This window comes from Asterias amurensis, chromosome 17 (genome assembly GCF_032118995.1).
Source record: "Asterias amurensis chromosome 17, ASM3211899v1".
NCBI lineage: Eukaryota > Metazoa > Echinodermata > Asteroidea > Forcipulatida > Asteriidae > Asterias > Asterias amurensis.
In genome coordinates, this window is record NC_092664.1 from 9076025 (window position 1) to 9347566 (window position 271542).

Genomic DNA, 271542 nt, shown 5'->3' on the forward strand with positions numbered 1-271542 from the left:
AAATGAGTTCTCCAAGTTTTGTTTACAGTCATGGCACTTTTGTGTCCGATCCACAATCAAGCACCCTTGCTTTAAAGGCAGTGGACACTATTGGTAATTACTAAAAATAATTATTAGCATAAAACCTTTCTTGGTGACGAGTAATGGGGAGAGGTTGATGGTATAAAGCATTGTGAGACACAGCTCCCTCTGAAGTGCCATAGTTTTCGAGAAAGAAGTAGTTTTCCACGAGTTTGATTTCAAGCCCTCAAGTTTAGAACTTGAGGTCTCGAAATCAACCATCTAAACGCACACAACTTCGTGTGAAAAGGGTGTTTTTCTTTCATTATTATCTCGCAAGTTCGATGACCGATTGAGCTCAAATTTTCACAGGTTTGTTGTTGTATGCATATGTTGAGATACACCAACTGTGAAGGCTAGTCTTTGACAATTACCAAGTTAGCAACGTGAACGTAACGTAAACGTAAGTTCGTAAACGAAGTGTCATTTTTTTTAGTCTATGGTAGGTACTCAAGATAATTGTTAGCAACTTTCTTGGTAACGAGAAATGGAGAGCTACTGATAGTTTAACACATTTTGAGAAACGGCTCCCTTATGAAGTAACGCAGTTTTTGAGAAAGAGGTAATTTAAAAGATTCATCAGGCCCTTTTTAGGTGTTGCAGCTTCTAATGACCAACTGAGTCCAAATTTCACAGATTTGTTATTTTATGCATGTTGGAATCACCAAGTGAGACTACTGGTCTTATACTTATAGACTGCCCTTGGGCTCAGTCGAATAGAAGGTGCAGTGTTGCATGACAGTTCGGCACACCCAACAAACAAGTTTAATAATAAGCTATGTGACCTTTATTGTGATTTGTTTTGGCGGTTGGGGTCACCACATGTACAAATCCCATTGGATTTTTTGACAGAGCTAAAGAATAATAATATTATTAGAAGAAGAAAAAAACAAATTATACAAATGTTGACGAAAATATTTGCTGCTCCGACTACTAATGTCAGAACAGCTAATAAATAAGGTAATTAGTGAATTCATTAATAAATTAATGAATAAATTAATTAATTAATTAATAAATAAATTAATAAATATAACATACAAATAAATAGTGAAACAGTAATTCAGCACACTTGAGTAACTCCCGTTGTATTGTTTCACAATATCAATAGACGAACAGAGTAGAAAAGACCGCAAAATTCTCACAATAATATTTAGTTTAGAGATCTGAGGAGTGACCACAAACAACATATTTTTCTGATTGGCCATGTACTCGGACAAAAGGGAAGTAAACACACAAGTCGACGTGCACGAACTGTTATAGTGTGATGTGTGCATCCAAGCATTACATACACAAAGGTACACATTATGCAGGTATTCATGTTGTATCACATAGGGCATGATGTTACTATGTTCCGTATAGCTATCCTAGTATTTACATGAAAATTAAAACATCATATTGCGACACGTGTGGACAAGTTTAAGCTAAGAATCAAAAACTTCCTCCAAGACGAAATTATAGAGTAAGATAAAACCACAGAGGAGGCTAGAAATGATTTGCATCCTATGCCATAACGCGAACCGTTTCATCGTGTGGTGGCAACAATAGTCTCAGTATTTTAAAGCCAGTGATGCGTGTATATGAACAGGTAAGTTTTCTTATACGGAACGTTCCGTACCAACTTAAGAATAGTATCCCAACGTAGTTTGAGTGTTAACATTGGGACGGTCCAGAGATCTGTCATCAAGACAAGAATATGGTAAGGAAAAAACACACAATTTAATCTACACTAGGACTGATTTGTGGTTCTACGTGCAGATGAAGGAGAAACGAGGAACAACCGATGGTCATCCCGAAGTTGCAACAGAACAATGAAAGAAAAAAACACCATAAAGTTGCACATGGTACCTCCATGGTCGCACAGTGTGCTTTCAGTCAGGTGCCAAGCAAAAGGCTTCAGGCCTGACGTATGTTATTATTTGCATTAGAAGTTGCCTCTTTCTCGAAAAACTACGTTTTGTATGTTCAGCGGGCTGTCGTCCCGATAATGGAGATTGTATGCAGTTCTGAACAAATACAGATACAGAGGGAGCCGTTTTCTTCATTGCTCGTTTACCAAGAAGTACGTTTTTATGTTAAACATTATTTTGATTACTTTCAAAATTATCCAGTGCATTTCATAACTAACCTACCACGGTATTATAACCATGTCCTCCATATTTATGTCCTCCATATTTATTACTTAGACTGGGACCACCGGGTGCTGTAACATGAGGTTCCGAAGACAGTGTTTCGGCACGGCTAAGACGGTTTCCATATCCCTGGTAGTCGGTATCGTGGTATGGCTTGTCCTTGCGAACTACTGGCCAACAAAAGGTGAGTAAACGACATAAAAGACACTGGACACTACTGTCAAAGACCAGTGTATCTCAACATAGGCCTATGATAAAGTAACATAACAACCTGTGAAAATTTGAGCTCAATTGTTGCGAGATAATAGTAAAAGACAAAAACACCCTTGTCACACGAAGTTTTGTGCTTTCAGATGCTTAATTTTAACCTCAAAATCAAATTCTGAGGTTGCAAACAAATGACTCCTTTCTCGAAAACTATGTTTAGGTAGCCATTTCTCACAATGTTTTATACTATCAATAGCTCCCCAAGTAAGGTTTTATGACAATAATTATTTTAAGTAATTACCAATAGCGTCCACTGCCTTTAAAGGAACATTGGTTTTTGCTAACAGTTGCTGTTAGTGCAAGCACTTGATGTGATACATAAACCATAAGCTGACAAACCTGGAGAGGTTTGAGATCGATCGGCCATCTTGGTCACAGAAAATAGTGAAAACCCGATTCAAATTTTGCATGATCCTTATAGCATTACAATGTGGATGTAAAATTTGGGGATTTTACCGTAAACCACATTTCCTTGCTATTTATTTTTTGCAGTCAAGGCCCTACACTTTAATTGCTTAACATATAATTTTATTTCGTTGTTTCATCCGTTTTAATTGATTAGAGCTAGATGAATCGCCGAAGTTTCCAAATCCACCGAGAGGGGTGAAGAACAAACCGAGTCCAGTACACGTGTCCGCCGAAATACAGGTAGAGGAACATTACATAATTGGTGCTAATAAAGCAGTTGTTGGCAGTGTAGCACTTTAAACTAATCCACCATTTACATAAACTGACAAACCTGTAGAAGTTTCAGATCGATCGGCCGAGAAAAAAAAGTGGAAAACGATAACACATTTCGCATTACATCGATTTATAATAATATTATAATACGTACACATTCACAGGGATTCATGTCATGCCCAAAACGTATCTATACAAGATTTCAAAACCCCAACACCATCTGTGATTTTCACTTTTCCCACCTAAACAACTTGACGACTATGAAGCGGAAACTTCTAGAGGTAAATACATCATTCACAGTGAGTATGGGAAGTCATGTCATGACCAAAAACGTGATCTACAAAAACAAAAAATTAACCCACGACTTGTGTTTTCTCAGGAGGAGGTAAAACCTGTAGAGGAGCCAAAGACCAACTCCTCGCTGATGGATTTTACCCAAGCCCAGGAGGCTGTGCAATCCAAGAGGAAAGCCATCTTACGGGAAACCTGTAAACGCAACGGGATGACTTCCCAGGCAGGTCCTCCTATGTTCACGAAGAGACACATCTACGTCGTGGACAAGTATAGAGTCATGTACTGCTTCGTGCCTAAAGTAGGATGTAGCAACTGGAAGCGGATCATGATGGTACTCGACGGTGAGAAAGATACGGTAGAAGGCCTTACTTCTAATGAGGTGCATACAAAGGCCCACCTGAGATTCTTCAACTCGTACACTCCCGGACAACAGGAGCATCGACTAAAAAACTATCGCAAGTTCTTCTTCGTCCGAGAGCCACTGAAGCGTGCACTGTCCGTGTACCGCAACAAATTTGAGGACTTGGCCACCTACCGCGGCAACATGCACTTCCACACCTTCGGGAAGCAGATCATTAAGAAGTTCAGGAATGGGCCTTCTCAGGCTGAGTTAAAGACTGGCGAGAATGCAACCTGGACGGAGTTTGTTGACTACCTGACACATCCAACGGAACGAAAGGAGGTCGAAACAGACATCCACTTCAGCGATCATTGGAGGCAGATGAATCAAATCTGCTCTCCGTGCAGCATTGACTATGACGTCATCGGTAACCTAGAAACTGTTAATGCCGACGCCAAGTACGTTCTGAACATGCTAAAAGCACCAAGCAATGCACAGTACCTGTCCTCAGCGGGCAGCCGCCCGACCAACAGCTCAGACAAAGGCACGTTCGATAAATACTTCTCCAAACTCAACAAGAAACAGCTGACGCAACTCTGGGAACTTTACAAACTGGACTACGAACTATTTGGTTATTCAAAACCAGAAATAATTCCTACGTAGGACAACTCTTTTTTTCTTTAAAGTTCAAAACCTTTAGAACATGAGATAGCCCGAGTTTCAAATTAATACCTCAAAGTCTTTGGGGTTGTTTTTTTCAGTGCGCTCGAGTATGTGTATTCTGTTGTTAAAAAACATTAACTATTTTTTGCAAAAAGTGGGACTATATATCAAGATCTACACAACCGATTTTTGTTTTACTTTTTCAGTTATAGACTCCTTGGCATTGCGGATTAGTCTTTGGTAGCTGTGAGCCCATGTTGACCTTTACTTACGGGTCAACCGGGAAGTGTGACCTTATATCAAGAGCTACTAAACTTTTTTTTTTCAGTTATAGATTCCTTGGGCAATGAGGCACATAATCCAAGCAAAACAACACGGAACAGCTTGGTGTTTGTTCACAAACACTTAATGTCTAGTTATTATCAGTTTCCCCCAAAAGCCTGAATTGTATTTCGTTCTACATGTATATGTTTTGATGTCGATGAAAAAGACAAACAAAAGCAAAGGTCATCGTTTATAAATGTACTATTTTAGACATTTTCATGTGCAAGTCGTTTAGTATAATAACTGGCAATTGGAACAGGCAATTTATTAAGTCTCACTTAATGGCGTACTTTCTTATTTAAATAACTGTTAGTTTATATTAAAATGTCTTTCAAAAAATGTTCGGTATAATAACTGGATCGCATGGCAATTTAGTTAGTATCATATGATGATGTAACGTTCTCGTTAAAAAAGGTGACACAATAAATCTAAATTACTGTTTATTTATGTAAAAACCTTAATTAAAAAGTACAGTTATTTTCTGGCATAAAATTACCACTATTTTCGGTGACAGAGATAGAGCCTCAACCTAATTTGAATTTGTTTATTTGTTTGGAAATTTTGGGGTCAACTTCTTTTTGTGAAACATTTTTTCAACCAAAATGAGAAGAGTGTTAATTGTCGTACTTGATGTTAGCAAATTGTTTTAGAAGAGTGTAACATCTTAGTATTTTCGTATTATTATTGTTTCTTACATCAAAGTTTATCGTTGTATGATAGATATGTTCATTAAAGATTCAATAAAGCGAAAAGGATTTTTTTTTTAAATACCTTTTGAAGAATATGCTTTATTAAAAGTGTCATGTGTCATGTCGCATTTGAATTTAATACTGAGAGAAAATACATGTAATTATTAGGATTTGAAACTTTGCATGGTGGAAATAAGATATAGAAGAGTTTGCGGTAACACCATGTAATGAATCTCTAAATCTCTAAATCTCTAAATGAGTTGGGGTGGTTCTATACATGTAATAAAAAACAATATTATTGCGTCACAGAGAAGTCTCCCGAATTCTGAAAAATCTGCTCCGCAGTAGTCGTTATAACAAGACAAGTTCTTAAAAGCACTACTCAGCGAAGATACAGATATTACCACAAACCATAAGACCGTGCAATATTTAAAGGCAGTGGACACTATTGGTAATTGTCAAAGTCTAGCCTTTACAGTTTGTGTATCTCAGCATATGCATAAAATAACAAACCTGTGAAAATTTGACCTCAACCGGTCATCAAACTTGCGAGATAATAATGAAAGAAAAAAAAACCCTTGTCACACGAAGTTGTGTGCGTTTAGATGGTTGATTTCGAGACCTCAAGTTCTAAATCTGAGGTCTCGAAATCAAATTCATGGAAAATTACTTCTTTCTCGAAAACTATGACACTTCAGAGGGAGCCGTTTCTCACAATGTTTTATACTATCAACTTCTCCCCATTACTCGTTACCAAGAAAGGTTTTATGCTAATAATTATTTTGAGTTAATTACCAATAGTGTCCACTGCCTTTAAAGACACTGGACACTCTTGGTAATTGTCATCAAAGACTAGTCTTCACAGTTGGTGTATCTCAACATATGCATAAAATAACAAACCTGTGAAAATTTAAGCTCAATTGGTCTTCGGAAAAAACGCCATTTTCACACCAAGTTGTGCGCTCTCAGATGCTTGATTTCGAGACCTTAAATTCTAAATCTGCGGTCTCGAAATCAAATTCGTGGAAAATTACTTCTTTTTCGAAAACTACATTACTTCAGAGGGAGCCGTTTCTCACAATGTTTTATACTATTAACCTCTAACCATTACTCGTTACCAAGAAAGGTTTTATGCTAATAATTATTTTGAGTAATTACCAAGAGTGTCCAGTTTAACCAATTCCATACTAATAATTTTTATAAACATGATTACTCTAAATTATTAATTTGAGATTTTGTTAGCACAACTATAGAATCCTCTGGAAACTACTCTAAACTACAACCCCAGATTTGGTATCAAATACCAGTATTCTCAGTTGGTGTATCCCAACAAATGCATAAAGTAACAAATATCTGAAAATGTGGACTCATGGTCGTCGAAGTTGCAACAGATTTATGAAAGTAAAAACACCATTGTTTCATTACTTTGTGTGCTTTCAGATGCATAACAAAAGACTTCAGCTGAAATATTCTATTATTTGAGTGAGAAAACAACCTCTTTCTCAAAAACCACGTTCCTTCAGAGGGAGCCGTTTCTCACAATATTTTATTCTACCAACAGCTCTTCATTGCTCGTTACCTAATAAGTTTTTATGCCAACAATTATTTTGAGTAATTTGCAATAGTGCCTTTAAAGGCAGTGGACACTATTGGTAATTACTCAAAATAATTATAAGCATAAAACCTTTCTTGGTGACGAGTAATGATGAGAGGTTGATGGGTTGATGGTATAAACATTGCGAGAAACGGCTCCCTCTGAAGTGCCATAGATTTCAGGAAATATTAATTTTCCACGAATTTGATTTCGAGACCTCAGATTTAGAACTTGAGGTCTCGAAATCAACCATCTAAACGCACACAACTTCGTGTGACAAGGGTGTTTTTTCTTTCATCATTTTCTCGCAACTTCGATGACCGATTGAGCTCAAATTTTCACAGGTTTGTTATTTTATGCATACATTGAGATACACCGACTGTGAAGGCTAGTCTTTGACAATTACCAAAAGTGTCCACTGCCTTTAACGCTTCAATAGGAAATGTGGACACGAGAACAAGACGTTACTGTCAGTAATGTTTCCCAGGTTCTGCATTCCAATTACGGATTCTTCTTCATAATCGCTCCAGTGGTCGGCGATATCTCAAAAAAGACGACCCCATTTTTAAATGAAATTTGTATGTTTTAATCTTATTGAATACATGTACATTTATGCAGGACTAAAACAATCAAATATTTCCAAAACCGAAGGTATGTACTTTGCCTTTCTTCAGTCCAAATGTAGACAATTTTGGGCCATGTGTGTAAAGGAAAAACATGATTGACTAGCTTTTCAAATAATGCTCTCTAAAGATCTCAACCTGGCAAGTATAGGTATACACACACACATATGGTGTTACCGCAAACCAAAATATATAGTGAAGTGTTTATAAAATTACTAAATATTTCAGGTTCATTTAAAACCTTTATTATTGAAAGTAACAAATAAGATAATAATTGGGGCGTCAAAAGCTCAGAAATATATTTCGACAAACATATGTTAATATCCTCATGGCCCAGTCCTTTGCCAGCGCTAAGCAACTTGTGCTCATTACCATAACAAAACATACATATCTGACCCACCTATTTGCATTTCTACTTATTGTGTATACTTATAGTGTATTGACTGTATGGGAGATTAGCATACAGGTAGAACCCCTCATTGAACACCACGCAACAAAGGTACACCGACCGCCGACCGCCGACCGTCAAATGATCAAGAAGTGACGCGGGGATTTCGATCGATTGTACGGCGGACATTGATGATCCGAACACGGTCACAGGGTGTAATACATTTCAAAGTCAAAGTGGAAGATCGACTGGACTATGATGAAGATTGTGGACACATGTTGATAGTCAAATAGGTAGGTTTTTAGTGGGCTTTTTCACTTAATTTTTTTGATTGAGCCTTGACAAAAACACCGGAAGTAACTCCGTGGCTATTGATAAAGCGTGAAGTATATAAATATGGAGGGCTAGGGGTAACCCAATTGTACCCTCCGTCCCAAAACGTCCAACGTTGGCACCGGCACCCGATCTATCATAACTTTGGCTGAATAAATCCCATTCATGTCCAACGGCCGTTGCCTGCCGTGACAACAGTGGTTATAACCATTGAGGTAGAAACCGCGGTTATTGCTCCATGTTATAACACAGGGAGGATTTCTACCTCCATTATACCTCCATGGTAAACACTTACAGTTTTTTTCCAGCGATCTTGTCTACTATAGCCTATGAACAAGTCGTTACTTTGAACAATTTTCCAATCTCCATAATTAATTGAACAGGACACGAGTATAAAAACAATCACGATAAAGCTTTCAACCCAATGATCCAAGTTTGTATATTTAACTTCGTAAACACTCATCCGACAGAAAAATTAACCTTATATCTCAATATTAAAAAAAAAAAAATGGTAACGCTTTGACAAGTATTATCAATGTAGATGTAGATGTATATGTAGATGAAACACATTGAAACATCGACCCAAATGATGGCAATAAAAACAAAATGCGGCTTTGGACTTGGACTAACCATGAAGGTAGAAGATGGAATAGCAGACAAACAATTACCAAGACAGCGAATGAAGCAAATACCAAAGACTAAACACTACATCAAACGATCTTCAAGTTGGAGCGCAGCTTGACACCGTGTTTTCACATTTAAAGAAGTACAGCCAAACCAAAACTATGCCAAAATCGGAAAAAAACTTAAAACAAACATTTAGTCATTATTACTAGAACAAACTGTGACCTTTACAAATGGATAGTCGGCAAGTTAAAGCAAGCAAGTGGACACAATTTAAAATTACTCAAAATAACTGTTAGCATTTAAACTTACTTGGTATAACGAGCAATGGAGAGCTGTTGGTAGTATAAATGATTGTGAGAAAAGGCTCTCTCTGAACTGACGTAGTTTTTGAGAAAGGAGTAATATCTCACTTTATTTATATTGAATTCGAGACCTCAGCTAAGGTCTCAAAATCAAGTGATCTCGAATTCAAGATTCTGAAAGTACACAACTTGTGCGAAAAGGGCTGGGGGTTTTCCCTCCATTATTCTCTCGCAACTTCGGCGACTAATTGAGTTCACTTATTATCAGTACAAATTTAATTTAAAACGACGTCGTGAATTGTCTACATTATACCGCCACGTGTACAAAGCACCGAAAATAAAAACATCACGTGTCTGGTAAAACATCTCCGCAAGATAATGGTGCGTCACGTTGAATTAGTTCGTCCCTAAAAGCAACCGTTATAGTAGCATACAACCATGTATGTAAGAGTAAGTTCAACTTGAAAATTACTGTCTTTAAAAAAATAACATGATGTGAAAAACTATCAGCTGAAATTTTTTTATATTATTTTACTTTCCAAAACAAATTTACTTTAGTGAAAACATAATTTTTAACAACGTTCTCGATAATGTTGCAAGAACTATATAATATGCTTATACATTGAGCAAATTAATTATAAAAATATGTGACCAAACGTACACAGATTTTGGGGAAACAGTTTAAGTCAAAGAATAGACTCTAAAGTGTATATTCGTGATTACAATGTACTCGACTTCGGCTCGTACATTCTATCCACGAATCTACACTTTCTCATCCATTCTCCTTAGAATGTCACTTTCTACTCTCAGGCAGGGGGTGCTGTTTTGCGGTGGACGGGCAGCAGCACGACATTCCACAAATCACAAGATAACGCCAGAAAGTTTAATTCTCATACTATTATTTATTTCCATATTGCTGTCTCTCTCTATATTCTCCATACATGTATTTCCACTTCACTGCTTCTGTTACACTAAGTCTCCTGTTCATGTTGGTTGTGTTAAAATTTAGCCATTGAGAAAGACTCTGCTCGGGTTGAAACGTCAGGCCATTAACTATTTTGTTTTCGCATTTTTCCACATGTAAAGACAGTCTGTAGTGAGAGATGGCGCTATTGAATGTAATTCCCCGCCGGTGGTTATACCGTTTCTGCAAGGCGTGGTTTATACAGATATTTCTGCTGTCGTGTATTATCTACTTAACCTTGTCATGGGTCGTACAAACTGAATTCGAAGGTACGTGATTGTCTTAAAATATTAAAGGAACTGGACAAAATAAACACTATTCGACATATACTCACAATAGCTGTTAGCATCAAAACCTACTTGGTAACGAGCCATGTAGAGCTGCCGTTGAGAGCATAAAACATTTTGAGAAACGGCAGAGGTAACAGAGTGGGACTGAGGTAATTTCTCATTCAAACAATGAAAGATTTAAAGGCAGTGGACACTATTGGTAATTACTCAAAATAATTATTAGCATAAAACCTTACTTGGTAATGAGTAATGGGGAGAGGCTGATGGTATAAAACATTGTGAGAAACGGCTCCCTCTGAAGTGACATAGTTTTCGAGAAAGAGGTATTTTTCAACGAATTTGATTTCGAGACCTCAAGTTTAGATATTGAGTTCTCGAAATCAACCATCAAAAAGCACGCAATTTCGTGCGACAAGGGTGTTTTTTCTTTCATTATTATCTCGCAACTTCGATGACCGATTGAGCTCAAATTTTCACAGGTTTGTTATTTAATGCATAGGTTGAGATACACCAACTGTGAAGGCTAGTCTTTGACAATTACCAATAGTGTCCACTGCCTTTAAGCTGAAGCCTTGAGTTATGCATCTGAAAACACACAAAGTAATGCAACAATGGTTTTTTTCTTTCACAGTTCTCTTGCAAATTCAATGACCAATTCGGCCCGAATTTAAAAAGGGTTGTTATTAAAGACCAGTGTTATCATTTGGAATATGCAAATAAATGCATAAAACAATAAAAATTCTTTGACAATTATTATTTTTGCCAAAAAATGCAAGAAAATAATGAAAGAAAAAACACCACTTTTACTGAAATGTGTGTGTGATTTCAGCAGATGCATGAGAAAGACTCCAGGCCTGAAGACTTTCACAGATTCAAATATTTTGAGTGAGAAATGACCTCTTTCTCAAAAACTAAGTGGCTTCAGGGGAGCCGTTTCTCACAAGGTTTAACAAGTACGTCTCTTCTCGTTTTACCAAGTAAGTTTTTTAATGATAACAATTGTCTTGAGCAAAAGTGTCCCTTGCCTTTGACCAAGTGAGGATCAGAGCTCTCTTGTGATGTAAACTCAATCACACGTGATTAGTTTTGAACAAAAACTCAGTATGCTTTTTCCATTCCTAAAAATCCCCACAGCTCCAGAAATCAACTTCAATGCGCCCAAGAGCCTCCGAAAACACGAAGACTTTATTTGGGAAGATAGCAACCACCTTATTGTTCCACACAAACCGCCAACCGCAATCAACTCATCGAACGAAAAACCTAAAGAGGAAACCCAAAATAAGCATCAAGAACAACCGGCCGGCAAACAAGAGCTACCGGCCGACAAACAAGAGCAACCGGCCGACAAACGAGAGCAACCGGCCGACGAACGAGAGCAACCGGCCAACAAACGAGAGCAACCGGCCGAACACCGAGAACAACCAGCCCAGGAAATACCCAAGGTTAGCGAAAGACTTTATTTGGGAAGATTTATATCAACTACCTCATTCTTGTCTGAATTGTCAAACTTCATGAGAAATAAACAAAACTAATTTCGAGTTTGAAATTCATCACTCATTTAAAAAAAATTTTAAATCGATGTCATGCAAAATGTGTATTCGTTTTCTCACGATTTTCTCGTGAACCAGATGGCTGATCGATCTCAAACTTCTAGGATTGTCAGATTATGTATTTGGTAACTATTTGAAGTGCTTACACTGCCAGCAGCTGTTTTATTTTAAGCAAAAACCAACTCTGCAACGTTTCAAATTGTTCCTACCAAAAACAGTTTATGAATTGAATTTTTGTAATCACGCAGGAAGAGTCTGCTGATGTGGACGGGCCCAAGGACTTCATGACACAGCAGGCTGCGGTGCAACTCGAACGGCACGCACACCTCAAAGAGGCGTGTGCCAGACATCCCGAACTGTCACAAGGGGGCCTGAACAGCTTTACACTCAGGCACCTCTACGCACACGAGAAACATAAAATCCTCTACTGCTTTGTACCAAAGGTAAGAATAAGAAAGTTGCATCAAGCAACAAAGAGAGAGAATTTGGGGAACTATAGGGCTCTTTGGGAATCCTGGCTTCAGACTCCGTTCTCTGGTCTGAGCAGAATCTGAGGCTGATGAAGCCGGTTTCGTAAAAATAAAATCACACGCAACGTCACATCCCCAGTTTTTGCCAACCGAGGTTGGACAATTTTATTGTACACCACTTTCCCTTGGTCTTTGACTTTTTATTATTTTAATAGAACAACCCAACATTGCTCGCGCTTCAATTTTAATTTAAAGATTGCCTCATGAAAATTGGCAGCAAGTCGGTTGGGAAAGAACTAATATTTTGTTTTCGGGGCGTGTGCCAAGGTCAAAATAAGCCCAATGTAAACGCCAACAGAACTCCTGACAAGAAATGTTCACATGTATATAGGATTAAAACAACGAAGAGTTCCTAAATCAAAGGTATACGTTGCCTTTAATACAGTTTTCTGCCTGAAAAAGATATCTCTATTTATAGCATAAAACCATCCAGTTTAAGATACCATGCAACTTCTTATTGGTGTCATTTTGATTTTTATACGTAGGTTGGATGCAGTAACTGGAAGAGGGTACTGATGGTTCTAGATGGTAAAAAACAAAGCACCAAGCAAATCACATCTGACGAGGCCCATTTCAAAAACGGTATGAAACGTCTCAGCGGACTTAGTAAGGCCGAGCAACAGCATCGCCTGAAGACTTACACAAAGTTCATGTACACACGACAGCCATTCCTACGCATCCTTTCAGCCTATAGGAATAAGTTTGCCGATATCAAAGTCTACAGGAACGAGCCGTACTTTCAGGGGATAGCCAAGAGGATCATGAAGAGGTACAGACAAGACGCCACGGCCAGGGAGCTCAAGACCGGTGAGAACATGACGTGGTACGAGTGGACAAGCTACCTCACCAACCCAACTGAGAAGGCAAACTTTGACGACCACTGGCAGGAGATTTACAAGATGTGCTCCCCGTGCAAAGTCAACTATGACTACCTCGGGAGGTTGGAGACCATTGGAGATGATGCCAAATACATGCTGACTGCGTTAAATCTCCAGGATAAAGTGTCATACCCAGCTAAAGCAAACAGTCACCCTACAAACAGTTCAAAGACATATGAGACATTCTTTAATCAGATTACTAAAGCGACAATTGGTAAACTCTGGGAGGTGTATAAATTGGACTTTGAATTATTTGGCTACCCCAAACCAGACTTTTAATGCTTTGATATTATGGTGACGTACCATCAAGATGAACATTGTTATGAATACATATTATTACTTTATTTTTGTAGGTGCTATTACAGTATTGGGACTTTTTTGTAGTTGAGTTCTGGGCCCAATTTCATAAAGCCTGTAAGCACACAAATTTGCTTAGCATGACATTTCTTCCTTGATAATAAGCAAGAATACCAACCAAATTTCAATTTGATCCATATTGCTTGTTACTGGCATTCAGCTGTTGTTTGCTTATCCTGAAATTCATGTGAATTTTTTTTAGAAATCCTGTTTTTATTAAGAAACAAATTTCATGGTAAGCCAATTTTTGTGCAACAGGCTTTGTGAAATTGGACCCTGGTCTAGAAATAAAAAGACCAAGACCTTAATGTTCTTTAAAGCCATTGGACCCTTTCGGTAAACAGTATTGTCCAGGGCCCACACTTCGTATATCACAACTTCTATATCAAATAACAAACCTGTGAAAATTTAGGCTCAATCGGTCATCGGAGTCGGGAGAAAATAACGGGAAAACCCACCCTTGTATCTGCGCGTTTCGCCGTGTCATGACATGTGTTTAAAATAAATCCGTAATTCTCGCTAACGAGAATTTATATTGTTTTACTGTTTTCTCAAAAAGTAAAGCATTTCATGGAATAATATTTCAAGAGAAGTCTTTCACCACTACCTTCTGTAAACCCTGTAAGTTATTTGTAAATCTGTGAACTTCTTTTTTTTTGTCTGTACCGAAAGGGTCCAATGGCTTTAAAGCCATTATACACTTTCGGTACAGAAAAAAATAAAAGTTCACAGATTTACAAATACTTTACAGGGTTTACAGAAGGTAATGGTGAAAGACTTATCTTGAAATCTTATCCCATGAAATGCTTTACTGTTGGAGAAAACATTAAAACAATTATCAATTCTCGTTAGCGAGAATTACGGATTTATTTTAAACACATGTCATGACACGGCGAAATGTGCGGAAACAAGGGTGGGTTTTCCCGTTATTTTCTCCCGGCTCGGATGACCGATTGAAGCTAAATTTTCACAGGTGTGTTATTTTATATATAAGTTGTGGTACACGTAGTGTGAGCCTTGGATGATATTGTTTACCGAAAGTGTCCAATGGCTTTAAGGACAGTGACTACTGCTCTTATTCCATCACCCTTATGCTCCGACAACCCTATGTTCTGAACAATTCCTGATGATTTACATGTTAGATTGTTTAGGTTAGCGTTATGGTTATGGTTAGCATTATTGGTTGTCAAGAACATAGGGATGTCGGAACATAAGTCTGTAACCAAATGAACTCCTGAAGTTCAAAAACCCCATGAATGAAATCGAGACCTACTTCATTGATAAGACCATTCTGCTTGCAAATGGATTTGCACTAAGTAAAGAATTTGCTTACAGTAAAGGTTGGATGCTATAAGCATGCCTTTGATTGTGCTTCTGGTGAACAGCGCTTTGGAATTGATATTGCACAATTCATATTAGCAAAAAGAAATGCCATTAAGCAGCCCTATAAATCTTGAATAATGAATATGTACGCTCATTCACGGGTCATTTCAATGTGCTAGCATATAGCACATTTCAATTGGCCAATTCCAGGGGTGACGATCGAGCAAGGCATGCTGGGAAAAATGCCGCGGTGAGATCGGTCACCCCTGGGAACGAGGTTGAGCACAACCCAATAAGCATTACTAGTCTGGCACCCCTTGTTCACCCATGCGGGACACAGAATGTCTTTAAACAGCAAGTTGTCGCAGCTCTTCCATTTAACTCCCAATGTAATGAATTACCAAGGAGCGCCCTCTTGTGGTCAAACTGTATTTCTCGCAAAAAGGTCTAACATGTGTGTACTGGTGCATTGTTTTTGTAATAAAGTTTATAGACGCAAGCCTTTTGTTGCAGTGTGAGGGTTTTTTGTGTGTGGTCACTTTGACCTGCATTACTTATCAAAACATGTACAATACCCATCAACAGACATAGGGCCAAATTAAACAAACACTAATAAGCAAACATATTCAGGGCCAAATGTCAAAGAGGTGCTTTTAAAAGCACAAAAAGTAGCTACTAAGTACAACAACATTGTGCTTACCAGAACAGGGTTACCTGCCGAAATACCTCCAAAAACAAGATAATGTTGTGTGGTGTGGGTTAATTTGTACACCTGGCTAAAGAGAAGCAATTTATGGTTGATGTGTTAACTTGGGAACAGTACACGCCAAGCAATGCAAGCATGACCTCAAAAACTGGATAAGCACCCTCATACTGACAAGTCAGATGCAAACATTGTGTGGGTTCATTTGTACACCTGGCTACAGAGAAGCAATTTATGGTAGATGTGTTACACTCGGGTGCAGTACACGACAAGCATGACCTGCAAAACAGGATAAGCACCAACAAACTGACAAATCTTCTGCAAACATAATGTGTGTTAATTTCAACAAGTGGCTATAGAGAAGCAATTTATGGTAGATGTGTCTAAATGGGGAGCAGTACACAACAAGCATGACCAAAAAAAAAACCAGGATTACATGTAGCACCCACACTGACAAGTCAGCTGCAAACATTATGTGGGTTAATTTGTGCACCCGGCTATAGAGAAACAGTTTATGGTTGATGTTTTTAAATGGGGAGCAATACATGTCAAGCATGGCCTCAAAAACAGGATTAGCACCCAAACACTGACAAGTCAGCTGCACAAACATTGTGCAGGTTAATTTGTACACCTGGATACAGAGAAGCAATTTATGGTTGATGTCTTTAAAGGCACTGCACACTATTGGTAATTACTCAAAATAATTATCAGCATAAAACCTCACTTGGTAACAAGTAATTGGGAGAGGTCGATGGTATAAAACATTGTAAGAAACAGCTCCCTCTGAAGTGGCATAGTTTTCGAGAAAGAAGTAATTTTCCACGAATTTGATTTCGAGACCTCAAGTTTAGAATTTGATGTCTCTAAATCAAGCATCTAAACGCACACAACTTGTGTTTTTTCTTTCATCATTTTCTCGCAACTTCGACGACCGATCGAGCTCAAATTTTCACAGGGTTGATACAATAAGTGAGAAGACTAGTCTTTGACAATTACCAAAAGTGTCCACTGTCCTTAATTGGAAAACAGTTCACGCAAAGCACGACCTCCAAATACAGGATTTAATCCCCTTGGAGAAGAGAAGCAATTATAGTCGAGCTTCTTTCTCAAAGACACAAGTGTCACAACCAGGAATCGAACCCACACTCTGAAGACTTAACCATCGGAAATTTGATGCTCTAAACCACTCAACCATGACACCCTGACCAATCTGAAAATCCAACTTAAATGTTACATACAATTCTATCAACAAAGCCATTTCTGATGAAAGTAATTTTGAAGGATGCTAACTACCATCTTTAAATATAGCAAGCTTTCCGATAGAAAGATTAAAGAACAATCTCGTTGGGGTAATTTCCAAAGATAGTACAACCTTACCTTCAAAACAGGGATGATAAAGACTTTGAACTATAAGACTCATTCTACACAAAGAACACTATTGTTAACAATGTATTCTTACCATCTTAATCAATTTATTTCAAATCATCAGTACATTTGTTTTGATACTGACATTTAAATTTTCAGTATAGTAAATGGTAAAAGAAATGGACATCATACTAAACTTTCTGGTTTTAAACGCCAGACTGGTCAAAAGTGTAAACAGTACATTCCTCTCACAATGTAAAACAATGTTTACATTTTTTATACTAGTATCAAGAATCAGTCAATGAACTTTGGCTGAAGTTTAATTCGTTGGAAAGTTATATCTACATGCCAAACCAGTGAACGTACATGTCCCAACAATACATGACTTACACATGTATGTGTAGTCGCTTGTGGCATTGGAAAGTCCAGCAATGCAATTGAAGTGTTGTAAAAAACAAACATCAAGGGCTTTTAATTACCCTTAAAGATGCAGGAGAGTTTCTAACAATCATGACTTATCCAGTACCATTCAGGTTTGTAAACATTGGTACATTAGGCCCAACACATCTTAAACACAAACTATGCAGAAGTCATAACAGCAATGATCAGAGGCCCTAACCAAGAGGACCACAGGTCCAATATGATCAGAGGTCATTCCCAAGGTGATTGGAGGTCAAGTTATTACCAAGATGATCACAGGTCCAAGATAATCAGAGGTTAGTCTTACCAGTAAGATCAGAGGTCGTGACCAAGGTGATCACAGGCTATTACTACACATGTCAATGATCAGGTCATAACCTACATAGATGATCACGAGTCATTATCTGCAGATGTCATTACCGAGATGACCTTTCTACTCCAGACAAACATTATGTGCAGTATTTAAACACTTCCACTTTGTTTGAAGAGGGCATCCCAGACAAGATGACATTTCCACCCAGACATGCACTATTACATACGCAATACTTTTAAAAACTGTTTAAAAACAGTTCCACTGTTTTGCAGAGGTTATTACCAGGACGACCTCTTCAGTTTTGCAGAGGTCAAGTCCAAGAAAGATGACCTGCATTTCCACTCCAGACATATGATTAGCATTTGCAGCACTGTTTTGTGAAGAGGTCATTACCAAGATGACCTCTGCACTCCGGACATATGATTGGCATCAGCAACTTGGCGCCACACAATACGACTGAGTCTCCAGCGGGGCAAGACGGAGCGAGGTCTGGAGGTGATTGCACAGCGGTTGCGTTGTCGTATCCAGCAACTGTCCCTCGGAAAGGCGGCAATCTCACGGTCTGCTATCTCCTAGTGGGGTAGGAAAATATTTGTGGATGAGTATTTTATGCCGCAGAGCAGATATCTGCATGAAACACTGAAACAGAAATGCATCCCCAAATATTGGTGGGATTAAATCTATTGTGTTTTTTTTTTTTCACAGGACTCGAAAAAGTACCGAGTATACAGTGTTTTAAACGCACATCGGTATATGGGTTCAAACCAAAATTAATATTCTTTATCCCCGATGCAAATTTAACATCTCTTATGCGGTACCCGCTGCCAAAACATAGGATTCGAACTGCCTCTAACTATCGGGCAACCTCGATAGTCTAGTTGGTAAGACACTGCTCTAGAATTGCAAGGGTTGTGGGTTCGAATCCCACCCCAGTAACATGCCTGTGATATTTGTTCACAGGACTCGGGAAAGTACTGAATATACATTGCTAACACACATCGTTGTATGGGTAAAAAAAAAAAATTAGTATTGTGTTTCACACAAAATGTACTTATCAGGAGGCCTACTTATAATGCAGATGTAAGGACTTTTTAGGTGTTCGGGTAACAGCCCGAACAACTCTTTGTTATTGTTCGTTTTTTTCTTTTTTTGGTTTTTCTTCTTCCTCTCGCTGTCGATTGTCCGCATAAAAAAGCATAGATGCGAAGCTTGCATTAAGTTGAAACTTTGCACACATGTAGGCAATAACCAGTATATGATGCAAAAGTTGTTACGTCACGATGACGTCATCAGTTGACGAGATACACTAATTCAAAGTTTATTATTGCAACAAAATCATAACTTTTGATCTACATGAGGGATTCTTACAATCAATACAACATCGGAAAGGTCAATAAAAACTCCGTAAACGCCTCGCAGACATGACCCCTTTTTGATCTTGTCTTCTGGTTCAAAATCGAGGTTGAAAATTCTAAAATTCATGTAAAAAGAACTACAAAATTCCCCCATTGATTGCGCGTAAAGATTTTACAATTACATGTACATGTAACTGTCACCACGTGTAAGCATGCGGTGCATTGCGGTCACCACGTGTAAGTATGCGGTGCATTGAGGAGCATAGTACGGAGCTCCAGGAGTGCCATCCCACATAATTTATCTCATCAAGACGACTTATTTCATGGAATAAGTTAACTTACCGACATATTTTATCTTGCTAAGTCGACTTATTCAAAACAATCAGTTGACTTAACAACATAATTTATGTCGACTTATATAAAATGGTAAATCGACTTACTGACATAATCCATCTCACCAAGTCGACTTAGATAAAATGATCAGTCGACTAACTGACATAATTTATCCCACCAAGTCGACTTACAGAAACTAAGAAGTTGACTTAACAGCCTGAACACGCGTTGAGATGTGTGTGTATCAAACCTTGTGCACCACTATGAGAACACTCTATTTCCTAGTCTTTATATTACTTTTTAACTTTACGTTTGCGGGCTAAAACTAAATGTAATACTGTAATGCCCCTTTAAATGATGTTTGACCAGACAAAGATATGAAGTAGGTTCCACTGGTTACAAAATATTAGTATGATTAGCCCGTGCTTAGCCCGCTCATGGGGGTTCCATTGTTTGTGATTAATTTTACTTCATTATCATTATGTTTGACAACTTGGACCGAGCACCTCTGGGTCAAAAGATGTTAAGGAGTTTTTTATCTTTACAAAATTATGATGTCACTTAACCATTGCTTCGTCCTTCGGGTGGGACGTAAAGCCGTTGGTCCCATGTGTTATGTAACGCATATAAACGAAACCCAGTGTACTTATCGAAAAGAGAAGGATTTCGCCCCAGTGGTCCTGGTCCGATCGGCAGCAAAATTGCGCCACAGCACCTTGTAAAGCATTACATGGTGCTACCAGAATATTAGTATGATTAGCCCGTGCTTAGCCCGCTCATGGGGGTTCCATTTTTTGTGATTAAATTTACTTCATTATCATTATGTTTGACAACTTGGACCGAGCACCTCTGGGTCAAAAGAATTACGGATTTATTTTAAACACATGTCATGACACGGCGAAACGCGCGGATACGAGGGTGGGTTTTCCCGTTATTTTCTCCCGACTCTGATGACCGATTAAGCCTAAATTTTCACAGGTTTGTTATAGAAGTTGTGATACACAAAGTGTGGGCCTTGGGCAACACTGTTATCCGAAAGGGTCCAATGGCTTTAAGTCATGTTTGACGCCTTGGATCGGGCACCACTAGGGCAGGAGATGTTACGTGGGTTCCAAACGATACATAATTAGTATATGCTTAGCCCAGTTTTGGGTTCCAGTATTTTCTTATTTTATGTAAATAACATTATATGCGTTAAATGAACATGTTGCCTTGGATCGGACGAGTTGGTCTATAAAAAGCGTTTGTAACCGTTTGTTATAAAATACATAATGGTTGGAAAGATGTTGTAAAATGATCCACACAAATTTGCCTCGAAATTGCGTGGTTTTCCTTTTACTTTGCGAACTAACACGGTCGGCCATTTTTGGGAGTCATAAAAAACAGGATCTATGGAAAAGCTGAAAATAAAAACCATGTCGAAATATACCATTGTTATTCAATAGAGACGTATTGTAGTCACTTTGGTTGGGGAGTGAGGAAACTAGTAAAACACACACATAAATCACAGTGCTGGCTGGGACATAATTGTATGCACCTGACAAATCTATGCATGGATATTCTTTAGAAGGTTGTGTTTGTTTGAATAGATTCACATGGTTCTTTGAATATAAGGGGGTTGGTTGTGGCGACAACAACCTTTTTATCCTTTTCACAATAACCATCATATATAATGTAACTTCACGGCTGATGCTTGCACTTTGGTGTTGTCACTTTTCAACTCGGCTCCGTGACGTGCTGTCTGGTACCTTCCATACATACATTTTGTTGTGAAGATTTTAATTATGTAAAGGCTTATAGTTTGATGAATAATATGACGAAAACAAACTTTTATCCTTTTGAACTGAATTCATGATTTATTGTCTCATTCTTCTCACGTAGCTATTTAGTAGGGTCAAAACGTGAGGCCAGTAACACTATTTTGCAAGTACATGTACACCATGTAATGTTAGTTGGACGCAGTTTGCAAACAGCCATTAACCTTTTTTAAATAAAATCAGTAAATTAATAATGTTGCTTGTTACATAAAATAAAATTGAAGAGGATGCCTGAATTGACTAATACAATCGGAGTTGGACGAGGTGTAGACTTGATTCAAGTCTTAGATTGTGGTTATTCTTCTGCATCCCAGGCACGAAAAACGCCCCCACATTATTAGCGATCACGCGGGCCCTAACATAACAAAAAGCCTAAAATGGAATTGACTCCAGTTAAAACTAATATTTCCCAAAACTGTTTCCCCCATTGATCTGCTCATAATATATGTTAGAAGTACACCAGCTGAGACGGTGTTTTCACTGTGGTACTAAAATCACACTATTATATAAAACACATAGCTACATAGTTTTAATTAATCGTGAGCCGAAAAAAAAAAACATTTCCTCCAAATTTCACCTGTGTTAGAAATATTCATGTTTTGAAGAATCCTAAAGTTTTAGTAGTGTAATAATTTTGGATTTGGCATTCATATTTCGCCGCAGTGACAAAGTTCACGACTCAATCCCAGAAGTCCAGGGTCCAATTTCACAGAGCTGCTCAGCACAAAAAATTGCCTAGCATGTAATTTCTTCCTTGATAAAAATAGGATTACCAAACAAATTTCCATTTGTTACATTTTGCTTGTTACTGGTATTCAGCTGTTGTTTGCTTTTTCTGGAAATCATGTGGAATTTTGGTTGGTAATCTTGTTTTTATCAAGGAAGAAAATTCATGTTAAGCAAATTTTGTGCTTAGCAGCTCTATGAAATTGGGCCCATGTGGGAAAGATTGTTCACAGAGGGCCATTATTATCATTTTGACATGTCCTGAATTTGTGATCCAACCATTTTGTGCCACAGTTTGAGCGCTGGTTGCTTGAGATGATCCCTGTTGTGAGCTATCCCAATCCCAATGCCTCTTTTTAAGGCATTTTCCACACTCACATATTGCTGGTACAGTGGTGAATACCTCATTTGGACACCGGCTTTTGTCAAACAGATCCCCACAAACACATCGTCAAGACGAAGGAATGGTATATATTTCGATACATCGAAGACACCCACAGCTGCATCTCGAGACATTGCGTAGCAAGCGCCCATGAGAAAAGGTGGATACAAATTATCGGCCCACTCCTCCTTTGGCACGAAACACTTATGTTTCTTTTTCCTGATTATGGGGGTATCTGTCCTGAGATGTCCTTCGGCAAAGTTAGTCTTAGGCATTGTGGACAGACGTTTCACCAGTGTAACAATATTTATCACCATGTCAGCATCTACACTGACTACAAAGCTGTTTTGAGGGCAGTACATCGAGACCCACTTCAGTCCCATCATGTTCTTGTAAGTCAGATTTTTATAATTATCGATGAAATCTTCTTGGATAAGATCGTGATATGTACTGTCCTCCTCTTGAACTTGTTTCCGAATTATGGGGTCCGTTGACTCCCCCAGAAGAAACATCGTCAGGACCCGTCTACCGAGCACCTCCTTCACACCTCCCCAAGTTTTCCGGATTTGCTCCCGGTCCAACTTCTCGAACGGCGCACATTTGACTAGCAAAACCAAGAAGAGTTCTCCGTTTGAGTTGCTCCTATTGAAGCAGGCAGCTTGGTTGCGTATTGTAAAATTAAACAGATGGGGATTGACGACTGGTTCTACTGTGGTCATCTCGATGGTTGGTCCTGTTATTGTGATGTTAGTAGTACTACCACTTACACCAAGTCTTGTCTCGTAGACATCCCGTTGTGCCAGAAGTAAATTGTCTGCTACTCGCCGGTGTAGAAAGTAGCCCGTTCCAAACAACAGCAGTCCGACAATCAACGTTAGACTGTAGAAGGCGGTTTTGGTCTTCATTGTTTCAATCTCCTTCACAATAAAACACTCTACAACACACACCGTGGGAAAGTATGTTGAAGATGATGTGTGCGCGCAATTTGGAGGCATACGAAGTAAGCCACATGACCTTTATATTTATAAATTCTTGTTAATTGGTTCCGATGCAGCTTGCTCTCCAATCCTATCCTTTCACGTTTCCCTGCAATTGCAATACATACAATGCATTGTTTTGGGTCTAGTAATCCACCCTTACATACTGACCGTTCTTTGTCCTCACTACTTTATATGTATTTTTAGGTGTTCGGGTAACAGCCCGAACAACTCTTTGTTATTGTTCGGTTTTTTCTTTTTTTTTGGTTTTTCTTCTTCCTCTCGCTGTCGATTGTCCGCAAGAAAAAGCATAGATGCGAAGCTTGCATTAAGTTGAAACTTTGTACACATGTAGACAATAACCAGTAGATGATGCAAAAGTTGTTACGTCACGATGACGTCATCAGTTTATTTTTTCAAAAAATCATAACTTTTGATCTACATGAGGGATTCTTACAATCAATACAACATCGGAAAGGTCAATAAAAACTCCGTAAACGCCTCGCAGACATGACCTCTTTTTGATCTTGTCTTCTGGTTCAAAATCGAGGTTGAAAATTCTAAAATTCATGTAAAAAGAACTACAAAATTCCCCCATTGTTTGCGCGTAAAGATTTTACAATTACATGTACATGTACTTTGTCACCACGTGTAAGCATGCGGTGCATTGAGGAGCATAGTCACGCTCTGCACCACGTGTTGATCATTTTAGTCTGCCTTCGAGGCGTTCTCAACATAATGTCAGTTTTCTTCAAATGTAATTAATTGGTTTTATCTCAGCCATACTGCGTTGATAACACCGATCACTAAAGTTAAAGCAAAATCGGGCCCAGTCAGTATTTGGATTTGAGACCACTTGGCGACCAAAATTTGTACTATTTATTTTTGTATTTAATTTTTTTTTTCTCCTATAAATAGCTTCGCTTTAGTCTGTTTTCAAGGCGTTTTCAACAAAGATTTCCCTCCCGGTTAGTTAGTCTCTTCTCCAGTCGTCATTATGCATAAGCTCCAATACCCTCAACCACAAAAGCTATTTTGACAATCTATACATCATATGAAAGGGCTTTACGTACGTAGTCTGTTTTCAAGGTGTTTTCAACAAACATTTCCCTTTCGGTTAGTTAGTCTCTTCTCCAGTCGTCATTATGCAAAAGTTCCTATGTCCTCAACCACACAAGCTATTTTGACAATCTGTACATGATATGAAAGGGCTCTACGTACGTAGTCTGTTTTCAAGGCTTTTCAACAAACATTTCCCTTCCGGTTAGTTAGTCTCTTCTCCAGTCGTCATTACTCATCAGTTCACATTTCCTCAACCACAAAAGCTATTTTGACAATCTATACATCATATGAAAGGGCTTTACGTACGTAGTCTGTTTTGAAGGCATTTTCAACAAACATTTTCCTTCTGGTTAGTTAGTCTCTTCTCCAGTCGCCATTATTCATCAGTTCACGTTTCCTCAAACACAAAATCTATTTTGACAATCTATACATCATATGAAAGGGCCTCACGTATTCCACAAAAATGGGTATGTTGGTGACCTTCTCTTGACTTGTTGACCTTTTTAAACTGGAACGCCTGTAAAATGCTTTGCTTTGAAAAGGCAGTATTTAAAATCTTTTAGGTTGAAATGTACACTTTTTGATGCTTTTTCCATAAAATTATTACACATCAAGAAACCTGTTTGGTTTTGATTTCTTTGTAATTTGACGGGATACTTACAATACTTGTTTCATTTATTCAAACACTGACCCAACAATAGCCGAACACCTAGTGTTTGTTTTTACAGTTAAGTCATGTTTGTCTTTCGCAGAGCAAGGTAAATTGGTTTGTGTAAAGCACGGTATTGTTGTTATAAAGTAGTTTTACTTTATCTTTGAAATCAGCTCAGATTTGTATTTTGTTGTTTTATATTGACAAATAGAGGCACATATTTTTTACAAGGGCCTATTAAACAATTCCTTGAGCTAGGCTTCCCAAACCACTGTTTCATTTATTTTTAACTTGGTGTTTACTAATTCTAGTAATATTATTACTTAGTCGGCAACAAAAAAAGTTGAAATACAAACACATACAAAGTAAGACATGTCATACATGAAGGACAGTCAAGATGAAAGATAAACTGTAAAACAAGTACCAATCAACATGAATCTTGGAGGTCCCAGTATTTGTAGGTACGAACAAATGGGTGAAGAGAATAAGGTGGGGATGGGGATGAGGTATGTCAGGAAGAAGGGGAGCGCCGGATGAAAACCCTTAAGTTCAAACAAATCCAAATAATATATCCTACAAAGTGAGGCTATGGTCCTCTAGCAACATCATGATATACATATGTATGGACATGTATGTAATGTACATGTACTTTGAATAGGAATAAGCAAGTAGGGCAACTTTGTGCGGAGCCTGAAAGCAAGCCAAAATTATTATATCTCTAATTTTTTTTATATTGTTGAGAAAACATATGGGAGTAAATTTTCACCGAAGTTCATCTCCAGATCCTGTGATCCACAAGGTCAAATCCAAGGTCAAAGTAAAGGTCAATAGGTTATTAAACCTAAACATGTTCCTACAAAAAAAGTAATGGCAGATTTGGAAAGCTTATGCAATTTCCTTTCAAAAGGCACCAATTTCAACAAATTTGACCCAATGGTTACCGATTTATGGTTGTTTGAATGTCAGAGGTCAGGCGCATTTTGACCGAAATCAACGAGAAAGTGCATGCCGTAGCACGAAAACCGTTTATCGGATAGAGCTGAAAATTGAAATTTGAGCTTGTTGAGCCATTATTACCCCATAACAATAATTTGAGCAAATTTAAAGAGGGTAGGGTTTAAAATTGTCTTTTTTTTGGGGTGATTTGACACGGAATGACCCCTCTACCAAAACAGAATCAAACAAGAAACCAATTTATGACACAGTTTAACACCTGAGTTGCTTTTAGAGAAAAGCGAGCCCTAGAAAAGACCTCATTGTATGGTTACGTACATTACTACTCAACAGAATTTAACGATATTTGTAAGACTCCAAGTCAACAATTAGGCCTAAAGATCATTTTTATTTGTCACGATTTGCTCAAATGAAAAACACAAGACTGTCGAACTTGTCCGTTTTTAAATTTAAAATCACTGGCCTTAGGCCTGCGCTCCAGTGTTTAAGTTTTGAGTCTGCTTTTCCATTTTTTGTTTCCATTTTTTAACAGATCTTTACAGCTAGTGAGGTGTGATATTGACAAAAATATGAACCAAGTGGTCACTGAGAGTAGCGAGGCAAGCCACCTTATGTTTGAAGGGGACAGGGTCGGAAACACCAACATAAGAAAACGGCATCCTGTTTGTATACTGTAATAGTCATTGCTACAAAAGGTTGCTTTTATATCTCAACATACATGTATGGCTACATTTCTACCTCCATGATACAACATTATGACAGACAGGCAGGTTTCGATTGTTTACAAATTCAAATAAATTGGACCCAGTTGTTACCGATTAACAACATGGTCTTTGGGTGTGTGGCCGCGCGTCGTAGCAAATACTGTTTTATGATTTAAAAAAAGTTTTGAGAATAATTGCACATAAATGATTTATAATGTGATTTCATCTGTATCACCACCAATACTGCAATATCATAAAATCTTTTATGCTGATTACCACCCAGATAAATACAATCTTTATCTTCCTGGGCCCAACTTAAAAAAAAACTGTAAGCATAAAAACAAGTTGCTAAGCACAAAAAAAGCATTGCTTAACATAAACAGGATACCAGCCAGAATTCCATTAAATTTACACTGTTGTGACTGGTACCCCGACTCAAATATTGCTTAGCAAAGAAGTCTGTAATGAAATTTGGTCGTAAACGTACACGTACCTTAAGCTCATCTGGCAGGATGGTGTTCTTCCGTATGCAGTTGATTCGTCTCCTCTCGACGCCATACTCCTTGAAGAGCCTCCGTCGCTTGACATCGCGGAGCATCTTCCAGTCTGCATAGTAAGGTCTGGATGGCACTCTGTCTGGTTGGGAGAACACACTCAAGACGGGAAGCTGTGAACACTAAGATGTAAACGACAACAACGACATTGAACAGTTAAATGGTTATACCCCTGCAAGCCAGTAGCTTTTTTTAACAACTCAGACACCCTTATCATTTATCAAAATTTTTAATTTTAACTTTGGATAACATTTATTTTGATATTATAGAATGTGAATTGATGTCTCTGTTGCCCCTTGTCTTAGTGCCAGATTCTCTCGTTTTGATTTGTCATAACTTTCACCGCTAGAGAGGGCGCTGTAATTTATCGAAACGAACCGCTCAGAACTTTACCATTAACACCATGCCCTTTTTTGGCAGAAGTGTAAAAGTGACAAATTAAACAGAGAAGCGCAACAGGACCACCTGACAACACTTGTTTGTGGAAGTCAGTTGAGTTGCTTTAATGCCTTTGGCGCATGCTCATGGGCTCACAATGTCTAAAACGGAAGCACCTGCAATTTGTTTTCCAGAATGATGGATTAAAAAAATATATTTTTGTTACTTTTGTAACATTGAAGGTTGGTCTATTTCACTCCATCTGTCCATGGTTAAACTTTCTTATCTGCATAAATTGTCTGCACATGCCACTGAATTAGGCTACTGATCATGCTACTTTGTAGTTGGAAAATAAACTTTATACCCAGCATGCCCAGCAGCTGATTTCATGAAACGCTATGATTAATCATATCTCGAGTTTGGACGAGTAACTCGTCCTAACTTGTATGATGGGTTCAATGCATCCTACGTCTATGGATACAGAACTTAACTCGTCCTAAGTCCTAAGAATAAGATTAATCCTAAGTAAGAAAAGTTTGGTGAAATCGACGACAGAACGTCAGATGGTCAGTGCAGAGAGTGCATGCAACAGACACTGACAACATACATGTACAACCGCTGGGCAAGCCCTGCCCTGGGACTAGCTAGCAATTTTAGTGGAGTTCAACCTGGGCTAGTTATTGGCATGGGCTGCCGCCTTGCCAGCATGCCATCAGTCCTACTAAAAGCCGACAACACGCAAACAACAAGTTTTAAACACCTAATTACTAGCAAATAAACCAAGGACTTATTTAGAACTAAGTGTGCTTTGTAATATAAACAAATATGTTATGTCAAAACTACACGAAAAGTCTGAATTTTTAACCAGAAAAAAACTTGGCTTAAAAATTGTGTTTCGACTAGTCCGTTAGGCCAAATAAAAAAAAGTACCAGTTGATCGTCCCCGCCCGCATCCTTTTTGGGGCCGCATCTTTTTTTTTACTATTTACAATGTATTATTTTTATTTTTTTAATTTTTTGTAAAAATCCATCTTTTAAAAAGGACTGGCTGAGGAGTGAGGAGCTTTTCCCAAATCTAATGTGATGCTCTCGGACACTTGTAACCGTCTGTTTCATAAAACAGTATTAGTGAATGCCTACCAGCAAATCTTGTTAGTGTTATCCGACCCTGTCAGTGTTAGCGTTAGTGTTAACAGTAACACAGGTCCTCATGCAACTAAAAAAGGTATAAAATAAGTTTGCGGTTGATTCAAACTGAAGAATTGGTGGCCTGTTTGATTTAAAATACTAAGCAGTGTGCTAAGCGGCCATCTTGAAAAAAAAATAGTAAATAGTAAATAATAAGGCCCTCATTCTCCTCTTTTTAAAAAAAATTTGGACGATCAACTGGTATTTTATTTTATTTGGCCTTATGATGCGGGCAAGATGGACTGGCGCTTACAACTTACAACTCAATAAAGGGCCGGCATCATGTAAAAAAGACCTTCAACTGTGCACACAGTGTGGTGAAGGTCTTCACATGACGCCCGCCCTCTGTTGTTGGTAAGTGCTAAATCTACCCGTATCGATATTTTATGGACTGGTCGAAAACCGTTTTTTAAGCCAAGATGGCGTCTGAGTTTGGTTTTTTTTTTTTCTGGTTAAGAATTCAGACTTTTCGTAAGGTTTTGCCATTTTATTTCTGCATGATTTCTGTTTATATAAAGCTTAGTTCTAAAAAATAAAATAATCCTTTGGTTTATTTGATTTTGAGGTATTTGAAACTTATGTTTATGACATATATATAGTGTGTGTTGTTGGCACTCTGGACTTGTTGTCGTCGGCGTGTTGTCGGCACTCTGGATTTGTTGTTTACGTTGTCAGCTTTTAGTAGTACCCCATGCCATATTGCTTGCCTGTAAAAAACAATTGAGCACCGTATGCGTACCACACCAGTCCACAACAACAGCACACGTTTAGCAACTTTTCATTGAGTTGACCAAATCAAAATAAGAAATAATGGTTGCTGCCTGGTCAAAAAAATAATGATTACACAACTTTGAAATGTGCTCAACCCTAAGCTATTGATACACATACATCGACAAACATTGTGTTTAATTACTAACAACTTCATGAGAGAGAAAAAACAATACCTTCTGGCCACTTTCATGGATGATAGACGTTACTTTCCTCAAAAGAGTTGCACAAATTCCGGACGCCATGTTGTTTGCAAGATGAGCTCAGTAAACAACGCCCTCAAGTGTTTGGATTAAATAGTGCATGAGTGCACTTTTGATGAATAGCGCCACCGCTGAACTTTTCATCCTCCATTATTTTTTTTATTTTTTATATGCAGATCATGTTGGTTCGCCTCATCATAATAGGTTTACCGACTGGCAGAGTGGAATTTAATAAGAGCTAAAATTTCGTACCGACTGCCATTTTAATCTTTTAATTTAAGGACAACAATTAGTATCCTCGCTGTCTGGAAGTAATTTTGTCTGCTTAGAATTGCCATCCTCAAAAAAGAAATCCTGATTTTTTTTAAGGGTTCCCTTTTTTATTAAGAAGGAAAAACACAAATTAATTTCCCCGTTGACTGAGCGCAACGAAAGTGCCATTTTTTTTTTTTTTATAATGAATAGGGTTTCTTGGTCAATTTCGGAAAATGAACAGCCAATTTAACCATCAAGCTATTCTATTTCGCGCGAAATCGAATGCTAGTGAGAAGGGTCATTCGATTTCGTTTTATGATTAGTCAAAATGTAATGTTGCGTCATTCGATTAAAAAAATGTTTTGTTAGTAATTCATCAAAGCAGCGTTCAAATTCGCAGACGCTTCTTGAGGCGTCTGTGTCTTAAAAAAAATGTTGATACGCTAAATTGAACAGAGTGCTAAAGGAATTTGTCTCGACTCTAGTCTAAACGAAATTGAATGGCCGAATTCTGAATTTGAAACGCAGTAACAACTGGAGAAGCAAAACACCTTTAATTAGAACGCATGAAAATGAAATTGACTGCTAACTTGCCGAATTTGACCGAGAAAACCTACACTAAATAGGCCTACAGCCAGAAAACATGTATTTTTGTGACAATCATGACCTACACCTGGCGTGTGCCTAGTACTTTTAGTAGAAGATGTGGTTGGTCGTGGGTGGGTAGGGCACGGTTAGTTTGGAATAACAGTAACCTCGTAGTTGTAACGTGAAAAAAGACTCGTCACCTATAGTTTCCTCGAGTGGTCATCAGAAACACTGACATCTAAGTGAGATAGGCCTACTGTGTGCCATCATCCTTGTTGGTCAAAGATAAGAAGAAAAACAAAAAAAAGTGTTTGAGGGGGGGGGGGCGGGGGAATAGTGAGCACTATTGGTAATTACTCAAAATAATGTTTAGCATAAAACCTTACTTGATTTTGAGTACAGCTCAGCTGTTGATATTATAAAACATTGTGAGAAACAGCTCCCTTTGAAGTAACATAGTTTTCGAGAAAGAAGTAATTTTCCACGAATTTGATTTTGAGACCTCAGATTTAGAACTTGAGGTCTCGAAATAAGCATCTGAACGCACACATCTTCGTGTGACAGGGGTGTTTTTTCTTCGACGACCGATTGAGCTCAAGTTTTCACAGGGTGTTATTTTGTGCATTATGTTGAGATACAACAAGTGAGAAGACTGTACATTGACAATTACCAACAGTGTCCAATGTCTCAAAAAAATAAATACACAAAAATATACTGGACATACCAATTGTTTTTACGTCATTCGTTGTGCGATTGATTAATTTTTATTGGGCATGTTTGTACTTCTGTTCTCATAGGCTTACTTAAATTCACACACTATTTACAGAAAAGTCTGAGTAAACTCATGATTTCACAGAAATAAAATATAATTTTCAAATTTAAAAAGCATTCGAACTCTAATTACTTCCGGGTCACTGGTTGAACCGGATCCATCGGATGTCCAAGGGAAATCTGTCACCGTGGAGATTCCGTCCCCCATAATGGGAAATTAAAACGGGTCTAAGGAGGAAGATCTGGAGGCCTAACAGAAGAAGTTTGTAGGCCTACACAGTTGGGGGACAGAAGCTCCTGCTACACCGGGTCCCGTGGGCGGGGCCTGACCCAATCTTGGGTCAGAATGAACCGGAATCATCAGTGTGTCAAAAATGACCTAAAAATTGGTCAAAATTACGCAACAAACGGGTTAAATCCCATTTTTCAACCTCTATCTTGGTCAGGCTGACCCAAGAAATGGGTCAGGCACCTTGGAATCCGGGTCAACTCTGACCCGCGGGTTTTGAGAGTGAAACACAGGTGACCTTTACAAAAGATCAACCGTACACATTTCAGAACATTACAGAAAAAAAATATTTGAGTAGTTTATTGAAATTTGTTAAACTCAACAATACATTATTGACTTATCTCACTTAGGTACAATATCAAAAAGCTTCTACACAATTTTTGTTACACACGCCGTTCACACACCATTTGCACAAATTGTGACCTCTGAACTAACAGTGCTCTTATTTAAATGGAACCTGCATTATGTTATAACGAATTGCATCATATCACTGCAATTATCTAATCATAAACAAAACTTGCTAATGAAAACTACGGAGCGAGTACCGAAACTACTTGTCCATATTACAAGATTATCTAAGCCCAAAACAGTGAACCAATACCTAGGAATAAGTTTACTTGCCATGATACATTTCTTCACCAAGACATCTTTCTGAGGCCATGTCCGAAGCGACGACTTCAGCTACAGCTACGTCTAGATCAGCGCGTCTCCCAGTGTTGAAGAATAGGCAGACGCGCGCGATCTAGCCGTAGCTGTAGCCGAAGTCGCCGTTTCGGCAAAGTTTATCTTTGGTTCTTGAAACCGTTTGATTGTTTTACTCCAATACAATAAGACTAAACTCTTAAAAATTCATTTCTAATTAAGGTTTTTTTTTTTTTTTTTTTTACATAACCCGCCGAAAATCTAGAGCTGTTATGTCAACGCAAGAATAATAATCGGTAGGTTTTTAGAATGGGAAACGGTTCTCAGATTGTGATGTTTTTGAATCTCTCTGAAAGCAAATTTCTTTCCATTAAATTGTTTCAAAAAAAACAAAAACGCAGTGCTTTTTTATGCAAGTAAGGTTTTTCGTTGTTTCGTAATTAACAAAAATGTATATTTATTATGCGTGTAGACCATGTGAGCCTTGTTTACAATTAGTGTGACTTTGTGAATTCTTCGGGTATCCTGGCAGGCAACACTGGTCCTATGGGAAAGTTGACATTTTGTGTCATAATTTCCACATAAATCCAAAAGTTATGAAAGTAAAAGCTGGACAAGTTTACGGATGTGCCCCCTTTCATCATATCAAAAGTTGATAAGGATTAGACAGTGCAATTTCCAGAAAAAAATATAAGATTTTATGTTTTACTCCCATCGGGCTGTGTACAAATCGTGCCTGCGGGAAGTTCAGGCAGTGGCTCTTTTGTGAACAATGTCACAGGTCACATCGTCTGCAGGCCTACCCTGCCTTTCAGGTCGTATCGGGCTGAAGTTCTGCTACTAAAAAAAAAAGCGACTATTCACGTTGACAAAAATGCTATTTTCAGCAATCCAGTAAATTGCATGTCAAAGCCGTTGCTTTTTCGGAATTGCAAATTAGATTGCATAACCAACTTTGTTAACAGTGAACGAAATGGTAAAACTAGAGAGGTAAAATAATTAACGATGTCCCAAATTGACAAATTCAAACCGGAAATAAAATGTGTACACAGACATCCGGACATCTGTGACATCTTTCATTTGTCAGGACAAACATTGCTGTAGACATTTCTTTTGCAACGTCACAGCCCGAGTGTTTGCCAACCCAGATTACAAAACTATGGAAAGCCGTAAGTGCAAATTAAGAAAAGATCGCTATTTCTTGTAACAATGTAACCAAATTTGTTGATTTTGTTAAAAACAAAACAAATCATTATGAGAGGTATTTTATTTAATTGAAAGTTTGCAGAAAATGCTGAATTTGGTTAATCATCTGTTTTTAAGATTGAGTGTTTTACTAACATTCGGCCGACCATGCCAACCAAGGCGGTTTGTTTATCAACAAAAGAAAGGTCTATTCTACCGCAAAGGCACCGGACACGTTTGTTAATTATAGTTAAAGACAAGTTTTCTCACTTGATGTATATCCAAGCATACATGCATAAAATAACAAATCTGTAAACATTATTGGGCTCAATTGCTCATCGAAGTTGCAAGAGTATAATATGAAAGAAAAAAACAACCCTTGCTTGCACATTGTGTGCTTTCAGATGCATATTTTTTAGTGAGAAAATACCCCTTTCTCAAAAACCATGTTACTTCAGAGGTAGCCGTTTCTCACAATGTTTTATACTATCAACAGCTCTCCATTGCTCGTTACCAAGTAAGGTTTTTTATGCTGACAAATCATTGTTTAAGGTAATTACCAATAGTGTCCACTGCCTCAAGGTGTCAAACCGTCGCAACTTTCCTGAGCAATATTTTGCCGGATGCCCGCGGGGCACGGAGCGCCGCTTGCCCCCACGGGCACTCAGCAAGGAGTGGTGTCTTGCCTTGCCTTCTATATATCACTGAGAACCGGGTTCAAATCCCGCCGGGTTCAAAACCAACTCCACTATGTGGATTGGGTTGTCATGCCCCGACTGAATGCGTGGGTTTCTCCTAGATTAATTATCTGTGTGTTCCTCCCACATCCAGAACCGAAACTTCCTTCTTTATTTTCTCTCCTATAAGTTAAGTTCGCTTTTCTGAGCAACCAGAATGAATATGACAGATTTTAATCATTAACGTTTATTTCTGATTTTAATTCAAGCGTGCTGTTTTTATCTTTCGTATTTCGCCTGTAAATTGTAATACTTTTCATAAATGTTTATTTATGCGATGTATTTTTGTATAATGGTACATTTTTAGTGTGTATTTTTATATAACATTATTTTTAGACACGCAAAACCAAAGGGTATTTCACTGTACAAATATTTGTATTTTTACAAATGACAATAAAACATTATTCATATTCATAAATGAAATGAAATGCATCAAAGCGACATCTGATGGTCATAATGATGGTCATAAAGGCAAACTAAAAAAATGGCCTTCAAGTGGCGCAATTTAAAACAACTTCTAAAAATGATGGTAAACATAACTGCACAGCAGTGATATAACCCGAACATTTGACGTCACACTTTGAGCTCGTGAGAAGTACGCCAGAGATCTGTCATTGAGCTCTCGTGATCGTCCATAATCAAATTTTGACCTTGAGTCATTTCACGGTTCGGGAGATTCCCAGTTAAATTCGACGCACATGGTGTATGCATAGTGAAGCCAACACCTGTCCTTATCCTTACAGGGACCAATCCAGTGATGAGTGACGTCATTAAGTGAGTGAAGTCAAAGGTGTGGCGCCCTTGGCCAGCTTGCTAATTATTTTGTTCAGGGGAAACACAATAATGGGGTGGCCTTTTCGAAACCACGACTTCAGCTCCAGATTCGGCTTAGAGGCAAGCATGGCCCCGCGGTTGTTTTGACAATTGCGCGTGCTTTTCGTACGTGCTCAGGGCTTCAGACGAGAGAACGGAACCTGAAGCCGAATCCAAAGCCCGAAGCCAGTCGTAACGATAAACAAACTGAGGGGCTTCAATGAACTGTTCATACTTCGGTCTCTCTATCCTCAGGAACTATTCTCTTCTCATACAGCATGTCATAATAAGGCTGCGACACCTTTATCGCGTGTTGGAAGTCCGAAGGCAAGGAAAGCACATCAACTGGCTTGGGCTTCCTGTAGCTGAAACAGCTGCTCTTTAGAGCCTTCTCGTAGACCCCGATATGTTGCATCAGTTTCAAGCTGCTGGCCCACGACTGGGTCACATTGACCTGTGGATCCCAGTCGAGCATGCTTGGCTTGAAGGGCACACCGACGGCCTCGCAGTAACGCCTGATCATCTGTTCCGGGTATTTCAGGATGTCCTCAGAGTCCAGCACGATAGGTTCTTTCCCGGTGGTCTCCAGGAGGTACTGGTAGAGATCGTAGAGTTGTTTGAAGGCATAGCCTTCCGGTAGAATGTACTTCAGCATGCTGTAGTGTCTCAGAATCGGCATGTTACAGACGTCGTAGAACGAGGCCATGGATCTCGCCGGGTCCCGGATCAGAATCGTATGGGTGAAGCCAGCGGGTAGCGAGTCGTAGCGCTCGTCGAGAGAGTAAGCATGGTCCTTCCCAAAGACGTACTCCTTCTCGTAGAACTCGCCTTCCATCATCTCCTTGATCTTAGCGTAAGAGTAGTCGTGCTCGACGGGCATGAAGGGTGTGTTGAGGAACACGCGGTCCGGGCCGAAGTAGTAGGCGGCCGTGTACGGCTCGTGGACTAAGGCCACGTTGCCGAGCCCGCTCATGCATCGCTCGAAGGCCGTCGAGACGGAGCGTGGGACGGTCCAGAGGAAAAATCGCTTGGGCTGCGTTGTTTCGGACTCCATTCCTAACCGATGCTTGGTGACGATTTCAATTTGAAGGCAAGAGTTTTACTGGTGATTGAAAAGAAACAAAACAAAAACCAAGCTATTAATTTTGGTTTTATCCTTCATATTCGGTACCTTCTGGTACCTTCTGCAGGAGATCACGAACAAAACAAAAATGGGAAAATAAAGAGACTCCATGTAGGGAAATTCTAAAGACCGGGAAGCTCCATCAAGAGGAATTTTGTGTTAATAATAATAATAATTAATAACCGTATTTATAACGCGCCTTAAAAGCAAACGAGTGAAAATGCATTCTTTGAAGAGCCGTGAACGACAACTCTTTTTCGGGCGGTCTTCCACTCTTTAAAAATTGAAGTTTGCATCTTTTTGAGTGATTTTTCACTCTGTCCTGGAGTGAAACCCCTCACAAAGAGTGAAGTAAACGCCACTCCTTTTATAGGCAGTGGACACTATTGGTAATTACTCAAAATAATTATTAGCATAAAACCTTATTTTGTAACGAGTAATGGGGAGAGGTTGGTGGTACAAAACATTGTGAGAAACGGCTCCCTCTGAAGTGGAGTAGTTTTCGAGAAAGAAATTTCCCACGAATTTGATTTCGAGACCTCAAGTTTAGAATTAATTTGAGGTCTCGAAATCAAGTATAATCTGAAAGCACACAACTTCGTGTGACAAGGGTGATTTTTTCTTTTATAGTTATCTCGCAACTCCGACCAATCGAGCTCAAATTTTCACAGGTTTGTTATTATATGCATATGTTGAGATACTTTAAGTGAGAAGACTGGTCTTTGACAATTACCAATAGAGCCATTTGAGGGATAACTCGAAGAGTATTGTTTTCACTCTTTTACATTTAAAGAGAGAGGCAGTTAATAGTCGCTAATCAAAATAAGGCTATAACAACCCCCCCCCCCCCAAAAAAAAAAAAAAAGAAAAAAGAAAAAAATGTCACATGGGCAATTTGTGACTGGTATCTTTTAGTTCATGTCTAATAACACGAGTTTTTTGTTACGGTATATATTCAGCTTCAAGCAGCTCTACGAAACTGAAAGCGTGGGTAATCATCATAGTCATCAAATTTATCACTGCATCTCTTTGGAACTCCTTGCCTGGTTCATGTTTCTCTCCATCCTACAATCTAGACTGTTTTAAGAGCAATATCAATTCCTGCCTTCAGCTCCCCTGAGTTCTTTCCACTTGAAATAATTTGTCTTCTATAGCCCCCATACCAAGAGTGACTTTTAGCCTTGTTTGGGGCGAATTTGTATAAAATAAAATGCCCAAAGTCGGAAGATTCGTTTATTTGTTGTTCAAAAGTTCACATCAGTGTCAGTCAATGATTGAAACATATCCCCCCTCAAAAAAAAGGAGTCAAAGTTGAGTATTATGGAAACACAAGTCACAATGTACGTACTTTGTCCCACAAAACCAACCAACCAAGTTCCCATGGCGTTGTTTGTTAAAAGGTACCAAAATATAAAGCCAAGTAAACAAAAATACCAGTTGATCGTCTATTTTTTTTTCAAAAAGAGGAGGATGAGGGACTTTTTATTTTTTTTTTCGTTCAAAGTGTGACTGCTAAGCATTTTGATTCAAACTGGCACCAATACTTTAGTTTAAATTTTGTGTAGTTACAGGTTCTTAAAATAATAAGTGTACTCCTACAAGTTTATCGAGGGATTCACAGAATATGTCTTTAATAAAAAGTTAAATAAATAAAAAATATACAAAGGATACGGCCTCAAAAAATGATGAGGAAGGGGACGATTAACTGTTTTTTTATTTGGCCCAAGGTTTGCATAGTGATAACACTCACGGGCAACACAATACAAAGTTCAACTGCATTGTCAACAAGTCGTGGCATAGTATGGTACGAAACATCACCATGCTATAGTCGTGAATGGCATTGTGGCAGTGACCCAGTGAGCTAACTGGACCTTCAACCCCATGCATTTAATGAAGAACAAAGCATACTCAGCAAACAAACATTTCAAAAACAACAACAACATGATTGCAAAGTTTGCTAAAGACATACAAAAAACCTTCCTGACATTTAGAAAATCTAAACAACAATAAACGATAATTTTCTGATAACGGCAGCAATAAAGACATCACTGTTCAGAAACAACACCAACATGGTTGCAATATTGCAAAAGCCCCCCCCCCAAAAAAAAAAAAAAAAAAAACTCCTATCATAGAAAAACTAAAAAACAATACACAATGAACGAGAAATTTCTGATAACGGCAGCAAAATAAAGGTCACAAGTTTAAATCCCGTTTTAGTAAATTTATCTTTATTCGCCATCTCCCCTAAAAACTCATAATTGCCAGTCAGTTCCTATTGTAGCTTTGGCCCTTTTACTTGTTTCTGTTCAGCTAGTGGTCTAAAACAACCTCCTTTCACAGGAAGCAATTAATTGCGTGCTTTCCCTCGAGGTAAATCCGTGTCTACTGGACCTGTTAAAAAAACTTTGAACTAAGTGTTAAAGGCAGCCATAATGTCTAGCCCACACGCCACTGGACGCACCACCGAAAAGGTGTGGCCCTGATATGGGTTTACTACACTAATAAAAACAAACAAAGGGACCAACATTATTGTTTGTTTTCCAGCCGGTCAGCCCCGATTGCGTAATGCAATTTATAGATGAGTAATATTATAACAAAATGGCTGCATATAGATAATAAGAGTCCATTATAAAAAGAAATGAATGAACAAAACGGCACCCCTTGTTTACAAATTTGACCCATCAATAAAAAAGTGAATGCTACATAAGCATTTTGAATTAAACCAAATTTCTGATAAGCTGCTTATTTATTTGTTAATTGCAGACAACTTTGCAAGTGCCAAATAGATGCAAAAATGGCCCAGCCTTTTTAATCAAGTTTCAGACACTGTAGGTTTGTTTTGAGGCGGAACACTGCATTTTTTGTGTGAAGATAAGAGGAAATCAGTTTAAAGGAACACATTGCCTTGGATCGGTCGAGTTGGTCTTTGGAAAGCGTTTGTAACCGTTTGTTATAAAATGCATATGGCTGGAAAGATGTTATAAAAGTAGAATACAATGATACACACAAACATGCCTCGATCCATGGCAACGTGTTCCTTTAAACGTCTGTGTAGGCCTACATGCAACAATTGTTGTTTGGTACCTGTAGACAACAATGCTACTTCCTATGGAATTTCAGTATTATGATTGTCAGGGCTCAATTGTATGAAGCCTGTTAGCAGAACAACCTTGCTAAATAGTACCAGACAGTAAAGTGTATACTGTTGCAACATGTGCCCACTTTAACTTTGCCTAACAAAGAACATTGCTCTAAATGTGAGTAGTTTGATAATGGAGGTATCCATGCATGGTTTGACGTTGACCGTTTCGCTTGAAAGAGATCCACGTATTAAAGTAAATGTTGCCTTGGATCGGACGAGTTGGTCTACAAAAATCGTTTGAAACTGTTTGTTATGAAATGCATATGGTTATAAAGATGTTTTCAAAGGTGAATACGATATCCACAAAAAATGCCTCGAAATTGCGTGGTTTTCGTTGAACCTCGTAAACAAACACGGTCGGCCATTAATGGTAGTCAAGTTGTTGACTCCCATAAATGGCCGACCGTGTTAGTTCGCAAAGTAAAACGAAAACCACGCAATTTCGAGGCAAATTTGTGGGGATCATTGTATTCTACTTTTCACAACATCATTCTAACCAATATGCATTTTATAACAAACGGTTATAAACGCTTTTCAAAGACCAACTCGGCCGATCCAAGGCAACGTGTTCCTTTAAAGTCTATAAAAAAAAGGCGTTGCTAGAAAATGCATCGGGTAGCCTATCCGACAGTGACACGGAGAAAAATGTAAAACGAATATTTTAGGCTAGAGATTTTGGCTACAGTTGCAAAGTTAAAGAATGCATTCAGCGACCAGTGGCAATTATTTCATAAAAAAAGTAGCTCAGCACACTACAAAAGGCTTACCAGAATAAGGTTACCGGCGAAACTGCATGTCACGTTAACAATTTTGTGACTGGCATCCTGCTCGTTTCCGCTTGGCAGACAATATCAATGAGCATTATTATCGTCTAAAAATCTCTAGATATTGTGCCATGTGCACAATTTCATAAAGCCTGTAAGCACAAAAACTTGCTAGGTACAGAAAAATATTGCTTAATAACAGAAATAGATTTCCAGCCAAAATTACATTACATTAACATTGTTGTGACCCCAATCAATTTTGGCTTAGCAAGGAAATTTGCCGAGCAGTATTTTAATAACAGTTTTATAAAACTGGGCCCTGGTCATTACAACAGCTCAAGCCATAAATTCTGACAAATCCCTACCTGGTTTATGAAGACTGCTGATGACCGGCGGTCCAACCTGAAAAAACCTTGTGCAGAACGTGTCAGTGATGGCAGCTATAGCCCCGTAAAAAGGCCCAACTCGACACACTGATATAGACCCCAGCACTCCCGTCATAAGCCCATGCAGTAAATGACTCTGGCTTCAAACATCGGCTGTGGGTAAATGTAGCGCATTGATCATTTTAACCGAACAAACATAACAAAAAATGCCACAAATGGGTTTTGCTCTACCCTGTGAGCTCTTGGCAATGTCAATGTGTTTTTTTTTATTCACGTATAAGTACCCTTTTGTGGTAATTAGCCAATAGCAGTATATGAGCATATCACACCACCTGTGAACTAACCTGAAATGTAGACTTGATTCAAGTCCCGTTTTCGTGTGAGAGGTCCCTATAAGCATGTCGCGCCAACTAACAAGCAAGCCGTATGGCGGGAATTGGGACTTGAAACAAGTTAGTCTACATGAAATGCAGAGAGCATGAACAGTGTAAAGGGAAGCATGCAAGGACAATGGAGGGACAAGGTCCACGGTATTGTCAGTCTAATATTAATTGTGTATTTCCCCAATGGCTGGCGATGTATTGAACAAACGTCGTCGTGCAGTGCTCTAGCCTTGAGGTTGTAGTGGGAAATACGGCACTGGATGGAATACTATTATCCGAATTAGGCATACTCTGTAAAAAAAAAAACGAAAAAAAAAAAAAAAAAAAACCTCCTCACTATTATAGTTCAGTGTAGAGTTGTAGACGTTTGGTTTTGGAACCCTTGGAGTATTTCAATCCTATATAAATGTATACACATGTTACCGCAAACAAAATGTATTTATAAATTATAGATACACAATAGAAAGAAAAAAAACTACAAAATTTAATTTCAAAAGGTAGTCGCGTTGTTTAGATATCGCCGAAAATCCGGAGTGAATATAGGTTTTCTCGGTCAATTTCGGAAAATGAGCAGCCAATTTTATTTTCAGGCGTTCGAATTAAAGCTATTTGCCTCTCCGGTTTTTACTGCGTTTCAAATTCAGAATTCGGTCATTCAATTTCGTTTTGAGGCATTCAAATTGGCTGCTCATTTTCCGAAATTGATCGAGAACCTATATTATGTCCACGCAGGAAGAATGATAACAAATCCGTCCGGCATGGCGCCCATATGGCGCATTAAATAATAGAAACTACGGAGTTTTTGAGAATCAGATTTGTCGACATAACATAATAAATAATAATAATAATAAAGAACACTTAATAGAGCGCCAGTATCCGCCTCAGGAAGGCGCTCATGGCGCTTGAGTAGAGAAAGACAAATTAGGACTGAGGATTGTGTGAGTATCTTGTTTGAACAGGTGAGATTTTAAGTTTGTCTTGAATGTTGTGATGGATGGAGATGATTTGACAGTCAGTGGGAGTTGGTTCCACACCCGGGCTGATGCTACAGAAAATGATCTATTGCCCCAAAGAGTGGAAGTTCTGGGCTGATGAAGCATCAAGAGCTCATTAGAACGCAGTCCGGTGTGTGATGAGGTACTTCACATGATTCTTTACCAGGTTTATAACATGGAGGTTTTTGAGTAGAAATAAAAAAAACGGCAGCCGATTTCACGAAACGCTAGGATTAATCTTCTTATTAATCGAGTTCAACGCGTCGTAAAGTCTTTTGGAACTTAACTCGTTCAAGGTCCTGTCACCATTGGGCCATCCTCTATGCAATACTATCCGGAGAACATTATTGCATGTGCAATAATGTCCGCCGGACGGTTTTGCATATGCAATCGTGTCCGCCCGGACGCTGCTGCATAATGCAATTGTGTCCGCCCGGACACATTTGCATATGCAGTTGTGTCCGCATCCGTGGAAAAACCGTCCTTGCAGGTCGACGGAACACGTTCGCCATTTTTTTTACAAGCATAAGTGCATGTCATGAATGACATGGGAAATGTTCGGCCGTTGGGTATCCGCTGCAATCATAAAATACGTGAATATTCATGCTGCGTATACGTAGGTTCAGTGCATGCACGCTCGCTGACGCGCGCACATACATGTACAGTCTAGTCATGTACTAGCCCTATATAGGACTCTACCTCCGTCTGTACACTGTAGTACAATACGAAAGTGTAAGGCCGCCAGGGCTAAGTCGTGTACATGTACTTGTCGATCCCCGGACGGTTTGTTTACATAGCCCCGGACACGATGCAGGAACTCGTCCTCGTCCTAAAGGATGGATCCAATGCATCCTAAACGGAACTTACCTCGCCCTAAGTCCTAAGATTAATCCAAAGTTTGGTGAAATCAACGGCTGACCCGTTTCGGGTCAGGGTGACCCGGAACCAGTGTCATTGACCAGAAATGGATCAAACTGACGTATACAATCGGAGCTGTGGGACATTTTGAAACTGCAGTGCATTTAAACGTTTAGGTATCAACTGGACACTATTTGTAATCGCTCAAAATAATTGTTAGCATCACAAACTTACTTGTAAACGAGCAATGGAGAGCTGTTGATAGTATAAAACATTGCGATAACCAGCTCCCGCTAAAGTAACGTATGTTTTGAAAAAGTGGTTATTTCTCACTCAAATAATAAACGACTTTCAGCTAGCCTTTAAAAGCATACAAAGATATGCAACAAGGGTGTTTTTTCTTCTTTTAGTATTCTCTTGCAATTACGATGACCAATTGAGGCAAAATTTTCAAAGGTTTGTTACTTAATGCATGTTTTGGGATATATACACCAAGTGAGAACACTGGTCTTGGCCAAGAATACCAAACGTGTCAATTGCCTTTAAATGGGACTGTATACATTCTTAAATGCCCGCCCCACCACCACCCCCGAATCGGTGGCCGATACAACCTAATGGTATCTCGTGCATATGCCTTTACCTGCATTGTAAGTTGCAAACGCTTTACTCTGTCATTTTAAAAGGTGACACATTCGATCTTTTTCGATTCTTTATCAGAAAGGAGTAAACAAACATTGACTATGAAACGAAACCACTGATGCTTCCCAGCTCATTCATGTTGTAACACAATATGCCACCATGTAAAGCAATGTTCACGCATGTTTTGAATGCATTGTGTAGTGTGCATAATACAGTCAATTTTAAGTAAGTACAAAGGACTTTGTATATGCTGTCAAATAATGCACGTTTCACCTCTCAAACTATGGGTGCGTTCGTTTAGCTTCCCTGGGTCGACCCTGGTGTGTAGCGGTTTTTTTCCCCAGGACAAATGTGGGTAATTATCTGCACACGTTCGTCCTTGAAAAAAGACACGCCACACACCGGGGTCGACCCGGGGAAGCTAAACGAACGCACCCAATATCAACAACAATTTTTGAGCTACAAAGAAAAAGAAACAATCTTGGTAACGGTTACGGATAACTCGAAATCGTACCAAACGTTTGAAACCAGGCTCTTGAGTGAGTTAACAAAACACTCCCTTGGAGTGAGAAAGATTTATCAACCAGACACTGTGTACAAACTCGGGGAAACTGAAGGTATGTGAGTTGATACTCAGGTTTGGATTCTTTGTGTTACAGATTAAGATAATAGTCGTGAATATATGTTTTATGGTTGCAGAGTTTGTGTTTGGGTGGCGATAATGGGTAAACATTGCAAAAGGGGCAATATTTAAGTTGTTAATAATTATTCCGACCGTGCGAATGATAAAATGCTTTGAAGGTACTACGTGATGGATCACCTGCTAGACCATCATGCACCTCATTCAACAGTTAGCGCTTGCGCAATAGGAGTTTGCAAAAGAATGTCTGTTTTTTTTTCTTTTTTCAAAAAAGTTAACATGGTTTGACTCAGATACGGACCCAGATATTAGTTTAGAACTGTGGCTCCACCTTGATCAATGTCAAACATAGCCTCGTTCCAACCGATCAATCTTCCCCTTCCACAGGACTCATTAAACTGTGCCATATTTCGGCACATCTAAACCTTAGGTAAAAACAGTTTCAATGGGTTACGCTATGGTATTGCACATTGAGATTGCTACACCCATGTAAACAGTTACGGGAACGAGGTTGTGTCCATTCTGCCCATAGAGCTAGCTCTATGATTCTGCCCCAGTAATATAACGAGGAGACCTACATGTATACACACGTATATTGCTTGATATACAAAAAGTATAGTTTGGACCACTGGCAGAGGTAGCGTTGCCTTGGATAGGACGTGTTGATTTATAAAAAGCGTTTGAAACCGTTTGTTATGAAATGCATATGGTTAGGAAGATGTTTTAATGTAGAATATTATAATGATCCACACAAGTATCACTCAAAATTGCACTGTTTTCCTTTTACGTCGCGAACCAACAGTAACGCGGTCGGCCATATGGCCGACCGTGTTAGTCGACGAGGTAAAAAGAAAACCACGCAATTTCGAGGCATATTTGTGTAGATCATTATATTCTACTTTCACAACATCTTTCTACCCTATGCATTTTCTAACAAACGATAACAGAACGTTTTTCAAAGACCAACTCGACCCATCCAAGGCATGGTGTCACAATGTTTTCTCTTTAATTGTATGCCCATAATGCAGATACAACAGAGGGGGTACCACCCCACCCCATATCGAGCATCACCAAATACTACTGTTGGTACATCAAACTGATGGACAAAATTAATATAAAAACACAATTCATGCCACATATTTTGAGGTTCCCTGATGAATAGTACTACTAGAGGGTACAAAACAGTACATACCAGAATTATGAAAAGCACAGACGTGTTTGCAGTGTATTATAAAATCAACTATAATATGCATTATCCGTACCTATAAAGTGCACGATCTCATTGCCTAGGGCCGAGTGCGACATCAGCTCTTCCTGTGTGAAATCCACTCCAACGTTTGCGACTGAACTGAGCATAATGAGAACCTATTTATAACCCATGACAACAACATCGGTTCCACTGCGGCTGCATATCTGGATTAAATATCAATTTAAAGAGCAAATACTTACAGGTTTTTAAAGTACAGTTTCAGACGTTAAAGGGAATGTACACGTTTGGTAATTGTGAAAGACCAGTCTTCTCACTTGGTGTATCCCAACATAAGCATAAAATAACAAACCTGTTAAAATTTGAGCTAAAATGGTCATTGAAGTTGCGAGAAAATGATGAGAAAAAAAGCACCCTTGTTGGACGAATGTGTGCTTTCACGCTTTCAGATAGGAATAAAAGACTTCTGGCTAGAAGTATTTTAGAATTGTAGTGAGAAATAACCCCTTTCTCAAAATCTATGCTACTTCAGGTTCAGAGGGAGTTGTTTCCCACAATGTTGTATACTATCAACAGCTCTCCAATGCTCGTTACCAAGCAAGTTTTTAAGTTAATGTTTGTTTTGAGTAATTACCAAACGTGTACCTTCCCTAAAGAGTAAACACCTAAAGTGCTGCTTGGATAAAAAACTTTTGCCAAAAATAGGATAGCCTGCCTGACGCAGACCGTCATAGGAGCCTTTCTTGAAGGCTAAACATATGGGCCTATGCCTATATTAGGCTAAAAGGTATTCATCTAAACTATATTCATTCGGTATTTATTATTATTGTTCAAGAGGTTTGCAGTGGCACCATGTGCATACAATTACTTTGAGTAGTGGTGGTTCTGAGAACTCGACGTTTCGATCAGCATGCTCCGATTGTCTTCAACCAAACTAACCTGTGGAAATTTAATTTCAAAAGGTGGTGGTGTTTTTGAGATATTGCAAAACAAATCTGGAGCGGTTTCGTCAGTGCGGGTTTGAAGAATAAACCTCATTGGAATACACTTTTTGAGAAACGTTTATCAGATCTGACAGAAACGTTTATCAGATTCAAATTTTTGGGGATAACAAACGACGATATATTTGTTCATAAACATATTACTACCAAAAGTGTCCACTGCCTTTAAAGGCAGTGGACACTATTGGTAATTACTCAAAATAATTATTAGCACGAAATCTTACTTGGTCACGAGTAATGGGGAGGGGTTGGTAGCATAAAACAATGTGAGCAACGGCTCCCTTTGAAGTGGAGTAGTTTTCGAGAAAGAAGTAATTTTCCACGAATTTGATTTCGAGACCTCAGATTTAGAACTTGAGGTCTCGAAATCAAGCATCTGAAAGCACACAACTCCGTGTGACAAGGGTGTTTTTCTTTCATTATTATCTCGCAAATTCGACGAGCAATTGAGCTCAAATTTGCACGGGTTTGTTATTTTATGCATATGTTGAGATACACCAAGTGAGAAGACTGGTGTTTGTCAATTACCAATAGTGTACACTGCCTTTAAAGGAGCTGCTTATACAGCGCAGCGCAGACATGTCATTAGATTATTGAAAAAGAGCATAAACAAACTCCCATAATAATTTTTATGGCCACGCCGAACACGCGTGGTTCTTTATGATGCACGATTTGCGCCAAGCATAAATTTCACAGTCACAATGGTCGGCCGTGTTCCTGCCGAGAAAAATAAAATATTTCAACATCTGCTATGCTATCAATGCGTGTTATCAATTTATCTATATTATTAGACTCTACCCTTGTTGTTTATGTCAAAAAATAAGAATATTGTAGAAACACTGCAGAGCCAACATTAAGAGAAATGGAAATTACAGATTAAATGTAGATATGTACAGTCGCAATCTAAACCAAACAAAACTATTTGGAATTGCGCTAATAATTTGCATCTTGGGCCATCATTACAGGACAATGTGCATTTTATTTTAAATTTATCTCTATTTAGACTCTATCCTTTGTTGTGTTGATGAAATAAACAGTAATTGTAGAAACACTGCAGCGCCAACATTGAAAGAAAATGGAAATTGCAAAGTAATAAGTAGATAGGTATTGTTAGTCGCCATTTAGTTGCTACACGAAAATATTTGGAATTGCAGAAATTAAATGCACTTTCATGTAAATAATATTAAGCGTTCAAATTCTGAAACAATTGTTTATTATGCCAAAGCATAAACCATTTGTAGTTATACTGATGGAATGCATCATAAAATCCGAAGCACTTATCCACTGAAATCAAACTGGCAATCAAAATTGGCAATTAAAAAAATTATAAATTCCATATCATATAAAATCCAACATCCCCATCAGACATACATGTAGCCTTATAGCTAATATTAATAAGCAAAGACAGTCATTTAGACAAAATTTGCATTTTTTTTTCCAGTTGGTTGTGTGTTTGTGTTTTCCCCAATATGCTCCAACGCATTTACTCAGCTAGATACTTCTTTTTTTTCCATCGTTTATAATATTCACAACTAATGCATGAAACCCAATCAATATATCACTAGCGAACCACGATACCGGACATACAATAGCTTTTGGTAAGGCATGTTGTGTTTAAAGGCACTGTACACGTTTGGTAATTATTAAAGATCAGTAGTCTCAATATTGTATGTGCATAAAATAACAAACCTGAGAAAATAAGGACTCAATTGGTCATCAAAATTGCCAGAGGATAATGAAAGAAAAAAACAAACTTGTTGCATAAATGTGTGCGCTTTCAGATGCCTAATAAAAAGGCTTCAGGCCCGAAGTATTTTGTTGTATGGGTGAGAAATGACATCTTTCTCAAAAACTACGTTTCTCCAGAGGGAGCCACTTCCCACAATGTTGTGTATCACCAACAACTCCCTATTGCTCGTTACCAAGTAAGTTTGTATGCTAACAATAATTGTTTCGAGCAATTACCAATAGTGTGAGGAACTTTGATAAAATAATTAAGTAAAAGCGTTAATAAATGTCTTCATTATTCACTGTTAAAATTGAAACACAACACTTCAAACTACGCACATTTTAACAAAGGACTTATAAATAATGCAAACAACCAGTTTGTGTCAGCTTGTATCATATACTTTAATTTCAATTTACAATACACTGTACATTTTCTGAATAATTATGCAACTATTAAACTAGTTATTTCAATTTAAAAATATCTCTCTCAAAATATCTCTTTTGAACCGAAGATCCAGGCATTTGTTTTCCGAATTAGGCCACAAACATTACATAAAATTACTCGTACTACATTATTTTTTTTTCCTTTGGAATTTTTTTTCGATGGTACAAATATCAGCTTAACACATTCTTCACATGTAAATTTAAGCCTTTTATATTAATACAATACAGAAAATGCGTTACACGCGCTACCTTGGCTTCACAATCTCTTACTGTCACACAATTTTACATAAAAACACACTAAGGTCATTTTGAAAGGGACTTAATGTATGAGATAATGCCCGATGTGCGCGCCATTCGTGGGTACGAGTGGCCCGAGGGCAAGAAAACTTCTGCAGGCATTTTAAGGAAACCAACTGCAGTGCATGCTACAATACCACTTTGGTAGCACGAGTCAAACAATATAATTTTTATCAACAGGAAAGAAAAAAGAAAAGAAACAAAATAGCATTCGAATGTGAATTCGTTTTCTTCTTAGAGATTGCTCGTAACTGGTTGCATGTAATGGCCTCGCCCGTCATGTCTCTTTTGTCTCAAAAATGAGAACAAATTACGAAAGTTTATGGCTGTGTTCTACAAGTTTTCACAATTCCCTGTGCTTTTGTTTATCCCCTAAATGGTTTCAGAGGTCTTCCTTTGGATAGACTGTCTCTCTCTTTAAAACGAACTCAAGCTTTGCTTGTTAAGGTCAGGTGTGTGTGGCAGTAAAATGTATCTACTTTTTTTTTCTTCTTGAAAAGCTTGAGTTACTGTGTAAGATTGACGATTAAAAGTTGTTAATACTGTTGGCAGTATAAACGTTGAATTAAAGGCACTGGACACTTGTTGTATCCCATTATATGCATAACAATAACAAACCTGTGAAAATTTTGATTCAATTGGTCATCAAAGTTGTAAAAGGAAGATGCGTTTTTTCAGACGTCTTACACGTTTGAGAGAGAATATACCACTTTCTCATAAGCTGTTTCCATTGTTTTTATACCATTAACAGCTCTCCATTGCTCGTTACCAAGTAAGGTTTTATGCTAACATTTATTTTGAGTAATTACCAATGGTGGCCAGTGGCCTTTAAGTCTTGAAAAACAACATTTTACAAAAACAATATTATGGCTGTGTGTTGTACAGGAGTTTCATGACAAGGCCACAGTAAATGTAGGCCAACATTTTCAAAGACAGATGGTGTATACTGAAATTCATTATATTTAAAGCATTGGACACTATTGGTAATTACTCAAAATAATTATTGGCATGAAACCTTACTTGGTAACAAGTAATGGGGAGAGGTTGATAGTATAAAACATTGTGAGAAACGGCTCCCTCTGAAGTGCCATAGTTTTCGGGAAAGAAGTAAATTTCCATGAATTTGATTTCGAGACCTCAGATTTAGAATTTGAGGTCTCGAAATCAACCATCTAAACGCATACAACTTCGTGTGACAAGGGTTATTTTTCTTTCATTTTAATTATTATCTTGCAACTTCGATGACCGATTGAGCTCGAATTTTCACAGGGTTGTTATTTTATGCATCTGTTGAGATACACCAACTGTGAAGGCTAGTCTTTGACAATTACCAATAGTGTCCACTGCCTTTAATGGGCTTTCCCTTTCCAATTTAATATGGCGTCGTCTAGCTGTCCTCATCATTCAAACTCATGGTTATTAACCCATGGCAACCCTTTTGGAATATTGCCAATGTTTCTTTATTCCTAATAGTAAAATATAATTACAAAATGGCAAGTGATTATTGTCTCATTATCAAACAAGAGGCAGTCATGTGCAGGCTTTACACTTCGTTAACAAAATACTATAAAAAAAGGTAAGAAAATATGGAAAGTCTTAAGGTTTGTGCAATATTTTGAACTTCAAGAAAATCTCTACCGCACCACAAGTAAGCCTAGGCAACTAGTGAAATTAACTCCTTGGCTAGTTGCACCTCAAACAGCTGTGATTTTGAAACTAGTCGTGTCTAGTTTTTAACTTCCAAGATTTTTTGAAGCATACTGTTTGTCGCAGGCTCAATGTAGTAAAATCCACGCTAAAAAGATTGAAGGATTGTGTCACTGATGTCCGATTGTGTTTTGTATGTAAATTATATTGTCATAAGCAACACAATAATTGGTTCACTCAGCAGGTAGTCGCGACTATTTGTGTAGTAGTCGTGGCACACAATTTAATCGAGTAGTTGAATAACGGTAGTTGCAACTCGATCAAGCAAGTCATGGTCGAGACTTTTGACACTAAGTGTTACTAGTCGTACAGACTTAACCACAAGCATGGCTGTTCAGTTACGCCCGGTTCATACTTCCTGCGAATGCGAATGCGAAGCGAATCTTGACGTCACAAATTCACAATGAACACTTCGCAGCAGTTCAACTCTGCTCTACTCCCTTGCGAATAATCGCTGCGAAAGGAGGGTGTGACGTCAAATTCATGTCAAATTCGCATTCGCATTCGCATTCGCATGAAGTATTAACCGGGCTGAACACTTGACTTATCACTATTCTTACAGATCGGACAGATATCACTATTCACACAGACTACATGTTCGTGTACATGCTAACAGTAACATACATAAGCCTTCCTAAATAATTAAACTATGTCAATTTCAAAGCCCTTAGTTCTCTACATGCAGTAAATTTATGTTATCAACATATAATCTCTATTAGTCTGTTTAACATGTTTAATAGACTACAATTATTAGACTACAATTAATAGCATATGCTTTTCTAGCTGTCATTTCCCCCCAAAAGTTTTACTGTAAAAGAGACTTTCTACTTTCGTACAATCACTCCTCGTTTCCAAAGCAAGACAACTTCACAGTGACATGCAGCCTTGTACAGAAGGACAAACACAACATACACAAAAGCTAATGATAAGCATGCGTTAATTTCAAGAGAATGTTCCTGTGGTTTTTGGAATCGAAAAATAACCTGTGAATTTTTGTAGTTCAGAAGATGATAATGTGTTTGAGATATCGTCAAAAATCCAGAGCTGTTTAGTCCATGTAGGAATTGGGAAAAAAACACTGACAGTATCGGTTCTCACATTCAAATCATGATGCATAATAGTGATGCATACCCACATTGCTTGGAATGTGAAATATTTCTCAAAGTGCTTTAAGGACGTGTCACACTGCAGCGATAACGAAAACTATGACGACGCAAAGAGAACGCATTCTATTGGTTGAATTGCTCCACGCAGAACACACACATGCTCATCCAACCAAAAGAATGCGGTCACTGTGCGTCGTCATCGTTATCGTTTTCATTATCGCTAGTGTGTGACTCAGCCTTTATATTGTTGAAAGCTGCTGCTAGTAAGTAAAGATGTTTGTTGCCACGGAGTTTAAGAGTGATCACCAAACGAATAAAGTCCCTAAGAGGGCGTACAAACATCTTGTTCACAAATTTAGGAGATACTCAAAAATCAGACAAATTGTTTGATTTGGAAAGGTACCATTTGAAAAGATACTATTCTAAGGATTCTATCATAATACAAAATGGGTGAAGAAGGTCCGGTTTGGATCGAAAGCTAAGGCCACCTACCCTATTCATTATAACACAAAATGAGTGATGCACAAAACTGAATTTGGCGAAAGAGCCCCTCTTTAATCAGAATGGAATGGTGAACCCAATTATGTTCTATCAATCTCAGGCCTGTATGCTTCGTTTTGGAAAGGACAAGGGCACCAAGGCACTGTTTCCTTGGTTGAGGGCACCCTACGAGAAAATTGTAAATTTCTACTGGAGCATTTCAAGGGCACCAAGGCAATGACCAGGGGGCATTGAGCGATCTCCTTTGTTACCTCTGTGAAGTATCAGGCCTGCAATCTTGAAGCTTCTGATTCCCTATAAACCTACAATCAATCAAACTACATGAACTACAACATCACAACTACCTACATGTAGAACTATCTTTACTGTACAAATACAAAATCTAAACAATGAGTTAATTAAGTGACAATGACTGCATACATTGTACAATAGAACACATGCATAACATGGATTATGATGTTTTAACCTTACAATCATTACAGGGCAGAAAAATAGATTCATCTTCATTGGAAAATAAATTGACAAGATGCTCCGTTTATAACGAACACCAACCATTCTACTTGTGGGGGAAAAAATATATGGTCATGTTCAAAAGCCAGCATACATTGTTTGTTAAATTGTTTAAAGGAACACGTTGCCTTGAATCGGTCGAGTTGGTCTTTGAACAGCATTTGTAACCGTTTGTTATAAAATGCATATTGGTTAGAAAGATGATTCAAAAGTAGAATACAATGATCCACACACATTTGCCTCGAAATTGCAGGGTTTTCCTTTTACTTTGCGAACTAACACGGTCTGCCATTTATGGGAGTAAAAAATTTTACTCCCATAAATGGCGGACCGTGTTTGTCGACGAGGTAAAAGGAAAACCACGCAATTTCAAGTGATACTTGTGTGGATCATTATATTCTACTTTTAAAATATCTTTCTAGTCATATGGATTTTATAACAAACGGTTTCAAACGCTTTTCAAAGACCAACTCGACCGATCCAAGGCAATATGTTCCTTTCAGTTGTAAGAAAAAGGTATTCATCCATAAATCTGCCTGACTGGTACAGTAAAAGCATTTCACAGTGAACACTATTCCATGCTCAGAGTCGTCTTGGTGCAACACATTTTTACGATACTGTTTTCTTTAAAAAAAGACTTATACAATGTACATGTATGTATTTTCCGAATGAAATCCTCAACTAGGCAGAGAGGAGTTTAAACTTTCTCAAACTCAAAAGTTTGATGAACATAAAATTTTCTAAAATTTCTTCATAATTTCATTATGGGAGATTTGTAATACCTTTAATGTTAAACACTGCACTGAGTTGAAAAGCCACAGACATGACAGAGGAATTCAGTCATCCCAGCCCATTTCACTAAACAATCAAAAAGAAAAAAGAAAAGATTAACCCTGTTGTTGATGAATGATTGAAAGAGTTTTAAATGCACTGGATACTATTGCTAATTACTCAAAATAACTTTTTTGCATAAAAGCTTACTTGGTAACGAGCAATTGAGAGCGGTTGATAGTATAAAACACTGTGAGAAACTGCTCACACTGAAGTAGCATAGTTTTTGAGAAAGAGGTAATTTCTCTCTAAAATATATGAATTGAATTTGTGAGGTCCCAAATTCAAAGCATCTTAAAGCACATAATTTGTGCAAAAAGGTTTTTTAAAGCCATTGGACCCTTTCAGTAAACAGTGTTGTCCAAGGCCCACACTTTATGTACCACAACTTCTATATCAAATAAAAAACCTGTGAAAATTTAGGCTCAATCGGTCATCGGAGTCGGGAGAAAACAACGGAAAAACCCACCCTTGTTTCCACGCGTTTCGCTGTGTCATGACATGTTTTTAAAATAAATCTGTAATTCTCGTTAACGAGAGTTTATATTGTTTTGCTGTTTTCTCAAAAAGTAAAGCATTTCATGGAATAACATTTCAAGAGAAGTCTTTCACTATTGCCTTCTGTAAACCCTGTAAGTTATTTGTAAATTTGTGAACTTTTATTTTTTTTCTGAACCGAAAGGGTCCAATGGCTTTAAGTTTTTTTTTATTGAAATGAAGTCTTCCGAAAAGGAAGGTACTATATTTGTAATTATCAAAGTGTTCTCACTTGGTGTATCTCAACAAATGCATAAAATAGCCAGCCTATGAACATTTGAGATCAATTGGTCATCGGAGTTGGGAGAAAATGAACAGAAAAAAACACACCCTTGTTACACGAGTTTGTGTGCTTTCAGATAGGAATAAAAGACTTCTGGCTAGAAGTCTTTTATTATTTAAGTGAGAAGTTGCCCCATTTTTCAAAATCTATGCGAATTCAGAGGGAGCCGTTTCTCACAATGTTGTATACAATCAACAGCTCTCCAATGCTAGTTACCAAGTCATGTATTAATTTAATAGTTGTTTTGAGTAATTACAAAACGTGTATCTTCCCTTTAAAGGCAGTGGACACTATTGGTAATTACTCAAAATAATTATTAGCGTAAACTCTTTCTTGGTGACGAGTAATGGGGAGAGGTTGATGGTATAAAACATTGTGAGAAACGGCTCCCTCTGAAGTGCCATAGTTTTCGAGAAAGAAGTAATTTTCCACGAATTTGACTTCAAGACCTAACGTTCAGAAGTTGAGGTGTGAAATCAACTATCTAAACGCACACAACTTTGTGTGACGAGGGTATTTTTCTCTTTCATTATAATCTTGCAAGGTCGATGACCAATTTAGCTCAACTTTTCACAGGTTTGTTATTTTATGCATATATGTTGAGATACACCAACTGTGAAGGCTAGTCTTTGACAATTACCAAAAGTGTCCACTGCCTTTAAAGGATTCGGGTACTTTTTCAAAATGTCCACAGATTTACATTAAACTTCCAGGGTTTGAAGATAATGATAGTGGAAAGCTTCCCTTCGAATATTACTAACTAAGGTGGTGTAGTTTTTGAGAAATGAGTAAAACAAGTCACAAAATCATTTTGGTCTCATGAGACCAAAATGATTTTAGCATGTAAAATCCCCTTAACCAGTTATGATATTATACCAAAACCATAGCATAACTGTTTAATGCGTTTTTACATGCTAAAACTGAGACGAAAATTACTACTTTTACTCATTTCTCAAAAACTACAGCACCTCAGTAAGTAAAATTTCAAGGGAAGCTTTCTACTATCATAATCTTCAAACTGTGTAAGTTTAATCATGGAGGAATGGTTTAATGTAAATCTGTGGACGTTGTGTTTTTTGTTAGGAAAAAGTTCATACACCCTTTAAAGGAACACGTTGCCTTGGAACGGACGAGTTGGTCAAAACAAAAGCGTTTGTAACCGTTTTTTATATAATGCATATGGTTGGAAAATGTTTTAAAAGTAGAATACAATGATCTACACAAGTTTGCCTCGAAATTGCGTGGTTTTTCTTCTACTGTGCGAACTAACACGGTCAGCCATTTATGGGAGTCAAAATTTTGACCCCCATAAATGGCCGACGTGTTAGTCGTCGAGGTAAAAGGAAAACCACGCAATTTCGAGGCATGTTTGTGTGGATCATTGTATTCTACTTTTACAACATCTTTCTACCCATATGCATTTTATAAAAAACGGTTACAAACGCTTTTCAAAGACCAACTCGACCGATCCAAGGCAACGTGTTCCTCTAAGTACCCTGATGTGCATTCTTGAGCATTGTAAATGGTTTTTAGTTTGCGCATGGGAGAACCCTTTCTATACTGCCATCGTTATCTTTAATCCGTGTAAGTTTAATGTAAATCTGTGGATGTGTGTGTGTGTTTAGTGTCATGCAGAGTGTACAAAAACCCTTGAAGTGGATTCAAATCAAAGAGACATATTCCAGATAAAACAGTCCAAAGGTTGAGCCGCCATAACGAGACACTAGTTTTCTAATCTTCAGAGCCAGATGACAAAGATTAGCTCAAAGCATGTGTACAACATTGGTAATTATTGTGAAAGACCAGTATCCACATTTGAATGTGGCCAAACATTTACATGAGTTCTAATACGATAACGTGCAAGGCGGCCTTCTATGGCAAATCATCAACAAACTTTGTTCCGTATATATAAGATCACTTGTGGGTAAAGTGAGGGCGCTTTTTCCATTTCAAAATATCAAAGGCATACTATGTATGGATGTGAATATATCATGTTCTTTCAGCTTCATTTAACACTTTTGTCAACTTGACTTTCATCCCGTTGTATGGCAAAAAAACTTGCCTTTCTCAGAATGTAATTTTTTTAGTTATGCTGTTTTGCCACAGAAAGGGTCCGAAGGTGTATGATTGTGAGCTAAAGCATTCCTTTCAAGTAGTTCAGGCCATGACAAATTAAAAGATCAGTCAAAAAAAGACATCATCATAAATTGTTAACAGTGTAGGTTTTAGAACAAGAAAACTGAATAAAGTACCGATTTAACTGCCTTTGTCTGGGTTGTAATCATTTGGGTCAGTTTCCAGACGGACATGCCGACTGCCGCTCTGGAACTCAGCTTCGATCTCTTCCAGAGTCTTCCCCTTGGTCTCGGGGACAAAGAGCAGCACGAAGATGATGCTTAAGACACAGACACCAGAGTACAGCCAGAAGACTCCCTGATCTGTGAGTGCATGCTGAGAGGGCAAGATAACATGTAAATTTAAGAAATTAGCGTAATATCCTTCCGTCAATCATTTTGATCTTTTTTGTTTGTTTCACTCCTAGGCCTCGTTGATAGTAAATAATAATAATCAATATTTATATTGCGCAATATCCACCTAATAAGGTGATCCGTGAGTGCAGGATGAAAGGGCAATTACATACTGAACAAAGTAGCAGATTTAAGAAGTAGCGTCAGCAGCGTCATATATTTCCATCAATTATTTTAATTTTGTTTTGTTTGTTTTACTTCTAGGCCTCATTGTGTCTATCTTCGGACTCTATAATAATAAATAACGAATATATATTTTTATTACAATATCCACCTAATATGGTGATCTGTCAGTGCGTGCTGAAAGGGCAAAATTAAACAAAGATAAAGATTTAAGATGAATCCGTTAATCGTTTGTTTTCTTTTTTTACTCCTAGGCCTAACTGTGTCCTTCTATAATCTAAAGGACTCTATGTTGTCTTGTAGGTAATTAATGACTGCTTTTATATTGTATTCTTGTGTACTTTCTTGTTATAAATGTATCCAGCGGTGGATTTCACAAAGAGTAAAGACTAGTCTTATCTAGAGTTAGGACGAGTTACTCGTTTTTACTTAGGACTAGTCTAAAGTTTTTAAGGACGAGTCCTAACTCTTTGTAAAATCGATGCCAGGGCCCACAGGGAGACGGTTAATTAACAACTGATTGGGCTAGCGTTTCATGTGAACAAGAAAGAAACAAAGAAGACACAATAAACATTAGACGTATGGCTTGACATCCCATCTGAAGGACGCTGCAAAAAGTGTCTTGCTTAAGGACACAAGTATCATGACCGGGACTCGAACCCACACTCTGCCGAACACAAACCCTAGAGCTTGAGTCCTGTCATTTAATCAGCTCAGCCATGATACACCCATGGCTGATCATGAGCACCGCACGTACCTAGCTGTTTGTTTGCCATTGTTTCATCATCATTTGATCTCTATAAAGATGGCAGTGTGATTGCATCAATGCATAAAAATAAGGCCTATGCACAGTTTCAAAAATAGGGCAATTCAATTGGCCCAGGATACTCCTGTGCTAGTTAAGTTTAGTTTATCACCTTTAATGCCGAACATTAAAATTTGATTCCACATACATTGGTGTACATCAAAGAACATCATCATGGTATAAAAGCGAAACCCTGAACAGGCACCCCGGCCCACTAAATGGGGACCCTCGATCACACAATAGAATAAAACAAAGAGACAGAGACAACATCAAAAATACAAACACAGCTGTAGAAAATAATGAAGTTTATGTACAGTGAAAAAGGTGAAAAAAGATCACAACCAAAAAACATACATTGTGTAAACAATATTTATAATGTAAATTTGCTAGACAAATTAAAAACGATAAATAAATAGTTACTTTTTAATAGATTTTAAATTGTTGCAGTACCTGCCGCGCTGCTAAAAAAATAGCTGCCGGGCAATCTCGGTGGTCTAGTTAGTAAGGCACTGCTCTAAAATTGCAAAGGTCACGGGTTCGAATCCCACCTGAGTAATATGCCTGTGATTTGCTTTCAAAGAACTCAGGAAATTACTGAACCACAGTATACTCAGTACTTTCCCGAGTTCTGTGAAAACAAATTACAGCAAGTTACTGGGGTGGGATTGATGTAAATAATTATAAATAGTAACTGTTGGGTTTTTGGCTTTTATTGAAAGGTAACACAGTCACACTCTTACCTCCATCGACTTAAACGACACTGTGACGATAAAAGCGAACACCCAGTTGGTTGCCGTAGCGATGGCGCTGGCCGCGCCTCTAGCCTTCGACGGGAATATCTCCGACATTAGGAGCCAAGGGATCGGGCCCCAGCCGATGGAGAACCCGATGATGTATACGACGAGGCTGATCAGGGAGAGCCAGCTGAGGTTGGGCTCGTTGCTGCCGCCGTCTAGCATCCCGTCGATGAAGTCACCAGTGAGATTCGTCCCGTTGTTATGGTTTCCTTGTTTGAGCTGGAAGTACAGTCCGAATGTTGCGGAACTTATCGCCATGCTGACTCCTGTGAAGATAAGGCAGATGAAAAAGTTTGATTTTACACTTTGTCCAGGCAGAGGTTTGATTTAATTTTTGTTACATACACTGGCCAGACAAGTCAACCAAAATGTTTGCCCAACCACAAGTTTTTTCACTAGCCAAAATGTAAAAGTGCACACAATTTTTGAAGCGTTCAGTAACAAAAAACACCCTTAAACACACAAATAGCAAAAATGAGTTTTGCAAACTTGCCACTCTGGGCAATCTTAACCCTTAAAGGCACTGTACACATTTGGTACGTAATTGTCAAAGACCAGTGTTCTCACTTGGTGTATCCCATCATAGGTATAAAATAACAAACCTGTGAAAATTTGGGTTCAATTGGTTATCGAAGTTGCGAGAAAATTATGAAAGAAAAAACACCCTTGTTGGACAAATTTGTGTGCTTTTAGATAGGAATTAAAGACTTCTAGCTAGAAGTCTTTTATTATTTTAGTGAGAAATTACCTCTTTCTCAAAAACTACGTTACTTCAGAGGGAGTCGTTTCCCACAATGTTTCATATTATCAACAGCTCTCCAATGCTCGTTACCAAGTCAGTTTTTAAGTTAATTTTGCTTTGAGTAATTACCAAACGTTTACCTTCCGTTGAATTTCTGCCCTTTGGTTTGGAAAAAATTATGCCGCCACAGCGATGTGTTAACGAGTTTGAGATTAAAATTTAGCATGAAATATAATCGGAAGGAAATTGAGATTAGATTTCAAAACCCATATTCCAATTCCGGAAATTTGAGATGTGTATTTCCTCATTCGCCAATATTGTTGTCGACATGTAGAACGAGGAGGAGAGAGCCAGACTAATTCGTGCATTGCATGTTTTAAATGTTTGACTCGCCCGGAGGGACTTTAACAGAAGGGTCTTGACTCGTCTGTCGCTGTTTTCACTCACCTTTGACAATCGCTTATTTTCAACCCTCCCGGTGATAAGAGTGAATGAATCCATAGAACCGTGGTGGAGGCTGTCAAAACCCTGCACCATCAGACACACATCATATCTTTGTTCAGCCATCAATTTCACCAAACTCTTCCTAACTTAGGATTAATCTTAAGACTTATCCAAATACGTAGGACGCATTGAACCCATCCTAACATCCTATCCGTGCAGCCAAGCAAGTGAAACGTCGTCGTGAGCGAAAGTGGATAAAATCTGGCCTTGCTGTGCATCATGAGTTGTATAAAGAACAGTGTATTATATACAGAGACCTTGTAAACAATAGTAAATCTAATTATCATCGCCATCAAATATCCGAGTGCAACCAACGAAGTCTGTTCCGTGTTATTGACAAGCTTTCTTCTCCGAAGTGTTTGAAAAAGCTTCCAAGCTTTGATAATCCTGTTGATCTTGCCAACAATTTCGCTAGTTTCTTCGAAGACAAAATTAAGAAACTGTATGGCAGATTTGATAATAATCATCCTCCACCCATCTCCGTTGACATTCATGATCATTGTACTTCGTCATTCGCCACTTTTCGTGTAGTCACTTCTGATGAAGTGATGAAGATGATCAAATCATGTTCGGTTACCTCCTGCAAGCTGGACCCTCTGCCATTATCTGTTTTTAAGGAGTGTTATTCTGAATTGCTGCCAGTCTTCACAGAGATTATTAATAGATCTTTGTCTTTTGGTCATTTCCCTGATCATCTTAAGGAGGCTTGCATCCTGCCACTTCTGAAAAAGCAACATTTGGACCCAGAGTGTTTGTCAAACTATCGTCCTATCTCTAACTTGAGATTCATCTCCAAATTGATTGAGCGTGCTGTTGTTAGTCAACTTCATGACTATCTCCATGAAAATAACCTCCATGCTAAAATGCAGTCTGCTTATCGTCCTTTCCACAGTACTGAGACTGCTCTTGTTTGTGTGCAGGACGAAATCTTACGTGACTGGACAACCATAAGGAAGCAATCCTCGTGCTGTTAGATTTTTCAGCTGCATTTGACACTATCAACCATGAGCATCTCATCCAACGTTTATCTTCACGCTATGGAATTACTGGAACTGCCCTTAACTGGTTCTCTTCTTATCTGAACAACAGAACCCAGCATGTTCTCATCAACAATGTTAAATCAGATCGCCATCATCTCTGGTGTGGTGTTTCACAAGGTTCTGTAGCTGGGCCACTTGAATTTATATTGTTCAGTGCACCCTTGCAAGACCTCATTGCTGCCCATGGTATTTCTAGTGTTGCTTACGCTGACGACACCCAGCTTTACATTACATTTGATCCAGCTGATCGCGCTTCTGCCATTGCAAAAGTTGAAGTGTGCATTCAAGATGTCAATTCTTGGGCGTTGTCAAATAAACTTGCTTTGAATGACTCAAAAACTGAGGTTTTATTTTTGAGATCTCGTTTCGCAAAAAAAGATTTCTCCGCCAACAGTACAAATTGCCCAGTCTGTCATTGAACCATCTGAATTTGCCCGTAACCTCGGTGTTATTATGGATTCATCATTGTGCATGAGTAGACATGTTGACAATGTTTGCAAAGGAGCTCTCATGGCTATTAGGAAAATATCACAAATTCGCCACTACCTGGATGAAGCAACTAATCTTCGTCTTGTTCATGCCTTCGTCATTCCTGCAATTCACTTCTGTATGGACTCCCCGATAAAGATCTTGCTAAAATTCAACGTGTACAGAACACTGCTGCTCGCCTCGTTTCTTGTCTGCCTCGTTCTCACCATATTACACCTGTACTAATGCAATTGCACTAATGCAATTGCATTGGCTCCCAGTTAAGTTTCGAACAGTTTACAAAATTCTTCTGTTAACTTTCAAGGCTCAAACATGTCAATCTCCTGCTTATTTATCTGAACTTGTTCATTATTATTCCCCTACTCGGACTTTACGACAGTCATTGCTTTCTGCTACTAGAGCTTCTTCCATTTTTTATGGCCACAGATCTTTTTCTTACGCCGCACCGTTTCTTTGGAATAGTCTTCCTGTGCATATTCGCCAAGCTAATACTTTACAATGTTTTAACTCCTTGTTGAAAACTCATTTGTTTAAAGCTTCTTTTTTGAAATTTGCCTATTTGTATCTTGTATCTTTCTCTCATTGTTTATTTTATTGTTTCTTTAATGCGCTTAGAGGCTTTTGCATTAGGCGCTTACAAATGTCTTATTATTATTATTATTATTATTAACTCGAGTTAGGATTAATCCTAGTGTTTTGTGAAATCGGCTGCAGGGGTGCCAGTCAGATGCTATTCAATACCATGTCTAACCAGAAGTTGTTGATTACGCTCCAGTCAATTTTAATTTATTACACACCTAAGTATTTAAAATTTAAGCAGTCAGTGTCTCTTGTGGTCTTTTACTTTTAACACATAAATCATAGTGAGCGCTTTAACATTCATAAGAGCTACAATTTTTTTTTTAATGAAATGAACCCCTACCTGCAACAGTCAGCAGAATTCTGCGTCCAGCCACGTCCATGAGCACCACGCTCAGGAAGGTGGCTCCCACCTGCACAGCAGCCAAGATGACGGTGGCCACGTCGGCCGAGATCCCCGTCACTGCCGCAGCCATGATGTCCTTGGCGTTGAACATGACGGCGTTGATGCCGCTGCACTGCTGAAAGATCATCAGCGCGATCGAGATCAGTAGGGGCTTAAAGAGCGACGGGTTGGTGAACTCCTTCATGGAAAATTTCTCCTGGAATTGAAAAAAAAAGAAAGAGAAAAAAAAAAGAAGATTACTATTACTGATGGTGTACAGGGCCCAATTTCATAGAGCTGCTAAGCACAAAAATTTGCTAAGCATGAAATTTCTTCCCTGATAACAGGATTACCAGCCAAATTTCCATTTATTACATAGTGCTTGTTACTGTTATTCAGCTTTTGTTTGCTTATCCTGAAAATCACATGGAAATTTGGTTGGTAAACCTGTTTTTATCAAGGAAGAAATTTCATGCTAAGCAAATGTTTGTGCTTAGCAGCTCTATGAAATTGGGCCCTGGTGTATCTGTTCAGCAGATTGGTGTTGGTGACACTTGTTTCCTTAAGCAAGAAACTTAACCATTATTGATGCATCCTTCGGATGCGTGTTAAAGCAACCAGTGCACTCAACGAAAAGACAAGGGGTTTGGCAAGTATTCCTGGCTGGATTGGCAGCATATTGCGCAACAGCAGCAGGTTTACCATTCCTTAGTTATAGATGTTTAAAAGGAGTTGGGGTGGATTTCACAAAGGTAGTCCCAACTTAGGACTAGTCCTAGGCAATGCTAAGAGATAGGACTGGTCCTAAGTTAGGACCAGTAACTCATCCTAACTCATCCTAACTTAGGACCAGTCCTATCTCTTCGCATTGCCTAGGACTAGTCCTAAAGTTAGGACTACCTTTGTGAAATCCACCCTTGGTCTCATAGCTCCACAGTGTACCTTGCAGGCAAATACTGAATGTTGATGTCAGCTGAACTGAAAAACGGTTCTTTAATTTTTGTTGAAGAATGTGAACTGCTTAGTTATTATTTGTGAACTGAAAACCTAGTTATAGGGCGTCCCAATTCAGAAAATTGATCTAGGGTATCTTCTTCAACTTCAAAAGGTTTTGGGTTCAAATTCCACCGACGTCTTGACTTTTTCCAAAGAACTCTGGAAAGTAATGAGTATACAGTGCTTACACACATTGATATAAAACCATCAATTGCCACTTACATTTGAGTTGTCCAAGGCGTCTTCCACTTCACGGCATTCTGCGTCGATGTCAGCTGAGGGTCCTCTCAGCCATCGCAGTATCTCCATGGCTTTCTCTCTCTGATGCAGGATGAGATAGAAGCGAGGAGATTCGGGCATCGGCAGCATCAGGACCACCAGTAGAGCCGCAAGGCAGCCCCCAGTAATGGCCAGCCACACGTGGTTAAATGCTATCCCTGTAAAGACGAACATGTCAATTTGTGGTGATTTTCTCAAGTGGTCTGGTATTTGTCGAAGTTGTATGCTATTACCTAGCATGCCTAGTATATACTGCAGAAATAGATCCTTGGTATTTGATTGGTAGAACACCCGTCAAGTGTGACACTTTATTGGTATTTCTGGCATGTCTAGTATATTTATCGTTGTCAACAAATTAAACAGACTCATGAAGCCTATAGGCAAAAATCACTTCAATGTCCAAAGTTAAAAGAACTTTAGATTCCAAAACACAACAAACATACGTGCACCTGACCCCCCTAAGCCACCACACACTATTCTATGCCCCCGAGTCATCGTACCAAAGTACTGCATCCGGTTTTAAGTAAAACGTACTCGTACTCACCGAGAGCGTAGACAATCAGTATCCCTGCAGTGATGATGAGCTGAAAGCTGGCACCAAGTAAACCACGAAGTTGAGGACTTGACATCTCCGCAATGTAAACCTTTATTTAGAGGGAAGGTTATGGCTTGGTTATCACTGTTAAAACTAATGGCAATAACAACTTAGGTTTAAAAAAATAAATAAAATAAATCCGGTTTCCAGTTTTCAAGGGCCCGATTTCACAGAGCAATAAAGTTAATCGTAAGACAAATGCTTTCTCCAGAAGACGATCAGAGCACACTGATCGAATCGTCGAGTTGAACCCAACGGTTCTTTTCAGAACCACCCGCAACTCATTAGAGATAGTCATTACATGGTGTTACCGCAAACCTTCTATATCATATTTCCACCATGCAAAGTTTCAAATCCTATGTAAGACAAATTGTTAGTGATTTGTATTGGGACACAACACTTTGCCTGGCAACTACAATATTGAGTTGCAATTATTAAAAGGGAAGGTACACGTTTGGTAATTACTCGAAACAAATATAACTTAAAAACTGACTTTGTAACTAGCATTGGAGAGCTGTTGATAGTATAAAACATTGTGAGAAACAACTCCCTCTGAAGTAACATAGTTTTTGAGAAAGAGGTAATTCTCACTACAATAATAAAAGACTTCTAGCTAGAAGTCTTTTATTCCTATCTGAGAGCGCACAAATTCGTCCAACAAGGGTGTTTTTTCTTTCATTATTTTCTCGCAACTTCGATGACCGATTGAGCACAAATTTTCAAAGGGTTGTTATTTTATGCTTATAAATGATGGGATAAACCAAGTGAGAAGACAATTCCCAAACGTGTACCTTCCCTTTAAGACGCATCTTAGCTTTTTGTGAAAAACGGCCCCGGGGCTTCTGTACTTACCGGAGTGATCAACGATGCCATACCAGCTCCGATACCAGTCAGAATGCGTCCGATGTACAGCGGAGCAACCGTCTTGCAAGCCGCTAGCAACACCCAGCCAGCAACAAACGGCAAAGACACCATCATCAAAGTGATCTTGCGTCCCATCTTGCCAAGGAGGTACCCGGCAATTGGTCCACCCATGATGGCCCCGATGTTCAAAAGAGACTGAAAAGTACATGTCAAAATATTAGAGAGGTTTCGGAAGCGTGCGGATACAGATACATTACAGATACACTGTCACTTGAGTGCGCTCACATTCATCTTGAGTGTTTTCCCGACAAGCCTGACCTATAGATACCCGTGTTTTATACTCTGCATTTTCTCATCATTCTGCTCACAAATGACTCACAATCTTCTATCTACAATGTACATCAAACACGATACCAGTGAGAGCAATTCTGTTTTTTTTTTTTTTTTTTGATCTGGGACATAAAGACAGCTAAAAGGCTGCAAAACAGTATGGTTTCTCTACGACGTGTATGAGCTCACTGTATCCATAGCTAATAATGTGTGCAACATACGAAAGTCGCTGATACGCGTCACGGGAACACATCAAGTATTGACGTATCGGTATTGTGTATCCGTACACTTGCGAAACCTCTCCACTGTCAGAATAAAAATTGTCAAGGTTTTATCAGGCAGGGTCACGAACCAGCTACATGTATTATTTGGTTTACCCATTACAAGATACAAGTTTGTACAGTATGACCAGGGGTGGATTTCACAAAGAGTTAATACTAGTCTTATATATTAGGATTCATGAGTTACTCATCCTAACTTAGGACTAGCCATACGGGTTTAACATCTCCTAGGACTAGTCCTAAGCTAGGACCAGTCCTAACTCTTTCCTGAAATTGACCCCAGGGCCCATTTTCATAGAGGGCTGTTTAAGGGTAAGCAATTTTCGTGCTAAGTTCAGCAAACAGAATTGCACTTCCATGACTTTGATTCCCTTTAATTCAAAACCACAGTGAATGATATTGAATGGTTATCCAGAAGGAAAATTAAGGCCGATTAAATATGTAGGACTTGAACTACCCTCTAGAGCATGTTGAAGGGGCGCATCAATTTTCCTCTGGTAAGAGGAACTTCTTTTGGGAAAATGTTAGTTTTGAAACCTTGGAGAGGGCACCACAGCAATAGACCGTATGGAATATGATGTCACCATTCAAATACCTGCCCTACAACATGGTGTCTGTAAGTGTGTGCTAGAAGTGTACAGGGGTATGCGTGTGCTGTAGAAATCAAACCAGGAACGTTGTCTGCTACGTATTTCATTGATGTCATGCGTTTAGACGCGGCACACGTCCTGCCCTACAAGATGGCCACTTTCGTAGCAACAAAGGGGTTATTCACCATTCAAATACCTGCCCTACAACAAGGCGTCTGCAAGTGTGCGCGCATGTGCTGTGGAAATCAAACCAAGCGCTGTGTGCTGCGTGCTTCATTATACATGCGTTTAGACGTGCATACAGACTGCCCTACAAGATGGCCACTTTCATACAATTTAGCAACAAAGGGGTTATTCCCTTCGGTCTATTGCTATGGGTGCTGTGGGTTTTTTCCCGGTCCAAATATCTACTTTACAAAAAAAGTCAAACTGTCTTACCGAGAACCAAGATGCTTCACTTTCACTCAGTATACCACTCTTTGTTAAGTCCACATCAGCAGGAGATGAATAGCCCAGAGCAAAGCCCATACTCAGGGCAGCCAGGAGAGCAACTCCACAACACAAGAACAACGTGCCATTGCTGTTCTTTGAACTAAGGTACAGAAAGAAAAAGAAACAGGGGGACTTTCGTAAATCAGGGAGTTGCAATTTCTGAGTGATGTAGAATAGTAATTTTAAAACCTGAGTGCCGGCCTTGAACTTTGCTTTTGAAGGGGTACATCAATTTTCCTCCCATAAGGAGGGGACACATGAGGAAAATTATAGTTTGTATGGGGACTTTGCAAAGGGCACCACAGCAAAAGCACAGGGCACCATGGCAATTGTTGTGGGTGCCTATGGTTATTGCGAGGCATGAGTGTGACTTGAAACTTCACAAGGTGGGAAAACAGTTCAAACTCCTGGGTTTGCAGTGACACCATGCCTACGATAGAAATTTCCAATAACCTTTGGATTTGGAGTCATAACATTTGAATACATACAATATCATTTCTAAACACAAGAGCTTACTTTTATATGAACATTTTCCTGAGAACATCAGTTTGAAATACTGCATCGAGTAATTAGATTCTAAGTACCCAGTGTTGAGTACGAGTCTGAGTCCTAAGTGTTGTAAATGATTACTATTCTGAGTCCGACGAAAGTTTTCACTACAAGTCCGAGTTCTAAGTGTTTCGACCAAGTTTCAGTCCTCAGTGTTGAGAAACAGTCAACGTTGGCAAAAATTGATTTAAAGACAGTGGACACTATTGGTAATTGTCAAAGACTAGCCTTCACAGTTGGTGTATCTCAACATAAGCATTTATAAAATAACAAACATGTGAACATCTGAGCTCAATCGGTCGTCGAAGTTGCGAGATAATAATGAAAAGAAAAAGAATCCTTGTCACACGATGTTGTGTGCATTTTGATGGTTAATTTCGAGACCTCAAGTTCTAAACTTGAGGTCTCTAAATCAAATTCATGGAAAATTACTTTTTTCTTGAAAAATATGGCACTTGAGAGGGAGCCGTTTCTCACACTGTGTTATACCATCAACCTCTCCCCATTACTCGTCACAAAGAAAGGTTTTATGCTAATAACTATTTTTAGTAAATTCCAATAGTGTCCACTGCCTTTAAAATCACTAAACACACTGACACGAGACTACAGACTCTGAGGCACTCAAGTTTTCCATTCATTTCTTTTTTCATTCAGAAGTCTACGGAACATCTACTCCACGGTAGTAGCAAAAAGAAAGACAGTTCTCTTAAAACAAACTCTACTTGGCAAGTCGATACACACATGGTGTTACCGCAAACAAAATATATTGATACCTCACCATGAAATGCCTCAAATCCTATATTTTTTATTCAAATCCTATATTTTTTAGGGACTAAGGACAACATGTACATGGTATTAGGTTTGCAATGATAACAAGAGCTAAAATTGACGGCTACACAAAGTACAAGGCAAAATACAGAAAAGTTAAGAGTAAGGAAGTTACATTTTGTATCCGTTTGCATTTCTCTGAAAAATTCTAAAATTATTCTGCAAGCTGAAGACAGTGTCGTTCAGCAACTATCCTTCCTAAGGTGAAATGCCATTACAATGTTTACACATGATTTACACAGCCATACATGCCAGAGGTTACATTACAAAAGCTTGGCCTTCCTGCAACTGCAAGCCAGGATTCAAAACCACTAAAAGGCTGTCGGAATATCTCCAGATAAATTGACTGTGGACTTAACATGTCTACTGGCATGTTAAAGGCAGTGGACACTATTGGTAATTGTCAAAGACTAGCCTTCATTTCACAGTTGGTGTATCTAAACAATGCATAAAATAACAAACATGTGAAAATTTGAGCTCAATCAGTCATCGAAGTTAATAATGAAAGAAAAATAACCCTTGTCACACGAAGTTGTGTGCGTTTAGATGGTTGATTTCGAGACCTCGAGTTCTAAATCTGAGGTCTCAAAATCAAATTCGTGGAAAATTACTTCTTTCTCGAAAACTATGGCACTTCAGAGGGAGCCATTTCTCACAATGTTTTATACCATCAACCTCTCCCCATTACTCGTCACCAAGTAAGGTTTTATGCCAATAAATATTTTGAGTAATTACCAATAGTGTCCACTGCCTTTAAAGCTATCTGCTTGGTATTCAGAACCGTACGTTTGTTTCAATAAATTGACTCTGGACTTCACATGTTCAATGTATGTACAAAGGCATGAACAGAGCCTGGGCTTCTACCATGTTAAAGGCAGTGGACACTATTGGTAATTACTCAAAATAATTATCAGCATAAAACCTGACTTGGTAACGAGTATATAATGGGGAGCTGTTGATAGCATTAAAAACATTGTGAGAAACAGCTCCCTCTGAGGTGACATAGTTTTCAAGAAGTAATTTTCCACAAATTTGATTTTGAATTTGAGGTCTCAAAATCAACCATCTAAACAAACACAACTTCGTGTGACAAGGGTATTTTTTCCTTCATTATTATCTCGCAACTTCGACGACCGATTGAGCTCAAAATTTCACAGGCTTGTTATTTTATGCATAATATGTTGGGATACACCAAGTGAGAAGACTGGTCTTTGACAATTACCAATAGTGTCCAGTGTCTTTAAAGTCGAAGTAGATAAACATCTATTTGGTACATGTACACATTTAGAACCATTACATACAATGTATGATGTAGCAGGCCTGGATATACACGCAGGCCCTATTTCTTTTGTAAATGAGGAGCAAACATTTTTGTTAATTTTGTAACAGCTATTGTTTTACCTCTTTTAAATTATTGTTCTCCTGTTTGGCATATTTATCGTGTTAAACACCAGACTCGACTAGAAAAGGTGCAGAGGTATGCCACAAGGCTAACGCTTCATCAAAGGAGACAGGAACAACCCTACAATAGCAGGCTTATAGAAACAGGGCTTTCCACCCTAAGTAATAGAAGAGAATACCTGTTCTTTGCTTTTGTATGTAAACAATTGCTCACAATCATACAGGTGACTTGACATGATTTTAATGCAAAATAGAATATAATGATCCACACACTCATGCCTTGAAATTGCATAGTTTTCCTGTTACTTTGCGAACTTACACGGTTGGCCATTTTATGGAGTCGAAAACTTGACCTCCACAAAATGGCGTGCCGTGCTAGTTAAGTTCACGACATATAAGGAAAACCATGCAATTATGGGGCATATTTGTGTGGATCGTTATATATTCTACTTTTAAAACACCTTTCTACATGTTCTAACCATGCATTTTTTAACAAATGGTTTCAAACACTTTTCATGGACCAACATTCCAAGGCATTGTGTCCCTGTAAGCCCCCTTTCTTCATATCAAATGCTGCTAAAAATCAGACAGTGCAATCTCCGTGAAATTTCAGATTTTGTTTTTATTTCCAGTGAGCTGTAGGCCCCCTATAGAAATTCAAATTAACTGCCGAAGTGCAGGCATGACAAATGTGTGTGGTTCTTTTGTGTCAATGCAGTCTAGGCCTGCTTTAGTGTGAAATTTCAGAGGTTCTGCAAATGTCATGGTTCATTTCTGATTTTCAAATATTATGCCTAAGCCGCATCGCGCGCACTCAGTGCAACCAAAGAGTATTCCTGAGGTACATGTACACATACAATGTACCACTACATGTATGTTGCAAATGTATGTTCCAAAATTAAATGCAGGAAAAATCACCTTATCTTACATAACATGTGCAGGAGGATGCAGTTAGAAATAGGTGACAATTTTTCATCAAGGCCTTTTTATGTGTACTTCACCTGATATTCAATACAACCTAATCTGTCACAACTACTGCTTAAATTTAATGTGAAATTTGAAGACACTGGACACTAATTTGTAATTGTCAAAGACCAGTCTTCTCATTTGGTGTATCTCAACATTATATGCATAAAATAACAATCCTGCGAAAATTTGAGCTCAATTGGTCGTTAAAATCGCGAGATAATAATGAAAGAAAAAAACACCCTGACCAAGTCACTTGAAATTGTGTGCTTTCAGGCACTTGATTTCGTGACCGCAAAATCTAATTCTGAGGTCTTGAAATCAAATTCGTGGAAAATTACTCCCCTACTTCAGAGGGAGCCGATTCTCACAATGTTCTATACTATCAACAGCTCTCATTGCTCGTTACCAAGTAGGGTTTTGTGCTAACAATTATTTTGAGTAATTACCAAAAGTGTCGACAGCCTTCAAGCCATTGACCACTCTCGGTAAACAGTATTGTCCAAAGGTCCACACTTCGTGTATCACAACTTATAGTACAAAAACACAAACCTGTGAAAATTTACGCTCAATCGGTCATCGGAGTCAGGAGTAAATAACGGGAAAACCCACCCTTGTTTCCGCACGTTTCGCCGTGTCATGACATGTGTTTAAGTAAATCCGTAATTCTCGATGTCGAGAATTGATGATTGTTTTAATGTTTTCTCAAAAAGTATAACGCATTTCATGGAAAAATAATTCAAGAGAAGTCTTTTACCATTACCTTATGAAACCCTGTAAGTTATTTGTAAATCTGTGAACTTTTATTTTTTTTTCTGTTTCTCCGAAAGTGTATAATGGCTGAACCATACTATTTTAAGGACAACTAAAATATCATTTAGAGGTAACAAAGTAATAATTATTTTTTGGGGAATGAAATATAACTCTGAGAAAATGAAAGGTATTTAATAATAAACCGTTCTTTTTGAACGGTTTATTATTAAATACATTTCATTTTCTCAGAGTTATATTTCATTCATTTGAAAGGAACAACATTTTATTTCTAGAGAATTATAAAATAATATTTCCAGGGCACAAAACATTATTTTTGCTGTTTACAAACTCAACTTTTTATTGTTAAAGATGTTTTTTAAAATGTTTTGAAAAAGGCCTAATATTTCAAAAATCTTTACAAATAAAAACAAATTGTTAATCGATGTCTTTAGGGGCTTCGTATGACTGAACATTTTTGGCCAATAACAATGACCTTGATCAAGAAATTAAACCAATGCTAAATTGTTTACATTGCACTGCCAATGTCTAAATTATGCTGGTATAGTGCTGGCACTGTTGTACAGTACAACAAATAATATTGCTCGTACGTTGTTGTCACTATTTTCATTATCTGTTCTGTACCGCAGGGTTCTGCCCAGGATTTCTATAGTGGTGGAAAAATGTTTCCCTGGAAACCATTCCTTGATGGATCAGTTGAGCCTAAACAAACACGGTAGACCAATGTAATGGACTGAAATCAAAGAAGTGCTCAAAATTAATGCCTTCAGATACCATTTTTGCTGGTAAATACCCAATTTGAAATTTGGATGAAAACTTCTGAAAGAAATGCAAACTGGAATTTAATTTGTTTATTTAGGAAACACAGGAAATTCTTCCAGTGGTGGTTTGGGAATCCTGAGTGCCGCAGGTTTCCCCGGCACCTGAGTAAACTAAAACAATTTTTCGTGACGATGTTTTTTTTAATAATACTTTAAGGGAGGCCTTCTATAAATATCACTATCTTCAAACTGTGTAGCTGTAACTTTTTGGGGGTAAGATCAAAATGTAAAGTAAATCTATGGACATTGGACTGTGTTTTATGTGCAAAAACAGGTAGACGGAAAAGGAGACCCCAGTAGAGGACGTACGTCATGGACTCTGGTCGTTTGAATAAAACATTGTATGCATAATTCATGTTTGATGTCGGGTCAGATGTCAAATCGAAATCGAGGCAACCCTAACTAGGCCTGGGCGAATTATTCGAATATCCGGTTAATGGCGAATAGGTTTTCCTATCCGTAACCGCGAATGCCTTTTTTTTCTTAACCGGATATCCGCATAGGGCGCGAATAGCTATTTATAAACCGGATAGTTCTGTAATTACAACCAAGTAACCGGATATTCTTTAATATCCGAATATCCGCAGACGTCGGGCGACAACTGACATGAATGTTTTGTCTGAATCCTAATGAAACTTCTATTAAGACAGCATAAAACAGCATTAATTAAGTATTTTGCTATGCTCACCTCCGTGAAGAGTTAAAACAATGACATTTCTGACGTAGTTCAAAGATTACAAAAGTTTTCCTTCACGTAGAGCCATCCACGATCAAAAGAAAAAGCAAATCGCCATCTTTAAATTAGATCCGGTCATTTTTATGAATGAACCGAGTGACACTGTCTAAAACTAATATCAATCCGCCCAGAAGATCTCATTCACAAACGAACAGCGCCCTCTAGCAACAAAAAATGTTTTTGTTTTTTTTACAGCGCCCTCTAGCGGCGAAAAAAACTATTCGAATATCCGGTTAATGTCGGATAGTTGGCCAGCGGTATCCGAATAACAAAATTTCACTATTCACCCAGCACTAACCCTAACCCTAACCCTAACCCTAACCCTAACCCCCGACATCAAACATGAATTATGCATACAATGTTTTATTCACACGACCAAAGTCCATGACGTACGTCCTCTACTGGGTCTCCTTACGGCATGGATGGGTATGTACATGTAGCCCACCTTGTTGAGCTGTAAATGGCTCCGCTTTTAACATCGGTCTCATCCATAGAAATAGAACCAGGAGAACGCTGAGCTCGACCACCCTCTGTTTCGTCTGTGGACGCGGCGTATCAATACCGCGCAATACGCGCGTATGGCAAAATTATCATCGTGTGACACGCGCGTATGGCAAAATGGCAAGATGTTAGCGCACATAGATGATGATGTCATTGTATGGCAAAATTGTATGGCAAAATATTTTGCCATACACGAATTACGAAAATGGCGTACGCACGTCCATAAAAATGGTCTCACAACGAAACCGCACGCACAATGAGACACTCAGCGTTCTCTGGGTTCTATTTCTATGGTCTCATCACTGTCGCCACTCCAGTGATGAGACCGATGTAAAAAAAGAAAAGCGGAGCCATTAACAGCTTAACAAGCTGGGCTACATGTAGGTAGCATGGAATTTTCAGAATAGTAAACAACAAACTTACACAGTGTCCAATTGGGTGTAATGCATTGCGCCTGATAACAGTTTCAGTTTGCACTCTCAGTCTCACACAGTGGTGGATGTAGGATTAGTCAATAAGAAAGTCAGAAATATTTGTAGTGCAGTGCTATGCGAGTGCAATGATGCCAACCCCAATGTGTTCATAAACTTCCCCCGCAGTACGGAGAAAGCACTCGTCAATTCAGTGTTGTTGTCAGCTCATAAATGATGAAAGGACGGTCATAAATGGAGTGTAAACGACACTTGACATGAGTTGAATTATTACATTAATTGTAAATGCCGATTTGAGGAAGGAAATACAATCTAGTTGAACTTTCCTGCAACTGCTCTAACCTTTAATTTCCACTGTTGGTGGACTGTCAGCGTCACGTGAAACTGAAACTACAAAAACAAGCGCATGCTCTGCATGTTCGCTTTTTGGTGCACGGCTAGCAAGCGATGCATACGACATGCAGTCTAGTCCAGAGGGGACAAAAATGAAACCAAGAGTGAAAGATTGTATGACAAAAACCCGTGTTACTGGGAGTTTGTCAATAAATATTTGATCATTCACCTATTTAAGAGAACACAATTATTTACCTTCGTGCTCCACTGGCCACGAGTAAACCGCCTTTTTCTCCATCCAGCTGGACGCTTCCCTTCACCATTTTTACTGCATGCCCGATGAACACATAAATAAAAGTGGGTTATGTGTGTTTTGTATTAGGCCTAAATCTGTGTATATTGACGAAGTCGTCCGATTCGTGTCGACATGTCCAAAAACTCGGGTACTGGATCACAGGTTAACGCCCTCTGTCCGTCACACTCTGCATTGAACCCGTATATCGCAAGTTGCGAAAAATAATACGGTCGGCTGCTGGTTGTAAAAAAAAATAATAAAAAAATTCTGACGTTGACACCTAGTCAGCACAGTATACATGTACAAACAATCAAACAAACAATAAACAACAAAAACAACAACAAAAACAACAGAAGGGAATTAACCACGTGTAACTTTGGGATGGGGGGACACGCCCCCGATTTGAGTCCGGGCCAGCAAGAGAGTGCGTGAATATTAATTATACCTGTTTGATTTGTTTTCCATAGTAGGCGCTTCTAGTTTGTATTCGCTCTATGTGACAATTTTAATGTTTCAAAAACCATATCCATTATTCTATTTAACACGCAGAATATACTGTGTTAGTTCATACAAGACAAACGGAAACTTCACAAAATGGCTAAACCAGATAAAAATGCACTCCCTTTATTTTATGGCGCTGAGTAGAGCCGAGTCCTATGCTGAAGTGGGATGGGCTCGGGCCTACCCGAATTTTGTGGGTGAAGTTTGAAAAAGTTCAAGGACAATATACCAGTCCATTTGAACCCACAATCGAAGTGGAGTCTACCACCCTCTACGGCAGTTTTATGACTCCTGCTTGAGGCCCGGAAATCGGCGGCACTTTACGGAATTCGCATTTCTTTTACAAATCATTCAATATTTATTGTGCTTAGCACGTAACTCAGAAACTCAACGCTCACCCTGGCTGCCTGTCTCAGCAAAGATAAGTTACCGCGGTTTAGCGCAAACATTCCATAGCAGTCATGACGTTTGGTTGAGACTTTTTTTACATTCTGCACCAACAAAGTTAGGCCTCTGTCATGTTTCCCAATGCGAATGTGTTAAAACTCCATAATTTGGTTTAAGACCAAGCATTGTTAAGGCCTACTCAGTGTTTTTCGAGTAGTGTGAAAATCCTGCGGCCATCAAAGTGATCTATAGATTGACAACGGTCGTTGGTTCGAATCCCACCCAACTAATATGCTTGTGTTTTTTTACTCGCCAGGTACCGATGATACAGAGCTGCAATTTAAACTTACCCGCATTCAGTGCTTAATATTTGAGCCTTCCCAGTGTGACGACCATACATATGTGACAGCACCTGTATCAAGTTCAGTTCCCTTTTCATTTCTGCCGATACTATTGCCTTTTAGAACAATAAATTCCACCTCGGTGTGGAAAGACAGCGTCCTTTCGTTTGGCTTTTCATAGTTGAAGAGAAAACGTAAAAATGAAAGCCTCCACTCCATGCAGTGAACGATTTCCCTTGTATAGCAGAGCAAAATGCAAGTGTGCAAAATCTGTCAGTTTCTCACTTAAAATCACCACTATTTTACTCCACTATTCAATGTGCACACAATTTGTTCAGTCGAAATGTATTGAATTTTTTTGTATACAAAGGTGCTTGCTAAAACCGTTCACAACTGCAAGCCCTGTCTAACGCTGTTGATCGAATGATTAATATGGGGGGGGGGGGGGCTATCAGTAAACTTAGAATTTTTTGTTTTCTCTGCAAATTCGGAAGGGGCAGCTTCATCAACTTTTTTTTCTTTTCTTCGCAGAGTGGTTCTACCATGAGAACAATTGATTTTTCGAAGAGTTCTTTTTTACCACATTAAAGGGAAGGTACACGTTTGGTAATTGTCAAGGACCAGTCTTCTCACTTGGTGTATCCCATCATAACCATAAAATAACAAGCCTGTGAAAATTTGGTCTCAATTGGTCATCGAAGTTGCAAAAAAACACCCTTGTTGGACGAAATTGTGTGCTTTCAGATAAGAATAAAAGACTTCTAAACTAGAATTATTATATTTTATTACTTTTATTATTTGAGTGAGAAATTACCTCTTTCTCAAAAACTACGTTACTTCAGAGGGAGTCGTTTCCCACAATGTTTTATACTATCAACAGCTCCCCAATGCTCGTTACCAAGTAAGTTTTTAAGTTAAATATTTGTTTTGAGTAATTACCAAACGTGTACCTTCCCTTTAATGACGGTTATATAGAATTATATTAACTTAGGTCTATTAACCAGGATCATTACTAACTTGACCATGCACTATAAAACGCACACATTAAATTAATGCGTTCCGGACTTTTGATGGACCCAATTAACATTCGGTAAAAATTGATTACACATTTTTTTTTTACATCGATGCAATTTTGTTTTACTGAGCGATAAAGGATTAACTCTAAACGCGAAATAAGAGTATTTATTTCTCATCAAATAAAACATGAAATTTCAGACATAAATATTTAATGTTTTCTACTAACACCGTTATTAGACCGTGTGTAAATCTGTTATCTTTATGAAGGCCAAGTGTTGGGAACCGTTTGATTGTTTTAATCCCAATATAAATGTAGATGTATACATTAAAGCCATTTTACACTTTCGGAACAGAAAAACAAATAATTAAAAGTTCACAGATTTACAAATAACTTACAGGGTTTACAGAAGGTAGTGGTAAAAGACTTCTCTTGAAATATTATTCCATGAAATGCTTTACTTTTTGAGAAAACATTAAAACAATTATCAATTCTCGACATCGGGAAACAATGATCAATTTTCGACATCGAGAATTACGGATTTATAGTAAACACATGTCATGACACGGCGAAACGTGCGGAAACAAGGGTGGGTTTTCCCGTTATTTTCTCCCGACTCCGATGACCGATTGAGCCTAAATTTTCACAGGTTTGTTATTTTATATATAAGTTGTGATACACGAAGTGTACGCCTTGGACAATACTGTTTAATACGGAAAGTGTCCACTGGCTTTAAAACTAATCTGTGAAAATGTTATTTGAAGAGGTTGGCGTTTTTTATATAGCGCTCACACCTTCTTGGGAGTTAACACGTCACCCACGTTGCCGCCTAAAATGCGCACCACTTTGGGACATTCAATTCCAGATTATCACACGTTGGGATGACGTCAGGAGAATTTGAAGAAGAAAAAAAACGTGCTCGTCCAATTTCATTCAACAAGCTCAAATAATGGAATAAAAGTGACTGGTCCCATCCAGTTTATAATTATCAAGTACCGATTTAGAATAATGAAACCAAAGGCACAAAACACATGATCGCAAGTTATTGCGTTTCCAAAGTGAAAGTTCATTATTAAAGGAAACGTTGCCTTGGATCGGTCGAGTTGGTCTTTGAAAAGCGTTTGTAACTGTTTTTTATAAAATGCATATGGGTAGAAAGATGTTGTAAAAGTAGAATACAATGATCCACACAAACATGCCTCGAAATTGCGTGGTTTTCCTTTTACCTCGTCGACTAACACGTCGGCCATTTATGGGGGTCAAAATTTTGACTCCCATAACTGGCCGACCATGTTAGTTCGCACAGTAGAAGGAAAACCACGCAATTTCGAGGCAAACTTGTGTGGATCATTGTATTCTACTTTTAAAACATCTTTCCAACCATATGCATTTTATAAAAAACGGTTACAAACGCTTTTGTTTTGACCAACTCGTCCGATCCAAGGCAACGTGTTCCTTTAATGAAGAGTTATGCCAATTATATAATCCTATAGACAAAACATAAAATAGTAATAGATTACACTTCATACATAGAACCGTGTTATTACGGCTTGTATCCCATAGATGTGGTATAAGGCATAATAACATTAAAGACAATGGACACTATTGGTAATTGTCAAAGACCAGTCTTCTCACTTACTGTATCTCAACATATGCACAATATAACAAACCTGTGAAAATTTGAGCGCAATTGGTCGTCGAAGCTAGTTGCGAGATAGTAATGAAAGAAAAAAACAATTCATAATTTGAGGCAAAGTATACATTTTTCTGAAACCGTTTTGTTTTAATCCGATATAAATGTAGATGTATACAATCAAACTATCAACACGTGGACATTTCATGTAGACGCTTTCTTTAGATAACCGCCGAAAATCTGTAGAGGCCCATTTAAACCAGAAAAAAAAAATCCACACGGGAAAACACAATCAGAAAAACTTTCTAAGCCTCAAATTTTTGGGCCATAAAAACTAGTATCTTTTAACATATAACCACATATACTTCAAAGTGAAACATTTTTCCCATTGAGCTTTATTCTATTGAAAACTGCTGTAGGCTTGTAACCAACGTTTTGATTGCCATAATTTTAAGAGTGATTACCAACTGTGAACATTCCCTTTAAAGACTCTGGACACTATTAGTAATTGTCAAAGACCAGTCTTATCACTTGGTGTATCTCAACATATACATAAAATAACCAACCTGTGAAAATTTGAGCCCAATCGGTCGTCGAAGTTGCGAGATAATAATGAAAGAAAAACACCCTTGCCACACGAAGTTGTGTGCCTTTATATGCTTGATTTCGAGACCTCAAATTCTAAACTCGAATAAATCAAATTCGAGAAAACTTACTTCTTTCTCGAAAACTACGTCACTTCAGAGGGAGCCGTTTCTCACAATGTTTTATACCATCAACCTCTCCCCATTACTCGTTACCAAGTGAGGTTTTATGCTAATAGTTATTTTGAGTAATTACCAATAGTATCCACTGCCTTTAAAGGCACCGGACACACCTTTGGTAATTGTCAACGACAAGAATTATATGCCGAGAATTATTTTGAGTAATTACCAATAGTATCCAGTGCTTTTAAAATATCTATAACACACCTCTTGCTTGTTCTGTATTCTGGTTGGCTGAAACACAGTCACGTGGGATGAACTAATATAGGCTAGTGATCGCGCGCACGTGTTTTGCGGGAATAGTACCAGAGCGGGCAATAGTCTTTGAATATAGTGCCCGCGGTAACAGCGCCCTCTCTTGACTTGAACCGTGAACAACAACTACAAAACTCCTTTTCCTGTTCTTATTTGACATTTAAGACCGAGCTGTGTTATAAAACACATATTGACTGGCACAATTCGGTAACCAGTGTACGTCTATTCCACCTCAGGCCTGTGAGTGACCAGAAGAGGGGCCTATTTCCCTCGGCGCCTCGGGAAATAGGTCGCTCTTCTGGTCACTCAAAGTCCCTTGTGGGAATAGACGTATATACTAGTTACCTCGTTGCCGGTCAATATGTGTATAATAAGTCATGACTTGAATTACCTTTCACTCTCAATATCCCTTTGACGCCACCAAAAATAACTCCCTTGTTTTGAGTTCAAAACAAAGCTAGTGATTTTATTAAACTATAGTCTGTTGGAAGGTCTTTCCGAAACAAGAATATAATGGTGAGAAAAACGACGTTTGGTCAATCTGGGTCATTTTGACACCCAGGCCCGTCTACCCTCCGCCCTCTGCCCTGCCCTACCCTGCCCTCTCCCCCTTCTCTCATTTTCTTTGACCTAGAAAAGGGTATGGCATCTGGGAACTGGTTCTACATGTAGGTAATTTCTGACCTAGTTGATTAGATTATGCCATGACATTATACAACAACGTTATGGAAACATACAAGGTTGAGAAAGAAAAAAAATAGAATTTAAAAATGCAAAGTAAAAACACCATGACAATGAACAAAATAAAGCCCCCAAAAAGTGGAAAACTAAGAAATTGTTTCTTTTTTTTGAGAAAATATAATTAAACTGTTGCAAACTGCTTACCGACCAAAATGACCTATGGTATAAATGCAAAAAAGCAAAAAATAGTTAATGGCCTGACGTTTCGACCCTAGCCCATTTCTTTTTTTAATTAATAAACTAATGTATCAAAGCGAAGCTAGAAGGGAAATAGATCAATCTTTCTTCTCATAAAACTAAATGACTATAACTAATACACGATAATACTAAGTCAACGACAACCAACATAAGAAAAAAATCCACAAAACCATACGGGTGTTAATTTTCCTAAAATATTGACTTAAAATGAAACTTTAGTTATTTGCGCAGGCCTGGAATTACAAGCAGGCCACAAAGTCCATGGCCTACATTGCCCTTGGTCTTGGCCTTTGCGCCCCTTCAAAATTCTAGGCCTGTTAGCGGTTGCCTGTTCTACCCCATAGCCTTCTGTGCAGGTTTAGTCCTTCTTGACAACGCTTCGAATTCTCCCCACGATAGTTTCCCCACGGTTCCGAATGACGAATGCCCCAAGAGCGGGATACTCTGGGAAGGTCTCCACACTCATTGGTCTTACAGGCTTCAAGGTGACGATGGCTACGTCACCGGTCTTGAGAGCCTGGGGGTTTAGCTCGAGCGTTGCGCCGGTCACCGGATCCATCTTCTCGTGAATCTCTGTGAACTCGCAAGGGATATGAGCTGTATGGCAGTCCACGTACTGGGTGTATCCAACCCCAATTGCTGACGGATGTTGAGCGATGATCACCTGAAAAGAAATAACAATGTAACAAAAAAGGTAACTGACTGGGTATGAAACAAAAAATAAATTTTGGGTTGAACAAAGACAAGTTGATATGTAAGTTTCAGAAAGTAGTGTTGGCGAGATATTTTAACAGGACAAGTCGACATTTAAGTTTCAGAAAGCTTTCTTGCCAAGATATATTATCTGGGGTCGATTTCACAAAGAGTTAGGACTAGTCCTAACATAGGACTAGTCCTAGGAGATATACAAATTGCATGGATAGTCCTAAGTTAGGACGAGTAACTGGTCCTAACTCGAGATAAGACTAGTCCTAACTCTTTGTGAAACCCACCCCTGGTTGCATATTATGGTCAGTGGTTTCACGAAGTAGCACTCGCCGCTATATATACCAGCAAAAAAAATAATCAGAGAAAACGGCCTCTGAAATTTAACACTTTTTAGAAACCTGCCTCCCTTAAAATCCTTAAAGTATTTCCATTTAAATTTCTCAATGTAGATACTTGATGACTTTAACTTATCAATTTATCTTATTTTGACTCATTTGCATAATTAATTATGAAACTAGACACGAGAGAAGATCCGTGCTACTTCGTGAAACCAAAAGAGTGCAAAATGTCTTTTTGCGTTTTCACAAAGTATCACTCGCCTATGCTACAATGCAGCATTTTGTGTTACTTTATGAAACTACATGTAGTTCAGCGCGCGCACAGTGCATTACAATGGTAAACAGAGGTTCGGGTGCTACTTCGTGAAAACAAAAAATGCCACAAACGGGCAAAAGTTTAAAACACTCATTAGCTTAATTAAAAAAGTAAAGCTGTCTGAGTCTTGAAACTTTATGGAATTGTTGGTCTCCATGAATTATCAACAAAAATGTAAAAAAAAAAGTCCTTAAGCATGTAGAGTGCTACTTCGTGAAACCACTGACGGTATTCTTTCATTGAAGGTCTTTGCAAAGGTTTGTTAAAGATTCCAGGGCCTTTCCTGTCTGGCAAGATATACTGCACTGGTGGAAAAGTGAATGTTTTGGGGGGGAGAAAATGTTCATGATTTTAATCCTAAGTACTTTTGTTTTTATTTTTATCTCACTTGGCGCTTGTACATTCATTAAAGGCCTTTGCAAAAGTTCCTTCGTTACAAAAAGATGTCTATTCTAGGGCTTTTCATGGCTGGCAAGATACTGCACTGGTGGAAAACTAACAGTTTTGCAGCAAAGTTTTGATGACTTTTATCCCAAGTACTTGGTGCCTGGGGTTGCACATTAATTTCATGAAAAGAATTTGCAAAGATTCAATTAGGCAAAAGAGACTTTTAGCCTATACATCCAGGGCTTTTCCTGGCTGGCAAGATACTGCACCGGTGGAAAAACTGTCAATTTTTAAGCAAAATTTTGATGATGTCCCAAGTACTTGGCGCTTGGTTGCACATCACGTACTCTGAGACCTTGGACCTATATGTTATACATGTACATTCCAGGGCTTTTTCCTGGCTGGCAAAGGTGATGGGGTGGATTTCACAAAGGTAGTCCTAACTTAGGACTAGTCCTAGGCAATGCTAAGAGATAGGACCAGTCCTAAGTTACGATGAGTTACTGGTCCTAACTTAGGACCAGTGCTATCTCTTAGCATTGCCTAGGACTAGTCCTAAGTTAGGACTACCTTTGTGAAATCCACCCCTGGTGGGATAAGGTTGTGTGGCAAAACATAAATTCAAGATTTACACAAAATACCGGCTGAAAGTTTTGAGATGTGCCCCCTTTCTTCATATTAAAAGTTGATACAAATCAGACAGGACCACCTCCAGACAATAGTGAGGTTTAGCTGCACGTTCCGCGTGACAAGAGAAAATTGTGTCGTTAAAATCTCACGTTTTGAGCATACCTTAAGTTACCATTTTTCATGTCAGGTATGTACATGCGCGCAGACGTCATACGTGAGCATGAAATAAGCTCAAAGTAGCAACGTCACCCAGAAACAACACAATTTTTTGACGTTCACGTTCACGTTGTTGCTCGCAAAACGTGCAGCTAAACCTCGCTATAATCAAATTTAATTTCATTTCAGGTACCGTATTTCAGACATATACTTGTTTGGTTGTCCACTTCAAGAGACAAATTCTTTAAAAAAAATGTGTGCCAACTGTTATGCAAAAAGGTGTTCAGTTTCGGGCCTTTGATGGCACAAATAAGCAACCCTGAGATAGCTGCCGAGCCATTTTATTTGGATGCCTGGGTTAATGGACTGTGAGGTGTGAAAAACTGGGCACCAAGAATTTTGGCTCTTAGTAACACTACATGTACTTACCTCTGGACTGTAATGATGTTTTCTATGCCACCGCAATGATATCGAAGTCTTGTATAGCGCACGTATCAACCAAACAGCAGCCACAGTCAGGAGGAACACCGGGACGAACCCCTTCTCTTTTTCGATAAGTGCACTGGGTTCTTTTACATGCGTTACACAACACATGGGACCAACGGCTTTATGTGCCATCCGAAGGACGAAGCAATGGTTAAGTCTTGCTTAAGGACACGAGTGTCACGGCTGGGGGTTCGAACCCACACTCTGCTGGTCAGAAATACCAGTGTTTGAATTTGGTGCTCTGAACTGCTCGGCCACGACACTTCCACAATGATGTACGACCCATAAATAGGGCATACTTCAACTGCAGATGTGCCAGTATTCTTCATTGTTTAATGTGTGCCTGTGTTTATAGCTGAACATAGGCGGGTACAAAATGACAGCTACAAATCTTGGCAGGAAAGTTAACTCAACTCACTTGAAATCATCACCACAATCATCATATCATTGCGCCATTTAGAGAGTTGGCGTTCCAACGCACTTTTACCATTTGCATCAGTTTAGGAGTCGATTCCTTTGTGCACATTTTGCCTCCCAATATGGCAAACAAGATAGGAGAGTGAACGTTGCGAAACACTACAGGGACGCCGAGGTCAAGTGCATGTTTTTATGCACATATCTTGCAACGATTTGCCTTCTTTGGCCTCAGTGAGGGCGTGATGTCACGCAAGGGTCTATACAGTGTAGTACGTATTTCTGGCAATGCAATATTTACCCGGTTACCATTAAAGTATTTAGGTTCAAGTTAATGTGGCAGTGTGTGACGTTAGTTCTAGGGGTCAATACAGTGTGTTAAAGATGCTATGTCAGATCTTTGGCCGATTTGACCCAAAAATTTTGATTTAAAATTCAATAAGTATTTTGATGGGGGTCAAGGAAGTTACAAGCTTTCATTTGAGCCATTGCTCGAAAAAGTCCGCCAGTTATTAGTAGCAGTGAAATAAAGTGCTCAAAATTCGTTTTTGTCAGGATCCCGACAATATATCACGTGACCAATTCTTATGTGTTTTATAAGAAACGTTTTAAGTTTTTGTCATGGTTCCTGACCATTAAAAGTAAAAGTTAAACTTGTTTTCGTTAGAGCGGGTGATACTCTTTGAAATACCATTCACTCAAAAAAAATCTATTTTTTAATGTTGGGGGCCAAAAATCTGACACAGCATCTTTAAGTTACTCAAAATATGACACTCTACATAAGACAACATTGATGCAAGATGAGTATGATTTGACAAAGATTGTATTTGTATTATAGAAAACAAAATCAAGGTAATAATAATAAAGGTACACATGATACATCTTCAATAACCGTAAATAATTTAAACAAAATCTTCACAGACAATTGTACTGGTGTTGCCTAAGGTCAATGACCTTAGCGTCCCGTTTGACTTGACCCAGGTCAGCATGATCCATGTACAGGGTCTAACTGATGAATAATAATGGCCAGTAATGTATAATTATGGCCTTACATGTACAGTACGTGTCACTTTCAACTTTAAAGCTATATGACTTAGTTAAGGTGTGTTAAAGGAACACGTTGCCTTGGATCGGTCGGGTTGGTCTTTGAAAAGCGTTTGTAACCGTTTGTTATAAAATGCATATGATAAGAAAGATATTTTAAAAGCAGAATATAATGATCCACACAAGTATTACTCAAAATTGCGTGGTTTTCCTTTTACCTCGTCGACAAACAAGGTCGGCCATTTATGGGAGTAAAATTTTGGGCCATCTTTCTAACCATATGCATTTAATAACAAACGGTTACAAACGCTTTTCAAGGACCCACTCGACCGATCAAAGGCAACGTGTCCCTTTAAACTTTAATACCAGGGCCCAATTTCATAAAGCCTGTAAGCATAAAAACTTGCTAGGCAAACAAAAAACATCTTGCTTACCAGAAAGTGGGTACCAGCCAAAATTCAATAAATTTTACATTGTTGCAACTGGTGCCTCACTCGGTATTTGCTTAGCAACTTTGCTGTAAGCTGTATTTTCTGCTTAACAGATTTATGACATTGTGCCTTGGTCACCTTGACCCAGAAAATGGTTACCTTGACCCAGAAAATGGTTACCTTGACCAAGAACATGGTCACCTTGACCCAGAAATGGTCACCTCGACCTAGAACATGGTCAACATCATTCATTTCCGGGGTCAAACTGAACAGGGATCCGGTCAATAGCAAGAAACAGACTACTGCTCTGATAAAGAATAAATGAAGAGCTTGAAAAAAAGTACCAAATTGAAAAGGTCAAAATGAATGAATTTATGTGTTACAAATCTTCACATTAATGTAGAGTACTTTTTTAAACTGCCGTAAATTTAAAGCAAATGTTACGAAGAGTATACTGTACAATATTGCCCCCACATCAAACACAAACAATATTAATCACTAAAGGCAAACCTATAAATTTCATTCAACTACAAAATTTAAACTTTGCATATTAATTTCTAGTTCTTCAAATTCATAGAGTACTATAAACAAAATCTACACTTGTACAAGAAACAAATCTAAAAAATGTTAAATAATTTGCATCAAGGATAAAGAATATTATTTGATTTTACCCCCAAACCTATGTGTGTTAGCACTGTATACTTGGTACTTTCTCAAGTTCTGTGAAAAAATAAATCACTAGCATATTATTGGTAGGGTGGGATTCGAACCAACAACATTGCCAATCTAGAGCAGTTGTATTACCAACTACGGTAGACCATCGAGATTGCCTGGTAGTTCGAGGGAGTCGAATCCTATGTTTAAGCAGCAGGTACCGCAACGATTTAATAGATATTGAAATGGCATCTGGGACAAAGAATATTGTTTGGTTCTACCATGGAGCAAGATCTATAGTTTTACTGTTACACCTAACTCATCTAACCATGCAACTGTTTCACTTTAGAGACTTTAAAGTTCTCTCTTGCTAGCCTTTATCTATACGCTTTGGTGCATGCTTGTGGTAACCTTTGACCTGCAGTAAAGCGATATGAATAGGCTATGCTCTGCTAGCCTGAACACCTGACATCACACTTCAAAGCTTGTGAATAATGCCTGAAATTTTGGTTAGAAGTTTCCCTTGTTGTTTTTCAGTTGATGAATAACTACTCATTTAAAATTATCGTTACATGGTTTAAACCCAACCCACCTACATAAAAATCAACCCCAAAACCACCACTAAATAATTCCCTTATTATTCCACATCCTTCCTTACATTCCCTTATTATTCCACACCCTTCCTTATATTATTAAAATTAAAACATATAATAGCTTATGAGCTACATAATAATTAGTCTTGACCCAAGATGTCAGTGATCGACTTAAATGCGAGCCAGTCAAGTTGGTTAAAACAAACCGTATGAGGGTGTGCTATAGCGATTTACAACTGAGCGCAGTACACTATCGATCACCGATGTCTTGGGCCAATACTACATAATAAATTGTTCCACGAATATTTTGTAAATCCCTGAATGCTTTTTAAGAAGCAAATAGATTGCAAAAGGATGAGGGGTCTGTTTCACAAGGAGTTAGGACTATCATCCTATCTCGAGTTAGGATGAGTTACTTAAGACTAGCCGTAAGTTTTTAATATCTCTTAGGCAGGACTAGTCCTACCTTTTTGTGAAATCGACCCCTGGACAATTCAAAATTGCACCTGATTCGAGGCAAGACTTCAGTCATTCCCTCAAAAGGTTTCGACTCAACTTTGGACCTTATCTTAAAACTGCAAGTTTAAAACCTTTAAATATTCAATTAGTACAAAACATGTATATTGTAGGTCTTTTCTAGATACAAAATTTGAACATGCTCGAGACTACATAGAAGTGGCAAGTAACAGTATCCACTAAAAACCACTGATAATTTAAAAAGAGAAATTTAATGTAAAATTTGTGTGATTGATAGTATATCAGACACAACTCCTATAATAAATAATCTACCTTTTAAGCCAATTTCAGAGAGGAGCTTTAAAGAGAAAAATGTTGCTTAGAAGAAAAGGGTTACAAGCTAAAACACAAGGAGATGCATAGTTCAATTTTGTACCCCTTTCTTTGTGTTGTTCAGTGTTAATTTATTTCTAAATGTACAAAGTACCCAGAAAATTTCCCTTGTGGTTTATAAATTGAAAAAAGATTGCATCTTTGTAGCCGACCATTACCCAATTTCATAGAGCTGTTTAAGCACAAAAAGAGGTAAGCCCAACAGTCAATACTTCCCAGAAAAAGGTTACCAGCCAAACTACTATTTGGACTGGTGCATTGATCATTTCTGCTTAGCAGATGACTGTTAGGCAATATTTTCTGCTCAAGAAGGTCTATGAAAGTGGGTACAGAATGGAAAAAACGTCAAGTTGAGTACAAAATACATTAAGATATTATAAAACCCATTTCAAGATCAAAGTGTAAAAATATTGATAATAAATACTAAGAGATTGCAAATACCACTTACACCTACATGTAATTGTAGTGGCATACACTACATACTACCAACTAAAACCCAGATATTCCCACACACAAAATATAATAATAAAAGATAAATAAACTAAAGGGCAATTAAGAGTAACCAATGTTTAACAATTTCAAATTCAAAACAAAATTTGTGTTAAATTTAAAAATTAACTTTGTTCAATTTAACTTTGATTTTCAGTTTATTTCCTTGAACCAAATCACCCCCAGTTTCATATTAAGATATGTTAAGACATGAAGATATGTGGAAATACATAGTTTAATGATTTTAAAGCTTTTGTGATGTATTTTGTAAGTTTTAGTATTTTTTTATAATGAATCCAACCGTATGTGGTTGCGAATAAAATTAACCTTACCTTACCTTACCTGAAGTTGAAACTTTCAAATGTTGGTTCGTCTGCATTGCCCTTAAAAAAAGTACTGTTTCGCATTCTGAGAAACATTGCAGCAGCAGACCACAAAGTAGCAGTAAAATATAAATAAAAACAATTCTGAAAAAATATAACTTTATTTATACAGAGAAAATGGAGCTATGCATTAAAGGGTTAAATGGGCGTTGACTATTAAGGCTAGCCCATACAAGATTCAAATCATGCCTTCAGCACTAGGTTCAATTTCACAAAGGGTTAATAATCGATCTTAAGCGTAAATCCATCTTAATTGCTTAGCAAAGTGTGATGTCACAATACAAATCTCCATGGTAATACTGACAACAAATCTTAAGATATAATTTGGTGCTTTGTGAAATTGATTCCAGGCAACAGCACGACAAACCCAATTTCATAAAGCAAAAAAAAAATGCTAATCACATAACAGTCTTGCTTAGCAGAAACAGGTTACCAGCCAAAGTTACACTAATTGTGCACTTTGTTGACTGGTACCCCACTCAATATTTGCTTATCAAAGAAATTTGTCAAGCAGTATTTTCTGCTTAATGACTTTATGAAATTGGGAACAAAAATTTCTGAAGACAAACTTCATCAAGTATGGACAAGCATTAATATAAGCAATAACTATTTGTGTAATGATGACGTACTATGAGCAGTTTGATCCAACGGGGGTAACCTACCAGATTGTTTAATAAGGGACTCCTTGTCTTCCGCCCTCGCTTGACCCCTGCTTCGCAGACCGTCATCATCATCATCAAGATAACTGCTCCCCGCGTCGGAATCTTCTAAGAAATCGGTGTCTTGCATCGTGGACGCAGCTACCGCATCGTACGAGGGCGGCATTTTGATATGTCTGGACTTGCCTCGGCTGAGAGTCGGCTTGGCGATTGGGACTAACGGCGGCAACTTAGTTGGAACGGCGCGTGAATTGTTTGTGTTTTGGGTCGGTTCTAGGACTGGGTTTACGCTGATGTGCTTGGTGACAGAGATGGATGAGTCTTTGTCGGTGTGGTCTGTTTTCTCTGCTTCGCTGCTGCTGCAACGTTTCTTCTTTCTCGGATCTCGGCAACCCCTTGGACCTGTCAAGCATAACAAAAATATTGAAAAAGTTATGATTGGTTTGAAAGGTATGTTATTGGCCCAAAGACCAGAGCACTAATGTAAAGTGCATTCAGAGGGTTATTGTGAAATGCGCTCTATAAGAATTTGTTATTATTATTATTAGTACTATTCTTATTTGAAGATTTTATTAAATACTTTTTCAATAAGTGATTTGTGCATTTCATAGTTTCTTTAATACCAGGATGTCTGGCAATTGCTAGCCAACAAAAGTTTTTGTTTTGTTTACTCGCCAAAAAAAAAAAAAATTAGTGCTGAGCACTGCCAGCAATAGACCTTTATCGTGGTGTGGTCATCTTGATTTTACTCCATTCCAAGTCATTGTAACCAAACTGAGGCAGGACAAAATAATAGTCTGGTGCCATGTGCAATGAATGTTAGCATTCATTCCTGTTGTTGGAAACAGGGAACATGACCAAGATGGTGACAGCATGATAAAGGTCTATAAGAGAGATGGAGCTTCCAATCTCTCTCAGGACAAACTGAAAGTATCATAATCTCATAAGGCACAATATTGACAGCATATAAGCACAGTTAGAGCACAAATGGATTTTGCAACCCACCCTCTCCAGGGGTGGATTTCACATAGAGGTAGGATGAGTTACTCGTCCTAACTTTTAGGAATAGCCTTGAGTTTTTAATATATCCCAGTACAAGTCTGAGTTAGGACTAGTCCTACAGCCGTCGATTTCACAAAGAGTTAGGACTCGTTGTATCTCGAGTTAGGACGAGTAACTCTTCCTAACTTAGGAACTTAGGTCTGCACGCTACAGTGCAGGGCTGGGACTCGTCTTAAGTCCTAAGATTAGTCTTAAGTTAGGAAGAGTTTTGTGAAATCGACGGCAGGTAACTCTTTGTGAAATCAACCCCAGGACAGCAGCAATGCTTGAAGAAGAGTAATAGAGTTTAAGATTCAAGAACCTAGCAGAGTCTTTCAAAATGTCAGGCATAGTAATCTTTTACATGTATATAACTTGTGCTTGTGGGTATTAAAAATAACAATATTTTTGATTAGGGACTAGAAAGGAGATGTGAATGTAAAGGCATTCATAATTAATTCAAAACACGATGTATATCACAGGATCACAAAGACTTGCTACAATTTATAGCGTAAGGTGCAGCATTTACAGGAGAGACTATGACAAGTTTAGAGCATTGTTAATCATGCATGCGTGACTATTATGCTAAAAACATGGGCAATGATGAGATAATGAGGCCATGCAGATGGGTGTAGACTAGCCGCAACAGTCTTTACTGCATACACTTCCATGCAATACCTGTTTGAAGGTTGAGACATTTGCAAGACAGACTATGACAAGTTTATGGAATATGGTAAATTATGCGTGTGTGTTGGCAATCATGAGGAAATGAGTGGACAATCAGCAATACATATTAAGCTACTAATCAGGGCCCGATTGCACAAAGCCTGCAAGCCTATCAAAAACTTGCTAAGCACAGACAAATCTTGCTTAACAGACACTGGTAATCAGCCAAAATTCCATTAAATTTGCATTGATGCACTGATGCCATGCTATTGTTTTGCTTAGAGAAGACGTTTGCTTTGCAGTATTCTCTGTTGAACAGTTTCATGAAATGGGGCCCTGATAATCTTACACAGACCGCCTTGTGCTTAGATAAAATATGGAGCATTTGCAAGACAGACAAGTTTGTGAATAAAATTATGAATGCCTCATTACAAAGGATCAGAATGGGCAGTTATGAGGAAATAAAGCATTTTGCCTGGTTGTTAAAGCCATTTCTACATTGAATCGATTGGGTTTGAAAGAGTAGATTCATCTCGAGATGAGTTGTCAATATCACCATGGTGATTTCTATTGTGACATCACACTTTGCTTAGCAACTGAGATTTATACACAGTTAAGATAAACCTTAGCTCTTAGATTTTCCTCAGGAGGTACAATGCTCATTGTATATCAAGCCCTGCTCACTTACAGCCCCCCCCCACAAAAAAAACATGCTTTTTAAAATAAATACAACACCAACATATACAAAGTCCATGCTTTTTAAAAGTATCAATTAAACAAACATAATTATTATTATTATTATTAACATCATTATTATTATTATTATTATATATATATAAAAGCAACCAAGCATACAAAGCACAAGCGTATAGAGCAGGATGGTGTGCAAGGAAATGTCAGCAAGCTCTACATGCATTTTGAAGTGAGAAATGGACAATGGTTAGCAGTTGAAAGTTCCAAGGGGCCGATTTCACAAAGAGTTAAGGCTCGTCTTATCTCGATATCTCGAGAGGCGTCCTCGGAATGATCTTACAGCTTGGACCTGTCCTAAATCTTAGGATGGATCTTAATAAAGCCTGGTTCATACTTCGTGCGAATGCGAAGCGAATTTTACGTGAATTTGTAGTCACAACTCTCCTTTCGCAGCGATATTCGCAAGCGAGTTGAGCAGACCTGAACTGCTGCGAATTATTTGTTGCGAATTTATGATGACAACATTCGTATCGCATTCGCATTTGCAGGAAGTATGAACCGGGCTTAAGTTAGGGAGAGTTTTGTGAAACTGATTCATGGAACTACCCAGGATTGTACTTCCTGGGAACTGTCCACAATAGACCCTTCCCATGAAATATGTAAACTGCACATAGCGCGTGCGGTTGGCAAAATGAGGGAACATCACGCTGTGAAGTACACGGCTAATGGGTGTGTGACGCAGACGCGATTGCGCGTCTGCTTAGTGCACAACTCTATGGCGTTTGCCAGCCAACAGGGTCTGTACGCATGCGTGAATGTGATTAACATATTTCATGGGAAGGGTCCATTGCTTACTGACGTTTGTGCTGCTCTAATAGTTTCAATGAAATTAGTTTATCCACTCCCTCTAAACCCACTGCTAATTTCAACACAAATCATTATTAACCTAACTATTATACCAAGACTTAAAGTTTTAGAGCCATGTTTAACAGACATGACTGGTCTTCCCTCAAGGCAGGATACATGCAACACATCACTAGGCCTATGTCTAGTTAAATTGACAACCTATGCCAAGTTAAATTGACAAATTCAACAAAATACGAATGCTCCTTAAAGCACAGTAAGGCTCATGTAATGCAATTTCCACTGACATGATTATGAAAAAAGGGAAGAAAATGCACTGCTAATCTGCCTACATAACTTTTACGATTTATGCATAATTTACAACTACTCTTTCAAGATGGGAATTTATATGTAGCATTAAAACAAGAATGCTGATGCACTACCACAAAACCCCAAATGGCCATGGTTAAAAGAAAACACTACTGCTCCTTTAAGAGAAATGCTGTAACTGACAGAAATACGAAACAAACAAAGCTACCATAATTTAAATGGACACTACTGCTCATTTAAGAGAAAGGCTGCAACTGACAGAAATACAAAACAAAGCTACCAGGGTTTAAATAGACACTACTGCTTCTGTAAGAGAAAGACTGCAACACATAAACATGATAAAGACTAAACAAACAGAAGTACCATGGTTTAAATTTACACTACTGCTCCTTTAAAGATATGCTGTAACACATACTAAACAAACAGACCTACATAAATAGACACTACTGCTTCTTTAAGAGAAAAGCTGACACTGACAAATACTAAACAAAGATAGCTTGTGGACATTGTGTTTTGTGTCGTACAAAAAGTACCCAAACCCTTTAAAGGCAGTGGACACTATTGGTAATTGTCAAAGACTAGCCTTCACAGTTGGTGTATCTCATATTTTCACAGGTTATAAATTTTTTGTTTTCAAGTATTAGTTTTCTCGACCAGTTCTTGACTGTCTTCGGCTTAAATTATTGTACTGAACTTGTTAATTACTCTCCTTTTTTTCACCAAATTTGAAATAAATTTTGATTTAAATTTGAATAGTTTGTCGCATTGAGGCTTGTTCTGTTGTTTCACCATTCCACGCGATTTAATAATTTTAACAGTGATGCGAGTGTTAATCTGTTTGATCCCGACAGTTCAGTTGCAGCACAAGGAAAACAAAGGATGACATGAGGGCAGCTTTACAGTACAGTTAATGCACCACTAATGCGCCACTACAGCCTATTAGCTGACATGATTGAACAGGCAACTGTTCCTACAATATAACTTCCTACATATACAACGACCATTTATTAAAGGGAATGTATACTTTTGGCTCTTGATCTTTTTTTTTTTAAATCTCTACACAAAAATTTCATTTAAAAAGTTGGTAGTGTTGTTGAGATATCGCTGAAAATCCAGAGCGGTTATGTCTACGCAGGAAGATAAATCTTCAGAAAACACAATCTTAAGAAACATGTTTGAGTGACAGAACATTTCTCAGATTAAAAAGCTTAGACATGAAAACTTATATATAATTTAAGCTTTTGAAAGCTTCTGTACATTGTACTTCTAATCAAGTAAGTTTGTAGGATTCAAACTGCCTCTGGCCAATGGGGGCTACTTACTCGGTGCTCTAGTGGAAAAAATTGATAGCAATTAAATGCCCAGTGAAATGCCTGTTGATTTTTTGACAGAGTTTGGGAAAGAACCGAGTATTGACCCCTTGCACGAGCGTCACACTCACCATTTTGGTGGTCAATAGGTTTAAAAACGCACAGTGACATCGCCCACCAAATGGCGTATCCAAGATTATTCTGATGATGGCGTAGGGTGAACTGGGTCAATACAGTGCTTAGTACACACTGGTGGGACTGTAACAAAATAAACATCTGTGTGGCTTTCATTACCATTAATTTTATGAGTGGTTACCAAAACTATAGCTTCCCTTTAAAACATTAGTTTTGTAAACAAACAAACAATACACCTAGTGCAATAACTATAATACCTGGACTGCGTGTGGGGCATGCACTCAGCCGTACTGTACTACCAGGTAATCACAGTTTACCTTCAAGCCCATCATCTACTTCAACGGGTGAAGCAGCTAGTAGCAATGAATCGTGCAACAACCAAACCCACAGGTACGACCAGGCAGGCAGACAGAGGGGGTGGGGAAGAGGTTGTGTTGGTGGTAGGTTGTGGTGATGGGAAATGCAACAGTTGTAGGAGGAGAGAATAAAAAAAATAAAGCAGGATGATGATAAGCAATGTTTTTGTTTTTATCAATGAGGCATCGTTGTGTCAGTTTGGGGCTATTAGGCAAGACGGTACTGGTTTGGTTTTTCGGCGTCTCCAACGCTCTCAAGAAGACAGTTTTTATAACTCAAAAGCTTAACTTTCAGCAACTGTCATACACATATTGACCATCAGTGAGAATTCAGCTAGTGCCATCTTTTACAACATAACTTCACAAAGCGTACATTGGCCCTTCTATGGCAAAGTAACCCAAGTATAGGATCATTTCTGTGTAGATTGAGAGCACTTTTCCACTTCAAAGTTTTTAAAAATGCATAATTACTGTGTATGGTTTTGAAAAATAACGTGTCTTATCTCGGCCTGTTTTAATATTTTCGTCTATTTTTTTTTATGGCAAAACAGCTAACATAGCAGCGTGTCTGTACTGTTATTACTTCTCAAGATGTAATTTTTAACCAAATGACATACATGTACAATCTCTTGAAAAAAGACCTTTACTCTAGAAAAAACAAAACAGCAAAGTTTAATTCTCTTTTCACTGTGGTTCGGAGTTCGTTTTCATTTTACGACCTGTAACTACATACGGTACATGAATAACTGCGCATGGCTTATTATAAAACCATACAATAAATTCATTATAAATTTATCGCCCAGTCTCCAGTATTTTTCTTTTGGCTTTTTAGTAGTTTTTCTTGTAATTGTATAAATAGCCATTGTCTGTTTTTTAATGTTTTTAATGTGTCAATGTTTTTTACTGTATGCGATTATTTGAACTACCCTTTTTGGGACCTAATAAAGATTATTGTATTGTATTGAATCGTATTGTATATTGACTGCGAAATGATTACTGCTGTTTCCAATAACAAAAAATTAAGTACAACCAAACTCAATTATTTACCCAAGAAAATAACGCCCATCAATAATTTGCCTCACTGATGGTCAATAAAACATGAGAACACCAAACGTTTGAAAAATATCCATGCGTTCAAAACTTTCCATGCGTTCATTTTCTTGCATACATGCCTTCTCTATAGCCTTTAGCCCTACACTGACACAACGATTTTATCAATACCCGATATTTTTATCGCGTGAGGGCCCTCTCAAACATCATTGTATCACTTCAGGGGGTATATTCACTCATATCCAAAACAGTTTTTAAAGACTGGATCACCACAGACATCATATCCATCACGGACAATATGACCTTTATTAAGGAGCCGTTTTAATTTACCACCAAAGCAACTTTAAACTCAACGCAACAAAAGTGACAGAATGCCGATTAAAACTGTGCAGGACGAATCGCATATACCTCCGGAAGTGATACATATACTAATGAGAGTGCCCTCACGCGGTCAAAAGTACAGCGCAATTGTAAAGTGAGGTTCATTTTTACGGATACCTGTATTAAAACAAAGTTATAGAACGTTGACGGACCTCGTTAATGACTACCTAGACGGCGGGGTTGTCATCTTCATCTGAAGTTGCGGCGCCCGGAGACGAAAAAAAGGAGGAAAACAGAGAAAAGAGAGGAAAAGGAAACGGGTTTATGGGGGAAGGAAATGAAGAGAAAACATGTATTAAAAGATCATGTACGTACACTGCATAAAGAGAAGTACGTGTTATTTATAATGAGGACTACTACATTATGAAAACAAACAATAGCACATAATAAAACATTTTAAAGAATTTACATAAACAGTTTTTTGAACATGATGAAAAAGATTAGGGGCTAAAGAATACATTTTATGAGCATCCTGTATTTGCAATAAGCACAGCATTTAACATTGTTTATAGACCAACCTGACAAATTATCATAAGATTCGGTGGTCACATTTTCAACAAATCATGGTTAACTTTTCATAAACTTACAGGGTCAAGAATCACCATTACCTGATAACATTCTGGAAAACAAACAGAGGCTTTTTAATGAGCAGCAAAGCTGCATTATGCTAGCAAATGGTGTCTAAGAATATGGTCCAATAGCAAGACCATCGTGTGGCAAATACCAAACCATGTGGGTACAGCCAGGCCTTGAAGTAACCCACAATATCCACAGCAGTTGCCGTGGTGCCCAGTGCTTTGCTGTGGTGCCCTGTGCAAAGTTCCTGTACAAAATTGACAATTTCCTCATAAGGTTTATCGCGATTCAGAAACGCAATGCATTGTGGGAAGGAATATGGTGCGGTTTCAATGCAGTTTCTACGACTCGCGCACGCAACGCCTATACATTGTACCTTTGTGTGGGTTCAACAGCGCCCTCTCTTGATATTTTGCTATTCGCGATAAACCTTATGGAGGTACGTGCCCCTTACAAGACCAGAGGGAAATTGCCACGTGCCCCCTCAAGAGCAAAGATCCCGTGCTTAACAATGTACAGTATGCACATGTTTAAAACACACTACTCATTATACATATAATAGAGACAAATGAAAACCTGGCTACACGTAACACTAGGCATTCCCTTGGTAAGAGATCCATAACTCCACTGAAAAAAATTGGGAGGCCAAATACCAAGTTTGTGTGGTAAATTGTCGGGAGGCCAATGATAACCAAGTGTCAAACCTTGGACGCCAGGGGTCAAATGGCACACTGACAGGCCTCAAAATAACCCACCTCAATTGGAGACTTTTGGGACGCTTGGTGGCAGCAGACTTACCAGGTAAAATCCTTTGTTCTCGGTATTGTGCGTGTGCTCAGAACTACGTAAACAATGGAAATTTACCTGGTAAGTCTGCTGCCATCTAGTGTTTAAAAGTCCCCCATTGTCATGGTGTGCTGTGCCATAAGCCTTTTTATACATCGCGGACACAACGCTACAACACTATAAGGTTTGGGTAAATTTGTGTGTATACACCCAAACCAAAAAGTACACTCCTATAACGTCCGCCGTACCTCAAAAAGGCTTATTGCTGTGGTGCCCTCTGCAAGATCCAAATACAAAGTGACATTGCCCCGTAGAAGAGCCTCTTACATGTACCAAAGAAAAATTGCTGTGCCCCTTCAGGAGCGAAGCTCAAGGTCACAGGATTATATTATAATAATGATTACAATTTGGGGGGCTAATCGTCCTTACTCGCAGCTAGAGCTGAATTGCGAAGGACGCGGCTACAACGTTTTAGAGAAGCAGGCATGCAAGGGCGCATTCAGCTGCCAGCCACATCAACCCATTATGACCACGGAGCACAGACAAGATCGAAAGTGTTTGATTTTTTCATGAGGGAGGAAAACCGGATAGTCTGGAAAACTCTTGTGGCACAGCAGAGAACCAACGCACAACTCAACTCACATATGGCCCCGACCGGGAATCTAACCGGGGTCACCTTGGTGAGAGGCGGGCGCTTTACGCACAAGCCAACCATGCAACCAAACCAACCGTGCCACCAATATTGGGATACCAACATCAAGGTGTTTAACACAAGGAAACAATAGAAATAAACTACGTACACGTACATGTAGGAAGCCGATATTTGAAGATGGCATAGACTAGGGCCATCGTAGCAAATACAGGAGGCCCACGACCAAGTGGCATGTACTGATGATCACACCACATATCAAGTTAAACCAAAGCCATCATGGAGGCCAACAACTACTAAAGGTGTTCATGCCGTTAGCAGGCCTGTATGCTTCGTTTTTGAAAGGGCAAGGGCACCAAGGCATTTTCTCCTTGGTAAAGGGCACCCTCATGTATAAGCAAATTGTAAATTTCTACTGGAGCATTTCAAGGGCACCAAGACAATGACCAAGGGGCGCAGAGGCAATCGCCTTCGTTGCCTTTGTGAAGCATCAGGCCTGCGTTAGAACGCCAAAGACTACAAGTGAACCCCCTGTAAGCCCAAATTGGCCAAGCAGCATGCATGAAATGCTAATGACCAAGTGCCTCACTAGAAAAAAGACCAATGGGCATGCACGTTTAGAAAGCCACAGTAATTGGCTTGACTGGATATCCAAAGACTATTCTGCATGCTCCAAATTGACCCCAAAAATGTCATGCACTTGAAAGCATCAAGGCCAAATGAAATGGCCATTTGAGCTAATGGTTTAGTGAATAGTAACTTGAAAACTAAAGCATATGGGACAAGATGCAATTTAAGGAGGCCTATGACTTAGTTGCAAACACCTGGAAGCCACGACCGAAAAGATACAGACCCCATAAAATGACCGTTGGCATATCTTTTAGGAAATTCTTGACTACTTGGGCGCGCCAATTCAAGAAGTCTTACAAGTGAAGTATGAATGAATGTTAATCCAATTGCATATTCTAAAGTCGTAAACTCCGTGTGGCACCTGATTTAAAATAACTCTCCGAAAACATGCATTGTGAGACATAACTTTCAAAATGTGTAAAGTCTGGGTACCAGACCAGTGGAATTGAATGCAAAAAATCTGACCATGCAGGCATGCTACTGTAACTGTTTGCCTTAAATCGGAACCCGTAACCCTCTGTTTCCGAATATCTGGGCTGAAGAACTGAAGGCCTAGAATTACACAGAAACTATACTTTGTGTAAAGGTCTTTGAGCCGATATAGTGAATGTCTCAAAATTCTGTCTTAAAGGCAGTGGACACTATTGGTAATTACTAAAAATAATTATTAGCATAAAAACCTTCCTTGATAACAAGTACAGTAATGGGGAGAGGTTGATAGTACATGTATGAAACATTGTGAGAAACGGCTCCCTCTGAAGTAATGTAGTTTTGCGAAAGAAGTAATTTTCTTTTCTTTTGAGAAAGACTCTGCTCGGGTCGAAACATCAGGCAATTAACTATTTTTTGCAGAAGTAATTTACCACAAATTTGATTTCAAGACCTCAAGTTTAGAATTTTAGGTCACAAAATCAACCATCTAAATGCACACAACTTCATGAGACAAGGGTGTTTTTTTCTTTCATTATTATCTCGAAACTTCGACGACCGATTGAGCTCAAATTCTCACAGGTTTGTTATTTTATGCATATGTTGAGATACACCAACTGTCAAAGGGTAATCTTTATCAATTACCAACAGTGTCCACTACTGTCTTTAAAGACATTGACACATCATAGGCATTGACACATTATTTTCTACTGAATATCTAGGAAAGAATTTGCAAAGAAGGCACTAAATGATCAATAATTGCGCTTGGGTTTTGAAATAGGAATCTGGGTACATGTACTTTGTCACAACACAGCGCTATGAATTTGAGCAGACTATTTCTAGAGATTGGGTGTGAGATATAGGTGACACGACTTGGGTTTTATTAGAAATAGGAATATGTGTATTTTACTATCACAACACAGCGTTATGAATTTGAGAAGACTAGATGTACATCAGTGTGTGGGATGAGAGGAATGGGTTTTTGAAATAGGAATCTGGGTGCTATGTCACAACACAACACTATGAATTTGAGCAGACTATTTCTAGAGATTTGGTGTGAGAATAGATGACAAGACTTGGGGTTTTAGAAATAGGAATAATTTTATGGGTACTTGATTATCACAACATAGTGCTTAGGAAATTGAAGAAGACTAGCTGTACATCATGTACATGGTTAGCATGTCAAGAGACTTTGAGTACTGTGAGATGAAAAGAATGGGTTTTTGAAATAGGAATCTGGGTGCTTTGTCACAACACAACACTATGAATTTGAGCAGACTATTTCTAGAGATTTGGTGTGAGAACAGATGACAAGACTTGGGGTTTTAGAAATAGGAATAATTTTATGGGTACTTGATTATCACATCACACCGCTATGAATTTGAGAAGGATGTCTGGAAAGATTGGGTGTGAGATGTGACAAGACTTGGGTTTTAGAAATAGGAATATGGGTACTTGATTATCACAACATAGTGCTTAGGAAATTTAAGAAGACTAGCTGTACATCATGTACATGGCTAGCATGTCAAGATACTTTGAGTACTGTGAGATGAAAAGAATGGGTTTTTGAAATAGGAATCTGGGTGCTTTGTCACAACACAACACTATGAATTTGAGAAAACTATTTCTAGATGTTGGGTGTGAGAATAGATGACAAGACTTGGGTTTTAGAAATAGGAATAATTTTATGGGTACTTGATTATCACATCACACCGCTATGAATTTGAGAAGGATGTCTGGAGATATTGGGTGTGAGATATGTGACAAGACTTGGGTTTTAGAAATAGGAATCTGGGTACTTGATTATCACAACATAGTGCTTAGGAAATTGAAGAAGACTAGCTGTACATCATGTACATGGTTAGCATGTCAAGATACTTTGAGTACTGTGAGATGAAAAGAATGGGTTTTTGAAATAGGAATCTGGGTGCTTTGTCACAACACAACACTTTGAATTTGAGAAAACTATTTCTATATGTTGGGTGTGAGATATGTGACAAGACTTGGGTTTTAGAAATAGGAATATGGGTACTTGATTATCACAACATTTTGCTTAGGAAATTGAAGAAGACTAGCTGTACATTATTAATAGGAATATGTGTACTTGACTATCACAGCACAGCAGTATGAATTTGAGAAGACTAGATGTACATGTACATGTATGTCTAACATGTCTACAGACTTTGTGTACTGTGAGATGAGAAGAATGGGTTTTTGAAATAGGAATTTAGGTGCTTTGTCACGACAACACAGCACTATGAATTTGAGAAAACTATTTCTAGATGTTGGGTGTGAGAATAGATGACCAGCTTGGGTTTGAAATAGGAATCTGGGTACTTGATTATCACAACATAGCGCTAGGAAATTGAAGACGACGAGCTGTACATGGCTAGCATGTCTAGATACTAAGCTTGGGCGGTTCCAGAAATTTGGGGCTCGGTTCCGGTTCCGAAAAAAAGCTCGGTTCTGAGACATACCCGGTTCCAATTCAATATAAAACATAAGCCGCCCGTCCCGAGCTCACACACACACAAAATTGAGCCGATCTATTTTAAGTGAAAATAACCAAGTTAATCAAAAGTCGGTCCCGAGCTCACACACACACAATTGGAGCCGATCTATTTTTAACGAAAATACCAGAACACCCACCCCAAGTCAATCAGACATCGTGCCACCGAGCACCTATTCTCCCTGCATTTAAACAAGTCTTTGATTTAGCCGGCAGTACGTCGCTATAGTAGTGCAGTACGGCCGTTGTGCAGTATGCGTCTCTGTACATACAGTGTACATGCCTGTACATGCCTGTACATGCCTATACATGCATACAGTACTGTGTGTTTTGTGCATGAGGCAAGCTTTTATGAATATGGATATATCGGCGGCCAATCAAAACTTGCTGTCTATACATGTGTATATGTATATGCATGAGATATACATGTACACAATGTGGTGGTGTGCTGTGTGTGCACTGTGTATGCAGCCACATATGTGATAGTTGATACTCATGTCGGCTTGAAGCCTTTGCACACTGTATCTGCGGTCACCGCTTTCAACATCAAGCCTCAATATCTAGAGCCGGTTCGTGGCAGGATCGGCTCCACAGAGCCTTCTATAATTGAGACTCGGTCTTTTAAAATCGGAACCGACAAAAGCGGGTACCCGGTTCCACAGAAGAGTGGAACCGCCCGTCCGGTTTTCAATTTGGAACCGGGTAGAACCGGGTAACCGAAGGAGCCGCCCAAGCTTACTAGATACTTTGTGTACTGTGAGATGAGAATGACGGGTTTTTGAAAAAAGAATCTGGGTGGTTTGTCACAGCACAGCACTTTGAATTTGAGAAGTTGTTTTTCTTCTGGAGTGTGGGTGTTAAATATGTAGATGACTAGCTTATGTTTTTGAAATAAGAATTGTGGTACTGTCACTGACACATCGCTATAAATTTGAGAAAACAATTTCTAGAGATTGGGTGTGACATGTGATAATAGAAGACAAGACTTGGGTTTTAGAAATAGGAATATGGGTAAGTGAAAATCACAGCACAGCGATATGATATTGAGCAGACTATTTCTAGAGATTTGGAGTGAGATATAGATGACTAGATTGAACTTTTGAAATAGGAATTGTGGTACTTTGTCACAAGACAGGACCATGAACTTGAGAAAACTATTTCTAGAGATTGGGTGTGAGAATAGACGACTAGATTGAACTTTTGAAATAGGAACCTGGGGTCGATTTCACAAAGGTAGTCCTAACTTAGGACTAGTCCTAAGCAATGCTAAGAGATAGGATTGGTCCTAAGTTAGGACCAGTAACTCATCCTAACTTAGGACTGGTCCTATCTCTTAGCATTGCCTAGGACTAGTCCTAAGTTAGGTCTACCTTTGTGAAATCCACCCCTGGGTACATTGTCACAACATAGCACTATGAATTTGGGAAGGATACGTCCAAAGATTGGGTGTGAGATTAGATTGGGGTTTTAAAATAGAAATCTGTGTACTCAGTTGTCACAACACAGGCAATGACAGGGCTATGAATTTGAGAAGACCGTTTCTAAATTGGGTGTGAGATAAAGATTTACAATCGGAATGGGGTTTTTGAAATAGAAACTTAGGTACCTTGGTCACAACACAGCGCTATGAATGTGGGAAGGATATGTCTAGAGATTGGGTGTGAGATTAGATTGGGGTTTTAAAATAGAAATCTGAGATAAAGATTTATAATCGGAATGGGAGAAATTTAGGTACTTTGTCACGAGTTCAACACAGCGCTATGAATTTGAAAAGACTATTTCTAGAGACTGAGTGTAAGATATAGATGACCAGATTGATTTGTTAAAATACATGTACATAGAAATCTAGGTACAGTCACAACACAGGACCATGAATTTGAGAAGACGTCGAGAGTTTGGGTGTGAGATATACGCCCAGGAAGGAATACAATCTCATACTTGTGTTTGCCTCTGTGAACATTTCAAGGGACTATAACATAACCAGATGGTGTCTAGCAATACGGGGGATTCCAAGATAAAGTGCGCCCTCTACAGTTCACCAAAGAAAGGACATTTTACCCACTACGCACCGAATGCGACCATACATTCACCAAATTACCATCTTATAAACAAAGACATTACAACCTTGCTGCTTTTAAAACCATGAGCAAACTTTAAACAATGGACACTTTTGAACACTAGGTGGCAGCAGACTTAAAGGCACTGCACACTATTGTTTTTTTCTCAAAATTATTCCTGGCATAAAAGCTTACTTTGAAACGAGCAATGGAGAGCTGCTGATAGTACAAAACATTGTGAAAAAAGGCTCCCTCTGAAGTGACATAGTTTTTGTGAAAGTGGTAATTTCTCACTCAAATATTAAAATGCTTCTGAAACTTTTTTTTAGGAATCTGATGATAGCACACAATTTGATATCAGATAGCAAACAAATAGGATATATATTTTCTTTCATTGTTCTCTTGCAACTTCGATGACAAATTGAGTAAAAAATTTCACACATTTGTTATTTTATGCATATGTTGGGATAAACCAAGAGAGAATACTGGGCTTTTACAGCTACAAAAGGTGTCCAATGCCTTTAACAGGGGTGTGTTCCACTCGCGCAAACAACCTGCAACTGTTCCCGCAAACGTGTTTTATCTTTTTGAACGATTGGTGCGGTATACGCGATGTCAATATGGCGGCGCCCTGAAATGCAGATGGCACGCACCATACATAGTTTTTTCTTAAAACTTTGTTTTTCCTGCAATAGTCCTCTTTTATGACACCATTACATCAACTATTTAACTTTGTTATTCCAAATCTGCATTATCATCCACCGAAAATACAATGTAATTAAATGTTTGTGACAAAGAAATAATAGCGTATGCTTGTCCGCCATTTTAAAAACCACTCGCAAACACCTAAGAAGTATGTTCACCTAAAGTTGCCAACGTTCGCCAACGGTGGCAGGGAACAACTCGTTCCACTTGAAATTGTTGGCGAACGTGCGCAACTGTTGGCAAAGTTGCGCAAGAGGAACGCACCCCAGGTAACTTTCCATTGTTTGCCTAGCTCTGAGCATGCCCACATTACCAAGAATATCCCATAAGTCCCCGATTACCACCTTGCAGTGGGTGCTGCAAGACAACTACAAAATTGTTCAACCTTTTTCCCAGGGTGCACTTTTAGATCGACGTCTCTGTGGCAAACGGTAGAGGGTGCCCTTTATCATGAGCCGCTGCAATGGATGAAAGTTCATGTTCGTTATAAGCGTGAAGCCTGATTAATGAATTTGATTTTTGGACAACCCACACTGCAGGGCTGATTTTTCGCTAATTTGGGCAGTTTACGGACTTAATGACGTAGCGATAGTGTGAATATGCAAAACATCACAGGAAAGCGCATGAAAGGAAGATTCCAGATTAAAACATCCTTTTCCTCTAGCGCCTCACACCTGTTATCTCCAAGTAATTCCTATTCTAAACAGTGGACTTAACTGGATCATTGCACAAACCAGTAGGATTGCTGAATGCCCAGTCAGATTAGCCATTAAGTTAAATGACTCAAATAAATTACATTAAGATAACAGGTGTGAGTTGCTAGAAAAAAAGGATGTTTTACTATGACCTCTTTCTTTAATGGAGCTTTCCCATAATGCTAACGAAACTAAATGTTTTCTTGTCTTGGTAGCTCATGACAATTATAAAAATGCATGTGTCTCTTTATGATTAAAACAGTCAACAGTAAAGAAAAGATCATTTAAAATGTATGAAATGAAAAGAAGAAAAAAATCAGAATTCTTTGAGGTAGAGGATCAAAATCTAGTAATGCAAGTTTACAGCTGGCCCTAATCAATGCATGTGAGTGCCAGCTTAAACCAATCACGACCTTAGGGTTCTCCCAATAAACAAGGTAGCGCATTTGGGTGGGCAGATACGCACAAATTGCATACCAATACACGCATGTATGCGCCGATACACGCACATTTCGGCGGATTAACGAAAAACGCCCACAAGTAGAAAAATATTCCGAAGACCGAAAAAATATTCTTTGTGCTTCGGCCAAACATCCACAAATTTATGTACAGAATGTCCGAGTTTTGCAAAAATCTTTGTGACGATGACCTTCAACCCTGCACCTCGTGAATATTTAAACAAAATCAACCACAAAGCGTGGCCCCCCATGCTCTAAAAACATGTGAAAAATGCAAGTGATAGTCCACGAGCAAAGCAAGACCATTCCTAGACCTAGACTTTTATCATTGTGAATACATACTTTTGTTATTGGTTTGCTGTTGAGGCGCAACTGAAAGAAAGAAGATTAAAGTTTGAAGAAAAAAAAAAGCATCAATAAACTCAGAAAGAGACCATGAAAGTCAACAGAGCAATGTTAATGATATTTATTACTACGATATGACTTAAGACTACGCATGGTGGGAAATACCAAGTAAGTAAGGTTTGCAGCAACACCATGTAAAAATCTCTTTGTGAGTAGTGGTGGCTCTGAAAAAGAGCTGGTTGAGGTACATGTACTGCTTGACGTTTCGGTCAGTGTGCTCTGACCGTCTTTATATTATTAGTACATTATACATGTAATTGTTTCTGAAATAGAAACTTTGATTGGCTATAATTCTCCCCGCTTTTTTTCAGAATCCTTCCCTTCCCTTTTACTGTAAATGGATATGTATTTGTTTGTACTTGTTTATATGCCTCTGAAGAAGGTCCGGTTTAGAATCAAAAGCTAAGGCTTCCTTTAATCACTGTAAAAGTAGCTCGCATGCCTGAGCCTTAAGATCAGAGATATAGGAGTCAATCCCTACTCTTCCACATACCGTCAATTTCACCTAACTCTTCCTAAACTTAGGATTTATCTTAGGGCTTAGGAAGAGTTCAGTTCTGTATCCAAAGTCGACATAGGACGCATTGAACCCATCCTAAGTGAAGACGGGTTACTCATCCTAAAGTCAAGGATTCATCCTAGCGTTTCATGAAATCGGATGCAGAGCTCTTTTACCTGCACTACCAATCTACAGTACCTAGAGCTAAATGACCTATCCAAAGGACATAGAAGCAAAGTATCTTGCTCAAATGACAAAAGTGTAGCCAGGGATTTTAACTCACACTCTGCTGATCAGAAACACCTGGGCCCAATTTTCCCATTTAATAGCGCTGCTGACGTAAGCACACAAAACGGCACTCTTAACTTTCCGGTGCAATGCGTGGTGGAGTATGAATACTGACAATTGACTTCCAAAGCATTGAAGTCACACAAGGAAAACTGTTAACTGTAACTGCTGCGAATATAGAGCAGACCCAGAAACAGCCATATGAAAACAGTGCAACTTCAATTGCGATTTTCTCTTTTTTTTTATATACTGTGAACGAGATAGATCAAGTCGTGGTTTGAGCGACGACTGGTTTATTAGGTCAAACAGTCTAAACAATTTTGTGGATCCTTAAGATTCTTACCTCCGGAGGATCCCTTGTTCAGTGCAGTCAGCACTACTCCCTCACCGTGGGCATCTTCAACCGGTATCTCAGCACGCTTTTTACCTGATGCGAATCCTGCGGCTTTGTCATTCCTCTTCCTATTTACGATTGGTCGGAAAGGTATCAGTTAATGCGCATAATACTAATAAAAAAATACACAATTGTTTTTTTTACAGTCTTTACATCATCCAACAGATCTTGGAAATCTGGACAAAAATGTCAAACAGCTTTTTCTACGTTTTTCACAACTCTGTATAAAAATCCATAATAGTATTTCTTACCAGATAAAAATATTTCTTGCTGATTTGTGTTCCTTTGAGTAATACCTTGTGATACAGTATGTATATTGTGGGCCGAACATGTACGATTGATAACACTTTTCGAGTACATAAAATAAATTGTACACAAGTACGAAAGAGTTTAAAAAAAATCCAAAGTCCTTGGCTGGTTAAACACAGTAGGAGGGTTGACTTTGTACTGTTGTAGATGAGTTCACCACATGAAAACACATCACAGGCTGGCATAGTTTCTCTATCATTCAAGATTTGATGGGAAATGGTTTATTTTAATAAAATTACCTGTGCAGCCAAAGGCACGTAAAGGCTGAATTGCAGTCAAATAAAATACCATTCAGAAAAGAATCTAGCTAGACCCTTCCCGTAATATGCTAATTACATTCACCCATGCATATACAGACCCAATTGGTTGACAAACGCTATAGAGATGTGAAATCAGCAGGATGCACAGTCGCGTCTGCGTCACGCAGCCATTAGCCGCATCTAAAACAGAGCAATGTTCCCTCATTTTGCCAACCAAAATGTTAGTGCGCACGGGCTTTATACAATTAATCTATTTCATGGGAAAGGGTATATTACAACCCAGGGCCGTAACTACATGTACAGCCAAAATATTTTTAAAAAGTTACATTGATTGGTCCAACAGTAGGAGGGTTAAGACTACTGAACTTACTCTCTGCAGTTGAGACAACACGTAATGAGGATGAGGAAAACCAGCACAGCAAAGGCCACAGGTATCATGACCATATTCATGGTTCCATCCAGGGGTGAACCAACACGCTCATCCCCGATGAACACCACTTCGTATCCAACGGCACTGGAAATATTGCTCTGGCTCGCTTTCAAGATTGCTGTAAGAAATTTATACAACAAGTAGAATTTGAAACTTTGCATGGTGGAAATACGATACAGTAAGGTTTGCTGTAGCCTGAAGATTTGATGTCACACCTCGAGAGACACTTCTGAATAACTTCTCAATAACGCCAGACAGAGACCGGCCACCAGCGGCGTATACATGCAACTTTGACCTGCATTCACTTCACATAGAGATACGCAGTCAAATTCTATGGCGGACGTGAAAGGAGTGTACTGTTTGGCCATCTATGGAAAGCTCATGTCACTGCACGTTTATCCAATGATATCATGGTATCCAATGGAATCCCTGGATCCGAGTAGCAGGTACATGTACATGTACCTGTCTTACAGGGGCCCAGTCTAGGTTTGCGGTTCCATCAAGTAATGATAAACTCTTATTGAGTTGGGATGGTTCTCAGAGTTGATACCTACATGGTATTGAGTTGGGATGGTTCTCAGAGTTGAAACCTACATGGTATTGAGTTGGGATGGTTCTCAGAGTTGAAACCTACATGGTATTGAGTTGGGATGGTTCTCAGAGTTGAAACCTGAAGTTCTTTTTCGAACCACCCCAACTCAATTAGAGATAATCATTACATGTTGTTGTTACGTCAAACCTTATTATACTGAATGTGCAACAGTCAACGTGAGTTAAAGGCAGTGGACACTATTGGTAATTACTCAAAATAATTATTAGCATAAAACCTTTCTTGGTGACTAGTAATGGGGAGAGGTTGATGGTATAAAACATTGTGAGAAACGGCTCCCTCTGAAGTGCCATAGTTTTCGAGAAGTCTCGAGAGGTCTCGAAATCAACCATCTAAACGCACACAACTTCGTGTGACAAGTGTGTTTTTTCTTTCATTATTATCTCGCAAGTTCGATGACCGTTTGAGCTCAAATTTTCACAGGTTTGTTATTTTATGCTTATGTTGAGATACACCAACTGTGAAGGCTAGTCTTTGACAATTACCAAGTGTCCACTGCCTTTAAAGGGTTTGGGTACTTTTTGTACACAAAACACAATAGTCCACAGATTTACAATAAACTTACACAGTTTGTAGATAGTGATGCTAGAATGCTTCCCCTAAAATATTACTTGTTGAGGTGCTTAAGTTTTTGAGAAATTAGTAAAACAATGTCACAACAATAATTTTGGTCTCAGGAGACAAAACAATTTTAGCATGTACAACAACGTAACAGTACTGATATTTACGCGACTCTCCTGAAAATATAGCTCTGTGATTTTCAGGGATTCATGTCTTGGCCAAAAAGATGAACTACAAAAGCCCTTTTTAAGACCATGAAGACAGACAAGACTTACCTTCAAGAACACTTCTCTGGAGTGCATACTGATTCTCATCTTCTGGTTTGGGTTGATCGGCAATGGAGAGGTAAAACACAACTTGCACGTCTAAGTTCTCATTCTTCGGATAGCCAGTCTGAATCATAACATCACTCTCAGTGAAGGCATTACTGGAAATGAAGAGTACAGGAGAGAATGAGACATTTGCAGGTGATAGACCTTTTCTATTGCAACGCCAGTGTTGTAGCCACGGTGGGCGGTGCTGGGCGGGCTTGCCCAGGATTCACAATTTTTTACTCGGCACTCTGAGCATAACACATTGTGCCACCCAGCACAGATTTCAAAATACTGTCCACTGTGTATTCCGAGACACAGCTATTGATAAGGAGCATCAAACGTCACAGAGAAAGAACATATTCAACATATTGCATGGCCCCATAACATGAACAGTTTGGAAACCTGGTAACTAAAGTACTAAACATGCTAAATCTACTTTATAGGTACTGGGGTGGATTTCACAAAGAGTTAGGACTAGTCTTATCTCGAGTTAGGACCAGTTACTCGTCCTAACTGAGGACTACCCATGCAATTTGTATATCTCCTAGGACTAGTCCTCAGTTAGGACTAGTCCTAAGTTAGGACTAGTCCTAACTCTTTGTGAAATCGACCCCTGCACATATAATCAACATACCTTGCTGTAACACTAGTACCGATCTTGCATAGGGATTCAGAACCCATTGAACCTTGGCAGTAGGATGTTGCACTCTCTGCAATGATCTTAGGAAACTCATCATTGGCAATTATGTTTGTGTCCGCTTGTTCCATCTCCCACTGCAAAATAAATAAAAGTGGGCAAACTTAAAATGTAGTCTTAAAGTCACTGGAAGTGGTATTTTGTCAAAATAAAGCTTTTGTCACTAATATGTGTTTTGATGAGTGGAATGTAAATAAACAGTTAACTAATGTCTAAAAAATTAGTTCTTATCTTATTTACAAATTTAAGAGTAGGCCCCGACCCAAGAGGGCGCTGTCCGTGACGTCAATCGAGGCGTGATACATGTATTTGAAGAGAAAATGCTGCAGTGCTGAAAAAGACGTCAGACCAGACCACTAGGCACTATTGCTCATGTGAGTCTGACCAGCCATGCAAACTGACCCCATCTTTAGTTGTTTTGCTGCATCCAGCAGCAATACACTTGGTCGTCATTGCCGGAAAAATGCAAGAAAACAACTTTTTCGAATAAACAAACTCAATGACTTGGACTTGCATGTTCTTTGCACATGTGTTTACTCTACGCATCAAGGCAAAGTCTGCCTCGATTGACGTCACAAAAGGGGTAGGCGGAGTCAACCCCCAAACAACTATTTTTTAAACATATAAATCGTGACAAACAATAACTAAAAAAATTGTTTGATTGTTACTAAACATAAATATACTCACAAATGTTTAAAAAAATAATTAAAGACCCTCTTTTTTTAGTGATCCCACAAGATCCTGTTATGATTACCCACGATCCATTGCCCCAAGAGGGCACTCTCTTAGCAAGAAAAGAAAAAAGTGCAAACCATGGTTTGGTCGAAGTAGTGTCTGGGATTTATAACCAATTATTTCATAACCAGTTACTTTTGTGCGTACATGTATCAGCCTGCAATTTGTGCATACATATCAGCCTGCAAATAATGTGTATTGGCCTGATACGCTAACTTATTAAAGGGTAAGGGGTGGGGGTGGGGGAAAGGACTATAAGTCACTGCCTACTACATCCAACTCTAAAAACTCTTTTATAGTATACCTGCTCAAGGGTGACTGAATCAAACCGGATGGATATCTCATTGTCCATACCCTCTGTTGGAAGAGAACAAATAGAGAACATTTTAAATAATGAACTTGTTGGAAGATTCGTTTGACAGTGTAAAATGTTAAAAAAAACACAAAGTGACAAGGAGTTCATGAGATAATTTGAATGCTTCAGTACCAATCAGCATGGTCAGGGAACAATTTCATCCAGCACTTTTGCATAGCAAAATATTCCGACTGAACTAATTTTGTGCATACAGAATGCTAATATTGACTAGCAAATGAGGATATTTGAATAGCAAAGTCTGACACATTTTGCAAAGCATTTTTTTCTCTGCTATACAAGGGAAATCATTCACTGCCAGTACAGATTTATGTTAAACTTACAAGGTTTGAAGATAATGATAGGAGAAAGCTTCCCATAAAATATTACTAACTGAGGTGCTATGTTTTTTGAGAAATGAGTAAAACAAGTCACAAGATAATATTAGTCTCAGCGAGACGAAATTTTTTAAGCATGTAAAACCGTATTAACCAGTTATGGTATAACATCATAACATACCATAACTGGTTAATATGTTTTTACATGCTAAAACTGAGAGTAAAATTTTGTTTGTGACATTGTTTTACTCATTTATCAAAAACTACAGCACCTCAGCAAGTCATATTTTAAGAGGAGCTTTGTTCAAACTGTGTAAGTTTAATGTAAATTTGTGGACACTGTGTTTTGTGTTAGAAAAAAGTACCCCAATCCTTTAAATGAATTAGGTTGAAAAGCTATAATATACTTGTAAGTAGAATTGGACAGTTCACAGTTAAATATCCCTTGAAATAATGTTTGAAACACTTTGAGATGCCCTTTGTGTGTGTAAAGCGCTAATATAAACAACTATTATTTTTACTATTAATTTATGTTATTATAATTGTGTGTGTTTTTAAGGGATATTTATGTGAATCATTGTACATGTACTCTACTATCTTTCCAACAATCATTAAACCAACTGGCGTTTGGCCAGCCAACCACCATGACCACTGTCAAGGGAGATTGCTGATGGATATGGTGTTAATAATTTATTACCGTTGTTTTTTAGCAAATTTTTATGACGCTTCTATTGTACACATTATTACTATCAGTAATTTTCATTATGCGTTTGTACACTGTAATTCCTACCTCACTGTTTTACACACATACATGTACATAAGGTGCATTACATGCCTCATTCCCATCTGCGTACATGTACATGTCACTTGTGTAGTCCTTTAGGTCTAATTTTTGGCATATAAGTCCTATGTACATGTACATATTATTGATTTTGGCCCAATGCCCAGCCCTGATGCTTTTTGAAAGAGCATGTACACTATTTGAAGCATTTTCTCATTGGTAAAAAGGCACAATGGCATGAAGTTGTCAACTTCTATTGGCACAGGCTACAAAACAAAGTCTACATGTAGCTACAATCCCGGCCATATCTCGTTGGGCCCCCCTGCCCCCTTTCAATGTTGGTTCCAATTGCTGATCGTCATCTGAGTTCCGATCAACATTGAGCGGGGGGCTGGGGACATTCTTTTTTATTAGGAATGGGAAGTGCACAGGGAATTGTTTTATATTACGTTAGGAATGGGTGGCCCAAACATTTTGGCCTCATTGTACCTACATGTACACCCATTCACACACAGCTTGTATCACGTCTGCAACCGTGGACCTCCTATTGCCCTCTTTTGTTTATAACTTTGTTGCAACAGCTCCCATTGGTTTTGTACACTTTTTCCAAATGTGGACCTTTCCCGAACCATGTACATTGTCCTCTTTAGTTAGTACATGTACATGTAGGTCCCCCGTTCCCGGGTTGAACATGTTGAATGTACACGTACGTACATTACTCACTCCTTTCAATTATCTTACAGACCTTGAAATTCGCTCTTGAATGGGCACAGACAGCAATTTACCTCTGTTAAAGGCAGTGGACACTAGGCCTGGGCGAATTATTCGAATATCCGGTTAATGGCGAATAGGTTTTCCTATCCGTAACCGCGAATGCCTTTTTTTTCTTAACCGGATATCCGCATAGGGCGCGAATAGCTATTTATAAACCGGATAGTTCTGTAATTACAACCGAGTAACCGGATATTCTTTAATATCCGAATATCCCCGGACGTCGGGCGACAACTGATATGAATGATTTGTCTGAATCCTTATGAAACTTCTATTAAGACAGCATAAAACAGCATAAATTAAGTATTAAACTATGCTCACCTCCATGAAGAGTTAAAACAATGACATTTCTGACGTAATTTGTTCAAAGATTACAAAAGTTTTCCTTCACGTAGAGTCAATCACGATCAAAAGAAAAAGCATCTTTAAATTAGATCCGGTCATTTTTATGAATGAACCGAGTGACACTGTCTAAAACTAATATCAATCCGCCCATGAGATCTCATTTACAAACGAACAGCGCCCTCTAGCGAAAAAAAAAAAAATCATTTTTTTTTTTTTTTTAAAGCGCCCTCTAGCGGTGAAAAAACTATTCGAATATCCGGTTAATTTCGGATAGTTGGCCAGCGGTATCCGAATAACAAAATTTCACTATTCGCCCAGCACTAGTGGACACTACTTGGTAATTACTCAAAATAATTGTTAGCAAAAAACCTTACTTGGTAACGAGTAATGGGGAGAGTTTGGTAGTATAAAACATGGTGAGAAACGGCTCCCTCTGAAGTGGAGTAGTTTTCGAGAAAGAAGTAATTTTCCACGAATTTGATTTTGAGACCTCAAGTTTAGAATTTGAGGTCTCGAAATCAAGCATCTGAAGGCACACAACTTCGTGTGACAAGAGTGTTTTTTTCTTTCATAGTTACATGTATCTTGCAACTCAAACTACCACTCGAGCTCAAATTTTCAACGGTTTGTTATTTTTGCATAATGCTGAGATACATTAAGTGAGAAGACTGTTCTTTGACAGTTACCAATAATGTCCACTTTTATTGAGTACAAGTTTGTATTGGAACCTTGCAGCAAAAGCACAGGGCACTACAACAATTGATGTGGGTGCCATTGGTTATTTCCAGGCCCGACCTTAATTGTCTAGCTCAAGGACACAAAGTGTCATGCACCAGAATTCAAACCAAATCAACACCCTGTGACTCAGCCACCAGGACAAAGGCTGTTTGGTCACGACACTTAGCCACTTATTTTGTTAGTTTTTAATTTATGTGGAAATTATCACAAAATTTAAACTTATGACCAGTTAGTGTTTTATTGCCTGTCAGGAAATGCCCTGGGATCAAAGGTCAATCCCTTTGTTTTTAAATCAAAGGTAAAATGATAATGTAAAAATAATGAGTGCAACATGGTGTCACATAGGCCTTACATGAAGAATGTCTTAATGAGTTGAAATATATGCACTGCACCATCAATATCATAATCTTAGCAAATTTGGGGTTTTTTCCAAGACAGGAAACACTATTAGTAATTACTCAAAATAATTATTAGCATAAAACATTACTTGGTGACGAATAATGGGGAGAGGTTGATGATAGTATAAAACACTGTGAGAAACGACTCCCTCTGAAGTAACGTAGTTTTCGAGAAAGAAGTAATTTGATTTTGAGACCTCAGAATTAGATTTTGAGGTCTCCAAGTCAAGAATCTGAAAGCACACAACTTAATGTGACAAGGGTGTTTTTGTTTCATTATTTCCGTATCTCGCAACTTCGACGACCAATTGGGCTCAAATTTTCACAGATTTTATGCATACACTGTATGTTGAGATACACTAAGTGAGAAGGCTGGTCTTTGACAATTACCAATAGTGTCCGTTGTCTTTAAATTCAGTAGCCGAACAAGTCATTCAGTCTCAGGTTAAGGTTTCCCCAAAAATTGTTTTATTTAAATTTTCGAAGGATACTTTACTTTTTATCACAAACCACCTTCTAATATGATATAAAATATCAACAAAAAAACATAATATATTTTTGGTTTACAACGAAAGTGCTGAGCAGTACAAGAAATGAAAAACTTGAGCAAGTATCACTACAAAATTACATGTATATACATGTAGCCTGGCTTTCACACCCCAATACACACCTTCAGTCATTCTCATGGGTGAACAATTTACATGAGCTGCCGCAAAAAGCACTGCGATACAGGCTACCTGACACCACTTCATGGCTGCCATCACTGCTAAAGCGTCTTCAGGTGAACGAGCTGTAAAAAGAGAAAGGAGGAATTACTACAAAGACTAAGGTTTCAAAAAAGTCTCAAATTGGGAATGAAGTGATGGATAAACCTATTATTTCAAAATGTTTTTGTGTTATTTGTAAACTTGCGCACACACAGTTTGCTATGACATAAGCTTGGGCGATATCGATTTATTTTATTCACGATATATATCACCGACAATATATCGCGATATTCGATATAATCGCGATTAATTAAATTTGACATCATCAGTCTTCAAACTCCCAGTGAAAGTTGTTGAAGAGACAGTCATATCATACATGTAAGAGGTGTTATAATGACCTATTCTTCTGGTTTTACTCCAAACCTATGGGGTGCAAGATGTCTCAGCTAGGAAATACATCGCGATATTGCGATACTTAATCGATATCGCGATATATCGTGATATATCGATATTTCGATTAACACCAAATCGAACCGATATCGAAATCGTTTCCAAATTAATATCGTGATATTGGATAATATCGTGATATCGCTCAAGCTTACTATGACACCCTAGGCCAAGCTAATAGTGCAGGCACATAATAAAGTAGTTCAGGGAGGCAATCACCTCCATCATTGTCCATGCATGTCAGGAGCTATCAGAGTGTACTGAAGATGATTAGAGTTATAGCCTACCGTAAGATGAACTGAGCATAAATTTATCTATGCAATGTACTAACTACCCTTGCACTACTTGTTTGCAAATCATGCTATAGTGTACTGCTTGTTATTCCCTGTACATTCTATGGGTAATGGGTGTGGCCAAGAGATGACTTCACAAGGATCATACCCTATTAACTGGTTTTCTGACAGTGAGTTAATATTACATGTACAGGGGTGGATTTCACAAAGGTAGTCCTAACTTAGGACTAGTCCTAGGCAATGCTAAGAGATAGGACCAGTCCTAAGTTAGGATGAGTTACTGGTCCTAACTTAGGACCAGTCCTATCTCTTAGCATTGCCTAGGACTAGTCCTAAGTTACATGTAGGACTACCTTTGTGAAATCCACCCCTGGGTACATGTATGCACAGAGTAAGGATGTAAGCCCATCCAATGCAATGTTACACCTTTTCAATTGGTTGAACCATGTTTCAACAAAGCCATTTTCCAACTCTCCAATGCAGTGTAAAATTATTCAAAATCCTGAACAATTTGCAATTTTTTTGGTCGGTGGTCTTCTCCTCACTAAGAATTTTCCAAGAAAAAGAATGCAATTTTATAGGTCTAACCTTTAACTAAGCCTCTAGCACATTTCGAACATGTGAGAGTTCAGGCTTTGCGGTTAAATTTCAGCTTGAATTTTCTTTTTAAAAAAGTAGCATTTTTAAGAATACAAGCAAAGCCATAATCATTCCATGCGAGGGATTGTTCAAAGGCATAAAATTTAAAAAACCAACGCTGTTGAACATAATTAAGCTTAACAAATCTAATTAAAGATCCCTCTGTATCTGAAACAAACAAAAAAATGGAATGTTAAGTCAACAAAATGATTAATATTTGGTATGGGATTTTTTGGGGGAAAGATTTCAGTATCCAACCACCACTCTTTCACTAATTTTTACCAAAAAAGGAAATCTCATTTTAGTAAACTAGACACTAATTTATTTAACATGTATGAATGAAAAAGTGGTGGAAGGATACGGAAATGTTTCAAAGTTTCCCATGACATTGATTGACAATGATTAACACAACACTGTTTTCTATTCCATTTCCTTTCTGGATTTTGACACACTAAACATGTCATAATTGTGTACACCCGGCCCCACCCACACACAAATCCGGTCCTACTACATGTATATAAGCCGACAACAAGTCCAGAGTGCCGAAAACACGCCAACAACAAGTTTAAAATACCTCTAAAACAGCAAATCAACCAAATACTTATTAGAACTATGTCTGCTTTTAAATTACATGGTATAAACAGAAATTTAATGGCAAAACTTAACAAAAAGTCTGAATTTTTAACCATTTTTAAAATTTCAGTTCATAATTCGTTAATCTCTGGGGTACTGTATAGTGTAGCACAATATTTATATTTTAGATTTAGCCTGAGCATTGTTTGTCATGTTTCAGTGAGCGAGAGTGTACCTACCACCAGGCCAAGTGGACACTGGACTGAGCTAAATAATTTGAGACTTTTTTTTATATAAGTAATGATAATATTTTTTCCACCTATTAAAGCACTTTAGGTACAGAATTTTTTTTTTAAAGTTCACAGATTTACAAATAATTTACAGGGTTTACAGAAGGTAATGGTGAAAGACTTATCTTGAAATATTATTCAATGAAATGCTTTACTTTTTGAGAAAACATTAAAACAATATCAATTCTCGATAGCGAGAATTACGGATTTATTTTAAACACATGTCACATGACACAGCGAAACGTGGGGAAACAACGGTGGGTTTTCCCGTTATTTTCTCTCGACTCCGATGACCGATTGAGCCTAAATTTCATAGGTTTGTTATTTTATATATATCCTCTGCTTACCAGTTTTCTTGCTATTATGCCTTTTTTTTTAATTGGGAAAAAAATAATGATGCAATATATCAACCGATGCCCTAATTATCTTCATTTGTTAATATGAAGTATGCAAACATGTATTAAAACTTGATGGACATTGAAATGTTCACACCACACACCGATCTTGGATGACTTCAACTGGCCGCATTTGTTTCGAGTTTTTCCTGTTTTCACGGCAAACGAGAAAGTATGGTTTCCCGGTGAAGCCATACATGGAAGAAACATCTAAAGTGACTACAAATGTTCTTTGAGACTCTGTGTATGACTGTATAGCCAGCAGTTGCCTTCATTTTATTCAAAATATTTTTCTATTAAATTTTTAAAATTACCATGGTAACTTGCAAAAAATAAAAAAATAAAAAATATATATAAAAAGTGTGAATAATTACTGGCTTCCAAATCTGATTTTTATTTATTTTTTATATATTTTTTTCTTAATATTTATAATAAAGCGTATAAATAAACAGTGATAATTGAATCAACAAGCTGATGTTTAAATTTTAATATTAAAAATAGTATTGATACGAGGGTTACAAAATAAAAATCTCCAAAAATATTAGAAAATGATATAAGGCACATGGCTTCTTTAAGCCTCGGTATTTTTTCCAAGAATGCTCAGCAAAACATTCAGTCACATAATTTTGATCATCATGAATTGTGAATGAAATAGCGTTTGATGAAAATATTTCGGTGGGCAAATATTTTTATATGGCCTCAACATTATGACATATTTGTGTACCTTGTAGAAATGCCTAAAATACCAAACTTTTTGCATTTACAAGTGCAAATGGCCAGTGGAGCCTTACTTTTTTCTAAGTTTTTGTCTAGGGAGAGGAGACTCTTTGCTTGGCAAATAAAACCACATAATTTATATCTAGGGACTGTTTACATTGCGCACAGAGAGGTAAAAGGTTTGCCACGATTTTAGGGACACCTCGAAAACAGGACCTCCTACGATATAAGTTGTGGTACACGAAGTGTGGGCCTTGGACAATACTGTTTACCCTACCGAAAGGGATAACTTTCCGTATGGCGCCACCACTTTTTCACTCATTTTTACAAAAAGGGATATCTCATTGAGGTAAATTAGATACTATATTATTTCATATCGAATGAAAAAGTGGTGGCGCCATACGGAAACTTTTCCACAGTCATTATTAAATTCATGGGAATCATGCATTTTGCTTAGCCCAATAATAAATAGTGTCAATACACAGAACTCCCACTACTTTAATTCTATGGGGCTACAAAAACACATGGGAAATGGTTCATACTACATTTAAAAAAAATGTTTTTTATAAAAGAAATACCTTCGCAATCGCATGCAAAATGCAGGTCATTACACGCAAGACGTGTGTACATGTACACACGCCGAATTTCCCATACAAAATAAAACACATAAAAACAACAACACGATCATTTTCTGCAACTATATTGTAAATTACTTACCAAAAAGCAGCGTTATGTGCTTCAAATATTCCTAGATAGCTCTTGAGGTCACCCGTCAATATTCTGAGGATTGTCTACCACCAGAATATGAATAAATAAGTGGAAATATGAACACAATTCGCGGGCGAAAAGTCTTTCATCCACTTGCCCAGGTTGCTATTTGGATTGGATTTATTTTGTATTGATTAATTCGGACGATTCTATTGAATAAATGGGGGTGTTGGCTCTACGGGGGTGTTGACAGTTTTATTATTTAAATAATATTTACTGCTTCACATGTGGTAATAAAAGAGATTGTAAAACGAATATTTCTATCCATTAGAGTATTCTTGTAAACAGGAAGAAATTGCTCTGTTTTTCCCTCTTCCATGATTTTATAGACCCCTTTCAAGTAGAATAGTTGACCAACCTGGATTGTGCGTGGGATACTCATTGGCAGGCGTGGTTGTGTGTCAAATGCGGCGGCGTGAACCTTGAAAGAATAAACTTGCAAAAAGCTTCCGAGCTCTCATGCAGTGCATACAATCAAAATCAATAATCAATAATTAATGTAGTGTTATCATAATACAAATAGAAACCATATCCCATACCAACAGCTGCAACATTTTAATTAATGAGGAAATCAATAGAGGGCGCTGTGCTGGGTTTCAGGTTGAGCTTTTCAGTGTCCCCGCAACCCAATAGATGGCTAAGAACAATTTTGATGGCTCATGTGTTACTAGTCCCGAACTCAAATACAATGTACTGGCTAAGTTTTTAGTTTTTAGTTATAATAAATTTCTGTTATGGGAAAACAACCGCTAAAAATATTCACTTAGCATGAAATTATAAGCCACTGTACCCGCAAAATGACTCCGAAACAAGAGAAATCAAAACAGTAGATCATTTTTACTACAATTTTTAGCATGTGTATATACATGTGTTTAATCTTTAATTGAGAACATTTTGTAAATTGCCCCCATAAGTGTACCCTGTCTTTAACGTCAGAAGTAAACTGAAGGGTGCTGCATCCTGAAGTAACACGGATGCCACAGCTCGAGGCTCTCATTGCATGCCCTGATCTTGACCTTGGTGGTGCCCCTTCAAAAGTTTCCCCTTAAGTTTTTTTCCAATGGAAGTGACCTATACAAATTGAAAATGGCCTTGCATCCTCGAAGATGAAATTCAAGGCCTGGGTATCAGAGAATAATTAGTGGCAGGACTGTACTGGTGGCCTAGCTGTTGTAGAAAATATCGCAACATTGAATAAAAAATTAGCTTTATTTATACCGACCATTACCCCTGAAAATTTCTGGAACAATTATTTTCTGTAAAAATCAACAAAACGCCATACAAACTATCTTTGTTGAATCATGAGTTTCAACTGATAACATTTCTGAAAGACATTGTACACTATTGGTAATTGTCTAAGACCAGTCTTTTGACTTGGTGTATCTCAACATATGCATAAAATAACAAACCTGTGAAAATTTGAGCTTGATTGGTCGTCGGAGTTGCGAGATAACTATGAAAGAAAAAAACACCCTTGTCACACGAAGTTGTGCGCTTTCAGATGCTTGATTTCGAGACCTCAAATTCTAAACTTGAGGTCTCGAAATCAAATTTGTAGAAAATGACTTCTTTCTTGAAAACTACGTCACTACAGAGGTAGCTGTTTCTCACAATGTTTTTGTACTATCAACCTCTCCCCATTACTCGTTACCAAGTAAGGTTTTATGCTGAATTTGAGTAATTACCAATAGTGTCCACTGCCTTTAATGTTCAGTGTCAATGCCTTACAAACAATGGTTGTTAAATCATGAAGCTTGCATGGGGTGACAAGAGTTCAAGAGAAGTGATAATAATGGAGCCAAATATTTTTTTTCTTCACGATTTTGGCTATCGCATCGACTCCGATCAACTGTCACCAGGGACACGGTGCCACTATCTCCTGGGCTGAAACTGGGTTACCATTTTCACAGAAGGATGTAGGCAAGGGTATCATCCACTATAGGAGCCTGATTGGTAGAGCACAATTAACTACCGCGGGTACCTTCCCAATTAACAAACTGTGACTTGCAGGGTAATAAAATTAAAATGTGCAGGATGGCCAACTTCGGTTTCTTCACATTACAAGGAAACTAGACCATTCATGGAGGCATCGAAGGTGAATGCTTCTGTGCCCCCTAGTCATTGCCTTGATGCCCTTAAAATGCTCTAGTAGAAATTTACAATTTTCTCATAGGGTGCCGTTTATCAAGGATCGAGGAACTGCCTTGGTGCCCTTGTCGTTTCAAAAACGAAGCATATAGGCTTGTAATTGTTGTATTTTTCTCCCAAAAGTGGATTTGTGGGGTAGGATTTAATTAATATGCAATGTTGTTCCATTGAACCTGTTTACAAAATTTCAAGTTCTTGTTTAGTCATCAGGGTATGGGTTCGAATCCCAGTCATGACACTTGTGTCCTTAAGCAAGACATTTCCCAACAATTGCTTCTCTTCATCGAGGGGCATAAATGGTACTGTCTTTGAAAAAGCCTCTGGAGCTCCACGGCAGCCCATGGCTATATACTCCCCAGGGAGCTGAGAAAGATTACAGGAATGTTATTCGCCCAATGACCAGGGGTGGATTTCACAAAGAGTAGTGTTAACACTAGTGTTATCTCGGGTTAGGGCGAGTTACTCTTTAAGTTTTTGATATCTTCTAGGAGTCAGAAGTTAGCACTAGTCCTAACTCTTCGTGAAATCGATCCCAGGGCACTATTATATGTAACATGCATAGATCTGTTATTGTAAAATGCGCAATGTAAGAACAAGAACTTTGAACAATCACACAGACGAGGAGCCTTGCATAATTAAGGTTCATCAAAGACTTTGAGCATTTTACTTAAAACTTGTACAAAAATTACAAATGCGTTAACTTACTAAATGTAAAGAACATTAAATGATTGCAATACAAAAAATGGTCATCTAATAATCAGATGGTTAGCACTATCGGTGATCTCAACACAAGAGTAGAATACTACCAAAACCAAAACTAAACAAAATTGTTTATTTACCCTGTTATTTTGCGGTTCCCAGTGGGGAGGGGGTGATCGGGAAACCAAGGAGGGAGGCATACTTAACCCCAACCTTCCCAGAAATATTTGGTGTTCAGTTTTCGTCCTTACCATCTTTCTGTTCACAAACACACCCATAATAATAATAGTAATAATCATAACAAGTATTTAGAACGCTCCCCATAGAAAACTATATGACAGCGTTTACACAAAATGAAAAAATGGAAGTGCACAACAACAAACTAAATATCTGTGTTGCATTCACTTTGTGGACATTTCTTGGTTCAACACAACGAAAATCATAATTTTCAACAATGTAAATAACACTGTGTGAACATGTGCGTGTCCACATAGTGTTTTGAGTCCCTACACTTTGCGGACCTCTTTTGTTTTTAGGTCCACACTTTGTTTGTAGCGTTAAAATACTGTAACTTACTGACACATTTTTTAATAAACTGCTTTTTTCAAAATAAATATTGTATTGCCACCAAATAATTTCTTAGGCTTAATCCACGTGGGCACAACCCTATCGGAATGTTTGATGAATTCTTACTGACAAACGTTACTGTTTGACAGATTGTTATAACTAATTACTAAATTAGTATTAAATAAAATTAATTGGTGGTGTTCAATTTATTTTATTGATTTATTGGTTTACAAAAAATGTATAGGATCTGTGCTGTACTACAATGTGTCATGGTGTCAAATTAATAAAAAATGAATCAGCTGGAAATACTTATACAGCTCCCTGTGAACTCCCACAAAACAGAAATAGTATTTAAATTTTTATTTTTAGGACCTCAGTAAACATTTTGAGCAAGAAGCACTTTGGTCTTATGGATACTTCCCCAAACACTGCCAAATTCGAGCCCTGAAGGTTGTCAGCACACATCCTATGGGACAATTTCAAAATATTTTGTACCCCCAAACAAGATAGCCTTATCTTTATAAATAAAAAAACAACACAAAATATATAAATTGCTTTAAAATGAGAATATCTTCATATTCTAGAATACTATGCATTTAATTGGTACCATTGGTGGAACAGAGCCTGGCAACATTTGGATCTTGCAAATAGGGAGATTTTGTACAGCAGTCCGGGTGTTGAGTTACTGAATGGTGTTGGACTGAGGACTGCACTAGTAAACTGATTATGCTCTACATGGGATCAGGCATACCACCATAGTCAGAGTCCAACAGTTTGGCTGTTGAGTTACTGTATGGTGTTGGACTGAGGACTGCACTAGTAAACTTATTATGCTCTACATGGGATCAGGCATACCACCATAATCAGAGTCCAACAGTTTTGGGTGTTGAGTTACTGAATGGTGCTGCACTGAGGACTGCACTGGTAAACTGATTATGCTCTACATGGGATCAGGCATACCACCATAGTCAGAGTCCAACAGTTTGGGTGTTGAGTTACTGAATGGTGTTGGACTGAGGACTGCACTGGTAAACTGATTATGTAACACCATAGTCAGAGTCCAACAGTTTGGGTGTTGAGTTACTTTATGGTGGTGGACTGCACTAGTAAACTGATTATGCTTTTGGGGCAGGCATATACCAGCATAATCAGACTTCAACAGCTTGGATGTTGAGTTACCGTTTGGATTTGTTTAGAGTGGGGAAGGGTCCCAATAAATTACAAGTTAGGGCGACACTTATTCTCTCCATTCGCTTATAAACAGAAAATCATACTTGTACATCTTCCTCGTTGTCGTCTTGTTTGAGTCGCATCCAGTTTTCCCCCTCCCTCTTTTCACCCGCATCAGGATCCACCCCCTCTTTCTCCTGGTCTAGCGTCTGCCTCTCACATGGACACTGGCCCTCTTTCCAGCATGCCACTTTCCTCTGAAGGGGTTCCGGAACCAGCATGATGAAAAAGGCGACCATGATGAATGCAGCTCCCAGAATTTTCACCCATCCAAACTGTGTGTCTCTGAATAGCGAGTCCACAACTGGGGAAAATATACAAAATTACATAACAATAAATAAATGAGTAGAATTTGAAAAGCCTGTGCATGGTGTATAACTGTGCATGGTGTATAACTGTGCATGGTGTATAACTGTGCATGGTGTATAACTGTGCATGGTGTATAACTGTGCATGGTGTATAACTGTGCATGGTGTATAACTGTGCATGATGTATAACTGTGCATGGTGTATAACTGTGCATGGTGTATAACTGTGCATGGTGTATAACTGTGCATGGTGTATAACTGTGCATGGTGTATAACTGTGCATGGTGTATAACTGTGCATGGTGTATAACTGTGCATGGTGTATAACTGTGCATGGTGTATAACTGTGCATGGTGTATAACTACAAGAGGTTTGCAGTAACACGATGTGAATATCTCTTTTGAGAGTGTTGGTTCCGAAAAGAACTGGTGGTCAATTGACCTTAAACAGCTACTTGACTGAAATGTTTTTAAAAAGATTGCTATTTAAACTTGTTGATAATGTGTTCCTTTGTCATTTAATAGTAATTTTTGGTTTTTTTTAACGCTTTTTAATTGCGATCAAAACTTGTCCCCAGCCTATAGACACTTCTGCCATTGGCGTGCATCAGAATGATAGTGTTCATTATAACACCCCTTACAAGTATTCTGCCTGCTCATTGGTTTAGAGCGCGTCACTTGACATGTCTTAGTTTTGCTAGACGACGGCCGTGTGATAGTGCCTCGGTTTGCCGTGCGCTAGTCCGAAGACTAGCACACGGCGTGCAGTACCCAGACGTCCTTTGCGTATACGAGGATAATAAAATAATAGTCTGTAACCATTTCGGATTGCACGACACTACATGCAGCACAGTAAAAGTTTTTTGCAATCTGTATTCGCGTCGTCCGTGGATTGTAGCACTCAGGTCTGAACTTAATAGTACAGTATTTAGAAATGTTTGAGGTGTTATAATACAAATATTGACTGCTTTAACTGATGCTTCGGGGATCACCTCGGGAGTCATAGTTTTAACCATAGCACTCGAAGCAGTCAATATTTGTATACTATTTGTGAGAGGCCCATATGTTATACCACCATGTTGCAACAAAGCTCCCACATATTCATTAACATGGCTGTTGACGTAACACAGCTTACTAATCTTTCTTTTAAAAAAACAGAGAAGGGTATTCAAAATGTTGAGATTTTTTTCCTAATTAAAATCTTTTTCATCTCTTGTGAACTCAATTTACTTAAATTGATTGAAAACATTTAAAAAATGAATTTCAAAAGGCACTGGACACTCTTGGTAATTACTCAAAATAATTGTTAGCATAAAACCTTACTACTTGGTAACGAGTATTGGAGAGCTGTTGATAGTATAATACATTGTGAGAAACGGCTCCCTCTGAAGTGATGTAGTTTTCAAGAAAGGAGTAATTTTCCAAGAATTTGATTTCGATACCTCAGAATTGCATTTTGAGGTCCGAAATCAAGCATCCTAAAGCACACAACTTCGTGTGACAAGGGTGTTTTTTCTATCATTATTATCTCGCAACTTCGACGACCAATTGAAATCACATTCAAATTTTCACAGGTTTGTTATTTTATGCATATATGTTGAGATACACCAAGTGAGAAGACTGGTCTTTGACCATTACCAGTAGTGTCCAGTGTCTTTAAAATAAATATTGTCTTACCTCCATTGAGGGGAATTCCTATGACTGTACCAAGGGCAATGAACAAGGGGAAGGTCACCGCTATACCGAAGTTGACCAAGAAATTAAAAACTGTAAAGGAAAAAAAAAGATCAAGATGAGCCAAAAAGGGAATAGACCTCCCAAGTTATGAGATCACAGGTTGCCTTATACTGAGTCATGTTAAAGGCAAAGTGTGATATCGTTGGTTTTTTGGAACCAGCCAATTGTTTTAAAGGCACCTGACACCTTTACTCAAAAATAATTGTTAGCATAAAAACTTATTTGGTAACGAGCAATGGAGAGCTGTTGATAGTATAAACACTGTGAGAAACGGCTCCCCCTGAAGTAACTTAGTTTAAAAAGAAAAGATGTAGGCATGGGTATCATCCAACAGGAGCCATCATGTACTTTCCCACCTTTCTACAAAGCAATTATGGAAAGTGCATTGCTCAAGTGTCACTACCAGGCTTTGAAGCCACACTCTGCTGCTGACAATAGCGAGGTTTAGCTGCACGTTACGGGAGCAAATACGTGAACATGAACGTCAAAATCTTGTGTTCTTTCTGTGTGACGTCGCCCCTTTGGGTTTATTGCATGCTCACGTATGACGTCTGCGCTCATGTACGTACTTGACATGAAAAATGGTAACTTCACGTATGCAAAAAACATCAGATTTTATCAACACAATTTTTTGGCGTTCACATTCAAATTCTGAGGAACTTGCAGCTAAACCTTCCTATTACCAGAGCTTGCTTACCCAGTCCCAAGGCTGCTTTCCCGCACAGGAAGGCCCCCGGAAGGTTGCCCCAGTCTATTTTCTCGACGCCAGTGAAGTACAGGGTCACCATGATGGGGCAGAAGAATACGAGGTTAAACACACCGAGTAGGGACAAGAAGAGAGACACTTGTCCGTAGGTGGCCTTGCCGACCACCCTGAAGAATAGTACCTGCACAAGTTACCAAAATAATAACAATTAATCACAGTTAAAATTTATATTGTGGCTGTTACACACAAATGATCAAAAGTGCATAACACATGTTAAAATGCACAAAATGAAAGAAAATGAAATATTGTCACTGAATCGTTTTAGTTGCCGCAAAAATCATTTTGAGTTTGACACAGCAAAAGTGGGAAGTTAAGCACAGGCCTTACAATAGAATCATGTAACTTCTTAACTGGATAAAGAACAGGACCCAATTTTATGGCTCTGCTTACCGGAAGCAGGGAATTCCGTGTTATGGCAAGTGTATTTCACAGGTTAGCAGCAAATTTTGGCTTCTGCGCGTGCATACTCAACGTTTACAAGGCATTCTACGTTTACAAGGCCAGTGCAGAAATTCGGCTCTTGCACATGAGCGGGGAATCGTGATCATAAGCGCGGAATTCGGCAGTAAGCAGAGCCATGAAATTGGGCCCAGCTCACAAGGCTGCTTCAAAAACTAACATCACTCCCACTGCCCTCATTCACCACATCAACACTACCATGTACACTTTACCTTATAAAGAGCTGCACCCAAAGCTGCTCCAAGAGCTAACACCACTCCCTCCGCTCGACCCCCTCCAAAGCCATCAGAATAGCACATCAGCACCGTGCCCAAAATACACATCAGGACAGAAAAACTCTGCAAGGATCAGAAGTACGTACAGAAAGGTGATTCTCACGTAATTTTCCACTTTTTTAACCCAGGGCAAATTATCAAGCTGTTGTTAAAGGCAAAGTATACCTTTGATTTTTAGATCCTTTCAGTTGTTTTATTCCGAAAAACTGTAGGTACTCAATCTGATTGGCTGCATAGTTGCGCCACAGCACCTTGTAAAGCATTACATGGTGCTATGTTAAGGTAAAAGCTGTAGGTATTCAATCTGATTGGCTGCATAGTTGCGCCACAGCACCTTGTATAGCATTACATGGTGCTATGTTAAGGTAAAAGGTATCATACTTCAAACGTAGTGGCACATACCTTACAAGAAAAAAACTGAACGTTGAAGCGCCGTAAGCGACACCGAGTGACGGATATGAGTGCTGCCACTATTATTATTATTTTAAGTTGGTTTTTAATGTTTTGTCAATTCACTGGAAAATAAGTTACCAAGGACAAGAGGGTTAAACAATTAATGGGCAAAGAATTCCCTGCATTTTGACTGCGTGTGTGATCCAAATTTAGTGAAATGAGTAAAACAATCTACTTTTCCATTGTTGCTGTTATTATTTCATTTGACAATTGAATACTTTTACCAGGTAAATCCATTGTTATCATCAACTATGCGCAGGTTCCGAACTTCATAAACAATGAAAAGTTGCTGGCAAGTTTGCTGCCACTAAGTATCTTAAAGTCTCCTATTGTTATAAGAAAACAATATACAGGCAGTCAAAATGAGATAAAAATTGCTTAATGGTGATGTAAGAAAAGTCACAGTTTAAAAAGCGCCCTCAGTCGATAAAAAGTACGGTCAATCAAACGAGTCCTCACCCTTTATTTAAGGGAATCTTTATACAATCATTCAAACCTTGCAAGTTTAATGTAAATCTGTGGACACTATTGAGTTTTGTGTCGACAAAAAGTACCCAAACCCCTTTAGTCGTGATAAAAGGAAACTCGCAGTTTCCCTCATGCGATCAAATACTGTCAATCGAACGTAGTCCTCACCCTTGCCGGAATAAGAATGTATTTCTCTTTCAGCCAGATCCAAGAGCAGATGTAGACGAATGCTGTGTTTGTAGTAAAAAGAGCCGTAGCGTCGGTGACGTGTATGCTCCCAAGGGCGCGCATATACATGTAGTTTGTGGCCTCCCAACAGATGGTGAACGGGCCTATATACCTGAAGTAGGTCAGGATCGTTAGGCCGCTGTCTCCGTAAATTTGTTGATCTTCCCTGAAAGAAATAAAGTATTTTAAGGGTGAACTGACTAGACTAGAGCTGGATTTCAACCTGCAACCTCTGAATCAGCATAGGCTGGTGAAAAGAAAACTGAACTATGAGCGCAAAGTGTGAAGCTTGCGAACGCAAAGCGTAAAAACTTGCGAGCGCAAAGCATGAAAGCTTGCGAGCGCAAAGCATAAAAACTTGCGAGCGCAAAGTGTGAAAGCTTGCGAGTGCAAAGCATAAAAACTTGTGAGCGCAAAGCATAAAAACTCGATATCGAGAATTGATATTGTTTTAATGTTTTCTCAAGAGAAATCTGTGAACTTTTAATTTTTTTTCTGTTCCGAAAGCGTCCAATGGCTTTAAGCAAGACACTAGACCACTATTGCTGCGTCCTGCGGATGGGTCTTCAAGCTGTAGGTTTTGTTTTTGATTGTAATGTACATAAAAGAATCCAGTGCACTTATCGTAAAGGGGAAGGAGTCGCCCTGGGGTTCCTGGTCTGATCGGCAGCATATGGCGCCACAGCACCTTGTACAAACCATAACATGGTTCTATAAAGAAAAAGGCCTCATACTAAAAATTTCTTTTTAGCTCCACGTACCTTGCAGGCAAAATACTGAGCACTTTGGGGTGTGCTAAAGCGCTACATAAGAGCCTAGAATACTTTTGTTTTTGTTTAAATTGTTTTGAATTATTCACAGTATCTAAAAGTCTCATCTCACCTGAAAAGAGAGCGTATGCCAGCTTTCCTCTTTTCTTTGAAGAGTATGAAGGATCCAACCACATACACGGGATAACAAACCATCATCCAGACCGTGCTGAACCAGATGACGAAAAAAGGAGCATTAAATGTGGCCGAGTACGTGCTCTTAGCAAACTGCGTGGCGCTGACCCACGACAGGGCAATGCCGATCACTAGAAGCAAGCCGTAGATGACCTTTTTGGCGTTGTCCGACAAACATCCGTCATCGCCAGGTTTCTTTTCTATTGGTTGCATGGTGATCTCTACTTTGCCGTTGGAGAGGTGCACTGTATTTAGAATAGAAAAAAAGGAAGGAAATCAACAGGAAGAAGTTCGGCTGAGCAACTAGACTTGACTACACCGACTAGACTAACCAGAAACCTTAGAGCACAGGGAGATTGACTTTATCGAACCATGCACTGGAGCATGGTCAGTGTGGTCAACTCGAGAGCTACTCACAGTTTCTGGTCATTCTAGTCCATCTAGTTGCTCACTCGAGCTTGCTCAGGCTTGTAGCTAGACAAATTTTAGAGGTTGGCAATAAATCAAATTTTCTCAAAGTCCACCAAGCGCGAGCGAATCAACAAACTTATCCATGTTTAATTATGGGGCCATTATTGCTGAAGTGGGTCCAGGTTTACAAACTGTCCATGTTATGGGGCCATGCAATAAGTTGAATGGCCTTTTGACTGTGTTCTTTCTCTGTGACATTTGATGTACTACTTTTTACCATTAGCTGTTTCTGATATAATTATTAGAACTTTTTTGTACATAGTTCAAGTTCCATTTTGATGATTCATTGTGTTTACTGTTGGTTTTATAACCAGCAGTGGAAACATGTCAAGTAAGTGTGTGGAACCCCACAACCACAAGTGCTTTTACCCTGGTTTATGAGAACACAGAAATTTCAATTTTATTTGTGTGATGCCGAAAGGTTATTGGGCCCTCGTGATTGTTGCTCAAATGCTGAAAACTTATCTGCGGCAATAAATTGTGTTTGTACAAGAACATGAGTGATAGCAGAAAAAGATACCAACAATAAACATGATAAATCCAGGGTACAATTCAATTCAGCATTTTAAACACCACACTGTAAACCTCTTATTCTAGCAATAGGCCTATAGGCTACTGTTCAGAGCAGAGCCATCTTTAAAGGCACCGGACACATTTGGCAAGTGTCGTGGCCGCAAGGTTAAGAGCACCGAATTCAAACTCTGGTGTTTCTGATCAGCAGAGTGTGGGTTTGAATCCCCAGCTGTGACACTTGTGTCCTTAAAGCAAGACACTAACCATTGCTTCGTCCTTCGCATGTGTAGTATACTTGCATAATATAGTCATGCATATTCATTAAACCACTGGAGCGTGCCACTGGGCGCCTTCCGGGCTGCCAAGTGGTTTGCTCGCCAGTCTTGAGAAGTAACCAACTGCGTGCAGTCTATTTTCCTGTTATCTGTTTCCTTGAAGACTCAGGTAAATACAACACATGGGACGTAAAGCCGATGGTCCCATGTGTTGTGTAATGCATAAAGAACCCAGTGCACTAATCGAAAAGAGAAGGGGTTCGCCCCGGTGTTCCTGGCTGTGGCTGCTGTATGCGCCGTAGCACCTTATACAGTTGTAAACCCTTATAAGGTGCTAAATAATTGGGTCTCAGAATTCATCACTGCAATAACCTACCTTTCTGAAAGTTTGTAATATACTCAGTGCCTTGAGTACCTTGTTTTGTAGTACAGGCGCTATCCATAACACTTTGATATTATTATTATTATTAATGGTCAGTGATTTCACAAAGATAGTCCTAACTTTATAGGACTAGTCGTAGGACTCTTTAGGAGTTATTCACAACTTAAGGCTTTCCAGGAGAAAGGGTTGTTTGAACACAGGGTTTTATAAACAAAGGGTGTTTGGAACATCGAGATGTCAGAACTAGGGGTGGCGAAACATCTAATGTTTGGGACATACATGTAGGGTTATTGGAACATAGGGGTCACAGAATATAGGGGTGCCGAAACAAAGAGATGTTGGGACATGGTTGTTTGAACATAGGGGTCTCAGAACATAGGGGTGCTGAAACATAGAGATGTTGGGACATAGGGTTGTTGGAACATAGGGGTCTCAGAACATATGGGTGCCGAAACATAGAGATGTTGGGACATGATTGTTGGAACATAGGGGTCTCAGAATATAGGGGTGCCGAAACATAGAGATGTTGGGACATGGTTGTTGGAACAAAGGGGTCTCAGAACATAGGGGTGCTGAAACAGAGATGTTGGGACTTACGGTTGTTGGAACATAGGGGTCTCAGAACATAGGGTTGTCGAAACTTACGGTTGTAGGAACATCACATGTAGTGGTGTATTGGAACATGGGGTTGTTGAAATAACTATGGGGTTGTCACATAAGGTTATGTATAAGAACTAGAGGGCGCACTGGTGATGCTTCTTGCACAAACGCCACGGGACCGCAAGGAGACACGCGACTATTCTGCATGCGCATTGAATATGAAGTACACGTTGAAGTTTGTGTTTATTGAACGCTGTCGCGGTGCTGTTTCATCAACTTAAATGGCCGCACGCGCGTATGCCGGGTTGCATATATGGGCCAGTGCGCCCTCTAGTTCTTATATATAAAACTCTATGGGTTTTCAACACATAGGGATGTCAGATCAGTGGGATGTCGAAATATAGGGTTGTCGGAACATGTAGGGGTGGATGGCGTCGAAACATAGGGGTATTGGAGTATTACACTACTCTGAGGTCTATACCTTTACTTTCTGTGCTGTCTTCCAACATTTCATTCTCCTGTTTTCCATTCACGGCTGTACTTTCCATTGTGCTGTTGGAGTCGCAGCTAATTACCAATTGGGAAGGCAGTCAGAGTTAGAATCTACCAAGACAAAAATATCAGAAAACAATGAGGAAAGTTAAATTCAGCCTCAATACAACCTCAACATTACTGATTGAGAATGGAGCCCAAATTTGAATAGTGTGGGCTTGTAGTATTGTAATCATATGGATATGAACTTTGTCTAATTGTAAATTCAATTTAATTCAATTATTAATCTTTATTATTAGGCCTAGATCCCAAAAAGCATAATTAAAATGCCTGCATATGCCCATATTAATTAATATATTATACAGAAAAACTTGTAAGAAATTCTCTGGTCCATTAAAAAAGTGTTGACAATGACATACATTATACAACAAGCTACCTCCATACTTGCAAGCAAGCCCTGCCCTGCAGCACAAGGTTAATTCAGAACCGCAGATGTGCGCACGCATGGCCTATATATCTTTATGTGGGTTCAACAGCGCCCTCTCTTGACATTTTGCTATTCGCAAAAAACCTTATCATTTTTATTTATTATGGTTATTTTTCCACAAAAATTTGACCCCTGTGACTATATGAGCTGCCGTGACTTGTGTAAGTGATATTTCGACTTTCGTTATTGCATCATTGTAGCCCCTCCTTACTTACTAACCTAAGGACCTTAGGTTAGTAAAGATGACAATCATATTCATAACTTCATATTCATAAATCATACAAAGGCTTTACATACAATACATGTCCTCGAATGAGCGTGCTACTGCTACCCGTCGTTTATACTTACATTTTACAATTACAATACAAGTACTTTTTACCGCGGTGCAGTTCTCTCTACGGGTATTCCTCTCTACAGTAGTACTAGTAGTACAATTGGTCGTTTACTGTCATGTCTTGAGTGAGCCGAGTGTGTACAAACCATGGAGCAAGAAAACATGTACACACGCACGACATTTGTAAACACAATAAACTGAGTGATAATAACCGTCCGAGAGTGCGGTCTTGTACTTTTTTTGTAGTGAACAAAAAATGTCTCTTTACCGAGAAAAGCAAGTCTTAACGTCTTCTAAAGAGTGTCGTCACCAATTTATCTCATGATTTGGTTCACTTACCTTAGAAATAACAACACAAACACGGATGTGGTGGCGACCGGATTCCTTTTTCTTTATTCAATAATTTGTCACATGTTTCGGAATTAGTTAACGACACACCGGTCAAGAATATTTGTCTTATGTATGGAAAGGCCACGTGTACAAACCTATACAGTCCTAGCATAAAAATAATAGCATACCATAAATGCGTATGGTACCTTGAGTTGCACGTAACAAATAAGCATACCTCATAGGTGAACAGACTAAAACTAAATGATGGTACCGGCAAAAAATAGCATTATGGTGCCCGATATGGGACGAGATTTCAACCGCACGTATCGTGTAGATCAGCGCGTCTACCAGTGTTGAAGAATAGGCAGACGCGCGCGATCTAGCCCTAGCTAGCTGTAGCCGAAGTCGCCGTTTCGGACACGGCCATACATTAAAATGAAAATAGGCCTCATTATGGAATGCACTAAAACCTAACCTCTACAGCGGTTCGGAACTTTTCGTGTGCTCTCGGAACATTCCGGCACGGTTCGCGACGATCCCCCACGCAGCAGGTTTGGGGAGTTGTTACATAAGAGTGGACTAACCACTAGGACCTGGTTGTTAATGATTTTATGTCTAAAAGATGCATACTGCTTCAGACCTCTTTATTCAAGTACATTTGTAGCAGCAGGTTTGGGGAGTTGTTACATAAGAGTGGACTAACCACTAGGACCTGGTTGTTAATATTTTCATGTCTAAAAGATGCAAGCATATGCAAAATGACGTCATAAGGTCATTCTCGCTCGGGTATTCTCCGATGGCCGAACCGCTGTGGAGTTTAGTATTTAGTGCCTTCCCCTAATTAAAAAGGACTAACTAAAAAGGACTAAAACGAAGTAAATTTAGATTACAAGAGTTTCATTGCAGCTGCCGAACGTCAATTCGGACCAATCAAAACACAGGTTATGTATCTTGAACAGAATGCTATACGTCACTGCACTTTCACCCAATGAAATAATTGTATCCAATGAAATTTCTGGCAACATCTGTCTAACCTTGCGGATAAAGACGGGGGACCAGTACCTATCCTCTGATCAATGTTGTCAACGCATATCAAGTTGTAATTCAATGCAAACAGAGTCTTCGTGCTCCATTGATCTCTCTCACTATCGATGAAGTTCACTGCCCCAACTGATAACTATGCAGCTTTGGCTTCCAGCTTTTGGTTACGCTACACCTACACCACTGTCCTAAAATAATTGTCCCCTTATCCCCATTGCCCATGTACAAAATACCTTGCAATATAGTGGTGCAATAGTCCCGTATGATGTCAAAACTCCTTAAAAATAGCTCATACATCATCATCCTTGTAAAGATCGCTGACGAGTGTTCGATATTGTGTAGCCTGAACATCTGACGTCATCACCCTTTGACTCAAGCGTTTTGAGGCTCGTAATAATTGCGCACACAGAGATTTGCCATTGAACTTCGGTCAATCCCCGTCCATAGTCACCTTTCACCTACATTAATTTCACATGAAGGTACGCAGTCAAATCCCCAAGGGCCTACTTTACATTATAAAGCAAGTGCGCGTTTTTCCAAGTTTTTCCAAATTGGACCTGGGTTGGCAAACACTCGGGCTGTGACGTCACTGCAAAAGAAAGGTCTATATTAAGTTGATGTACAGACGTTACGGGGGTTACTGTTTGCATCTATTAAGAAGATCAGGAGAGACGTTCATGAGCTGAAGGAGATTGTTGGAGTTTGGCAGGAGATTCTGCAACCGCAACCCCACCCCCCCTTACTAACGGCATGCAATCAGTGTGTACGAACTACTTGTGATAGCGCCCTCTTTTGAATCTCCGGCGGCCAGATTTCACTGTCAAATTAGTGGACACTATTTGTAATTTTCAACGACCAGTAAAATAACAAACCTGTGAAAATCGGTCATCGAAGTTGCGAGATAATGATGAAAGAAAAAACACCCTCGTCACACGAAGTTGTGTGCTTTCTAATGCTTGATTTCGAGACCTCAGATTCTAAATCTGAGGTCTCCAAATCAAATTCGTGGAAAGTCTCGAAAACTACGTTACTTCAGAGGGAGCCGTTTCTCACAATGTTTTATACTATCAACCTCTCTCCATTACTCGTCACCAAGTAAGTTTTTATGCAAACAATTATTGTTAGTAATTACCATTAGTGTCCACTGCCTTTAAAGGCACAGACGGACACGTACATTTTGTCAAAAATCCCCACATGCATAAAATAGCAAACATGTGAACATTTGTGCTCAATTGGTCATCGAATTTGCAAGCGAGTAAAGAAAGAAAAAACACAATATTGTTGCACAAAATGTGTGTGCCTTAAAGTTGAAACGGTGGAAAAACGGTCCGCAGTCGTTGTTGAACGTGAGCGTACCTGAAAGGAAAATAGCGTCCTCTATATATTTAACAATTACGGACGGTGCTGTGTGGAGACTAGCCTTTCGACAAGGCCTTGTCACAAGGCTATGCGGAGACTCTGGATCACTGCATGTTGTGCGCCTATCGGGGATCACGGTAATATAAAGCCGAGGGAAACAAACACTAACGGCATGCAGTTGAAAACAAATGAAGTAACCACGTGGGTTCTTACATACGTCAACTCCTCCTTTCTTTAAACAAGTGACTTTTGTTGTTGATTAATTTGATCGTTCTGTGTACGGCTCACTCTGGCTTTTTTAAGCGGACCGAAACACAGCTTCGTCATGACGGTGTATGGGAAGCGAGTACGGGCCGTGGCAGCTTGCCGGCCTATCGGTGCTTTTCTTGGATGCGTTTCCCTTTTCGCAGTTGTTCACATCTTCTCCAATTTTCCTGGCGGTTTTGACGGCGTGTACTTGGCGGCGGCTAACGCGGACCAAGGAGATTCGGTACCTGGAATCGATGCACATGTTTCCATTCGGTAGGTAGGCCAACACTGTTAGTTTATAAACGCACAAACCAACTTATTCTGATAATAATTTCTGAAGTGCCGTCTCAAAATTAAAGATACATAATTCTTTACCCTACCCGTATCGTTTTTGGCACTGGACACTATTGGTAATTACTCAAAATACATGTTAGCATAAAAACTTACGTGGTAGTGAGCAATGGAGAGCTGTTGGTAGATTACATATATTGTGATAAACGGCTTCCTCTGAAGTAAAACGTAGTTTTTGAGAAAGAGGTAATTGTGCTTACTAAATTATTTGAATTTAACAATAAGAGACCTTTTGCGACAAGGATGTTTTTTCTTCCGTTGTATTCACTCGCAACTTCGACGACTCGACGACATGCAGTTCAGTCCAAGTCAGAATACTGGTCTTTGACAAAATTATTTACCAAAGGTGTTCGGTGCCTTTAAGGGTTTTGGTACTTTTTGTACGACTCGAAACACAATGTACACAGATTTACATTTAACTTACACTGTTTGAAGCTACATATTTCGACCTTAAAGGAACACGTTGCCTTGGATCGGTCGAGTTGGTCTTCGAAAAGTGTTTGTAACCGTTTTTGATAAAATGCATGTGGGTAGAAAGATGTTGTAAAAGTAGAATACAATTATCCACACAAACATGACTCGAAATTGCACGGTTTTCCTTTTACCTCGTCAACTAACACGGTCGGCCATTTATGGGAGTCAAATTTTTGACTTCCATAAATGGCCGACTGTGTTAGTTCGCACGGTAAAAGGAAAACCACGCAATTTCGAGGCAAACTTGTGTGGATCATTGTATTCTACTTTTAAAACATCTTTCCAATCATATGCATTTTATTAAAAAAACGGTTACAAACGCTTTTTATAGACCAACTCGTCCGATCCAAGGCAACGTGTTCCTTTAAATACTTGCTGAGGTGTTGCTCTTTCTGAGAAAGCGAAACAATGTCACGAAAATTAGCTTAGCATGTAAGTGTCTCTATCAGTACTGCAGCCGATTTCACGAAACGCTAGGATTAATCCTATCTAGAGTTAGGACGAGTAACTCGTCCTAACTTAGAATTAGGTCTCCATGCGATCAGTGATCAGTGCGGGGTTGGGACTCGTCCTAAGTCCTAAGATTAATCTTAAGTCAGGAAGAGTTTTGTGAAATCGACGGCTGGTACACAACTCTCCTGAAAACACCGATCTGTGATTTTTCACTTTTTCTCTCTCAAAATCTTGACGACTATTGAAGCTGAAACTTCCAAAGGTTTACAACTTCATTCACACAGTGAGTAAGGATTGATATCATGGTCAAGTGCATGATATGCAAAAGTTATAAAAGCCTATAGGCCTAGCTACACTGCAAAAAAGTGGGTGCTAAATTGGTTCTTCGATCCTGGTATTATGACAACACCAACATGGTATTTATTTATCCCCATTACTATATCGCTGGTGAAATAAACACCTTGTCGGTGTTGTCGCATTATAGATACCAAGATATTGGTGCTGGATATACACACATGGTTTCCTTTTTCAGGTTTCAGGTTTATTAACTACTTTTTAACGGAACTTACGCAAACAAACTCGTATAAGCACAACCGGTCATGGTCAAAAACTTGTTCTACAAAAGGTATCCAATGCCATTTAAAGGCACCGGACATCCCCTTTGTCAATGACTCGCGTGGTGTATCCCGACAAAATGCATAAAACAACAAACCTGTGAACTTTTGGGCCAAATTGCCATCAAATTTGCAATATAGAATAATGAAAGTAAAACTTGATGTACTCTATAGGACAGCACATGTGTCCACACAACTGTTAAGTAACTACGTTACTTAACAGTTTCTCACAATGTTGTATACTGCTGTCAAAAGCTCTCCATTGCTTGTTAAACAATTATAGGCACTGGACATTATTGGTATAATACTCAAAATATTTATTAGCATTAAAAACCTTCTTGATAGCGAGTAATGGAGAGCTATTGATAGTACACCCATTTGTAAGAAAAACCTCCCTCTGAAGTAACGTAGTTTTGGAGGAAGAAGTATTTTCTCACTAAAATAACTGTTTGAATTTGATTTCGAGACCTCAGGGGTCAAAATCAGGCATCTGAACGTACACAACTTGTGCAACTAATCGCTCAATGTTTTATACTATCAACCTCTCCCCAATACTCGTTACCAAGTGAGGTTTTATGCTGATAATTATTTTGAGTAACTACCAGTAGTGTCCATCTCCATCACTGCCTTTAATGAGCAAAAACATTTTCCAGGGCTTTACTATATTAGTAAATGACCCAATTTTAACAAAAAAACATTTGTCTCGATAATGTTGCAAGCACTATTTTAATTATTTGTATGCTTATAAATTTTTTAAAATAGTTATAAATGTGACCAAACGTCGTTTGACAAAGTACAAAGATTGGGGGAAATAAGTCAGAGAATAGACTTTATATAATGTAGATCCGTGACTACATGTACTCGCCTTCGGCTCGTACATTCTATCCACAATTCTCGTCCATTCTCCTTAAAGACACTGGACACTATTTTGTCAAAGACCAGTCTTCTCACTTAATGCATCTAAACATATGCATAAAATAACAAACCTGTGAAAATATGAGCTCGATTGGTTGTCGGAGTTGCGAGATAACTATGAAAGAAGAAGAAAAAAACTTGTCACACGAAGTTGTGCGCTTTCAGAGGCTTGATTTCGAGACCTCAAATTCTAAATCTGAGGTCTCGAAATCAAATTCGTGGAAAATTACTTCTTTCTCGAATTCTACATCACTTCAGAGGTAGCCGTTTTTCACAATGTTGTATACTAACAACCTCTCCCCATTACTCGTTACCAAGTGAGGTTTTATGCTAATAATTATTTTGAGTAAATACCAATAGTGTCCACTGCCTTAATATAACGTTAATTTACAGGAGAGATATATCAGGATTGGTAAAGCTTACAAAGTAGTCGCAAACAGACCAGACAATCAGACATACACATGAAATGAAAAACCTGTGAAAATTTTTGGGCCAAATCCGTTGAGCCAGTCAGAGAGACAGGGTGAACATTCATGCACAATTTTCAGCATGAGTTAAAAATGACTAGAATCGATTGAATTTTCATCTTGTTTTCTGAACCGAAAACCCCACTGTGTTTACACAGCTTCTACGAACAGTTTGCACTGTCTGTCCTTCACAAAGTGAATGTACCAGATTAAAATATATAGCCAATTGAAATTGTGTATGTGATCAATAACACAAATAATGGGTGCGTGATTAGCTGCCCTGGGTCGACCCCGGTGTGTGGCGGGTTTTTTTTCCAGGACGAACGTGGGTAATTATCTGCACACGTTCGCCCTGGAAAGAAAAAACGCCACACGACGGGTTCGACCCAGGGAAGCTAAACAAACGCACCCATTATATAAAATATATTCTCTTGCATTGGTCGCCAAAAAATCAATGTTTTAAATGCCTCTTGCCAAGGTTTTCTCGGTCAATTTCGGAAAATGAGCAGCCAATTTAACCACCAAGCTATTCTATTTCGCGCAAAATCGAATGCTACTCAAAAGGGTCATTCGATTTCGTTTTGGGATTAGTCAAATGTAATGCTGCGTCATTCGAATTAACAAAATAATTATTTAAGAATTCGTCAAAACAGCATTCAAATTCGCAGACGCTTCTTGAGGCGTGTGTGTAACGAAAAAGAATGGCGCTACGCTATATTGAACAGACTGTTAAAGGAATTTGACTCGACCAAAAACGACATTGAATGGCCGAACTCTGAATTTGAAACGCAGTAACAACTGGAGAGGCAAAACAGCTTTAATTCGAACGCATGGAAATGAAATTGACTGCTCATTTGCCGAATTTGACCGAGAAAACCTATAGTTCATTTTTAAAGGAACACGTTGCATTGGATCGGTCGAGTTGGTCTTTGAAAAGCGTTTGTAACCGTTTGTTATAAAATACTTATGGTTAGAAAGATGTTTAAAAAGTAGAATACATGGATCCACACACATTTGCCTCGAAATTGCGTGGTTTTTCTTTTACTTTGCGAACTAACACGGTCGGCAATTTAAGGGAGTCAAAAAATTGACTCCCACAAATAATGGTCGACCGTGTTTGTCGACAAGGTAAAAGGAGAACCACGCAATTTCGAGTGATGCTTGTGTGGAGCATTATATTCTACTTTTAAAATATCTTTCTAATCATAATGCTTTTTATAACAAACGGTTACAAACGCTTTTCAAAGACCAACTCGACCGATCCAAGGCAACGTGTTCCTTAAATGGTTAATTTTTTATTTCTAAATTGTTCCCCTATTTGATTGATTGCTTTAGGTCTAATATACCTAAACGGATTTGGTTTGCTTTCGGGAAATCCCTAGGCTTCTGTTTGTGTTTTGTTTTTTGATATGTCTCTAATTGTTTTCGTAATGTTTTTAAATTATACATTTCTAGTTTTTGTTGCTGTGTGACTTTGATGTTTTTAAAGCCTGAACGAATAAATCAACAAATAAATACAGAAGTGCATCGTTTGATTTTGGTATAAACAGACCCAACCATAATATGATAATGTCTTTCTATGTGTCCGCCATGGCTCAAAAAGGCATATGGAAAGGTGCAAGAGTAGAACTCTATCATGCTGCTTCCATCTTGGTCATGTTCCTCGCATCGAATAACAATATTGAATGCTAACAATCATTTTGAAAATAGGAACCAGACTATTTTGTTCTTCCAGCCTCGGTTTGGTAACATTGATATCAATGGGAGAAATTCAAGATGGCTCCGAGTAAACAAAAGTACTAGTTGATCGTCCAAGTTTTTCCAAAAACAAGAGGTCTATAATGACTTTTTTCCTCTTCGTTCTCAGAGGTGGCCGCCAGGCATTTTAATACAAACTGGACACCAATTTTTTCAGTATAAAGTCACAACTTACTTTATGTAGTTACAGAGTTCTTAAAAGAGTAGTTCAATTAGATAGAAATAAAACGAAAATATGAAAACGGATGCGGCCTCCAAAAAGGATGAGAGAGGGGACGATCAACTGGTATTGTTTTTTTTTTTTTTTTTTTCTTCTTTTCTACCGTCTCTATCACAAAGATGATAATGGTTGACCCAAGGTCGCAATAATGATGGTGACAATAATTGAATAAAATGTATTTAACAAGTGACACAGCGTCACTTTAAATGCACTGGGCACGTTTGGTAATTGTCAAAGACGCAGTATATTTACTTGGTGTATCCCAACATTTTATGCATAACATAGCAAATCTGTGAAAAATTCGGACTCAATTTTTTCATCGAAGAGAGAACAATAAAGAAAAAACACCCTTGTTGCGCAATATTTTGTGTGCTCTCACCAGATGCTGCCTAATAGAAGACTTCAGGCTTGAGTTTTTATGCTAAGCAATACGTTTGATATTATTATATAGTGTCCAGTGACTTTAAATGGAAGCAACATTTCTTGGGAAGATCACAAAACGCCAGCAGTAATTGAAAATGATGCACCAGCCTATACGTTGAAGCCGGTCAACTGATGTGCTACAGTGACGAATGATGTTCTCGAGTCATCAATGCTAACATGTGTACAGCAATTAGGTTTACATAGTCGCGCGCTGCACCGTTGGGAATTTACGTCCATGGAGATGGATGGACCATCATCGCGCGATGTTTTGGCTAGGTGTGGAGTCAGCACTTAAGATGGCATTGTTGATTGAAAGAGTAACTGTATTATCTCCTAAAAAGGGTACTGGACACCTTTCGAAAATGTCAAAGACCAGTCTTTTCACTTGGTGTATCCCAATATATGCATGAAATAACAAACCTGTGGAAATTTTGACTCAATTGGTCATCGAAGTTGCAAGAGAATAATGAAATAAAAAAACACCCTTGTTGCACAACAATGTGTGTGCATTCGGATGCCTAAAAAGGTTTCAGTCCTGAAGTCTTTTGAGTGAGAAATGATCTCTTTCTTGAAAACGAAAGAGGAAGCCGTCTCTCACAATGTTTTTATACTATCAACAGATCTCCATTGCTCCTTACCAAGTACGTTTTTATGCTAACAATTATTTTGAGTAATATACCGGTATAGTGTCCTTGGCAGTGCCTTTAAAGGCAGTGGACACTATTGGTAATTAATCAAAATAATTATTAGCATAAAACCTTTCTTGGTGACGAGTAATGGGGAGAGGTTGATAGCATAAATCATTGTGAGGAACGGCTCCCTCTGAAGTGCAATAGTTTTCGAGAAAGAAGTAATTTTCCACGAATTTGATTTCGAGACCTCATATTTAGAACTTGAGTTCTCGAAATCTAAACGCACACAACTTCGTGTGACTAGGGTGTTTATTCGTTCATTATTATCTCGCAAGTTCGGTGACTGACTGAGCTCCAATTTTCACAGGTTAGTTATAAATGCATATGTTGAGATACACCAACTGTGAAGGCTAGTCTTTGACATTTACCAATAGTGTCCACTGCCTTTAAGTCCCTTTCCGATGAAAAACACAAACCAATCAACCGGGGAAAATCTAAGTAAATTCGGAAGTCACTGAGTGATGAAAACGACAAATGGTTTCCCTTTGAATAGGGGTTATTTCGACCCTATACGCATGAGATGATGGACACAATGATACGACAGCTATTAGGTTTTGGGTAAATTTTTCTGATAGGCCTACACCCAACTAAACAATGCACTTGTACTGAGTCAACCAAACCTCAAAACGGCTAATGGATAGAAAGCTTTTGATAAAATTGTACTGAGCACCATCTATGACAATTTGAAGAGTTTCTGTCCGATACTTTTCTCTGGAGGATTTATGTTTAAATTTGTGTTTATTACAAACCCTGTACTATGTGTTGCTTTTTTGGTCTTTTAATTTGTTTTATTACTTTTTTTGTATTTTGTAGTTGTATTTTTTTATTTTTTTATAATAGCCTATTTTTCTGTGCTTGAAATATCAATTTTTCAAAGACTCAAAGGTTTTTTTTTGTGGATAAATAATTCAAGTCAAGAGTAATGCACTTTCAATTACCCACCTCGTATGAATTAATGATGAGTACCGCCGATTGCTTCCTTTGAAATGCTCGCCAAGGTTTCAGCAAGCTGTCATGTCTTTTTACAACCGTAATGAAAATGTAGTGCGTTTTTTTCTATAGTGTGGTTCTTGCTATGCTTTATACATGGCAAAATGTCATACAGCCTGTAAGCACAAAAAATTGCTAAGCACAGAATAGTTTTGCTTAGTATAAACAGGTACCAGCCAAAACTACATTAAGTTTAACATTGTTGCGACTGGTACCCCACTATCTTGTTGCTTCAAGCAGAGAATTTTGTCAAGCAGAACTTTATGCTAAGTTTTTATCAAATGGGGCACATAATAGACACTTGTAAAACCTCAAAAGAGGCAAGACAAAATCGGAAACAGAAAAGTCTCAATGGCAAAGCAGACATAGATGGGACTTTTCATTACAAACCCTGTTTAAAATGTGACACCAGAGACTTAAAGGCAGTGGACACTATTGGTAATTGCCTTCACAGTTGGTGTATCTCAATATATGCATAAAATAACTAACCTGTGATAATTTGAGCTCAATCGGTCATCGAAGTTGCGAGATAACAATGAAAGAGAAAACATCATTGTCACACGAAGTTGTGTGCGTTTAGATGGTTGATTTCGAGACCTCAAGTTCTAAATCCGAGGTCTCGAAATCAAATTCGTGGAAAATTACTTCTTTCTCCAACCTCTCCCCATTACTTATCACCAAGAAAGGTTTTATGCTAATAATTATTTTGAGTAATTACCAATAGTGTCCACTGCCTTTAAATTGGGCAGAATAGATCTAGTAATAATGGTGCATAAATAAAACTATACGCACTCAGCCTGTGCAAACAACAGGTTTAAATTGCACCTGATGCACCTTCACTTAATTTAAATTCACACGGTGGCAACACTTCCCGCTGGTAATATTGAAGAGTAATATAATTGTGGATTCGAGAAGGTATTTGTTTTTAATTATTAACATTCATTGTACGTGATATTTATAACTATTTATGATTACTGAAAAGAAGCACACTCATTATCTTTTGAGTAATACAACTTTTACTTGATACGAGAAATTGGTATACATCATCATTATAAGTGCTTTGATTTCGTTGGATCAAATTTCCTTCCTGAGCCTTGTTGCAGTTGCATTTGCGAAATTTTAGAAATACAGCATTAAATCAAAACTTCAGCAAATTTTTCATGTATTTTTGTATATACATCAGAGACTTAACTTGGGCTGAATAGATCTAGTAATTGCGTGTATAAATAAAACTACTCACGCACTCAGCCCGTGCAAACAACAGGTCTTAATTGCACCTGATGCATCTACACTTTGACAACAAAATCTTTCTCATGAATATGCAAATAGCCTTAATTTAAATTCACACGGTGGCAACACTTCCCGCTGGTAATATTGAAGAGTAATATAATTGTGGATTCGAGAAGGTATTTTTTTGAAATTATTATCATTCATTGCACGTAATATTTATTAGGGCCTATAGTTATTTATGATGACTGAAAAAAAAATACATTCACTATGATCTTAAATGCATTATATCAAACTTTTTACTTGATATGAGAAATGGGTAGACATCATCATAAGTGCTTTCATTTCTTTGGATCAAATTTCAAGTAAAGCCTGAAAGTAAACCTTCAGAAATTGTACAACTTAAAATTTGGACAAGGAAGCAAAATATTTTTGTTTGGTGATTTCAACAAAGGCTTTAAAGGGAGTTATTGATCACAAACACAATTTCACTTGGCTATATATTTTAATCTGGTACATACACTTTGTGAAGGACAGACAGTGCAAACTGTTCGTTGAAGCTGTGTAAACACAGTGGGGTTTTCGGTTAGAAAACAAGAAGAAAATTCAATCGAATCTTTCGGGATAGTCATTTTGAACTCATGCTGAAAATTGTGCATGAATGTTCACCCTTTCTCTCTGACTGGCTCAACGGATTTGGCCCAATAATTTTTACAGGTTTTTCATTTCATGTGTATGTCTGATTGTCTGGTCTGTTTGCGACTACTTTGTAAGCTTTACCAATCCTGATATATCTCTCCTGTAAATTTAGCGTTATGTTAAAGGCAGTGGACACTATTGGTTATTACTCAAAATAATTGTAAGCATAAAACATTACTTGGTAACGAGTAATGGGGAGCTGCTGGTAATATAAAACATTGAAAGAAACGGCTCCCTCTGAAGTAACGTAGTTTTCAAGGAAGAAGTAATTTGATTTTGAGACCTCAGAATTAGATTTACGTAAACTACGTGACAGGTCAATTCTGAGCCTGAAGTATGACCTTCATTTGTGACCTTTATGTATTTTAAAGTGTTTCCAAAAGCAATTGTTGCTTGTATCCGGTTAATAAATATTTAAATTTTCGCGAATTACAATATATTACCATTTACATAATCTATTGTGACTCTTAAGTATTTTGTATAAATCATTGCAGGCGGTTACACCAGGATTGGTAAACAATCCCCTGAGGAATATATCAGACACATTGTTCTTCCAATTCATTAGATTTTCCCGTTAGGCTGTTGTAATTCTCGCTGGGTTTCTTCACCTTCCCGCATCCGTGAAATTCGCAAATTCTAGGTGCGCGATGCACGTGACGCGCATCGCGGATCGCTTGAACAGACACTTTATGTAGAGCAGTACTTTAGCCTGAGACACCCGCACGGCGACGGATGCTTCTCTCACGCCCAAACGAACCGGTCCGTAAATTTGATAGAATTATAGCAGAGGTGTTTGTACGATGGTGATTGAAATTTCAACGGAATTCTTGGGTACCTCGAGAAAACGAGAAGCATTCCAGGTTTTCTCCTTCTCAACTTGTTCACCATTAATCCACTACTCAAACTTTACGATCATCTCAACAGGCATTGCTCATCCTTAAATTCAACAGCTTCTTCCATTTTTTTTATGGCCCCAGATCACTTTTCTTACGCCGGAGCACCTGTTTTTGTATCTTTCTTTATTTTAAATGGTTTATTTTATTTGAATACAAAAAAATGGGTTTATACCAATCAAAGTTTACAAAATATTTGCAAAATTAAGAAAAGTTTTTATTTTAAACATTATCCTCATTTAAAGTTGTCGGTCATTTCGAGGGGGCGAAACTCGGTCCCCCTACACCAGCGTCGTGAGAGAGTTCCCTTTTTAAGTAGGTATTTTGTGCCTTTAAAAACATTCACGCATCACAGTGTGCCAGACTATTCTGCCTATTGGGTTGTGCTGAATCATAATGATCTCTACTATTACAACATGTTCCTCTAAAACTCACTCTAAAGAATTACATAATTTGTTACACCAATATAGGGGTATGCCTATGTATTGCCAGGAGGCTCGTCCACCAGTTGGAGCTGGCACCTAATTATTTATTCACTTTGACTGACATTGTGTATAACTTACTTACAATAACATTCAAACCGTTACTTCATTGCTAATTTTGTTTTCGGCAACTTCCCATTTCCCACAGGATAAAACTCAATGAGCAAACCACCCTGGGAAAACTTTGTGCGCACCAGCAAAATTGTACCTCTTTTAGGTTTGCTTTTGGCATTAAAATTTGTTGTGTGTGATATATTACATTTACTTTCAACTGTATTCTAAACTGTACCGAATTCTCAACCCAGAATGAACCGTAAGGGCCTACGCCCTTCTGCATCCTCTTCCGGTAGCAATTTCCCCAAATACCTTCTTTTGTTCCCCGCATACCATCCCATCGGAATGCTTTTGATAAAAACCGATCAGACAACTTTTTGCCTGCTTTACAACCGTAACCAGGCAAATATAAATACTGATATTATAGTAGAGATCAGGGCCAACATTCATAAAGCCTGTCAGCACAAACAAAAAAATTGCTAACCACAGACAAGTATTGCTTAACAGAACCAGCCAAAATTGCATCAAATTTTTACTGCCCTACTCAAATTTTGCTTAGCGAAGAAATTAAGCAGGGTTTTCTGCTTATTGAAATTGAGCCCGGTGGTTGTGCTGCATTTTGACCGAAAACTTTGGCCCTCTGTGTTGCAACTCACCCAATATACAGCTTTGCTTGCCCTATACACTTAGCATCATCTAGTATACTTTACGTGGCCACTCAAACCAAACAACTATTTCCCAGCAGGTAAGTAAGGTGTGTGGTGACACCCAGTGACACCATGTTGAATGTCTTTAGTAGTGGCGGCTCTGAGAAGAGCCTGTTTGTACACTTGTGTCCATACAAGACACTTAGCCATTGCTTTGTCCTTCGGATGGGATATGTAAAGCCGTTGGTCCCGTGTGTTGTGTAACGCACGTAAAAGAACCCAGTGCACTTAATATCGAGAGGAGAAAGGGGTTCGCCCCGGTGTTCCTGCCGTCGATTTCACAAAACTCTTCCTAACTTAAGACTAATCTTAGGACTTAGGACGAGTCCCAACCCTGCACTGTAGCATGCAGACCTTAAGATTAATCCTAAGTTAAGACGAGTTACTCGTCCTAACTCGAGATAAGACGAGTCCTAACTCTTTGTGAAATCCACCCCTGGTTTGATTGGCTGCATATTGCGCCACAGCAAACACTAATAAGGAGCTATATAACTGGGTGTCAGAATTCATAACTTCAATAACCCATCTTTCTGTACAAGTGTATATACTAAGCGCCTTGAGTACGGTGCTTTAAAGGAATAAATCTCAAATGTAGGTCCACATACCTTGCAGAAAAAATACTAAGCGCTTTAATACGCCCCTTATGAAGAGCTTTATAATAACCGAGTATTATTATAACTGCTCTATCTATAGTCCTGACAAAATCATGGTACTGAGGAATGATGCATCGCTCAGCAACATGGGCCTGTGATCTCTCTGACCACAAGGTAGACTTGACTCAAGTTTTAATCCCGTTTATTTTCAGTCCCATCGCCTAATCACCTAATAATAAGAAAACTGTCGCAATAGCTACATTTTTATTGCGGATAATGCTAAAACGAGAACGGGACTTGAATCAAGTCTACCCATAAAGGGGCACTGACATCGGTTGGCAAACCCCCCCCCCCCCTCAACTTTTAATAATCTAAGAGAACACTCTATTAAACTTGCATGAGATATTCCATTATTATTTACCATGAAAACGAACACAAAGAAATATTCTTGAGTACGGAATGGTTGGCATCACCCATGGGGATAAAAACATGCTCGAGATTTTCTATGGAAGTTTTTAAATTATGGAGGCCTATACGCCTGTTTTAAATTTACTGAATATGAAAACGCATATGATATAATGGCACACAAATTATTGACAACAATTAAAAGTATTGGGAGATTATTAAGCGAAAATAAGCATAGCCGGGTCGAAGCCAACAGTTAGCGGGGCAAAGTCGTAGTGGGAACGTCATTATCGTACGCGCAGCGTGGTGGCATCGTGGTGAGATCTCCTGTGGTAATAAAAACGCAGAACCATTTTAGTCTAGACCAGATTTCCAAAAAGGGCTCTAGTTAAGGAAGTGAGCGGCATTTTTTAGTAAAAGTGGGTGCAGGTCAGGTATCCGGGTGCAGGTCAGGTATCCGGGTGCAGGTCAGGTATCCGGGTGCAGGTCAGGTATCCGGGTGCAGGTCAGGTATCCGGGTGCAGGTCAGGTATCCGGGTGCAGGTCAGGTATCCGGGTGCAGGTCAGGTATCCGGGTGCAGGTCAGGTATCCGGGTGCAGGTCAGGTATCCGGGTGCAGGTCAGGTATCCGGGTGCAGGTCAGGTATCCGGGTGCAGGTCAGGTATCCGGGTGCAGGTCAGGTATCCGGGTGCAGGTCAGGTATCCGTAAACAAACTTTTGATTGTACTGGATAGATCTACAACCAAATTGCACTTTCAGAGGGACCAACGGGTGCTTTTTCTAATAAAGAGTTATTTATTATTTGAACATAATTTCTCTGTTGTTAAAAGCACAAACCGTTGATTATTTTCTCTAATAATGTAGGCCTACACTACTTAAACAGGTAGGCCTACCAGGTGTAGTCTAGACTCAACAATCATACAGAAAATTGTGTTGTATATCAACTTTTCAGTGCTCCCTGTTTTTGAATAGGTTAGCTTTTAGTGTTCACACTCGTGGCTTGAAATTATCTTACCAGTCAAAAAAATTTGATTTTAGAGGATTTTAAAGTAACTCATTTTTCGATTACAATTCTCCCCCGTTTTAGAAAGTATTCTCCACAGTTGACGAACCAATCTAACTGTTGTAGGCTAACAATTAACAAAATAAATTCCAGTTTGTTTGTTTGTTGGCAGTATAACGCAAAGTCGTGTTTGTACACATGGACAAATTGCACACAAGAATTAAGACGATAGTAAGATTCCGAAACAAAGGACAACAAAATATGTGTCCCCTCCATTGATAAAACAATCCACCCTCTCTTTTCAGCTGGGTGTGAGAACAAGGAAAAAAACAAATGTCTCTTTATTCACTATTACCGCTCAATCCACCAGTATAGACTCCTACTTTATTTTTGTATGTCAGCTAGGACGGCTCCCAGCAATGACTCATTCATGAAAGGTGTGCGTATCTTCGATATTAGCAATCATAGTTTGGAGTACAAACTGTGGCAAATTGTTTTGCTAAACAAAAAAGCTTAAGTCAAAAGACTGTTTTAATTTTGGCCAAGTACACCAGACTCTTACTTTGCTTTTCCAGCAATATTTTATTTGGGAAGAACAACAGGAGTTTAAAATTTTAAAACTAACTTCAAGAAAAGTCTTAAACCCCCCAGAAATGAAAATAGTAAGTTAAATATGGACCTAATCGTAAAAATGTCTAATACCCAGTGGACTTCTTTGCAATGTGATAGTATATGATTTTTGATTTAGGTGACTCTGTACATGTTATAGTAGGTTTAAGTGGATGCTGGAAAGGATGACATAAACTGAAAAGAAGATGCCTCCTTGCACCAAGCTGTTGTATGTGTTTCAGTGTTGTTTCAGTACTACAAGGATACCTTCTCCGGTATACTTCTATCATAATATAACATAAAATCAGGTTAATTTTAGGAAAAACACTATTGGATTTTGGGAAATATCAGCTTGAATGGAATGCTTTGATGCGTCGATTCCATAGAGGCATTTTTGTAATGTCATGTAACTGTATCTCCCCAAAGGAAATAACATGTTTGCTAATCAGTTTCCTGAATGCTAGTCCATCAGTAGTATGTGAGGCGTATATGACCCCGTTTTTGAGAGGTGGGTCATGACCCACAGTCATGTGGGTCCCGGTCATGTGGGTCCCCATATAGCCACCGCAGTGACTGGTAGATCGATTATACCGTTTTGTTTGTTTGCTTCATACAAACTATTGTTTGTTTGTTTGTCTGTTTGTTGTTTGTTACGTTGTTTATTTGTTTATTTGTTTGTTGTTGTTGTTTCATCATCAACTAACACGGTAAGATAAAGGAAATACTACAAGAGACATTTCTCGATACAAACAACCGTAGCACACACACCCCTTGCTCAAGAGTATACGAGGCCAGTAGTTTTGTGTTGTCATCTACTACGTTTCGATCATGCCTAGCCTGCTCTTAATAAAATTAAAATTAACTAGACTCAAGTTTTTGTCATAACAAAAACAAGGTGTTCGGCTTCCGGGAGTACAAAAATACACCCTGGTGGACAATTATCAAAGGAAAAACCCATGAAAATAGGCCTTTTCAAAGCATTTTACATGCACTTCCGGTTTAGAAAGGTCAAAAGGTCAAGAGAAGGTCACCAACATATCCATTTTTGTGAAGTACGTAAACCCCTTTCATATGATGTATAGATAGTCAAAATAGCTTTTGTGGTTGAGGACATAGGAACTTATGAATGATGACGACTGGAGAAGAGACTAACTAAACGAAAGGGAAATGTTTATTGAAAACGCCTTGAAAACAGACTATAAACGAAGCTGATATAATATTTTAAAAAAGAAGTAAAAAAAAAAAAAAAAAAAAAAAAAAAACAAACAAACAACAACATCAACAACTGGTTTAGCGGGTTTCCCAATCAACGTACTGACCGGGCCCGATGTTGCTTAACTTCACTGATCGGACGAGAACCGGTGTGATCAACGCAGTACGGTAGTAGTCAAAACAAAAAATGTATTTTTGACGAAAATACACAAAAAATCTGATTTGAACCAGAAGACAAGGTAAAAATGGGGTCATGTCTGCGAGGCCTTTACGGAGTTTTTAACGACCTTTCCGATTATGTATCGATTGTAAGAATCCATCACGTGTGCTTTTGTTCGAGGACAAGGGACGAAGAGAAGAAGAAGATGAAAATCTGGATTGTTTTATTTATTTGTTTGTACTAAAGTTTTCTTTAATCCGGCAGTTTATTTTAGCAAGACCACTCCTAATTGCTTGGGCCCTATACTTTAACCATTCTGTTTTCTTTGAATGTTTTGTATTGTAACATCCATGTCTGTGCATGGAGGTAGAAATAGATTAGTTTACGTAACGTCCTTTCCTACTAGAGAAAGTTTAAAAGGGCTTATGTTATTCCAGAGATTTTTTTTCTTCAAACTATTTAACTCAGAATAACTTGGATAGTTGTTTTAACAAATAATCAAAACAATTGATGATTATGCTAAGTTCAAGAAGTAATAGATATTGTAATACTGACGTGAATTCCGTGGGCCCAAAACGCCCTTCACCCGGGGGAGTGGTCGATCGATGTAACGTCTCTATTCTTCTCGGTGTTTAACCAAAACATGACCAATGTTCGTCATTTTGTACTGTTGTTTTCTCACATAATTAAAAGTCCCATGAATCACTGAAGTAGGTGGCCATCTCAGCGAAACTTCGTCTTCAATTCCACATTGACCACTAAGCCATCAGAAGGGTAACATTTGAACAATTTGACGCCGAAGATTGAGAGGAAATCATTTTCGCAGCGTTCTGCATAAATAGAGCTATACAGCTCTACATAATAGAGCTATATAGCTCTATGCATATCACACTATGGCACAGAGTACAATAAACTTGGCAGCATGCCACCAAATAAATGATGCCTAATACACTACACGTGTACGACACACGTGTTACGCACAACCAATGGGGAAATTTCGTAGTTCTTTATACATGAAATTATGAATTTTCAAACTCGATTTTGAACCAGAAGACGAGATCAAAATGGGATTATGTCTGCGAGGCATTTACGGAGTTTTTAACGAACTTTCCGATGATGTGTCGATTGTAACAACCCATCATGTAGATCAAAAGTTATGATTTTTTGAAATAATAAACTTTGAAAATTCATAACTCAAGAATTGATGACGTCATCGTGACGTAACTCAAACGGTTTCTTCTCCTGATAAATATATAACTATGTGTGAAGTTAGAAGTTCATACAGGTTTGGGAAGTGTGCTTTTGTTAGAGGACAAGGAACGGAGATGTATTTTTGAAGAAAAATATACAATTGCAAACTTTGACCTTCCGGTACGAACGGAAGGAGGGGTCATACGATTTTGACGTTAACTTTTCAAATGTAGTCCCAGTCTTGATCTCTCAGATGCGTAATTATGAATATCATAACTATAAAATTCGAAGACATATAGCGAAAAGCAAATGGTCACTTTTTGAACCTAAAAACCTTGTAATTCGACACCTGATGACGTCATCATGACGAAACTAAAACGGTTTCATCTACTAATGAATATCTAACTATGTGTGAAGTTTCAAGTTTATGTGAGCTTAGCAAGTATGTCTTTGTTAGCGGACAAAAACCACGGAGAAGAAGACGAAGTAAAAAAAAAAAAAAAAAAAGAAAAAAAAAAAACTAGATATAGTGTTTGTAAAAACAAACACTAGGTGTTCGGCTATTGTTGGGTCAGTGTTTGAATCAATGAAAAAAGTGATATTGATAGCTCGTCAAATTGCAAAGAAATCAAAACCAAACAGTTTTCTCGATGTGAAATAGTTTTAAGGTAAAGCATCAAAAAGTGTCGTTTCAACCTAAAAGCCTTTAAATAATGCCTCTTCAAAGCATTTTACAGGCACTTCCGGTTTAAAAAGGTCAAAAGGTCAAGAGAAGGTCGCCAACATACCCATTTTTGTGAAGTACGTGAGGGCCTTTCGTATGATGTATAGATTGTCAAAATAGCTAATGTGGTCGAGGAAATGTGAACTGATGAATAATGACGACTGGAGAAGAGACTAACTAACCGGAAGGGAAATGTTTGTTGAAAACGCCTTGAAACAGACTACGTACGTACTTAAAGCCCTTTCATATGATGTATAGATTGTCAAAATAGCTTATGTGGTTGGAGCCTTATGCATAATGACGACTGAAGAAGAGACTAACTAACCGGAAAAGAAGTGTTGGTTGAAAACGCCTTGAAAATAGACTAAAAACGAAGCTATTTATAGGAGAGAAAAATTTAAATACAACTAGACTCAAGTTTTTGTCATAACAAAAACAAGGTGTTCGGCTTCCGGGAGTACAAAAATACACCCTGGTGGACAATTATCAAAGGAAAAAACCATGAAAATAGGCCTTTTCAAAGCATTTTGCATGCACTTCCGGTTTAGAAAGGTCAAAAGGTCAAGAGAAGGTCACCAACATATCCATTTTTGTGAAGTACGTAAACCCCTTTCATATGATGTATAGATTGTCAAAATAGCTTTTGTGGTTGAGGACATAGGAACTTATGAATGATGACGTTTGGAGAAGAGACTAACTAAACGAAAGGGAAATGTTTATTGAAAACGCCTTGAAAACAGACTATAAACGAAGCTGATATAATATTTTTTAAAAGAAGTAAAAAAAAACAAAAAAAAAACCAAAAAACATCAACAACTGGTTTATCGGGTTTCCCATCAACGTACTGACCGGGCCCGAGGTTGCTTAACTTCACTGATCGGACGAGAACCGGTGTGATCAACGCAGTACGGTAGTAGTCAAAACAAAAAATGTATTTTTGACGAAAATACACAAAAAATCTGATTTGAACCAGAAGACAAGGTAAAAATGGGGTCATGTTTGCGAGGCCTTTACGGAGTTTTTAACGACCTTTCCGATTATGTATCGATTGTAAGAATCCATCACGTGGATCAAAAATAATGTTTTTTTGAAATAATAAACTTTGAATTTTTATAACTCAAGAATGGATGCCGTCATCATGACCTAACTAACACATTATTCCACTCCTAATGCATATCTAACTATGTGCGAAGTTTCAAGTTCATACGAGTTTGGGAAGTGTGCTTTTGTTCGAGGACAAGGGACGAAGAGAAGAAGAAGATGAAAATCTTGATTGTTTTATTTATTTGTTTGTACTAAAGTTTTCATTACTCCGGTAGTTTATTTTAGCAAGACCACTCCTAATTGCTTGGGCCCTATACTTTAACCATTCTGTTTTCTTTGAATGTTTTGTTTTGTAACATCCATGTCTGTGCATGGAGGTAGAAATAGATTAGGTTACGTAACGTCCTTTCATACTAGAGAAAGTTTAAAAGGGCTTATGTTATTCCAGAGATTTTTTTTCTTCAAACTATTTAACTCATAATAACTTGGATAGTTGTTTTAACAAATAATCAAAACAATTGATGATTATGCTAAGTTCAAGAAGTAATAGATATTGTAATACTGACGTGAATTCCGTGGGCCCAAAACGCCCTTCACCCGGGGGAGTGGTCGATCGATGTAACGTCTCTATTCTTCTCGGTGTTTAACCAAAACATGACCAATGTTCGTCATTTTGTACTGTTGTTTTCTCACATAATTAAAAGTCCCATGAATCACTGAAGTAGGTGGCCATCTCAGCGAAACTTCGTCTTCAATTCCACATTGACCACTAAGCCATCAGAAGGGTAACATTTGAACAATTTGACGCCGAAGATTGAGAGGAAATCATTTTCGCAGCGTTCTGCATAAATAGAGCTATACAGCTCTACATAATAGAGCTATATAGCTCTATGCATATCACACTATGGCACAGAGTACAATAAACTTGGCAGCATTACACCAAATAAATGATGCCTAATACACTACACGTGTACGACACACGTGTTACGCACAACCAATGGGGAAATTTCGTAGTTCTTTATACATGAAATTATGAATTTTCAAACTCGATTTTGAACCAGAAGACGAGATCAAAATGGGATTATGTCTGCAAGGCATTTACGGAGTTTTTAACGAACTTTCCGATGATGTGTCGATTGTAACAACCCATCATGTAGATCAAAAGTTATGATTTTTTGAAATAATAAACTTTGAAAATTCATAACTCAAGAATTGATGACGTCATCGTGACGTAACTCAAACGGTTTCTTCTCCTGATAAATATATAACTATGTGTGAAGTTAGAAGTTCATACAGGTTTGGGAAGTGTGCTTTTGTTAGAGGACAAGGAACGGAGATGTATTTTTGAAGAAAAATATACAATTGCAAACTTTGACCTTCCGGTACGAACGGAAGGAGGGGTCATGCGATTTTGACGTTAACTTTTCAAATGTAGTCCCAGTCTTGATCTCTCAGATGCGTAATTATGAATATCATAACTATAAAATTCGAAGACATATAGCGAAAAGCAAATGGTCACTTTTTGAACCTAAAAACCTTGTAATTCGACACCTGATGACGTCATCATGACGAAACTAAAACGGTTTCATCTACTAATGAATATCTAACTATGTGTGAAGTTTCAAGTTTATGTGAGCGTAGCAAGTATGTCTTTGTAAGCGGACAAAAACCACGGAGAAGAAGACGAAGTAAAACTAGAAATTGAGAGTTTGTGTACAAACTCAGGGTGTTCGGGTGAATGGTCAAATGAGGTTACGTTGTGTACAACATTTGTAGAACATTACAAGAGGTTTCATGTAGTGAAAGAATCTTGTACGTAGCTAATTACAAGACCTTTTATATGCACCAAATATCTTGTGTGTGGCATTTGTAGTTCTCAAGATATGAACTCTCCAATTTTTAGCGTTTTTTTGAACGTAATGACGTCATCAATGACGTCATCATTCCAAAAATGTTGCTGTTTCGTCTACTCATTAAGATCAATATATATGGTAAGTTTCAGGTTCATACAAGCTTTAGTTTTTGCGAAAATCGCGCGAGAACGTTCGAGGAGAAGAACACGCAGAAAAAAAAAAAAAAAAAAAAAAAAAAAAAAAAAAACAGAACAATAACAATAGTTGTTCGGCTGGTGGCCGAACACCTAACTAGAAATTGAGAGTTTGTGTACAAACTCAGGGTGTTCGGGTGAATGGTCAAATGAGGTCACGTTGTGTACAACATTTGTAGAACATTACAAGAGGTTTCATGTAGTGAAAGAATCTTGTACGTAGCGTTTGTGGTTCTCAAGATATGAATTTTTCAATTATTTACCGTTTATTTAACGTAATGACGTCATCAATGACGTCATCATTCCAAAAAAGTTGCGGGTTCATCTACTCATGAAGGTTCATGTTTATGATAAGTTTCAAGTTCATAGTAGTTTAACATTTTGTTCAAAATCGCACGAAGAAAGATGAGGCGAATCCCAGCGTAGTGGAATTTGAATTACGCGCGCCTTCAACGGAGTCTGCATGTGTATACACAACCCGTAATGCCCACAGCCACGCAGTGCTGTTTTGTCGTAGAGCATGGATACAATGTAGGCCTACATGAACTACACGCACACACACCCACACACCCACAATACAATAGTAGCATTCACATACATGAATGGCGATACTATCTGGTTTCTACGCGTAATGAATGGAGGTCAACACAAACGCGCGCTTTTACGACCAGAAGGCAAAATTCAACTGGCATTATGTTTGTGCAAAAGTTTGAGCAGGATAACTGATCTTCAAACTGATATTCAAATTTTGCAAATATGATATATAGTTCTTGAGATATGAACTTTTGAAATTTTGAACTTCCGGTTTCAACCGGAAGTAAAAGTCACATGAGGTCACGTTGTGCACGACTTTTGTAGCTAATTACAAGCCTTTTATATGCACCAAATATCTTGTGTGTGGCATTTGTAGTTCTCAAGATATGAACTCTCCAATTTTTAGCGTTTTTTTGAACGTAATGACGTCATCAATGACGTCATCATACCAAAAATGTTGCTGTTTCGTCTACTCATTAAGATCAATATATATGGTAAGTTTCAGGTTCATACAAGCTTTAGTTTTTGCGAAAATCGCGCGAGAACGTTCGAGGAGAAGAACACGCAGAACTAGAAATTGAGAGTTTGTGTACAAACTCAGGGTGTTCGGGTGAATGGTCAAATGAGGTCACGTTGTGTACAACATTTGTAGAACATTACAAGAGGTCTCATGTAGTGAAAGAATCTTGTACGTAGCGTTTGTGGTTCTCAAGATATGAATTTTTCATTTATTTACCGTTTATTTAACGTAATGACGTCATCAATGACGTCATCATTCCAAAAAAGTTGCGGGTTCATCTACTCATGAAGGTTCATATTTATGATAAGTTTCAAGTTCATAGTAGTTTAACATTTTGTTCAAAATCGCACGAAGAAAGATGAGGCGAATCCCAGCGTAGTGGAATTTGAATTACGCGCGCCTTCAACGGAGTCTGCATGTGTATACACAACCCGTAATGCCCACAGCCACGCAGTGCTGTTTTGTCGTAGAGCATGGATACAATGTAGGCCTACATGAACTACACGCACACACACCCACACACCCACAATACAATAGTAGCATTCACATACATGAATGGCGATACTATCTGGTTTCTACGCGTAATGAATGGAGGTCAACACAAACGCGCGCTTTTACGACCAGAAGGCAAAATTCAACTGGCATTATGTTTGTGCAAAAGTTTGAGCAGGATAACTGATCTTCAAACTGATATTCAAATTTTGCGAATATGATATATAGTTCTTGAGATATGAACTTTTGAAATTTTGTACTTCCGGTTTCAACCGGAAGTAAAAGTCACATGAGGTCACGTTGTGCACGACTTTTGTAGCTAATTACAAGACCTTTTATATGCACCAAATATCTTGTGTGTGGCATTTGTAGTTCTCAAGATATGAACTCTCCAATTTTTAGCGTTTTTTTGAACGTAATGACGTCATCAATGACGTCATCATTCCAAAAATGTTGCTGTTTCGTCTACTCATTAAGATCAATATATATGGTAAGTTTCAGGTTCATACAAGCTTTAGTTTTTGCGAAAATCGCGCGAGTAGGTTCGAGAAGAAGAACACGCAGAAACTAGAAATTGAGAGTTTGTGTACAAACTCAGGGTGTTCGGGTGAATGGTCAAATGAGGTCACGTTGTGTACAACATTTGTAGAACATTACAAGAGGTTTCATGTAGTGAAAGAATCTTGTACGTAGCGTTTGTGGTTCTCAAGATATGAATTTTTCAATTATTTACCGTTTATTTAACTTAATGACGTCATCGATGATGTCATCATTCCAAAAAAAGTTTTGGTTTCGTCTGCACACTAAGGTTTATGTTCATGGTAAGTTTCAAGTTCATACAAGCGTTAGTTTTGTTCAACAAGTTCATAGTAGTTTAACATTTTGTTCAAAATCGCACGAAGAAAGATGAGGCGAATCCCAGCGTAGTGGAATTTGAATTACGCGCGCCTTCAACGGAGTCTGCATGTGTATACACAACCCGTAATGCCCACAGCCACGCAGTGCTGTTTTGTCGTAGAGCATGGATACAATGTAGGCCTACATGAACTACACGCACACACACCCACACACCCACAATACAATAGTAGCATTCACATACATGAATGGCGATACTATCTGGTTTCTACGCGTAATGAATGGAGGTCAACACAAACGCGCGCTTTTACGACCAGAAGGCAAAATTCAACTGGCATTATGTTTGTGCAAAAGTTTGAGCAGGATAACTGATCTTCAAACTGATATTCAAATTTTGCGAATATGATATATAGTTCTTGAGATATGAACTTTTGAAATTTTGAACTTCCTGTTTCAACCGGAAGTAAAAGTCACATGAGGTCACGTTGTGCACGACTTTTGTAGCTAATTACAAGACCTTTTATATGCACCAAATATCTTGTGTGTGGCATTTGTAGTTCTCAAGATATGAACTCTCCAATTTTTAGCGTTTTTTTGAACGTAATGACGTCATCAATGACGTCATCATTCCAAAAATGTTGCTGTTTCGTCTACTCATTAAGATCAATATATATGGTAAGTTTCAGGTTCATACAAGCTTTAGTTTTTGCGAAAATCGCGCGAGAACGTTCGAGGAGAAGAACACGCAGAACTAGAAATTGAGAGTTTGTGTACAAACTCAGGGTGTTCGGGTGAATGGTCAAATGAGGTCACGTTGTGTACAACATTTGTAGAACATTACAAGAGGTTTCATGTAGTGAAAGAATCTTGTACGTAGCGTTTGTGGTTCTCAAGATATGAATTTTTCAATTATTTACCGTTTATTTAACTTAATGACGTCATCGATGATGTCATCATTCCAAAAAAAGTTTTGGTTTCGTCTGCACACTAAGGTTTATGTTCATGGTAAGTTTCAAGTTCATACAAGCGTTAGTTTTGTTCAACAAGTTCATAGTAGTTTAACATTTTGTTCAAAATCGCACGAAGAAAGATGAGGCGAATCCCAGCGTAGTGGAATTTGAATTACGCGCGCCTTCAACGGAGTCTGCATGTGTATACACAACCCGTAATGCCCACAGCCACGCAGTGCTGTTTTGTCGTAGAGCATGGATACAATGTAGGCATACATGAACTACACGCACACACACCCACACACCCACAATACAATAGTAGCATTCACATACATGAATGGCGATACTATCTGGTTTCTACGCGTAATGAATGGAGGTCAACACAAACGCGCGCTTTTACGACCAGAAGGCAAAATTCAACTGGCATTATGTTTGTGCAAAAGTTTGAGCAGGATAACTGATCTTCAAACTGATATTCAAATTTTGCGAATATGATATATAGTTCTTGAGATATGAACTTTTGAAATTTTGAACTTCCTGTTTCAACCGGAAGTAAAAGTCACATGAGGTCACGTTGTGCACGACTTTTGTAGCTAATTACAAGACCTTTTATATGCACCAAATATCTTGTGTGTGGCATTTGTAGTTCTCAAGATATGAACTCTCCAATTTTTAGCGTTTTTTTGAACGTAATGACGTCATCAATGACGTCATCATTCCAAAAATGTTGCTGTTTCGTCTACTCATTAAGATCAATATATATGGTAAGTTTCAGGTTCATACAAGCTTTAGTTTTTGCGAAAATCGCGCGAGAACGTTCGAGGAGAAGAACACGCAGAAAAAAAAAAAAAAAAAAAAAAAAAAAAAACAGAACAATAACAATAGTTGTTCGGCTGGTGGCCGAACACCTAACTAGAAATTGAGAGTTTGTGTACAAACTCAGGGTGTTCGGGTGAATGGTCAAATGAGGTCACGTTGTGTACAACATTTGTAGAACGTTACAAGAGGTTTCATGTAGTGAAAGAATCTTGTACGTAGCGTTTGTGGTTCTCAAGATATGAATTTTTCAATTATTTACCGTTTATTTAACGTAATGACGTCATCAATGACGTCATCATTCCAAAAAAGTTGCGGGTTCATCTACTCATGAAGGTTCATGTTTATGATAAGTTTCAAGTTCATAGTAGTTAAACATTTTGTTCAAAATCGCACGAAGAAAGATGAGGCGAATCCCAGCGTAGTGGAATTTGAATTACGCGCGCCTTCAACGGAGTCTGCATGTGTATACACAACCCGTAATGCCCACAGCCACGCAGTGCTGTTTTGTCGTAGAGCATGGATACAATGTAGGCCTACATGAACTACACGCACACACACCCACACACCCACAATACAATAGTAGCATTCACATACACGAATGGCGATACTATCTGGTTTCTACGCGTAATGAATGGAGGTCAACACAAACGCGCGCTTTTACGACCAGAAGGCAAAATTCAACTGCCATTATGTTTGTGCAAAAGTTTGAGCAGGATAACTGATCTTCAAACTGATATTCAAATTTTGCGAATATGATCTATAGTTCTTGAGATATGAACTTTTGAAATTTTGTACTTCCGGTTTCAACCGGAAGTAAAAGTCACATGAGGTCACGTTGTGCACGACTTTTGTAGCTAATTACAAGACCTTTTATATGCACCAAATATCTTGTGTGTGGCATTTGTAGTTCTCAAGATATGAACTCTCCAATTTTTAGCGTTTTTTTTAACGTAATGACGTCATCAATGACGTCATCATTCCAAAAATGTTGCTGTTTCGTCTACTCATTAAGATCAATTCATATGGTAAGTTTCAGGTTCATACAAGCTTTAGTTTTTGCGAAAATCGCGCGAGAACGTTCGAGGAGAAGAACACGCAGAAAAAAAAAAAAAAAAAAAAAAAAAAAAAACAGAACAATAACAATAGTTGTTCGGCTGGTGGCCGAACACCTAAAAAAAAAAAACTAGAAATTGAGAGTTTGTGTACAAACTCAGGGTGTTCGGGTGAATGGTCAAATGAGGTCACGTTGTGTACAACATTTGTAGAACATTACAAGAGGTTTCATGTAGTGAAAGAATCTTGTACGTAGCGTTTGTGGTTCTCAAGATATGAATTTTTCAATTATTTACCGTTTATTTAACGTAATGACGTCATCAATGACGTCATCATTCCAAAAAAGTTGCGGGTTCATCTACTCATGAAGGTTCATGTTTATGATAAGTTTCAAGTTCATAGTAGTTTAACATTTTGTTCAAAATCGCACGAAGAAAGATGAGGCGAATCCCAGCGTAGTGGAATTTGAATTACGCGCGCCTTCAACGGAGTCTGCATGTATATACACAACCCGTAATGCCCACAGCCACGCAGTGCTGTTTTGTCGTAGAGCATGGATACAATGTAGGCCTACATGAACTACACGCACACACACCCACACACCCACAATACAATACAATAGTAGCATTCACATACATGAATGGCGATACTATCTGGTTTCTACGCGTAATGAATGGAGGTCAACACAAACGCGCGCTTTTACGACCAGAAGACAAAATTCAACTGGCATTATGTTTGTGCAAAAGTTTGAGCAGGATAACTGATCTTCAAACTGATATTCAAATTTTGCGAATATGATATATAGTTCTTGAGATATGAACTTTTGAAATTTTGAACTTCCGGTTTCAACCGGAAGTAAAAGTCACATGAGGTCACGTTGTGCACGACTTTTGTAGCTAATTACAAGACCTTTTATATGCACCAAATATCTTGTGTGTGGCATTTGTAGTTCTCAAGATATGAACTCTCCAATTTTTAGCGTTTTTTTGAACGTAATGACGTCATCAATGACGTCATCATTCCAAAAATGTTGCTGTTTCGTCTACTCATTAAGATCAATATATATGGTAAGTTTCAGGTTCATACAAGCATTAGTTTTTGCGAAAATCGCGCGAGAACGTTCGAGGAGAAGAACACGCAGAACTAGAAATTGAGAGTTTGTGTACAAACTCAGGGTGTTCGGGTGAATGGTCAAATGAGGTCACGTTGTGTACAACATTTGTAGAACATTACAAGAGGTTTCATATAGTGAAAGAATCTTGTACGTAGCGTTTGTGGTTCTCAAGATATGAATTTTTCAATTATTTACCGTTTATTTAACGTAATGACGTCATCAATGACGTCATCATTCCAAAAAAGTTGCGGGTTCATCTACTCATGAAGGTTCATGTTTATGATAAGTTTCAAGTTCATAGTAGTTTAACATTTTGTTCAAAATCGCACGAAGAAAGATGAGGCGAATCCCAGCGTAGTGGAATTTGAATTACGCGCGCCTTCAACGGAGTCTGCATGTGTATACACAACCCGTAATGCCCACAGCCACGCAGTGCTGTATTGTCGTAGAGCATGGATACAATGTAGGCCTACATGAACTACACGCACACACACCCACACACCCACAATACAATAGTAGCATTCACATACATGAATGGCGATACTATCTGGTTTCTACGCGTAATGAATGGAGGTCAACACAAACGCGCGCTTTTACGACCTGAAGGCAAAATTCAACTGGCATTATGTTTGTGCAAAAGTTTGAGCAGGATAACTGATCTTCAAACTGATATTCAAATTTTGCGAATATGATATATAGTTCTTGAGATATGAACTTTTGAAATTTTTAACTTCCGGTTTCAACCGGAAGTAAAAGTCACATGAGGTCACGTTGTGCACGACTTTTGTAGCTAATTACAAGACCTTTTATATGCACCAAATATCTTGTGTGTGGCATTTGTAGTTCTCAAGATATGAACTCTCCAATTTTTAGCGTTTTTTTGAACGTAATGACGTCATCAATGACGTCATCATTCCAAAAATGTTGCTGTTTCGTCTACTCATTAAGATCAATATATATGGTAAGTTTCAGGTTCATACAAGCTTTAGTTTTTGCGAAAATCGCGCGAGAACGTTCGAGGAGAAGAACACGCAGAAAAAAAAAAAACTAGAAATTGAGAGTTTGTGTACAAACTCAGGGTGTTCGGGTGAATGGTCAAATGAGGTCACGTTGTGTACAACATTTGTAGAACATTACAAGAGGTTTCATGTAGTGAAAGAATCTTGTACGTAGCGTTTGTGGTTCTCAATATATAAATTTTTCAATTATTTACCGTTTATTTAACGTAATGACGTCATCGATGATGTCATCATTCCAAAAAAGTTGCGGGTTCATCTACTCATGAAGGTTCATGTTTATGATAAGTTTCAAGTTCATAGTAGTTTAACATTTTGTTCAAAATCGCACGAAGAAAGATGAGGCGAATCCCAGCGTAGTGGAATTTGAATTACGCGCGCCTTCAACGGAGTCTGCATGTGTATACACAACCCGTAATGCCCACAGCCACGCAGTGCTATTTTGTCGTAGAGCATGGATACAATGTAGGCCTACATGAACTACACGCACACACACCCACACACCCACAATACAATAGTAGCATTCACATACATGAATGGCGATACTATCTGGTTTCTACGCGTAATGAATAGAGGTCAACACAAACGCGCGCTTTTACGACCAGAAGGCAAAATTCAACTGGCATTATGTTTGTGCAAAAGTTTGAGCAGGATAACTGATCTTCAAACTGATATTCAAATTTTGCGAATATGATATATAGTTCTTGAGATATGAACTTTTGAAATTTTGAACTTCCGATTTCAACCGGAAGTAAAAGTCACATGAGGTCACGTTGTGCACGACTTTTGTAGCTAATTACAAGACCTTTTATATGCACCAAATATCTTGTGTGTGGCATTTGTAGTTCTCAAGATATGAACTCTCCAATTTTTAGCGTTTTTTTGAACGTAATGACGTCATCAATGACGTCATCATTCCAAAAATGTTGCTGTTTCGTCTACTCATTAAGATCAATATATATGGTAAGTTTCAGGTTCATACAAGCTTTAGTTTTTGCGAAAATCGCGCGAGAACGTTCGAGGAGAAGAACACGCAGAAAAAAAAAAAAAAAAAAAAAAAAAAAAAACAGAACAATAACAATAGTTGTTCGGCTGGTGGCCGAACACCTAAAAAAAAAAAAAACAGAACAATAACAATAGTTGTTCGGCTTGTGGCCGAACACCTAAAAAAAAAAAAAACTAGAAATTGAGAGTTTGTGTACAAACTCAGGGTGTTCGGGTGAATGGTCAAATGAGGTCACGTTGTGTACAACATTTGTAGAACATTACAAGAGGTTTCATGAAGTGAAAGAATCTTGTACGTAGCGTTTGTGGTTCTCAAGATATGAATTTTTCAATTATTTACCGTTTATTTAACGTAATGACGTCATCAATGACGTCATCATTCCAAAAAAGTTGCGGGTTCATCTACTCATGAAGGTTCATGTTTATGATAAGTTTCAAGTTCATAGTAGTTTAACATTTTGTTCAAAATCGCATGAAGAAAGATGAGGCGAATCCCAGCGTAGTGGAATTTGAATTACGCGCGCCTTCAACGGAGTCTGCATGTGTATACACAACCCGTAATGCCCACAGCCACGCAGTGCTGTTTTGTCGTAGAGCATGGATACAATGTAGGCCTACATAAACTACACGCACACACACCCACACACCCACAATACAATAGTAGCATTCACATACATGAATGGCGATACTATCTGGTTTCTACGCGTAATGAATAGAGGTCAACACAAACGCGCGCTTTTACGACCAGAAGGCAAAATTCAACTGGCATTATGTTTGTGCAAAAGTTTGAGCAGGATAACTGATCTTCAAACTGATATTCAAATTTTGCGAATATGATATATAGATCTTGAGATATGAACTTTTGAAATTTTGAACTTCCGGTTTCAACCGGAAGTAAAAGTCACATGAGGTCACGTTGTGCACGACTTTTGTAGCTAATTACAAGACCTTTTATATGCACCAAATATCTTGTGTGTGGCATTTGTAGTTCTCAAGATATGAACTCTTCAATTTTTAGCGTTTTTTTGAACGTAATGACGTCATCAATGACGTCATCATTCCAAAAATGTTGCTGTTTCGTCTACTCATTAAGATCAATATATATGGTAAGTTTCAGGTTCATACAAGCTTTAGTTTTTGCGAAAATCGCGCGAGAACGTTCGAGGAGAAGAACACGAAGAAAAACTAGAAATTGAGAGTTTGTGTACAAACTCAGGGTGTTCGGGTGAATGGTCAAATGAGGTCACGTTGTGTACAACATTTGTAGAACATTACAAGAGGTTTCATGTAGTGAAAGAATCTTGTTTGTGGTTCTCAAGATATGAATTTTTCAATTATTTACCGTTTATTTAACGTAATGACGTCATCGATGACGTCATCATTCCAAAAAAGTTGCGGGTTCATCTACTCATGAAGGTTCATGTTTATGATAAGTTTCAAGTTCATAGTAGTTTAACATTTTGTTCAAAATCGCACGAAGAAAGATGAGGCGAATCCCAGCGTAGTGGAATTTGAATTACGCGCGCCTTCAACGGAGTCTGCATGTGTATACACAACCCGTAATGCCCACAGCCACGCAGTGCTGTTTTGTCGTAGAGCATGGATACAATGTAGGCCTACATGAACTACACGCACACACACCCACACACCCACAATACAATAGTAGCATTCACATACATGAATGGCGATACTATCTGGTTTCTACGCGTAATGAATGGAGGTCAACACAAACGCGCGCTTTTACGACCAGAAGGCAAAATTCAACTGGCATTATGTTTGTGCAAAAGTTTGAGCAGGATAACTGATCTTCAAACTGATATTCAAATTTTGCGAATATGATATATAGTTCTTGAGATATGAACTTTTGAAATTTTGAACTTCCGGTTTCAACCGGAAGTAAAAGTCACATGAGGTCACGTTGTGCACGACTTTTGTAGCTAATTACAAGACCTTTTATATTCACCAAATATCTTGTGTGTGGCATTTGTAGTTCTCAAGATATGAACTCTCCAATTTTTAGCGTTTTTTTGAACGTAATGACGTCATCAATGACGTCATCATTCCAAAAATGTTGCTGTTTCGTCTACTCATTAAGATCAATATATATGGTAAGTTTCAGGTTCATACAAGCTTTAGTTTTTGCGAAAATCGCGCGAGAACGTTCGAGGAGAAGAACACGCAGAAAAATAAAAAAAAACTAGAAATTGAGAGTTTGTGTACAAACTCAGGGTGTTCGGGTGAATGGTAAAATGAGGTCACGTTGTGTACAACATTTGTAGAACATTACAAGAGGTTTCATGTAGTGAAAGAATCTTGTACGTAGCGTTTGTGGTTCTCAAGATATGAATTTTTCAATTATTTACCGTTTATTTAACGTAATGACGTCATCAATGACGTCATCATTCCAAAAAAAGTTGCGGGTTCATCTACTCATGAAGGTTCATGTTTATGATAAGTTTCAAGTTCATAGTAGTTTAACATTTTGTTCAAAATCGCACGAAGAAAGATGAGGCGAATCCCAGCGTAGTGGAATTTGAATTACGCGCGCCTTCAACGGAGTCTGCATGTGTATACACAACCCGTAATGCCCACAGCCACGCAGTGCTGCTTTGTCGTAGAGCATGGATACAATGTAGGCCTACATGAACTACACGTACACACACCCACACACCCACAATACAATAGTAGCATTCACATACATGAATGGCGATACTATCTGGTTTCTACGCGTAATGAATGGAGGTCAACACAAACGCGCGCTTTTACGAACAGAAGGCAAAATTCAACTGGCATTATGTTTGTGCAAAAGTTTGAGCAGGATAACTGATCTTCAAACTGATATTCAAATTTTGCGAATATGATATATAGTTCTTGAGATATGAACTTTTGAAATTTTGAACTTCCGGTTTCAACCGGAAGTAAAAGTCACATGAGGTCACGTTGTGCACGACTTTTGTAGCTAATTACAAGACCTTTTATATGCACCAAATATCTTGTGTGTGGCATTTGTAGTTCTCAAGATATGAACTCTCCAATTTTTAGCGTTTTTTTGAACGTAATGACGTCATCAATGACGTCATCATTCCAAAAATGTTGCTGTTTCGTCTACTCATTAAGATCAATATATATGGTAAGTTTCAGGTTCATACAAGCTTTAGTTTTTGCGAAAATCGCGCGAGAACGTTCGAGGAGAAGAACACGCAGAAAAAAAAAAAAAAAAAAAAAAAAAAAAAACAGAACAATAACAATAGTTGTTCGGCTGGTGGCCGAACACCTAAAAAAAAAAAAAAAACAGAACAATAACAATAGTTGTTCGGCTGGTGGCCGAACACCTAAAAAAAAAAAAAAAAAACAGAACAATAACAATAGTTGTTCGGCTTGTGGCCGAACACCTAAAAAAAAAAAAAAAAAAAAAAACAGAACAATAACAATAGTTGTTCGGCTGGTGGCCGAACACCTAAAAAAAAAAAAAAAAACTAGAAATTGAGAGTTTGTGTACAAACTCAGGGTGTTCGGGTGAATGGTCAAATGAGGTCACGTTGTGTACAACATTTGTAGAACATTACAAGAGGTTTCATGTAGTGAAAGAATCTTGTACGTAGCGTTTGTGGTTCTCAAGATATGAATGTTTCAATTATTTACCGTTTATTTAACGTAATGACGTCATCAATGACGTCATCATTCCAAAAAAGTTGCGGGTTCATCTACTCATGAAGGTTCATGTTTATGATAAGTTTCAAGTTCATAGTAGTTTAACATTTTGTTCAAAATCGCACGAAGAAAGATGAGGCGAATCCCAGCGTAGTGGAATTTGAATTACGCGCGCCTTCAACGGAGTCTGCATGTGTATACACAACCCGTAATGCCCACAGCCACGCAGTGCTGTTTTGTCGTAGAGCATGGATACAATGTAGGCCTACATGAACTACACGCACACACACCCACACACCCACAATACAATAGTAGCATTCACATACATGAATGGCGATACTATCTGGTTTCTACGCGTAATGAATGGAGGTCAACACAAACGCGCGCTTTTACGACCAGAAGGCAAAATTCAACTGGCATTATGTTTGTGCAAAAGTTTGAGCAGGATAACTGATCTTCAAACTGATATTCAAATTTTGCGAATATGATATATAGTTCTTGAGATATGAACTTTTGAAATTTTGAACTTCCGGTTTCAACCGGAAGTAAAAGTCACATGAGGTCACGTTGTGCACGACTTTTGTAGCTAATTACAAGACCTTTTATATGCACCAAATATCTTGTGTGTGGCATTTGTAGTTCTCAAGATATGAACTCTCCAATTTTTAGCGTTTTTTTGAACGTAATGACGTCATCAATGACGTCATCATTCCAAAAATGTTGCTGTTTCGTCTACTCATTAAGATCAATATATATGGTAAGTTTCAGGTTCATACAAGCTTTAGTTTTTGCGAAAATCGCGCGAGAACGTTCGAGGAGAAGAACACGCAGAAAAAAAAAAAAAAAAAACAGAACAATAACAATAGTTGTTCGGCTTGTGGCCGAACACCTAAAAAAAAAAAACAGAACAATAACACTAGAAATTGAGAGTTTGTGTACAAACTCAGGGTGTTCGGGTGAATGGTCAAATGAGGTCACGTTGTGTACAACATTTGTAGAACATTACAAGAGGTTTCATGTAGTGAAAGAATCTTGTACGTAGCGTTTGTGGTTCTCAAGATATGAATTTTTCAATTATTTACCGTTTATTTAACGTAATGACGTCATCAATGACGTCATCATTCCAAAAAAGTTGCGGGTTCATCTACTCATGAAGGTTCATGTTTATGATAAGTTTCAAGTTCATAGTAGTTTAACATTTTGTTCAAAATCGCACGAAGAAAGATGAGGCGAATCCCAGCGTAGTGGAATTTGAATTACGCGCGCCTTCAACGGAGTCTGCATGTGTATACACAACCCGTAATGCCCACAGCCACGCAGTGCTGTTTTGTCGTAGAGCATGGATACAATGTAGGCCTACATGAACTACACGCACACACACCCACACACCCACAATACAATAGTAGCATTCACATACATGAATGGCGATACTATCTGGTTTCTACGCGTAATGAATGGAGGTCAACACAAACGCGCGCTTTTACGACCAGAAGGCAAAATTCAACTGGCATTATGTTTGTGCAAAAGTTTGAGCAGGATAACTGATCTTCAAACTGATATTCAAATTTTGCGAATATGATATATAGTTCTTGAGATATAAACTTTTGAAATGTTGAACTTCCGATTTCAACCGGAAGTAAAAGTCACATGAGGTCACGTTGTGCACAACTTTTGTAGCTAATTACAAGACCTTTTATATGCACCAAATATCTTGTGTGTGGCATTTGTAGTTCTCAAGATATGAACTCTCCAATTTTTAGCGTTTTTTTGAACGTAATGACGTCATCAATGACGTCATCATTCCAAAAATGTTGCTGTTTCGTCTACTCATTAAGATCAATATATATGGTAAGTTTCAGGTTCATACAAGCTTTAGTTTTTGCGAAAATCGCGCGAGAACGTTCGAGGAGAAGAACACGCAGAAAAAAAAAAAAAACTAGAAATTGAGAGTTTGTGTACAAACTCAGGGTGTTCGGGTGAATGGTCAAATGAGGTCACGTTGTGTACAACATTTGTAGAACATTACAAGAGGTTTCATGTAGTGAAAGAATCTTGTACGTAGCGTTTGTGGTTCTCAAGATATGAATTTTTCATTTATTTACCGTTTATTTAACGTAATGACGTCATCAATGACGTCATCATTCCAAAAAAGTTGCGGGTTCATCTACTCATGAAGGTTCATGTTCATGATAAGTTTCAAGTTCATAGTAGTTTAACATTTTGTTCAAAATCGCACGAAGAAAGATGAGGCGAATCCCAGCGTAGAGGAATTTGAATTACGCGCGCCTTCAACGGAGTCTGCATGTGTATACACAACCCGTAATGCCCACAGCCACGCAGTGCTGTTTTGTCGTAGAGCATGGATACAATGTAGGCCTACATGAACTACACGCACACACACCCACACACCCACAATACAATAGTAGCATTCACATACATGAATGGCGATACTATCTGGTTTCTACGCGTAATGAATGGAGGTCAACACAAACGCGCGCTTTTACGACCAGAAGGCAAAATTCAACTGGCATTATGTTTGTGCAAAAGTTTGAGCAGGATAATTGATCTTCAAACTGATATTCAAATTTTGCGAATATGATATATAGTTCTTGAGATATGAACTTTTGAAATTTTGTACTTCCGGTTTCAACCGGAAGTAAAAGTCACATGAGGTCACGTTGTGCACGACTTTTGTAGCTAATTACAAGACCTTTTATATGCACCAAATATCTTGTGTGTGGCATTTGTAGTTCTCAAGATATGAACTCTCCAATTTTTAGCGTTTTTTTGAACGTAATGACGTCATCAATGACGTCATCATTCCAAAAATGTTGCTGTTTCGTCTACTCATTAAGATCAATATATATGGTAAGTTTCAGGTTCATACAAGCTTTAGTTTTTGCGAAAATCGCGCGAGAACGTTCGAGGAGAAGAACACGCAGAAAAAAAAAAAAAAAAAAAAAAAAAAAACTAGAAATTGAGAGTTTGTGTACAAACTCAGGGTGTTCGGGTGAATGGTCAAATGAGGTCACGTTGTGTACAACATTTGTAGAATATTACAAGAGGTTTCATGTAGTGAAAGAATCTTGTACGTAGCGTTTGTGGTTCTCAAGATATGAATTTTTCAATTATTTACCGTTTATTTAACGTAATGACGTCATCGATGACGTCATCATTCCAAAAAAGTTGCGGGTTCATCTACTCATGAAGGTTCAAGTTTATGATAAGTTTCAAGTTCATAGTAGTTTAACATTTTGTTCAAAATCGCACGAAGAAAGATGAGGCGAATCCCAGCGTAGTGGAATTTGAATTACGCGCGCCTTCAACGGAGTCTGCATGTGTATACACAACCCGTAATGCCCACAGCCACGCAGTGCTGCTTTGTCGTAGAGCATGGATACAATGTAGGCCTACATGAACTACACGTACACACACCCACACACCCACAATACAATAGTAGCATTCACATACATGAATGGCGATACTATCTGGTTTCTACGCGTAATGAATGGAGGTCAACACAAACGCGCGCCTTTACGACCAGAAGGCAAAATTCAACTGGCATTATGTTTGTGCAAAAGTTTGAGCAGGATAACTGATCTTCAAACTGATATTCAAATTTTGCGAATATGATATATAGTTCTTGAGATATGAACTTTTGAAATTTTGAACTTCCGTTTTCAACCGGAAGTAAAAGTCACATGAGGTCACGTTGTGCACGACTTTTGTAGCTAATTACAAGACCTTTTATATGCACCAAATATCTTGTGTGTGGCATTTGTAGTTCTCAAGATATGAACTCTCCAATTTTTAGCGTTTTTTTGAACGTAATGACGTCATCAATGACGTCATCATTTCAAAAATGTTGCTGTTTCGTCTACTCATTAAGATCAATATATATGGTAAGTTTCAGGTTCATACAAGCTTTAGTTTTTGCGAAAATCGCGCGAGAACGTTCGAGGAGAAGAACACGCAGAAAAAAAAAAAAAAAAAAAAAAAAAAAAAAAAAAAAAAAAAAAAACAGAACAATAACAATAGTTGTTCGGCTGGTGGCCGAACACCTAAAAAAAAAAACAGAACAATAACAATAGTTGTTCGGCTGGTGGCCGAACACCTAAATAGTTGTTCGGCTGGTGGCCGAACACCTAAAAAAAAAAACTAGAAATTGAGAGTTTGTGTACAAACTCAGGGTGTTCGGGTGAGTGGTCAAATGAGGTCACGTTGTGTACAACATTTGTAGAACATTACAAGAGGTTTCATGTAGTGAAAGAATCTTGTACGTAGCGTTTGTGGTTCTCAAGATATGAATATTCTAGTGTTTAACGTGTTTCTGAGCATAATGACGTCATCAATGACGTCATCATTCCAAAAAAGTTGCGGGTTCATCTACTCATGAAGGTTCATGTTTATGATAAGTTTCAAGTTCATAGTAGTTTAACATTTTGTTCAAAATCGCACGAAGAAAGATGAGGCGAATCCCAGCGTAGTGGAATTTGAATTACGCGCGCCTTCAACGGAGTCTGCATGTGTATACACAACCCGTAATGCCCACAGCCATGCAATGCTGTTTTGTCGTAGAGCATGGATACAATGTAGGCCTACATAAACTACACGCACACACACCCACACACCCACAATACAATAATTAGTAGCATTCACATACATGAATGGCGATACTATCTGGTTTCTACGCGTAATGAATGGAGGTCAACACAAACGCGCGCTTTTACGACCAGAAGGCAAAATTCAACTGGCATTATGTTTGTGCAAAAGTTTGAGCAGGATAACTGATCTTCAAACTGATATTCAAATTTTGCGAATATGATATATAGTTCTTGAGATATGAACTTTTGAAATTTTGTACTTCCGGTTTCAACCGGAAGTAAAAGTCACATGAGGTCACGTTGTGCACGACTTTTGTAGCTAATTACAAGACCTTTTATATGCACTAAATATCTTGTGTGTGGCATTTGTAGTTCTCAAGATATGAACTCTCCAATTTTTAGCGTTTTTTTGAACGTAATGACGTCATCAATGACGTCATCATTCCAAAAAAGTTGCGGGTTCATCTACTCATGAAGGTTCATGTTTATGATAAGTTTCAAGTTCATAGTAGTTTAACATTTTGTTCAAAATCGCACGAAGAAAGATGAGGCGAATCCCAGCGTAGTGGAATTTGAATTACGCGCGCCTTCAACGGAGTCTGCATGTGTATACACAACCCGTAATGCCCACAGCCATGCAATGCTGTTTTGTCGTAGAGCATGGATACAATGTAGGCCTACATAAACTACACGCACACACACCCACACACCCACAATACAATAATTAGTAGCATTCACATACATGAATGGCGATACTATCTGGTTTCTACGCGTAATGAATGGAGGTCAACACAAACGCGCGCTTTTACGACCAGAAGGCAAAATTCAACTGGCATTATGTTTGTGCAAAAGTTTGAGCAGGATAACTGATCTTCAAACTGATATTCAAATTTTGCGAATATGATATATAGTTCTTGAGATATGAACTTTTGAAATTTTGTACTTCCGGTTTCAACCGGAAGTAAAAGTCACATGAGGTCACGTTGTGCACGACTTTTGTAGCTAATTACAAGACCTTTTATATGCACTAAATATCTTGTGTGTGGCATTTGTAGTTCTCAAGATATGAACTCTCCAATTTTTAGCGTTTTTTTGAACGTAATGACGTCATCAATGACGTCATCATGCCAAAAATGTTGCTGTTTCGTCTACTCATTAAGATCAATATATATGGTAAGTTTCAGGTTCATACAAGCTTTAGTTTTTGCGAAAATCGCGCGAGAACGTTCGAGGAGAAGAACACGCAGAAAAAAAAAAAAACTAGAAATTGAGAGTTTGTGTACAAACTCAGGGTGTTCGGGTGAATGGTCAAATGAGGTCACGTTGTGTACAACATTTGTAGAACATTACAAGAGGTTTCATGTAGTGAAAGAATCTTGTATGTAGCATTTGAGGTTCTCAATATATGAATTTTCTAGTGTTTAACGTGTTTCTGAGCATAATGACGTCATCATTCCAAAAAAGTTGCGGGTTCATCTACTCATGAAGGTTCATGTTTATGATAAGTTTCAAGTTCATAGTAGTTTAACATTTTGTTCAAAATCGCACGAAGAAAGATGAGGCGAATCCCAGCGTAGTGGAATTTGAATTACGCGCGCCTTCAACGGAGTCTGCATGTTTATACACAACCCGTAATGCCCACAGCCACGCAGTGCTGTTTTGTCGTAGAGCATGGATACAATGTAGGCCTACATGAACTACACGCACACACACCCACACACCCACAATACAATAGTAGCATTCACATACATGAATGGCGATACTATCTGGTTTCTACGCGTAATGAATGGAGGTCAACACAAACGCGCGCTTTTACGACCAGAAGGCAAAATTCAACTGGCATTATGTTTGTGCAAAAGTTTGAGCAGGATAACTGATCTTCAAACTGATATTCAAATTTTGCAAATATGATATATAGTTCTTGAGATATGAACTTTTGAAATTTTGAACTTCCGGTTTCAACCGGAAGTAATAGTCAGATGAGGTCACGTTGTGCACGACTTTTGTAGCTAATTACAAGACCTTTTATATGCACCAAATATCTTGTGTGTGGCATTTGTAGTTCTCAAGATATGAACTCTCCAATTTTTTTAGCGTTTTTTTGAACGTAATGACGTCATCAATGACGTCATCATTCCAAAAATGTTGTTGTTTCGTCTACTCATTAAGATCAATATATATGGTAAGTTTCAGGTTCATACAAGCTTTAGTTTTTGCGAAAATCGCGCGAGAACGTTCGAGGAGAAGAACACGCAGAAAAAAAAAAAAAAAAAAAAAAAAAAAAAAAAAAAACAGAACAATAACAATAGTTGTTCGGCTGGTGGCCGAACACCTAAAAAAAAAAAAACAGAACAATAACAATAGTTGTTCGGCTTGTGGCCGAACACCTAAAAAAAAAAAAAAAAAACTAGAAATTGAGAGTTTGTGTACAAACTCAGGGTGTTCGGGTGAATGGTCAAATGAGGTCACGTTGTGTACAACATTTGTAGAACATTACAAGAGGTTTCATGTAGTGAAAGAATCTTGTACGTAGCGTTTGTGGTTCTCAAGATATGAATTTTTCAATTATTTACCGTTTATTTAACCTAATGACGTCATCGATGATGTCATCATTCCAAAAACAGTTTTGGTTTCGTCTGCACACTAAGGTTTATGTTCATGGTAAGTTTCAAGTTCATACAAGCGTTAGTTTTGTTCAACAAGTTCATAGTAGTTTAACATTTTGTTCAAAATCGCACGAAGAAAGATGAGGCGAATCCCAGCGTAGTGGAATTTGAATTACGCGCGCCTTCAACGGAGTCTGCATGTGTATACACAACCCGTAATGCCCACAGCCACGCAGTGCTGTTTTGTCGTAGAGCATGGATACAATGTAGGCCTACATGAACTACACGCACACACACCCACACACCCACAATACAATAGTAGCATTCACATACATGAATGGCGATACTATCTGGTTTCTACGCGTAATGAATGGAGGTCAACACAAACGCGCGCTTTTACGACCAGAAGGCAAAATTCAACTGGCATTATGTTTGTGCAAAAGTTTGAGCAGGATAACTGATCTTCAAACTGATATTCAAATTTTGCGAATATGATATATAGTTCTTGAGATATGAACTTTTGAAATTTTGAACTTCCGGTTTCAACCGGAAGTAAAAGTCACATGAGGTCACGTTGTCCACGACTTTTGTAGCTAATTACAAGACCTTTTATATGCACCAAATATCTTGTGTGTGGCATTTGTAGTTCTCAAGATATGAACTCTCCAATTTTTAGCGTTTTTTTGAACGTAATGACGTCATCAATGACGTCATCATTCCAAAAATGTTGCTGTTTCGTCTACTCATTAAGATCAATATATATGGTAAGTTTCAGGTTCATACAAGCTTTAGTTTTTGCGAAAATCGCGCGAGAACGTTCGAGGAGAAGAACACGCAGAAAAAAACAAAAAAAAACAGAACAATAACAATAGTTGTTCGGCTGGTGGCCGAACACCTAAAAAAACAGAACAATAACAATAGTTGTTCGGCTGGTGGCCGAACACCTAAAAAAAAAAAAAAAAAAAAAAAAAAAAACAGAACAATAACAATAGTTGTTCGGCTGGTGGCCGAACACCTAAAAAAAAAAAAAAAAAAACAGAACAATAACAATAGTTGTTCGGCTGGTGGCCGAACACCTAAAAAAAAACAGAACAATAACAATAGTTGTTCGGCTGGTGGCCGAACACCTAAAAAACAGAACAATAACAATAGTTGTTCGGCTGGTGGCCGAACACCTAAAAACCAAACAGTTTTCTCGATGTGAAATAGTTTTAAGGTAAATCATCAAAAAGTGTCGTTTCAACCTAAAAGCCTTTAAATAATGCCTCTTCAAAGCATTTTACAGGCACTTCCGGTTTAAAAAGGTCAAAAGGTCAAGAGAAGGTCGCCAACATACCCATTTTTGTGAAGTACGTGAGGGCCTTTCGTATGATGTATAGATTGTCAAAATAGCTAATGTGGTCGAGGAAATGTGAACTGATGAATAATGACGACTGGAGAAGAGACTAACTAACCGGAAGGGAAATGTTTGTTGAAAACGCCTTGAAACAGACTACGTACGTACTTAAAGCCCTTTCATATGATGTATAGATTGTCAAAATAGCTTATGTGGTTGGAGCCTTATGCATAATGACGACTAAAGAAGAGACTAACTAACCGGAAAAGAAGTGTTGGTTGAAAACGCCTTGAAAATAGACTAAAAACGAAGCTATTTATAGGAGAAAAAAATTTAAATACAATAAAATTGGTTTGAACCAAAAGACAAGGTCAAAAGGTTAACCGCCTTGAACGAAGACTCAGATGTGAGCGCGACTGATGATGACCACTAGGCCATGAGGCACAAGGCATTATGCGAGGGTTTACATGTATTTGTATCAACAGAGGGGATTATGATCCGGCGAAATAATTCTCGTATCATGATTTTGCGAACATTGTCACTAAATATGAACTGCGAACGCCTTTAACTATTAAGTAGGGTTGAAATGTAGTATTAGATGCCTTTAGGGGTTTTTGACGACGACGTTTTTTTGGAAGCTTTTTCGCGCTCTATGGATGATCACTGGAGCGTGACTCTCTCCCGCACAGCTAATACATTGCACGTTGTGTGTATGCCTAAGTGTAATGTTTATGCACATACCAACGGGGGATGTACGTTGTTCTTTAGACGTGAATTTTGAAATTTTCAACCTCTCTTTTGAGCCAGAACACAAGATCAAAATGGGGTCATGTCTGTGAGGCGTTTACAGAGTTTTTAATGCCCTTTCCGATGATGTATTGATTGTAAAAATCCCTCATGATTTTTAGAATTTTCAACCTCGATTTTGAACCAGAAGACAAGATCAAAAAGGGGTCATGTCTGCGAGGCGTTTACGGAGTTTTTGTTGACCTTTCCGATGTTGTATTGATTGTAAGAATCAATCATGTAGATCAAAAGTTATGATTTTCTGAAATAATAAACTTTGAGTTAGTGTATCTCGGCAACTGATGACGTCATTGTGACGTAACAACTTTTGCATCATCTACTGGTTATTGTCTACAGGTGTGCAAAGTTTCAACTTAATAATGCAAGCTTCGCATCTATGCTTTTTCTTGCGGACAATCGACAGCGAGAGGAAGAAGAAAAACCCCGAAAAAGAAAAAACCGAACAATAACAAAGAGTTGTTCAGGCTGTTACCCGAACACCTAAAAACTAAAACTCAATGCAAAACACATGTAGGGGATGGAGGGGCTCATAAAAAGCAAACCTTAACGAGTACGGACCCCCCCCCCCCCTTTTTCTAACGAATAAAGCAATGTAAGCAATTCTATTTAGTGGGTGTAATCTTATGTAGCGGCAAAACAATTCAAAATTACAGGAAGAACAAACACAAAAACAGTTAGCGTAAAATAAAACTTAACCATTCATAACATATAAACAAAATAGGCAAAATAAATACTAGAGAAGAATTTGGGCCCCACAACTCTTGCTGAAAAAAAACCATGTCGAAATATACCATTGTTATCCATTAGAGACGTTTTGTAGTCACTTTAGTTGGGGAGCGAGGAATCTAGCACGAAACACACGAAAATCCCATGGCTGGGACATCAGCTAGTTTAAATACACCAGATAAATCTATTATATGGATATTCTTTTGAATATTTTATTTTGTGGGTATGGTCCGTGATTCATGGTCCGGTGAATATAAGTGAGCGGTTGTGTATCGACAACAGACTTTTATCCTTTTGATCACCATCAGCTCCATGTATAATTAACTTCAAGGGCTGACGATTGCACTTATGGTATTGTCATTGTTAAACTCCCGTTCCATTGTGCGCTGTCTGTTACCCTCCACGCATAGATTTTCTTGTGAATAGTAGCTGTGTATGATTCATGGTTCGCTGAATAATCTGGCAATAACATGCTTTTATCATTCTGAACTGAACGCTTGATTTATTATCTAGAGGTAAATGTTCGAGGCAAGTAAGAGTATTGTGCACGTACACCATGTAGTTTTGTTGGAAACCGTTTGCTAAAAGCCATTTATGTTACCCTTTGAAATAAAATCAGAAAATTTATAAGTTTGCTTGTTGCATAAAATTAAATTGAAGATGATGCCTCAATTGGTTTTTACAATCAGAGCTGGACTCTAGACTGACGTGTTGGACTCCTTGAACACTCCAAGTGGTTCAATAGGTACAATTCCAATACTTATGCTGATGTTCTCATGATGTCAGCATCAACAGGAAGTTCCAACAACTTTGTCCCCTTGTACAATTAAATATGCAAATATGGGTCACGTGGTTAATTAATTACGATTTTTTTATTTTTGGGGGGTCGGTGGTTTGACGTTTGATCTAGTACGACTTGATTTCACATCATCGTGTCATGCATGCACTCAGGTTATGTTTGGCTAACAATTGAGAAAAAGAAAAGGCAACACTGTCGATATAAAGATAAGAATCTAACTTAAATACATGTATTACAAAAATTAATATTTGTTAGTTTTAGGGGGATAAAAAAATATTTTGACTTCACACGGAGACTCGAACTCGCAGGTATCAGAGATGTGTGGGCGACTGATGACCACTAGATCATCGGGCCTGATGCATCATACGAGGGTTTACATGTATTTGTATCAACAGAGGAGATTATGATACGGTGAAATAATTCTCGTGTCATGATTTTGCAAACATAGTCACTAAATATGAACTGCTAACGCCTTTAACTATTAAGTAGGGTTGAAATGTAGTATTAGATGCCTTTAGGGGTTTTTGACGACGACATTTTTTTGGAAGCTTTTTCGCGCTCTATTGATGATCACTGGAGCGTGTAAAGTGTAATGTTTATGCACATACCAACGGGGGATGTACGTTGTTCTTTAGACGTGATTTTTGAAATTTTCAACCTCTCTTTTGAGCCAGAAGACAAGATCAAAATGGGGTCATGTCTGTGAGGCGTTTACAGAGTTTTTAATGCCCTTTCCGATGATGTATTGATTGTAAAAATCCCTCATGTATTTTAGAATTTTCAACCTCGATTTTGAACCAGAAGACAAGATCAAAAAGGGGTCATGTCTGCGAGGCGTTTACGGAGTTTTTGTTGACCTTTCCGATGTTGATTGATTGTAAGAATCACTCATGTAGATCAAAAGTTATGATTTTTTGAAATAATAAACTTTGAGCTAGTGTATCTCGTCAACTGATGACGTCATCGTGACGTAACAACTTTTGCATCATCTACTGGTTATTGTCTACAGGTGTGCAAAGTTTCAACTTAATAATGCAAGCTTTGCATCTATGCTTTTTCTTGCGGACAATCGACAGCGAGAGGAAGAAGAAAAAACCCAAAAAAGAAAAAACCGAACAATAACAAAGAGTTGTTCAGGCTGTTACCCGAACACCTAAAAACTAAAAATCAATGCAAAACACATGTAGGGGATGGAGGGGCCCATAAAAAGCAAACCTTAATGAGTACGGACGCCCCCCCCCCTTTTTTCCTAACGAATAAAGCAATGTAAACAATTCTATTTAGTGGGTGTAATCTTATGTAGCGGCAAAACAATTCAAAATTACAGGAAGAACAAACACAAAAACAGTTAGCGTAAAATAAAACTTACAGATAAACAAAATAGGCAAAATAAATACTAGAGAAATTGGCCCCACAACTCTTGCTGGAAAAAACCCATGTCGAAATATATCATTGTTATCCATTAGAGACGTTTTGTAGTAACTTTGGTTGGGGAGCGAGGAATCTAGCACTAAACACACGAAAATCCCATGGCTGAGTCATCAGCTAGTTTAAATACACCAGCAGAAGATTTTAAAGTATAAAGGCTTATAGTTTGATGAATAATATGACGAAAACAAAGTTTTATTCTTTTGATTTAATGTCTCATTTTTCTCACGTAGCCGTTTAGTAGGGTGAAAACGTGACGACAGAAACACTATTTTGCTAGTACATGTACACCATGTAGTGTTAGTTGGAAGCAGTTTGCTAGCAGCCATTAACCCTTTTTTAATAAAATCAGTAAATTAATAGTTTTGCTTGTTACATAAAATAAAATTGAAGAGGATGCCTGAATTGACTAATACAATCGGAGTTGGATGAGGTGTAGACTTGATTCAAGTCTTAGATTGTGGTTATTCTTCTTCATCCCAGGCACGAAAAACGCCCCCACATTATTAGCGATCACGCGGGCCCTAACGCGCAATCTCAATACGCACACGTTGCAACGTGTGCAGGCTGTGTATAAGTAAACTTCTTAATTAGTTACTGTAAGTCGACTTGGTGAGATAAATTATGTCAGTAAGTCGACTAACCATTTTATCTAAGTCGACTTGGTGAGATAAATTATGTTGTTAAGTCAACTGATTGTTTTGAATAAGTCGACTGAGCAAAATAATATGTCGGCAAGTAACTGATTCCACGAAATAAGTCGTCTTGATGAGATAGCGTATGTCGGTAACTCGATATGTCGGATGGCACTCCTGGAGCTCCGTAGTAAAGACTTCAACTGAACAAGATTGAACTTGTCGCCCAGTCTGAACGGGTCGCGTGACGTCACTACGTAGGAGGGACGACGGTACACAACCCGCGGAACAAGAACTGACACGTTTGGGTTGAATGGACCTGTGTGACGTCATCTGTTGACATCTACCGTGAAAGCAAAGTTCAGTGACCGGAGGTCCTCGCGGGTTCAATGTAACTATGCACCCTGGTCTTTGTGAGCGAAGAGAAGGGAACAAATGGCAAGGGTTATGGATGAATTGTTTAAATTCTTGATTAAATTTCTCGTACAACTCCCGACATGATCAGCAATAGTACCTGCCTTGCTTGTGGAAACCCCGTCGTGTCTATCTACAATTAAAGACGCGTGTATCTTGGATTTGTAATTAACCTGTGTGGCTCAACAAACTAATTTAATATCTATTAAAACCAATTCAATTGATGTTGAAATGGATACAAACACTTTGCCGTCGTATGTGTGTAGCGTAGAAGTACGCATTGGGGTTTTCTTTTGAACATCATCATGACGAGTGTTCGCTTTTTTTTCTCCTGTTCTTTTTAACAGACGAGGACACACCTTTGCGTATGTGGGTTGTATTAAGGTTGTAAATGAGAATACAAAACTATCTTTTGTATTGCAATACTGCTTACCGACCCAAACTGACCGGGTCTCAATGCAAAACAGTGACTCGGGCAGTTGACCCGTTCTCGAAGACGGCTACCTCGGTTGTACCAAAACGTTGGGGCCCATTGATTAAAATCAGTGTATAGAGTGCGCTGGTGTAGTTGTTCGATGTTTGAAAAAAACGTTGTTTACTACTATTGCGTCGGTCTTTGGCTGCTAAGCTAGATTTCTTCAGCACCCTTTCTTCGTATGTTATTGTATTTATTTGATAGGCCAAAGTATTTAAACATTATCAATTATTTGACGTTTTCCAATAAAATATTAAAATTATATTCATTTACGATACTAGTACTCTAATATATGTATACTATATTTAAACCTAAACAGAGGGTGTACATTTAAAACTTAAGTAACGGTTCGTGGGGGTATTCTATAACGGAGCATTAAGAAGGACAACGCGGGGCAGTTTGATTAGTCCGCACAGAAACGATGTATAATTGGGCCTTCCGCTCTGGTCTTTGCAACTGAGAGCAAGTTCGAACATGATCGGAAAACGTAGCAGACCACAACAGAACTACCGGGCTTGTATATTCACGACCGAAGGAAGTTATTTACACTAGTTTTTACATCGAGAAATGACCCAATTTTGTTTTTCCGTTGTTTTTTTCTTCGTCTTAAACGTTACTAAGTGATACAATAATAAAATCAACAACATCATGAACGAGCAAACAAACCAACTTGACACAGCTTGTAAGCTTTTTAATTTTAATTTTATTAAGAGCAGGCTAGGCATGATCGAAACGTAGTAGATGACAACACAAAACTACTGGCCTCGTATACTCTTGAGCAAGGGGTGTGTGTGCTACGGTTGTTTGTATCGAGAAATGTCTCTCGTATTTCCTTTATCTTACCGTGTTAGTTGATGATGAAACAACAACAACAAACAAATAAACAAATAAACAACGTAACAAACAACAAACAGACAAACAAAAAAACAATAGTTTGTATTAAGCAAACAAACAAAACGGTATAATCGATCTACCAGTCACTGCGGTGGCTATATGGGGACCCACATGACCGGGACCCACATGACTGTGGGTCATGACCCACCTCTCAAAAACGGGGTCATATACGCCTCACATACTACTTCCATCTGCATCATGATTTGTGTTTTTTAGCAAGTCACTATTCAATCGAATTGCAATGTGTTGTGTACTATTAATTCTGTATTTTCTATTATAGAAATGTCTCTGTAAGGACAGGGATGGGAGCCCAAACATTTGTTTATAATTTATATACATTGGGTTAATTATTGGACATAATATTAAGTGACATCAAACTGTCACACTTCAAAATATCGCTTGATTTTCGCACTCTAAGTATCTTGAACTATTCTGACCCAACAAAAGCTGACATACAAAAATAAAGTAGGAGTCTATACTGGTGGATTGAGCGGTAATAATGAATAAAGAGACATTTGTTTTTTCCCTTGTTCTTCACACCCAGCTGAAAAGAGAGGGTGGATTGTTTTATCAATGGAGGGGACACATATTTTGTTGTCCTTTGTTTCTGAATCTTACTATCGTCTTCTTGTGTGAAATTTGTCCATGTGTACAAACACGAACAATGCGTTAAACTGCCAACAAACAAACAAACTGGATTTTTTTCAATTGTTAGCCTACAACAGTTAGATTGGTTCGTAAACTGTGGAGAATACTTTCTAAAACGAGGGAGATTTGTAATCGAAAAATTAGTTACTTTACAATCCTTTAAAATCATTTTTTTTGTATTGGTCTGGTAAGATAATTTCAATCCATGCATGAAGTATCATTGTTGAGTCTAGACTACACCTGGTAGGCCTACCTGTTTAAGTAGTGTATATAGGTCTACATTATAAGAGAAAATAATCAACGGTTTGTGCTTTTAACAACAGAGAAATTATGTTCAAATAATAAATAACTCTTTATTAGAAAAAAACACTAACTCAAATTCTTTCAAAATGACATTGGAAGCACCTGTTGGTCCCTCTGAGAGTGCAATTTGATTGCAGATCTATCCAGTACACCCAAAAGTTTGTTACGGATACCTGACCTGCACCCGGGTACCTGCCCTGTATGGTATCCTGACAACATCAAGATGGAACCACAGCAGAACCTGACTATTTTTCACGTGAGAAATCCGTCGTCTGCTAGGTTTTCTGTATTGTTTTAAATTTTATTTTTCAGGGTGAAGGACTAAAAATTAGCCTTGGTATCTATCATTTTCGGATTCAGCACCCCAAATTAGTTAAATCAGGTATGTTACCAACTTTTACTCAAAAATGCCGCTCGAAGTTGGTTTTTTAAAAATCTGGTCTAGACTATTTCGAAGTTTGTTATATTCTGACATGTGTAAAGCGCAGATGGGAACCAGTACCAGTACCGATGGTTGACTAGGCTTCCAAAGGAGTCGTTCGAGTGCGTCACTGCGCATTTTTGCTGGTTCTGGTCGGTAGTCAATCACGGGTCGACTAAATGGGCCCACTCGAACTTGCTCGAAGTTTACTATTTATTTATAGTTTCTTCCCAACTATCCACAACATTCGAAGCTTCAAACAATGCTAATTGTATGTTAACCCTTGTTTCTTGTAGGAAAACTTACCTTGATGGACACTCACCAGAACGCGACATAAGCGGAGATAGAAATGAAAAGAACGAGGTTGACACTGAGACCAAAGACAGCGAGGTGGTGCTACCACCACGGCCCCTCGTTCAGGCTCACCCGGCAGTGGAAGTAGACACAGTTAGATTCACTGGTAAGACATTCCCTTGGCCTGAGCGGAAAAACGTAGTTCCAAATTACTTCACATCGTACCGGGGAAATTCTACAACATCGACGGCGAAGCAAGTTCGCTTCGACAACGCGAGCAACATTCTCGTGTTTCTGCACCACAATAAGGCTGCGGGGACGACCACCAAAGAGTGTATCCAAACACTTTCGAAGGCAGGTAAAGGTCGCCATAACGCACCCGTGTTCAGCAGTGGCGGCCGGGTAGCCGCTGAACTACGCCTCGCTCAAAACAGGAACATTTTAACGAGGAGTGGAGCGCCCAATACTTACTTCGGAGGGTACTCATTTGGGTGGTGTGATCATTTCGTGAAACCGTGTGCATACTTTACTGTTATGCGGGATCCATTCGACCGGAGCTTGTCATCACATACTTACTGCAAACGCAATAAAGGGGACCAGCTGTGTACGGCCCAAGTGGCGGGCAACCTGTCCCTTCGCGAATGGGCACTCCATCAAGGAAGTTTCTTCTTCCGGCAGCTGCTGTTCCAACCGGAATTCTGCAGTGATAGGACAGAGTGGGTTCCGTATATCAACTTGGACCAGTTTCCGCACAAGTTCCAACGGGGTGAGAACTCTCTGCGAGTGGCTCCGTGTTGGTTCCGACAGAAGCTTATTATGAATCTGACACTCACCGAAGCCGAAGAGGAGACTCTACTAACATACTGCCTGGACAATCTAGAGCGTTGGTTTGCTCTCATCATGCTCGTTAACGAATATGACGAGTCGCTCAAAATGGCCGACGAAGCTTTCAAGTTACCGATTCACAAACTGTGTTCCGGAAGTCATCGCAACGGCGGCCTTTACAACAAAACGGCAATCACCAAAAAGGGGAAACCGTCACCAAGTGACATCACTAAAAAGAAACTTCTGGAACTACGAAATGACCCAGAGGTTCAACGAGTATTAAGACCGGACTTGTTATTATATGAAAAGGGAGTTGAGATATTTAATCGTCAACGAGAAGTATTCAACAAAATAAAAGCACAAACATGACAAAATACTTTCAATGGAAACTGTTCAGGGACTCTCATTAAAACTCAAGAGAAACAAAACAACTCATCATCACGCAAAATCACGGTCGGTTCCGAGACCGTAGCCACAATATTTGTTTCAATGTTAGCCCATTCCAATCCCGTGAGAGTCATTTTGTTATCACTCCCATCGCCTAACGTCAGAAAACTTTTCCGCGGTCGGCATCCCCCAATGTGAAAATTTACAGAAAAAAACCATTTAGAAATACAATATATCTAGGGACCTCTCGCACGAAAACAGGACTTGAATCAAGTCTACCATGGGTCCGTGCAACTGGCGTAGAATTTGAGTTAAAGCTCAAATTTTGGCTCGATTAGCTTCCCCGGGTCGACCTAGGTCGCATTCGAATGAATAGCTTTGACGTAAACCCCGGGGCTCACCCGGGTCAGCCCCAAGTGTCCTACTCGTCGAGTGGGTCACTTGGGGCTGACCGAGGTGCATGACGTCACGTCGAAAAACTTTCCCAATGGCCACCGCTTTCTCCAGAAGAAAAACGATCAGAGCATACTGTTCGAAACGTCCATCAGTTGAAACCAACGGTTTTGTTCAGAACCACCCCCAACTCACTTAGAGGTTATTCTTACGCCCCTACATGGTGTAACCGCAAAACATTACTATATGGCGACCATGTTGTTTGCAATTTAACGGAACATTATTTTCCACACAGTTTGACACTCAATTATGTTTACCCTTAAATCAGCGACTCTGTGGGCAGTTTGTATTTTTTTTTCGAAGTTGGCTACTTTTGTAACACTGTGGGCTTGTAAATTTGAACGTTGCAGTTTTACATTGAAAATAGCTTCTTCTTTTTCGCAAGGATAAAGACAGGTACTTGCTTTCGGAACCAGTGAGTGATTTCGTTGGATATAATTATTTCATTAGATATTTTTTGGAGGGAGCGGTGAGATTTAAAAAAAAAACTGTTTTGTAAAACTTTTGTCTTCGTCGTTTTTGTTTTATACAAGTTTTGTTGGTGTATATTATTGGAAATATTCATTTTATAAGTTATATACTATAACATAATAAGTAATTGTAATACTTTTGATATTTAATTCCAATAGAGTTTAGTCACATCGGGTTATTAATTAAATGTTGGTGGTGGGACCCTCCAGAAACGATGCAGAAATCCAGAATTGGTACAATAGTCTAGACCCGAATTTTAAAAAAGGGCTCTGGTGAAGGGGGTGAGAGGCATTTGTTAGTTACGATTGGGAACACCTAGTTTACCTAGGGGTGCTGATTCCGAAAATGACGGATACCAAAGTCCTTGTCACGTGACACAAAACAATCATATTTAAAACAGCACAGAAAACCTAACTGGTAGTCAGATTCTGTTGTAGTTCCATATAGAGGTTGCCAGGGTACCATACAAGCCAGGTATATCATGTTAGTCAGGTATCCGGTTCAAAGTTTTGAGTTTAATTCACCCAATACGTTCTAACGTTTCTATCAAAAGCTCCCTGTTTCTCACTACCATGTAAGTTTTATGCGGATTATGCTAATATTATATTTGAGTAGTTACCAAATAATAATAATAATATAGTTGATTTATATAGCACCTAATAAAAAGTTATCTCTCAGCGCTTCACAGATAACTCAAATAAATAACCTGTTAAATTACCAAAGGTGTCCAGTCGTCGATTTCACCAAATTGACGGGATTGGTGATGTTTTTCAAGACAAACAAATGACACTCAAATGTTAAGTAAACCATATACATCTCTTATAAAGTTCATATTAACTTGAATTTTTGTCTGGCAGCCTGGATTGAACATTGATCATCATGCAGATCACTCTTTAAACAGCTTTTGTCAATGGCAGTCTACATTAACAACTCCTGATTGTGCATACATTACTAGGCATGCTTTGCTTACAAGAAATTGTGCCAAGCTCTTCAGACAGTAATTCAGTGGGACCTTAAGTCTTTGCAACATAAAAGCTTAGTCCAGAGCTGTCTACTTTCTCGCACAGTTGAAGAAAAAATAACTTGCTCGCTGACGTTCCTTTATGATTTTGGTAATCATCTATAGGCATCTTTATAAAAGGCACTTGACACTATTGGTAATTACTAAAAAGCAATTGTTAGCATAAAATTTAATTGGTAGCAAGCAATATTCATGTTATTAAACGTTGTGAGAAACGGCTCCCTCTGAAGTAACACAGTTTTTGAGAAAGAGGTAATTTCTCTATGAAATAATAAAAGACTTCAGCTGAAGCCTTTTATAAAGCATCTGAAAGCACACAAAGGTGTTTTTTCTGTGGTTATTCCCTTGTTCACAGATTTATTATTATTAACCTGCTTGGTGGAAAAAAAGAATGAACGAAATGTATCATTCCTAAGAGGAGTTACGTCTATTTTAAAGCCATTGGACACTTTCGGTAAACAGTATTGTTCCAAGGCCCACACTTCGTGTATCACAACTTATATATAAAAATAACAAACCTGTGAAAATTTAGGATCAATCGGTCATCGGAGTCGGGAGAAAATAACGGGAAAACCCACTCTTGTTTTTGCACGTTTCGCCGTGTCATGACATGTGTTTACTATAAATCCGTAATTCTCGATGTCGACAATTGATAATTGTTTCAATGTTTTCTCAAAAAGTAAAGGATTTCATGGAATAATATTTCAAGAGAAGTCTTTTACCGTTACCTTTTGTAAACCCTGTTATAGTTATTTGTAAATCTGTGAACTTTTTGTTTTCTGTTCCGAAAGTGTAAAATGGCTTAAATAAATGTACTCATTTTTAAAGCTGTCAATGGAATAATTGACAAAACAAATGTAAAGTAACCATTTTAGTGTATGTATAATCACACAGATGATTAGATTCAGTCAAGCACTTATATTCCATGTACAGCTACCGCCATAAGTGCTTTCAGTAAAAAATATAGGCATAGCTTCTCTTAAAAGAACGTTACAGAATTGGTAAGAAACAAAAATTGTTAAGGTCACAAATTTACATAAAACTTTAATTGGAAACATCCCTGAAATATTTCTGTCTGAAATTTTCAAATTTGATGAGAAACAAATAATCTAATTTCGCTTTTGGGAGTTTATCGCTCAGTGAGCGTTTTATTCATGTTTATTTTGGCATCGATGAAATGCAAAATGTGTAATCGATTTTTCACTATTCTCTCGTGACCCAGATGGCCGATCGATCTCAAACTTCTTTCTACGTGTTAGTCAGTTTATGTATATGGTGGTGGATTACATAAAGTGCCTACACTGCCAGCAACTGTTTTGTTAGCAAAAACCAATTTTGTAATGTTCCTCTAAAAATGATCAATTTGTTTCGTTCTTGTTTACTAACAAGCAGGAACGTATGCTTGTTTAACATGTGCTTCATCACTTGGGTTTTGAGTGTCAGTTGTTGTTTTTTTTTGTGTTTTTTTTATTATAATTCTCGGTCAACAATTTTTTTTTTGACTCACCCTGTAAGATCAAGCAAGTGCAGCTGAGGGCGAATCTCGCTTGTTGGAGGTAGGACCAAAGATTATAGAGCGCCGAAGGCGCAAGATGCAAAACTCGGGCTGAAATGTGAATTACCATCTGGACGCCATTACCACAAGTTTGAATCCGGTGCTCTTAACCGCTGTATTATAAACACCCTCTATAATCTTAGGGTAGTACGCTGAGAGGCCTGAAAGCCCCATCAGTAACCTTTTGTTATAATGCGTTCTGCACCAATAGTCAAGATGAATAGGATAGTCTTTCTAAGGATATTCTTGATGTACACCCGGCCGCGTCTTTGGGCCATTCATCTAAAGAATTCACAACAAGAATTTACTACAAGTGGTTTTTCTGTGTCCCCCCCCCCAATCGAATTCTTCATTCAAAAGATTCCTTGAAAATGGATTTGGTATGCAGAGGGTATAATATTAGGTCCACATACTATTGGAAATTGTTCTTGTCTCTCAATAAACCTGTTATGGAAAATTTATATTTTCTTAACTATGATTTTGTGTGTGCGTATTTATTTTACCCTTTTATTGTTAAAGGCATTGGACACTTTTGGCAATTACTTAAAATAATTGTAGTCATTAAACTTACTTACTGCCTGTCCCGTCGCGTCGTGCCGTCGCGTTGTGTCGTCGCCCATCACGTCGTGCATTGCGTCGTGCGCCGCGTCGTCCGCCGCGTCGCGTTGTCCGTCCCATCGCCCGTGATTTATTATCTCAGTTTTTCTAACACAGCTAGTCGGATCACAACAGAAGGCCAGCAACACTATTTTGCACATCAATATGATGTACACCATGTAGATTTGGCTGGCAGCTGTTTGCAAAAGCCATTTCTATTAATATTGTCTTTTGAAATGAAGTCAGAAATGAATGAGTTTGCTTGTTACATAAAATCAAATTGAAGATTATGACCGTATTGAATATGACGCCACGCGGCTTAAATAATTCTGACCTACAAGATGGCGTCTGTACGTGTGCGTGGGTGTGTGCGTGCATGTGCCGTAGAAATCAAACCTGGAATGTTGCGTGCTGCGTGCTTTGATGATGTATGCGTTTGGACGCGCATACGGTTTGGCCCTACACTGATGGCGACTTTTCATAGCAAAAAGGGGTTATTCAATACGGTTTATAACACCCCTTGCAAGTATTCTACCTGCTCATTGGTTTACAGCGCGTCACATGACATGTCTTAGTTTTGCCAGACGACGGCCGTGTGATAGAGCGTCGGTTTGCCATGCGCTAGTCCGACAGACTAGCACATGGCGTGCAGTACCCAGACGTCCTGTGCGTGTACGAGAGTTATAAATTAATAGTCTGTAACCACTTCGGATTGCACGACACTACATGCAACGCAGTTAGTAAAAGTGTATGCAATCTGTATTCGCGTCGTCCGTGGATTGTAGCATTCAGGTCTGTAACTTAATAATAAAAGTACAGTATTTAGAAATGTTTGGGGTGTTATAAAACAAATATTGACTGCTTTTACTCGTGCAATGGTTAAAAACTATGACTCCCTCGGTGATCCCCGTAGCGTTCTATTTTCCCTCGGCTTCGCCTCGGGAAAATAGAACGCTCCGGGGATCACCTCGGGAGTCATAGTTTTAACCATAGCACTCGAAGCAGTCAATATTTGTATACTATTGATTTATACAATTAGAGTTGGACTCTATGCTAGACTGATGTATTGGACTCCACATTACATTAAAGTGTTTATATTGGTAGTGCAGGCACTGTAGTGCCAATACTCATGCAAGTTCTCATGAACTGGTGCAAAGAGTTCTGCGTAGGTTAAACCTTTATCGAAACAATCAGTATGGCTGAGGCGACGGCACGGCGCGAGAACGCGACGGACGACGCGACGGGCGACGCAATGGTTCGACGCGACTCGCAACGCGACGTGCGACAAAACACGCGACGCAACGGCACGAAGCGACGCACATTATTTGCCGTCTTTAGGGAACACCATTAACCGGAGACGAACCAGTACACATCCAGCTGCGAGCACGCCATATTAAACGCGAATGATTTAAATCATTCGCCTGCTTCGTTCACCGTAGTGCAAATAGTGAGAATAAGCCCTAATATCGAATTCACGATGCATCGTGCTACCCTACGGGGTGAGGTTTCAGTTGGGTTAAGTGTGAATATTTCCTTTGGTAATTTTCAACACTTACAAACTGTATAATTTCTCTAAATATTGCCGAGACATCAGTTAGACACACTTTCTATAAGATCCCGCCCAGAAGGAAAAAATGCACTTCTGAAATGCAATCTGCCAATAGTGTCGTTTGGCTAAGCTCCTTCCTTTAAGCGTTATACTCTAAACACTGAAGTGTTAAATGAAGTGTTGAGTCACTGTACATAACTGTAGGTGTATAAGAGTTTTAAAGGCTCTGGACACTTTTGGAAATAACTTTTTGAATTTTTTTTTTTGTTGACAGTATAAAACATTGTGAGAAACGGCTCCCTCTGTAGTAGCGTAGTTTTCGAGAAAGAAGTAATTTCTCACTAAATATTATAAGACTTCATCTTGTAAGCCGTTTTCGATAGGCATCAAAATAAAGCACACACATGTTCTGCAACAAGGCTGTTTTTCTTTCATTATTCTCTTGCAACTTCGATGACCAATTGAGTCCACGTTTTCACAGATTTCGATTTCGCAAGTGAAACTATTACCAAAGGTGTCCAGTACAGTGCCTTTAAACACGAAATTCCCGGTCTCGAAATACATCACCATATTGTAGAAAGTGGCAAACAATATCGGTCACTTTTTTAAACAAGGTGCTCAAGACCAGTTTTGGTCAGTGCCCAGTTTCATAGAGTTGCTTATTAACGCAGAGGATTATGCCCAGCAATATTCTACTAAGCGAAAACAAGCAGGATACCAGACACATTTTGTACACATATAAAACAATTTTTTAGCCGGTAAACTTATTCTGGTAAGCATATTTGTTGTGCTTCGCAACTTTTTGTGCTGAAGGCAGCTCTCTGAAATTGGGCCGGTCAAACCACAAGCGGAGAGCACTCGGTCAGACGGCCGTGTCATCACCGTTAAAGTACTTTAGCGAATTTGTTTTTGACGGGAATGATATTTAAACTTGTTTATACCGTGTTTGTTTACCAATTAAATGTTTTTTTGTACACTTCTGAATTTTTCGTAATTATCTATTAAAAAAATAAAGGTTTTGAAAAACTACAAACACTTCGTCGGAAAGGAAAATACTTTTGTTTGCTTTGTTATACCTCCACGCTGCAACAAAGCGGCTATACAAATTGGAGCTCCCACTATGAAGTAACTGACGGAGCTCTTTGCAAATCTTTCAGAAAAGCAATGGATATAATTAGGCTATTCGAATGAATACAAAATAAAAAATTCACAAAATTATAACCCGTTTATACTCATTTCCTTATTGATTGAAAATGAAATTCAGCAAAAATCACGACTTTCCATTTTCGTCCAAGTAGGTTTTTAACACTGACATCTAAAGACAACTCTCCCTCCCAGTTTCGGCCTGTACTTCAAATCTACTCTCTCTCCAGTCTCGTAATCATCGCACTGTTCGCCATTACAGGTGGTGAATAATTCAACAGCAATTCCCCAAAGAGCAGCATACACGTAAAACACTAAAGGGACTAGTCCCACTAGACTAATGGGTGAACCTGTGTCTCTCCTTGTACAAACCATTAGCAAGATAAATAATACGCCATTTTTGACGCTTGGACGTGTAGCTCTCAATAGCACGCATCCTAAAATACACGTGCTTCAAATCGTGCTGGTGCATAACGGCAGAGTCGAAATGGGGTTTTAGAAAGAAAAAAAACCCCTCGAGAACGAACCGGTCATAAATCATTAAGGGAATATCTGAAGAAAGAGTATATGGTAAGGTTGGGATTCAGGCGTGCACTGTTGTTGCAAAGGGCCCGGTTTCATGTAGACCTACAAAAATGAGCTAACAACAACATTATGATATATTCGTAAATACCTCAGACAGTTTCGCTATTCCTATTGGTGGAGAGCGCGTCACGTGGGTGTGTATAAACCTTTGTTCATGACCAGTAAAAAGTGTTGAAACATGAGCGTGACACGCGAGCTTGCACCTGTGATTATAAGACAGTTTCTTCATTCCTATTGGTCGAGAGCAACGGCCGGGACAGTTGTGCCACATCACGCGATACGCGCGACGCGCACAACATTCCCTTATAAGGAGTTGCTTATAAGGAGTTGTTCCCCGAGGGCGGCGGAGGGCCTTACCATTTCATAGCTGGAGGGGTGTTGTGTTGAAAGAAATGATTGAACAGTTATAGTTGACCCAAAGTGTTGATGTTTTTTTTTACCGAAAAGTTATTTATGAATGTGAATCAAAGTGTGTTGAATCGGTTTTCAACTAGTGGTTTAAACCCGCCGAGGCCTGGTTCTTGATAATTACCTCGACTTCGGTAAAATTATCAAGAACCAGGCCTCATTGGGATTAAACCACTAGTTGAAAACCTCTTCACCACACACGGATTCCCTTATATTTAGTAAAGGTTTGCGGTAACACCGTGATATGATATAAAGGTGTGGTTCTGAAAAGAACCGTTTCAACTCGACGTTTCAATCAGTGTATGCTAAGATCGTCTTTTGGAGAAAGCTGGTCTCTAATGCTGAATGCATTATGCTTACCAGATTAAGGTTACCAGCCACCATACAATGTCACATGAACCATTTATGACGGGTATCCTGCTTATTTCTGCTTAAAAGCAGGCATTTGTTAAGCAAAATCACCTGCTTGTTAAGTGGCACTATGATGAAACTTGGCCCTGGGGGTAGAATGTAGATGGGGCAAGCCGCATGCCAGCTGAGACGGGTAAACATGCACGCTGCACGGTGTTCAACTCTTGACACTTTATATCGCCTGGCGACATGCGTTTACAGTTACCCAAAGATACTTGGCTGTTGAAGTGATGGCGCTCGGGATAGAATGCCGTTTTGTGTAGCAACACTGTACCGAAAATAGAGACAGCACTTTCGTACTTCGAAAACATACGACGCTGTAGTGTATTATCATCAAGTGACGAGAAGGGTTCAAACACTGACGAAGTGCAACGGATGATAGGCGTAGACCTTTAAAGGCATTGCTGTGGGTTTTCACAAAGAGTTAAATGAACACGTTGCCTTGGACCAGACGAATTGGTCTTGAAAAGCGTTTGAAAAATGTTTAGAAAGATATTTTAAAAGTAGAATTATGATCCACACAAGCATCACTCGAAATTGCACGGTTTTCCTTTTACGTCTCCAACTAACACGGTCGGCCATTTTATGGACTTAAAACTTTTGACTCCACTATGGCCGACCGTGTTTCTTCGCGACGTAAAAGGAAAACCGTGCAATTTCGTGGCAAGTTTGTGTGGATCTGTATATTCTACGTTTAAATTATCTCTCTAACCATTTGCATTTCATAACAAACGGTTTCAAATGCTTTTCAAGTTAGGACGAGTTACGCGTCCTAATTATTTAGGACGAGCTTTAAAGGTATTGTACACGTTTGGTAATTGTCAGAGACCAGTGAGTCTTCTCACTTGTCGTATCCCATCATAACCATAAAATAACAAGCCTGTGGAAATTTGGGCTTAATTGGTCATCGAAGTTGCGAGAAAATGATGAAAGAAAAAACACCCTCGTTGGGCGAAATTGTGTGCTTTCAGATAGGAATAAAAGACTTCTAGCTAAGAGTCTTTCAATATTTTAGTGAGAAATTACCTCTTTCTCAAAATCAGAGGGAGCCGTTTCCCACAATGGTTTATACTATCAACAGCTCTCCAATGCCTGTTACCAAGTCAGTTTTAAGTTAATATTTGTTTTGAGTAATTACCAAACGTGTACCTTCCCTTTAAAGCCATTGGACCCTTTCGGTACAGGAAAAACAAAAAAAAAAAGTTCACAGATTTACAAATAATTTACAGGGTTTACAGAAGGTAATGGTGAAAGACTTCTCTTGAAACATTAGTCCATGAAATGCTCTACCTTTTGAGAAAACGGTAAAACAATACAAATTCTCGTTTATTTTAAACACATGTCATGACACGGCGAAACGCGCGGAAACAAGAGTGGGTTTTCCCGTTATTTTCTCCCGACTCCGATGACCGACTGAGCCTAAATTTCCACAGGTTTGTTGTTTTATATATAAGTTGTGATACACGAAGTGTGGGCCTTGGACAATACTGTTTACCGAAAGGGTCCAATGGCTTCAAGTTGGGACTAGTCAAATAACCTCTTAATAACAATAAAAGTGTTATAAGAGGACAGCAAAACAACGAAACGCAAAGCAGAGATGAGATTCGGGGCTTCAGAATGTACTCTTTTAAGCAGAACCTCTACAGTGCTCTGTGTACTACTAGACCCGACTGTAAAATCCGTAAGCCCAGCTATAAATACGTCATGTGAATACATCGCTTCCAGTGGTTATGCACAGTCAACACGAAGATCGAATTACGGGAAAATATCTTATTGGAGAAATGCCATTTTTAGTTTAAATCATCGTGCATCACGGTGTACAGTATATAGTAATATAGCTCGATTCACTGTGCTATAATGCGCTTCACCACACTCCTATATGGCTTATTTCTAGCACATGTACTGGTTTACAAGGGGCTGTGGGGCAATATGCTTCCAATGAAACTGTGAACACCGACGCGCATGCAATTATGTCATCTATGCAATACTATCCGGAGGAGAGTATTGCATATGCAATAATGTTCGCCGGACGGTTTTGCATATGCAATCGTTTCCGCCCATACGATGCAATTGTGTCCGCCCGGACACATTTGCATATGCAGTTGTGCCCGACCCGTGCAAAACTGTCCGCAGTAAATTAAACGCCCTTGGTCAACGGAACACGTTCGCCATTTTTGTACAAGCTAAGTGCATATCATGAACGACATGGGAAATGTTCGGCCGTTGGGTATTCGCTGCAATCATAAAATACGTGAATATTCATGCTGCATAGACCTAGGTTCAGTTCATGCACGCTTCTTGGCGCGCGCACATACATGCACAGTCATGTACATGTCCACCGGACGGTTTTTGCATAGCCCCGGACACGATTGCATATGCAAAGGTGTCCGGAGAGGACAGATTGCATGGCGGACACAATTGCATTCGACACCGGCGCGAACCCCGTGGGTATAAGTGCAGTGGGTTCTTCTACGTGCACTACACAACATACGGGCAGAAGACGGCTTTACGTCCCATCCAAAGGACGACGCATCTTGGTTAAGTGTATTGCTTAAAGGATTTTGGTACTATTTTGGGGGTTTTGTGTATTGGGGATTATTGACGTCATCCAGCCGCCATCTTAGTAGAAATACGATGACAAAAACAATCGAAACGCACAGTATTGTACGCGTGGCGCACACGATTGGCTAATGAACAACTGCCTTTTGATCTATAGGTGAGGGCACCCTACTGAAATGACGTCATGTGCATAAAAGGTCTATTCGCAGTTTCGGCAATATATTTCCTCCGCAGTTTCGGCAATATTTCAAAAACGTGAACACCTTTAGAAATGAAATTTGTACAGGTTAATTTTGTTGTATTTACAACTGCATTTATATATTAATTTAGGTTTTACATTAATGTAACATCTATTACATTTATACATAGGATTAAAACAATCGATCGGTTAAAAAAAAGGTATATAATGCCTTTAAGAAATTACAGGTTCGTTTAGAATACATACATCCACATACATACAAACATGTTTTATATTATAGGGGGCCTACCGCCATTTCATCAAGACCACAGCGTTTTGTGATGAAACAGAGAGACATGTATAAACGATGAGGCAATATGTAAGTTAAAGTCAAACAGCCAAACAATCATTGTGGGAACGGAAGTGATTTCAGATGCTTCTTGAAAATATGAAGGTGTATCATTAATAACATAGACATACATGCAAGGTGGACAGGAAAGTGAACTTAGAAACCCGGCAGTTTACCTAGAACGCTCCGGGGATCACCGAGGGAGTCATTGTTTTAACCATTGTACGAGTACAATCAGTCAATATTTGTTTTATAACACCCCAAACATTTCTAAATACTGTACTATTACAGACCTGAATGCTACAATCCACGGACGACGCGAATACAGATTGCGAAAACTTTTACTGTGCTGCATGAGTGTCATGTAATCCAAAATGGTAACAGACTATTAATTTATCATCCTCGTACACGCAACGGACGTCTGGGTACTGCACGCCGTGTGATAGTCTTCGGACTAGCGCACGGCAAACCGATGCACTATCACACGGCAAACCGTCCTGTAAAACTAAGACATTTCATGTGACGCGCTATAACCAATGAAAAGGCAGAATATTGGTTAGGGGTGTTAATATATAAAACACGTACTTTTCGAGAAAGAAGTTATTTTCCACAATTTTCTAATTTTAGATTTCGAGACCTCAGATTTAGAATTTTGAGGTCTCGAAATCAAGCATCTGAAAGCACACAACTTCGTGTGACAAGGGTGTGTTTTCTTTCATAATTATCTCGCAACTTCGACGACCGATTGAGCTCAAATTTTTACAGGTTTGTTATTTTATGCATATTTTGAGATACGCAAAGTGAGAATACCGGTCTTTGACAATTGCCAATAGTGTCCAGTGTCTTTAAACATATATAGGGAGTTAAGAACAAGTGAACAAGTGAGCCATTTCCTCTGGGCATGAAGGAAACCAGTGTGTAAAACAGATTGTGTTCACAACAGGACAGAAATGCGTTAAAGGCAGTGGACACTATTGGTAATTACTCAAAACAATTTTTAGCATAAAAACTTACTTGGTATTATGAGCAATGGAGAGCTGTTGAAGTAACGTAGTTTTTGAGAAAGAATAACTTTCTCACTCAAATAATTGCATTGATTTCGAGACCTCGGGTGAGGTCTCGAAATCAAGCATCTGAAGGCACACAACTTGTGCGACAAGGGTATTTTTTCTTTCATTTCTCTCGCAACTTCGACGACCATTGAGTTCAAATTTTCACAGGTTTGTTATTTTATGCATATGTTGAGATACACCAAGTGAGAAGACCGGTCTTTGCCAATTACCTAAGATGTCCATGTGCCCTTAAGAAATCTGTCACTGTAATATGTGTAGCATATTTAATACTTAAGCTTTCCTAATTTCTGAACTAATTTCGGGGTTGTCTTAATGTTAGCTGGTTATGGTCTGTACTTATGAAGGAAAGATTAACGTTTTTATCCCCATTGGAATCTGAGGTTAAATTTGACACTATGGGTTAAGTTTACACAGATATCTTTGAATGATATATCAATTTACAGATAAAATAGAAGAAATACTTTGAAATAGTGGTTAAAACTTTCTTTTAAATGTTTCTTTCAGTTATTAAACGAAGTCCTCACAAGTAACTAAACATATTGTAATCCGGGTGCCTGAGAATAACGATTGAGAAGTTAGTCGGTTTTTAGACGTGGGAAACCTCAATACAATCCATGCAACCAGGGCCCAATTTCATGGAGCTGCTCAAGCAGAAGATTTGGTTTAATAGTTTCGTGATAAGCACAAAAATGAGCAGTATACCAGTCACAAATTGTACACATGACAGGGTATTTTGGCTGGTAACCTTAATCTGGTAAGCTGTGCTTAGCTACTTTTGTGCTTAAGCAGCCCTATGAAATTGGGGCCCAGGCAGAAAACCCAACAAGCGAAGCTCTGTCCGAGGTGGGATTCGAACTGGGAAAACTAAACGCATCTGATAGAACTACACTCTAAGGCCATTTTCGAAACCACGAGTTCGGCTTTTGATTCGGCTTCAGGCTCCATCCTCTCGTATGAAGCCCTGAGCACGCAAAGCACGCACAATATTGTCTAAACAACCACGGGGCCAAGCTAAGCCTGAGCCGAATCCAAAGCCGAAGTTGACAGAACTAGTTCCCGAAGCGAAGCCGGGTGTTAGTCTACTTGCCATGCGCATTTTTACTCTTCCATGTGCAATAGCAAAGATAGCACATGGCACGTGATGGTGAATGGACCAGTGAGAACTCGACTTTCGGTCATGAATATTAGGTATAGTTTTACAAAAACTAATATAGTGGTCGATAACGCTTTGAGCAATCTATCTAGTCACGTGTTTTCCCCTCATTGGCAGTAGACTATATAACTATGCTTTGATTACATCGAACGAGAATTGCAATAAATATTTTAACACCTTTGGCTTATATTAGGTATAGAATGTGCAATATATACTACAACACCTTCAGCTTATACACTAGGCCAACGTACCATAAACAAACACCTTTGCGGCCAGTTGCAGTCGTTTGCATGTATTTTTAAAGAGCTTAATGGTGATACAGCCGTGAACACAAAATCACAGACGGGGTTGCAGATTCATGGGTGTTAGGAATAATTCCTCCATGGTTCAGTCATAATGCTTCATAAATGTCTGGTTCCTGTCAGGTAAAGTATACGTTTGGTGATCACTCTTAAAGACACTGGACACTACTAGCAATTGTCATAGACCAGTCTTCTTACTTTGTGTATCTCAACATATGCATAAAATAACAAACCTGTGAACATTTGAGCTTTACCGGTCGTCGAAGTTGCGAGATAATAATGAAAGAAAAAACAACCTTGTCACACTTGTCCTTGTGTGCCTTCAGATGCTTGATTTCGATACCTCAAATTCTAAATCTGAGGTCTCGAAATCAAATTCGTGGAAAGTTACTTCTTTCTCGAAAACTACGTTACTTCAGAGGGAGCCGTTTCTCACAATGTTTTATACCATCAACCTATCTCTCCCCATTAATTGTTTCCCAGTAAGGTTTTATGGTTTTTAAGGTTTTAAGATACACACATGGTGTTACCACAAACCAAATATACATTGATACCTCACCATGCAATGCCTCAAATCCTATATAAGGTCTTCTGCTGATAATTATTTTGAGTAATTACCAATAGTGTCCACTGCATTTAAGCGTTAACTGGGGACATTTAAAAAAGCACTAAGATTCATCTTAGGACGAGTCGTCAGATAACCATTGGTGATTTGTAATTGGACATCACATATTATTACTTTTTAGCAATTACGATCGATTTGAAGTTAAGACCAATCTCAACTCTTTGTGAAATCACTTGTGGTAATTTTACTTGCAGAATTTTTACAGGAGGGTGATTTGGCTGCTCTTGATGCAGCACTCTGACCGGGCGCTGTGGTGGTCTCTTAAGGCAGCACTAGTGAAGCCCAACCCGCACACCATGCAACTGTATTGTGTTTCACCTGTAAAGAGGGGGGGGGGTGGGGGGGAATGAAAAATGTTAAGTATTTTTTCTAAAAAGACAGCCTCCTTAGGATCTCATAATGCAACAACCCGCTTCTCCCCAACTCTCCAATCAAAGTTAACCTTATTCGGGTCATCCTGATTCGATTAAGGGTAATATCCTTTCCCGATCAGGGATATACTTCTACTCCCGATCAAGAATACACTACTACTCCCGATCAGGGATACACTACTACTCCCGATCAGGGGAACACTAATCCCGATCAGGGGTACACCAATCCCGATCAGGGGTACACTAATCCCGATCAAGGGTACACTACTCCCGATCAGGGATATACTAATCCCGATCAGGGATACACTACAACTCCCGATCAGGGATACACTACTACTCCCGATCAGGGGTACACCAATCCCGATCAGGGGTACACCAATCCCAATCAGGGGTACACCAATCCCGATCAGGGGTACACTACTCCCGATCAGGGATACAGTAATCCCGATCAGGGGTACACCAATCTCAATCAGGGGTACACCAATCCCGATCAGGGATACACTACTCCCGATCAGGGATACACTCATCCCAATCAGGAGTATACTGATCCCGGTCAGGAATATACTGATCCCGATCAGGGGATACACAAATCGGAATGAGAGACACACCTATCCCGATCATGAATACACTAATCACCCGTCCCTATTTTCGACACGGTCAAAGGTCATTGTTAAAACTAAAAAAACTCACCCGAGTGTATGTTCATGTGATATTTCAGTTCGTTGCTATTGGAGAATGCTTTGCCGCAGACATGACACTCGCAAGGTTTGTCTTTAATGGCGTGTGTCCGTCGGACGTGACTGTCGTGGGCCGCGTGGGATGCGAATGCTTTGCCGCAGTGCTTACCTGTAATAATAATAATAGTAATAATATTAAAAGTAATAGTAATAGTAAAAGTAATAGTAATAGCAAAAGTATTAGTAATAAAAGTAATAGTAATAGTTGTAGTAATAATAGTAGTAATAGTAATAGTAATGGTAATAGTAATAGTAATAGTAATAGTAATAGTAATAGTAATAGTAATAGTAATAGTAATAGTAATAGTAATAGTAATAGTAATAGTAATAGTAATAGTAATAGTAATAGTAATAGTAAAAGTAATAGTAATAGTAATAGTAATAGTAATAGTAATAGTAAAAGTAATAGTAATAGTAATAGTAATAGTAATAGTAATAGTAATAGTAATAGTAATAGTAAAAGTAATAGTAATAGTAATGGTAATGGTAATGGTAATAGTCATAGTAATAGTAATAGTAATAGTAATAGTAATACTAATAGTAATAGTAATAGTAATAGTAACAGTAATGGTAATAGTAACCGTAATAGTAATAGTAATAACAGTAGTAACAGTAGTAGTAATAGTAAAAGTAATAGTAGTAGTTATAGTAATAGGAACAGTAACAGTAATAGCAACAGTAATAGTAATAGTAATAGTAAATTGTTTCATTCCCCTTTTTTCAGATAAGAAGGAAAGAATGCTTGTTTAATATGAGCTTCACTTGGGTTTTGAGTGTCAGTTGTTGTTTAATTTGTTTTTAAATCATAAATCAAAACAGTAGGAATAATAATAATATTACTATTGGTATATGTATTATATGTAAATCAAAAGCGCTAAAAAGTAAATAAGTAAAAGCATTGGCATAATATAAAATCAGCAACTGATTTTGCAGTAAAAAAAAATAATTAAAACTTGAAAAATAAACATAACCAAGCGGAATAGTCAATTCTAAACAGACAAATGTCTCTTTAAAGGAACATTGCAGAATTGGTTTTTGCTAGTTGCTGGCAGTTACCAAAGGTGTTCACTAGGCCTTTAATGTAAAATTCATAAAAGTAATGACCACAAGGTCATCAAATGAAAAATTTGAAGAAAAGAAGAAATTTAAATAAAAACATACCAAAACATTACAACTGCACACAATTTAACATAAAACATGAAAAAGGAGTTCATTATCCAGCAATATTATACATGTACATGAGACAATAAAAAAAACAACATCCAATCCGATACAAAAAGACAAGATTAAATAAACAGATGTCTTAATTCCAAGAGAGTTTGAACAAATAACTCCAAGAGAGTATTAACAAATCAATGTCAGTAGTTTTACAGGCACTTCAAACGTTGAAATTCAGTTGCAATGCGAATGGAGTAACCAAGCAAATTGTTTTGACCAGAGTTACCAAATATTAAATAGGCTACCCGGTTTATTGTTATCATATCATTAGCGAGGTAGTGCTTTCTGCTCTCCCCTACCAGCCAGGCTTCGGATGGATGATACCCAAGCCTACATCCGTCTATGGACTGTAAAAGGGGTAACCCTGTTTCTGCTCCAGGAGTAGGTGGCAACGGAAACAAAAGTTGAGGCCTTGTGTGTCAGGCGACTTGCATACAAAATACTTATAGAAAAATATCCAATTGCGAGAACTAATAATAATAATATCGAAGTCTTATCGTGGAGGAAGGAAGCGCACGTATCTACCAAACAAGGTACTCAAGGTTCCGAGTATACAAACTTTCAGAAAGATAGGTTATTAGAAAACAGCACAGGGATATTATATGTTTTATGTGAAGCCTTTTAACAGCTGCTCATTAAACTCCAATAATGAGAAGGATATAGCGCCCATGGTGGATGGCTTCAGTGCACCTCAAAAGTTTGCTTCTCTTGTGTTATTATCATATCTAACAGACGGCCTTCCCGAAAATTTTAAAAAGCTCTCATTGTTGTCGTCGTCCATACCGTCGGTGGAAAGATGCATATTTTGGTACAAATTAACAGTTATTCAAAACGGCCCCATTCTATTGTTCTTACATGTACATGTAGGCTATGTTTATGTGACTAAAAGGCAGTGGACACCATTGAATTTTCAAAGACCAGTCTTCTCACTTGGTGTATCTCAACAAATGCATAAAATAACAAACCTGTGAAAATTTGAAGAAAAAACTCCCTTGTTGCAGAAGTTGAGTGCTACCAGATGCTTGAAGTCGAGACCTCAGCTGAGGTCTCGAACTCAGTTCAAATATTTCAGTGAGAAATTACTTCTTTCTCAAAAACTACCGTATAACTTCAGAGCCATTTCTCACAATGGTTTTTTTAAGTATCAACAGCTCTCAATTGCTCGTTACCGAGTGAGTATTTATGCTAGCAGTTATTTTGAGTAATTACCCGGTGCCTCTAGTGATTTATTTTGCTTTACTCCGTAGTAGTGCCTTCATGTAATTGTCGACATTTAAGTATGGAAATAAAATAATGTGTATTTGAATTTAACTAATTTAAATTAATTATATTTATTATGGCGATTCTTACATTTAAAGGGTTTCTCCCCTGAGTGTTGCCGGATGTGTGTTCGTAGAATGCTGGAGGCAGTAAACGCCTTACTGCAGTAGACGCATTTATACGGTCTCTCACCGCTGTGTACACGCATGTGCTTGTTAAGGCTCGACGACTGAGGAAGAAAAAATGAAACAAAATGTTGAAGTTTATCTGTCAAAAAAAGGCCACAAGACATACTTTTTCCACCAGAAATGCAGTAAGTAGTGGGTTTTGTGTGCCTAAAGTGAGGACTAAGAAAGTCAAAATAAAAGTTTCTTATGATGATTCCTTTTTGTGGAACGGTTCGCCTGAGCGATTGCGCAATGAGCCAACCTTGACTTCACCCACTTCTGGCGTTTACGGAGTCATTGATTTTGGGATTTTTGTTTGCTTCAAATTGGCAATTTTTTGCTTTCTCTGATTTTGTTCCTGTATAGAATTTGTTCTTCATGTTTATTTCTCCTTTGTTCTGTGTATGCTTTTTATACAGGGCCCCAGGGAGAACAGTGTTTTGACACTGATGGGGCTACCCTGTATAAATAACACTTCATAAAAAAAAATAAATAAATAAAAATGGGGGACTTTTGGGACGCTTGGTGGCAGCAGACTTACCAGGTAAAATCCATTGTTCTCGGTATTCTGCGCATGCTCAGAACAATGACAATTTATCAGGTAAGTCTGCTGCCACCTAGCGTTCCAAAGTCTCCCATTGTAATAGTAAAACGCAGCGAAGTGGAAAGAAAATGAAGAGAGAGAGAGAGAGAGAGAGAGAGAGAGAGAGAGAGAGAGAGAGAGAGAGAGAGAGAGAGAGAGAGAGAGAGAGAGCACACAGAAAAAAGCAAGGGTGTTGGCATGGTGATTGTCCATGGCTCGACGACTGAGGAACGAAGACAGAAAACACGAAATGTAGAACACATAAATGTCAAGTCTTTATTCCATAAATAACGAGGGCTTTTTTTGATTTCATTTTCAAGATAGTAAGAGTGGTCGCGTGTGCATCGTGTACGTCATAGCATTGTACGTTAGGGATTACTTGGTACTAATCTCAGATTGAGTATTGTTTGGAATGTTTTTAAAAACCGCATATTTTAACCAATTAAAGTCATCTTTTCGACTCACCCTGTACAACATTTAGCGCCTTATGCAAGGCCTCAAAGCGCTTCACAAAAGTACAAAAATCAGCAATAACATAATAATTGTTACAGATAGAAAACACTCATAAAATCTTACAATGAATGCAGATAAGCAATACAATAAATACCAATACACTTTTTAATTTTTTTTTTTTTTTTTTTTAAAGAACCGATAAAAAGACTGTTAAAGACATTGGACACTTTTGGTAATTGTCAAAGACCAGTCTTCTCACTTGGTGTATCTCAACATATGCACAAAATATTAAACAAACCTGTGAAAATTTGAGCTCAATTGGTAGTCGAAGTTGCGAGATCAAAATGAAAGAAAAAACACCCTTGTCACACGAAGTTGTGCGCTTTCAGATGCTTGATTTCGAGACCTCGAATTCTAAATCTGAGGTCTCGAAATCAAATTCGTGGAAAACTACTTCTTTCTCGAAAACTACGTCACTTCAGAGGGAGCCGTTTCTCACAATGTTTAATACTATCAACCTCTCCCCATTACTCGTTACCAAGAAACGTTTTATGCTAATAATTATTTTTTAGTAATTACCAATAGTGTCGACTGCCTTTAAGACGGAAACGAAATCAGTTCTCCCTGACGATAGAACTTTGCCTGGGGTTCCCTATAGCGGTTGCCATCAAAAGCAAAGGATTCGACTTAAGAACTCAAATCATTTGATCAGAGCAATTTGTTATGCGAGAGTATAGTCTATTTCACTTCTCTTGGTGGGGGGATATGACTCCGGAAATTGCAGGATAAAGAACATACAGGATTGTATAGTAAGGAGGAAAACCGAGCCGGAGGGCAGTCAAACTGTAATGAGATTTTGTGGGACTAACGGGGACCATTCCACGGCCGAGTGAGAGCATTCAGACATCGGCACCGGAGGGCATTTTTGTTTCTGTACATCAAAATTGCCACTTTCGTAGTGCTTTTCAAATTTAAATGGGGATTTTTTTCTTTCTAAAAAAATTATTCGAAAAAGGGAATCCTTAAAAAAAATCAGGACAATTTTTGAGGATGGAAATTCTATACTGCAGAAAAAAAAACTGCCGCCGGTGGAGAGTGCAGTTCGCCATGTAACTTCAGAAAAGTCTATGAATATGCAAATCTAGATTTTCCTCTATAACTTGTACTATACATCACTGAACAATTTACTTTATTGGTAGGGAATGTAGCTTAACAAAAAACACTTTGCACTTTGTATTTTCTGAGATATTAGGAGCAAAGTGCTGTATGCCTTATTCAATAAAGATCTGCAACCTAAGGCATTTTACTATAAAAATTAGAGGAAATATAGGTAACGAAGCTATTCCGATATACCTTATCATTGTCCGTGTTTTAGAGATCCTTATCATTGAATTCCATGTTTCCATGAAAAGAATACGTGTTTCTAAGACAAAATAATCTGGGTAACTTCCTTCAGTACATTTAAATAAACTATCCTGATTATCAAGAAATCATACACGTTTAAAGGCACTGGACACCTTTGGTAATTGTCAGAGACCAGTATTTTCACTCGGTGTGTCCCAACATGCAAACAAAAACAAGTCTGTGGAAATTTTGGATTAATTGGTCATCGAAGTTGCAAGAAAATATTGAGAGAAAAAAACACCCATATCAACTATGTGTGCTTTCGATGCATAAATAAAAGGCTTCAGGTTTCAAGTCTTTTATTATTTGAGTGAGAAATTACCTTTTTTTCTCAAAAGGGTTAAGTTGTTATGCTTGCATTTGTTTTGAGTAAATACTAATAGTGTCCAGTGCTTCTCAATCAACTCCAACGCATCGTGTATCTGAAGTGAGAGAACGAATCTCAAGCACCCTCTTCTGGATTACAGGCAGTGGATACTATTGGTAATTACTCAAAATAATTGTTAGCATAAAACCTTACTTGGTAATGAGTAATGGGGAGAGGTTGATAGTAAATAAAATTGTGAGAAACGGCTCCCTCTGAAGTAACGTGGTTTTCGAGAAAGAAGTAATTTTCTGCGAATATGATTTCGAGACGTCAGATTTAGAATTTCAGGTCTCGAAATCAAGCATCTGAAAGCACACAACTTTGTGTAACAAGGTTTTTTTCTTTCATAGTTCTCGCAACTTCGACGATCGTATTTAGCTCAAGTTTTCACAGGTTTGTTATTTCATGCCTATGTTGAGATACACCAAGTGAGAAGACTGGCCTTTGACAATTACCAATAGTGTCCAGTGTCTTTAATCAACTCTGTGTCTCTGAAGTGAGAGAACAACAATCTCAATCACCCTCTTCTGGATTAATGTTTTGAAGGTGGATGATAAAGAAAACAAGGGCAGACTGCACAGCAGACGCCATTTCCTTCAATTTTTAATATGTTCCAGTGCATACACGAGTGTTATATACACAGTGTGGGTGGCATTTTGATTGAATGACTTTCAAATGACAAATCAGTGCGTTCTTAAATACATTATGAGCTATCCGTTAGAAAACGATGATAAGTCGTGACCGGAGAAAGAGTTGGTTTTCACAATTCTTTGAGTCATTTAAGGACACTTAAGAAACCCAAGATTGCTTCGTAAAAGTTGGGGAGGTGGTGCTTTAATTCTGCTCTACCAGCCAGGCTTCTGATGGATGATACCCAAGCCTACATCCCGTAAAATTATGGACTGCATATGTTTCGGCTTAGTGGGCATGTCAACGGCCCCTGTAAAAAATGGCTCTCAAGCCTTGTGTATTTTGCGACGTTAGCATAAACAATTTTTTTTTTTAATCAGCCACAAACAATGAATGTATCATGTTTTGTTTGGGCTGCCTGCAAGGTGACCAAATAAACTGCTCACAAGAAGTTAGGAAACTTTTGTCAATCAAGTATATTTGTAATATTTATTGCTCTCTTGTATTATGATAAATAACAATGCAAAGCTGAATTGTTCCTCTTTGAGATGATACCACATTTGAAATGATGACATGTTGCTGGACTTGGCCACATGAGTAAGAAAGAGACAGAGTCACAAATCAAAATGTGCCAAAATTAGCAAATCATGTGCCAAAATTAGCAATTTTGTGTTACTGTATCCCCTCAACAAACAACTCGCACTGTAATTCAAGCGAGCAAGGCAACTTACTGATCCTAATCCACTTCATTTTGAGACAAGAAGTTCAGTATTAACGAGTCTTGCAAATACCCAAACAAGTTGTTTTTCAAGAGTTGGGGGGGGGGGGAGTAATTGTGTGTGGTGTTCTCACTAGTGCATATCTTTGTGTAAGCCGATTTCAGCAACATGTCATCAATGCAAATGAAGTATAATTTTAAAGAGGAACACCTCAGCTTTGCATTGATATAAACAGAGTAATAATATCGATAACAATATACTTGATTGAAAAAAAGTTTCATAACTTTTTGTGAGCAGTTAAGCTATATCTATGGCTATGATGGGGACCTAGGCACTGATGGACACTAATAGTAATTATAACACCCCGTATCAATATTCTGCCTTTTCATTGGCTTAGAGCGCGTAACATTACTAGAAACGGCGGCCGTGTGATAGTGCATCGTTTGCCGTGTGATAGTCCGACGACTATCACACGGCGTGATATACCAATACGTCCGTTAAGTGTACGAGGATGATAAATTAATAGTCCGTAACCATTTCGGTTTACATGACACTTCATGCAGCACAGTAAAAGTTTTCGTAATTTGCATTCGCGTCGTCCGTGGATTGTAGCATTCAGGTCTGTAACTTCGCCTCGGGAAAATAGAACGCTCCGGGGATCACCTCGGGATTCATCGCCTCGGGAAAACAGAACGCTCCGGGGATCACCTCGGGAGCCGTAGTTTTAACCATAGCATCGAAGCAGTCAATATTTGTATATTACGACTCTGATGCTGGACGGGATGCTGGACCGGGATGCTGGACCGGGATGCTGGACCGGGATGCTGGACCGGGATGCTGGACCGTGATGCCGCGAAGGCGACCATAAGAGGTTCCCGAGAAGGCGTCGGCTGAAGACACCCTCTAGCTCAACTACTACTACTACATATATATATAAACATTCGTCATCATCTCCGAATTACGAGGCCAACACTTTATTATTCATACACACACACTTCGATTCCAATCAAAGAAAGACAAACATTGCAAGATGAATTATAAGCCATAAATCTGAAAAAGAAAAACTTGAAGGATTGGCCGAAATTTCCCGACGGAGGGGGGGGGGGGGCAGAATTAACACTTCGCCCGAGAATAACCCAGGCTGTTCCGCTCCCAGGGGGGAGCGAAGCGCAGCGACATACATCGGACTCACGCCTGATAAACGAGTTCCATTATTTATGCAGCATGGGGCATGCGCACTGGAGAGGCGAGCGTCTTTTTGGCGCCAATTCTGCGTGGGGCGATTGCCGAATAGTTTCCCCACTGTGACCCTTTTCGAAACCACGGCTTCGGCTTCAGATTCGGCTCAGGCTAGCTGGGTTGTTTTGACAATTGTGCGTGCTTTGCTTACGTCAGGGCTCCAGACGAGAGAACGGAGCCTAAGCCGTGTCCTCGAAAAGGGCTTGTGTGTATATGATGGACGATGCTTTAGTGATGTTCGCGCAGTTGCGTTGGGACTCACCGAAAACAGCGCCATGGGGTTTTCGCAATTTTTTTGTCTCCTCTCTCTATTACTCCAAAGATAAAACCCACACAGACATAGAATAAACAAAATCAGACACCGCTCCGATAAATTGTCCCAACTGCGTGCATTATGCAACGAAACTTCATCCGCAAACTCATCTCGCAACTGTGCACGCTTGGTTGCCCTTCATACATCCATGAAGAAGGAAAAAATGACCAATATTAAAGGAACATAGTTGGTAAGACAAAAACTCGTCTAGAATCACAGATTTACGTAATACTTGCACGATCTAATGATGATGGTAGTAGAAAACATCCTTAGAAATATTTCTGTCTGAATTGAAATGTCATATTTGATGAGAAAAAAAGTGAGTTTATCGCTCAGTGAGCGTTTTTGTTTCTCTTTTCCCTGTTGAATCGATGCCATGCAAAAATTGTGTAATCGGTCTTTCACTATTTTCTCGTGACCCAGATAGCCGATCAATCTCAAACTTCTACAGATTTGTCAGTTTATGTATGTTATGGTGAATAACGTGCTTACACTGCCATCAACTGTTTTGCTAGCAGAAACTAATTCTGTAATGTTCCTTCAAAGGCCGGCACTGGACACATTTGATCTTCTCACTTGGTGTATCTCAACATGCATAAAGTAACAAACCTGTGAAAATTTAAAAATTCAATTGGTCGTCGAAGTTGCGAGAGAACAATGAACGAAAAAACACCGTTGTCGTACAAGTTGTGTGCTTTCAGATGTTTGAATTTGAGAACTAGACTGAGGTCTCGAATTCAATTCAAATAATTTAGTGAGAAATTACTTCTTCTCATAAACTACCTTACTTCAGAGGGAGCCGTTTCACATAATGTGTTATACCATCAACAGCTTTCCGTTGCTCGTAATACCAAGTAAGTTGTTATGCTAACAATTAATTTTAAATAGTGTCCAGTGCCTTTAAAGTTTATCTTTCATTGTCACGAGAGTTTAATATAGATGCGGTGTCGCAGTTGCACTGAAGCACTAAGGCTACCCCCAGACGGCTAGCTTTCAAGTCTCCTGGGATCACAAAATGGTGTCAATCTCAACACCTCCAGCTTGCCAGTTAAAATAAAATAAGGTTACTGTTACTCAAAGTTAACGGAGGTAGAAAACAAATCATTTTATTCGGCCGAGATTTATGGGGTACTGCACTGGGGAATTGGTCATGGTTATCTCGACTATCACGAGAGGGCGGTGTTTTACCCCCAAATGACAATGATTGAATGTTGAATTGTTTGAAGCTCTGATATGACGACACTGGGCACGCTTGGTAACTACTCAAAATATATCTTAGCATAAAAAAATTAAAAAAATTGAAAACGAGCATTGGAGAGCTAACGAAACACATTGTGAGAAACGGCTCCCTCTGAAACGTGCTTTTTAAGTTCTCAAATTCAAATATTCTAGTGAGAAATAACCTCTTTCTCGTGACTAGGTTGAACATCTGACGTCACACTTCGAGGCTCGTGAATTACGCCATAAACCAGCCTTGCGCGTACGGCAATCACCTTCCCAAAACACGTTTGACCTTGCATTCATTTCATATAGAGATTCGCAGTCAAATCCTACGTACATGTTCGTATACATTTATATCAACATTACATGTACATATTATAGGTGACATACACACAGTATACACGCTGCATGCAGACGTCTAAAAGTGCAGCTGACACATCGGACCAATCAAAACACAGATATAGAAAGCTTACGTTACTGGACGTTTATCCATTGAAATCATATTACCAACAAAAACACTGGGTCTGCAAAACCAATACATGTAGGGGACCGATCTAGACCATTACTTATCTAACTTCACAGGCCCGTCAATCACGCCAGAGATCTGCATCGATCCCTTTCCAAAATCACCTTTGACCTCCAATTCAATTTACACGGCCTCCATGGCCCTTGAGACTCGCAGTTAAATCAACCGTACATGTGTATATATATAAGGCAAATACCTATATTTTAGGGTACCAGTCTATTAGACTATTATATATATAATTATAAACAGTTTTGTTTTGTAACCAGTTTCTTGAATATGATGATCTTGATACTCTCGGTCGGCTACTCGGATCGTTTGGATAATCCTTTTGTTTCATACTTTTTCAATTCGGTCTGGGGGTCGTCCGAAAGTGTCGGGGTTATACTGTTTCTTTATTTACGTGCTTATGTCCCTTATAGTGTATAATTGATGTAACTTTTATAAATCTTGTTATCTTCTCCATTTTTGGAGGTTTTGAGGAAAAAAATAAATAAAAATTACCTGTGAGAAGCTCTTGCCGCAGGTGACGCACTTATGAGGCCGGTGTTTCTGGTGAACGTGAAGAATGTGAATTCGCAGACGGTCCCTCTTCTCAAATGACCGGCTGCAGAGGTGACAGGGGAACTTGCGGTCTCCCTTGTCCACGCAACGGGTGTACTTGAGATGTTTGTCCCGGTAGTCCTCGTAGGAGAACACCTTCCCACATCGGTCGCACTTGTAACCCTCTTTGTCTGACAGAAAACAAGGAAACAGAGAACAATAAAACGAGTGAACAATAAAACGAGTGAAAGTCCTTCGACTTTCACATTTTCGTTTTCAAGTTTTCACTTTGGCAAGGAGAATGAAATGGCCATTTTTCATGTCAAGTACAACATCAATATATTTCATACTATACTCTTCTCAAGATATAACGTATACAAAATATTACATAGAATAATAAGTAGGGTAGATGGCCTTAGCTTGCGATCCAAACCGGACCTTCTTCAGAGGCATAAAACATGTACAAACAAATACATATCCATTTAAAAGAGAAAAAAAAGAGGGGAAAGGGATTAAGGGAAGGATCCAGGAAAAAGCGGAAAAATTATTCTAATCAAAGTTTCTATTTCAGAAACAATTGGTGGCTATGGACCAATGGGAGTAAAGTGGTGATGACAAAGGATGTTCAGTATGAAAGGATAAATATAGATATGCAAAATAATAGGCACAGAGGATGGAGGGAAAATAGTTTTAAAATCTTGTATGTAAACCAAAATAAAGAGAGTATGAGTCTGCCACATAAAGCCAAGGCTTGTAGAAGACAGGAGACAAACTACAAACGAGGAGACACAAACAAGGATACACTACAAATAGGTAACAAGAAAAAATTTCCACAAAACAGACGGGTTGCAAAGAGAGAAAAATTTATAAACTATAGCAGGGCTGAAGCAAATAGCGTCTTCTTCTTCATCTTCCTTTCTCGTGCAGCCTTCATGATTGAAGATAAACGCACTGCCAGACACACTTGCGCGAACCCCTCCTCTTTATAGCGATAAGTGTAGCCGTCTTATTTCACAAAGAGTTAGGACTCGTCTTATCTCGAGTTAGGACGAGTAACTCTTCCTAACTTATGATTAGTCTTAAGTTAGTATATAAGAGTTTTGTGAAATCACTCAAAATTGCACGGTTTTCCTTTTACGTCGCGAACTAACACGGTCGGCCATTTATGGGAGTCAAAAATTGTACTCCCATAAATGACCGACCGTGCTAGTCGACGAGGTAAAAAGAAAACCACGCAATTTCAATGCATGTGTGTAGATCATTGTAATCTACTTTTACCACTTCTTTCTACCCATATTATGCATTTTATAACAAACGGTTACAGAACGCTTTTCAAAGACCAACTCGACCGATCCAAGGCAACGTGTGCCTTTTGAATAACGTCCCATCCGAAGGACGCAGCAAAGTGTCTTGCTTAAGGACACAAGTGTCATGACTGGGACTTAAAACCCACACTCTGCTGATCAGATACACAAAAGCCAGAGTTCGGTGCTCTTATCCGCTCAGCAACGACACCCGACAGTTTTTCAAATGTTATATTATTCAACGATGCCAGCAAAGCCAATCTACCTGATGTTTAGCCTTCTAGCTCGACTTACGGTTATCTTAATTTCGTATCCTCAAATGTCTTAATATTGAAGCTCCCGATCAGCTTGTCTAACACTTTAAAGGCACTGGACACCTTTGGTTATTGTCAAAGACAAGTATTCTCACTTGGTGTATCTCAACATATGCATAAAAATATAACAACTCTGTGCACATTTTGGCTCAACTGGTCATCGAAGTTCCAAGAGAACAATGGCAGAAAAAAACATCCCCTTTTTGCAAACATTTGTAAGCTTTCAGATGCCTAAAAAAGCTGCAGGCCTGAAGTATTTTAATATTTGAGTTAGAAGTGACCTCTTTCTCAAAACCTATACGTTACTTCAGAGTTGTTTCTCACAATGGTTTATACTATACAACAGCTCTCCATTGCTCGTTACCAAGTAAGTTTTTATGCTAATATATTTTTAGTAATTACCAAACGTGTCCAGGGGTCGATTTCACAACGAGTTATGACTAGTCCTAACTTGGGACTAGTCCCAGGAGATATTAAAAACTTAAGGCTAGTCCTAAGTTAGGACGAGTGACTCGTCCTATAACTCGAGATAAGACTAGTCTTAACTCTTTGTGAAATCCATCCCGGTGCCTTTAGTGAAGACACGTTTCTAAGCAGCTGTCCCTTATTCTTCCACGTTCCCGTTTCTCCCCATTCATCTTTCTGTATTCTCACAATCTACGTCTTGGTTACCAAGGTACATGAGGATATTCAGACGGCCTCTCGTATGATGGATATATCGGGAAATTGTATAACTCAATAAGTGTCAAATTGCACTTTCCATTTAAAGCCATAGGACCCTTTCGGTACAGAAAAAAAAAAGTTCACAGATTTACAAATAATTTACAGGGTTTACAGAAGGTAATGGTGAAAGACTTCTCTTGAAATATTAGTCCATGAAATGCTTTACTTTTTGAGAAAACGGTAAAACAATATAAATTCTCGTTAACGAGAATTACGGATTTATTTTAAACACATGTCATGACACGGCGAAACGCGCGGAAACATGGGTGGGTTTTCCGTTGTTTTCTCCCGACTCCGATGACCGATTGAGCCTAAACTTTCACAGGTTTGTTATTTGATATAGAAGTTGTGGTACACAAAGTGTGGGCCTTGGACAACACTGTTTACCGAAAGGGTCCAATGGCATTAAAGGAACGTTACAGAATTGGTAAGAAACACAAATCGTGAAGATCACAGATTTACATAAAACTTACACGGTCTAATGATGATGATAGTTGAAAACATCCCTTTAAATATTTATGTCTGAAATGTCATAATTGATGAGAAATAAATAATCTAACTTCGCGTTTGGAGTTTATCGCTCAGTGAGCGTTTTATTCATTTTTGTTTTGGCATCGATGCAATGCAAAATTTGTAATCGGTTTTTCACTATTCTCTCGTGACCCAGATGGCCGATCGATCTCAAACTTCTACAGATTTGTCAAGTTATGTATATGGTGGATTACATGAAGTGCTTACACTGCCAGCAACTGTTTTGTTAGCAAAAACCAATTCTGTAATGTTCCTTTAATAATATCGGATTTATTCTACAATGTATGGGCGAAGACGGCACTATACACTTTCGGTACAGAAAAAATAAATAAAAGTTCACAGATCTACAAATAATTTACAGGGTTTACAGAAGGTAATGGTGAAAGACTTCTCTTGAAATATGATTCCATGAAATGCTTTACTTTTTTGAGAAAACGATAAAGCAATATCAATTGTCGATATTGAGAATTACGTTTTTTTTTAAACACATGTCATGACACGGCGAAACGTGCGGAAACAATGGTGGGTTTTCCCGTTATTTTCTCCCGACTCCGATGACCGATTGAGCCTAAATTTTCACAGGTTTGTTTTTTTAAATATATAAGTTGTGATACAGGAAGTGTGGGCCTTGGACAATACTGTTTACCGAAAGTATCCAATGGCTTTCAAGGGACACCCTTTGCCTTGGATCGGTGCGAGTTGGTATTTGTAAACGTTTGATCCACTGAAATATATGCCTCGAATTTGCGTGGTCTTCTTTTTACTTTGCGAATTAACACGGTCGGCTAATCCAAAAATTGGCGTGCAGTGTTGAAACCCTTGATATCTAGAGACAAACTGTGTAGCGATTTTGCTTTTCGAATCCCATCATAATGTGCAGAAGGCGGCTATCTCCACAAAGAAACTTACAGATTAATTTAAGACATACCAACAAAAATTACCCACCAAAAATGTAGAACCGTTACAAGCAAAGTGCAATCCCCCAAAACCCTCAACTCGTCAGTCCCTTGAATGTCTTTGATGTCTTTTTGTATAATTATGTGTGTTTTTGTGCCTTCTGGGTTTTGTCCAATGTATTTTTGACAATGTATATAATATTTTGTTTATCTCCTTATTGTTAATTTATATTTCATGTATTTTTTAACATGAGTGTTGCCATGTGCAATTCAGTTTTTAACTGCGACACTTGTTGAAAAAAAGTGTTAGTTCACGACGTGCTCGAAAAACCGTGCAATTTCGAGGTCTTTTTGTAGACCAACTCGCCATCCAACCACAACGTGTCCCTTTAGCATCTCGATATAGAGAGATGCGGGGAGAACAGGAGGCAAGACAAGACGATAAAGAGCCTTGCCAAGACCCACAGGGGTTTCTTCGATTTATACAAGCCGCGCAGTATAAAGCACTGTTTACATTTAGGGGACCGGTCATAATCATCAACATTTTCACAAGCGTTTATAGGCCTACTTATTTCTCAATACCTCCCTTCCCACTATAAAGTGTACACAGACAAATGTAGCTTTTGTTTCACACTATTCTACATGGAGATACTTGAATGTGACTTATGTGTAAACCCCGTTTCAAGGCTTTAGGTCTAGGGCCAATTTCATACAGCTGCTTAAACAAACAAAATTGCTTAAAGACAGTGGACACTATTGGTAACTGTCAAAGACTAGTCTTCACAGTTGGTGTATCTCAACATATGCATAACATAACAAACCTGTGAAAATTTGAGCTCAATCGGTCGTCGAATAATAATGAAATAAAAACGCACTTGTCGTACGAAGTTGTGTGCTTTCTGATGCTTGATTTCGAGACCTCAAATTCTAAACTTGAGGTCTCGAAATCAAATTCGTGGAAATTTACATCTTTCTCGAAAACTATGTCACTTAAGAGGGAGCTGTTTCTCACAATGTTTTATACTAACAACCTCTCCCCATTACTCGTAATCAAGAAAGGTTTTATGATGATAACTATTTAGAGTAATTACCAATAGTGTCCACTGCCTTTAAGCACGAAAATAGCTCCTATATTTTACACATTTTACTGTCCAAAATTTCATGCCATTTACATTGCTTGTGATTGGTATTTAGCTGTTGTTTACTTAGCAAGAATTTTTTTGCTTAAGCAAAATTTTGTGCTTAAGCAGCTCTATGAAATTGGGCCTAGAAGTCTTTTATTATTTGAGTGAGAAATTACCTCTTTCTCAAAATCTACGTTACCTCTGAGGGAGCCGTTTCTCACATTGTTTTATACTATTAACAGATCTCAATAGCTCGTTACCAAGTAAGTGTTTATGATAACCATTATTTTGAATAACTACAAATAAAAGAGTCAAGTGCATAAAAACAGATATATAAAATTCCGTAATTTCCTGACCATAGAAGGGTATAAACAAACAAAAAACGTTTTATCTAACGGTGCAAATATAAGGTCATGAAACCTTTTCGGTGGGCATTAACCCTCAAACCCGCCAGCGTAGGCCTACGCAAAACGTTTATCTAACGGTGCAAATTGGGCCATGGCGCTATATTATTTGCATAGTTCGTGAGTTTGTTCAGAAAATGAAAGCGTATATTTATAGGGCCTACGGCGGGCATTAACCCTCAGCTCGCCATTAACATTGTACGCTCTGTGGAAAATGTTGAGAATTGCGAACGGCCCTTAGCCGAGATCTCGTTTTCTCTGTAGCTGAAGTACCACATTATTGCACGAGGTGACGGTTGTCAGTGTTCATGTCATGTTAAAGGGACTCAGGGAGAGCAGATGTCTTACCAACTAGACCACCGAGATTGTCTGGAAGCTAGAGGCAAATCGCCTGTAAAATAGGCCAGCTTGCGATTTTGTTCAAAGAACTCACGGGAATTCACTGGGTATATACTCTCTTCATGTAAAAGAGTGAAAAAGCACTCTTTGAAGAGCCATATGAAGGACAACTCTTTTTCGAGTGGTCTTCCACTCTTTTAGATTGAAGTTTGCATCTTTTTGAGTGATTTTTCACTCTGTCCTGGAGTGAAACCCCTCTAAAAGAGTGAATTAACCACCACTCTTTTTGAAGAGCCTAATGGAGGACAGCTCGAAATGTAAAGAATGGTGTTTTTCACTCTTGTACATTTAGAGAGTAGTGCTTATACACACACACCCACACGCCGGTGTCAGGGCAAAACCCAAACTGAAACGTTTTTATCCCTGATGCAAATTTACATGACAAACGGACACGTTGCTTTGGATCGGGCGAGTTGGTCTATGAAAAGAGTTCGTAAAAATTGATATGATATGCATATGGTTCGAAAGATATTTTAAAAGGAATACAATGATCTACACAAGTATGTCTCGAACTGTCGTGGTTTTCTTTTTTTACTTTCCGAACACGGTCCGCCACTTTGTGGAATCAAAAATGTTACTCTACAAAATGGCGTGCCTTGTTAGCTCGTTATGTAAAAGGAAAACCACGCAATAGGAGACTTTCTGTGACGATAGGTGGCAGCAGACTTACCGGGTAAAGCCATTGTTCTCAGATCAATGCACATGTTCAGAACTACATAAACAATGGAAATTTACCCGGTAGGTCTGCTGCCACCTAGCGTTGGAAAGTCTCCCATTTCGAGACATGTTTGTGTGGGTCATATATATTCTACTCTTAAAACATCTTTCTCACAATATGCATATTATAACAAACGGTTTCAAACGCTTTTCATTATAGACAAAATCGCCCGATACAAGGCAACGTGTCCCTTTAATAGTGCGCATATAAGCCCCCGTTTGTCCACGCATCCACTTTCATTAGTTGAGTCTGGCAGGGTTTCTCTGGACTCTCATCCGCACAATGATCAGAACGACAGCTCTGTGCTTGGCCACCAAATAAAAAAACGTGTTCGTTGTCTTTTCAAAAATAAAAACCATATTGCTAGAACAACGGTTATAGCCATTATGTGATCAACAGAGTCAATCTAGAAATAGTTCTTTAATATTTGCTATAAGGAAATTATTATTTTTGTTAGTTTGCTCATGAACAAAAATTACTCGTATTTTCCTAATCTAAGAAAACAACTTTCCTTTTATTGGGTGAAAATAAAAACATAACATTTTCAGTAAATTGTTTTTTACTGCACCTCACTTTTATGTTTTGCCGCACTGTAATGAAAAAAATATGACGGGCGAAAAAATCAGGTCAATCTGAGAGGATTTTTTTTTTTTTTTTTTTTTTTTTGGGGGGGGGGGGTAATCGGCAGTTAATTCCCGCCGAATGTTTGGTGAATATCAGCTGTTGATACAGGGTCTGCATAGTATATGGTTTGGGTCATGTTTTCGAAGACTAATATCCAAAGGAAATTTGCATAATGTCATGTGGGTGTATTGCGTACATAATGGTCTGTATTAAAGCCACTGGACAACTTTTGTATTTGTCAAAGACCAATCTTCCCACTTGGTGAGAAAAAAAACACCATGGTCACAGGAAATTGTGTGCTTTCAGATGCTTGATTTCGAGACCTCAAAATCTAATTCTGAAGTATCGAACTCAAAATCGTGGAAAATTTCTTCTTTCTCGAATACTACGTTACTTCAGAGGGAGCTGTTTCTCACAATGTTTTATACTATTAACCTCTCCCCATTACTCGTTACCAAGTAAGGTTTTATGATAATAATTATTTTGGGTAATTACCAATATAGTGTCTACTGCTTTTAAATCGGACGTTTTCTTGTACGAAATGAATTTATAATAATAATAACATTAATAAAAATAAAACAGTATTTATATAGCGATATGAATACAAATTTCTGTGATAATTGTTCTGTTTGTTAGGCCTTTTAAAGCTGTTCAGTGATTTGTATTATCTTTGTTTATGTTTATGTCCTTTCTTCCCTTAATATTTTCCTGGCTTTTCTGGGATTTGGGAGACATACGCTTTTTGGCGACAGTTACATTTTGTTCAACTTGTGTGCTCTCCGGGGCATCCCACTGTTGTTTAACGTAAGTTTTTAATATTTTTATTATTGTGTGTACATGTATTTGTGAATGTTTTGCCCGAGTGATTATTATTATAATAAATTCATCTCAGCAGTCATTCCTCTAAACTGCAAGAGAGCTTCTTCCATTTTTGTATGGTCACGGATCATTTTCTTATGCCGCACCGTTGTTGTTTGGAACAGTCTTCCTGTGTATATTCGCCAGGCTATAGTTCTTTTTTACAATGTTTAAAGTCTCTGTTAAAAACTCATTTGTAATCTGCTTATTATTTTAATCATTTGTATCTTTCACTCATTGTATGTTTTATTGTTCTCTTTATGCGCTTAGATGCTTTTGCATTATAGGCGCTTAACACATTGTCTTTATTATTAATTATTAATAGTATTATTATTTATTCACAATTTTAGTTCGCTTAATATTTTCCACAAGATGGTCAATAACATCAGGGCCCAATTTCATAGAGCTGCTAAGCACCAAAATTTGCGTAGCATGAAATTTCTGCCTCGATAAAAACAGGATTACCAACAAAATTTCCACATGATTTTCAGGATGAGCAAACAACAGCTGAGTACCAGTAACAAGCAATATGCAACAAATTGAAATTTTGTTGGTAATCCTGTTTTTATCAAGGAAGAAATTTCATGCTAAGCACATTTTTGTGCTTAGCAGCTCTATGAAATTGGGCCCTGCTTGGAGAATGTCTTCTTGTGCTGCCGAAGGTTGACCTCCAAAGACATCCAAAATGCCTGTACAAATTACCCTAGTTACTGAGTATTAGTAGAGGGGATGCAGTCTCTGTTAAAATTACCGGTGTATGTACTAATATAAGGCTAATGTAATGTGCCGAAATCCCGCGCGGTGAAAACGACTGATTGGGACGAGACCAAAATTACCAGCGGTATAAAAATGCTAATATTATGTGCCAAATCCCGCGTGGTGAAGCCAGTGATTTGGACAATAAAGACCAATCTCTGTTTAAAATGACCGGTGTATAGACGATGTGACCTGTGACATCACATGTTTAAAGGCAGTGGACACTATTGGTAATTACTCAAAATAATTATCATAACAAAACCTCACTTGGTAATGAGTAATGGGGAGAGGTTGATAGTATAAAACAATGTGAGAAACGGCTCCCTCTGAAGTGACGTAGTTTCCGAGAAAGAAGTGATTTTCCACGAATTTGATTTCGAGACCTCAAGTTTAGAATTTGAGGTCTCGAAATCAAGCATCAGAAAGCACACAACTTCGTGTGACAATGGTGTTTTTTCTTTCATTAATATCTCGCAACTTCGACGACCGATTGAGCTCAAATTTTCACAGGTTTGTTATTTTATGCATATGTTGAGATACACAAAATGTGAAGACTAGTCTTTGACATTTACCAATAGTGTCCACTGGCTTTAACATAAGAGCCACAGAGCCTCGACTTCCTGCAGGCACGATTTGTACACAGCTCAATGGAAGAAAACATAAAATCTTATATTAAATGGAGATTGCACTGTCTAATTCTTATCAACTTGTCAAGCTTTTACTTTCACAACTCTTGGTTTTATGTGGAAGTTATGACAGAAAATGTTAAAAACTTTCCCATAGGACCAATGTAGTATCTCGCCTGCCAGAATAATCAAGTACAAGGTCAACACTTACTGTCAACAAAGTTCACATGGTCTATATAATAAGGCTGATATAATGTGTAAAAATCTGTGTGCTGAAGCAAGTAATTGGGACTTTTTAACAAGGTTGAAGGCAGTGGACACTATTGGTAATTACTCAAAATAATTATTAGCATATAACCTTTCTTGGTGACGAGTAATGGGGAGAGGTTGATGGTATAAAACATTGTGAGAAACGGCTCCCTCGGAAGTGCCATAGTTTCCGAGAACGAAGTAATTTTTCCACGAATTTGATTTCGAGACCTCAGATTTAGAACTTGATGTCTCGAAATCAACCATCTAAACGCACACAACTTCGTGTGACAAGGGTGTTTTTTCTTTCACTATTATCTCGCAACTTCGATGACCAATTGAGCTCAAATTTTCACAGGTTTGTTATTTTATGCATGTGTTGAGATACACCAACTGTGAAGTCTTTGACAATTACCAATAGTGTCCACTGCCTTTAATATGTGGCTTATATTTGCCTAAATCCCGCGCAGTGAATTGGGCATAACTATATAGGCACCAGTCTCTGTTTAAAATTACCGGTGTATAAAGACATGTGGCTCATATGCGCCAAAATCCCGCGTGGTGAAGAGAGTGATTTAGACTACTAGACTAAAATGCATCCATAAATTATGTCATGATTCATCGTGTACAGTTACTGTACGGTGACTTACTCTGTAGGTCTTCCTTTGCCGCAGGGCTCTTGCTTAGCGTCATTCCCTTCAGAGCCAATGGGATACCCATGAACTGCCGGTAGCTGTCGCCGTACCAAACCAATAACTCCGTTCCCTTCAGACAAAACATTACCAGAGGGTTATTTCGAGAATTAGGGGTGTCCCCATGACATATTATATATATAAGGCCAAATAAAAAAAAATACCAGTTGATCGTCCGGATTTTACTAAAAAGTGGAGGATGAGGGCCTTACTATTTACTATTTACTATTTTTTTTTCAAGATGGCAGCTAAGTATTTCAAATCAAACAGGCCACCAATTCTTCAGTTTGAATCAACGGCAAACTTATTTATACCTATTAGTTGCATGAGGACCTGTGTTAACACTAAACACTAACAGGGTTGGATAACACTAAAAAGATTTGCTGATAAGTATTTACTAATATTGTTTTATGAAACAGACGGTTACATTAGTGTTCGAGAGCATGAAGTTAGATTTGGAAGAAACTCCTAGGCCAGTCCTTTTGAAAAGATGGATTTAAAAAATAAAAATAAAAACAAACTTTTTTCTTGTTACAAAAATCGAAAAATAGTAAATAGTAAAAAAAAAGTGCGGCCCAAAAAAAGGATGCGGGCGGGACGATCAACTTTTTTTTTTTTCTTTTTTTTTGGCCTAATATAGGCACTGCTTTATTGCTAATTAAAGGGACACGTTGCCTGGGATAAGGCGAGTTGGTCTGCAAGCGTTTGAAACAGTGTGTTATGACAGGCATAGGCCTATGATAAGGAAGACGTTTTTAAAGTTTATAGACTATAATGATTCGCAGTGCGCGATCTCATTATAGTTTGTTGTAGGCTTACAACCTGTTCTAATTAGACCGATTTAAGAGCCCCCCCTAAAAAAAAAATTAAAATGTTTCAGTGTTAAATAAAAATGGGCCCATTATTGTGGCACGGGGTTGTTGACTTCCTACTTGATGAATGTTTGATGATAATGGGCCCTAGCAATTGGTATTATTTGCTGAGAGGAATAGGGACATTTCAAGACTAATGATCGGATGTTTGGAAAACATATTACACTAGAGTATAGTGGGGGTGTTTGGGATTGGAGGGGAATAACTCGACGGCCGCGGGGCCCATGGACTCCCCATGAAATGGAGCAGAGGATTAAAGTTCAAGAGTCAATGAATAATTTTCCCTTTTACTGTAAGAAGCTGTGAGACTTCTAAATATTGTTCGTGTTTTTAAATAATTATATAGACAGATTGATAAATGATAAAATGTTTTATTAAAAAAACTGTCCTCGCGGCACAAAAGATGAATTAATAAATAAATAAAATAAGTTAATAAAATAAAAAAATACAATAATAATAATTAAATAGAAGGCAAAAGGTTATAAACAAAAAAATAGGTTGAATAGTTCAGCCACTCCCCTAAATAAAAAAATAAAATGCACATAAAAACTCAAATTAATTTAACTCAATTGGTGTGGCAATAAACAAAAAATCTTTAGACAAGAATAAAACAAATCAGGGAAAAACAAGCGAAAAGGTCAATACAAATCTGAACAACATTTTGCACTGTATGCTATGGGAGTTTATTAAGTGGGGTGTTGTGGACGAGCAGATAAGAGCGCCGAATTCAAGTTCAGCTAATTTTGTTCAGCAGGGTGTGGGTTCAGAACCCGGTCGCGACACTTGTGTCCCTAATTGCTTCTTTTCACCCAGGGGTAAAGGGGTACCTGTGTGAGGGTAGAGATTGTTCTTGTTATAGATTTAGCCGAGTAGCGCATTTGTTGCACAAGGCTGTATCAAGGCTGCACAAGGCTTCCCCAGGGAGCTGAGATGCTAGGATTAATCCCATCTCGAGTTAGGACGAGTAACTCCTCCTAACTTAGGATGGGTTCAATGTCTCCTAACGTCTTTGGATACGGAACGTAACTCGTCATAAGTCCTAAGATTAATCCTAAGTTAGGAAGAGTTTGGTGAAATCGACAGCAAGGGTACTAATTTGAAGCGCTTTGGGACACCCTTCGAGAGTGAAAAGCGCTATATAAAAACTTAATACTATTATATTATTTCTTAATATTATTATTATTAAAATTAACATTATTATTATTTAGTGGGGTGCGGCCCAAAGATCTCCTTACCCTTGGTATATCTTTACACGCTTCGTAGTAGATAAATTCTCCACACTGCGAGGCAATGAGGTTCTGCTCTTTGGCGTGGCGTGCGCAGTTGACGAAACAGAGCCAGTTGCTCGTTCCGTTACGCCCGTCGACAAAGTGGCTCAACTTGCCGTCGTGAAAAATCTACGGAAGACAGATTTTTAAGGATTTACATTAGTTACCGTCATTATAATTATCTTCCAGAAGATGTTTTTTGGCTGAGGGCTATTAATCGGACGTGTAAAACATCTTGAAATGCTATTCATTCCAAATGTTGAAAAAAAAACACACAATTGAATACGTGACTTTCTCTGGGTTTGTTTTAAACCGGTCTGCGGAAAGTAGGCAAACAAAGTTTTGATACAACAGTACACGTCTTTGAATGCAAAAATGCTAACTGCTTACAAAGTCGCTGTTGTAGGGGTTAAAGGCAGTAGACACTATTGGTAATTACTCAAAATAATTATTATCATAAAACCTTTCTTGATTACGAGTAATGGAGAAAGGTTGATAAAATAAAACATTGTGAGTAACGGCTCCTTCTGAATTGACGTAGTTTTCGAGAAAGAAGTAATTTTCCACGAATTTGATTTCGAGACCTCATATTTAGAATTTGAGGTCTCGAAATCAAGCATCTGAAGCACACAACTTTGTGTGACAAGGGTGTTTTTTCTATCATAGTTATCTCGCAACTCTGACGACCGATCGAGCTCAGATTTTCACAGGTTTGTTATTTAATGCATATGTTGTGATACACCAGGTGAGAAGACTGGTCTTTGACAAACCTACCGATAATGTCCCGCTAAAGTACAAACAATGGTTGCCATTGAGAGAGTTTTTCTTCGTAACGTCATGCACATCGGTCAGCCCCAAGGGATCAACTCCGCAAGTGGCGTCAAAGCTATTCAAACGCACCCTGGTCGACCAAGGTCACCCAGGGGGTGAGCTTATCGAACGCACCCAAACAAGTTAACAAATAAAAGCTCAAGTGACCTCGACGTCAGTAAAACATGTAATTTTGTTCAGATTTAGTTCAAAATAAAATTACACCGGACATGAAATTTGCTGCTGGTATTCACGAAACCATTTTTTTTTTCTCGACAGATAATAAGTGTGACACTATCATCAAAAAACTATATTACTATAATGATTTCCGCTCGACTAACTAAGACCCTAATGATTCTGTAAATATTGCTTGTTTTTCTTGACTCCACTTCCCTCCGTCCACGACCTGAACCCTGTCATGGAGGTGTTAGGTCGCTCTTTAGTTAGCCGTGATTCATCGACAGAAGACCCGCTCGTTACACACCCGGAGCTCCGGTCGTTTGCCCTAAAACGATGCTTGCTCCAGATTGGCGATATCAAGCACTCTAAATTACTTCATTTCCTTTTTTTAATGTGAGCACTGCGACGATCCATTTCATTTATAAAACAACATATATTTAATTTTAAAAGCTTTATTTTCCGCACGAATGGGTGCTTAGCGATATTGGGACAGACCCAGTGACGTGTGCGGGACACAGTGCATGTATAAATAATTATTTATCAGTCTGATTTAGGAGACATACGCCTTTTGGCGATAGTTATTTTTTAACTTTTATGCTCTCCTGGGCACCCCACTGTTGTTTTACTTCGTTTTACTTTGTGCTTAAATATTTTTAGTGCTTGTAAAATGTGATTGCCCGAATAAATATTATTATTATAAAAATAAAAATAAAATAAAAAAATATGTCTGCGTCTTTATATTATTTTAGCGGATTTTGCGCTTTTGTTCAGATGTATATTAAAAGACTTCAGCTGAAGTCTTTTAATGTTTTTATTGAGCAATTACCTCTTTCTCGTTACTTCAGAGGGAGCCGTTTCTCACAGTATTGCTCGTTACCAAGAAAATTGTGGTGCTAACAATTATTTTGACTAGTTACCAATAGTGTCCAGTGCCTTGCGTATTTGTTAGGTAGTTTTCAGAATATTTCTTGATTTGTGAAGAATTGCCTCACATAAACAATGGTTCTACTATAAACTTCATAATCATCAGTATAGCTTTCAGATTAATATTTGTTTTTACCCTTGTGTATTAAGACGAGACACGGAAATTATTTCAGCATACAAACAAATTTTCATGGCATTGTTTTTACTCATTTTCAAAAACTACAGCACCTCAGCAAGTAATATTTTTCGGTAAGCTTTCTACTATCATTATCTTCAAACCGTGTTAGTTTAATGTAAATATGTGGACACTGTGTTTTGTATTACACCGATGTGTTGTTGTTGTTGAGTAATTACCAAAAGTGCCCAGTGCCTTTAAGCAGGTTAAAAACACGTAGACGCAATACTTCTAACGTGAAGATACACTGATGTCAATGCCAGGGCCAACACTCACTCTCTTCCTAGGTCTCTCGGCCTATCTCTTCCCGTTCATTTTGTCCTTGAGTGATTACTGGATTATTTTTCTAGCGGTGAATTTTTTATGAGCACCGCGCCGCAGCACGCCGTAGGGCTCTCCCCGTTCGTCGCGTGCTTCGTCGGGTAGAGCTGTTACTCATGACCTCGGTCCACCATGAAACCCCTCGGTCTTTTTTTTTTTTTTGTCTTTTTTTTTTGTACGGCAGATACCTTCAAGTCCCGTGTGTTTTCACGCGAATGTGCTCTCTCGCCTTAGGGTGTGCTGTGGAGCGGGCGACAAGGTGTTATTTATGGCATTATCATATCAAGCGGGGTTTGATTTCGGCAGTCATGTGTTCACGCGTTGTATCGGCGCTGCGGTAATGCGTGAAACGACCAGCCCGCCCTCTTGTGTTCAACCGTGGTCACTAACTGACAGATTAAAAAACGCTAGGTGCGTACAAAAGTATGCAACGAGATCGGCGGATCTAAACAGCGCCACCTTTGGCATAATTTTTTATTCTGTATTTTTGTATAAATAATTGTTACTGTTATGGGCATGTTAGACTAAACAAAAATTCCATTTTAGGACAACAAAATCAATGAATTGAACTTAATTGAATTAAAAAGTTACTGAAAAACCAACAACGTAGCTTGAGCAGGGGAAAAACGTATGGTGGTGTTACAGTGAAATCTGCCTGCCGAAGATTCCGTCCCCTATTGGGGTAACTAATGGGTGCGTTCGTTTAGCTTCCCTGGGTCGACCCCGATGTGTGGCGGGTTTTTTTTCCAGGACGAACGTGGTCAATTATCTGCACACGTTCGTCCTGGAAAAAAAAACCCGCCACACACCGGGGTCGACCCGGGGGAGCTAAACGAACGCACCCACTGTGGGCTGAATGAGGATAATTCAAAAGTCATATTATATAGTTTGTACACAGCTCGCCGTGAATCAAAAGATCAATAATAAGAACCCAAGAATGAAAAAAGAAAGAAGAAGAACCATGAGAAGAACACACATTATTAAGCCATGTGCGTGTTAATTTTGAATAATTTGTCTGTTACAATGACGTGCTCGATCACAAGTTACCACTTTAAATTTGAAAAATCTATAGAGACAGTTGCTATGTCACATGATTAGGGGCACGCTTTTTCGGTGAACCCCCATCCACAAATTCTGAATGAATGTGTATTGCACAATGGTACCAATGGTTTGCTTATCTGAAGGTTGTTATAGACGATGTGACCTATGTTTACATTCAAACCGCCCTCTGTTGACAAAACACTATATACGTCATGTTTCGCCGGGCACTGAGTTGCGTAGTCATAGTAAGATTGCGTACACTTTCTAGCTGGCTGCCAAAACACAAAGGTTTTGCCCGCCGGTATGAGCGCGAATCATGTTATGGTTTTCGTGTGACGTCAGAGGTCACATCGTTTATACCATGGAGGTTTCTACCTCCATGGTATACCTACGCTTTGCCTTGCCCCGAATCATTTGAGATAACAACTGTATTACTAGTCTAAAGGATTTCAAATTGAAGTGGTAGCTTGTGATCAAGCACGCCACTGTTTAGAACTGTCACTGTTAAGTATTATGGAACAAAACAACCAATAATGTGTTATTGAGGGCATTACCGAAATAAAAGATTGGATTGAACTGAATTGAAATTGTATTGTACCAGGTATTATTATTGAAGTCTAACTCGCAAATGGCGTATTGGTGATGATACATTAAATAGTAAGAATTATTTACCTCCCACATGAAGCTTGTGTCGTCATTGTTCTTGATCTCACTCGGGTGAATGATGCGACCAGTGAAGGGACCAAAGCGCGACCCCTTTGGTATCATGGTGCTCTGACAGAACACGCTGTAGTGAGGTGCGCCACCAACGACAGTCTGTGTAATAGAAATACCTACGGAAAAACAAGTGGTATATGAACCTTTAAAAGTTGAAGTTGTTTTTCTTAATTGCGTCTGATAAAGTAGTTGTTTAATAGATGGAAATTTGCATTGGGATAAAGAACATCCATTTTGGTATTGCCTATTAGAAACAACCTGAGCGCGGCTTCAGCTTTGGATTCGGCTTCTGCGTCCGTCGTCTGAAGCCTTGAGCACGTACGCAAAGCACGTGCAATTTTTCAAAACAACCGCGGGGCCAAGCTAGCCTAAGCCGAATCTAGAGCCGAAGCCGTGTTTCAAAAAGGGATTAAGAGTCGGTGAAGATTCAAATTGATGTGCCTCTCTACTTCCTAAGCAGATCAATAAATGGTGTTAAATATTATTCATAAATACCTCAGACAGTTTCGCTATTCCTATTGGTGGAGAGCGCGTCACGTGGGTGTGTATAAACCTTTGTTTGTGACCAGTAAAAAGTGTTGAAACATGGGCGTGACCCGCGAGCTTGCACCTGTGCTTATAAGACAGTTTCTTCATTCCTATTGGTTGAGAGCAACGGCTGAAACAGTTGTGCCACATCACGCGATACGCGCGACGCACACAGCATTCCCATAATGAGTTGTTTACCCGAGGGCCTTACCATTTCATAGCTGGAGGGGTGTTGTGTTGAAATAAATCATTGAACAATTACAATGTTTGCATTTATTTTACTTTTTGACCAAAAAGTGTTGATGTTCTTTGACCGAAAAGGTATTTATGAATGGGAATCAAAGTGTGTTGAATCGGCTTTCAAGTGGTTTAAACTCGCCGAGGCCTGGTTCTTGAGAGTTTACCTCGACTTCGTCTCGGTAAAATTATCAAGAACCAGGCCTCGTTGGGTTTCGTCGAGTTAAATTATCAAGAACCAGGCCTCCTTGGGTTTAAACCACTATAGTTGAAAACCTCTTCACCACACATTGATTTCCTTATTAACCTCATTGTTTTTCGTCAAGAATTAATCTCTTGTGGTCGAACACCTTTTTTTTATCGAAAACAAAAGTCACTTGTCTCGTTTACCTTCTGGATGACTGACGGTCTCGATGTCCAACGACGGACGTCGAGGAGTGGTCTTCTCAGAGGGCGCCCTCTCGTTGTCAGTTGTCTCTTGGTTGCTCTTCCCAGCATCGTCCGATGGGGGCGGTAGAGCAAAAACTGATCTACCTCTCCTATCTGAAACAAATAAAATAAAATTAACATCATCAATGATTGATTAGTAAAAGTAGCCTAGACTTTGTTGGGGTGAATTTATTTTATTTTTTCAAGGCATCCACTCTAATGCAACCCTGAGTTGAAACTGACAAATGACATGTTGGCCGTCTCCACATAAGGCACGGGGGGCTAAATTGAACTAAATTGGGGCCACTGTTCACCCCTAAAAAATGTTTGTTTATTCTTTGTTTGTACCATATCTGAATTATAAACTGAATTTCGATTTTCAAGTGGTTCATTTAACACACCACCCACAATTTCGAGAAGAGAAAAGGACAAAAAAACTGTGTACATTGATTATTCCAAATGGCCTATATTAAAGTATCCCTATATTATACACAATTAATGTGTTAAATTCAATTCGTGTCAAACCACCGTCAGCGTTGACGATCGAAAGAGGGCTATAGTCCATCTCCTGTGCAAAATGTCAGCCCCCCCTCCCCCCCCCCCCCCCTCTTACCTCACCCAAAAAACTGGCACATTGCAGACTGGGTTTGACACTAAAAAAGATAATGACAACAGAATTGTAGGTGTCAACAAAGACCTTTAATAAGCTGAAAGGTCCCGTACTTTTCACGTTTTGTAGGGGGGACTTGTTGAAAAAAGGACGGCAAAAGGCACTGTGACACCCTACAAGTGCACCCCTTTCATAAACAGCTCTACCACTTCGTTTTGGCTTCAGGTAAGAAGAGGAAACACAAGCGCAGAACAAACATTCTAACCCTCATAGTTTCTTCGAGTTGCTATTTTTTCCTCCCGTGATTTTCAACACAATCCATATAATCCAATTATTCCAATTCTAAACATGGTGTATTCGCCCTTCACTATGGCCCTGTTGACAACAACAAAAAAAGGCATTCAACTTTTCTTTTTAAACACCCTTACCGCATGCCGCTAGTTAAACCCGCACTTATCTTCTAACAAACTTTTCCCAAGGGAATAAAAGGATGCTCATCACTACCTCCTTAAAAACTGTTTACCAAAGCGCTAACAACACTTAAGTGGTGATTCTTTTAAGGGTTTTATTCTTCGCCTTTTTTTACTTTGAACCGGTTCTACAGCCTCTGTCCCTAAACTGATTTCTGTGGAGTGTTTTTCGCGTTCTGAATGGTTTCTTTGGGATGTGCTTAACTCGCTTAGCCGGAGGGGTGTATTTGTCATTAACTGTATACCCTGTACCCCATTGTCTGACCCATCCCTAACATGCGTAAGTGGGCGAATTGGCTATTGTTAGGCACCTGTTGAGGTAATTTGCAAACATATTTTTTTTCTAGGGGGGGGGGGGGGCATTAATCGTGAACTGCAAAATGAACAGCTTGGAGCAATGGCCACACATTTCAGGGAAACTTGCCCTCCCGAGGGAAACAAACCATGGGTACTTTCGTTACTGGACTAAGGATGCATTGCTTCGAAGACTGATATCGAAGATTGAAAACATAGTTTGCATGCACGACGAATGGGAAGGTGTACGTTTGGTTATCACGTAACTTAAAATTAATAATAAGAAACTTTATTGGTTAGAAGCCTATACCGCAGCTTTGACTAACAGCATTTTGAGAATAATTTCACTTCAAAGTACTACGGACGTTGAAAAAAACATCAGTATCACTTACCCCAAAATTTTAAAGGAACACGCTGCCTTGGATCGGTCGAGTTGGTCTTTAAAAAGTCGTTTTCAACCGTTTGTTATGATTAGAAAGATATTTTAAAAGTAGAATATAATGATCCACACCAGTATTACTCGAAATTGCTTGGTTTTCCTTTTACCTCGTCGACTAACACGGTCGGCCATTTATGGGAGTCAAATTTATGACTCCCATAAATGGCCGACCGTGTTAGTTCGCGACATATAGTGAAAACCGTGCAATTTTGAGAGATACTTGTGTGGATAATTGTATTCTACTTTTAAAACATCTTTCTATCCATATGCATTTTATAACAAACGGTTACAAACGCTTTTAATAGACCAACTCGTCCGATCCAAGGCAACGTGTTCCTTTAATGTAAGACGCGTTACCGAAGAGATTATTCTTCCCAAGTGGAACATTATTCACTCCCGAGCTTCGGCGGTATCTAAACAACGCGACAACCCTTTGAAATGATTTTGTTTTCTTCACAGGTTATAATAACAACTGCAAAAATTAAAAACAATCGGTTCCAAAAATAAAAAGGTACACGTTCCCGGAAACAAGTTTAAAGGCAGTACACACTATTGGTAATTACTCGAATTGTGGGGAGATGTTGATGGTACAATACATTGTGATAAACCGCTCCCAATGTAGTTTTCGAGAAAGAAGTAATCTTTCCATGAATTTGATTTCGAGACCTCAGATTTAGAAATTGAGGTCTCGAAATCAAGCACACAACTTCGTGTGACAAGGGTGTTTTTTCTTTCATTATTATCTCGCAACTTTGACGACCAATTGAGCTCAATGTTGAGATACACCAAGTGAGAAGACAATTATTACCAATTACCAATAGTGTCCAGTGTCTTTAAAGGACCTTGGATCGGTCGAGTTGGTCTTTGGAAAGCGTTTGTTTTGAGATGCATTGGTAAGATAGATAATTCCAAAGTAGAATATAATGATCAACACAATCATGCCACGAAATTGCACAGTTTTCCTTTCAAATATACGTTGCGAAGAAACACGGTCGGCCATTTTGTGCAGTCAAAATGTTGACTCCATAAAATTGCCGACCGTGCTAGTTCGCGACGTAAAAGGCAAACCGTGCAATTTCGAGTGATACTTGTGTGGATTATTATATTCTACTTTTAAAATATCTTACTAACGATATGCATTTCATAACAAACGGTTTAAAATGTTTTTTTTAAGACCAACTCGTCCGATCCAAGACAACGTGTTCCTTTAAGGTACTCCGGTTTTGAGGAAACAGACTTAAATGAAGGCACATTGCCCCTTTAATGTGCCATGGCATAATTATTGTAAGGTGGCACTAAAAAAAAAATAACATATCAAAAATACATATCTTGCCTTCAATCAGCTTACTGTACTATATTCTTTTGGTTTGGTTAGACCCTCATCCCCTCTCTAGACCCATCATCCCTACTAATTAAAGCATATAGCAGACATCATTCATTATTTGCGTTACTAACGTGTCCTCTTGGCATTATCCCTTCTAGATTATTTCCCATTATCTCGAAAATAATTGGGTAGTCCTCCTCTGTGTTTCTTCATTTTCCCAATTCAAGGTAAGGAACTAATTTGATTTTGGTGACGATTCATCACAGGAATCGGTCCACTGACTTCGAGGTCTGTATATTGTCGAAATGTTCATCAGGGTCTGTGTTATATTGTCGAAATGTTCATCAGGGTCTGTGTTATTTTTTGGAGATATTGGGTTTTTTTTCATTGGAATGCAAAGTATACACAGTGATGAAAAACTGTAGTTTACACGCAGCCCCATCGAGTAGACCTTTACCATGGTGCAGACATCTTGACAATGTTCCCATTGATATCAATGTTACCAAACCGAGGTTAGAAGAACAAAATAGTCTGGTTCCTGTTTGCTAAATGATTATTAGCATTCATGATTTGTTATTCGATGCGAGGATCATGACGAAGATGGATGCAGCATGATAACGGTCTACAGGCACAACAAAACAAGGAAGATCATCACAACACTGGATACTGAGTGGGTTGTTAATGCATGGCTTAAAAAGAAACCACTTTATTAAAACTGTTCACGGCATGCCCAAAGTCGGTTGGGGAATACATCAAGGGGGTTTGCCCCCCGGGGTTGAAGAGCAAAACACCCGGTGCACTGGACCACCAGAGCTGCCCCGCTCCGTGCTCATCATTTTCAAAAAGAGCAAAATGGCTTTTCAATGAAGCGAAAGGATTATAACGTTGAAACGACAATTCGTGTTTTTGTGATTAGAAAAAAAAACCTAAACAACTCCCCACCCCTTGAAGATTTGGAGTCATTGTTGTGGAAAGATGGGTACAGATGATTTAAGATAGCTGTGGGCATTGTAGTCTAACTCCATAGTGTCCCATAGGACACTAATGTTCGTCATTTATAACACCAATACGCCAATAATGGGTGCCCTGCACTTGTGCGGTTTAAGCCAACCCATAGTTTTGCCCTCATTATTTATCGTTACTGTCATTATGCACAAACACGCTTCTTGTTCTGTACCTTGTGTGTACTTAATAGACATGTTGTTAAAAAATTCCTATGTGTTTTGTACGAGGTTTTTTTTTTTTGGGGGGGGGGGAGGTGGGGGTGGGGGGGGGGGGGCTGGTAAAAACAATTTCGAGTTCAGGAAAGAAGGGCTCTGTGTTTTGCTGAGAGAATCTGTGGGTGCCTTGTTTAGCTTCCCTGGGTCGACCCCGGTGTGTGGCGGTTTTTTTTTTATAGGACGAACGTGGGTAATTATCTGCACAAATTCGTCCTGGAAAAAGAAAACGCCACACACCGGGGTCGACCCGGGGAAGCTAAACGAACGCACCCAATGTAATCATGCTCGCTTTATGTAAAAGAGTGACAAACACCACTCTTTACATTTCGAGCTGTCCTCCATATGGCTCTTCAAAAAGAGTGGTGGTTATTTCACTCTTTTAGAGGGGTTTCACTCCAGGACAGAGTGAAAAAATCACTCAAAAAGATGCAAAAAGTGGAAGACCACTCGAAAAAGAGTTGTCCTTCATATGGCTCTTCAAAGAGTGCTTTTTCACTCTTTTACATTAAGAGAGTGATTTAAAGGCACTGAACACGTTTTGTAATTACTCAAAACCTACTAGCATGTTGGTATTCGAGCAATGGAGAGTTTATGGTAGTATAAACATTGTCAGACACGACTCCCTCTGAACTTAAAGTAAGTTTTCTTTTTAGTAAGTGGCGATTTCCTCACTAGAAGTTTCGAGTCTGAGAGAGACTTCATGCTTGAAGGCTTTCTCTGGCATCTAAAAGCACAACAAACTTTGCAATAAGAGTGTTTTCTTTCGTTGTTTTCTTGCGATTTCGATTACCAAAAAACAGGCAACAAATTCACAGATTTGTGAATTTATGCATTTGGTTGGGATAGACCACGTGAGACTCTGATAACTACCAAAGCTAGATTTGGGCCATGGCATGACAAGTGTCAATAACAGGCCTGTTATGCTTGCTTCGTTTTTGAAAGGGCAGGGCACCAGTTGAAGGTACCGAGGCATTTTATCCTTAATTATAACTTTATTTTCAGATACCAAGCATGTAACATAAAGCAAACATAAAGCGTGCAAGCACAAAAACTGGCTATCACAGTGCTTAGCAGAAATAGAATACAATCCAAAATACAATTATGTTTGCATTGTTTATGCGGTGACCCACTATATATTTTGCTTAGCAAATAAATTTTTGCATGTACTTTTTTCTGCTTAACAGCTTTATGAAATTGGTCCATGTGTAAAGAAAATAATGAGATCGCATCTTCTCTAATGTTCCACTTCAAATAATTTGGTCCTTACCCGTGGTGTCTTGGAATCGCAAGTCAGTCAGTGCACACTTAAAGCCACAGAACGGCTCCTGGCGAATCCTCGATGCTCCCACGTACCCATACAGCACGTTGTCCAAATCAGCCGGCGTGAAGCTGTAGAGAGGCGGCCGATGAATGTCACCGGTGAACGGCAGGACATTGTGAAGGTGGTGCGGTACCCTCGGACTTCCTGCCGCGGACGGTACTCCGAGAACGGTCTGCTGACCGGGCTCTCGACCCGACGGGGTACCGATGAGAGGCGCGGTCGCCGGCAGGGGGCTCTGGTACGGGTGGTGGAGCTGATGCACCGGGATTGGGACACGGATACACTGCCGTCCGAGAAGGGGGAAGGGGGGACTTGGGAACATGGCCCGGGGTGCACCCGTGCTGGTGCCGATGGGGTTTTGTAGTGAGACTGGTGTTTTGGGCCGAGCTGGCTGCCATTTGTAGAGATAACTGCAATTGAGAAATATAAAAAAATCAAATCAACGAAGTCAGTACTTTATAGACGTATAAATCACACGATAAACGCACATACCTCGTTGAGTTTTGATGAGAGCATAGGTGAAAGAGTAGTAAACATAATTTTCTAGCAACTTCGATGACTAATTGAGCCAAAGTTTACACACATTTTGTTATGCATATTATGTTGGGATCCACTAAGTGAGAGTGTTGGTCTTGGACGATTACCAAATTAACGTGTCCAGTGCCTTTTCAATAATCAGGCTTTCTTATAACCAACAATAGTGTCAAAAGATGTATTGAAAATAGCAATCGGTTGAAAGTTGGTGGAAGTCTTTGGTGCGTAAATGCCCATTCAAATGTTGTTAAAGACCAGTCTTCTCACTTGGTGTATCTTAACATATGCATAAAATAACAAACCTGTGAAAATTTGAGCTCAATTGGTTGTGGAAGTTGCGAGATAATGACAGAAAAACACCCTTGTCACACGAGGTCGTGTGCTTTCAAATGCTTGATTTCGAGACCTCAAAATCTAATTCTGAGGTTTCGAAGTCAAATTCGTGGAAATTTACTTCTTTCTCCTTCTTCCTTATACCTTCAACAACTCCCCAATACTCGTTACCAAGTGAGGTTTTATGCTAATAATTATTTTGAGTAATTACCAATAGTGTCCACTGCCTTTAAATACCTTTCACAACAACAATTTCATACCTCATGCCCTACATGTGGCAGATTGTGCGTTCCACCTCCCCCATGAAGGAAGACGTTTCCATACTCATGAACACTCTTTTGTTGTACAGAAATTGACCATTCTAAAGTCATCTAATGAATTCCAGAGATTCCTAACCAAAACACAATGATTACACGTTGTACACATGCCACATATCCAGCACCATATGACAAACTAGTAGTCGACCATTCCCTCAAATCCCAACACAATGGAGTTAAAGGCAGTGGACACTATTGGTAATTACTCAAAATAATTATTAGCATAAAACCTTTCTTGGTGACGAGTAATGGGGAGAGGTTGATGGTATGAAACATTGTGAGAAACGGCTGCCTCTGAAGTGCCATAGTTTTCGAGAAAGAAGTAATTTTCCACGAATTTGATTTCGAGACCTCGGATTTAGAACTTGAGGTCTCGAAATCAACCATCTAAACGCACAACGTGTCTTTTCTTTCATTATTATCTCGCAAGTTCGATGACCGATTGAGCTCAAACTTTCACAAGTTTGTTATTTTATGCATATGTTGAGATACACCAATTGTGAAGGCTAGTCTTTGACAATTACCAATAGTGTCCACTGCCTTCTAAGCATAAAGGCACTGGGCACGTTCGGTATGTCAAAGACTCTTGGTGTATATCAACATCATACAAATCTGTGAACATTTATGGGCTCAATTGATCAGCGAAGTTGCAAGAGAATAATGAAAGAAAAAAAAACACTTATAGCACAATTGTATGTGCTTTTCAGATACCGAAAAGTTGTTCTCAGATTCAAATAAGTGAGTGAAACATTTTCTCTTTCTCAAAATCTAATGATACTTTAGAGGGAGTCGTTTCTCACTGTGTTTTATACTATCAACAGCTCTCCATTGCTCGTTACCAATAAAAGTCAGTTGTTATGATAATGTATACATTCTGATAATATTACCAAAAGTATCCGGTGTCTGTAAGTAAAACTTCTTGATACACGATTCACAGAATGGGATGAATACACTGTAGACATCGTTTTGAAAATAAAGAAAGGTACACAACAGCGGCAGCAATTTCCACAACTTTTGATGACAAGCCAATACCATAGAAATGTCATTCAAAGTGTGTTAAAGGCACTGCATGGATTTGGAAACGTTTGGTAATTGTCAAAGACCAGTCTGCTTACCTGGTAAATCTCAACATATGCACAAAATAACAAACCTATGAACATTTGAGCTCAACTGGTTGTCGAAGTTGCGAGATAATAATGGAAGAAAAAACACCCTTGTCACACGAAGTCTTTACTTCTGGATTTCAAATAATTATTTAAGAGGAAAATTACTTCTTTCTCGCAAAACTACGTTACTTCAGAGGGAGCCGTTTCTCAAAATGTTTTATACTATCAACAGCTCCCCATTACTTGTTACAAAGTAAGGTTTTATGCTAATAATTATTTTGAGTATATACCAATAGTGTCCACTGCCTTTAAGTGAAAAATTATTTCTTTCTCAAAAACTACACGTTACTTCACAGGGAGCCGTTTCTCACAATATACCAGCTCTCCATTGCTTGTTACTAAGTTGTTATTCTAACAATTATTTTGAGTAATTACCAATAGTGTCCACTGCCTTTAAGTGAAAAAATATTTCTTTCTCGAAAACTATACGTTACTTCAGAGGGAGCCGTTTCTCACAGTATTTTATACCAGCTCTCCATTGCTTGTTACTAAGTTGTTATTCTAACAATTATTTTGAGTAATTACCAATAGTCCACTGCCTTTAAACGACATCTTGCCAATCATACAGGCAATTACCCAATTTGTAAAGACCCTTCCAGCTGATACACTATCAAACATTACTTCATTATTTTATCCTGCAACTTAGGAGGAAAAGTCATTATGGAATTCTGACAGGTAATCCAATACACAAAAGTTATATACACACAACACATATAGTTTGTAATGGGAATTAACTGTCCACAATGACAACAGTGTGGTTATTGTTTCCGCTAAACGAAAACAAACAGGTGCGATCCATTGTAGGGATATAACAATTCATGACTTGTTTATTATAGTATGAACATATGTTTTCATAATTTAAATAAATTCCAGACTTCATTTTTTTTTATATTTTGTGTGATGAATTTTTTTAATCGATGAGAACTCGCGTTGAGTATGCAGCTTGTGTTTTTTGGCCAATGACTGTTTTCTGAGCCATGGTCACAGGCGGTTGGGTCACATATTCAAAAAGTCAATACAGCCCGGGGTATTACGGAAGCGCATATGCTGTCAGGTGAACAAAAACCTATATCTGGGCCCAATTTCATGGCTCTGCTTACCGTTAGCACAGAATCGGTGCTTACGGTGAAGCAGGGAATTCTACGCTTACGGCAAGCGTGTTTCACGAGTTAGCGGCGAATTTGGGCTTCTGCGCGTGCGTACTCCACGTTGCTAGGCATTATACGCTTACAAGGCTAGCGCAGAAATTTGGCGTTTGCACGTTAGCGGGGAATCGTGATCGTAAGCGCAGAATTCGGCGGTAAGCAGAGCCATGAAACTGGGCCCTGATCGTGTACATACATGATAACTTAACTTATCGTGTACGTACACAACTTATCGTGTACGTACACAATAAATCGAATTTATTTATTACGTAATATTAAACTGCATCGATACTGGACAAAAAAATCGTAGTAAAAATAATTAATTATGGTCTCGTATGGACCTTAACGGTAGTTAATACGATACACAAAAAGCAGAAAACAACTTGCCATCAAACCCCAAGATAAAAGAGCAAATTACCGAAAATTACATAAATTAGACAGTCTTATCCCACTACTGTCCCCCCACAGATCAGGAAAACATTGCTGAGCGATAACAGTTTAAGTACAACTAGGTTTAAAGGGAAGGTACAGGTTTGGTAATGATTTGAGCTCAATTGGTAGTAGAAGTTGCGAGATAAAAATGAAAGACAAAACCACCGTGTCACACGAAGTTGTGTGCTTTCAGATGCTTGATTTCGAGACCTTAAATTCTAAATCTGAGGTCTAGAAATCAAATTTGTGGAAAATTACTTCTTTCTCGAAAACTATGTCACTTCAGAGAGAGCCGTTTCTCACAATGTTGTTTACTATCAACCTCTCCCCATTACTCGTTACCAAGTAAGGTTTTGTGCTAATAATTATTTTGAGTAATTACCAATAGTGTCCACTGCCTTTAATTAAGCACAAAGAGTAGCTAAGCACAACAAAACTATGTATACCAGAATAAGGTCACCAGCCAAACTACCAATGTCACATCAACGATTTGACAAAAAAAAAAAAAGCAAATCATATGCGTATTACTCGGGTGGTATCCGAACCCAGGACCTGCAATTCTAGAGCAGTGTCTTACCAACTAGACTACCGAAGTTGCCGGTAGCTAGAGGGAGTTCAGATAATTGTTTAAATCATGTAGGTTTATCCGAATATCACCCCCCCCCCCTAACCCTAACCCTAACCCTAACCCTAACCCCCCCCCCCCCCCACCATCCACCTGTTTTCATCCCAGTCCTGGTGCTGGGACCGTTTCCCTTTGAAAAGATAAAGCAATCGGAAAATTCGAGAGAATGACGCGCGGAAACATTTCACAGAACAATTACAAATGTACTGTTATTTGAAGGCTATTTTACAAAATGTTACCCCTAGAACAAAGAAAACCAAACTATAAGCTTCCACTTAAAAAAATCAATTATCTTTTCACATTTTCGATCGTTATCATTTCTATGGGGTTGCACTCAACGAGAAGATTTACAGATAGCAGAAAAAAAATCTCCATGTTGCGAGGTGTAACCTGTCAGCTGCAGTCGTGTGGCATGCATGACCAGCCGTGTGTGGAAGGTAGCTCGCCCAAGTAATCGACCACGCGTGCTGCGCTGCTGCACGCCGTTAGAAATGCCTAATCCACCGCCCATCAAGTAGCCATTAACACGCTCGAGGAAAAAAAAAGTACGAGACTATGTATCAATTTTCGTCAAATTGTCATCATTACACATAAGTAATATCTACCATCTGCTGAGCAGAAGAGAGCCATTGACCTAGTTTGGATTTAACTTTATTGTTGAACTTCAATAAACAAAAGTGCACATGAGCATTGAGCACGTGTGCATAATATCATCAATTGTCCCTAATTTACTAATTGTTATTAGTTGACACAAAAGCAAACAATAACATTAGACGGATCTCGATTCCGGGTTCCGATTGCTTATACAGAGAAGTGGCGAGATTTGATAGACGGTCTGGAGTCGGAATATGTGTTTTGTATTTTGAGTCCGGATTGCAAGTCCCGGATGCATTTGAGACTCAGCTCCACGTTTTCCATGAGTTTGTACTTAAAGGACATACAGACACCTTTGGTAATTGTCAAAGACCAGTCTTCTCACCTGGTGTATCTCAACATATGCATAAAATGAAAAACATGTAAAACAAAAATCGACCTCAATTGGTCGTCAAAGTCGCGAGAGAATAATATGGAAGAAAATAACACCCTTGTCGCAAAAGTTGTGCGTTTTCAGATGCATTTGCATTCGAGACCTCAGCTGAGGTCTCGAGTTCAAATATTTTAGTGAGATATAACTTTTTTCCCCCCAAAATACGTTCAGAAGGAGCCGTTTCTAATAATGTTGTATACTATACACAGCTCTCCATTGCTCGTTATAGTAAGTTTTTATGCCAATGTGTGCCGGTGCCATTAAAGGGAACGTATATTTTGGTTTTTGAATATTCGTTCGGTTGTTTTAATCATGTATACAGGTAGATACGATACAACTAGCCTTTGAAAATTGCATTTCAAAATATGGTGGAGTTTTTTGTTTTAGATATTGCCGAGAATCCGGAGCGAATTAATATGTCCACGCAGGAAGAATAATCCGCAATTTGAATACACATTCCGAGAGACGTATCTGACAGTAACGTTTCTCAGATTCAAATTTTGGGGGGATAAAAAAATGATTTATCTTTCCAATTACCAATTTACTTACATGTGAAATGACTCGCAAAACTCTTCACTACCTAATGCTGTGCTTCTAAACAAGTAAGTTTTTAACATCTATTATATCGTTGCGGTACCCGCTGCCAAAACTGCCTCTAGCTACCGGGCAATCTCGGTAACTAGTTGGTAAGACACTGCTCTAGAATTGCAAGGGTGGTGGCTTCCAATCCTACCCGAGTAACATGCCTGTGATATATTTTTTTTCACAGGTATCGGAGAAGTACTGAGAATACAGTGCTAACACACATCGGTGTATACATGGGGAAAAACTAAAATTAAAGGCAGTGGACACTATAGGTAATTGTCAAAGAAGAAAACACCCTAGTCACACGAAGTTGTGTGCGTTTAGATGGTTGATTTCGAGACCTCAAGTTCTAAATCTGAGGTCTTGAAATCAAATTCATTGAAAATGACTTCTTTCTCGAAAACTATGTCACTTCAGAGTAAGCCGTTTCTCACAATGTTTTATACCATCAACCTTCCCCATTACTCGTCACCAAGAAAGGTTTTATGCTAATAATTATTTTGAGTAACTACCAATAGTGTCCACTGCCTTTAACAAGTAAGTTTTCATTGTCATTAATGTTAAAAGTCATTACTAAACGTATTCCCTCTGACAACACTTTAGTCATGGTTGGAATAACACTCTCATCACCAATAAACGTTTCCCAGAATCAATTGTTCAGTTTTTTTTCGAAACCTCATTTTGTGTTCCCCCTCGGATCTGAATGTCATATTTTCCACTTAGCATAATTATTATTTAATTGCATTCAAATATAACAACAGCTGATCATTCGTCGTGAAAGGGCAAGGCTTTGGAGGGGGGGGGGGTGGGTGGGGGTGCGGTTGGGGTGTTCAAAGGAATTAATTAGGCACAAGATTCACTCGTCAGTAGAACCCAGGGGTTTTGTAAACGATCACTACCTAATTCCCCTCTTCTTAATTATGCATATTGATTGATATGAGTGCATGTTCAGATCTGAACCATATCTCCTCTGTAGAACTAAACCCCTTTTCTATTCCACAACTGGGCCGTAGCCAAGCTATATTATCGGCAATGCTGTGGACATGACATGGCATAAAAGATTTTTGGGAAAATTATAAATTGTTAATGGTTAATGTATTCCGAGCCGTCTCGTCGGCTGTTTTTTTTCCTTTCTTTTTTTCTTTTCTTGGGGGGGGGGGGGGGGAGTAGACAATGGGTATTGTTCCAAGAACATTAAAAATACAAACCGATGATGATGTCGGTTTTTGTTGGCTTCTGTTGATTGATATTCTACAGTTGTCGCCCTTTGTTAAAACGGAAAGCAATTATCTCTGAACTTGGTAATATAGGCTCGTCTATTGTTTCACTTCACCGTGCATCGTTGAAAGTTATATTATTATTCTATTTTGATGATTGTTTCTTATCACAATACCTGACAACCAAAACAGTTCTAACTGATTAATATAGGGCTATTATGTCTTTCAATGGAGTGTAGACCCCAGTCAATTCCTGAACTTAAGAGAAAGTGCAATACATTAACTTTCGTTGATAAAAAAGGTCAAACGACACTGAAAACTGAAATGAAACCAAGCATTTAAAGGCACTGGACACTATTGGAATTATCAAAGACCAGTCTTCTCTCTTGGTATATCTCAACATTTTATGCATAAAATAACAATCTGTGAAAATTTGAACTCAATTGGTCGTCGAAGTTGCGAGAGAATAATGGAAGAAGAAAAAAACGCTTGTTGCACAAACGTGCTTTCTTGAATCCGAGACCTAAGCTGAGGTTCGAACTCAATTAAACTATTTTGGTGAGAAATTGTTTTTTTCTCTCTCAAAATCTTGGTTACTTCAGAGGAAGCCGTTTCTCACAATAATTTATACTATCAACATTACTTTCCATTGCTTGTAATACCAAATAAGTGTTTATGCTAACAATTTTCTTGAGTAATTACCAATAGTAAGTGACCAGGGGGTCGATTTCACAAAGGTAGTCCTAACTTAGGACTAGTCCTAAGCAATGCTAAGAGATAGGACTGGTCCTAAGTTAGGACCTGTAACTCATCCTAACTTAGGACTGGTCCTATCTCTTAGCATTGCCTAGGACTAGTCCTAAGTTAGGACTACCTTTGTGAAATCCACCCCCAGTGCATTTAAGAGTGATTTTCCAAATTTACTAACGACAACAAACTACCCCACACTCTAACAAAAAAAACCTGTTCCCGAGGCTTTATCACTTTTTGGGTCACTGTGACCCGGCGGAATCTGTGTCAAAATTAAAAACAGAGAGATTTCAGACTGACAAGACTCTGTTGATTGATGTTACTTTACTGCCTTAGGGGGTTGGGGTGGTTAACTGGTAGCTGGGCTTCTAAAAAGAGATATTATTCACATGGTGCTGTATACCGCCAACCTATCTTAAAGGCACTGGACACTATTGGTAATTACTCACAATATTTGTTAGCATAAAAACTTAATTGGTAACGAGTAATGGAGAGCTGTTGATAGTATAAAACATTGTGAGAAACGGCTCCCTCTGAAGTTCCGTAGTTTTCGAGAAAGAATTCAAAGCTGTCTATAGTGGATAGTGGCTTTAAGTTAGTCTTTGAAATATACCCGCTGTTGATGGCGTCCAAGTGCAATGCATTCATTTTCCAGCTTTCACAGTGTGGTGAGAGAATTAGTTTGCCAAAAAATACCTTTGTTTATAACTTTCGCAATTTCTTTGTTCTATAATTTCAGTTTTTCACACCATACATTTAATAATATTGCATTGTGTTTAACTATAAAACAGAACGCGTGTCTGAACATATAGCTTTCTGATTTATATTTTGGCAAGGCATATCCACGTCGTCGAACATAGAAAGGAAACATAGCGCTGACATGTCATGCCCCGTTCTGATTGACCGACTTCGTGAGGACCGAGCGGGCGCTGGGCAGCCGGCCCGCCCGAGGTTAGACGCTCAGACACGGCCCACTGTATAGACTTGACTCTGAAGGACCCGTCGACGCGCCGTGAAATTTGTAGCTAATTTGGGGGCTTTGCACTTGGGCTCTTTACAAATGAAATGATTGATCTGTGAAATTGTAACTATTGGGGAGGGGACGAGAACGTCTCCCAGACTGGAAAATTTGTCATATTTATCAAAATAACGTCACATCAATATTCTCTGTATTTCACGTTCTACTTATTTTAAGACGCGCCTATTTCGTTTTCAAGCTTGTGTGGTTTTAAGCTCAAAAGGCTGGCAAAAAAAAAGCAACCGAGCCACCGAAAGGCAACTTTTGAATGAAACACGTGCTATCTTAAAAATAGTTCACCCGTACATTTTGGAGAAAAAAAACCACAAGTGCCATTGTCATGTAACATTCAAAGGTCGCACATATTTACAAAGTTTAATGAAAGACACTGGACACTATTTTTAATTACTCAAAATAATTACTAGCATACAAATGACTTAGAAATGAGCAATGGAGAAATGTTGCTTGTATAATACATTGTTAGAAACGGCTCCATCTAAAGTTATAACATAGTTTTTAAGAAATTGGTAAATTCTTAAATTTCGATGGCCAATTACAATTGAGCCCACATTTTCACAGGTTTGTCATTTTGTGATACAACAAGTGAGAATACTGGTCTTTGACAATAACCAAACGTGTCTAGTACCTTTAATCGCGCTTGGAACGTTAATTGTTTTAGCGTCTTGGTAAATTGTACATCTTTATCATGCCGCCATCTTGTTCATGTGTGTCAATAACAGTAGTGGAAGCTATTAAATGAATGTACAACAGGCAACACATCTTGGTCATGTATCCTGCACCCAATAACAGTAATAGAAGCTAATAAATCATTGTACAAAAATGCACCATGCAGTTTCTTCCTTCCAGCCTCAGTTTCGTTACAAGTTGATTTGAATGGGAGAATTTCAAAATGGCTGCACCATGATGAAAAGTTCCGAGTGCAATTTTGTTTTCCGCACTACGAAATTGCCACTCTCGTAGTGCTTTTCAATTGGCAGTTTTTTTGTTTTATTCTTTAATAAACCGATTTAAAAAAAGAGAATCCTTACAACAACAACAAAGTTAATTGTTGAGGATGGCATTTCTAATGAGCAGGGGAAATTGCACCCGCTGCAACCATATTGGTCAAGTATCCACCTCATAATAACAGTAATGGAGCCTAATAAATCATTGTACAACAGGGAACCCATCTTGGTCCTATATCCCGCACGTATTTTTTTCTTTCTGTAGTATAAATTCCCTTTTTTAAGACGATTAAGAACAAAACAAATCCCATTGAACATTTTTTCCCCTAATGTGCAGAAGAAAAAAAAAATGCGGGGTCGGATTGGCTCAACGGCTTGGATTACGATTTTTTTCATCTGTAAACTTTGTGACATTAAAATGTCATAGACCTTTTATAGGCCTATAATATACCAGTATTATTTGCACAGCTATGAACTTCATGACTTTTTGGTGGGAGGGATTGGTGAACTATGCACACTGTTGTGCCCAGCTGCATAACGCGTGGATTTTCACGTAGGCTAATATCACCAACCATTCAACAAAATACAACAAAACAGAAGTCAGACTATCATTGTGTTAATGAGGTTCCCCATGAATGGCCACCAGAGTGCGGGATGGATTGGGCGATGTGTGGGACGATGGAGCTTTAGTTCCGTGCCATATACAAAAGGGGGTAGGGGTAAAGTTCATTGCCATATGCATCCGGGAATGCATCCTGTTGCCCTCTTATTATGGTAATAATCCAAAGAGCGGATTTTATGTGTTCGGAATACCCGGCTAACATTTTCATGTTTTGTGTCGACGTATACCATTTGAACTTGGCTCTCAGGATGTTTATACGGTGTCTCTTTTTCGCCACTGGACACAGCTGTTGTTTTTCGAGAGGAAAGGGTTCCCCGAATCCTACCTCCATGCCCGAATCAAGAGAAAAGTTCTCATCCACCGTATCAACTAATGAGGTTGCTGCCCGGACAAGGTTGCCAAGTTGCTTTTTTGGGGGGAGGGGTACCCCACCAGGAGAAAGTTTCCATCCAAAGTACGAACTTGAGTTTTTCATCAGAGTCACTTGTAACGGTTTTAGTTCGGGTAGGGGGGGTACATGGGGCAGCAGCCCAGACAGTAAGGCTGGGTGATGCTTTTTGGGAGGAGAGGGTACTCCACCAGGAGAAAAGGGCACATGTTAAGTAAGAACATGAGCTTTCCACCAGAGTAATTGGTCACGGTTTTTAGTTCGGCGGTGGTGGGGGGGGGGGGGGACATGGGACAGCAGCCCAGACCTAAAGATTGGGTGATGCTTTTTGGGAGGAAAAGGTACTCCACCAGGAGAAAAGGGCACATGTAAAGTACGAACATGAGCTTTTCACCAGAGTCATTGGTCACGGTTTTTAGTTCGGCGGTGGTGGGGGGCGGGGGGGGGGGGTACATGGGGCAGCAGCCCAGACAGTAAGGTTGGGTGATGCTTTTTGGGAGGAGATGGTACCACACCAGGAGAAAAGTCAATAACCAGTTGTCTCATTTGCTGATCTTAACATATACAAAAAATAACAAACCTGTGAAAATTTCAGCTCAATCGGTCATTGAAGTTGCGAGATAATAATGAAAGAAAATACACCCTTGTCAGACGAAGTTGTGTGCTTTCAGATGCTTGAGTTCGATACCTCAAATTTACTCTAAATCTGAGGTTTTGAAATAACATTCTTGGAAAAATACTTCTTTCTCGAAAACTACGTTACTTCAGAGGGAGCCGTTTCTCACAATGTTTTATACCATCAACAGCTCCACATTACTCATTTACCAAGTAAGGTTTTATGCCAACAATTATTTTGAGTAATTATCAATAGTGTCCACCGCCTTTAAAAGTGAGCTTTCTAGTTGACAGTGGTGAGAGTCGTTGCAGACAAAATATTCTGAAACCGCGATCCTGGGGCCAATTTCATAGAGTTGCTTAAGCACAAAATTTTGCTTAAGCAAAAAAATCCTTGCTTAGTAAAATCAGATTACCGGCCAAGACTCCATTCAATTGTTATGCTCAGTAAACAACAGCTAAATACCAGTCACAAGCAATGTATATGGCATGAAATTTTAGCCAGTAACATGTGTAAAACAAGCGAGCTATTTTCGTGCTTAAGCAATTTTTTTTGCTTCAGCAGCTCTATGAAATTGGCCCCAGATCTTTAGGAGGTAGGGCCTACATTGGAATAATGGATAGGTGATTTCTAGCTTTTGGTGGTAACCCTTGGAGATTTAGCTATGAGCTTTTAGGAACAGAATCTCCAGTGCTAGAGAAGTAGCTCAAAGAACATTACAGGCAGTGGACACTATTGGTAATTACTCAAAAACTCAAAAAAACTTGGTAACTACATGTAGCAACGGAGAGCTGTTGATAGTGTAAATCATTGTGAGAAACGGCTCCCTCTGAAGTGAAGTCGTTTTTGAGAAAGAAGTTATTTCTCACTAAAGTATTTGAATCGATCAAGTATCGCAAAAACACACAACTTCGTGTGACAAGGATGTTTTTCTTCCATTATTATCTCACAACTTTGATTATGTATCTGAAAGCACACAAAGTAATGCAACAAGGGTGTTTTTCTTCTGCTATTCTCTTGCAACTGCAGTGACCAAATGAGTTCAAATTTTCACAGGTTTGTGCAGAATTTTGAGATACACCAAGAGAGAAGACTGGGCCCAATATCATAGAACTGCTATAAGCACACAAAATTGCTTAGTATAAAAAATGCCTTGATAAAAACAGGAATACCGACCAAATTTCCATGTGATTTTCGGGATAAGCAGACAACAAGTGGAAATTTGGTTGGTAATCCTGTTTTTATCAAGGAAGAAATTTCATGCTAAGCAAATTTCTGTGCTTAGCAGCTCTATGATGAAATTGGGCCCTGTTCTGTGACAATGACCAAGGTGGCCATTGCCTTTAAAAGCAGACTTTAAAAAGGTCCGGAATTGAGATTGAAGTCTGAAATTTCCTTTTTCAAAAAGTTGGGTGTGGGCATGGTGTTTGGCTTTTGACGATGTAAGCATAGAATTTAGTCAACAGAAGAATAACAAGGAATTTTTTGACTACCATTACTTTTTGTCAAAAAGACACATTTAATTTGTACAGCTAATTTCCCCCTATTATTCCCTTTTTGTGTGCCCAACTGTCTGTAATCCTATTGTTATTATCTGTCTTACAAACAAGTCACAAATAACATTGACAAAACAACCGGTAGGGACAATAATTCATTCATCCCCAGTTCACTAAAAAAATTAAACAAAGCAGGAAAAGTGATTTACACGTGTTTATATTGTCAGAAGTGCGCTACCAAGTTCCAACTACGTAATAGGCCCTGCTGTATTTATAATTGAGTCATTTGATACCCATATCACAGTAGAGCATGTACTAATATTAGTGAAGAACGCAGGTAAATTGTTTAATATACACGATGAGTATACGCCCGGCAGTGCATTAGTGTATTAAACGTCCTGACATGAAGATACATGTCCAGACAGGGGCATAAAGCATGAAATTAAAAGCAGCCCATCAACACGAAACGGGGGATGATATGTCATCTTAAAAACAAAGACACGACGCACGGGGAGTTTGCCGCTCATCAGTCTAATTATATCACATCGGAGGCTGAGCGTAGCGGGGCAGCGAGATCCCCGGGGGAATCGCGCCGGAGACCCGGGGTGTACGGTTACCGGTGACGCGCTCTCCCGGTAACAAGTGGTTTATCGTACTTTACCCGTAAATGGCACCGGTTCGGGGTTATTAAGGTGTATTTTGTGGTGATTTTATGCGATTTATATTGTATGAATATTTCCTGAAACTACAGTAAATAGGGTACTGAATGAAATGCACTTTATACGACGGTTCACTGGGGGGACTTGGTTGAATTATTCAGGAGATTGCAGTGCAGCCTCTTGAGGTATGAAACACGATTGGTTTTTATAGGAAGACGAAATTAATCTTTTGCTCTCATTTTGTGTTCAATAAACTCATAACGCAGCCTACAGATGAATATTTCATGAATGGGGTGCTTCGCAATAATACAACATCAGTTTATGGTTGAAGCTTTCGCCACCTTTGTGTTCCCGGTATTATCAATTGCAATTAAAGACTCTGGACACTATTGGTAAGTGTCAAAGACCAGTCTTCTCACTTGGTGCATCTCAACATGTGCAAAAAATAACAAACCTGTGAAAATTTGAGCTCAATTGGTTGTCGAAGTTGCGAGATAATAATGAAAGAAAAAACACCCTTGTCATAGCTCAAGTTCTAAATCTTAGGTCTCGAAATCAGATTCGTGGAAAATTACTTCTTTCTCGAAAACTACGTCACTTCAGAGGGAGCCGTTTCTCACAATGTTTTATACCATCAACCTCTCCCTATAACTTGTCACCAAGTAAGGTTTTATGCTAACGATTATTTTGAGTAATTACCAATAGTGTCCACTGCCTTTAATGAACAATGACTTTATGAACTGTTGCAACCCGACTATTCTCCCTTCAGCCTCGTTTCAGTTACATCCAGTGGAGAAAACATAAGATGCTTGCAACAATAAGGTCCTTTTCACAAACGGAAAATATTAATCACGCAAAGTAATAGATGCAAAACTGGAAAACTCTTTTCACGAAGAAACGGGTGAACAATCACAAGTAACTGGAGATACCCGCAAAGGAGTCTGTATACATGTTTAGTTATGACTCTGAAAATTAATGGCAAAAGTGGTAAGAAGAACAACAGCTTTAGATAGTATTAAGGCATTTTTAGAGAAATTTTACTTCGACGAAGTACTGAAGTACTGCTGTTATAGACAAAACTATCATTTGGCGTATCTCAACATGCATAAAATAGCAGACCTATGACAATTTGAACTCAATTGGTCGTCGAAGTTGCGAGAAAATAATGAAAGAAAAAACACCCTTGTCACAAAAGTTGTGTGCTTTCAGATGCTTGGTTTCGAGACCTCAGCTGAGAAATTACTTCTTTCTCAAAAACTACGTTACTTCAGAGGGAGCCGTACTATCAACAGCTCTCCATTGCTCATTATCAAGTAAGTTTTTATGCTAACAATTATTTTGAGTAGTTACGAATAGTGTGCAGTGCCTTTAAGTAAATTTTGTTTGCAAAGTGAATGAGTTCATGCGCTGACACGCCAAGGGGTATGGCCGAAAACTTCTTTAAAAACATCAAGTGATTTGCCTACTTCCATAGACACTTCAAACACTTGGGTGTTAACAAAAATACACCACGGGTGTTTTCACACAGATACACAAAAATTGACATTGTATGGTGTTATAATACCACCAATGTAATTGGGTTGACAGAAATGTGTGTTATTTCTAACACCCCATGATGTAAATGTTGATTCTTTGTTTGGTTTCTGTACGTGACAGCACCCATGCTGCCAATTTTAACACCCCGGATTTTACAGTAGAGTACATTTAGGTAAATGGCTACTTAGGTGCCAGGCAACCATCTCCTTGCAAAAACAATAACAACCTTACAAACACACGCATGCTCGACCATTACTCTCAAATTGGGCTACATGTATATGAAAGGCTTTTCAAATTGTACTTAAAGGGACTGGACACTATTGGTAATTATTCAAAATAATTGTAAGCTAAACTGACTTGGTAAACGAGTATAAAACATTATGAGAAACGGCTCCATCTGAAGGTACATAGTTTTTGAGAAGGAGGTATATTCTCAGTCAAACAATAAAATATTTCAGCTGAAGCATTTTGTTATGCATATGGCAATCACATATAGGTAATGCAACAAGGGTGTTTTTTCTTTCATTATTTTCTTACAAATTCAATGTCCAATTGAGCCCGAATTTTCACACGGTTGTTATTGTACGCATAATGTTGGGATACACCAAGTGCGAATACCGGTCTTTACCGAACGTGTCCATTGCCTTTAACGACGTCATGATTATAAACTATTTAACTAGTACTAATACTAATACTACGTCTGCAGCAAAAAAAAAATGCAAATTAATGGTGAACGATATAACCCAATAAGGAATCCGTAAATGGTCATACTAAATTGAGTCGCTTATAAAACTGTAGCCAGTTCTGTATAGCAGAACGTTTTGCCTACAACGAATCGAGAATCCGTCAGTGGGCGTGACGAAAGAGCCACCTTAACATTTTCTGCTTAAAGGCAGTGGACACTTACTATTGGTAATTACTCAAAATAATTATTAGCATAAAACCTTACTTGTAACGAGTAATGGGGGAGCTGTTGATAGTATAAAACATTGTAAGAAAAGGCTCCCTCTGAAGTGACGTAGTCTTAGAGAAAGAAGTAATATAATTTTCCACGAATTTGATTTCAAGGCCTCAGATTTAGAATTTGAGGTCTCGAAATCAAGCATCTGAAAGCACACAACTTCGTCTGAAAAGGGTGTTTTTTCTTTCATAGTTATCTTGCCACTTCGACGACCAATTGGGCTCAAATTTTCACAGGTTTCTTATTTTATGCATATGTTGAGATACACCAAGTGAGAAGACTGGTCTTTGACAATTACCAATCTATAGTGTCCACTGTCTTTAACAAAACTAAGGGAGTTTTAGATAAAAATATCACTAAAGACACTTCTATACATAATTGCAAAGGTCTCGGGTTCGAATCCCACCCGAATAATAAGCCTGTGAACTTTTCCACAGAACTCAGGGAAGTAACAAGTAGACTTACAGTGCTAACACACATCGGTGCACGGGCATACCAAACAATTAGTATCAAGACGTTGAGCTTACAATAGACAAAACAACTTACGTAAAAGCAAAGTATAATTCATACGATAAAGAAGACTATGAAAGCGCGTTCACAACGAACCAACAGCCAGCGGTGTATTTGCAAGATAAATACAAAGTGACTTTGGACACTTAGTACCTTGACCACTTCGTACCCTGACCACTTCGTACCCGGGCCCATTCATATTTGCAAGGTACGAAGTGGCTTTGGACACTTCGTACCTTGACCACTTCGTACCTTGATCACTTCGTACCCGGGCCCATTCATATTTGCAAGGTACGAAGTGGCTTTGGACACCTCGTACCTTGACCACTTCGTAACCTGGCCCCTACATATTTGCAAGGTACGAGATGACTTTGGAGACACTTCCTGCCATGACCACTTCGTACCCTGGCCCCTTCATATTTGCAAGGTACGAGGTGACTTGGGACACTTCCTGCCTTGACCACTTCGTACCCTGGCCCCTTCATATTTGCAAGGTACGAGGTGACTTGGGACACTTCCTGCCTTGACCACTTCGTACCCTGGCCCCTTTGTATTTGCAAGGTACCTTTAACACTTTATACCATGGACAGATGGTACTTTTACCAGTTCGCATCCTAGACACTTCGTACTTTTACCAGTTCGCATCTAGACACTTCGTACTTTTACCAGTTCGTACTCAAGACACTTCGTACTAACACAGTTCGTACTCAAGACACTTCGTACTAACACAGTTCGTACTCAAGACACTTCGTACTTTTACCAGTTCGTACGCAAGACACTTCGTACTTTTACCAGTTCGTACTCAAGACACTTCGTACTTTGTTCAGGGTACCAAGTGACTTTGGACATTTCGTACCTTCCCACAAGACACTTCGTACATTCTTCGTACCTCGTACTCATTCGGGACTTTGAGAGGGTCACACCGCCAAAGTTAAAATAATAACCAATTGTGATTTTTGAAATAATACGGAAGCCTATAACAAATTAAAAATTGTAAAAACCATGAACAGATTTGCACAAACTAATTTTCGATTTAAAAACAATTCAGTAAACCATTTTGAGATATGGCGGACACAATTCTATAACGGCACCGTTACGTTTGAGTAAATTTGTCTGTAGGCCTATACACCCAAACCAAACAGAAAACTCCAAGTATAGTGTCCACCATGTCTCAAAAAGGCTAATAAAATGGTTCCGTTTTTGCAATCAGAACTTCCCTTTAACTAATCGAACTTACCTGGATAAAGGTAGCGGTAAAGTTGACATTTTCTCCCGATGATCTGTTGCCGATGAACATCAACAGAAACCCTTCGTGTTGTCTCTTTCTCTCCTTCGGTCCAAACCCCTAAAATTGACGAGGAAGACACAAAAGATGAATTCTGCTTTCACTTTCTTGTCAAGTATCCTATCCGTTTCTTCTGTGTTTATGTTCGGGACCGAACTCAAGGCTTTAAAAAAATCCCACCCTTGTATACTATCGGTCGACAACCAACAAATTAAAGCTCTACTCCCTCAACAGGTGTGACACGTAACGATTTGCATACCAAACCACGCCTCCTGACGAGTATCCGCGAACTTGATTGGTTGACGTATAATGAGATGCAACAAGATTGGTCAGGATTTCGTCGACGTCACTCACGGATGTTAACAAATCTCCAATGGGATTCGATGTCGCATGGGTTGTCGGCACACGCATGGTGATTTTTCTGGACAGCAGTTTTCTGGCTTTGGGTTCGGGATGTAAAAAACTGCTTGTTCAAATTTACATAGAGCGCCATGGTGAAAAATTCGTTTGATACTAGTGTACGTGCGGCGAGTGCATCCGCTTAGCCGGGCGGTGCACTGCATCCGCGTTCGGCTCATTGTGCTCATAGAGAGCACTGTCTTGGCATTGTCGGTGCTGCTGACATTTTTGGCTATAGGGATAATTTCGTTTTTGTAGATTACCATTTTAATTGCTCGGGCATTAAGGGTCTTTTGTGCAGCGATGTGTGGCCGATGGCACCCGGGGTTTAGTTTCTTTGCGAACGGATATTATCTGTGCTGTTTGTTCATCTTTTTTGTTCACGGCATTGGAGTGTTAACGAGTTCGCTATTGATGAGAGCTCGTTGTCTAATTAGTCTTTATTTGCCAACGGATTGAGCGGCAATTGGAAAGGGGGTTGTGCCGTGAGTTCGTTCAGAAACACCGGCGTCGGCTTTATGGCTAGTGAAGGCCTCACGTTCTCTCAAAATGTCACCAGTCACCAGTACTGGTTGTGTAGTAAAAATGTCTAATTTATATCTAGCGTACGGCTATTAATCACAGAGTTTGGTACAATATTCAAACAGTTGTTCTTCCTCGCAATTCTTCTTCTTCAAAATAGGGGGAGCAAACTTAGTCCCGGTTTTACCGTAAAATTTATCATTTATATTTAGCGTACGGTTATTAATCACAGAGCTGGCAAATGATCAAACAGTGCAGTTTTACATTTTCTTATTCTTAAAAAAAAAAGGTAGAGCAAAATCAGTACCGGTTTTATAGTAACATCTAAAATTTATATTTGGCTAAAGGTTATTAAATCACAGAGCTGGCACAATATTCGGAGAGTTAAAATCTAGCATTTTCGTCCTCTCGAAAACAGGGGCAGTAAAAATTATTATGTTCATCTAGCGTAAGCATATTAATCACAGAGCTGTCACATCACAATATCCGGAGAGAAGTTTCCCATTTTCTTCTTCTTCTTCAAAAAAGGGTGAGCAAATTTTACTTTTACCATTTTTACAACCAGGGTTCCAAAGGGGTGCTTAAAGGCAGTGGATTGGTAATTACTCAAAATAAATATCAGCATAAAACCTCACTTGCTAAAGTGTAATGGGGAGAGGTTGATAATACAAAACATTGTGAGGAACGGCTCCCTCTGAAGTGACATAGTTTTTCGAGAAAGAAGATATTTTCCACAAATTTGATTTCGAGACCTCAAGTTCAGAATCTGAGGTCTCGAAATCAAGCATCTGAAAGCACACAACTACGTGTGACAGGGGTGATTTTTTCTTTGATAGTTTTCTCGCAACTCCGACGACCAATCAAGCTCAAATTTTCACAGGTTTGTTATTTTATCCATATGTTGAGATACACCAAGTGAGAAGACGGGTCTTTGCCATTGTCTTTAAGCAGAAAGTATTGCCTAACAAGTCTCTATATAGCATAATGAGCAGGATACAAGTCATAAATCGAACGGCGGTTTTGCTGCTTACTCTTTTGTGGTAAGACTACTTCCGTTGTGCTTTTAATAGCTACTCTGCGTGCTTATCAGTCCCACGTGTAAACTCCATATTGGGTGCGTTCGCTTAGCTTCCCTGGGTCGACCCAGTGTGTGTGGCTTTTTCTTTTTCCAGGACGAACGTGTGCAGATAATTACCCACGTTCGTCCTAGAAAAAAAAAACCGCCACACACCGGGGTCGCAGGGAAGCTAAACGAACGCACCCAATAATAATGTAACCTGCAACATCACTAACGAAATACAAACCATTCTTATCGCTATTGACAAGATGTAATTACCTCCTAATTTGAAGATGTTGTCACAAGTTTGTTGCATTGTGTGGTTTGATTAAAAACAGGAGGATGGTAATTAGTTACATCTTAAATAATATAATGTTATTATTGTTACTTGTATACCTTTCTGGGAATGAAACCGAAGGCCCCCAAAAGCGACATAACACTGCGACGCGTATAGGCTTGGAGATACCTGTGTGGAGAAGTTGACGAAGAAGTGTCAGTTTTAGATGTGGGAGGGAAAACAACTTTGATAATATGGCAACACCAGAGCAATTAGGAACTGTAAACCAAATCCACAGAAGGTTCAGGTCTTGGGTCGGAACCAGGGTCATATACCAGGATCATATACCAAGGTCACAACCAGAATCCGAACCAGGGTCGGAAACAGGGTAACAGAGTTGAAAAGAAGATACCACTGAGCAAAACCTGACTAACCTCAATCTTTCAACTATAATGATCGTCTATGCAAACGCACAAATGGTGTCTGAACACAATATTATGAAACACAGCTTTGAAAAGTGCGCTTGCAAAAGGGTTAATTTTATACGTGATTCATGGTATATCAGGCTTTTTCTAAGACAAGGGTCTCGTGAAAATATTGACTGCTTTGTATCAACAAGGAATAATTGCCTTGCAAGCTTTTATGAATATTTCTTTCTTTTTTTGTCGAAACTGTTTCATGAGAAAGACTGCTATGGTGGGTAGACACGTGAGGCCATACCTTTGTTTGGGAGCTGACACCACTTTGTCATGTTGGTTGGTATATCGGCAAATGGCAGCTACTAAAAAGAAGAAGAAGAAAAGAAAAAAGGCGCAAAAATGCTGATTGACATATTTTCTCATAATCCTCTTTGTCTACTACTAAATCAACACAAAGTCCAATTTATGTACACGCAAGATCGTTATATTAACGGTGGGCACTACTGTGTAGGGAGAGTCAATGTTCAAGTTCAATATCAAGTTCATAATATGGATATGTCACAATCCATCATTGATTTTAGACGTCGGATAAATTCATAAAAAAACACAAGTTTTGACGCCATAAAGGGCTGGCGAAAATTACTTGTAGATCCTAAGACAATAGGGATACCAAACATAAATGGCTTAATGAAGAGTATCTACCTTTTGTGACGTGTCGTAAAAACAAAAGGTTGTTAAATGCACTGGACACTATTAATAATTATCAAAGACCAGTCTTCTCACTTGGTGTATCTTAACAAATGCATAAAATAACAAACCTGTGAAAATTTGAACTCAATTGGTCGTGGAAATTGCAAGATAATAATGAAAGCAAAAAACACCATTGTCACGTGAAGTTGCGTTGGTTTTTGTGACAATCAAGCCCTAATGTTTTTTTTCTCTTCAAACTCTCACCAGTTTATGCAATCTCGGTGGTCTAGTTGGTAAGGCATCAGGGCCCAATTTCATGGCTCTGCTTACCGCCGAATTCTGCGCTTACGATCGCGATTCCCCGCTTACGTGCAAGCGCCGAATTTCTGCGCTAGCCTTGTAAGCGTAGAATGCCTGGTAACGTGGAGTACGCACGCGCAGAAGCCCAAATTCGCCGCTAACCCGTGAGATACGCTTGCCGTAAGCACAGAATTCCATGCTTCCGTAAGCGCCGATTCCGTGCTTACGGTAAGCTCAGCCATGAAATTGGGCCCTGCTATAGATTGGGAAATGTCGTGGGTTCCAATCCCACCGATGAGGTTATTTTTTGATTTCACATGCAGAACTCGGGAGAATGCTGAGTACACATTGCTTACACACACATCGGTGCAAGGGTAACACACCAAAATAAAAAGCACAAAATAGTTATGCTTACTAGAATAAAGTTACCAGGGCCCAATTTCATAGAGCTGCTTAAGCACACAATTTTGCTTAAGCAAAAAAAATCATTGCTTAGTAAAATCAGATTACCGGCCAAGACTCCACTCAATTGTTATGCTAAATAAACAACAGCTAAATACAAGTCACAAGCAATGTATATGACATGAAATTTTTGCCAGTAACATGTGTAAAATAAGCGAGCTATTTTCGTGCTTCAGCAATTTTTTTTTGCTTAAGCAGCTCTATGATATTGGGCCCAGACCAAATCTTATTGTCAAATAATGTCACATAGAAAATGGTTAAGAAATATTTCCTGCTTCTATATGAAATTTGGACCACGTCTTAAGTGGTCCGGATATGAGAAAACAGTACAGTCAACGGCTGTTCAATGCAAGAATTATTCTCACTTAACCTGATTACAAAAACACACCAATAAAATAATATCACTCGAGACAGGAAGTGCATAAACTATTCAACTACAGGAAGTCACGTAAATAATAAACGAGAGAAACACTAAATTTCCCCGACTGTTTAATTTGATTGTTATGGGTTTTTAATGATTTATGATGAGGGACATAAAAACAAATATTAATGTTCCGTGATTAATGAGCGAAGAGGAAAATGATTTTCGTGTTTTTGGGCGTCATGCTTAGACCGAGGATTATGTTAAAGGCACTGGACACTTATTACTCCAAACAGTTGTTAGCATAAAAACTTACTTGGTAACGAGCAATGGAGAGAGCTGAACATTGTGAAAAACGGCTCCCTCTGAAGTGTAGTTTTTGAGAAAGAGGTAATTTCTCACTCAAATAATAAAAGACTTCATCTGTTGATGAAGCCTTGTATTTTGCATCCGCCGACGATGCAACAATGATGTTTTTCTTTCGTTTGTTTTTTTGAAGATTTGATGGCCAATTGAGCCCCCCAAAAATTCACAGGTTTGTTATTTTTGCATAATTATATTGGGATACACGAAGTGAGAACAATGGTCTTTGACAGTTCGAAAGATGGTCGCGTGTTTTAAGATATCGCCGAAAAACCGGAGCTGGACACTATAGAATAGTCATTATAGTTGTTGGTAACGAGCAATGAGAGCTTTTGGTTGTTAGTAGAAACCTTGTGAGAAACGATTGTTATGAGAAGTTACGTAGTTCTTGAGAAAGGGGTAATTTCTCTCTACAATATTTAAATCTGAGAAAGACATCAGGCCCGAAGCCATTCTCAGACATCTGAAAGCACACAACGATGCAACACGGGTGTTTTCTGGTAAGTTGTTATGGTCATTAATTTTTGGAGTAAGTGGCCAAGGGTATCTAGCGTCAAGAGAGGGAGAGAGAGCTGAGAGAGCAGAGAGCTGAGAGAGAAAGAAAACAAATGTTGCCAACTGTTTTTGGGGTTGTTTTTCATTTTTTTATTTTGGTATCTCCCCTGTCTTCATGTCATTGGATTTTAACTTCTGTATCCTCTGTCTTTATGTCAATGCATTTTTATAGTTGTATCCACTGTCGTTATGTCAATGCATTTTCACAGTTGTATCTACTGTCTTTATGTCAATGCATATTTACTGTTTGATGGGAAGTCCTGAAGTAGGGGTCTTATGTTTTCAGATTTTTTAGGGGATTGTGGTTTTTCCTTGCTTAGTCTCCTGACAATGACTAGAGCAAGCTAGTCGAAACGTTGAGACCAATTTAAGAACTGACTCCGCGGTAGTACAGGTGTGTGCTTTCAGGTGCACAATAAAAGGTTTCGGCTAAAAAGTATTTTATTATTTGTGAGAAATTAGCTTCTTCTCAAAAACTACGTTACTTCAGAGGCAGCCGTTTCTCACAATGTTTTATGTTATAAACACCTCTCCTTTTGTTGTTACCAAGTCAACTTTTATGCCTTTATGCTAATAATTATTTGGAGTAATTACCATTAGTGTCCAGTGCCTTTAAAAAGTAAGGTCTTTAAATGACAATATTTAAAAACGTCCAATGTTGCACAGTCTCGAAGGTGAAATGATAGGCTGTTGTGATTTCACAGTTCAGCAACCACATTTTTGTCTTCTTTTGATAACATTTTCACATACACTCCAGGAAACAATAAACGGTTATTTAAAAATAGAATTTCAATTCAATAAAGCATCTCCAACGAGCCGAGGTGAGTTGCGTGTGCTCTTGGCCACGTGTATGGGGGCTTCACGCTCCTGCAGACGGCATGCCGTCTGGCACGCGCTCGGCAGGCGCGAAGTCACGCGACCCGTGTCTCTATTTTTTGGGTTTTAAAATAACGTATTATAGCCACATGTACGATTCGTCGAATAACACACTATTGTCCTGAATGTTACGGCCTAATTGCCATGCACTTTTCACTCTCGAAGTTGACATTTTGCTTCTTGCATGTTGGTTTATTTTGTTTTGTTTTGTGACATTTCGAAAACAATGAGCACACAGACTCATTTTCAAAACAGGTGTTCAAAGGTCACGAAAAAGATAAAAGACTGAGTTTGCATACGATGAGAACCGCACGTGTTTTTAAAAACAATGTTTTCTTTTTATTATCGAAATACTCAGCGCCCAAACTAGGACAAAAGTTTCCGGGGTCCCAGCGTGCGGTGCACTCTCTGGATCGGTTTAAAGTTCTCCAAAACGATCCCCATTTTCATTGTTTGAGTGAAATGGAGAAATAGTATCCAAAACACGTTTCGTACTATCAACGACATCTCAACAACATATGTATTTAAGGCAGTGGACACTATTGGTAATTACTCAAAGTAATTATGATCATAAAACCTTTCTTGATTACGAGTAACGTATTATGTTTAGAGGTTGATAGTATAAAACATTGTGAGAAACGGCTCCCTCTGAAGTAATGTAGTTTTCGAGAAAGAAGTAATTTTTCACGAATTTGATTTCGAGACCTCAGATTTAGAATTTGAGGTCTCGAAATCAAGCATCTGAAAGCACACAACTTCGTGTGACAAGGGTGTTTTTTCTTTCATTATTATCTCGCAACTTCAACGACCGATTGAGCTCAAATTTTCACAGGTTCACACTATTTTATGCATATGTTGAGATACACCAACTGTGAAGACTAGTCTTTGACAATTACCAATAGTGTCCATTGTCTTTAAATACAAAACAGATGGCTCAAATTGGTTATTGAAGTTTAAATAAAATCACACGCGTGACAATTATTATTGTGTGTGCTTTCATATATATGCCCGAAAAAAGCTTCAGGTCTGAATTTTTTTTCAGGTTCAAATATTTGAGTTTTTTTATCAGACACTATGTCGCTTTAGAGGGAGCCGTTTCTCACAATTTGTTATCCCACCAACAGCTCCATAGCTCGTTACCAAGTAGGTTTCTTGTGCTATATAATTGTATTTTGAGTAATTTGTTTAAAGCCATTGGACACTTTCGGTAAACAGTATATTCCCAAAGGCACACACTTCGTGCATCACAACTTATATATAAAATAACAAAACTGTGAAAATTTAGGCTCAATCGGTCATCGGAGTCGGGAGAAAATAACGGGAAAACCTACCCTTGTTTACGCACGTTTCGCCGTGTCATGACATGTGTTTAAACAAAATGTGTAGATCTCGATATCGAGAATTGATAACTGCTTTAATGTTCTCTGAAAAAGTAAAGCATTTCATGGAATAATATTTCAAGAGAAGTCTTTCACCATTACCTTCTGTAAACCCTGTAGGTTGTTTGTAAATCTGTGAACTTTTTAGTTTTCTGTTCCGAAAGTGTCCAAAAGCTTTAAGGTGTCCAAAAAATACCTTTAAATCACATGTTGAAGTAGGTTTTATTCTCCACCCAAAGTCCATACTTGAAATGGGGGCACCGGGAATGGGGGGGGGGGGGGGGGGCACACGCCACCGACCATGCTTAACTCTAAAAACAGTTTTAAAGGTTTAAACACAAATACTGTGCACACTTCTTAAACATGTTTAAGTGATAAACATGTTTATCATGTTGACACCTGTCGATTTAGATTATACACGGTGAAAAAGGTGGGTCAAAATGTATGCATTAGAGTTAGACATGTGATGAAATTAGTGTAGTAATAGGCTCCTGCCATTTCCAAGACTTGTTATAGATCCGACTCTTAAAAAAATAAAAACTTTAACAAAACAAAAAACGGCTGCTTTTTAAGGACAACACAACGAGTAAAGAACTCACTGTTAACTAAAACAAAAAAAGTGCTTCACTTTTGCCCCAAAAAGTGCTCCGTATAGCCCTAAACATCAAACACCGCAGATAAAACGGCCATCCGAAATTGCTCATTGATTCCGTCTATATTTGCCGGATCAATAAAACATGCTTGCTCCCGGATCCACGATTAGCCGGAACATGAGTGTGTTTGCTTCATCACACCACGGCCCCGTCAGAAAAAAACCAGAAGTCAAACAGGTCGATTCTGATATAGCCCATCACAAATTATAGGCCTAACTATTTCTTGTAAACTCCGAAGACAAAAAACCTCAACTAAATCAACAGTTTGCTGAACTGTTTAACGCGACTGGTTCAGGCCAACAAAAAAGTAAAAATTGTTTGGCGTCCTCTCTTTTGAAAACAAAAGGTAAGGAGTTGTTGTGTTTTTAAATGGCCGCCGGCTTTTTCAGGGCCTCAAAGCGCTTCATAAAAATACAAAAATCAGCAACTACATGTTACAGCTATTTTGCCGAGATCTTAATTTGTTTTCTTCGTCATAAATTAAAACAAACAAAAAGAGAGAAAAAAATGAGGCGGTCTCTAAAAAGGAAGCGCACGGAGACGCCTAACAAGTCTTTATGTTTACTAAGCCTCACATCAGTTTTATACCACCCCGTTCGTCCCGCAGCCATCGATCCAGCGCACGCAACACTACACACTTTTATTCCATTTCCAACAAGGCGGGAGAGCAAATGTTGATATTTGTCTTCTTTTTTTTCTTGGCGGGAACTTCTCCCCCGGTCGCCTGAGTTGACAAAGCTCCCACACACGGCTTGTAGATTCAATTACATATGGCTGGAAATGGACTCGTTTATTGAATCGTTTATTGAAAAAACAAAATGTGTACAGATGTACTTTGGGCGCGGGAACTAACACGAGTATCATTGCACAATTACGTCGATATAGCCCTAGAGTGTAAATGTCTACATGATGAATATTAATTGCGGTGAGGGGAAATGTACACAAATGATTTATGGAGGTTTGATGGCACGATTATTATTATCGACGCAATACACGTGAAGACAGTGAACGAGTGTTTTAAACCACAACTTCAATCATTGTAGACAAATAATTTTGTTGTGGCATTCACCTCAAACTGTTAATTCGAAAGCGATTTTTGTCCAGGCAAACACTAAAAACTCTGACAAAACGCTGGCAAAACAATACTGCTATGCGAAATGTGTTAGGAATAAGGAACACGATTTTCAAGATGACGGTCTAGAGTCGTGGGAATTACGTCATCCACTTAACACCATAGAGCTGCCTAACCAGAAAGTATTGGTTAACAACATTCTGATTAGCTGAAATGAGCAGAATACCCAAATTGTACATGTGACATTGCGTAGTTTGGCTGGTAATCTTTTTATAGTAAGCACAGTTTGTTGCACTTTCTGCTTAAAGACATGGACGATTTTGGTAAGTGTCAAAGACCAGTCTTCTCACTTGGTGTATCTCAATAAAACCTGTGGAAATTTGAACTCAATAGGTCGTATATGCGCAAAAAAAAACCTTTAATTGCGGTTAGGAGAAATGTACACAAATGATTTATAGAGGTTTGATGGCACGAAATACACGTGTAGACAGTGAACGAGTGTTTTAAACCACAACAATCACTATATTATGTTTGTAGACACTAAAAATAATGTGTTTGTGCCATTTGGCTAAAATGTAAAAAAAGGGGTGTTAAAATTGACAAAAAAGTGCTGTTCACACGACAGCAATTTAACTTGAGTCCCCTGTTTAATTTTAGCAATGTTGTGAAATGTAGCAACATTTGACAAGATTTTGCAGGAGAACTTGGGCAGTAAAACAACTGTTGTTCTGTCACACGAGGTACATTTTGTAAAATTGTACAACCATGCTACAATTTATCAAGGGACCCGTAAATTTCTCTCATGTGAAAGAGGCTAAAGGGTGTTGTCACATAGATACCGAGGAGAGAATGAAAGTTGAGGTGTTAACAGTACACTCATTTTTAATTTCTGTCAAAACTAATACACTTTTGTTATTTTAACACCCTATGTTAAAGTCACCTGGAAATATAATTTTTTTTCTTTCAAACATAAGAGTATATGCTTACGAACAATAAAACAATTTTTTTAGTAATTGTTTGTCACGATTTATATGTTTAAAAAATATATAAAGTTGTTTGGGGGGCTGACTCCGCCTACCCCTTTTGTGACGTCATTCAAGGCAGACTTTGCCTGCAATGCGTATAGTAAACACACGTGCAAAGTACATGTACGTCCAAGTCGTGAGTTGGTACATTTCAAAAAGTGTTTTTCTGCATTCAGCAGCAATACACCTGGGCGGCATTGCCGGAAAAATCTTTTTTTTTTTTTTTGAAACGTACAAACTCACGACTTGGTCCGTACATGTACTTTGCAATTGTGTTTACTATACGCATTACAGACAAAGTCTGCCTCGATTGACGTCACGAACAGCGCCCTCTCGGGTCGGGGTTTACTCTTAAATTTGTAAATAACATAAAAACTGATTTTTTTAAACCTTAGTTAACTGTTTATTCACATTCAACTCATCAAAACACATATATAAGTGACAAAAGCTTTATTTTGAAAAAATACCACTTCCAGGTGACTAAAGACAGTGGACACTATTGGTAACTGTCAAAGACCAGTCTTCACACTTGGTGTATCTCAACATATACATAAAATAACAAACCTGTGAAAATTTGAGCTCAATCGGTCGTCGAAGTTGTGAGAAAATAATGAAAGAGAAAACGCCCTTATCACACGAAGTTGTGCTTTCAGAAACTGGATTTCGATACCCCCGAATTCTAAATTATGAGGTCTCGAAATCAAATTCGAAGAAAATGACTTCTTTCTCGAAAACTACTTGTTTTATACTATCAACAGCTCCCCATACTCGTAACCAAATAAGGTTTTATGCTAATAATTATTTTGAGTAGTTTCCAGTAGTGTCCACTGCCTTTAAATTTGATTTTCTGTTCGGTATCTTTATGTCACAATACCCATGGTGGCAATTTTAACACTCCGGTTTTTGCAATGTAGGGCCTAAATCACATTTCTTTGGTAACCACTAAATCAACAAAAAAATAATTAATAAAATGGTAATAAATATGCCCTAATATGTATACATTCATTATTTGTTTTTGGTTGTTGTTTACTAATGTTTACCTTAAGTATTACAAATAGTCGACAAGAGCCTGCCAACAGGCTGACAAAACACCGGTGTTAAAACACTGTCAAAACACTGACAAACACTGACAAAACGCTGACAAGACACAGTAAAAAAAAAATACGGGAAGAAAATCTCTGCCGAAACACTGAGACATAACCACGACCGTTATGCGAACTATATATTTTTTAGGAATAATGAGGGTCAGTAACGTGTTGGTTATGGAAATTAATGACAATAATAACTGGGTGTTTGTGGTAGGAAGTAAAGGTAGTTTGGAATAGCACACTGCGTTTGATAAACATTTCACTCAAAACTTTTTTGTCCCACTAAAAAATTCGAAAACAAAAAACATTACCACAGTAACGCTTCTTCGTGCCCCAACATAACATTTTAACAGGTTAATTTTGAGAGAATACAACTACACTTTACCAAGCATGTGAGTAACTATCCATGAAAGAAGAGGAAAAGAGAAAACCGGGCAACAACCAAAACAAAACAGGAAAAAAAAAATCATAATCCTATACTTTTGTACACAAAAAGTGAGGAAAAAAAGAGGGAAATTCAAGACCCCAAAAAGAAGAAGAGGTAATCTTACATGTCTGATTTACATATGGATTAAAACAATCGAAAGGATACATGAACCAAATATGTACCCTGTATGTTTAGACCACAGAGGAAGGAATCCCTTCCACCATGATAAGAGGGAAAAACATCTTTCAAATTTCCTGTATATTAAGGTTAATTGTCTATAGACTAGAGTTGTTAAGAGGGATGTAATTATCCCACGTAGAATAACGCCACATCTTAGTGCCCAATATTAAAATGGAATCACAATGTCATTCCCAGAAAACTTCGTAATGTGCAATCTTTTGTTTTCCATTTTTTTAAGCAGACAGCATGCTTCCAGTCAACGGGTATCAAATATTCCGGGGTCACTGGGGGACGAGAATGTCTAGTAGTATGTGGCTTATTCAAGCTACATATCAGATGCAATCAATCCTGAAAGGCTTAACAAACCAATCAATCAATTACGGAACAAGAACAGAGTGGTAATCTTTCATGGATTGCTTCGCTCCCTCCCCCCCTCTCTCCCCCGGTGAGCCATGGACACCGTACCGCTCAGCGCGCCGCTATCCCCCACGGAGAAACGTAGCGCGGGCAGCCAGGCGTTTCATTCCAGCCGTGATCATTCCAATCTCAATCGTCAAGATCAAACTGAAATACAACATGGGGAAATCGCAACCTGGTTGACTCCATGAATAAAATATCATTTTTCATCAAGCAAATGACTATGTAATCGCCGGACACCGAGTGTTTTTTGGGAGGTACATCCTGATTATTAACTCAACCACGATTGATGATGAAGAATAAGGAAAGAAGACATTGCAAATAAATAAATAAAATGGTGGCCCAATGTGAACGACCAGCCTGTTGCTTCTGACTTGCAGGTGATTCATCACTCATGACAAGTCACATTGAGAGCTGAATTGGGCGGGACTTTGTGTGAGTGTTTATTAAACAAACATAATGGGGAATAGAGGTGCTAATTACCTAAAGCTGGAGGTAGGGGGGAGCTAAATGGGAAAAGGGAAAACACATCACCGGCAACGACCTTTCCAGCAGTCAAACTACAAACCGATTTTTTACAAAGACGCTAAAAAAAAACCGGTTCATAGTTTCAGGATGCGATCATTTTGACTTAAAAGCACCGCATCGAATAACTCGCATCAGTTGGATTTTTTTTTTTTTCAACTCACCTGCGAAACATAATATTTTCGCTGTCAAAATTCGCTTCGCATGATTATAGAAGTCTGAACCGGGCTTTAGAATTAGACGTTATTGACAAGCAATAATGTTAACAAGGAGCAATAATTGTCATGGCAGTAAAGTTAGTTTGTTATTGAATATTGGACATTCACATTATGTTTGTACAGCGAACATTAATTTAATGTTGCTTTTTCGATAGGACTTAAAGGCAGTGGACACTATTGGTAAATACTCAAAATAATTATTAGCACAAAACCTTTCTTGGTGACGAGTAATGGGGAGAGGTTGGTGGTATAACACATTGTGAGAAACGGCTCCCTCTGAAGTGCCATAGTTTTCGAGAAAGAAGTAATTTTCCACGAATTTGATTTTGAGACCTCAAGTTTAGAACTTGAGGTCTCGAAATCAACCATCTAAACGCACACAACTTTGTGTGACAATGGTGTTTTCTTCTTTCATTATTATCTCGCAACTTTGATGACCGATTGAGCTCAAATTTTCACAGGTTAGTTATTTTATGCACATGTTGAAATACACCAACTGTGAAGGCTAGTCTTTGACAATTACCAATAGTGTCCACTGCCTTTAAGATTTTTCATGTATAGGTTCGTACAGTGAGCGTCTACCCTGTACATGAACATTGACACAATTTTTACAGTAAAACCATTTATGGGGCCTAGTATAAGCAGTTTTGCCGATACGACAAATTCTACACCTTATCTTAAAAACTCTGGACACTATTGGTATGTGTCAAAGACTAGTCTTCACAGTTGTTGTATCTCAACATACGCATAAAATAACAAACCTGTGAAAATTTGAGCTCACTCGGTCGCCGAGATGTTAATGGAAAAAAACACTTGTCACACGAAGTTGTGTGCTTTCAGATGCTTGATTTCGGTAACTCAAATTCTAAATATGAGGTCTCGAAATCAAACTCGTGGAAAAATTACTTCTTTCTAAAAAAAAAAACTACATTACTTCAGAGGGAGCCGTTTCTCACAATGTTTTACACTATCATTATCAACCTCTCCCCATTACTCGTTACCAAGAAAGGTGTTATGCTAATAAATATTTTGAGTAATTACCAAAAGTGTCCACTGCCATTAACTCAAAGAGAGTAAAGCAAAGCAGAGCGTTTCGCATGCGTTTTGCCGATATTTCAAACGCTGTGTATTATATCTTGATTCAACGACAATAAGTCTACCGAGGTGGCAACAAAATTAAAGCTATACAACAGATAATATAGGTTTTCTCTGCCAATTTCGGAAAATGAGCAGCCAATTTAACCACCAAGCTACTCTATTTCGCGCAAAGTCGAATGCTACTCAAAAGGGTCATTCGATTTCGTTTCATGATTAGTCAAATGTAATGTTGCGTCATTCGAATTAACAAAATAATCATTCAATTTAACAATTCATCAAAACAGCATTCAAATTTGCAGACGCTTCTTGAGGCGTGTGTGTTTACGAAAAGTAAGTGCTAAAGGAAACCAAAAACTAAATTGAATGGCCGAATCCTGAATTTGAAACGCAGTAACAACTGGAGAAGCAAAACAGCTTTAATTCGAACGCATGAAAACGAAATTGACTGCTCATTTGCCGAATTTGACCGAGAAAACCTATATATCTGTATTAAACTTATCTTGATTAAAAGACAGCGAATAAAAAACATCAGGTACATGGAACAACTTTTGACAATATTACAAATTGTACCATATCTAGATTCAAAGCCGGTAACTAAAACAGTGGTGGTTATGAACATACTACATTAATGTGTAACTTATCTTGATTATAGACGGTGAGCGCAACAAGGACCAAGTTTTGCCAGTATACAAAAACTTTATCTTTTCTTGATTAAAAGACAGTATAAGTAAAACAGTGGCAACATTTATAAAAAAATACTACAAATAAAAAAAGACAGTGAGCCGACAACATGGTCTTGCCAATTTTACAAAACCTTATCTTATCTTGATTCAAAAACAAAAAACATATTGGCAACACTTTTGCCAGTAATACAAAACTGTTTCAAAGACAGTAAGTAAATAAGAGGCAACATTTATGAAGATAAAAAAGACAGTAAGCACAACATGTACAGTAATCAGTTTTGCCAGTAATACAAAACTGTACCTTTGGTTAAAAAAAAACATTAAGTATTCCGAGTGGCTTGAACTGTGATTCAATTTACAGCATTTATATTTTAATAACAGTTCAGCCTGTGGGGTGCGTCAAATCATGTTTGCCATATAAACCAAACCAACCCAAAGAGAATTGGTGTCTCATATGGACAATGCTTAAATTATAAAGCAACATTCATGAATACCTCAGACAGTTTCGCAATTCCTATTGGTGGAGAGCGCGTCACGTGGGTGTGTATAAACCTTTGTTTATGACCAGTAAAAAGTGTTGAAACATGGGCGTGACACGCGAGCTTGCGCCTGTGCTTATAAGACAGTGACTTCGTCTCAGTAAAATTATCAAGAACCAGGCCTTGTTTGGGTTAAACCACTAGTTGAAAACCTCGTCACCACACATTGATTCCCTTAGTAACGGCATTTTAAGAAGGTTGACAATAATAATAAATACAAATTAAAACGACAGGGTATTTTTCAAAACACAAATCTAACACAGAACGTTTGGTCTCAATAGCTAAGCATTTTATTACAAACACAAATAAAGAACAGTAAATTGCTACAAGTAAGTTCTGTGTAATATTGTTAAAATTTAAATTGAAGGTATGACATTAAACAATTAAGGCATTGTCAAACTGTATAGCTTAAATTTTATAGCTTTAATAAATATAGTTGTGACTCAAATTTTCCAACAAGTTTTTTATGTAATTTTTGTTAAGAGCTAACTTTCCTACCTTTAGTTACAGAAAAAAACCCTGAATGGGCCCCAATTTCATAAAGCTGTTAAGCGCAGAAGAATCTTCCTTAGCAGAAAAAAAGCTTACCAGCTAAAACACCATGTTTTTGTACATTGTGACTGGTACACCGCTTACTTTTGCTTGGACCAAATTTGGCTGAGCATCCCTTTTTTTGCAGCTCTATGACATCTGGCTGGGTTTGTATCCCGTTTTTGTTGTTGCAATATACAATGTACCTTGTGAAAATTTGAAGGTGCATTGCAATACTTAATCATTCTGGGCCCAAATTCATAATACTGTAAGCAAAAACATTTGCTTAGCACAGCAAGTATTGCTTAACATAAAAAAGGTTACCATCCAAAATTACTCTAAGTTTACATTGTTGTGGCTGGTGCTCCACTCAATTTTGCTTAGCAAAGAAATTTATATTAAATTTAAAAAAAAAATGCTGGATATTTTCTGCAGATATGTAACTTTGTAATTGAAACCAGCAATAAAAAAGGAGTTACACTAACAAATTTGTACAGTGCAAAACTAACAAACAATTTTACGTGTGTGAGCAAATTGGGAAAACATGGTTATTGACTATTATTTAAGCCTTGCCTAACAAAATGGGAAAAAGTAGAGTTAGAGTGGGTCGCATCCGAGAGCACTAGCCCTTCCAACTCATTTCTAATGGTGTGGATTCAAATCCAACTCAAGACACTTTTAACCCTGGGCAAGACGTATGATAAGAATTGCTTCTCATCACCCAGGAGTAATTGCTACCTGCGTGCAGGTAGTCTTTGTTGATGTGAATTATTAGCAACCTGTGCACCATTTTGGCTGCCGATGCTGCATACTCCTAAGGAGTTGAAACAGTTTCAGAAATGCTCAAGGCACACTTTGATGGGAAGGTACATGTTTGGTAATTGTCAAAGACCAGTCTTCTCACTTGGTGTATCCCATCATATGCATAAAATAACAGACGTGTGAAAATTTGGGTTCAATTGGTCATCGAAGTGGCGAGAAAATGATGAAAGAAAAAACACCCTTGTTGGATGCATTTGTGTGCTTTCAGATAGGAATAAAAGACTTCTAGCAAGAATTATTTTATTATTAAAGTGAGAAATTCCCTCTTTCTCAAAAACTGCATTACTTCAGAGGGAGTCGTTTCCCACAATGTTTTATACTACCAACAGCTCTCCAATGCTCATTACCAAGTAAGTTTTTCAGTTAATATTTGTTTTGAGTAATAACCAAATGTGTACCATCCCTTTGACTTTTATAGTAGTGATCTCTACCCGACCATAATTTGCTTAAAGAATTTGGAACCCCCCCCCCCCAAGTATGAAGCAACAACTTATGACTTTTTAAAAGCTTCAGTTTATCCCATTAATATATACACCCCAAGTGTCTAGTATCATTAAAAAAGCTATTTTCATAACTCAACTCAGTAACGCTTAATCTTTGTTTTAAAAACCGACAGATATTTATTTTTATTTTTTTTGGTGGGTCAAGTTACAGTTGCCTCGGATTTCACAGAGAATCTTTTGCTTGCTGATCTTGCGCACAAAAAGGGACATGCATATATATGGGCAATGAAGCTCAGAAATATCATTGTTCTAACCAGGGGTCAGAGTCATTACTAACGAAAAAGTCTGAAACTTTGATACAAATTCA

At 38.6% G+C, this 271542-nt stretch overlaps 11 protein-coding genes across 26 annotated transcripts; 3 read left to right on the forward strand and 8 right to left on the reverse strand.

Moving 5' to 3' along the window:
- The first annotated feature begins 1354 nt into the window (after positions 1 to 1354).
- Positions 1355 to 5526, forward strand: LOC139949728 (carbohydrate sulfotransferase 11-like). 2 transcript variants are annotated; one of them, XM_071948233.1, is made up of 4 exons: positions 1355 to 1645; positions 2244 to 2373; positions 3019 to 3104; positions 3517 to 5526. In XM_071948233.1, the coding sequence occupies exons 1-4, from the start codon at positions 1628 to 1630 to the stop codon at positions 4432 to 4434; spliced, it is 1152 nt and encodes a 383-aa protein (XP_071804334.1). In that variant the 5' UTR covers positions 1355 to 1627; the 3' UTR covers positions 4435 to 5526. The 2 variants fall into 2 exon arrangements, with proteins under 2 accessions (XP_071804334.1, XP_071804335.1); XM_071948234.1 differs by lacking the exon at positions 1355 to 1645 and adding an exon at positions 1661 to 1756.
- Positions 5527 to 8143: 2617 nt separating this feature from the next.
- On the forward strand, positions 8144 to 15076 carry LOC139950017 (carbohydrate sulfotransferase 11-like). Of its 2 annotated transcripts, none has more exons than XM_071948640.1 (5): positions 8144 to 8345; positions 10401 to 10547; positions 11703 to 12010; positions 12367 to 12561; positions 13134 to 15076. In XM_071948640.1, exons 2-5 carry the CDS (start codon positions 10418 to 10420, stop codon positions 13803 to 13805), a joined length of 1305 nt encoding a protein of 434 aa, XP_071804741.1. In that variant the 5' UTR covers positions 8144 to 8345; positions 10401 to 10417; the 3' UTR covers positions 13806 to 15076. The 2 variants fall into 2 exon arrangements, with proteins under 2 accessions (XP_071804741.1, XP_071804742.1); XM_071948641.1 differs by having other exon boundaries at positions 10405 to 10547.
- Positions 15077 to 17379: 2303 nt separating this feature from the next.
- Positions 17380 to 30138, reverse strand: LOC139949782 (small ribosomal subunit protein uS14m-like). The gene is made up of 3 exons (XM_071948322.1): positions 30034 to 30138; positions 27463 to 27645; positions 17380 to 18579 (listed from the first exon to the last, which is right to left on the reverse strand). Exons 1-3 carry the CDS (start codon positions 30100 to 30102, stop codon positions 18397 to 18399), a joined length of 435 nt encoding a protein of 144 aa, XP_071804423.1. The 5' UTR covers positions 30103 to 30138; the 3' UTR covers positions 17380 to 18396.
- LOC139950043 (beta-1,3-galactosyltransferase 5-like) lies at positions 22485 to 23664 on the reverse strand. The gene has a single exon (XM_071948674.1). It carries the CDS (start codon positions 23613 to 23615, stop codon positions 22485 to 22487), a length of 1131 nt encoding a protein of 376 aa, XP_071804775.1. The 5' UTR covers positions 23616 to 23664.
- Positions 30139 to 31645: 1507 nt separating the features above from the next.
- On the reverse strand, positions 31646 to 45662 carry LOC139950027 (uncharacterized). 2 transcript variants are annotated; one of them, XM_071948657.1, is made up of 3 exons: positions 45533 to 45662; positions 40735 to 40908; positions 31646 to 36442 (listed from the first exon to the last, which is right to left on the reverse strand). In XM_071948657.1, the coding sequence occupies exon 3, from the start codon at positions 36392 to 36394 to the stop codon at positions 35570 to 35572; it is 825 nt and encodes a 274-aa protein (XP_071804758.1). In that variant the 5' UTR covers positions 36395 to 36442; positions 40735 to 40908; positions 45533 to 45662; the 3' UTR covers positions 31646 to 35569. The 2 variants fall into 2 exon arrangements, with proteins under 2 accessions (XP_071804758.1, XP_071804759.1); XM_071948658.1 differs by lacking the exon at positions 45533 to 45662 and adding an exon at positions 45463 to 45480.
- Positions 45663 to 53202: 7540 nt separating this feature from the next.
- Positions 53203 to 74520, reverse strand: LOC139949955 (solute carrier family 2, facilitated glucose transporter member 8-like). Of its 2 annotated transcripts, none has more exons than XM_071948545.1 (9): positions 74434 to 74520; positions 66788 to 66941; positions 65137 to 65343; positions 64234 to 64333; positions 63633 to 63847; positions 62373 to 62631; positions 58619 to 58941; positions 56675 to 56873; positions 53203 to 53629 (listed from the first exon to the last, which is right to left on the reverse strand). In XM_071948545.1, the coding sequence occupies exons 1-8, from the start codon at positions 74499 to 74501 to the stop codon at positions 56679 to 56681; spliced, it is 1521 nt and encodes a 506-aa protein (XP_071804646.1). In that variant the 5' UTR covers positions 74502 to 74520; the 3' UTR covers positions 53203 to 53629; positions 56675 to 56678. The 2 variants fall into 2 exon arrangements, with proteins under 2 accessions (XP_071804646.1, XP_071804647.1); XM_071948546.1 differs by lacking the exon at positions 74434 to 74520 and adding an exon at positions 73838 to 74319.
- A 2812-nt stretch (positions 74521 to 77332) lies between these two features.
- Positions 77333 to 84430, reverse strand: LOC139950028 (elongation factor 1-alpha-like). Its single transcript, XM_071948659.1, has 2 exons — positions 83273 to 84430; positions 77333 to 80972 (listed from the first exon to the last, which is right to left on the reverse strand). The coding sequence occupies exons 1-2, from the start codon at positions 83459 to 83461 to the stop codon at positions 80667 to 80669; spliced, it is 495 nt and encodes a 164-aa protein (XP_071804760.1). The 5' UTR covers positions 83462 to 84430; the 3' UTR covers positions 77333 to 80666.
- Positions 84431 to 84548: 118 nt separating this feature from the next.
- On the reverse strand, positions 84549 to 119325 carry LOC139950026 (uncharacterized). 8 transcript variants are annotated; one of them, XM_071948652.1, is made up of 10 exons: positions 119148 to 119325; positions 115040 to 115159; positions 110951 to 111003; positions 109849 to 109988; positions 109176 to 109327; positions 107670 to 107847; positions 106680 to 106798; positions 105487 to 105516; positions 94121 to 94216; positions 89109 to 89247 (listed from the first exon to the last, which is right to left on the reverse strand). In XM_071948652.1, the coding sequence occupies exons 2-9, from the start codon at positions 115128 to 115130 to the stop codon at positions 94170 to 94172; spliced, it is 810 nt and encodes a 269-aa protein (XP_071804753.1). In that variant the 5' UTR covers positions 115131 to 115159; positions 119148 to 119325; the 3' UTR covers positions 89109 to 89247; positions 94121 to 94169. The 8 variants fall into 8 exon arrangements, 6 of the variants coding, with proteins under 6 accessions (XP_071804751.1, XP_071804753.1, XP_071804754.1 ...); XM_071948653.1 differs by lacking the exon at positions 94121 to 94216 and adding an exon at positions 95803 to 95843 and having other exon boundaries at positions 119148 to 119324; XR_011787609.1 differs by lacking the exon at positions 94121 to 94216 and adding an exon at positions 95768 to 95843 and having other exon boundaries at positions 89112 to 89247; positions 119148 to 119324.
- A 2656-nt stretch (positions 119326 to 121981) lies between these two features.
- Positions 121982 to 133586, reverse strand: LOC139949948 (solute carrier family 35 member F3-like). 3 transcript variants are annotated; one of them, XM_071948537.1, is made up of 8 exons: positions 133568 to 133586; positions 132200 to 132321; positions 129416 to 129722; positions 128474 to 128699; positions 127322 to 127447; positions 126582 to 126771; positions 125825 to 125914; positions 121982 to 124146 (listed from the first exon to the last, which is right to left on the reverse strand). In XM_071948537.1, the coding sequence occupies exons 2-8, from the start codon at positions 132264 to 132266 to the stop codon at positions 123881 to 123883; spliced, it is 1272 nt and encodes a 423-aa protein (XP_071804638.1). In that variant the 5' UTR covers positions 132267 to 132321; positions 133568 to 133586; the 3' UTR covers positions 121982 to 123880. The 3 variants fall into 3 exon arrangements, with proteins under 3 accessions (XP_071804638.1, XP_071804636.1, XP_071804637.1); XM_071948535.1 differs by lacking the exon at positions 133568 to 133586 and adding an exon at positions 133371 to 133490; XM_071948536.1 differs by lacking the exon at positions 133568 to 133586 and adding an exon at positions 133046 to 133267.
- Positions 133587 to 135983: 2397 nt separating this feature from the next.
- Positions 135984 to 189967, forward strand: LOC139949990 (uncharacterized). Its single transcript, XM_071948605.1, has 2 exons — positions 135984 to 136283; positions 184820 to 189967. Exons 1-2 carry the CDS (start codon positions 136087 to 136089, stop codon positions 186009 to 186011), a joined length of 1389 nt encoding a protein of 462 aa, XP_071804706.1. The 5' UTR covers positions 135984 to 136086; the 3' UTR covers positions 186012 to 189967.
- Positions 189968 to 197156: 7189 nt separating this feature from the next.
- LOC139950051 (uncharacterized) lies at positions 197157 to 256832 on the reverse strand. 3 transcript variants are annotated; one of them, XR_011787618.1, is made up of 13 exons: positions 256770 to 256832; positions 256169 to 256238; positions 253747 to 253854; positions 235554 to 236017; positions 229891 to 230043; positions 228691 to 228851; positions 224535 to 224696; positions 222386 to 222500; positions 212171 to 212400; positions 204138 to 204276; positions 201523 to 201678; positions 200576 to 200779; positions 197157 to 199952 (listed from the first exon to the last, which is right to left on the reverse strand). XR_011787618.1 is itself a non-coding variant. In XM_071948679.1 (12 exons), exons 3-12 carry the CDS (start codon positions 253773 to 253775, stop codon positions 200661 to 200663), a joined length of 1728 nt encoding a protein of 575 aa, XP_071804780.1. In that variant the 5' UTR covers positions 253776 to 253854; positions 256169 to 256238; positions 256770 to 256832; the 3' UTR covers positions 197157 to 200660. The 3 variants fall into 3 exon arrangements, 2 of the variants coding, with proteins under 2 accessions (XP_071804780.1, XP_071804781.1); XM_071948679.1 differs by having other exon boundaries at positions 197157 to 200779; XM_071948680.1 differs by lacking the exons at positions 256169 to 256238; positions 256770 to 256832 and having other exon boundaries at positions 197157 to 200779; positions 253747 to 253894.
- Positions 256833 to 271542: the final 14710 nt, after the last annotated feature.

Coding starts and splice junctions, on each gene's coding strand:
- LOC139949728 (XM_071948233.1), top strand. Junction 2,374..3,018: donor GAACTACTGGCCAACAAAAG/GTGAGTAAACGA, acceptor TTAATTGATTAG/AGCTAGATGAATCGCCGAAG. Junction 3,105..3,516: donor ACGTGTCCGCCGAAATACAG/GTAGAGGAACAT, acceptor GTGTTTTCTCAG/GAGGAGGTAAAACCTGTAGA.
- LOC139950017 (XM_071948640.1), top strand. CDS start 10,418: ATGGCGCTATTGAATGTAATTCCCCGCCGGTGGTTATACCGTTTCTGC. Junction 12,011..12,366: donor CAGCCCAGGAAATACCCAAG/GTTAGCGAAAGA, acceptor GTAATCACGCAG/GAAGAGTCTGCTGATGTGGA. Junction 12,562..13,133: donor TCTACTGCTTTGTACCAAAG/GTAAGAATAAGA, acceptor TTTTATACGTAG/GTTGGATGCAGTAACTGGAA.
- LOC139950043 (XM_071948674.1), bottom strand. CDS start 23,615: ATGCCTCCAAATTGCGCGCACACATCATCTTCAACATACTTTCCCACG.
- LOC139949782 (XM_071948322.1), bottom strand. CDS start 30,102: ATGGCGTCCGGAATTTGTGCAACTCTTTTGAGGAAAGTAACGTCTATC. Junction 27,646..30,033: donor TCCATGAAAGTGGCCAGAAG/GTATTGTTTTTT, acceptor TTTACATCTTAG/TGTTCACAGCTTCCCGTCTT. Junction 18,580..27,462: donor TCCTGCCAGATGAGCTTAAG/GTACGTGTACGT, acceptor CTACCCCACTAG/GAGATAGCAGACCGTGAGAT.
- LOC139950027 (XM_071948657.1), bottom strand. CDS start 36,394: ATGGAGTCCGAAACAACGCAGCCCAAGCGATTTTTCCTCTGGACCGTC.
- LOC139949955 (XM_071948545.1), bottom strand. CDS start 74,501: ATGGTGAAGGGAAGCGTCCAGCTGGATGGAGAAAAAGGCGGTTTACTC. Junction 62,632..63,632: donor ACGCCTTGGACAACTCAAAT/GTAAGTGGCAAT, acceptor TTTCAATTCCAG/GAGAAATTTTCCATGAAGGA. Junction 58,942..62,372: donor AATTCTGCTGACTGTTGCAG/GTAGGGGTTCAT, acceptor TTATCTTCACAG/GAGTCAGCATGGCGATAAGT.
- LOC139950028 (XM_071948659.1), bottom strand. CDS start 83,461: ATGGCACATAAAGCCGTTGGTCCCATGTGTTGTGTAACGCATGTAAAA. Junction 80,973..83,272: donor AACATCATTACAGTCCAGAG/GTAAGTACATGT, acceptor ATTTCTTTTCAG/GTGATCATCGCTCAACATCC.
- LOC139950026 (XM_071948650.1), bottom strand. CDS start 115,130: ATGGCAGCCATGAAGTGGTGTCAGGTAGCCTGTATCGCAGTGCTTTTT. Junction 109,328..109,848: donor GGTACTAGTGTTACAGCAAG/GTATGTTGATTA, acceptor CTTCATTTCCAG/TAATGCCTTCACTGAGAGTG. Junction 107,848..109,175: donor CCAGAGAAGTGTTCTTGAAG/GTAAGTCTTGTC, acceptor AATTTCTTACAG/CAATCTTGAAAGCGAGCCAG.
- LOC139949948 (XM_071948537.1), bottom strand. CDS start 132,266: ATGGAAAGTACAGCCGTGAATGGAAAACAGGAGAATGAAATGTTGGAA. Junction 126,772..127,321: donor TGGGTGCAGCTCTTTATAAG/GTAAAGTGTACA, acceptor TAACTTGTGCAG/GTACTATTCTTCAGGGTGGT. Junction 124,147..125,824: donor AGGAATTCCCCTCAATGGAG/GTAAGACAATAT, acceptor TATTTTCCCCAG/TTGTGGACTCGCTATTCAGA.
- LOC139949990 (XM_071948605.1), top strand. CDS start 136,087: ATGACGGTGTATGGGAAGCGAGTACGGGCCGTGGCAGCTTGCCGGCCT. Junction 136,284..184,819: donor GATGCACATGTTTCCATTCG/GTAGGTAGGCCA, acceptor TGTTTCTTGTAG/GAAAACTTACCTTGATGGAC.
- LOC139950051 (XM_071948679.1), bottom strand. CDS start 253,775: ATGTCAACTTTACCGCTACCTTTATCCAG. Junction 212,401..222,385: donor GGCAAAGGAAGACCTACAGA/GTAAGTCACCGT, acceptor GTTTTCTGTCAG/ACAAAGAGGGTTACAAGTGC. Junction 204,277..212,170: donor GCGGCAAGAGCTTCTCACAG/GTAATTTTTATT, acceptor TTTCTTCCTCAG/TCGTCGAGCCTTAACAAGCA.